The sequence below is a fragment of the Schistocerca nitens genome, chromosome 7 (assembly GCF_023898315.1).
Source record: "Schistocerca nitens isolate TAMUIC-IGC-003100 chromosome 7, iqSchNite1.1, whole genome shotgun sequence".
Lineage (NCBI taxonomy): Eukaryota > Metazoa > Arthropoda > Insecta > Orthoptera > Acrididae > Schistocerca > Schistocerca nitens.
In genome coordinates, this window is record NC_064620.1 from 551,259,427 (window position 1) to 551,547,784 (window position 288,358).

Sequence of the window (288,358 nt, forward strand, 5' to 3'; positions counted from 1 at the left end):
GTCCTTGAAGAATTTAGTCGTAAATTCTGTAGGCTGGGATGAAATTCCTACAAAAATAATAAAGCCAGTCACCCATAGTATTGCACATCCTCTGTCCCTTACAATGAATCAATTTTTCGAGGAAGGATGTTTTTCCGATATTATCCAGAACAATCAGCATGGTTTCCAAAGAGTACACTGCACTGTGTAAGCTGTTAATGAACTTGTTACAAAAATTAGTAGTAGTCTACATAAAAATATGAATGTATTGGGCATCTTTTGTGACCTAAGTAAAGCCTTTGACACAGTAGATCACAAACTACTACTTCACAAGCTACAAGCATATGATTTTAATGATAATTTGCTGAGAAGGATGTCATCTTACATATTAAACTGGAAACAAAGACTAGTAATAGAAGAAACTGCTAAGAGATTCTTCTCAAGTTGGAAAAAGACAGAACAAGGTGTGCCACAAGGATCTATCTTTGGGCAAATATTGTTCTTGTATCATATAAATGAACTGCTGACTAACATAAATTCAGACACTATTCTTTATGCAGATGACTCTACAGCAATAGTCTGTTGCAAGAAAAGTGAAAATTTAATTAGTCATCTTCATCAGTCTCTGGCTGAAATTGAGGCCTGGGTGAGAGATAATGGTCTGAAATTAAATCTAACAAAGATGCAAATCATTCACTTTACCACAAAAGAAGCTGTACAGGATATACTAGAAATATCATATGAGAAATCACCTTGCCACCACAAACTATACCAAATTTCTGGGTATAACGCTGCACAAGAATTTATCATGGACAGACCACGTAAATGCCATGTGTCACCATCTAAATAGTCTAATATTTGCAATGAATGCTATAAGCAGTATAATAGAAACACCAGTCAAAATACTTGTATATCATGCATATTTGGTATCTGTGATTAGATATGGTACAATTTTTTGGGGATCAGAGAAAACAAACTTACGGAGAGTCTTTAGGCTACAGAAAAAAATCATTAGAGCCATGGCAGGTGCAGAAAAAAGATAATCGTGCAGACCTCTGTTCAAGGCCCTTGATCTTATGACTGTTCCTGGACTCTATATCTATGAGACAATTAAGTTTTCTAAACAAAACCCACAACTTTTTGAGGATAAGCTATTTAAGCATGATTATGAAACAAGAAACAAATATCAGTATAAGTTACCAACTCATAGGCTAAAACTGCTGGAGAAGACACCTTACTATATGGGTATGAGGCTGGGAAATAAAGTCTGTGAAAAATTTAAAAATTTTGAACCAGAAGAATTTTCACATATAAAAAATACCTAGCAAGTAAATAATATTACAGTGTAGAAGAACTTATGACTGACTGTCACAAATAACTATGCTTGAGGTTACATTTTATTCTGTCATGCTAAAAAAGTATTTTAAGTAAATACTTATTCTTAATTTTATTTTATTTTCAACATGACTATTTTAAATTATTTTGTTGCACTTAAAATTACAAAATACCTGTAATTATTCTGTATGCTTACAATTAGAAGTAGCTTTAAATTGACAAGTCACCTATGTCCCAATCATCTGATTGTACATGACATGTTATGTGACAATATAGTTTCTGTTCTATTCTATTCTAAACATTTTTATAGGCCCTAATACTGATACACACTTTAACTCACTCCTTTTAAGCATGTTGTTACTCTTTTATGCCACACTCATCGGTTATTGTTTTCATTTGCAAGTGGGGATAGTAAAACATTGCAGGTAACGCATGTTGTGTTTTATCATAGTTGTGTGTAATCAGATTCTTGGTAAACTGATAGTTGCATCTAAGCTCCATGTAGTCAACTGAGGTAAATTGGCACCAGTCGTACAAAGTTCGAAGTGTGTGAATCATTTCACATGTACCTGATAAACTCGTGTTTGATAACTTTGAATTGTTGAATTATATTTTTGTTCCCATCATCAAACAGTTTTGTAAGCTTCATTTCCATAGCTGCAGAGGTACCTGCCCTATATTACATTGTTTAGCTTCCGTAGAACTATTACTAACAAAATCATGGATCATACTTTGCTTGGATTACATAAAATATACCTAGTTGAAGATATTTGGTGCATTTTTTGGACAATCATGCATTCATTAACATTTTGTCATTCAGCCTCATCTTTATAAAGAATTCTCAGTCCCTTTTTTTATTTATTTTTATCATAACTCACTGTCAGATTGAGAAAGTGGTAGTATTTTTCTTTAATCGGGCACTGTTGTACATTTATTGTGTTTGTATGGTGGAACTTGATGTTTTTGGCTACCATTCCAAACAGTAGGAGAAAAAAACAAGTTTCCACTGGAAAGCATTTTGGCAGCATATGATTCCTTATCAATTAGATTGTGCTCTTTAAGTGCATACAAATGCCATAGGTATTTTTCAGCTGAGTTGACTATACCAATGACAAATTGTACAAACTCCATTGTAGGAACACAGAAATGACAACACGGTTCACAAATAATCATGTTTCCCACTCAATACAGCTACACATAGTGTAGAGGTTGGGGAAACAAAGTGATAGATCAGATCTACCAGGAATGCAGTCCAGTTTATTTTGCACTGGAGCTAGCGACCGAGTGAGGTGGTGTGTTTGGGAGGATGGTGGTTCAAACGTGGGTCCGGCCACCCTGATTTAGGTTTTCCATGATTTCTCAAAATCGCTTCAGGCGAACGGTGAGATGGTTCTCGCGAAAGGGCACAGCTGACTTCCTTCCCCATCCTTCCCTAATCCAAGGAGACCTTTGACCTTGCTGTTCGGTCCCCTCCCCCTAATCAGCCAACCAACCTATAGGTCATTAATGAGTGTAAACTGTACCATTGATCAGAAACTAAAAGACTAGCAATTTTGTGTATGTAATTAAATTTAATTCTCTTATTACTATCGTTGATCTGACCCCATTGCATTGATAAGTATTCATTAACAATATTTTATACTTGTGCTTTGTGAATGAAAGATATCATTGCACTTCTGCCTGAAAAACTTTAGGAGTGCTATAGTGCTGCAAAATTCAGGGCAGATGATAAATCCAGAAACACTTATATACAGTGCCATCAGCTTATTTGTTGATTGTAAGAGTAGATGTTACAAGTGAAATGTGAAAACTCTGAGACTGATGTTAATAATCTAACAGACTTGTACCAAAATCGTGACAAGTAACATTTAAAATGAATTTAAGAGTTTCAGTTCTTAGACAGTATTAATACCTTTACAGATAAAATGAACTTCATGGTACCAACCAAACATGAAACAATAATAATTGAGAAATAAAAAACCATTTACAACTTAAGACCTGTATTGTTATATGCACTTACATTGTGGTGACAAGTTGTGGGATATCTCCTGATATTTTTGCCTGGCATAGTGAGGCATCTCAACATGGCATGGACTTAACAGATTGCTGGGAGTTCCCTGTAGAAATCATCAGCTCTTACCAAGTGAAACGGGGACGTAGCTGACCAGGTCACAGTTTTCCAATCATCTAGTGTCCAACTGATACAGTCAAAAGGCCAGGAGAGGTGCTGCAGGTGGTGTTGTCTCTCAGCAAAGGAACTTGTGCCTCTCATCTGCTGGCAGAGCCCATTAATGGCAAATTCCACAGCACTGTGCTAATGGATACATTTGTCGTATGCCTCTCATTGATTTCTTTGGTTATTTGACACAATGTTGCTGTCTATTAGCACAGGCAACTCTACACAAATGCTGCTGCTCGCATTTGTTACGTGAAACTGTCACCCTCTGTGTTGCCTGTGGTGAGAGGTAATGCCTTGAAATTTGGTATTCTCGCCACACTATTGACACTGTGGGTCTCTGAATATTGACTTCCCTAACAATTTCTGAAACAGAATGTCCCGTGCTTCTAGCTCCAACTACCATTCCACATTCAAATTCTGTTAACTCCCATTGTGCAGCCATAACCACTTTGAAAACCTTTTCACAAAAATCACCTGAGTAAAAGTGAAAACTCCGCCAATGCACTGCCCTTTAAACATTGTGTACACAATAATACTAACATCTGTATATAAGCGTATCTCTATCCCATAACTTTTGTCACCTCAGTGTAATACAAATAGCTAAAATGACTGCCACATAACAACCAAAGAACAGTATTTACAAAGAAACAAAATAACATGCCAGTTTTATAAATGCGTGTTATGGTATTATTTTGCACCCGATTAGCCCGTCTAGGGTCAGAATGTGGTAATTTCTACATATGGTATCATGAACTTCAATTTTTTTTATGTATAGGGACAATAATGCGCCCACAAATTATGTCTGATGTCAGTTTGCAACAAGCACTCACAGGTGACAGAAGGCAGCACTAGCAGTGGAGAGTGTATAAGGTGTGTTGGAGGGATGCGAGAATGGAGCGATTTATCTGGTGTCCGAAAGAGCATCACCATTGGCTTTTGGGCCAAGGGAGCAACCATTTCAGAAAAGGCTCAGTTTGTAAACTGACTGTATGTTGCCATGGTCAAAATATACCATGCTATCTAAAACTGGTGCTGAGAAAACTGCGATGCACTACGAGGCACAGATGACAGGGGTGAACACCTGTGGAGATATTGTATTAGTGAATAGATGTGCATCTTTTGAGCAACTGATTGCTCAGATCTATATGTACATCTACATCTATACACTGCAAACCAACGTGAAGTGAATGGCGGTGGGCACATGTTATTGTAACAGTTTTGCAGCTTCTTCCTGTTCCATTCGTGTGTGGACCATGGAAAGAATGATTGTTTGATTGCCTCTGTGTGCTGTAATTATTCTAATTTTATCCTCATGATTCGAATGTGAGGGATATATAGGAAATTGTAGTATATTCCTAGAGTCATCATTTAAAACTGGTTCTTGAAACTTTGTTAGCAACCTTTCTTGGTATAGTTTATGTCTGTCTTCAAGAGTCTGACAATTCAGTTTTTTCAGTATCTCTGTGACACTGTACCATGGTTCAGATAAACCTGTGACTATTCAGGCTGACCTTCTCTGTATGCATTCAATATCTGCTGTTAGTCCTGTTTGGTGCAGGTCACACACACTGGAGCTATATTCTAGAACCAGTTGCACGGATAATTTGTAAGTGATATCCTTTGTAGACTGATATACCTTCCTCAGTGTTCTATCAATAAATTGAAGTCGACAACCTGCTTTACCCATGAATTTGCCTATATGATCATTGAATTTCATATCCCTACAAAGTGTTTGACCCGGGTATTTATGTGAGTAGGCCGATTCCAACAGTGACTCATTGATGTTGTAGCCATAGGATACCACATATTTTTCATTTTTTGAAGGGCACAATTTTAATTTTTGGATATTTAAAGCAAGTTGGCAGTCTTTGCACCACTTTGAAGACTTATCAAGATTGACTGAATTTTTTTGCAGCTTCTTTCAGACCTAGTACTTCATTACAGATAACTGCATCATTGCTAAAAAGCCTGGGGTTACTATTAATATTGTCTGCAAGGTCATTAATATACAACATGAACAGCAAGGGTGCCCACACACTTCACTAGGGGGCACCTGAAGTTACTTTTACATCTGATAATGACTTCCATCCACAGTAACATGCTGTGTCCTCCCTTCCAAAAAGCCCTGAATGAAGTCTCAAGTTTCACTTGATACCCCATGTAATCGTACTTTTGACAATAAGTGTAGGCATGGTACTGAGTCAAATGATTTCCAGAAATCAAGAAATACTACATCTACTTGCGTGCCTTGATCCACATCTTCCAGTATGTCATCTGAGAAAAGTGCAAGTTTGTTTCACATGATTGATGTTTTCAGAAACTTTGCTGGTTGAAATGAAGGAAGTCATTCTGTTTGAGATATCTCATTTATGATTGAGCTCAGTATATGTTCTAAGATTCTACAACAAATCATTGTCAAGGTTATTGGATGGCAGTCTTGGGGATCACTTCTATTACCTTTCTTGTACACTGTTGTAACCTGTGCTTTTTTCCAGGGGGTGGGGGGGGGGGGGGCACAGTTTTTGTTCAAGTGATCTGTGATAGATTATAGTTAGAAGAGGGGCAACCTCTGCCTCAGATTCAGTATAGAATCTCACAGAGAGTCGACCTGTCCCAGGAGCTTTGTTCAGTTTTAACAATTTGAACTGTTTCTGAACACCATTGACACTAATACTTATTTCATTCGTCTTTTCAGTGGTACGAGGATTTAATTGGGGACTGTTCTCCTGGTTTTCCCTTTGTAAGGGAACATTTGAAACTGGAATTAAGCATTTCAGCTTTTGATTTGATGCCCTCAGTTTCAGTTCCTGTTTCATTTGCTAGGGGCTGGACACCAACTTTGGTGCCACTAACAGCCTTTTTATGTGATCAGAATTTTTTGTCTTCCGTGGAAGATCATTTGACAGTATTCTGCTGCGTTAGTCATTGAAGCCATCACGCAACCCGCTCTTGACAGCCAAACACATTTCATTCAACATCTTTTTATCTATAGCGCTACACTTTGTTTTACAGCTATTATGCAGTAATCTCTGTTTCTTCAGAAGTTTCTTTATGGTGACTGTATACCATGGAGGTTCTCTCTCATTATGAACTGTTCTACTGGGTACATATCCATCCATTGTATGGTCAACTATTCTTTTAAACTGGAGCCATAGCTCCTCTACATGCTCCTGCCCTGTGCTGAAAGTTTCAATTTCCTCATTGAGATATGATACTACTGATTTTTTACCTAGTTTACTGATAAAAATCATAGCCATTATTGCCACAACCGCATCATGGTCACTGATACCATTTTCGACTTGGACATCCTCAAAGAGGTCAGGTCTATTTTTTTGCCATTAGATCCATTTCCCCCAAAAATCTCACTGCTGTCAGTTTCAGGTTTCAACCCGCTTTCTGTACCTAGTATAATGCAACCTTCACTGCTTTTCACGAGCCCTTCAAACTCTGGCACTTTGTTGCGAATGCTTTTGGCAGTTACCAATAGGATGTTAATATTCTCACCTGTGGGGGGTACTTCTTCTGACCTTACACTGATACAAGGTCTGTTCAAAAAATTCCAAAACATTCATAATTTCATGCAGTGGCATGTTTGGAATGACATCGGTTGGCACCTCTGCACACATCTGTGTTTAAATATATAGCTGTTGGAAGTTTCATTGTTGTATGTCTGTTAGTTATTGTTCAGTGCTGTACTGAGTAGAACATTGTGTTGCACACTTTGCGAATTTTGAGAGTTAGAGGAGCAACGTGTCTGTATTAAATTTTGCATTAAAGTCAAGAAATCCTTTACAGAGATGTGCAAAATGATGCAGGAAGTTACAGGTGATGAGTGCTTAAGCCATAATTGTTATGAATTGTTCACACATTTTAAAAATGGCTGGACAGAAGTTAAAGATTACTCTTGTTCAAGGATGCCCTTAGTCGTCTACAGATGATGCTCATGTCAGGAATGTCAACGAAACTATGCATACCAATCTAAGACTGACTGACTGAGAGATAGCTAAAGAATGTGACATGCCAGTTGGATCATGTCATGATATCCCGATACAGCGTCTTGGAGTGCATCGTGTTGCCACCAAGTTTGTTCCATGGCTCTTGAGTCAGGACCAGAAAGACCGTCGCCTCGCTGTCTGTGAAGAGGTTTTTATCACGTAAATGAGGATGAGATGTTACTTAAGAGAATGGGTTGGAAAGGTTCTCCAAGACCAAAAAAAGCTTGTCAGGTAAGGTCAAATTTCAAAGCCTTGCTGATAGTTTTCTGTGAAATTGAAGGATTAGTTCATCATGAATTCATGCTTCAGGGACAAACTGTTAATTGAGGATACTATTGAGACACCTGTGAAAGACATGCAGTGAGACAATTCATGGCTCTTGCGTCACGACAACGCACCTGCACATTCATCCATGTTGGTGCGTGACAATTGCACAAAAAACGAAATCACTGTGCTACCTCATCCTACGCACTCTCCAGACCTGGCCCCTGCAGACTTTTCTTTATTTACAAAGTTGAAAACCCTATTTAACGGACAAAGATTCACAATGTAGAGATAAAATAAAATTCTTAGATGGCACTTCGTGCGATCCATCAAGTTCAGTTGCAGAGGTGAGTATTTCGAGGGAGACCTCACACAATAAGTAAAAGGTAAGTGTAGAAAAATTTGTGGGCAAAGTTCCACATTTTTTGAACAGACCTCATACTTCTTGTTTTACTACGGCTATTGTTATCTGGGTTGGATGGAGAGTCACATAATCTAAAAAACCCTTGTGCGCACTCCACACACAGTCACCTACTTGAGTAGCAGCCTCTGATGTGTAGTGTGATCCATTTAGGGGAACCATACAGTTCTCAAACCTATGGTACAGGTACAGGAAGTTGCATCCTAGCTTGTTACAAAACCTTTGAGGTCTCTGGTTCAGTCCATCCATTTGACTCAGAAACATAGGGCCTCGATCAATTCTGGAGACAAGGCTGGAAATTTGAGCTTCATTGAAACTCTACAAACTGTATGTGCAAGGCTGGTCTTCTCAACCTTCTTGGATCATTTATTCCATCATGTGCCTTAATCTGCATTTGGTTGCACCCTGTTTCTTCAATGGCTGCTGGGATGGCCTCTTCAACATATACACACTGAGTGCACCTGTTGTTATTTGCTGTCCCTTGTTGCAATTTCCCTAAGGGGTACATTCATTTGCCGTATGTTTGAACTATTGATGATTAATAGACTCCTACCCTTCTGTGTTTTCCCCCCTCTTAAAACTGGACAAAACAAGATTACCCAAAACAAGTGAAGTGAGTCCCACTGGCTCAGTTTCAGTTCCAGTGAAAGACAGTGCCTCACACTTGTTGGTTAGGGGGATTGATGCAACCTCTGTGTCCTCCCTCGTCCCCGTCCACACTTTACAGGACTCTTAGCTATGCCACTGAAATGTCACTCGCAGTCAAGTGGACGAGTAATGACAGATCACGTACTTTGCACAAATGAGACAAGATCCACAGGAGTGGATAGCACTTGATGTACCCTCGTACTAGTACCACAGGTACATGACTCTCGGGAGCTCTGCCAACCATTTGATAGTGGCCAGGGCGATTTCCAGTTTCTTATGAATGTCACTCCGTGTTTGAGAACAGCATTCACAGTTGGTATGCATTTTAGCTGGTGTGATGTGTTACAAGGCAGTGAACAAATACCTTTAAATTAAAACCACTGATTAAAAGATAATCTCTTGAGCTACAAAGTTGTTAATTCCCTATAAGAACTGACGCAAATACACAAAACAAGATTTCTGTTAAGGCAACAGAAAAAGCCTTTGGTAAACATTTCTAATTTCCTAAAACTTTGTGAGCTTAGTTACAGTTATTAGCAAACTAGAAAGTAGATTTAATTTATGATAAATGTATGTAATATATACTCCTCTTTAAGGGAAATATAGCTGTAACACAATATGTTCATTGGAATATCTGCAACAGTAACTAAATCACAAATGCCAATTTACCAGAAACTGGATTATGCGCAGGATAATGACGGCCTCTGAAAATTCTCAAAACTGTACATTTATTTGATATACAATGAAATTCAGGGGTGTTCTATTCTTTGGCAGTAACTGTGAGCCACAGATGCTGATTTGCTATAAGATAGGTTACAGATCCAAAATACTCGGGCTGCTAACTTACGAAAGTATAGTTTTGTAAGCGTCCGAAAATTCTCAAAAATAATCTATTTCTCATGTAATTATACAATGAAGTTAGAGAATGTTTGTTTTGAATAAGGAGAGGCCCATTGTTCTTAAAAATTTTAAAAGAGCACAAATTTAAACCTACAATTGACACTAACAGTTCTAGTTTATCATGGTACTCACTGATGTTTTAAGTTTCAAAATATATCACAATACAAACAGGTATTGATACAGCGAATGAAAGATTGTGCTGAAGCAACACAAAAAGTTAAATATGCGAATCTAGAATTTCAAATTGATACACTTATTTTGTATATACAGTCTCTCACAGAGGATGAACTAACGTGCTATCAACTTTGTCTTCTCAACAACTGTCCAGTGGAAGTTGCTGCATGTGGGCCTCTACAGCAGGCATCTTGTTCATGTACCCATGCTGACTGCTGTCCATTGGCAATGAAAGCTAGGTTTTCATGCCAACATGGCAATTGGACATCTACCAAATGGTGACAGGTGGCCACTTGTGCTCTGTCGTACAGATGGCCATTGTTATGTATGGTCCTGCATCAATAGTTGTAAGGTTGTAGCTTGGAAGAGGAGGGAGCATTATGGTCTGAGGAATGTTTTTGTGGCATTCCCTGGGTGACCTCGTCATTCTCGAAGGCACAGTGGATCAGCACTTACATGCATGCCTCCTTGCGAGTCACGTCCACCTCTACATGCAGTTTCTTTTTCCTCAGCATGAAGGCACCCACCAGCAGGACAATGCAACTTGTCACACAATTCACAATGTTCATGCATGGTCTGAAGAGCACCAAGATGAGTTTATTGTACTCTCATGGCTACCACACTCCTTAGATTTAAACCCAATTTAGAATCTGTGGGACAACATAGGTTGCCTTGTTTGTGCCATAGACTCTTTAAGTGAGAAACATAGCACAGCTGGCCACAGGACTGGAGTCAGGCTGGTTCCACATCTCTGTTGGTACCTTCCAGAACCTCGCTGACTGTCTTCTTACTTGACCACACTGCAGAAGGTGGTTACTCATGCTTTTGACTGCTGGTCATATTAATCTGGCTGGAGATGGTGTGGTGCAATGGAACACACATTTATATGTTCACAGTAATTACAAAGTCAAAAGAAACACATATTAACAACATACTTACCAGTCAAAAAACATCATACAAAAATGTCTAGTTTCATGAAAAACAAGAAATTAAAATACCATCCAATATACAAACCAAACAACAGAGTAAAATGAACACAACAAAATAAAATACCTACCCCATCTGCTTTACCCCAGCCTCACCTGCTTATTCCTAAAAAGAAACTCCTTTCAAAATAAACCATAATAAACAGAAAACATTTAGTAATATAAAAATTCCCTCTTTCACTTTCCTAACCACTCAATAACGGAATCGTTACTCATTTTCAGGAAGCCATGTGGATGAGTGATACCAAACATAAGAAGTCAAATAAATGATATTGCAGATCATCGACCTAGATTTTTCAAACCCAGTTGCCACACAACAGCATCAGGTACAACCGTAACTTCTGCAGGATGTGACTTAACCATTTTGATAGGCTTTCCACATTTATAGCATTTAACATATACTGGTAATATACCATACTTCCAATTAAAAGCTATAGTGCTAGGCATGTCATGCAGCTCCTCCATCAAAATATGTCTATTAAACTTCACAGTTCAATCCATCACACAACTGACATGTGCAATGATCTCTTTGCAATTAGCAATACTCTCAAAAACATTAACCAAGGAATTGCCACCTCAAGTGGCACACCTGCTTTAAAATACTCTCTTTTCACCCACCAACTTTCAGATACACTATTCCTATATGACATCTTATGCCATATCATCATCTACGTCCGTTCTATGCAAACTGATATTAAGTGCATGGGAGAGGGTATGTCCCATTGTACCAGTTGTCCGGGCTTCTTCCCGTTCCATTCACGTATGGAGTAGGAGGAAAAATGTTTGTTTGAATGCCTCTGTGTGTGCCGCAATTATTCTAATCTTATCCGCATGACCCCTTTGTGAGTGATACCTAGGGAGGTTGTAGTATATTCCTAGAGTCATCACTTATAGCTGGTTCTTCAAACTTTTTGTAGACTTTCTTGGGATAGTTTACGCCTATCTTCAGGATTATACCAGTTAAGTTTCTTCAATATCTCTGTGAAACTCTCCCATGGATCAAACAAACCTTTGACCATTTGTGCTGCTCTTCTCTGTATACGTTCAATACCCGCTGCTGATATTTACCCCATACACTTGAGCAGTATTCTAGAACCGGTCTCCAGTGATTTGTAAGCAATCTCCTTTGTAGACTGGTTGCACTTCCCCAGTATTCTACAAATAAACCAAAGTCTACCACCTACTTTACCCAGGATTGAGCCTATGTGATCATTCCATTTCATGTCCCTACAAAGTCTTGTATTTTGGTATTTGTATGAATTGGTCAATTTCAACAGACTCTTTGATATTATAGTCATAGGATACTAATTTTTTTCATTTTGTGAAGTGCACAATTTTGCATTTGAAGCAAGTAGCTAATTTCTGCACCACTTTTAAATGTGTGTGTGGTTTTTTTTTTCACATCTCCTCCTATACCACTGGATTATTTTCAACCAATCCAGGTACACACATCCCTTACTCTCAGGCAACAATCGCTGTGGGAGTAAGAACCAACTACCTGTCATAGTTTAGGAGATATAACATCATAACAAATGGGATATGTGAAAAACTGCTGCATCATGCATGAAGTTTTAACACATTTATTCTTTATTACTACAGTCAAGTCAACTTAAGGAAATCCCTGAAATCTGGCAGCACTTTTGATAGGTTTCACCTCCAAAGTGCATACAGGTGAAAATGAAAGCTGTCTATAGAGCTATCAAGAAGCATTTCCATGGAAATATTTACAAAATTATGCTGTAGACATGCGAAGCAGCTGCATCCAGCATACAGAAACTGTCTGGTATCATGTTTCTTAATTTTGATATACTTTGTGTTATCCCAGATAGAAATGGTACCACACTGCTGTCTAGTCACATACATACCCTAGACCTCAGGCAACTTTACTACTGTGACGATAAATGATAATTGATTTGATCTGTGCAAGTGCTAGTTGCTGGTAGTATATATTACTAACTTATGAGGGTCATTCAGAAGGTAAAGAGCGTTTTGTTTTAACACGGGATCACGTTGCCCCACTACATCTGCTGACCAACCACAGACATTGGCACCCATCTGCTTCAGTTTGGCGGCAGCTATGATCCAATATTGTTGATTACTGCTTAGCAGAGTATGCAGAATGCATATAAAAGCTGGTAAAATGATATGATGAGTGCTTAAATTTGAATGATGATTACGTAGAAAAGCAACTCTTGGGTATAAAACTGTGTGTAAAATACAGTTTCATGTAATTATATCAAACAGAAATATCTGTGGAAAAAATTCTTTGTTTTCTGAATAACCATTATGTAAGCTTTACATTCATATGGAGGTTCAGAGATGTAAATAGAATAGAGATACATAAATATTATTATTATGCCTTGTCTTGGGAAGACAGTTAAGTTACAATAGCCTCCACCTCCTACCAATTTTAACTTAGTCTTTGGGCAACACTCCTATTGACACTGATATGACTACTATGACTAAATCTCACCTATGTATTTGAGAAATTTCATAAAGCCCAAATGAGTTGGGTTTTTTGTCATAAGAGTGGGAATGTCAACCATGTGATAGAGTATGGTAGAAATTTAGTGACAAATACATATATTTTTGTAAGTTGATGTCAAGCAATGGTACATCGAATGTTTAACATTATGATACATTTCAAGAACCTAAGTATTCTACTTTTATGTGTGCATTTGGTAAGCATGTAGCCACAGAACTAAATACTGTTTTTATTATTTTTTCTTTCATAGTCTCGTTATATTACTTGCATTGTCATATATTTTGTACTTGTAAATTGGATCTATTAAAATGAAAAGGGCAAAATATATGACAATGCAGGTAATATACAGAGAGATTATAAGAGAAAAAAATAATAAAAACAGAAAAATTGAATCTCCTCCTCCCATGAACCATGGACCTTGCCGTTGGTGGGGAGGCTTGCGTGCCTCAGCGATACAAATAGGAGATGCAACCACAATTGAGGGGTATCTGTTGAGAGGCCAGACAAACGTGTGGTTCCTAAAGAGGGGCAGCAGCCTATTCAGTAGTTTCAGGGGCAGCAGTCTGGATGATTGACTGATCTGGTCTTGTAACATTAATGAAAACAGCCTTGCTGTGATGGTACTGCGAATGGCTGAAAGCAAGAGGAAACTACAGCCGTAATTTTTCCCGAGGGCATGCAGCATTACTGTATGGTTAAATGATGGTGGCGTCGTCTTGGGTAAAATATTCTGGAGGAAAAATAGTCCCCCATTTGGATCTCCAGGTGGGGACTACTCAGTAGGATGCTGTTATCAGGAGAAAGAAAACGGGCGTTCCACTGATTGGAGCGTGGAATGTCAGATCCTGTAATTGGGCAGGTAAGATGGAAAATTTAAAAAGGGAAACGGACCGGTTAAAGTTAGATATAGTGAGAATTAGTGAAGTTTGGTGGCAGGAGGAACAAGATTGGTCAGGTGAACACAGTGTTATAAATTCAAAATAAAATTGGGGTAATGCAGCAGTAGTTTTAATAATGAATAAAAAAAAATAGGAGTGCAGGGAAGCTACTATGAACAGCATAGTGAATGCATTATTGTAGCAAAGATAGACACAAAGCCCATGCCTACCACAATAGTCAACTTTATATACCAACTAGCCGTGCAGATGATGAAGAGATTGAAGAAATGTATGATGAGATAAAAGAAATAATTAGGATAGTGAAGGGAGATGAAAATTTAACAGTCATCGGGGACTGGAATTCGATAGTAGGAAAAGGGAGAGAAGGAAATGTAGTAGTTGAATTTGGATTGGAAGGAAGGAATGAAAGAGGAAGCCACCTAGTAGAATTTTGCACAGAGCATAACTTAATCATAGCTAACACTTGGTTTAAGAATCATGAAGTAAGGTTTTATGCATGGAAGAGGCCTGGAGGCACTGGAAGGTTTCAGATAGATTATATAATGGTAAGACAGAGATTCAGGAACCAGGTTTTAAATTGTAAGACATTTCCAGGGGCAGATGTGGACTCTGACCACAATTTACTGGTTATGAAATGCAGATTAAAACTGAAGAAACTGCATAAAGGTTGGAAGTTAAGGAGATAGGACCTAGATAAACTGAAAGAACCATAGGTTGTAGAGAGTTTCAGAGAGAGCATTAGGGAACGATTGACAAGAATGGGGGAAAGAAATACAGTAGAATAAGACTGGGGAGCTTTGAGAGATGAAATAATGAAGGCAGCAGAGGATCAAGTAGGTAAAAAGATGAGGGCTAATAGAAATCCTTGGGTAACAGAAGAGAGATAGAATTTAATTGATGAAAGAAGAAAATATAAAAATGCAGTAAATGAAGCAGGCAGAAAGGAATACAAATGTCTCAAAAATGAGATCGACAGTAAGTGCAAAATGGCTAAGCAGGGATGGCTACAGGACAAAGGAGTACATAAAGGGTCTATACAAGGGCGATGTACAAGGTGCGCTCCATAAGTAATATGACCAAATTCGTAAAAAAATCATTTATTGAATATATTTGTACAAATGATCAAAAATTTTCAACATAGCACCCTCTTACATCAATACACTTCTGGAGGCGGTGTTTCCATGCCTGGAAGGCATCCTGGAATGCCTTTTCCAGAATGTCCTTTAGAGCTGATGTAACATGTGCCTGCGTCCGGCCATCCTGATTTAGGTTTTCCGTGATTTCCCTAAATCACTCCAGGCAAATGCCGGGATGGTTCCCCTGAAAGGGCACGGCCGACTTCCTTCCCCATCCTTCCCTAATCCGATGAGACCGATGACCACGCTGTCTGGTCTCCTTCCCCAAAAACCAACCTAACATGTGCCTGGATGCTTTCAATCGTGTCCCAATGTTTTCCTTTCATGACTCCTTTTAACTGAGGAAACAAAAAAAAGTCAGTGGGAGCCAGGTCAGGACTGTAGAGAGGCTGGGGAACCAATGGGGTCTTGGTCCTGGCCAGGAAGTCATTGACAATGAAGGCGCTGTGACTCGGCGTGTTGCCGTGGTGAACCTCCCACATGTCCTTGATGTCGCTTCGGCAGTGCGAGACCCCCCTTTTCATTCTTTTGAGCACTTCCAAATAGAAAGCTGAGTTCACTGTAGTCCCAGTAGGTACGAATTCATGGTGGACAATGCCTCTGATATCAAAGAAGACAATGAGCATGATTTTGATCCTGGACTTGCTCATGCATGCCTTCTTGGGACAGGGTGATGATGGGGTGTACCACTCTGAATTCTGCCTTTTTGTCTCAGGGTTGTACTCAAAAAGCCATGACTCATCTCTAGTGATAACTGAGTTTAAAAAATGAGGTTAATTTTCACACATTTCCAACATTTCTCGGCACTGAAACACTCGCATGTGCTTGTGTTCATCGGTCAATACTTTTGGGATGAGTCTGGCACACACCTTTCTCATGTTCAAATCTTCGGTCATAATGCAGAAAACGGTTGTTTTTGACATGTTTAGAGTTTGTGCTATCAATTGAAGGCTCAGCCGTCTGTCAGAGTTCAAACAACCGTTCACACGCGTCACATTTTCGTTGACTCATGCGGTTGATGGCCGTCCACTGCGAGGTTCGTCGGTGGTCTCCTCTCGACCCTCCAAGAACAATTTGTGCCATCAGAAAACTTGTGATTTTGACAAGCAATCAGTCCGAAAGGCATGCTGAAGTAATGGAAATGTTTCAGTGGCAGACTTCCCAAGTTTAATGCAGAATCTGATAGCATACCATTGCTCTACAAAATGATCCATTGTGCAGTGTTACATAAACTCAAAATAGGGTTGACGGAAACACACATCCTGACTCTCTGGCAGCTCGCAGCTGAATGAGACAAAGAGCGTTTTGAAGCTGACAGCCCCCTCCACTAAGCCCAGCTGGTTACAACAGGCTGTGGTGTACAATTGCGTCAGAAAAAAATTGGTCAAAATACTTATGGAACGCACTCTGTACTTGAGGGCAATATTATGGAAATGGAAGAGAATGTAGATGAAGATGAAGTGGGAGATATGATACTGACAGAGCACTGAAAGACCTAAGTTGTAACAAGGCCCCGGGAGTGGACAACATTCCCTTAGAACTACTGATAGCCTTGGGAGAGCAAGCCCTGACAAAACTCTACCATCTGGTGAGCAAGATGTATGAGACAGGCGAAATACCCTCAGACTTCAAGAAGAATATAACAATTCCACTCACAAAGAAAGCAGGTGTTGACAGGTGTGAAAATTACCAAACCATTAGTTTAACAAGTCACGGCTGCAAAATACTAACACGAATTCTTCACAGACGAATGGAGAAATTAGTAGAAGCTGACCTCAGGGAAGATCAGTGTGGTTTCTGTAGAAACGCTGGAACACACAAGGCAATACTGACCCTACGACTTATCTTAAAAGATAGATAAAGGAAAGGAAAACCTACATTTCTATCATTTGTAGACTTAAAGAAAAGATTTTGACAATGTTGACTGGATTACTCTCTCTCAAATTCTGAAGGTGGCAGGACTCAAATACAGGGAGCAAAAGGCTATTTACAATTTGTACAGAAAACAGATGACACAAAAGGAAAGCAGTGGTTGAGAAGGGAGTGAGACAGGGTTGTAGTGTATCTCCAATGTTATTCAATCTGCATATTGAGCAAGCAGTAAAGGAAAGAAAAGAAAAATTTGGAGTAGGAATTAAAATCCATGGAGAAGAAATAAAAACTTTGAGGTTTGCCGATGACATTGTAATTCTGTCAGAGTCAGCAAAGGCTGGAAGAGCAGTTGAACGGAATGGTCAGGGTCTCCAAAGGAGGTTATAAGGTGAACATCAACAAAAGCAAAAGGAGGATAGTTGAATGTAGTCGAATTAAATCAGGTGATGCTGAGAGAATTAGACTAGGAAATGAGACACGTAAGGTAGTAGATGAGTCTTCCTATTTGGGGAGCAAAATAACGGATGATGGTCAAAGTAGAGAGGATATAAAATGTAGATTGGCAGTGGCAAGGAAATCGTTTTTGAAGAAGAGAAATTTGTTAACACTGAGTATAGATTTAAGTGTCAGGAAGTCGTTTCTGAAAGTATTTGTATGGAGTGTAGCCATGTATTGAAGTGAAACAAGGATTATAAATGGTTTAGACAATAAGAGAATAGAAGTTTTCAAAATGTGGTGCTACAGAAGAATTGTGAAAATTAGATGGGTAGATCATGTAACTACTGAGGAGGTACTGAATAGAAATAGGGAGAAGAGGAATTTGTGGCACAACTTGACTAGAAGATGGGATCGGTTGGTAGGACATCTTCTGAGGCATCAAGGGATCATCAATTTAGTATTGGAGGGCAGCACGAAGGGTAAAAATTGTAGAGGGAGGCCGCAGCATGAACACACTAAACAGATTCAAAGGGATGTAGGTCGCAGTTGTTACTCGGAGATGAAGAAGCTTGCACATGATAGAGTAGGACGGGGAGCGGCACCAGTCTCTGGACTGAAGACCAGAACGACAACAAACTGAATCTGTTGTTATTACCCAGTACCAATGCTAAGAAATAAAAATTGCCTGACATTCTTTTGACCTCTGTTATGATTCATAATGTTACAGTGGCTTGCCTATCAGTGAAGCTCCTTAAACTATAGTTTGTTATTAAGGTATTTACCATAATATGTTTTATAAAATGCAGTTCTTTTGTCATGTGCATTGTCACTCATTTTACATTCTTTTCAGTTTAATAAATTGTATGAGTTATTGATATTAATATTATTGTCATTATGATGGAAAAAACTGTCATTAGTTCCACCTCAGCTGTGGCTCTTAATGTTGCAAGTTAGTGATGTTCCTTATAATGTCATTCAATTTGTAGACATGTATTAAAAATAAAAATATTTTGAGACAGTCACTATGGTTAGCATTCCATGGTCAAGCATCAATATGATATAAAGTATTACATAAAATTATGTCACTTGGTTTATACAATGGTAGCAGATTTCTATCATGCAAGTTATTATTGTTGAAGTCCTATTGGTTTAACTAAAAGATGAGCTGTACTGATCTCAGCTGTGTAATTTTAATTACATTTACATCTAGTTCCTTAAATTATTATTAGAATATGCAGATTTTATGTAAGTTATATAGCCAGTCATTAATGCACCTTGCAATCTTTGCCTCAAACAACATGTCAAAACCTCCCTAGTGTCCGTCGGTCACCATTTTGCCACAGTACCAGCCACACATGTGTATAATATGTATATGCCAAACTTTGCATTTCTTATACATTTTAATGGGCATCTGCTGTCGTACTATTCACATGTACCACATCATAGCAACATACATATCATGATCTCTGTTATGAAATGTTGTGCCCGGGTTCGATTCCCGGCGGGGTCAGGGATTTTCTCTGCCTCGTGATGACTGGGTGTTGTGTGATGCCCTTAGGTTAGTTAGGTTTAAGTAGCTCTAAGTTCTAGGGGACTGATGACCTCAGATGTTAAGTCCCATAGTGCTCAGAGCCATGAAATGTTGTAATATTGGTTGTGTCAGATATGTGATTGTAACGCGAAACACTTTTGATAAGAAAATGTCATTTTACATTTAGTTTTTACATTTAATTTTTTTGGTGGATAGTTCTATATGCAAATACTGTTTTATTTTCACTGGGTATTGTCTATATTAATGTATATTTTCTGATTTATGACCATCATTCCATTACATGGCCACAAACAATGAAAAGTTTTTTAAATTATGTCATGTATGGATGCTATCATTTTAAGAAAGATTTTAGTGATGTGTAAGCTGTAATGATACCAACATTATTCAGGAAGACTTTATGGTATGTAGTCTGTAATTGAAACTTCCTGGCAGATTAAAACTCGGTGCCAGACTGAGACTCAAACTCGGGACCTTTGTCTTGCATGGGCATGTACTCTGCTGACTGAGCTATCCAAGGACAACCCACGACCCATCCTCACAGCTCTGTAATTAATTCGTGTAAATGTTCTTGAACCCTGCTACAATATAATGTGCACTTGTATAAGTTGTTTTATGTTACTGACATGATAAAAAATTGGTTTTATATCTAAATGTGAAGATGGACATGTTGTTAGCTGGAACTAGTAATAAATCCAAATAAAGATGATTTCATGTGTGATTTTAACTTCATGGATTTTTAATCCCTAATATAAATAAATAAAAGGGTTTTGTGGTGTCGCACTTTTTCTAATCAGATCGTTTTCAAAATTTAGCATGCCTATACTTGGTAAGTTAATGAAAATTTGTCATTCAGTATTTTTTTATTCTTATCTCTTCCACCTAACAAAAGAAAAGGAAAATAATTAATCTTATCATCAAATTTTAATTAGAGAGACAAAAGTGACATTGTCTTACAAGTTTAATTTTCTTCAGTTTAATGGATTTATACATTGTTTAGTTAACTTAATTTTTAACTTTGTCTGTTTACTGCTCAGTGATTACAATATGGAAAAAATTTAAACTTTTTTTCTGCAACTGGTTGGTAAATGGGTGGATTTACACAATTTTGGAGTGCTGAAGTCACTGGTGATTTCAGGTTTTCTCTATCGCGTCACATTTCCTAAATACACAGCAGAATTACAAACAGTACTGGTGACCATTGACAAAACTAAAACAAAGAAGAAATATGTGTCAGAACTTTAGAACTCAACACTACTTAATACTTGTGTATAGACATGATATCAATACAAGGTCCACATTAGTTTTCAACATATTTTCAAGTTTAAGCTTCTACGGTATTCAAAAAATGTGACAGTGATTCTCTTCTTTTGTTTGCCATTCCACCTGGGTTAGCCAGACGGTCTGAGGCGCCTAAACTGTATTTTTTTTTCAGGTAAAATAAAAAGTAATGCTAAATTGGTGATATAATTTCATTCCTTACACGTTTGTCCCTGCAACCGCTACACCAAGTGGAAGGACCCCCTTACACCCGGAATATTGGTCATCGGCAGGAGTTCCCGAAGTCCTCCTCCTAGGCCTTGAACATAATAATTTCGTGTAAGTAATTTTCAGTTATTTTCTATCAGAATAGGATAATTGAAAAATATCACGTTCTAACAAATTGGTGACATGTTGAAGCAAATGTCATTTTTTTCGCCCAACAAAATCGAGATAAAAGTGCGCACCAAAAATCCATCCAGATGCAAAAGGTGGTCCCCCTCCATCTTCTTGGGGTCATAGTTGTCCTGCAGAATTATTGAAGCTTCTGTCATCTGTTGCTCTGCTCACTCATTATTCTTTTCGTCCACTTTGAGCATTAGTTGTACCAGGCTGGTCTGATCTCAAGTTGGAGCACGTTCATAATTTTTCTAATGCCTGTTACATTGGCGCTGAAATTACATGTTGACATTTTTTCCTCGTTGTGAATGGTTTTCGGAGACACTTTTCAGCAAATCGCCTTGTAACTCGACAATAGAGTTTATGGCGAACTTGGGATGAACTCAGCTAAAATGTAGACATTCCAGAGAACATTGTAAGCCAAAAAATAATAAATTGATTTTTGACATTTTTAAAGAGGACCATCCCTTCAGTAGTAATAAGTCGAATCTGTAACCAGACTTATGCCTACTGGCTTCACAAAGACACTAATCATTTTCAACACCACACGGATGAATACATGTTCACTTTCGTAGTTCATAGGAAGTTTGGCAACACAAATTAGTGATAAGGTTATCTGTGGCATGCGAACACCTCAAGAATAATTTAATACAGTAATCTTGCAGATGAAAGATCCCTTCGGGCAATCACACTAAATGAAGGTATCCAACCAAGACTGCAAACTTACAACAGGTGCCTCTAATACCACTATGCGATCAAAAGTATCCAGACACCGCCAAAAACATACATTTTTCATATTAGGTGCATTGTGCTGCCACCTACTGCCAGGTACTCCCTATCAGCGACCAGTAGTCATTAGACATTGTGAGAGAGCAGAATGGGGCACTCAGCAGAACTCACAGACTTTGAACGTGGTCAGGTGATTGGGTGTCACTTGTGTCATATGTCTGTACCAGAGATTTCCACATTCCTAAACATCCCTAGGTCCTCTGTTTCCAATGTGATATTGAAGGGGAAACGTGAAGGGACACGTACAGCACAAAAGCATACAGGCCAACCTCGTCTGTTGACTGACAGAGGCTGCCGACTATTCAAGAGGATCATAATGTGTAATAGAGAGACATCTATGCAGACCATCACACAGGAATTCCAAACTGCACCAGGATCCACTGCAAGTAAGGTGAGAAAACTTAGATTTTGGGGTCAAGCTGCCGCTCATAAGCCGCACATCATGCCAGTAAATGCCAAATGACACCTCGCTTGGTGTAAGGAGCATGAACATTGGATGATTGAATAGTGGAAAAACGTTGTGCGGAGTGACGACTCACGGTACACAATGTGGCGATCCAATGGCAGAGTGCGGGTATGGGTAATTCCTGGTGAACATCATTTGCCAGCGTGTGTAGTGGCAACAGTAAAATTCGGAGGCAGTGGTGTTACGGTGTGGTTGTGTTTTTCATGGAGGGGGCTTGCACCTCTTGTTGTTTTGCATGGCACTATCACAGCACAGGCCTACATTGATGTTTTAAGCACCTTCTTGCATCCCACTGTTGAAGAGCAATTTGCAGATGGCGATTGCATATTTCAACATGATCGAGCACCTGTTCATAATGCACGGCCTGTGGCGCAGTGGTTACATGATAATAACATCCCTGTAATGGACTGGTCTGCAAAGAGTCCTGACCTGAATCCTACAGAACACCTCTCGGATGTTTTGGAGCACAGACTTCGTGCCAGGCCACACTGACCAACATCAATACCTGTCCTCAGTGCAGCACTCCATGAAGAAAGGGCTGCCATTTCCCAAGTAATCTTCCAGCACCTATTGAACGTATGCCTGTGAGAGTGGAATCTGTCATCGAGGCCAAGGGTGGGCCAACACCATATTGAATTCTATCATTACTGATGGAGGGTGCCACGAGCTTATAAATCATTTTCAGCCAGGTGTTCGGATACTTTTGATCACATAGGGTATATACACACTTGAAAGAAGGTTCCCCCGAACATCAAAGGGAGAAACGTCAAAGGTCATGTCGGTACTGGTTACAGAAACAACTTTGCAAAGTATAAGTGAAGGCTAGTTCAAAAGATAAAGAAACTGAAAGTGACTGTTCAACAGACAACTTCCAAGTTATAAAACTTGAAACAACAAAAACAGAGAGGTTTGAAGGAATGTGTGGGATATTTGATTCTGACTGACTGATAACTGGACTAAAAAGAGGATGAGCCAGCCACTTTGCAACCCACTAAAGCCTCCAGCCTGAAAAGTTAAGGTGCAGTCCCGTACACAAAATTTTAAAAGTTTTACTACGTTGTGGCGGTTCCACTTGCTTTTCATTTATTCGTCGATTGATGATTGTCCTCGATGTCGACGTACTGCGTACTGGCTGAAAAATATGGGTTGTGGATTCCAACACAGACTACTGTAAATTATGTAGCTGACACAGTTGTGTGGCACAGTACTTTAATTTCACTATTCACAACCCACCAATAATACACAGTTATATGGCCAGCGCACTATTGTTTAATCTTCGATAAGCCTCATTAATAGTTTGCAGGAGGAACTCCACATAGTCCATACTAGCTTACTGTTTAACAGCTACGAGCAGTAAAACCTAATCACAAAGTTCACAGTTCTTGAAGAATAATCAGGTACGTATGGAGCAGACACTGTCACTGTTTTTGTCTCGTGACCCAAAATCGGGCCCTTATATATCACAATAATAGGTGCTGAAACTACACATTGTTCGAAGTTTAACTCACAGAAATTACAATTAAAACTTAACTAATTCAATTAACTGAATACATCAAAAAATTGCGTCTTTTTAACAGTTCCTGCTACTACGAGGTGTAGGCCGAATTGTGTGTTTCAATCGTGAAATTAACAAATATAGTTAAGCAAACAATAATTTTGACAAAACTGTTAATTACTTTGGAAGGGCTGGTTTTGCTGACATGTTTTTGAATACAGCTAAATAGATATTTTAAGATTACTAGTACTTCGTCTTCCAAATATGTACAATTATTACAGAATTTATACTTATATTAAAAACAGAGATTCCATGACTTACCAAACGGGAAAGCGCTGGTAGATAGGCACAATAAAAAACACACACACAAAATTTCGAGCTTTCGCAACCCCCGGTTACTTCGTCAGGAAAGAGGGAAGGAGAGGGACATATGAAAGGATGTGGGTTTTAAGGGAGAGGGTAAGGAGTCATTCCAATCCCGGGAGCGGAAAGACTTACCTTAGGGGGAAAAAAGGACAGGTATACACTCGCACACACACACCTATCCATCCATAAGGATGCTACAAAACAAAGACTTCAATACAGCACGAATTCCTTCTCAATGTCTGTCTAATCTGAAGTACCCCTAGGCCTCTGCAGCAACTAAGATGGAGATCAGCTCCAGTCCTTCCAAATGTCGCCAACTACACGACGGAGCGCCGTTCGTAGAGCATGCAGCTTAGCGCCACCTGACAACTGGAGCTGAATTCAGAGAGCGACATCGGGCCTCCCTGAGGCCATTTCGTAGAGCACAGTGGCAGTACCTCAGCAGCCGCTCTTGAGGGTCTCGCCTATGGGGCCGAACATCACCTGATCTGATCCCAGTTTTAATAGCAACCTGCCATACTCACTATGCACCATTGCCATTCCTTTAGACCTATTCATTTACACTACTGGCCATTAAAATTGCTACACCATGAAGAAGACGTGAGACAGACGCGAAATTTAACCGACAGGAAGAAGATGCTGTGATACGCAAATGATTAGCTTTTCAGAACATTCACACAAGGTGGGCGCCGGTGGCGACACCCACAACGCATTGACATGAGAAAAGTTTCCAACCGATTTCTCATACACAAACAGCAGTTGACCAGCGTTGCCTGGTGAAACGTTGTTGTGATGCCTCGTGTAAGGAGGGGAAATGCGTACCTTCACGTTTCCGACTTTGATGAAGGTCGGATTGTAGCCTATCGTGATTGCGATTTATTGCGTTGGTCGAGATCCAATCACTGTTAGCAGAATATGGAATCGGTGGGTTCAGGAGGGTAATACGGAACGCCGTGCTGGATCCCAACGGCCTCGTATCACTAGCAGTCTAGATGACAGGCATCTTATCCGCATGGCTGTAACGGATCATGCAGCCACATCCCGGTCGCTGAGTCAACAGATGGGGACGTTTGCAAGACATCAACCATCTGCACGAACAGTTCAACGACGTTTGCAGCAGCATGGACTATCAGTTCGGAGACCATGGCTGCAGTTACCCTTGACTGTGCATCACAGACAGGAGCGTCTGTGATGGTGTACTCAACGACGAACCTGGGTGTACGAATGGCAAAACGTCATATTTCGGGCGAATCCAGGTTCTGTTTACAGCATCATGATGGTCGCATCTGTGTTTGGCAACATTGCGGTGAACGCACATTGGAAGCGTGTATTCGTCATCACCATACTGGCGTATCACCCGGCGTGATGGTATGGGGTGCCATTGGTTACACGTCTCGGTCACCTCTTGTTCGCATGTGAACAGTGGTGTTCAGATGTGTTACGACCTGTGGCTCTACCCTTCATTCGATCCCTGCGAAACCCTACACTCAGCAGGATAATGCACGACCGCATGTTGCAGGTCCTGTATGGGCCTTTGTTGATACAGAAAATGTTCGACTGCTTCCCTGGACAGCACATTCTCCAGATCTCTCACCAATTGAAAACGTCTGGTCAATGGCGGCTGAGCAACTGGCTCGTCACAATACGCCATCACTACTCTTGATGAACTGTGGTATCAGGTTGAAGCTGCATGGGCAGCTGTACCTGTACACGCCATCCAAGCTCTGTTTGACTCGATGTCCAGGCGTATCAAGGCCGTTATTACGGCCAGAGGTAGTTGTTCTGGGTTATTATTTCTCAGGATCTATGCACCCAAATTGCGTGAAAATGTATTCACATGTCAGTTCTAGTATAATATATTTGTCCAATGAATACCCACTTATCACCTGCATTTTTCTTGGTGTAGCAATTTTAATGGCCAGCAGTGTACTTGCTGTATTCTTTCACCTTCTAGTCTTGCAGTTTATAATCCTCCTTTGGTTTTTCTTTGTCTATTTACATGCTTAACTTGCTTTCTAATCTTCAGAGTTGTTCCTCCCCCGGTTTTATTCTCATAGACAAACCTGCTGCTCAAGCAGACTTGGTAAACACGTTTAGCTGTTAAATTAATCATAGCCACAACATCTGTTTATTTATTTCCTTAATGTTCTTAGATGAGGGTCAGTCAGAAAGCAATAACTCATTTATTTTCTCCTTAAATTAAGTTTGTTAAATGAATGCCAGTACTGCAGTTGCTTGCAAAATGGCTGACATCGATGGTTGCATTAGACAGCGTTCTGTGACAGATTTCTTGACCTGAGAAAATAAAACGCCCATTCGCATTCACGAAAAAACTGTGTATGGTGATGGACCAGTGGACATCAGCACTTTTAGACAATGGCTTCGTCGTTGTAACTAAGCTGAAGGCCAAACACCGTTGGCTGAGGAAACACGGCATGGTGGGCCAGTGACTGCAGTGACTCCCAAGGGTTTGATTATGATTGATGTTTTTTTGAGCAGGGATGTACAGTAAATTCTGTACAATACATCAGAACACTCAAACAGCTTGAAGCACGTCTTCAGCGAGCTCGCCCAATAAAAGCTACGTCACATGTTCTTCTTTTGCATGACAATGCAAGACCACACACCAGTCGTCACGCCATTAAGGTGCATTAATGGCTTGGAAAGTAGGACCATGAATTTTACCAAACTGGAATACATTCTCTTGTTAAAATATGGACAATAGCTGTGCAAAAGTACAGAGATTATATTAAAAGGTCATAAATTAATTGTTGGTGTTGTGGTTTTCCAAGGCATTACTTTTTGACTGACCCTTGTAGCTGTAGGAAAATATTCTTTTCCTGATAATATCCGAGGCCCTTCTTGATATTTTTCTTCCTCTTCTACTTTTGCAAGACCTTAGCTTGCACTACAAATATTCAGGCTCCCTTCAAGCTTTCAAAAAAGAAAACCACAATCCTCATGTAATTAAGTTCAGACATTCTCTACTCTCTCACCTCAAAACCCATCAACTAAGGCTCCAAGAGTTCCCTGGGATCTGGCCACGTAAATCATGTATAATCATATATGACGTAGAAACATACAGTTGTACACCCATAACTTCGCCATTTCCTACAAGAAACACACTGTAATATACCTGGATTCTCATTTCACATGGAAAGAGAGGCAAATTTCAGCTATGACCAGTTCGAACAAAATTAGTCAACCTCTGCACTAACTGAGTCATTCCCAAAATCTCACCTTCCCAGGGAAACTCGATCATAAATAATATTTGACCTCTAAAAAGAAAAAGTATTGCAACTTTTGAATATCGGCCGAAGACCACTTTCTCCGACATTCACAAGTTACTCACTCATCTGACAACCTTAGTCCACCTATACCCGCATTAAGTTAATTAACGTCTTCTTGTTTCAAAGGAAACGAGCTTCATATAGCCTGGGTATTAGACAAGATATCATGGTTAAAGGAGAAAACTTGACGTAGAGTCAACAACAATGACATTACAGAAACCTTCAGGGTACACAAGGAAATTACACACTACGCATTACACAGTGAATCACGAGTACACTTAAGAGAAATTTTCTAATCTTAAAGACAAGCTATAATTACCATAGGGGATCCAGGTGCTCAATCTTCAGCAGAAACTTGTTGTACAAATGGCTTAATATTTGAAACATGAAGAATTGCACACGACTTCCTTACCTTCAACATCTCGACGTCCACCGCATTTGTGTGGGAGAATCGTTTTAATCTCAAAGGACACGAGTAGACGAAGATACACTCCTGGCAGACTGCCTTTACTCTACAAGAAGAGATAGGTGGCGCCACAAGGAGAAAAACTATGAAGCTTATCACTAACCTAGGTTGTGGGACGTTTTTCAGTCGGAAAGTTAAAGTAAAAAGCAGCGTGGATATTTGTAACTCTTCATACGCTGCTTAATTTCCACATCCGGTAAAATCTTGAGGTACTGAAACGTTATGGCTCGCTTGCCGTACAGAGACAATAGTTACAATTCGGCCTAAGTTGATCCCTGACAGTTGCAGCCGGCCGTGGTGGCCGAGCGGTTCTAGGCGCTTCAGTCTGGAACCGCGCGACCGCTAAGGTCGCAGGTTCGAATCCTGCCTCGGGCATGGATGTGTGTGATGTCCTTAGGTTAGTTAGGTTTAAGCAGTTCTATGTTCTAGGGGACTGATGACCTCAGCTGTTAAGTCCCATAGTGCTCAGAGCCATTTGAACCATTTGACAGTTGCAGTGGGCTGGGCGCGGCAGCTTCGAGCGCCTACCTCAAGCAAAAAACATAACGTGATTTTGTAACACTCTCTGTGGCAACGCCTCAGTGTTGTCACAGGTCTGTAGGCGGCTTATGTTTTCGCCTGCAGCCTTTAGTGCTTCGCAGTTAAAAAGCTCACAACACTACCGCGAACTATCAGGGATCTTCTTACGTTGCCTCGACTATGGGTTTGGTACATGCTGAAAGCTATAAACCATTCCCGGCAACGACTCACCATCGGCTCCATATCGCCAAATACCGCGGAAAAGACCAAGAGACCGTGAACGCCGCCTATTCAGTCACTCAGGAACGCACAGTACGTTGCTCACGTTCACAGCTGCTTATAAATTTACGTTAAAAGGACATTATTTAAATTAAATAGTTTTTCTTAGTACCCCACATATTGGAATGAGCAGCTCCGACACTAGTCGCTTTCCGACCTTACAAACATTACGATAAATGTTAATAAAAACGTGACATGGGGCTGTCATGCACAGTTGTTGAAAATAGGAAACACAAGTGAAATTTTTATGTACATAAGTTTTGTACATCAAATCAGAGCATACTTCCCTTCTGGTTTACATTCCGATTTTGAAATGTATTACTCAAGGAAAGAAGTTCTTGAAAGGCAGATTTTCAGAAAATTAATGTTAGGAAGTAGACTTACTCATCTCTGAAGCTATTTGATTTTAATGACAATAGTTGTGATGATATTATAATTCTGTCAGAGACAGCAAAGGACTGGAAGAGCAGCTGAACGGAATGGACAGTGTCTTGAAAGGAGGTTATCAGATGAACATCAACAAAAGTAAAACGAGGATGATGGAATGTCGTCGAATTAAATCGGGTGATGCTGCAGGAGTTAGATTAGGAAATGAAACGCTTAAAGTAATAAATGAGTTTTGCTATTTGGGGAGCAAAATAACTGATGATGGTCGAAGTAGAGAGGATATAAAATGTAGCCTGGCAATGGCAAGGAAAGCGTTTCTGAAGAAGAGAAATATGTTAACATCGAGTAAGGATTTAAGTGTCAGGAAGGCGTTTATGAAAGTATTTGTATGGAGTGTAGCCATGTATGGAAGTGATATGTGGACGATAAATATTTGAGACAAGAAGAGAATAGAAGCTTTCGAAATGTGGTGCTACAGAAGAACACTGAAGATTAGATGGGTAGATCACATAACTAATGAGGAGGTATTGAATAGAATTGGAGAGAAGAGAAATTTATGGCACAATTTGACTAGAAGAAGGAATCGGTTGGTAGGGCATATTCTGAGGCATCAAGTGATCGCCAATTTGGTACTGAAGGGCAGTGTGGAGGTAGAAATCATAAAGGGAGACCAAGAGATGAATACACTAAACAGAATCAAGAGGATGTAGGTTGCAGTAGGTACTGGGAGATGAAGAAGCTTGCACAGGATAGAGTAGCATGGAGAGCTGCATCAAACGGGTCTCTGGACTAAAGACCAAAACAACAACAGTTGTATTCGAATGAGCGTGGTATTCCAGCAAACTTATGAAAATACAGAAACCTGAGATTGAGCATCTGCAGAAAATATTTGATGTGGCGTATACTCCTGAACGAGAATTATCTATTGAAAGGGTCCCCATTTAGTGTGGAAAGGGCGGCACTGTAATCAGCATATACCAATGAAACGTGCTCGTTTTGGGGTAGAATCATTCTATTTGTGCAAAACAAACAGTCCCTGCTTATGCTTTATAATATACACAGGAAAAGACACTGCATTAGAGCCATAATATATTGAATATGCTCTTGTAGCTAAATTTGCTTTGTCTTTGCTTGAAGGATATATTGACAAAGGGTATACCATTTTTACCGACAGATTTCATGTAAATCCCAGTTACTTCGCTTCCTTATCTCTGAAAACAGACTGTATTGGCACAGTTATGAGTAACTGGAAGGAGATACCGGCCCCTTTGCGCGCGACCGCTACGGTCGCAGGTTCGAATCCTGCCTTGGGCCTGGATGTGTGTGTTGTCCTTAGGTTAGTTAGGTTTAAGTAGTTCTAAGTTCTAGGGGACTTATGACCTCAGCAGTTGAGTCCCATAGTGCTCAGAGCCATTTGAACCGGCCCCTTTGAGGGAAACAAAACTCTAGAATTTTTACTGAAGGAAGTTGATGGTGATTGCATAGAGGCGATTTCATAAATTTTAGAATATAATGAAATTAGCGGGCAGTTGCATCTTAGTTAAAACAGCGACAAAAAATTCTAGAAAATGAAACTGGCTGAAAATTGTTTTTAAGTGACATAGACTTCAACACTGCCCATAAACTCAAAATGCTTCCGGCTTCTTCAGATGGTTGGCAGCGGCAGCATTGACTCTAGGAGTGTCTTCCTGCTCAGCACTTAGGCGTAGAATTGGAGTTTGTCGTTGGTCGCCCCGTCTTCACCAAAGTGGAACTCCAAAAACATTTTGACGTCTCCGAGTTTGGCTTCTGAAAGTTCTACACCTGCTGTGATTGGTGACGTTTCCTTTGCTGGATTTAACGGCGTGTATTTCGACAACGCATCGGCAGCGAGAGCTTAATTGTTGCGCACGCGTTCGCTACAGCGCTACCATCCTAACTCTGAATAAGAAAAATATCCCTTCGAATCGTAAAAAACTTACAGGTAGCTTTGAATGTCTAGACTGGTAAGTCTGATTCCAGTTGTCATGCTTTGCATCCGGACATGGCACGGCAACTGCCATGACTGTTGAACTTGGCGGGTTTTGCAAACGTTGGATATCTAGCGTGTTTTGCACCCGGAGACAACGTGCAGTTAGCGGCTGTTGCAACCGAACACGATTTTCTACAGCCAATTTCAGCGATTTTGCGCTCTGAAACAGATGTCATCGTGTCGGCACTGAAAAAATCTATACGGTATTGTCCTCAACTAAAAGTCTACAAAAAATATATTTAGCGGCTTTTGCATCTGGGCTATTCAAATATGCAAAGGTACCCTCCTAAACAATGTACAGGGAAACTTATGACTATTAAATGAGATACAAATTACAATTACTTTGATTTATTCCGATAAAATGATCCTTAAACCAGTGGAAACCTGAAACTTCCTGGCAGATTAAATCTGTGTGCCGGACCGAGACTCGAACTCGGGACCTTTGCCTTTCGCGGGCAAGTGCTCTACCGACTGAGCTACCCAAGCACGACTCACGCCCCGTCCTCACAGCTTTAATTCCGCCAGTACCTCGTCTCCTACCTTCCAAACATCACAGAAGCTCTTCTGCGAACCATGCAGAACTAGCACTACGGGAAGAAAGGATATTGCGGAGACATGGCTTAGCCACAGCCTTGGGGTTGTTTCTAGAATGAAATTTTCACGCTACAGCGGAGTGTGCACTGATATGAAACTTCCTGGCAGATTAAAACTGTGTGCCGGACCATGACTCGAACTCGGGACCTTTGCCTTTCGCGGGCAAGTGCTCTACCAAGGCTGTGGCTAAGCCATGACTCCGCAATATCCTTTCTTCCAGGAGTGGTAGTTCTGCACGGTGTTGCAGAAGGGAATATGTCACACATGTGGTTGGAGTTGAAAGCAACTGTTCATGGTGGTAAAACTGCGTGTCTTCCGGTTGAAGCTTGGAACCAACGACCTTCATTGGCGGCTTAAGTCCCAACACATCAGTTCAGGTGGCTAGGCAGCCGGCGATAGCTCTCAACATAGAAGTCGGGTGGCGGAGATTCCTAAACATGCTGTAAGAGGCTGGAGATGAAGTGAAAGTTTGATTTCTGATCGAGTGTTCATTAAAAGGAAACTTCACGTTACTGCGTCTTGCCTCTTTCATTGACTTTTGATTGGCTCGGCTCTGAATCTTCCGAGCACTGACCGATCAAACCGCTTCTTACAAAACACTTCTTTCTCTGGCTGGTTTACCAATAACTTGCGTCCTACCATCCTCTACAGAAAAAAATCGTGTCACTTTCTCTGTCTTTTTCTTTGACCAATGAGGTGCTTGCATAGTCTCCATCCTGCGTCTCTTTCTGACTTACAATTTATTTACGTGAAACAATTCTGACACATGTTACATTGTGTAAATATTTGTTTTTTGCTGAGTCAAAACGTTCGGCGGTGTCTCACATTTTCAAAGGCTGAGGACTGTGGGTCCTCCTTCTGGGGAGACGGCCAGGTTTGTACATTTCGGATACATTCCTTGTGCTAAATAGGACGATCCTTCTCCCACTATTTCCAGGTGGCAAACGTTTTCGACGGCAGTTTCCCCCACGAAGAATGCTATCTGTGGTTTTATACAAAGTCAGACCGCCTGCAGCTGTGGTCCAACGCAGTAACCATTAGCCGGTGGGCCATTGACCCTCGGCCTTCCGAAGAACTGCCGCGGAGGGATAGCTGACTTCCCTGCTTCTGGCGATCTGCATGCCTTTTCACAGTTCACTTGCTTTCATCGTTTTCTCACTTGTACAGGGTAAGAAAAATATTAATTAAGAGTAAAAGAATAGTAAGGCTGCATTAGTTATTTACCAAAAATCATTTACACTGCTGTCTACTATATGCTACGGTGTCAATTATTTACTCCAATCAACACAACACTGTTTCTGGAAATACAGTCACGTAATACTGCAGTTGCTAAGAAATCTGATAACCTTAATAATTTAATAGCTATAAAGCCTATTTCATTCCATGATAGGCTGTTCGGTACAGCAACTGGTTTCCACAATTATATGACAGTCTCAGTTGCATAGTAATTTTTTATCACAAATAACGAATTTCACCTGGTTAAGGCTTCCTGAGATTTCCTAAAAGAAAAGGAAAAGGATGCTACTATACAAAATTACAAGTTAGGGGGCATTGTTCACTACGCTAAACTTATAAAAAATAGTTTAAAAATTTTGAAAAAGTAAATTAACACTTACGAAAGGCTATCAAAGCATTGCATTTCACCAGCTCGTAGGGCAATTAGTCAGAACGATAGTAACAAATCATTTAAAGGAAAAACCATCAAACAAAATACGCTGGAACAAAACGAAGTGTACAAACCTAAAAGGATAAAAACCGGGGACAAATGTGTGTAGGTGGTGGTGGTGGTGGTTAGTGTTTAACGTCCCGTCGACTACGAGGTCATTAGAGACGGAGCGCAAGCTCGGGTTAGGGAAGGATTGAGAAGGAAATCGGCCGTGCCCTTTCAAAGGAACCATCCCGGCATTTGCCTGAAACGATTTAGGGAAATCACGGAAAACCTAAATCAGGATGGCTGGAGACGGGATTGAACCGTCGTCCTCCCGAATGCGAGTCCAGTGTGCTACCACTGCGCCACCTCGCTCGGTGTGTAGGTAAACATAAAGGGGAGGAAGGGGCAGTGGCAAATAAAGTACCGGAAAATGTCTTAAAATAGGCAGAGCCACCAGATCAAACGCAAGTGTATCGAATGACCTGGATATCAGGTGACTAGACGGTCTAATAAGCGAATTGAATCTAAAAAAAAAAAAAAAAAAAAAAAAAAAAAAAAAAAAAAAAAAAAAAAAAAAAAAAAAAAAGGTTGAAGCATTGCATTCAACCAAATTAGATAGAAGACTTACTGCATCCCTTACAGTGGACTTGAAAACAGCCAACGACGCTTGTCCATATACTAGAGATGAGAAGCTAAAAATCACTTGTACTGAGCTCATAGAAAAAGCCTCTCGTAGGAAATCTAAAAATGTTTATCAATTTACATTAAAAACTATTAATGATAAGTTAAAATCGGAGAAGACTGTTATAGCGCGAGCTGTTATAGGAAGTACTGTCGTAGTTTTGTACAAAACCGACTTCTTTGCCAAAACGCTACAGGTCTTCAACGAGAATAACATTCAGGAGACTGGAACTGACGCAACAAAACAATTTTCAAAAGAGCTAAAGTCTTGTTTAGGTAAGTGCACAAACATATTCTGCCATGATGTGATTGCAAAATTGAAAATAATAAACCCTAAAGCGTGCCCAAATAAAGAGTCGTAAGGAGAATCACGTGATCCGCCCCATGTCTAATGTTATCAATAACCCGAGTGAACTAACCTCAAGATACGTCTCGAGACTTTTGCAGGAAAGTTTTCTGTTCAAGGAGAGCTTCCCAATATGTAACCGGAAGGAGTTAGTTGATTCATTCACTAGTTGTGTCTTTCCACCTAATTGTCTTCTACTATTACTGAATATAAAAAGTTTTACACCAGTATTCCAGTCAATGAATCGATCGCTCTTATACGAGAAAACTTTATGCAAAACAGGCGATTTACATCAGATGGAAACAAAGAGATATGTACTATCCCTTCGCTACTGACGGCTTATGATTACTTTTCGTTTGACGACAAATACTATTGGCAAACCGACGGCTTGTGGGTATCTCCTTAGAAGGTTTCATAGCCTACGTTTTTGTTAACAATCTTGAATGTAGCTACTTTAATAATAAAGAAAGAGAATACCGAACAAGTCCTCTTTTGTCGTCGATATGTCGATGACATTTTCATCATCTGTAGTGGACCAAGGGAAGAGGTCAAAGTGCTAGTAGAATGCTTCAAAAAACTGCATCCCAAATCGGGATTCACCCACGACTTGATGGACAAATATAATGTACTTAACTCCTTAGGTCTGCAGCTACAACTCAATGCAGGTAGTATACAGTTTGATATTTACTGGTAACCTGCTACGAGAGACACACATTCCGCTACAAACTTACTTCCTCTAAGGCTATGATTCATCGGATTTGTGGGCAGCCATTATCTCCAGCCTCCACAGAAAAAGAGCTGTCTAATGTTAGGCACATTACCATTCACAACGGCTGTAATCCGATGGTAGTTTGAGACGGATCAAAATAATTTTGATCGGTTTCGCGTCGTCAAGACCTAGTTTCAATGTTTCAGTCTACTGTAATAGCAACCCAGAAGTAAGATAAACCAAGCAAAAAGAATGTGATATTTCTCATATGTTGATGCACATGTTCTAAAAACTCCGTACTGTGTACAGCCATGCAAGTATTCGTACAGAGAAGACAAAGATAATACGTGCGTCGTTGTTCGACAGCAGAGCTTGGGTGCGCCAGAGATCATCCTGGGTGAGCTGGCCAGTAGAGCAACCGGTGGCCACAAGATTCTTTCTTTTTAATTGTTAAGAAATAATGGTAGCGGCCTAGATTCGTTTGAACTAATGTTTCAGCTGTGGTATCGAAGAGGCTTTCAGTTAGTCTCCATAGAGGAGCTGCGAAGAGAGAAAGAACTTGGATCGGTAAGACGACATATTAGTTACTGCACGTGAGTTAAGACAAGTATACATGTGTCGTCGCCGATACATACCTGGTGCAGATTGTATCGATTATTTTGTCAACGTGGGATTTTCTGCGATTTTACTGAAAGAGTACAGGAAGCTGTTTTTTGGATGAGTTGTGTTTAAAATATAAGTTTTGAAGAGTGCAGTAACTGCTCTAGGGCATGATAAGTGTGATTATTTTCTGAACTTTGTGAAAGGGGGTCCCGTATTGCGTAACATTTGATGAAATGTCAAGTGATTTTTAAGTTGTTATGGGCTTAGTCAAGAGTGGCTCGTACACTGTGTCAGTAGTTGACAGCAGAATTCGTGAGCCGTTGAAATACGACGATACTAAAGTTTAGACCTTAATAATTTTGTCTGAAGTGGTCTGTGTTGTGTTGTCTGTGATACTAATTAGTGCACACGCTAGTCGATTTGGGTGTTGCAAATGGTTATGGGACGTTTATGAAGGCACTTTCTAAGATAGCTGAGTGTGAACCACGGGATAATAAAGTTATTGTGTATGTGAATAATTACTGAGCATTATACTTGAAGTTTTTCTGGATCGGCGACTCAGGCACAGGAAAACATGAATTGAAGGTGAGTTATCATAGACAGTATTTTGCCCGTACGCATTGTTAGTGACGTAACCATTGCGACTACAGTGCCGTAGCTGAACCACTTCGAATTGTAAATTCCAACTGCTACCATTATTTCTGTAGTAAAGGTGATGACTGACATTATATTAAGGATTTGCAAATTGGTACACTAGAGTCCAACACTTAAAAAGGCTTATAGTTTGAAGATCTGGAAGTGAAGTTGAGATATAAAGTGGTGGTGGTACCTAGGATTTATTTTGTGTGTGGTTTTTTTTGTATTTTTCATTTGCTAGTGTGGTGCTGTTAGATTTTTTGCAGTCAGTCGTTCACATTTGGTCATTATAATGCACTTACATTTGAAAGGAAAAAAAAATATACTTTCATTAGTAAAAAATAAATTTTAGTCCCAGAATTGTCATTTACCCACAACTAAAATAAAAGATCTTCCAATAATTGATTTTGAAAAAGAAGGAATTTAAATGGAAAGCAAAAGTTACAGATCTGATATTTAACAAGTAGCATAAGCACACTCAAGTCAGTAATTAGATCTGAACAATTGAATCGAGGACAATTAAACTAAAGAGGGAAATTTTTAAAGACTTGCTCCTTCTGGCTTAAGACATTAAAGAAATTCCATAAGAGGTTCGCATTGAAATGCTACAGTTAATTAAATACTGCAATTGGCGAGAATATTTCTAAAAGGTTTACCAATGGAATGAACTAATATAAATTTAAATATTATGCTGAATATTTATTAGTAGCAGAACAAATTACCAGAGATAGTCCCTTGTTGTTGTTGTGGTCTTCAGTCCAGAGACTGGTTTGATGCAGCTCTCCATGCTACTCTATCCTGTGCAAGCTTCTTCATCTCCCAGTACTTACTGCAACCTACATCCTTCTGAATCTGCTTGGTGTATTCATCTCTTGGTCTCCCTCTACGATTTTTACCCTCCACACTGCCCTCCAGTACTAAATTGGTGATCCCTTGATGCCTCAGAACATGTCCTACCAACCGATCCCTTCTTCTAGTCAAGTTGTGCCACAAACTCCTCTTCTCCCCAATTCTATTCAATACCTCCTCATTAGTTATGTGATCTACCCATCTAATCTTCAGCATTCTTCTGTAGCACCACATTTCGAAAGCTTCTATTCTCTTCTTGTCTAAACTATTTATTGTCCACGTTTCACTTCCATACATGGCTACACTCCATACAAATACTTTCAGAAACGACTTCCTGACACTTAAATCAATACTCGATGTTAACAAATTTCTCTTCTTCAGAAACGCTTTCCTTGCCATTGCCAGTCTACATTTTATATCCTCTCTACTTCGACCATCATCAGTTATTTTGCCCCCCAAATAGCAAAACTCCTTTACTACTTTAAGTGTCTCATTTCCTAATCTAATTCCCTCAGCATCACCCGACTTAATTCGACTACATTCCATTATCCTCGTTTTGCTTTTGTTGATGTTCATCTTATACCCTCCTTTCACGACACTGTCCATTCCGTTCAACTGCTCTTCCAAGTCCTTTGCTGTCTCTGACAGAATTACAATGTCATCGGCGAACCTCAAAGTTTTTACTTCTTCTCCATGGATTTTAATACCTACTCCGAACTTTTCCTTTGTTTCCTTTACTGCTTGCTCAATATACAGATTGAATAGCATTGGGGAGAGGCTAGAACCCTGTCTCACTCCCTTCCCAACCACTGCCTCCCTTTCATGTCCCTCGACTCTAATAACTGCCATCTGGTTTCGGTACAAATTGTAAATAGCCTTTCGCTCCCTGTATTTTACCCCTGCCACCTTCAGAATTTGAAAGAGAGTATTCCAGTCAACATTGTCAAAAGCTTTCTCTAAGTCTACAAATGCTAGAAACGTAGGTTTGCCTTTCCTTAATCTTTCTTCTAAGATAAGTCGTAGGGTCAGTATTGCCTCATGTGTTCCTACATTTTTACGGAATCCAAACTGATCTTCCCCGAGGTCGGCTTCTACCAGTTTTTCCATTAGTCTGTAAAGAATTCGCGTTAGTATTTTGCAGCTGTGACTTGTCCCTAAAGAAGTTTATTTACGTTGTCTTAATAATAACTTGTATCTCTGGAATTGGATGTCAGAATATGTTACGAAAATAATTTGATTTTGAAAGTTTGGAACACTTTTGGATTTGTAACTAATTGATGGTATGTAAAGATTAAAGTCTTTTACTTATTTACTTACTGCCTATAGCCACTTTTCTTCTACACACATCAAAAAAAGTTTTGCATCACTTTGGTTCCGAGAGTTCTGGAACCTGTAAGGAAAATTGGGATAGAGATCACATAAACATCATTTCCGCCCTTTTTATTGCTCATGAAAACCACACATTGCATATTGTACCACCATACAGCGAGACCTTCAGAGCTGGTGGTCCAGATTGCTGTTCACACCGGTACCTCTAACACCCAGGAGCACGTCCTCTTGCATTGAAGCATTCCTGTATTCGTCATGGTGTACTGTCCACAAGTTCATCAAGGCACTGTTGGTCCAGATTTTCCCACTCCTCAATGGCGATTTGGCGTAGGTCCCTCAGAGTGGTTCGTGGGTCATGTCGTCCATAAACAGTCCTTTTCAATCCATCCCTGGCATGCTCGATAGGGTTTCATTTCTGGAGGACATGCTGGCCACTCTAGTCGAGCGATGTAGTTATCCTGAAGGAAGTCATTCATAAGATGTGCACGATGAGGACGCGAATTGTCGTCCACGAAGACGAATGCCTCGCCAGTATGCTGCTGATATGGTTGCAGTATTGGTCAGAGGATGGCATTCACGTATCATACAGCCTTACGGTGCCTTCCATGACCACTAGCGGCGTACGTCGTCTGTGCATAATGCCACCTCAAAACAGCAGGGAACCTCCACCTTGCTGCACTCGCTGGACAGTGTGTCTAAGGCGTTCAGCCTGATCAGGTTGCCTCCAAACACGTCTCCGACGATTGTCTGGTTGAAGGCATATGCGACACTCATCAGTGAAGAGAACATGATGCCAATCTTGAGCTGTCCATTTGGTATGTTCCTGGGCCCATCCGTACCGCACTGCATGGCGTCGTGGTTGGAAAGATGGACCACGCCATGAACGTCGGGAGTGAAGTTGCGCATCATGCAGTCTATTGTGCACAGTTTGAGTCATAACGCGACTCCTGTGGCTGCACAAAAAACATTATTCAACATGGTGGCGTTGCTATCAGGGTTCCTCCGAGTCATAATCCATAGGTAGCGGGCATCCACTGCAATAGTAGTCTTGGGCGGCCTGAGCGAGGCATGTCATCGACGGTTCCTGTCTCTCTGTATCTGCTCCATTCCCGAACAACATTGCTTTGGTTCACTCCGAGATGCCTGGAATTTCCCTAGATGAGAGCCTTTCCCGCCACAAATAGCAATGCGGCCGCTATTGAACCGCGATATTGACCATCTAGGCATGGTTGAAATACAGACAAGACGAACCTTGTACCTCCTTCCTGGTGGAATGAGTGGGACTGATCGGCTGTCGGACCCCCTCTGTCTAATAGGCGCTGCTCATGTGTGGTAGTTGACATCTTTGGGTGGGTTTAGTGACATCTCGTGTCCGTGATAAAATATCCACAGTCAACGCTTATCATCAGGAGTTCTGGGAACTAGGGTGATGCAAAACTTTTTTTCATGTGTGTACTTTTACACTTGGATGAGTTTAAGTTTGGCGAACACTAGCGCTTTCTGTTGTACCGCCCTGCTAGTGTGGGCAACATAGTTTTCCTCTGATTCTAGTTTCAATGAGGTCATGTATTAGACCATTTGGTCACTTTATATCCATGTCATTTGATGTGCCTGTGGCTCTATGCTGCACTTCTCCTGGCAGCTCTGACTGTTTTAAGATATTTTATGTTACTTTATTTGTCTGTGCTCTTTCATCTCCTTTGTGTTTGCCTACATAAATTTATCCACGGTTTTTATCTTTTTAAGTTTATACCTTTGGTTTTTTTTCAGTGTACTTTGTTTGATGGTTCTTCTTGTAGATGGTTTGTTACCATCTTTCTTACTAACCTTGCTACCAGTCAGTGATATGTATAGCTTTTTATGAGTGTTAATTTGCGTATTTAAATGTTTAAATAATTTTTAAAAGTTCAGTACAGCTTACAACCATGCTCCTTAGCTTGTAATTTGTATAATTATATCCATGCTTTTCCTTTTCTTTTCGAAAATCTGAGGAAGCTTTAACCAAGTGATATTCATTATTTGTAATAAAAATAACTTCGCAACCAAGATTCTCTCTTTGTACACTGTGCTTTAATAGTTATTACAAATCTTGCTAATAATACTTGTACTACAAGGTGTAAAATTCCACTGAAAAACTTTTAAGGTGTGTGCACTTTGCACCCAATTGACTTTACACAACATTGTTAAGACAACTTTGTAGCTAATATGTTGTTGAAAATTGTAGAAGGTGAAGTATTGCAATAGGTTAACTAAAATTTTTATGTTGTCGTGTCTTATTCAGAATGTGGAAAAGGGATCTTGTATAAGTTCTGGTCAGAAACAGAGCAGACCAGAATAACAAGTAAATTTTTGAATGGGCCAAATTATAGGGAGGGACATGGTAGCATGGAAGAATTTTGTAAAGATCAGATAAAGAAGTTGGCAGAATTAAACAAACCATTTGATGAATTAACGCTGAAACATGCTTTGAAAACAGGTTACCAATTGAAATACAATGGGACTTAGTATATAGGTCAGATGACTATAGATAACTTTGAAAATATGCGGATAAACTACACAGAATTATTGAAAAGATGGGGAGACAACACCATAACAATCACAGTTATAACCAAAGCTCCAAAGCTAGGGAAATACTAATTATCACAGGAAGGAACACAATAATTACAGTAGTGATTGCTTCATTCAAGGAACCATAACAACTATAATAATAATAATGATAATAATTTTCATTCAAGGGGACACTATGGAAATGGTTGGAAGAGAAATAGGAAAAGAGACTTTGACAACAGAAGTAGGAGCTGGCACAATGACACAACAAGACAAGATAATGTTAACTATTCAGGAAATAAATAACTAGCATGTGCTCCACTATCAGTCCATTATCAGGTGGGAGCAAATGAAGTAAATAATAAATGAATCAACTGTAACAGTAAATAACACAAAGATTCATGTGAAGTAATTATTAATTAGTTTAAAGATGTGTACTTCCCATCAATATAATATCTGTTGAAAAAGTAGTGTATTGTCAAGTTAAACTGAAGGATTGAGGTAAGGAAAATGCATATGTTGGTGAAGAACATGAGAAGTAATAAACTAAATAGAAGTTTATAATTGGTTAGAAACTAGACACATGTCAGAAAATGAGCAGGTTACTGATTTGTATGATGATTTAGGAACTGAAAAGCTGATGAAAGAACCAGGTAAGGAAGACTTTAACACTGTTTAATTGAAAATTATTTAGATGTAACTTGGTGTACAAGCGATCTTGAAAAAGTAGGAGAACGAGACTTTGATGATGTTTGTGATAGCAGTAGGGATTAGAAGCATTAGGAATTGATGAGTATATTGGTGCTTGAAAGAATGTTGTTGAGATATCCAAGAATATTTTTGAGATATCCATATACATCATTAAATAACTGTATAATATTAATGACAGTGCAACAGCTAATGAGTTTCTTCATTTGATTTCTTGTGAAAGAGCATGTGTGGATTATGCAAATATTTCAGTTATCAAACAAGGCAGGGAAGGAAGGTTACCTACTGAAATAGGAAAAGGTGAATTATTTCTTTACTGTTTTTGGCTAAATAGTGATGTTATTAGAAAAGATCAGAACTTCAGGAAAATGATTATCAGTGTGTATGTAGCTCTGTATCCAGTACACTATTGCTGATGTACTGAAAGATAACTACTACAGTGAAAAACAAAGGAGTGTAGTTGGATTAATACCATTATTAATGAAAATAGTAATAATGATGTTTGTGTTAGTATAATGAAAGTGTGTCGTACAAAGGGAATAAAATAACAGTAAATCTGGAGGAAATAGTTTTCAATAAATTGAAGATGACTTATTATATGCAGATTGTAGTGTCCTGCGGTCAGAAGGAAAGAACTAACAATGAAGTTTGAACACACTTTATTTAACTAAAACGGCTTCTTGACATGCCCTAATTGCCAGACACAAGAACAACAAAAAACACAATAATTCTTGTGGTGGCCAAAGCCAGATAAAAGTTACAGGACAATGAAAAGAAATAATAACAACCAAAATACTGTTGTTGTTGTTGTTGTGGTCTTCAGTCCTGAGACTGGTTTGATGCAGCTCTCCATGCTACTCTATCCTGTGCAAGCTTCTTCATCTCCCAGTATCTACTGCAACCTACATCCTTCTGAATCTGCTTAATGTATTGATCTCTTGGTCTCCCTCTACGATTTTTACCCTCCACGCTGCCCTCCAATGCTAAATTTGTGATCCCTTGATGCCTCAAAACATGTCCTACCAACCGATCCCTTCTTATAGTCAAGTTGTGCCACAAACTCCTCTTCTCCCCAATCCTATTCAGTACCTCCTCATTAGTTATGTGATCTACCCATCTAATCTTCAGCATTCTTCTGTAGCACCACATTTCGAAAGCTTCTATTCTCTTCTTGTCCAAACTGGTTATCGTCCATTAAATAGAAAACTGAAACATGAAAAGGATTATATTAAGTTGTCTGTAATTAGTGTAAAAATAAAACGTGTAAGATGAAGTCACAGTTAGCAAGTAAAAAAATCAGACTTTATTAGGTTTTACTATTGAAGGTGTAACTTATACACATGTATGTTTAATTATACCTGACCTCAGTTAGGACTTTATTTGGGGAAGACATGGATAGGAAGTGTCATAAAAGTTTTGTAAGAGGGAGGACTTGTAGACAAAGATATACCAGGACTAGACGCAGATGAAATGGAATTTAAAAGAATTAACACAAAGTTATCTGAAGCAGGTGGACTTGTTGACAATCAAAAACATGATTTGGAATCTTTACTGAGCGAATACTTTACAGTTACGACCACATCGACCATTTTTTCATAAAACCGTATGAGGTACTACTAGCCAAGCGAGCAGCGTTTGAAAAGGAGCTAGAGAAAACGGAATTTTTTTTGAGATTATTGAGAGAAGCGTTAGTCCCTATAACAATCTACTTCTCATTATTCCAAAAAGTGATGGTAGAGTGAGGTTAGTTTTGGATTCTAGACATATGAATAAATTTTAGTACAGAGAAAGAGGCCATTCTGAGAACATTGATGAACTTGTACATAAATTTAAAAATCTTCAGATTATGTCAAGCTTAGAGTTAACGTTAGGCTTTAACCTGGTTTCTTTAATACCAGAATTCAGAAAGTAAACTGCTCGTCTTTATAGTGGACGATGTTATAAATATTGTGAGCTGCATATACTTAGCTTTAAAAAAGTACACTTAATTTTAACTTTATTTTACCCATGTTTATTGAACGTTAGAGGGGAATATATCTCAACTGTTTTCTTCCATTCTTTATTTACCAAACTCTTCAACACTTCTCCTGGAAAGTTATCGATGCTAGACACCTTCCAATCCTTCACCTCCATGAGCACCTTTTCTACTTCTGCTTCCAAGATGTTGTGCGTCTTTCCATTTTCTGGCACACTATCCCTTCATCAACCTTGATTTCACATCATATTTGATCCGTCTTGTACAGACATTCTGTATATTCTTACCATCTGCTCGAAACCTCCTGTGGTTCTTCGATTAACGTGCTGTCCAGTATTTCTATTTTAAGTGTTAGTTTTCCATCTTTTACTTTCATAAACCATCCCACTAGCCAATCTGTACAGCGTTTCATACATTCCCTCACTCAATTGTCTCTATTTCCTCGAGCTTCTTCACCTTTTCTTAGTCTATTGTTCAGTTTGCTGTATCTCTTTTTTCCTTCTTCATTTTCCACATTTTTCCACTTTCTCTCCAACCTTCATGTTTTTCAACATGTTTTCCGCTATCCATTCTTTCCTGATACTTATGGACTCTCTAATTTCTAGTACTTCTTTGGCAGAGTCCATGGTTCGATCTCTCATTTTTTCCTATTTGTTATCTATGCATTCTTCAACCCTACCTCTTCCCATTTTTCCACAAACATCTTTTCCAAATCTGAACCCTTATCCACCTCTCTGAGTGTCTCCAAGTTTAACCTTTCTTTTGCTTTCCTCTCCACACTTTCTTCCACTTTACTTTTATTTCTCCCACTAGAAGGTTGTGGTCTGAATTTACTTCTGCTCCTGATTAAACTTTGGCATTATTCAGACAGTTCATAAAGCTGAAATATTTTCAACATTTTGCAGCCCTGTCAGCAACTGTATAAATATTAATTTTAATTTTAACAACCAACAGCCTCAGTTGCACCGTTTACCTAGAATTTTACCTAGGTTTCAGCCAGGATAACCCAACCTTCCTCAGAATCAAAGTCCACTATGGACAGATGGTAGTTACTTTTATTCTGAAGAAGGTTGGGTTATCCCGACCAAAATCTAGGTAAACGGTGCAACTGAGGCTGTTGGTTATTAAAATTAAAATGAAAGTTCCTGAATCTTTTCTCCATCAAGATATAGTCCAATGGATACCTTCCTCCATTCAAATTTGAGATCCAAGTAGTATCTTGCCTAACACTAGCGAGTTTTCTTTGCAAAAGCTAGCCATTCGCTTTTCTGGCTCCTTATACCTAACTAATTTCCCTACTGTATTTTCTTCTCTTCCTTGGCCCACCACTGGATTCCAGTTCCTCATAATGATAATGCAGGCATTTCTATTTTCTTTTTCGATAAGTTATTGAATCTTCTCATAATATTCTTCCGCCTCCTCTTCTCAGTGCTGGATGGTTGTCACTTGTACCTCTAGTAATATCACATCTGTCGAACTACCCTCTGCTCACGTCACATCAATTTTCCGTCAATATATTGCACCTATGTGGTGCCCACTACATATTTCGGCCATCACAATTATCTGAACGTTTCGTGGGCCAGGTACTGACCCTAAAAATGGCTCTGACATCACAAACATCCATGCCCGAGGCAGGATTCGAACCTGCGACCGTAGCGGTCTTGCGGTTCCAGACTGCAGCGCCTTTAACCGCACGGTACTGACCCTATCTCACCTGGGAGGTTGTTTGTAAGTAGAGCCTCCTACAGCCACCACATCGTTCGGAGGCTGCAATCGCGCCTCTAGATGGGTACAGATCGCTGTGTGCAGCAGCACTGCGATCGCAGGACCCTACTTACGTCCTCACAATCACGTGTCCTCTTGACACGCGGATGTATCCCTCCGCCAGCGTTACTTAGATCAGCGATCCACCTCTGAAGCTAACCACTTTCATGGCTGCAGTGGATCAAGAGCTCCAGGTCTCCGCGACAGGACCCCGCTTGCCACGGCCATTGCCGTTGCTCGGTAAGTAGTCGTGGTGCCTACGCCGTGACCCTCATCCACGGCAGCTCCCGAAGGCACCGCTTCCCCGTGGTTACCAGTGGCTGCCTCGATAATATAGTTCTCCCCTCTCCGCTCCTCGAGGCATTGTCCAGCACGGAGAATTTTCTATTACCAATTTTTGAAGTTGTTCACTCTCAGAAGTGTACTCTGTTTAGTGTCTATAATAAACAGTTCGTATTTCGAAGAGTGCATTTCGCTACATCCAACCACACCACTCAGTGAAGGATAGAACACATTCATTACTTAATTTTTCAATTTATGCCCTGCAAATATTCCCACTAAGTTTTCATCGTTTTGATTTTCTTTGGATGGAAGAGTTTATAATCTCTACTTTCTACCTCCCAGTTCCTACCTCGTCTCACTTCACAAACGTCTTCTTTTTTATGTCCTGTTTTGCAAAGGAAGCAAGACAGGAGATATTAGGTCCTGTAGGCAGACAAGGAAATCGCTGGCTGGAGAGGTCAAGAGGGTTTGGTTGTGAATTTCGCATGGAGTTACGTGTTCTGTGGTGATCATTGAGAACTGGCGAGCTGTGGGCGCAGGTGAGAAAGCTGCAGCGGGAAAGAACGGAGACGATCTCTGGTTTTGGGCTGGTCAGGGCAAGACGAACTAGGTAAGTTGTGCTGATGCGCTGCGGTTCATAACAGTTGGGATGGACAAGGTGTATTTGACGGCTTTCTAGTCACTTCAGCATTCATATTGTTTAATTAGTGCTTTAAGTTATTCTTCTGTTATATTTGTTCTTATTCTTTAACTTAATTGATGTATCTTTATAATTACGACCACATGTGGCTATCGGGCCTTTGCGAGGTATTGTGGTCTCGGAAAGACTTTTACAATGGTGTATCAGCTGAAATAATGTTTTTCCATATTCTCTGATAATTCGTGCACTTAATTTTTCGTAATTATGCAAGCTTTCTTTGTGACTGATTCCACGTGGTACCAGGCAGTGCTTCAGGCAGCTAATGATTTCAGTAAACCCCCGCGGTGTCTCTTCTTTTTCATGAATTGTATCAATCATGTTTTCTAACAGTTGCCTTGAGTTGCGTATGTGAGTTTTCGTAATGCAGCAAGCTTTCTCTGTGATTAAATCCACCTGGTGCTTGACAGTGCTTGTTGTAGCTTGTGACGTTCTTCTATTCTTGAATTATACTCTGATATGATTTTACTCCATCATTTTTGCCAGTGTCATTTCTTAAATTTTACCTAGTTTTCTTTGTTAATCAACACACGTGTTGCGAGTTAGACTTGAGAATACCACGTGGCTTGTGGATGGGATTTCAGTGTGCACCTTTTTGTAACCTTTTTCAATAGTTCTAGAAAATCATTTCCGGTCTTCCGAAAGCAGAACTAACGCGATTTGACTATCAAATAGTTCAAATGGCTCTGAGCACTATGCGACTTAACTTCTGAGGTCATCAGTCGCCTAGAACTTAGAACTAATTAAACCTAACTAACCTAAGGACATCACACACATCCATGCCCGAGGCAGGTTTCGAACCTGCGACCGTAGCGGTCGCTCAGCTCCAGACTGTAGCGCCTAGAACCGCACGGCCACTCCGGCCGGCTATTTAACTATCGTTCCTTTATGAAAGCCGCACGGTATGTATGCAAGACGCTGGTGAAACTTGTGGTACACACCTCCTATGCGTTTCCATTATTAGTATAGTATGGGCCATTTCTCCACGAATACCTCAGACGACTATATGTGCAAAGATCATTTTATCATCCGTGTCCTCCAGTCCCAAACAGGGGATATCACCTGTATTATATTTTAATTCATTTCATTAAGTTGCATAACCCATTACGATATTTGTAATGCTACATGTTTGGACACCAAGGCACTTAAAGAAAAAGTTTAATTGTAACGAGTTACAATAGTATGGATGAAAAATATTCACAATGAAAACGTCTGTAAGACTGATATAAGGTTTCAGGTAGAACATGATGAAAGGTACGCTGTTAATTATATTCACAACAGTAAACTTCTGGATGATCGATACAAGGTTTTCAGGTAGATCATTTTTGTAAAACTATTTGTAACGTAATTCGTCATATTCAATTGAAGTATTGTAAATAAAAGTATGTTCCCTTGTGACAGCATGTGTAGGGCATCACTATTTTAATTTTGTGAATGAGATTAATTTGTGCACGAAAAGCTATGTTTAACGTAAAAGAAAATGGTAGCTCTGGGTTGAGCTGAGAGTGATGGTAATTTAAAAATTTTTATTTAAAATAATGGCAGATATTTTACATAACGAGCAATCTTTAAAAAAAAAGCTTATAAGAGCAATACGTTAAAATTCAGCAAGTGGCTGAATAACAACAAATATTCAGTAGTTATATATTCTTAAAAAAAAGCTTATAAGAGCAATATGTTAAAATTCAACAACAAGTGGCTGAACAACTAAAACGGAAGAACCACTACAATTAATTAAAATGTAGTAATAGGTAACAGGCCCCGAAGATAATAACCGTAATAACAAAAACAAATAGCCTAATAAAATTAAACTGGAACAACCCGCAGAACGATAATAATTTAAAAATTCATACCACGTGCCCACTGGTTCCGCCAAATAAGTTAGTGAGAAGAAATCAGAAATATAATGAGGAGAAAGGAATTTCAATACTTAGACGTGCTTACATCACCTGGCAAAAGTCACAATAGCCCGCATCTCGTGGTCGTGCGGTAGCGTTCTCGCTTCCCACGCCCGGGTTCCCGGGTTCGATTCCCGGCGGGGTCAGGGATTTTCTCTGCCTCGTGATGGCTGGGTGTTGTGTGCTGTCCTAAGGTTAGTTAGGTTTAAGTAGTTCTAAGTTCTAGGGGACTGATGACCATAGATGTTAAGTCCCATAGTGCTCAGAGCCATTTGAACCAAAAGTCACAATAACAGAACCCGGTGTTTCACTCAGTACCAGTGCACAATTGACTGAAATGATTATGACACTAGCGCTCAGAATCAGGGATAATCTCTTACAAAAATGCTTAACAGTCACGGTATAATAAACAGTCACTCTTGCACAGACTAAGAACCTGTGTACACACACCAATAACGCTGTCTGCTCTTTCCTAAATGGAGAGAGTTAGCAACTTCTACCGGAAATGGGGATGGTACTGTATGAAAACAGCTCAAAACGCTGCCCCCAATTCGTTGAATGATTGATGTTCACTGTACTTTTCTACAGACGTCTCTAATACTTACCTATTGATGCTTTACTTTCATCTGGAATGCTACAATCCAGTCGAGAACGGTGTTCTACCCATAGGAAGCACTCAATGGTACCTGTGTGTATGTTTACAAACGACGTCAGTGGTGACCTTCCGATAGGTACGGGAACAGACAAAACAGCTACGCACCAGCAGGACACGTAGGGGTGTTGCAATACTTTTGATGATGCGTGCATAACTCCCGGAAGTTGTGCTTTCATAAAGCAGCCTGGTCTTCGATCCAAGAAATTTTACTGGATCATTTGGTGGATTATTCATGAAATATCTTGTTAATAGTGTGTTTCGCTGTAAAATACATGTTAGTTTCGCGAAGATGTTTAATTTTTGCGCCCTTTTTGTGCTAGAAAATCTGCTTTTTCATTATAATCTGTGTCACAGTGGGATGGTCCCACTGAATTGCATTTGTCATATTCTTCTGTTGTAGTAATTTAATTACTTTTCTCTAACTTGGGTGATATTTGGATCTTGTGTGTTGATAACTGCTGACATTCCTGCTGCTCTGGAATCACAAAAAATACTGATTTGTCGAGGATGTGTAAACGTTATTTATCTTATTGCTATTTTGATGCCTTTAGTTTCACCTTCAAAACTCGAGCGATGTGTCCCCAAAGTTTGATAGAAGAAGAGCTGTCTGTGTAGATGTGGAGCAGCTGATCCTCAGGGTATCTCAGCTGTATTACTTCTAGAGCTGTTGTTCTGATGACTAATCGATCTGTTTCCCTTTGTTATATTATCCATTATGTCTAGTATGTTTTGCAAGTAAAGAAGCATAAACTGGAGCGAATGCCAAAGTGAACTCTTCAATATCAACTTTCATTAGCTTCAGTTGTGATCTTACGTCTTCTACTTCTTGCCTAGAGCCAACCTATATTTTCAGGTGTTTACTGTTTCTGTTACAAGAATTTTTACATTTCACTCATTTAATACGGTCGAGTAGACGAATCAGTTTCTCATTCAGAAGCAGTCTGGTCCCTTAGGATTTCACACAATAACGTAACATAAACGTTGAATAATCGAAGGGTATAGCGAAATTTCCGTAATCTGTGATCCTTTGTCTCATATGTGAATGATTAGTAGCTTTATTGTGTTAAGCCTCATGTTACCTTGCTTAGTGAATAGGGAGAATGGAGATTATTATATTAAAAATGAGGTGTAGGGCATGTAACCTGGATAAATGTTGAATTATTTGGATTTACACATTTTCATTAAATTACAGACATATACGCTTGATTTGATGAGTAAATTGAATGTGTATTAAAGCGGAACTAACATTGTACCACACAAGCGGCTCGTAGTGAAATTATGTGCATATGGAATATCGCTTCAATTACGTGACTGAATTCATGATTTCCTGTCAGATAGGTCACAGTTCGTAGTAATTGACGGAAGGTCATCGAGTAAAACAGAGGTGATTTCTGGCGTTCCCCAAGGTAGTGGTGACATACGCCCATGTCCGAGGGAGGACTCGAACGGGGCCGCGCAGTCCGTGACGTTGCGCCTCAAACCACGCTGCCATTCCGTGCGGCATCGCACGAAGTGTTGAGTGCTATTGATAAGGGATTTCAATTCCGTATTTCTGAATTTCCAGAAGGCTTTTGTCATTGTACCACACAAGCGGCTCGTAGTGAAATTGTGTGCATATGGAATATCGCTTCAATTACGTGACTGAATTCATGATTTCCTGTCAGATAGGTCACAGTTCGTAGTAATTGACGGAAGGTCATCGAGTAAAACAGAGGTGATTTCTGGCGTTCCCCAAGGTAGTGTTATAGGCCCTTTACTGTTCCTTATCTATATAAACGATTTGGGAGACAATCTGAGCAGCCGTCTTAGGTTGTTTGGAGATGGTTCAAAAATGGCTCTGAGCACTATGCGACTTAACTTCTGAGGTCAGCAGTCCCCTAGAACTTAGAACTACTTAAACCTAACTAACCTAAGGACATCACACACATCCATGTCTGAGGCAGGATTCGAACCTGCGACCGTAACGGTCGCGCAGTTCCAGATTGGAATCATTCTGGCATAATAGGGTCTATGTGGTTAGAAAGATTGTTAGTAGTTATATAGTTGAGTTGTTGTTTCTGACTTCTTGGACATTTAGGTGGCTAGTAATAATAGAGTTAATTAGAACACTCTCAACAAGTAATACTTTATTAATCACAACAGGCTGGGCTGTAGCTACGAAACTACACACGTAGACTTGCGGCTCACAATAGACTAAATGAGCTACAATTACTGAGTGGCGAACTGGTACAAGTTCAGAATCGCTATACTGTGGCTTCACTACACTCACTAGTAAACGCATGTTCGTGGACACTTGCTGACACAGTTCTGACTGCGTAGGTGTGTACCCACAGTTCACAGGAGACGGAATTTTCTTCACTCCCCGACGGTTGACACAGGCTGTGTCATCGCGAGTAGACAGCACAGCGACGTTGCTCGGACAGGAACTTCCTGGAAATGTGCGGGATCCGATCTCAAACAGTCCTGCACTCCTGACCTCTGGCGGCGCAGAGGCGCGGCGGTGGCGGCACGGAACTACGGGAGGCACGCCTCCTTCCCAGCATCTCATTGGTGCCTCGTGATACCGCTTTCCTGTGCTGTGCTGTATCTCTGCGGTGGTCGATACTTCTCGCGCCGCTCTCGATACTCGACGACACCGCAGTAATAGTGAGGACAATGCTTTTTATTGCTCAATTCAACCAGCATCATGCACGAAATGGCGATACAGCCAAAGCTCAACCAATCTCTTGCATAATCTCTGTCCAACCTTGAGGCAGATGAAACATGCTGCAATGCGCTTTGCTAATTTAGGAACATTAACTGTTGAGTAACGGCAGCCGTCTTTTTTAGCACACCGTTAACTATTGCGATAACGTACACTACTGGCCATTAAAATTGCTACACCAAGAAGAAATGCAGATGATAAACTGGTATTCATTGGACAAATATATTATTCTAGAACTGACATGTGATTACATTTTCACGCAATTTGGGTGCATAGATCCTGAGAAATCAGTACCCAGAACAACCACCTCTGGCCGTAATAACGGCCTTGATACGCCTGGGCATTGAGACAAACAGAGCTTGGATGGCGTGTACAGGTACAGCGGCCCATGCAGCTTCAACACGATACCACAGTTCATCATGAGTAGTGACTGGCGTATTGTGACGAGCCAGTTGCTCGGCCACCATTGACCAGACGTTTTCAGTTGGTGAGAGATCTGGAGAATGTGATGGCCAGGGCAGCAATCGAACATTTTCTGTATCCAGAAAGGCCCGTACAGGACCTGCAAATTGCGGTCGTGCATTATCCTGCTGAAATGTAGGGTTTCGCAGGGATCGAATGAAGGGTAGAGCCACGGGTCGTAACACATCTGAAATGTAACGTCCACTGTTCAAAGTGCCGTCAATGCGAACAAGAGGTGATCGAGACGTGTAACCGATGGGTGATATGCCAGTATGGCGATGACGAATACACGCTTCCAATGTGCGTTCACCGTGATGACGCCAAACACGGATACGACCATCATGATGCTGTAAACAGAACCTGGATTCATCCGAAAATATGACGTTTTGCCATTCGTGCACCCACGTTCGTCGTTGAGTACACCATCGCAGACGCTCCTCTCTGTGATGCAGCGCCAAGGGTAACCGCAGCTATGTTCTCCGAGCTGATAGTCCATGCTGGTGCAAACGTCGTCGAACTGTTCGTGCAGATGGTTATTGTTTTGCAAACGTCCCCATCTGTTGACTCAGGGATCGAGACGTGGCTGCACTATTCGTTACAGCCATGCGGATAAGATGCCCGTCATCTCGATTGCTAGTGATACGAGGCCGTTGGGATCGAGCACGGCATTCCGTATTACCCTCCTGAACCCACCGATTCCATGTTCTGCTAACAGTCGTTGGATCTCGACCAACGCGAGCAGCAATGTCGCGATATTATAAACTGCAATCGCGATAGGCTACAATCCGACCTTTATCGAAGTCGGAAACGTCATGGTACGCATTTCTCCACCTTACACGAGGCATCACAACAACGATTCACCAAGCAACGCCGGTCAACTGCTGTTTGTGTGTGAGAAATCGGTTGGAAACTTTCCTCATGTCAGCACGTTGTAGGTGTCGCCACCGGCGCCAACCTTGTGTGAATGCTCTGAAAAGCTAATCATTTGCCTATCACAGCATCTTCTTCCTGTCGGTTAAATGTCGCGTCTGTAGCACGTCATCTTCGTAGTGTAGCAATTTTAATGGCCAGTAGTGTATATGAAGATGGTATCTGTTCTTTCGGACATCTTCATATAAAGAAGGCTTACCGGCCAACGATCTTCTTCAGTGCAGATGCACTCACATTGCTCAAACTCTTACGGGAATCGTTAGATTAACTGCCGCGAGCCGGCCGCGGTGGCCGTGGGGTTCTGGGCGCTGCAGTCCGGAACCGCAGGACTGCTACGGTCGCAGGTTCGAATCCTGCCTCGGGCATGGGTGTGTGTGATGTCCTTAGGTTAGTTAGGTTTAAGTAGTTCTAAGTTCTAGGGGACTGATGACCTAAGATGTTGAGTCCCATAGTGCTCAGAGCCATTTGAACCATTTGAACTGCCGCGAGTTATAAGTATAGTAGGCAGCGGCATTACAAATGTGGTGCGTGGACAGTAAGTTGTAAGTGTGGGTCTCATGGGGACAGTGCCATAGATAAGTCCCTGCAGTCGCACTACCTTCTGTGTCCTCGATGGCTCAGTCGGATAGAGCGTCTGCCATGTAAGCAGGAGATCCCGGTCGTGGCACACATTTTCAACTGTCCCCGTTGATATTTATAAACGCCTGTAAGCAGCCAAAGGCCTGGATTTCAATGTAATTTCACTTTCCATAACGTTTCTGACTTCAGTCACATCTTCATTGACTATTGTACGCCGGCCGAAGTGGCCGCGCGGTTCTGGCGCTGCAGTCTGGAACCGCGAGGTCGCAGGTTCGAATCCTGCCTCGGGCATGGATGTGTGTGACGTCCTTAGGTTAGTTAGGTTTAACTAGTTCTAAGTTCTAGGGGACTAATGACCTTAGCAGTTGAGTCCCATAGTGCTCAGAGCCATTTGAACCATTTTTTTGACTATTGTACGAGGGTTGACTGAAAAGTAATGCCTCCACCTTTCTATCTCTTCAACAGTTGGCAGCATTGCTATGTGGCAGGTAGTGGCTTGTTCCGTAGCCTCTTCTCTACGGCTCCAGTTGGCGGGAAGCCTTAGCATTGAACGGCTGTGTTGTTACAATGTAAAGTATGGAACCATACACAGACCGTCGGTCAATGCGATTTAAGCAACGTGCAGTCATTGATTTCTTGACAGCAGAAGGTGTCATGTCTAAGGAGATTCGTTAGAGAATGAAAGCAGTTTATGGTGAGTGTGTTGATGTGGGTACTGTGCGTCGTTGGGCGAGTAAGTTTGAAGATGTTGAGGCGGGAACATCTGTCCTGCGTGACAAACAAAGAGTTGGACGTCCTGTGGCAGCAACCACCGAGTTTCACAAGCATAATGTTGACAGATTGATTCAGGACGATCGTCGTATCACTCAGAGAAGAATTGCAAGCACAATCGGCATTTCACAAGCACATGTGGGTCGCGTTATTGCTTTGTTTGGCTATCGGAAGGTCTGTGCACTATGGGTACTCCGGATGCTGACTCCTGTAATGAAAGCGTACAGACCCGAAATTTGCCAGGAACTCCTCTAGAATTACGAGAATGAAGGTGACGCCTTTCTCCATTCAATTGTGACAGGAGACGAAACATAGGTACACCATTACGATCCGGAGACGAAACGTCAGTCTATGGATTATCGACACAAAGAAATTCAAGACGCAGCCCTCAGGTGGAAAAGTCATGACAACAATAAATTCAGAGCGTTACATCAAAACGCTGCGAACTCTGAAACGACGGCTAACAAGGGTCGGAAAGAAAAAGGGGAAATGTTTTGCTGCAGTAAAATGCCAGACCACACCCTTCACGTGCCACCACAGCAGAACTTCAGAGACAATCTCACTACCGTACGGCATCCTCCATGCAGTCCAGATTTAGCACCGTATGACTTCTTTCTGTTCCAGACAATAAAAGACGATCTGTGGGGACATCGTTATGCTTCTGATGAAGACGTTGAGAGAACTGTGAGACTGTGGTTGCGGAAAAAGAGTGTCGACTTCTTCCGTGACGGCTTCAGAAAACTTGTTCATCGTTGGGAGAAATGTATCCAGTTGGTTGGTAATTATGTGGAAAAGTGAATACTGGTAATTAAAGGTCACACTGTAAAGATTATTTCTGCGTTTTATTTATTAAAATATTCCAAGCCAAACCCTATTAACGAAACTGGATGCATTACTTTTATTACTGGTGTCGAGGAGCATGTCTCCACAGTTGTCTCAACAATTGTTACAGTTTAGGGATGTGTGTTAGCATTTAGATCTTGGGATCAAGAAGAAATAGCTTACTTTAAGTTTGGCTGAGCATTTAATTTACGACAGAATTGCGGAGGTGTTGAGAGTAAACAATTAATTGATTAGTGGAATGTGGATGATACAGGTAAGTATTAGCATCCTTTTATTTATGTTGAGATGGTTCACGAACGATACTGTTGTATATGGCAAAGCTGCAATGGCGGAAAACAATACCTAAAAACAAAGACAAAAAAGCTGGAGAGGATCAATGCTTGATACAGGTTTGGCATTTGATCTTCAATGTCAGTAAACATAACTATCTGTGCATAAATAAACCGAGAGAGTACTATTATTCGATAACACAGTTAACTATAAATCACCGGAAATGGTGAAGGGTAAAGTTACAGCCAATCCTAAGGGTGGTTTGATTACAGCAGAGCTTCGCTGGGCATAGTCCTAAATGTCATACCCTAGCGTCGGGAAATCTTTGAGTTGGCTTACCCAGCCAATTATGGGGGAACCTACAGTGTAACATGGATTCAGAACACGTGCGCAACTTGTTTCAGAAAGGTCGCGACTGTCAAGTGCCCTGGTATATGCGTCCTGATTGACCTAAAGCGAAACGGATTCGTAAAAATACATGCATGATAGAAGATACCAGAACGAGATCCATTGAAAGAATCCGAAGGAAGCGTAATTTATCCACGAAAGTGACTAACAAAATAATTGTTCGGCCGATTATTCACCATTAACTTGTTTGCTTGGGCAGCTCTTGGCGTTTCGCCTAGGTGAGGACTGTTTGGCAGCTTCTTAATACATATTGGAGACCCTACGAGCCCCAATAATCCTTGTTTATGTAGAAAGTTGACATTTTTAGAAGCTCCTTTCACTCTCTGAATAACAATAAATACCTTGCCACTGAACTTGGTAAGTTACTTAAGTTATTTACACTTGCTTTCAAAGACTTCTCTGGTAATCAATCCACACTTGGACTTACTGCCCAATGGACCACGGTAGGGTATATGGTTATTTCAGGTTTCAGTGACATCCCATGCGCAGCGTGGAAACTAGAAATCTACCCAATTGCTGCGTAAGCCTTGTACACTGCCCGGTCACATTAATATGACCACCTTTTGCAGCGCGAACCACTCCGGAACGCGCAGTAAGAGTGTCAATGAGGTTCCGGTAGGTTGCCAGCTGCGCTAGATTTTCCATGGTGCGAGAAGTCCGATCGAAGTGGTCCCACAGAGTCTCGATTGACTTTAAATCCCGGGAGTCTGGTGGCCGGTGGAGTACAATAAACTCATGCTGGTGTTCTTCGAATCATGCATTGTCGCTCTGAGCCGTGTGAACTGAAACATGTGTATAGGGAGTTTGTCATTTGCAATTTTGGAATTTGCACATACAATAGATGTCTCAGGCGCTAAGCGACAATTCTGAATCGCTTATTATTCGCGCGCAGTCGTTGGTCAGAGTAGATGTGTCGCTGGAAGATGTGTTTGTTTTGTCATCGCTGCTTGGCAGCGAGGAGCGCGGGAGTTCTATCGTTAGAGGAATAGTGAGAAAGACGCCGAGCAGAAGACGCGTGGCAATGTAGAAGTTAAGTGCGTCTGTGTTTAAATAACATGATGTGTGTTTTACTATTGTGAAACGGAGGAGAAAGATTTGTTTAGTGATTTAGAGTGAAAAGAGTATGAAGAGGCATGAAGGCAATATTTTTTATTTAGTGGCACTGCAGTCGCGCGTGGTTAGGATTCATTGTTGAATGAGACATCCATATCAGGGAACTTTAGATTTTTGATTAAAGATTGTGTAATTTTCATTGTAAGGTATTTTTCATGTTCGTTAATGATTTGTCTAACATTTGAGAGAGTAAGAGTTTGGTATCGGCGTTGCCCTTTGTCAGTATTAATGAGTGTTGTAACATGAATTGCACGCAGGTAATAATGTATCAGATAATTTAAAAACAGTTTGTTATAGAAATAGTTGCCAGCTGCGGTGGCCGAGAGGTTCTAGGCGCTTCAGTCTGGAACCACGTGGCTGCTGCGGTCGCAGGTTCGAATCCTGCCTCGGGCATGGATGTGTGTGATGTCCTTAGGTTAGTTAGGTTTAAGTAGTTCTAAGTCTAGGGGTCTGATGTCTTCAGATGTTAAGTCCCATAGTGCTCAGAGCCATTTGAACCATTTGAACAGCGTCATAACGCAGCAAATACTGCATTTCCGTCAAGTCATGCGGAACCCATCGTGATGCAATTTTTCGCATGCCCAGGCGTTCCTTCAGGATGTGAAGCACAGTCGCATGCGCTAATCCGGTTTCGTGGGTGAGCTCACGAATCGTATGGCGTCGATCACTGTCCACTAACGCAGCAACAGCAAGCACTACTTCTTCAGGGACGTTAGGACGACCTGCCCAATGCATATCTGCCACAGTGTGCCGACCTTCGTTAAAGGCTTTTACCCAACGTGCTTCCGTTCTCTACGGCAATGCCGATTCCCCGCACGCCTCTTGAAGACCTTGATTGCACTGTCGCGCTGTGCGACCTCTGGCACATTCAATCTTGATCCAACTCCTTTGTTCCTGTTTCGGAAACATAGTGACACCGTTACGTTAGACTGCATGCTCACAAGCGACTGTGTTTCCCTCGACTGCGCGCACGCCGGTGACGTGGGAGGGGCGAGTCCATTGGCTCGGAGGTAAGGTAGGTATGTTAACAACGTGTGCGATCAGCGACAATAGTAGATTCCATTGCAGAGTGTCTCCACTCCAGTGTTGCCATTATTTGAGTTCCTACCTACGTACAGGGTGTTTCAAAAATGACCGGTATATTTGAAACGGCAATAAAAACTAAACGAGCAGCGATAGAAATACACCGTTTGTTGCAATATGCTTGGGACAACAGTACATTTTCAGGCAGACAAACTTTCGAAATTACAGTAGTTGCAATTTTCAACAACAGATGGCGCTGCGGTCTGGGAAACTCTATAGTACGATATTTTCCACATATCCACCATGCGTAGCAATAATATGGCGTAGTCTCTGAATGAAATTACCCGAAACCTTTGACAACGTGTCTGGCGGAATGGCTTCACATGCAGATGAGATGTACTGCTTCAGCTGTTCAATTGTTTCTGGATTCTGGCGGTACACCTGGTCTTTCAAGTGTCCCCACAGAAAGAAGTCACAGGGGTTCATGTCTGGCGAATAGGGAGGCCAATCCACGCCGCCTCCTGTATGTTTCGGATAGCCCAAAGCAATCACACGATCATCGAAATATTCATTCAGGAAATTAAAGACGTCGGCCGTGCGATGTGGCCGGGCACCATCTTGCATAAACCACGAGGTGTTCGCAGTGTCGTCTAAGGCAGTTTGTACCGCCACAAATTCACGAAGAATGTCCAGATAGCGTGATGCAGTAATCGTTTCGGATCTGAAAAATGGGCTAATGATTCCTTTGGAAGAAATGGCGGCCCAGACCAGTACTTTTTGAGGATGCAGGGACGATGGGACTGCAACATGGGGCTTTTCGGTTCCCCATATGCGCCAGTTCTGTTTATTGACGAAGCCGTCCAGGTAAAAATAAGCTTCGTCAGTAAACCAAATGCTGCCCACATGCATATCGCCGTCATCAATCCTGTGCACTATATCGTTAGCGAATGTCTCTCTTGCAGCAATGGTAGCGGCGCTGAGGGTTTGCCGCGTTTGAATTTTGTATGGATAGAGGTGTAAACTCTGGCGCATGAGACGATACGTGGACGTTGGCGTCATTTGGACCGCAGCTGCAACACGGCGAACGGAAACCCGAGGCCGCTGTTGGGTCACCTGCTGCACTAGCTGCGCGTTGCCCTCTGTGGTTGCCGTACGCGGTCGCCCTACCTTTCCAGCACGTTCATCCGTCACGTTCCCAGTCCGTTGAAATTTTTCAAACTGATCCTTTATTGTATCGCTTTTCGGTCCTTTGGTTACATTAAACCTCCGTTGAAAACTTCGTCTTGTTGCAACAACACTGTGTTCTAGGCGGTGGAATTCCAACACCAGAAAAATCCTCTGTTCTAAGGAATAAACCATGTTGTCTACAGCACACTTGCACGTTGTGAACAGCACACGCTTACAGCAGAAAGACGACGTACAGAATGGCGCACCCACAGACTGCGTTGTCTTCTATATCTTTCACATCACTTGCAGCGCCATCTGTTGTTGAAAATTGTAACTACTGTAATTTCGAAAGTTTGTCCGCCTGCAAATGTACTGTTGTCCCAAGCATATTGCAACAAACGGTGTATTTCTATCGCTGCTCGTTGAGTTTTTATTGCCGTTTCAAATATACCGGTCATTTTTGAAACACCCTGTATATCTCTTCAGCCGTCGTTTACCCCTGTCATCTATGGCCATTGATGCATCACAGTTGCATTGGCGCCTCTTTTGGACAGCGCTGTTTCGCCATGCTCGGTATACTTTAACTTCGGCGGCAGGCGAACAGTTTAAAGACCTAGCCGTTTCGGGGAAGCTTCCACCATTGGCCCGGAAGCCACTGATTGCGTTTTGGGCGCTCCGTTTCCACACTGCAGCAACGACTGCTCTGTTTCTGTATCCCCGCCCCGGTTTATATATCCTCCACTGCTAGTGCTGCCACCTGACTTCTGTGAGAGTGGTGTTGCTCTTTGACGTCAAACGTAGGTGGCGGTCACATGAATGTGACTGGACCACGTGGAACCGAGGTGAGGCAGGTGCCATAGAGTTTTCACGATAACGACTACGCTGCTGGCCATTAAAATTGCTACACCAAGAAGAAATGGAGATGATAAACGGGTATTCATTGGACTAATACATTATACTAGAATTGACATGTTATTACATTTTCACGCAATTTCGGTGCATAGATCCTGAGAAATCAGTACCCAGAATAGCCACCTCTGGCCGTAATAACGGCCTTGATACGCCTGGACATTGAGTCAAACAGAGCTTGGATGGCGTGTACAGGTACAGCTGCCCATGCAGCTTCAACACGATACCACAGTTCATCAAGAGTAGTGACTGGCGTATTGTGACGAGACAGTTGCTCGGCCACTATTGACCAGGCGTTTTAATTCGTGAGAGATCTGGAGAATGTGCTGGCCAGGGCAGCAGTGGAACATTTTCTGTATCCAGAAAGGCCCGTACAGGAGCTGCAACGTGCGGTCGTACATTATCCTGCTGAAATGTAGGGTTTCGCAGGGATCGAATGAAGGGTAGAGCCACGGGTCGTAACACATCTGAAATGTAACGTCCACTGTTCAAAGTGCCGTCAGTCCGAACAAGAGGTGACCGAGACGTGTATCCAATGGCACCCCATACCATCACGCCGGGTAATACGCCAGTATGGCGATGACGAATACACGCTTCCAATGTGCGTTCACCGCGATGTCGCCAAACAAAGATGCGACCATAACGACGCTGTAAACAGAACCTGGATTCATCCGAAAAAAATGGCGTTTTGCCGTTCGTTCACCCAGGTTTGTCATTGAGTACACCATTGCAGGCGCTCCTGGCTGTGATGCAGCGTCAAGGGTAACCGCAGCCACGGTCTCCGGGCTGATAATCCATGCTGCTCCAAACGTCGTCGAACTGTTCGTGCAGATGGTTATTGTCTTGCAAACGTCCCCATCTGTTGACTCAGGGTTCGAAACGTGGCTGCACGATCCTTTACAGCCACGCGGATAAGATGCCTGTCATCTCGACTGCTAGTGTTACGAGGCCGTTGGGATCCAGCACGGCGTTCCATATTACCCTCCTGAACCCACCGATTCCATATTCTTCTAACAGTCATTGGATCTCGACCAACGCGAGCAGCAATGTCGCGATACGATAAACCGCAATCGCGAGAGGCTACAATCCGACTTTTATCAAAGTCGGAAACGTGACGGTACGCATTTCTCCTCTTTACACGAGGCATCACAACGACGATTCACCAGGCAACGCCGGTCAACTGCTGTTTGTGTGTGAGAAATCGGTTGGAAACTTTCCTCATGTCAGCACGTTGTAGGTGTCGCCATCGGCGCCAACCTTGTGTGAATGTTCTGAAAAGCTAATCATTTGCATATCACAGCATCTTCTTCCTGTCGGTTAAATTTCGCATCTGTAGCACGTCATCTTCGTAGTGTAGCAATTTTAATGGTGGTGGTGGTTAGTGTTTAACGTCCCGTCGACAACGAGGTCATTAGAGACGCAGCGCAAGCTCGGGTTAGGGAAGGATTGGGAAGGAAATCGGCCGTGCCCTTTCAAAGGAACCATCCCGGCATTTGCCTGAAACGATTTAGGGAAATCACGGAAAACCTAAATCAGGATGGCCGGAGACGGGATTGAACCGTCGTCCTCCCGAATGCGAGTCCAGTGTGCTAACCACTGCGCCACCTCGCTCGGTGCAATTTTAATGGCCAGTAGTGTATTTTGCCTCAACAGGCAGCCAAGCAATCGACACACAGCTACCACGGGGCAATCTTTTATAGAGATTTTTACAATTTTCGTCGTTCAGTCCAGATCACCGTTCCGTGTGACGCAATGTTTGTCCCCCGCACTGTGCGGGGGTCACTGAAACATGCGCAGAACTTAGGACTGGCGGCGCTCAAGTGTGTCCAGCTCAAGAAACCTGGGTACGCTGAAGCCGAGCTCAGCCACCGAGGAGTGGACTCGCAGATGTGCTTCCTATTTGGAAATACCCTGGAGGCACGTGTGGCTCTTCGAATGCCACGAACGTTGAGAGCGTTTCTCTTCTTCAGCATTTTCCAGGGCGTGCAGAGCTCCGCTGTTGGTAGGCAGTTAGACGCCAGTGATTTGGTAACTACTTAGCTTTACACGTGTAGTCGTATCTCCTTCCTGTCACTGCATGTTCACCAGTTGCTGCAAGGGAGAAAATCTACGCAGTGCTTTCCCTTGTGACCGATGTAGACAATTTGTTTTGGGTGCTGATATTTTGTTTTGTGTATTAGGCGTAGCTGCGACAGTCATTTCTCCGTTTTCGTTATGACTGTCGCAAATTCCCCAGAAGATAAACTCAGCGTGATAGGTGTACCACACATGAGGTTCAAATGGTTCAAATGGCTCTGAGCACTATGGGACTTAACATCTATGGTCATCAGTCCCCTAGAACTTAGAACTACTTAAACCTAACCAACCTAAGGACATCACACAACACCCAGTCATCACGAGGCAGAGAAAATCCCTGACCCCGCCGGGAATCGAACCCGGGAACCCGGGCGTGGGAAGCGAGAACGCTACCGCACGACTACGAGATTCGGGCCCACACATGAGGTTGTAAATATGGTGCGCAGACTGGAACACTCTTTATACGTTCACTCAGTGCAAGCCTCACATAATAATATGTCGCCTATTGGTATTTTTTATGATCTCTTCAAGGCCTTCGTTTGTGTAGATCATGACACTCTCTTAGAAAAACTCAAGTTTCAAGGAATCGATGTCTTTTCACACAGCTGGTTTGAATCATACCTGACAAACAGAATGCAAAATGTTGCGCTGAATCATTCACACAATGGCGGAGAGGGAGAAAATTTTAGTGACTGGGGTAAAATTACTGAGGGATTCTCTTACTTGAATATTGAGCACAGTAATATGATCAATGTAGTGTTGTAAATTTCTCTCTGTAGCTAAAATAATCTAAGAGTGGTATCGTACTTGAACCTTCAGTACAGTATTGTAGCAAATGTAGTGTTATAAGACTGAATACCCCAATGTCCATGTTCACCAAAAATAAACCCAAAATGCCTCTTTAAAAATGCAGATAAGAATCCGCTCGATGCATTCCTAAGAGAGTGGCCTCCACCCCTTCCACACTAACTATGTAAGAGTAGACAATATGCAAAGTTTTTTTTTAAATTACCACTACCAGTCATAAACTTTGTCAACCACTGTATTACTTATTTATTTAGCGACATGTTTCGAGGGTTATACCATATCTGGCATTACAAAAACAACTTTACAATAATGTCATACTGATGTTACATAGTCTTTTCGTAAATGTTGTGGTCATCCTGTGGAAGAAGAGAAAACTTAGTAAGAGGCGATTCCACATCGTTTCAGTTGTGTGGCTGGATTTGTGATTTACTGTCCGAAAAGTCACAGTTCGTAGCAATTTACGGGAAGAACTTGAGTAAAACAAGAGTAACAAGTCATTTGGTATGAGGGGTAACCACAGCTGTGATAATGCATCTCAATTGATGAAAATCACGACAGTTGCAGCAAAATGATTTATTAATCATGACTAATTTCTTGACATTATAGTCACAACTTCAGGTAACAAACTTGACCTAAAGAAGATACAAGAAGCGTAATTAGAGCTATCGTAATTAATACAATATTGATTAGCAAATGACGTACACGGATCTTTCGCTACATAATGTCCTTAAAATCTTTGTAAGGGTACATAACAGACATCCCCTATCTTTCTGCACAAAATTGGCATCAAAAGTATGCAAATGTCATGAATAAAGTAGCCAGTGGAAATAGAAAAAACCGCAATCCTTGAAACAAAAAAATTTTGAGTGGGAATCAGCACCACAAAGCATGTAAAAAACCCACCAACCAATGTGCGAAAACCATATTGTTAAACATAAAAAATATGCTACTATTAAATTTGTTGAACAACTTAAGAGAGTGCTAAAAGACACTAAGGTTTTTTTAGTAAATTCCTGCCTATGAATCTTAGTGCACCAGTACCAGCAGTCATCTTAAACATTCATAAACCAAAAACACCAGTGAGGTCCATTGTTAATGCACCATCGTGGAGTGGGATAGGATACTGAAAAAATTTTGGGTCAATACAGTAAACTTTCGATTACCCGTGGTAATCTGGGACTTGAAATTTGCGGATAATCGAATTTCGCTGACAATCTGCAATAAAGTACACAGTAATGTATCAGAGTTGTTAAAAAACAAGATCATAGTTAAAATCATTAATGTTTACAATAAATTACACTTTACTCATCATAATACATGTGAAAATTCGGTTCTTCCAACGAATACAGTACAATCGTATTTCAAAGCACCTTACACTACTTTGAAACAAACTGAGCGAAGTGGTGCAGCGATTAGCACCCTGGACTCTTATTCGGGTGGACGGCGTTTCAAACCCGCGTCTGACCATACAGATTTAGGTTTTTCGTGATTTCACCAAGTCGCTCTAGACAGATGCCGGGATGGATCTTTTGGAAGGGCATGGTTGATTTCCTTCCTCGTCCTTGCCACAATCGGAGCTTGTGCTCCGTCTCTAATGACTTCGAAGACGATGGAGCGTTAAACCCAAAGTTCCTTCCTCCTTCCTTTTGAAACAGAATACAGTCCAGCTCTTTTAGTGTTCAAGCAACGCGTTGTTTACTACACTCGTGTTGTAAAATGAGACTACTGCTCACCCGCGACCACTCCGAGGTAAATGGAAAATTTTCAGCAGAAAAAACGGGAGAAATAGGCCGTAGCTAATCGGAAAAGTGGATAATCCGCTCGTGGATAAACGAGAGTTTATTGTATTTGATTCGACGTTACTTATGTCCCATTTATCATAATTTCAAGAAAAGGGACCGTCTTTTCCCATATTGTGTCTCTTGACATTCAGAATGTGTGTACCAGTATCCCCAAAGGTGAGGTGTTTAACATGGTTGCACTGAATCTTCACACGCACAGTAGTAAACCAAGCGATAAAATAAAAGATGATGTACTACAAATACTTGAGGAATTCCTGGATCACCATTATTTTAGATTTGGTGACCTGTATTACTGGCAGTAGGAGGGTGTTTGTAACATCTCCGTTTTATTATCCCGACCTGATCTGATCGAATAGCAGCCCAATATTTATTATTGACACGACCGTGAACCTAATGGGGCTGGTAATCGGAACTGACTGCTACGGAAGTTGTTACTTTCCAGTTCGTCCTGTTCAATACTATAATACTGAATGTCTGGTAATAAGGAACACCAACACAGTTTTACTAATTACGAGCTTATATTCTTTTCTCAAAAAACAAAAAAGGAGACAGCCACTGCCTTCATCATACATATCTAATTACGGCTAATCTCAGCACAGGCTTTCTTCATTTTCCATTATCGTCACACACTAATCCATCACTGCATCCAACACTGCAATCCAAGGTTAGGCCGGCGCGGTAGACGCGAAACCAATATCGGCACTAGAAACGTCACTGATCACTTTCATAATGATACTGCATCACTTTCCCGGTATTAAACTATTACATAGGGGTCTAACCACGGCGATGGCGACACCCTTCTCCGTTAAAGACCCTATTTCAACAATGGCCTTCACACACACATATACCCGTCAACCACACTGGCGCATCTCGACACTCGCTCTCTCAACACGTCACAATCGATTGTTCGCCCTATCGACCTGTGCCAAGTGCAAAGTTATAGTAAGGGCCTATGGACCCCTTACATGTTGCCGTGGGATCACCGCTAGCGTATTCTGCGGCTAATATTTTTATCAGATTAAGACAAGGCTTCCTCAATATTCCAAAAAAATAGTAAGCTGGAACTGCTACATGGTTGACCTATTATTGCTCTACTGGGTTCCCAAGGAAGATTGTATGCGTCTAGTAGATGCTTTAAAAATCCAACGCTCCTGTATTCAGTTCACGGTGCAAAATACTAATCAAGGGAAAATCCCTTATTTAGATTTGCTTGTTAAATTAAACAGGAACCAAATTAGATACTATATCGAAAAGAGACTACTACTGACTATGTCATCCACAATGATTCGAACCATCCCCACACGAGCTAGAGCATACGAGATACCATAGGGCCCCATATACCGCCAAAATATCGGTAAGGAATGGCAAAGTATTAGGTGCTAATAATGTTATATCTGCTTTTTTTCGTACCCAAGTGTTTTGCCCCTCGATTAGACCTGAAGAGATGTCGGGATCAGACCCCTTTAATGATTTGGCTGTTGATAGTATTTGTTGTGATTGTTGTGAAGTAAAATGTGTTGGTCAGACAGGGAAAAGTTCTAATGTTGGGTTTAAAGAACGTACTTACAAGACAAAATCGAAAACGGCACTCAGTGCACACCTACACGCCAAGGGGTTCTCCACTATTAATGTTTTCAAAAATCGAAAAACTGAGTAAACTGCATAAGGGATATTTGCTTAACATTTTAGAAGAGGTAGAAATAATGAGATGTACCCTAAAACTGTTCCTGAGTTTACCCTCAATCGGAAAGTAAGATTAGTCACCATACCTTTTCCGCAAATCGAGTTTGGCAATTCAAATGGTTCAAATGGCTCTGAGCACTATGGGACTTAACTTCTAAGATCATCAGTCCCCTAGAACTTAGAACTACTTAAACCTAACTAATCTAAGGACGTCACACACATCCATGCCCGAGGCAGGATTCGAACCTGCGACCGTAGCGGTCGCGCGGTTCCGGACTGTAGCGCCTTTAACCGCTTGGCCACCACGGCCGGCGTTTGGCAATTCAAAACACGCAAGGGGCCCGTGAGGAGGAAGGCGAGGGGGCGTGGCGCATAATAAATAAGTTACCCCTATTCCTATGCCTTTTGTGACATTATTTCCATCCTCCTTCTCTGGTTAACATTTTCACGTCACTGGAATATCTGAGCCGTGTGCGGCTCGCGTTAGTGCCGTTGGTAGGTTGGCATCGGGTAATAGGGATTGTTGCCTCTCGTTTTCTTCTTGTATTTACTGGCGCCACTACGTTTGCTAGCGTTGTCTCTCCAGCAGCGTTTATCGATATCAGTGCCGAACTTAAACAATGTGAGGCATTGGCCGTCTTGTTCGCGCTGGAGAAGTATCGCTTTTATCTCGAGCAAAAAGTATTTCAGCTAGAAACCGACAATCAAGCAATAAGCTGGGTGCTAGCCAGGCCGCGTAAAACTGGCCGTATCGCCAGGTGGGTAGTACGCACTTCAGCGTTTCAGTTCGAGGGTAAACACGTTAAAGGGTCTGAGAATGTGCTCGTGGACGTCCTCAGCCATATGTTCAGTCAACATCCATCTAGTGAGCGCGTCCAAGAAATGGAAGAAGGCAATGTTAGCTGTGTCGTGTTAGGCGGTAGTCCTCATTTGTTTAGTGACGTTGCTGACCATAAGGATCAGGACCCCACTTGGGGACCGGTTAAGGAACGGCTGTCGGAGGGGGAAGCTTTGGATGGATACGTCATCAGGAAAGGCATTTTGTGTAAAAGGGTGAGATGTGCCAAGGAGTTGAAGATCTGTCTACCAGCCATCCTGGTATGCCCCGTTTTCCATTACTTTCCCAACTCGTTGATTGGCGGGCATTTGGGAAACTACACTCCTGGAAATGGAAAAAAGAACACATTGACACCGGTGTGTCAGACCCACCATACTTGCTCCGGACACTGCGAGAGGGCTGTACAAGCAATGATCACACGCACGGCACAGCGGACACACCAGGAACCGCGGTGTTGGCCGTCGAATGGCGCTAGCTGCGCAGCATTTGTGCACCGCCGCCGTCAGTGTCAGCCAGTTTGCCGTGGCATACGGAGCTCCATCGCAGTCTTTAACACTGGTAGCATGCCGCGACAGCGTGGACGTGAACCGTATGTGCAGTTGACGGACTTTGAGCGAGGGCGTATAGTGGGCATGCGGGAGGCCGGGTGGACGTACCGCCGAATTGCTCAACACGTGGGGCGTGAGGTCTCCACAGTACATCGATGTTGTCGCCAGTGGTCGGCGGAAGGTGCACGTGCCCGTCGACCTGGGACCGGACCGCAGCGACGCACGGATGCACGCCAAGACCGTAGGATCCTAAGCAGTGCCGTAGGGGACCGCACCGCCACTTCCCAGCAAATTAGGGACACTGTTGCTCCTGGGGTATCGGCGAGGACCATTCGCAACCATCTCCATGAAGCTGGGCTACGGTCCCGCACACCGTTAGGCCGTCTTCCGCTCACGCCCCAACATCGTGCAGCCCGCCTCCAGTGGTGTCGCGACAGGCGTGAATGGAGGGACGAATGGAGACGTGTCGTCTTCAGCGATGAGAGTCGCTTCTGCCTTGGTGCCAATGATGGTCGTATGCGTGTTTGGCGCCGTGCAGGTGAGCGCCGCAATCAGGACTGCATACGACCGAGGCACACAGGGCCAACACCCGGCATCATGGTGTGGGGAGCGATCTCCTACACTGGCCGTACACCACTGGTGATCGTCGAGGGGACACTGAATAGTGCACGGTACATCCAAACCGTCATCGAACCCATCGTTCTACAATTCCTAGACCGGCAAGGGAACTTGCTGTTCCAACAGGACAATGCACGTCCGCATGTATCCCGTGCCACCCAACGTGCTCTAGAAGGTGTAAGTCAACTACCCTGGCCAGCAAGATCTCCGGATCTGTCCCCCATTGAGCATGTTTGGGACTGGATGAAGCGTCGTCTCACGCGGTCTGCACGTCCAGCACGAACGCTGGTCCAACTGAGGCGCCAGGTGGAAATGGCATGGCAAGCCGTTCCACAGGACTACATCCAGCATCTCTAAGATCGTCTCCATGGGAGAATAGCAGCCTGCATTGCTGCGAAAGGTGGATATACACTGTACTAGTGCCGACATTGTGCATGCTCTGTTGCCTGTGTCTATGTGCCTGTGGTTCTGTCAGTGTGATCATGTGATGTATCTGACCCCAGGAATGTGTCAATAAAGTTTCCCCTTCCTGGGACAATGAATTCACGGTGTTCGTATTTCAATTTCCAGGAGTGTATAACAACAACAACATAAACAGATATCCGCAATAACAATGACTATGAGGATAAATGTTAAAGGACAGTGTCATTATTACGATTTTCGTGAATTTGTGCATTACAAGCTACCAATAATAATTATTATTGTGTAAGTCATCATTATTACACATTCGGGACGGAATGCCTATATACTGGCATGAATGCGCAGTATCCTGGAGACGGTAGTTGTGTAGTTGAAATCTGCAAAGGCGATCTTCCTGATTTTGCACAAAATGCGAAAAATCAGTAGGACTACCGTGTCGCCATCCCGCTTCAGTGGTACTAGCAGCAGTCTTACGACTGATTCATTCCTGTTTCATCAACATTAACAGCGGTCACATTCGTAATTACTGAAAGGTGCCACAAAGTAACATGAAAGATGTTCTAGGTTACTTAATCCATTGAAATCTTCGCTTAATGGTATGACTTCCGTTTGTGTATCACAAAATAATGTTCGGTATAAAATCAGTGACACTATCATCGTTTCTCTTAAAAGTATTTACAAGCACACGTTGCAAGGTTTATTATATTGAGAGGTTTCTCATGTCAACATGATTAATACTACAGACAGCTGATCTATGTTTGATTCAGCAACTATGTAGCAGTGTGCTAGATGTGGCCACAGCTTGTAACAGGATTAAATTTTAGATCGGAGTGGTGAGGAAATATCTCGAGAAAATCTCCAAAATATGTTATAGTTATTATAAATAGAAATCTGTAACTTAATAAAGGTATCATTAGTATCTGTTAAAATTCTATTAATACGTGGTCATGAACGGCCTATGAAATGTGTATCACAAGGTCAGACTTCAGCAGACAAAATTCGGGCCAGGCGCAAACCTACCGTTACTACTCCAGTACATCCATTACATTATCGTAATTTCCGTGGATGCTGTTGAAAGACATGTGGATACGGTGTGGATACGGATAGCATTTTTCTTCTCTGCAAACCCCTTCCTATAGCAATTGCAGACAGTGTAAATCAAATTCAGGCGAACTCTGAACAGCAACTGGCCTCTGCTGTTTCCCGCAATGCCCAATCTCTGAGCCGCAGTGCAAGTAATTCGGTTTACTACCAGAGAGGGTACTGTTCATTGCTTACGTTGGTGGAACACTTCTGGGAAGCCGGCCAGATTAGAGTTCAAAGCCCTGTATCACTCCGCATTAATCGGGTAGACGGAAGTGCCTTATCAGCTTAAGAGACTTCTGGCCGTACAGGGAATATCTTAGCCCCTTACGAGCCTCGCTGTGTTCATGAAACTTAACTGTGTAAGCCTTCGCTGTTGTGTGTGGAGCCTGATAATGGAAGCTTACTCAGTTATCGCCTGTGAGAAAATCTCTTGCTTTGACTCCGACCTAGCTCTTTCTACCGCGTTTCCCTGCATATAGACTGTTCCGATCTATAAGATTCACCGAATTTCAGGCTAAAAATCTGAGCCTTTGAAATGCCACATTTCTTAAATGATGTAGCAACAATCTCAACCTTGATATTATACAGATACATGCTTCTCCAGTAGCTCGTTTGTTCACTCTACCTATTTGTGTCATATTGTGCTCTCAAGGCACTATCCATTGGTTCCCCTCGTCCCTCATGGCAACTTTGAAGGATCTGTTAATGCCGACATCAAATCATTTGAGCTGAGATATCAAGACTCGAGGTATACTACATTATGCTCCCAACTGATGAATAATGTACGTTTGCGTGAGATTCTACCTGGTCTCCCCTTCAAACTGTCTTAAACCAAGTCTTCATCCGATCTTGCCCAATCAGTCCATGCATGAATGGTAATAAACTTTCCTCGCATTTTCCTTTTTATTTTTTTTTTATTTCTCGCATTGGAAAACTAGCTCAGCAGGAATCTTGATTTCGTCTGAAAATCAAGTTAGTTAATCTGTGAATTAAAATTCAAGACTGCGTGCCTGTACAATTACAATTTTTACTCCCCTTCTTATCAACAGCTCAGTTACTTGGGACATCTGGTTGTGATATATTGTCCATATTTTTAATGTGTCTCACGTCAAACTGACCTGTTTTCTGTCACTGAACAGCAAGACGATGAAATTTAAGGAAATTCTGCCCACAGTTTTTAGGCATCTTTGGACATGTCTTATATTCATTTACAAGTTACATTCCATTTTGTGTACTTGAACGGCCAGTTATATGTTTCTTTGAAATCATTAAGTTCTTTTCTATATCTGTATCATTACTCTGCAATTCACAGTTAAGTGCCTAGCGAAGGGTTCATCGAACCACATTCAAGCTATATCTGTACCGTTTCACTCTCGAAAGGCGCGCGAGAAAAACGAGCACTTAAATGTTTATGTGTGAACTCTAATTTCTCTTATTTTATCGTGATGATAATTTCTCCCTATATGGGTGGGCACCAACAAAATATTTTCGCAATCTCAGGAGAAAGTTGGTGATTGAAATTTCACGAGAAGATACGCCGCAATGAAAAACGCTTATGTTTTAATAATTGTCAGCCCCAGTCACTTACCATGTCCATGGCACTCTCTTCTCTATTTCGCGATAATACGAAATGAGGTACCCTTCTTTGGACTTTTTTGCCGTCAGATGCGGATCCCACACTGCACAGTAGTAATCCAGAGGAGGTCGGACAAGCTCTTTAATGGACCCACTGCATTTTCTAGGCGTTCTGCTAATAAATCGCAGTCTTTGGTTTACTTTCCCCACAACGTAATCTACGTGACTGTTCCAAATTAACGTATTCACAATTGTAATCCCAAAGTACCTAGTTGAATTTACAGCCTTTACATTAGTGTGATTTATCGTGTAACCGAAATTTAGCGAATTCCTTTCGGTGCTCATGTGGATGACTTCACACTTTTCATTATTTAGAGACAATTGTTACTTTTCTCACCATACAGATATCTTGTCTGAATTGTTTTTTCAATTTGTTTCGATTTTCCGATGTCTTTTTTAGACGATAAGTGACAGCGTCATCTGCATACCATCAATGAGGGGTGCTCAAATTGTCTTCTATGTCATTTAGGCCAGGAACAGCAGAGGTCGATAACACTTCCTTGGGGAAAGCCAGATATTACTTCTGTTTTACTCGATGACGCTCCGTCAATTACTACGAACTGTGACAGCAACTCTTATTTTGTCTTTTTGAACCATCAGCTCTTACCAACTGACATCGGAATTCATCTGACCAGGTCACTGTTATCTAGTCGTCTATGATCCAACATTTGTGGTCACGAGCGTAGGAGAGGCGCTGCAGGCGATGTGCTGTTAACAAAGACACTCGCGTCGGTCGTCTGCTGCCATAGCCCATAGATGCCAAATTTCGCAGCACTGTCCTAACGGATACATTCTTCGTACGTCCTACATTGATATCTGTGGTTATTTCAAGCAGCGTTGCATGTCTGTTAGCACTCGCAACTTGTAGCATTACATGGCTAATCGTCCGACTAGCCCACGAAATCTTTAAGGGGCTCCGGAAAGGCTCAAAATCATGAAAAGTTCAATATTTACTTTTTTGCGTTTTCTGAATCTGCAGACTATTACCTTTTAATAGATATATAATTTATTCAATTCCGAAGACTACAACTATTTTTAAATTTTTTTTTGAAATGTGTTCTACATGGGCGTGACCCACTGTGGCGCTGTTAAACTGCTGTCAAATGGTGTTATTATTAACGTCCGTGTTCATCAGGTACATTTTAGTGATGTGAGATAAGGTATGTGTTGTGGCTAACCTGTGATGGTTCAATATACATCGCTGGTGTGATTGTCGATTGTTTCATGTTTATTTACTCTGTCGTTATCTCGAAAATATTCGTAATTAATTCTGTTTCTTGAGTCTTTGTTTTGTTGAAGTATAATAATGAGTAAAAGTACAGTTATTAGAAATCCTCTGAAGGCTTTTAAGAAAAGGAGAAATGTTGGAAAGCCAAAGGTATGTGTTATTACTGTAAACAATAAAGACGATGAAAATCCCCAACATAGCTTGTGTCCCAAAGAAGAAGATAGTTGGTGTAAATATAACAAAGGATTGCTAACTGGTGAAGTGTACACTCATAAGCATAGTCTGCCTCATGCAATAATGGAGGTGATAAAACCTATTTTCAGAGACTTAGCAGCACCTGAACTGTTGAAAAAGTGTATTCACGGAAAAACTCAAAACCCCAATGGAAGTGTAAATAGTGTTATATGGCCGAGAATCCCCAAGACTGTATTTGTTGCAATAGAAACACTACACTTTGGTGTGTATGATGCTGTTGCGACTTTCAATGATGGCAACATTGTAAGGTGCAAGGTATTTAGAAATATGTGAATGAAGATAGGTTCTAACATGGTTCGAGCGATGCTTGCTTTAGACAAGGAACGCCTTCGGGCTGCAGACAGGGCTGTAAAGAGTCTAGAAATACAAGCAAGAGTAAACAGGAGGAGGAACAAGAGGAAGCTGGAGGAGGAGTTTGCAGAGGATGAAGATAATCCATCCTATGGACCTGGAATGCACTAAAAAGTTAATCCAATCTTTGTCGCTCGATTCCCAAAACTTTTATTTTCTCATACTAATTACATGTTTTCTAAGGATCTTCCAAACATATTTATTTCAAACTTTCAGTAAATGTTACACAGTACCTTCTGCATAATTTAACACAGCCTTTTCCCAAAAAACTGTATATTTTTGAATATATAAATAAAAAATTGCAAAAAAATGTTGTGAATTTTCATTACAATTGAAAAAAATCATCTTTAATAACTGAACTAAAATTTTGTAAAATCCCTGTGTTAAGTTGTAGCCCATATTCCAATAAATAATCTGTAAAAAGTTCAACTTCCTACCTCAAATACTTTGTGAGGAAAGATGTAATTTATAAGCGTTATTTTAACATTGCAAGTATAGGGCGTTCCGGAGCCCCTTAAGCAATAATCTTGTCGAGATGTACATTAAAGTGAGATATACGAGGGTAATTCCAAAAGTAAGGTCTCCTATTTTTTTATAGGTACAGAACTCTGTGTCGCAGTTGGTCGCACTGTTATCAAGAGTGCTTCACGCGCTGTGTGTAAACATGCGCACGCCGCGCTGAGGCGCTCGGTCTTGGCTTCGCAGCCGTTGAGAATGGAGCTCTCGTTGGATGTAACCGCCAAGTGCGAATTGCGCGCAGTTATTCGGTTTTTGAATGCAAAGGGCACTGCGCCGATTGAAATCCATCGCCAATTGACGGAAGTGTATGGTGAGTCGTGCATGGATGCCAAAAATGTTCGTCAGTGGTGTAGAGAGTTTGCAGCTGATCGGACCGAAATTCACGACGAACAAAGGAACGGGAGACCGTCAATTTCTGAGGAGACCGTGTTGAAGGTTGAGCAAAACATGCGTGAAGACCGGCGGATCACCCCGAATGATCTCTGCACGTTGCTTCCTGAGGTTTCCCGAAGCAGCGCTCACAGAATTTTAACGGAAACATTGAACTACCGGAAGGTGTGCGCAAGATAGGTGCCACGCATGCTGACCGAGGACCACATGCGGCAACGAGTTGATGCTTCCCACGCATTTCTTCAAGGCCTTTCAGCCGAACAGGACAAATTTCTTGACTCAATTGTCATGGGTGACGAAACCTGGGCATACCACTTTACACCTGAGACCAAGCAACAACCACGCCAGTTCATAACTTTCTGAACAGTATGGCGGCGAGCTGGTATGACTTGGGGCATACAAAAACTGCCACAGCGTCTAAAAAAATGCATCGAAAGAAATGGTGATTATGTCAAAAATAGCTAAATGTTCAAGGTGTAAACTGATGTAAACCATTGTATAAATAAACAGGTCTATGTACTTATAAAAAAATAAGAGACCTTACTTTTGGGATTACACTCGTACTTTGAGTCACGTGAGAGGAGGAGAGTGAAAACAAGTAGTAACGCGTGACGTCATCTCTAGTCGAGATTTTTTTGTAGTGAAATCTTCGCTGGGCGATTGACACCGTATAAGAATCAATAGGTAATTTTTTTTTGAGACCTAGCAGATAACAATGCTGCGTTATGAGTGACTTTTTTTTTCTTTGAAAAAGATAATAACTTCTGAGTTGCTCAAGTGCATGGACAAGTTGTAATCGAGTGCGGGTCCTCTTTAATTTTAAAGAATTGACCTAAAACTGATAATCCATAATCCGGAGTTGGTTTGGAAAACATTCTAGAGAGCTACGGGCAAACTTTGTTATAAACAGATCGCGCGCGGACTTTGAAATAACGGCGCGAAGTTCGAGATACGCGGTAGGCTATCTCGCGTTATAGTCGCGTGAACGGTTAATTGATACTCCCCGTAATTTCTTGACATTAACTTGGTAATAATTGTTAAATAATTATTAGAGGTTATAGTAATTGTTCTTGGTACTTACAGTAAATGGGGTTTGATTTACTGTTTGAACACACATATACTAATGACGGAATAGTCGTCTAGTTGATACTTTGATTAGCAAGCAATAAACAGATTGTAATGGAATTGCCGGAACGATCATTTCAATCATTGGTGACCACTACACACACACCAGAAAACTAACTACTCTCGTTGTGAATGAAATTTGGAACGGATGAGTTTTGCTTCAGCTCCTTGGGATCAATAAACTTTATCTGAAGTTGGAATTTAAAAACTGTGTCGTGTTCCTTCATTTTAGTAGATCGATAAGCATTAGTCTACACTACAATTTTCACCTTTTGGAAAAGAGAGCACTTACCTTTTTAGAGAAATGTTTCAGCTTTAGTGATCAATCTTCCCAAAACGGAGATAATGGTGACACTCACACATAGCACTACGTCATTATGATCAACCACTTATGTGCCCCCTTCTCCCTCCCTTTTGTAGAAAACCCTGAGATATAGCCGCTGTACGACGAAGGAAGATGGAAGAGGATTTGGACAGCTGAGGAGAAAAGAAGAAAACGACGACGACGGAGCAAGAGAGAGAAAGAAGGAGAGGGGAGTTTACGAACTCTACATAAACGCCACTTCTCTCGGTCGTTAAGTGAAGACCGTCGGCCACTGCGTGTTCAGTGGTGAAGGTAATGCCGGAAATATGGTATTTTCAGCACAGTCTTGGCACTGCGGACCTCGGAATATTGAATTCGCTATCGGTTTCAGAAACGGAATGTCCCAAGCGTCTAGCTCCGACTACCATTCCGCGTTCAGAGTCCCGTCGTGCGGCTATAATCACGTTGGAAACCTTTTCACAAATGACAGCTCCACCAATGCACTGCCCTTTCAAAACTTGTGTGCGCGATGCCACTGCTGTGTGCATATGTGCGTATCACTATCCGATGACTTTTGTCAACTCAGTGTAAAGTGGCTGTATCAATACCTTTGGTGACTCATAAGCTAATTTTGTCAACAGTTTTCATCTTTATTTTCTAAGAAAGTAAGTTTCGTTTCTTACATAACTCGCTTTACCACCACGGTACTAAGAATTGTCCTGTATCCCACCCCCCACCCCTTCCCCTTTAGAGCAAAGATATGGTTTTGATTGATGCCCTTCGCCTGAACCGATGGGATAAACTAAGAATGTTGGATGATTACGTATAATTAGCACTGACTTGGTCTCATCTCATTGAGTGACCAAGTGCACAGAAACCACTGAAATCTGGGATGAACGTCAACAGGAGACTTTCGTCGTCTTTAGGACACCAGATAACTGCGCAAAATGCGATAAAAATTTTATACCTGAAGTATGTCACTCCTTGTTGAAACACTCCTTGTTATGTATGTACTAACACACTGTAGAACGAATTGTAGTAAAACGTAAATCTTTGTGTATTCGTTTGCAGCTGTGCACAGCAATATTAATAAGAGATAGGCAAGCAATATAGGTTCTTTCATCTTAAATGAAATCAGGTAGAACTTAGCCCCCGCTTGTACTTGCCTACACACACACTCACACACACACACACACACACACACACACACACACTCACACATTTACACACCCGTTTATCTTTGATAAGCAGAGAAAAGTACAAGATATACAGCTACTGAAGTAGGATGTAGCAAATAATTCCAGACTAAGCGTAACTCATCATTTCTATTTGTAGAGTCCAACTACAAAAGTACATAAAAAGTACATGACATATTTACAATAAAATAATCTAATATTAAGCACAACTATACAAGAAAAAATGAACTCATAATTCGTTAGTTACATATTATGTATGTTCATTAGTGATCGAGCAATGGACGTTGTCAAACAAACATCCATCATGGAATTAGAAGTGTATGATGAGGAAACAAATTTAATATTTTCGCGAGATTACTTTGAATGTAAAAATCTGCATACATTCAGCATACCGAATAGAGATACTTCTTAGTCAGCGATACATTCGCTTTATAGAGATCAGAAGCAGCGAATAATTTACGAGCAGTAGGAGAAGTTTCGACGATAGTGAATAAGGTAACGAAACTAGAGAATTTATAAGAAGAGAGATGCATAAACCCTTTCAGTTGCAAATAAAATCACAAAAGATACTAAAGAGAAACGAAGCACAAAAACCGCGCACTGAATAGGAACCTAGGATCAAACAAAGAATAAAACAGATTGAATCGTGTGGATCTTGGAATGTGGCTACATTTCAAAAAAGGGTAGTTGACGGGGAAAGGAGAACTACAGTGATTTAATCTTTGTTGTGGTATAAAATTGCTGAATTAGGTTAGTTAAGAAGTAGGATTCAAGAGAAGTGAAGGAAGAAATTTAAAAAAAAATTACACGAAAGGTAAAAGTTTTGATATGAACTGGATCATTATAAACAGTAACACAGGAAGCATTATACATCAGTGTTAAAGAAAAAGTGTGAATGCACGCTCACTTTGGGGACATCTAATTTCAGGAATGTGTTATAATATCAAGGATACAACATGACATATAACAATGAGGTTTTGAGGACATGTAATGTCAAGAATGTGTTATTGTGTCATGGATACAATATGAAATTTAAGGATGAGATTCACGTGAAATTAGTCGAAGGATACGGTCAAGAGTTTCTTTAAACAAGTCTCAAAGGCTTGAGCGGTACTTTATCAAGCGAATAAAAAGACAAGGCCTTGTTTTCTTTCAGAAGTATTATGACATTGTAGACCCTGTGTCGACAACTGTCCAAGGAGCATCAGTCGTCGAGTTCGTTGAGAGACTGCTTGGCGAGCGGGTCCGCGCAGGTGGCTGAGTCCGGACTGCACAGCAGCCCCGGCGCGCATGCGCAGACGACGCTGTAGACGTCGACCAGCTGGACGACGCTCCCGTCCAGGTAGCTGACGGACATGTTGCGCGGCTGGCTGATGGGGCTGCACGGGTCGCCGACCTCGCCGCGGGTCTGGCACGAGGGGATGCTGAAGCGCGCAGTGCCTGCAACAGAAAAGCGAGCATTGTGGAGGAACGGCCGGGTAAAATGTCAGTCCGTCAAGGCGGGTGGAGACGACCTCAGCAGCATTTCTACCGAGTTGCATTTATTTTTGAAGGCAGAGTTTGGAGGGGGAGGTGTTTCACGTGGCACGCCACGATTTCTGGTATTGTATTCAGTGCGTGACAAGTGGACTCCCGCTAGCAACTGACGAAAATTACAAGGCTGTTCTACAACTATTGTGTTTATATGTTTCCATTGGAATCTTACTTCACACTACACACCACGTATGAGGAAGTTCATCTGTGATTATATATGTGTACGTAGAGGCGTGTTTAATGTCCACAACTACTTGTGAAAATATCTGACTTGGTTCTTCTGGCCGTGTCTTCTCGGTTCTGAAAAAGCTAATCTAAAATTAAATTGTATTCGACCGTGAATCGGACACAAGCATTTTTAAGTCTGATGTGAGGTAGCAAGGAATACGAGTCACGTTTGAAAAGTCCGTGCAAAAATTAAAACTACTTACGTGTTTGGGGTAAACCTTTTTTATTTTTCGACATAGTCTCCTTTTAAACTTATACACTACGTCCAGCGCTGTTCTAATTTATTGATCCCTTCCGAATAATAGGAACTGTCAAAGTCTGCAAAATAGCTATTAGTTGCTGCAATCACCTCCTCGTTTGAATAAAATCTTTGTCCCACCAGCCATTTCGTCAAATTGGGGAAAAATAGTAGTTCGAGGGAGCTAAGTCTGGAGAATAGGGGGGATGTGAAACGAGTTGGAATCCTATTTCCATTAATTTTGCGACCACTACTGCTGAGGTGTGTGCTGGTGAATTAATGAATTCTCGTGATGGAAAAGGACTTTTTGCGGTCCAATCGCCGGCGTTTTTCTTGCAGCTCGGTTTACAAACGGTCCAATAACGATGAATAATATGCACCTGTAATAGTTTTACCCTTTTCCAGACAGTCTACATCTACATCCATACTCCGCAAGCCACCTGACGGTGTGTGGCGGAGGGTACCCTGAGTACCTCTATCGGTTTTCCCTTCTATTCCAGTCTCGTATTGTTCGTGGAAAGAAGGATTGTCGGTATGCCTCTGTGTGGGCTCTAATCTCTCTGATTTTATCCTCATGGTCTCTTCGCGAGATATACGTAGGAGGGAGCAATATACTGCTTGACTCCTCGGTGAAGGTATGTTCTCGAAACTTTAACAAAAGCCCGTACCGAGCTACTGAGCGTCTCTCCTGCAGAGTCTTCCACTGGAGTTTAGCTATCACCTCCGTAACGCTTTCGCGATTACTAAATGATTCTGTAACGAAGCGCGCTGCTCTCCGTTGGATCTTCTCTATCTCTTCTATCAACCCTATCTGGTACGGATCCCACACTGCTGAGCAGTATTCAAGCAGTGGGTGAACAAGCATACTGTAACCTGCTTCCTTTGTTTTCGGATTGCATTTCCTTAGGATTCTTCCAATGAACCTCAGTCTGGCATCTGCTTTACCGACGATCAACTTTATATGATCATTCCATTTTAAATCACTCCTAATGCGTACTCTCAGATAATTTATGGAATTAACTGCTTCCAGTTGCTGACCTGCTATTTTGTAGCTAAATGATAAGGGATCTATCTTTCTATGTATTCGCAGCACATTACACTTGTCTACATTGAGATTCAATTGCCATTCCCTGCACCAAGCGTCAATTCTCTGCAGATCCTCCTGCATTTCAGTTCAATTTTCCATTGTTACAACCCCTCGATACACCACAGCATCGTCTGCAAAAAGCCTCAGTGAACTTCCGATGTCATCCACCAGGTCATTTATGTATATTGTGAATAGCAACGGTCCTATGACACTCCCTTGCGGCACACCTGAAATCACTCTTATTTCGGAAGACTTCTCTCCATTGAGAATGACATGCTGCGTTCTGTTATCTAGGAACTCTTCAATCCAATCACACAATTGGTCTGATAGTCCATATGCTCTTACTTTGTCCATTAAACGACTGTGGGGAACTGTATCGAACGCCTTGCGGAAGTCAAGAAACACGGCATCTACTTGTGAACCCATGTCTATGGCCTTCTGAGTCTCGTGGACGAATAGCGCGAGCTGGGTTTCACACGACCGTCTTTTTCGAAACCCATGCTGATTCCTACAGAGTAGATTTCTAGTCTCCAGAAAAGTCATTATACTCGAACATAATACGTGTTCCAAAATTCTACAACTGATCGACGTTAGAGATATAGGTCTATAGTTCTGCACATCTGTTCGACGTCCCTTCTTGAAAACGGGGATGACCTGTGCCCTTTTCCAATCCCTTGGAACGCTGCGCTCTTCTAGAGACCTACGGTACACCGCTGCAAGAAGGGGGGCAATTTCCTTCGCGTACTCTGTGTAAAATCGAACTGGTATCCCATTAGGTCCAGCCGCCTTTCCTCTTTTGAGCGATTTTAATTGTTTCTCTTTCCCTCTGTCGTCTATTTCTATATCTACCATTTTGTCATCTGTGCGACAATCTAGAGAAGGGACTACAGTGCAGTCTTCCTCTGTGAAACAGCTTTGGAAAAAGACATTTAGTATTTCGGCCTTTAGTCTGTCATTCTCTGTTTCAGTACCATTTTGGTCACAGAGTGTCTGGACATTTTGTTTTGATCCACCTATCGCTTTGACATAAGACCAAAATTTCTTAGGATTTTCTGCCAAGTCAGTACAGAGAACTTTACTTTCGAATTCATTGAACGCCTCTCGCATAGCCCTCCTCACACTACATTTCGCTTCGCGTAATTTTTGATTGTCTGCAAGGCTTTGGCTATGTTTATGTTTGCTGTGAAGTTCCCTTTGCTTCCGCAGCAGTTTTATAACTCGGTTGTTTTACCACGGTGGCTCTTTTCCATCTCTTACGATCTTGCTTGGCACATACTCATCTAACGCATATTGTACGATGGTTTTGAACTTTGTCCACTGATCCTCAACACTATCTGTACTTGAGACAAAACTTTTGTGTTGAGCCGTCAGGTACAGTGTAATCTGCTTTTTTGTCACTTTTGCTAAACAGAAAAATCTTCCTACCTTTTTTAATATTTCTATTTACGGCTGAAATCATCGATGCAGTAATCGCTTTATGATCGCTGATTCCCTGTTCTGCGTTAACTGTTTCAAATAGTTCGGGTCTGTTTGTCACCAGAAGGTCTAATATGTTATCGCCACGAGTCGGTTCTCTGTTTAACTGCTCAAGGTAGTTTTCAGATAAAGCACTTTAAAAAATTTCACTGGATTCTTTGTCCCTGCCACCCGTTATGAACGTTTGAGTCTCCCAGTCTATATCCGGCAAATTAAAATCTCCACCCAGAACTATAATATGGTGGGGAAATCTACTCGAAATATTTTCCAAATTATCCTTCAGGTACAACAGCTGCTGAGCCAGGGGGCCTATAGAGACATCCAATTACCATGTCTGAGCCTGCTTTAACCGTGACCTTCACCCAAATTATTTCACATTTCGGATCTCTGTCAATTTCCTTCGATACTATTGCACTTCTTATCGCTATAAACACGCCTCCCCCTTCACTGTCCAGCCTGTCTCTGCGATATACATTCCAATCTGAGTTTAGGATTTCATTACTGTTTACGTCTGGTTTCAGCCGACTTTCTGTCCCTAGTACTATATGGGCCTCGATGAGGATTATCCCTTGCGAATCCCAAAAGACAGTCACCATAACCTTTCTGGCCAAAGGAATGGTCTTCGCCGTTTTTGGTGCAGATTCTCCCTTGGTAACCCATTGTTTAGATTGGTGTTTGGTCTCAGGAGCATAGTAACGTATCCATATTTCATCCACAGTGACGAAACGACGCTTATATTCCTGCGCATTTTTCCTGAACAGCTGCAAACCAGCCTTGCAACACTTCACATGATTCCGTTTTTGGTCAAGCGTGAGCAATCACGGAACCCATCTTTCGGATAGCTTTTTCATGTCCAAATGCTTATGCAAAATATTATGTACGCGTTCATTCGAGATGCCCACAGCACTAGCAATCTCACGCACCGTCACTCGTCTGTCATCCATCACCATATCATGGATTTTATCAATGATTTCTGGAGTCGTTACCTCCAAAGGGCGTCCAGGACGTTCAGCATCACTTGTGCCCATATGGCCACGCCGAAAATTTTAAAACCACTGATGAACTGTTGTAATCGAAGGTGCAGAGTCATCGTAATGTTTATCAAGCTTCTATTTAGTCTCCTGAGGCGTTTTGACTTTGATAAAGTAATGTTTAATCACCCCACGAAATTCTTTTTCTTCCATTTTTTGACAATCACTTGACTTCCTTGATTCACACGAATGCCAAACACAAAGAAATAGGCCAATATGGCTGAAACTTGGTGTGCGATCTTTCCAAAGATGCTACTGACTAAACATGACCTCCTTACGCGCCGATGGTGCCATCCCTCGGACTTTACACGGACTTTGCAAACGCCCCTCGTATGTAGGGTGCTTGTACACAGTTCGTAGAGTAGTGGATATGAGCTGTCAAAAACTGTGTTGTAATTAGATGGAAGTTCAAGTCAGATATTATTGTCTTTCACATGAAATGGGTAAGCAGTTATAGGTCCAGCTAATTGTCGATCTTTGCGATTTCACCACAAGCCAATGTATGTAATGCCATAATATTGATTATACAATGAGGACACGAACACACATCTTTTATAAATCATCTATTCTCAAGAAGAGTACCACAGGTTCCTAAAACCTTTAATGTAACTTCGGTGATTATTTTGTCCATATACGGACTCCTTTCTACACTTCCATAAATCAATGTAAGATGGTGCATGTGTAACAACTACCGATAACTGCAGTGCCGAGCATTGCCCGGGGTGTTTAATATCTATGCCTTCTTGATACTAACTAGTGTTGAACATAGAGGAGTTTAAAAAGTTTATTATCTGTAAGCATACAGTATCTATCGTTATCATCAGAGATAGCTACAGACATCTGCTCAAAAATCACCATGCAACCCAGGTAACCGAAGCCAATACACATTACCACAACTGATGGAAAAAATGCGTCACAATTCTAATCACACTTCGAAACTGTCGTGAAAAAACCATCGCTCATTATGAACGAGCCATAATGCAACACACGTACTGGGGAAAATCATCGCCCTGAAAGACTCCAGAGGGGGCTGTAGTCGAACGTGCGTTCTCCTCTATGTTCAACCAGAAACTGCCGAAAATCGAGGCTCTCTCACCTCCCCCATGCCCTCCCCCACTCCGTGCCACCAGCCACCTACATGGAGGACACACGCTTTTTTAAACGGCCAGCTGCTCCGCCAAACGCCTCGCAGCACGTGCTGGCCGCTGTCCGTACTAGGCTTTCCGCGCTATGCCGTTTTCCTGAGCCCCTCCGTCGCACCTCTGCGGCCGCTGGCCTCAACAGGCCCTCCGTCATCCTCCGTGGTATGCGGCATGCCTTCACGTGATGGTCTTAGACAACACAAAAGGGAATTTTAGCATAACCACACTGCCACTCCAGAGAATACTCCAGAAAGCTTTTTCAAAGTCAGCTGCTTTTGAAGCAGGAAGCCTTCCACCTAAAGCAACCGCAGCCACACACTGCAGTGTCTTCAGTACAACGCACTCTAGCAAGTATGCTGCTGCGTGGTCAGTATTACGGAAGCTGACAAAAGACGCACATATAATAGAGCACGACGCCGGCATCACTCAAAACAAAACCGTGATACATGGGGGCTGTATGTCTAAAGGGGCAGCCACGGCCTCTTAAGGAACTCGAGTGGTTCAAATGGCTCTGAGCACTATGAGATTTAACATCTGTGGTCATCAGTCCCCTAGAACTTAGAACTACCTAAACCTAACTAACCTAAAGACATCACACACATCCATGCCCGAGGCAGGATTCGAACCTGCGATCGTAGCGGTCACGTGGTTCCAGACTGAAGCGCCTAGAATCGCACGGCCACACCGGCCGGCTAAGGAACTCGTCCAACACACCGTTCTGAGCACTGGACTGTAACACTTCTATTTACCAGCAATGCGACTCCTATAATAAAGCAACTATCAAAAAAGGAAAACACAATTGCAATGATAATAAATGTCCACTTTCCACAAAAATAGGCAAATTCCTTTTTCTTTTGGGTTTATAAGCAAAATCAGTATAGTTTTTACGTTCGACTGCAGGATACAATTCGCATCTCATTATTTTGTGATCTCCAACGAAATGCGCCACCTCCGATCACAAACGATCAGCAGAGACATGTCTACACTGCCTAAACTCAGGAAAATACTTCAACTATTTTGCTGCGAAAATTACCGATCACCGCAGACTGTCCTTATTATCTCGAAACTGTCATTGGAGCAAAGCAAAAGCAAGAATTTAAACTCTAAAGAAAAAAATCTATATTAAGCAATTTCTTTCAGCTTGATGAACAAATTACATGATCTGAGAGCATCTCTCGTGTCCAGTGTCTGTAAATAAACTGTCATGCACGTGTGTATTACAAACATTTCAGACACATGAAATAACATTTGAGAATATAGTCTTTCATGCCATTGGCTCACATGTTGAAAAAAGAAAGACATTCATTTTATGTTCGACAACCAGAAGCTATAATTCAAGAGGATGTAGCTGTTTTGTACACTATGGCAGGTCCCATTTTACCAGTGTGATGCTATATCATACTAGCATTTACGAAACAAATGCCGGCCGGTGTGGCCAAGCGGTTAAAGGCGCTACAGTCTGGAACCGCGCGACCGCTACGGTCGCAGGTTCGAATCCTGCCTCGGGCATGGATGTGTGTGATGTCCTTAGGTTAGTTAGGTTTAAGTAGTTGTAAGTTCTGGGGGACTGATGACCTTAGAAGTTAAGTCCCATAGTGCTCGGAGCCATTTGAACCATTTTTTGAACGAAACAAATCGTGAGAGCCTTTCTCGACCTGTGTAACAATATTGTGCAACAATATGCAACTGCATTAAGATATGCTGTATCTATTGTATGTCGACCCAATGGCAACTCAGGCTCTTTACTCAGACATCGATATCGACATGTTAAGTGGTACCCTCAACTACGACGCGCAGCCGCTCTATGGAGGCCCGTATCGCTTGTGCTAGAGTATTTCAGATAACCAAACAGCTGATGACGTCGCCTGAACCAAAAGAGAAAACCTGCCATTGCCTGTGCAGTTAGATATGTACTGGATTGCTACACTGAAGGACTTTTCTAATGTGCCCGCATCTCGTGGTCGTGCGGTAGCGTTCTCGCTTCCCACGCCCGGGTTCCCGGGTTCGATTCCCGGCGGGGTCAGGGATTTTCTCTGCCTCGTGATGGCTGGGTGTTGTGTGCTGTCCTTAGGTTAGTTAGGTTTAAGTACTTCTAAGTTCTAGGGGACTTATGACCACAGCAGTTGAGTCCCATAGTGCTCAGAGCCAAACTTTTCTAATGTATACAGCGATTTGGATTTGGATCTCTGGACATTCTAGTTAAACTATCTTGTTCAGTTTTGGGCGGTGCTGTGTGACATTACAGGCCGCAAGTCCGCTACGCAACTGCTTTAAAAAAGAGAGTATTTGGTTGAGCAACGTGACTGGCAAGTTGCCGTGTAGTGAGTCGGTGGGCAAGGTAGATGGGCAGGCGCTGAGCAGCGTTCTGAGACCTGCAACGACCTGAAGGAGATGGGGTGGTTGTTTGGCTGTCTGGTGCCAGTGTGCTCGCTATTTGGAAATCACGTGGCAGCTGGGATAAACTATGCCTCCGCCTGCTAAAGGACGCAAAGCAAAATGGCAAGGTTCTGAGTGTGCTGAAACTGTAGCATCGAATATTCGCTAAAAACACAAAAACCAATTCCAAACGTGCTACGAAAAATCTACGAATAGTATTGAAATCACAGTCATGAGAGGAACTCCCAAAATTTATTCCATGTACGTAAAGCAATTATTAACGAAGTTATTGACATTAATAATGAAAATAGTCAATAAATTAATAAAATCTGGTACACATATGCACGCCAATGGCCTTGCTGCAGTGGTAACGTCGGTTCCCGTCAGATCACCGAAGTTAAGCGCTGTCGGGCGTGGCCGGCATTTGGATGGGTGACTATCCGGGCCGCCATGTGCTGTTGCCATTTTTCGGGGTGCACTCAGCCTCGTGAAGCCAGTTGTGGAGCTACTCGACCGAATAGTAGCGGCTCCGGTCACAGAAAACCACCATAACGACCGGGAGAGCGGTGTGCTGACCACACGCCCCTCCTATCCGCATCCTCAGCTGAGGATGACACGGCAGTCGGATGGTGGCGATGAGAAGTTAAGTCCCATAGTGCTCAGAGCCATTTGAACCACAAAAATTGTAATATTTGTAATCGTAGGAATGGTGGCCCAGTTATAAGTTGCCCCATGACCTCTCGTAGAGGGTCACATGGCCAAATTTTTAAATACGCGGGGAGAGTAGGCTGTGGGGTCTTTTGATGTTCATGGCGTGGGTTATAAGGTTGTTTGGTAAAGTGTGCTCTGCAGATAAGTTGCCTGAGCTTAACTGTTGGATGGGACTTAGAATTATTTCGATGTGTGCGTATTAAGGACTTACGAATATTAGGGACTCAGAAATATTTTGAATCCATTGCGTTAGTACAGCTATCAGTGAACTTTTGGTAAGATGAATTTATTATTATATAAAGTCTGAACTCAATCATTTAGTTCAGTTTAAGGGATTTGGTGCACACCTCAGGGCCTTTGGTTTACATTTCGTTACTGTCTGTGAATGCTCTGCTTGTTCTGCTGAGTCAATAATCTGACTTCTTGTTTCTGTACTGTGTCGAAATAACAGTCTGTGTGAGGCCACCATTCGAAGTAACTTTGTGTCTGGTTTCAGTCAACTGATAGTGAACATTAATTCTGTGGTTCTAGACTTCCTAAGGGATCATACCTTTAAGGTATCCTTTATTTTATTAATCTATTCATTAACTTCTATTGTTAAAAATTTCACTTATTTGTCTTTACTAAATTAATTCACCTCGTGATAGATCGACACTTCAGTAAGGACTTACAAGAGCAATGCGTGACTCATCGTTTATCTAATGTTACGCGATCCCAGTAGCTCTGCAGCCGGCCGTTGTGGCCTAGCGGTTCTAGGCGCTTCAGACTGGAACCGCGCTGCTGCTACGGTCGCAGGTTCGAATCCTGCCTCGGGCATGGACGTGTGTGATGTCCTTAGGTTAGTTAGGTTTAAGTAGTTCTAAGTCTAGGGGACTGATGACCTCAGATGTGAAGTCCCATAGTGCTCAGAGCCATTTTTGAGTAGCGTTGCAACTGGACATCGTCGCGGCATGGACAAGCTACGATCTCATTCACTTGTGCTGCGACTGTTATTTCAGTGCGTGAATAAATCAGAGTTTTCGACAAGGCCCTTGTCGAACACTTGAATACCTGATTATCCCTTTACCTAGCAAGTTGTCCCCTATATTTCTTTTCCCCTATATTTCTTTCCTCCTCATACCTTATCTTATTAGTCAACTTAATTCTTTTGTTGTGCCACAAACGATTTCTCTAGGCAGTGATTCACTTCTGTACAGTTTTGGACACCAAACATACCTCATCAGGTTCAGTGGCCTATCCTCTGTTGGTTCGGACGCTACCAGGTGGCCCTAACATTGTGACTCCAGGGTGTGGACCTTAGGAGAGGGTTGGGAAACACATAATGCTGCGAAACGCTGCGACTATATTTACCAAGGACGCAGCACTCTGTCGTGCCACAGTCGTTGGAACTGACGCAGTCGATGTAGCCTGGGATGACGACCTTCTTCACCAGACCTGCCGACGTCGCCAGGATCAGGGCGGCGCTGGTAGCCAGCAGCAGAGAGAGGGATGTCTGGTGCATCATCCTGGAACACAACGCATCCCACGAGAGCTTATAAACGTGCGGGCAAGCAAACATATCTGGTGTCCGAGGATACTGCTTTCACACAGGGCAGGTGATGGCAGTCAGGATGTAAACAAAGACTGAGGATCTGTTAAATGACGAGTTTGGCTTTACGAAAAGTAGAACACTAGAGAGACTGAGCAGTGCACGGCTCGTGTTCATGCCATTTGTTTGTCATCTCCTATTACTGTACTGTTACCTCGTTTTCTTATTCCATTTACTGGCGTCTCAAACTTCCTGCCTTACTTGTTCGTGAGCGGCAGCAGCAGGGCGTATCGATAAGTGCACTGTCGTACCGTCTCTGGAGCGACCGATAGTACACCCCTGGAAATTGAAATAAGAACACCGTGAATTCATTGTCCCAGGAAGGGGAAACTTTATTGACACATTCCTGGGGTCAGATACATCACATGATCACACTGACAGAACCACAGGCACATAGACACAGGCAACAGAGCATGCACAATGTCGGCACTAGTACAGTGTATATCCACCTTTCGCAGCAATGCAGGCTGCTATTCTCCCATGGAGACGATCGTAGAGATACTGGATGTAGTCCTGTGGAACGGCTTGCCATGCCATTTCCACCTGGCGCCTCAGTTGGACCAGCGTTCGTGCTGGACGTGCAGACCGCGTGAGACGACGCTTCATCCAGTCCCAAACATGCTCAATGGGGGACAGATCCGGAGATCTTGCTGGCCAGGGTAGTTGACTTACACCTTCTAGAGCACGTTGGGTGGCACGGGATACATGCGGACGTGCATTGTCCTGTTGGAACAGCAAGTTCCCTTGCCGGTCTAGGAATGGTAGAACGATGGGTTCGATGACGGTTTGGATGTACCGTGCACTATTCAGTGTCCCCTCGACGATCACCAGTGGTGTACGGCCAGTGCAGGAGATCGCTCCCCACACCATGATGCCGGGTGTTGGCCCTGTGTGCCTCGGTCGTATGCAGTCCTGATTGTGGCGCTCACCTGCACGGCGCCAAACACGCATACGACCATCATTGGCACCAAGGCAGAAGCGACTCTCATCGCTGAAGACGACACGTCTCCATTCGTCCCTCCATTCACGCCTGTCGCGACACCACTGGAGGCGGGCTGCACGATGTTGGGGCGTGAGCGGAAGACGGCCTAACGGTGTGCGGGACCGTAGCCCAGCTTCATGGAGACGGTTGCGAATGGTCCTCGCCGATACCCCAGGAGCAACAGTGTCCCTAATTTGCTGGGAAGTGGCGGTGCGGTCCCCTACGGCACTGCGTAGGATCCTACGGTCTTGGCGTGCATCCGTGCGTCGCTGCGGTCCGGTCCCAGGTCGACGGGCACGTGCACCTTCCGCCGACCACTGGCGACAACATCGATGTACTGTGGAGACCTCACGCCCCACGTGTTGAGCAATTCGGCGGTACGTCCACCCGGCCTCCCGCATGCCCACTATACGCCCTCGCTCAAAGTCCGTCAACTGCACATACGGTTCACGTCCACGCTGTCGCGGCATGCTACCAGTGTTAAAGACTGCGATGGAGCTCCGTACGCCACGGCAAACTGGCTGACACTGACGGCGGCGGTGCACAAATGCTGCGCAGCTAGCGCCATTCGACGGCCAACACCGCGGTTGCTGGTGTGTCCGCTGTGCCGTGCGTGTGATCATTGCTTGTACAGCCCTCTCGCAGTGTCCGGAGCAAGTATGGTGGGTCTGACACACCGGTGTCAATGTGTTCTTTTTTCCATTTCCAGGAGTGTATTTCCGGGTCGTCGTGTGTCTGGCAGTCAGTTGGAGACGGACCAGCAGCGCAGTCGTGACGGAGCAGCAGTGAAGTCGGCGACGGAGCGCCGCTGCGGCGCAGACAGCCAGTGCTCGCCGACCGCTGGCGACACACGTGAACTATCCGACGGAGGGAGGACTGTTTCTGGGCCTGGGCGAGTCAGTTGGTTGGCGTGGAGCAGCGAGGAAATCTCTGTCGCGCGTACTCTGGCTGGGGCCGCTGGTGGTGTGCACACACAGCTGGAGTGTGAGGTGCTGCTTGCAGGTGCTACGAAGTTCGTCGCCCACCGATCTTGGACATGAAACTTAAGTCCTCACTTAACATACTATCGAGCCTCAACTGTTTACATTACTTCGTTTGATCCTGATTGTCACTTTTGGGACATTCCCAGAAGCAACAACGCGTGTGTATTCAAGTCGGCCAAGATTCCAGCCATTTTCCTGTGGAGTTTAACTTAATTTATTACCTGTTATTGAAGTTGACCAGCGGTATCTTCAGCTTACCTGCCCTGGTCGTTGACGTAACTTTCGGCAGTGTATTTTCTTCGTCGTGTTGTTGCTGTCCAGCGTGGAGTGTAGTTCGACAGCTGAGGTGTTGTTGGTCGTAGTGGGCGCCAATATTTTGTGTGTCATTGTATTGAAATCTTGTGGTCGTTTTGCTGGTTGCGTGGAACGGAAATGATCTTGTTGATTGGTCGGTCGGCTGTCTGTCGGTTGGGTTGCCTTCAGATTAAGAAGTCGCTGGACAGGCTGCCTGTCTCACCTAAACGGGGGTTAGTGTTACAATCTCAGGCCGACCCTTGGAAACTTCTGAGCGCCGTTCCTTGTGTGTTACCTAGTAAGTATCCCTGTATGGGTTATAGTTATTTGGTTGATGTGTGGTCTTCAGCCGAGTATCAATATCTCTTAAATTAATGTTCTGGTCTTGCCCTTAAGGCATGAGATTGTTATTCTTTGCAGGAGCCTTCAGCCGAATTTTATATGAAATGTTTTAAGATACGGCCTTCTGCCTTTTAATACTGAAACTCTTCTTTCTAGGGCTTAAGCCGTTAAATTATTTGCTGATGTGTGGCCTTCAGTTGAGTTTTAATATCTCTTAAATTAATGTTCTTGTCTTGCCCTTAAGGCATAAGATTGCTACGCTTTTATATGGGGCCTTCAGCCGAATTTTGCATGAAATGTTTTAAGATAAGGCCCTCTGCCTTTTGATTGAAACGCTTCTTATTTCTTAATATGCGGCCTCCAGTCAAGTTCCATTTAAATTAAATTGCTAAGGCCTTCAGCCAGTTTAGATTCAAAATTTAGAAAATATTTTTAGGAGAAACCTCCATAAGAACCTTGTATTTCAATTTCTTGCTTAGGCCTTGTGTCTTGGATTTTGAGTGTGGCCTTCAGCCGATCTAAAATTAATCAGAGGAGGTCGATTAAAGTTTTCAATGTTTCGCATCCTTGTTGTAAAATTGTGTGTTGATAAATAAAGTTTGTATGTTGAGTGCTACTGACAGCAACTTACTTTGGCCCCTTTCCACAATCCAATCCGCTCTGTCCTGCTAACCCAGGCATTTCAGAGACATTTATGGCTTTACGCTTGGCCGGCTGCGGTGGCCATGCGGTTCTAGGCGCTGTAGTCCGGAACCGCGCGACTGCTACGGTCGCAGGTTCTAATCCTGCCTCGGGCATGGATGTGTGTGATGTCCTTAGGTTAGTTAGGTTTAAGTAGTTCTAAGTTCTAGGGGACTGATGACCTTAGAAGTTAAGTCCCATAGTGCTCAGAGCCATTTGAACCTTTACGCTTGATAGTCGAAATAAGGATTAAGAAAAATCGCGGCATGTACATACGAACTGTTGACGTATAAAATGAGTTCGACAGTGTAGCATGGTTCGAAATTCTCAGGAAAATACGTATAAGCTATAGGACAGACGTGCCATGTACAGTGTGTACATTCACCAGGAGGGAAAAATAAAAATGGCAGACGAAGAGCGAACTGCTCCGATTAGAAACGGTTTATAACAGGGATGTAGTCTGTCGCCCCCCGTGTTCAATCTGTACATCGAAACAGCAGTGACGGAAATAAGAGAAACGTTCAGGAGTGATATTAAAATCCAGGGTGAAAATATATCAACGACAAGATTCGCTGATGACATTGCTATCCTCAATGAAATTCATGGACAACTGCAGGATATGTTGAGTGGCATGAACTGTCTAAGGAGTAAGGAATACGGATTGAGATTAAGTAGAAAAAGACGTAACAATGATGTGCAGCAAAAACTAGTTTAGCTGTAAACTTAACATCAAGCTTGAGGACCACGGAATAGATGAAGTGAGGGATTTCTGATACCTTGGAACCAAAACAGTACACGACGGGTGACGCAAGAGTACATAAAACAGACTAGCCCAGACAAAGGGGGCACTCCTGGACGAACTAAAAGTGTCTGTAAGTACCTAACATCGGTGTTAATTTCAGGAAGAAATTTCTGAGAATTCACCGCTCGAGCTCAGCATTGTATGGTCGTGATACACTGACTGTGGGAAAATAGGAAAATAATGTACGTTTGGAGCACACGATTGTGATACATGGACTGTTAGAAAACCGGACTGTAAGAGAATCGAAGCATTTGAGATATGGTGCTGCAGAAGAATGCTGAAAATTAGCTGGACTGATAAGGTAAGGAATGAGGTTTTCCGAAGAATCGGTAAGAGAGGAAGAAGTTCCTGTAGAATCGATAAGGAGAGAACATGTGGTAAATACTGACAAGAAAAAGGGGCAAGATGATAGGACATGTGTTAAGAAATCAAGAATTTATTTCCGCGGTGCTTGACGGAACACCAGAGGGAGACTGTATGTGCAAGATGGAGAATGAAATGTGGCAAACAAATAAATGAGGATATTGGCTGTAAGTGCTACTCTGAAGTGAAGAGTGTGACACAGTAGAGGGATTCGTAGCGGGCAGCATCGAAACAGATGACTAATGATCCAAAAAAAGACATAAAATTGATGACACAAAAGTAACTTCTACCAAGACATTCCTGGATCGATGTTCGTCACTACGCTTTGCTACAAGTCAAAATAGTTTCTGCTGACTTCGAACAGTAAGTAGAAAGACCAAGATGCAGCAGTTTCTAATTACTCTAATACTGATCTGTTGGAGGCTTTCGAGCTAAAACATCACATACAAACATTAGAATTGCAATAAATGATTTCGATCAGTAGCATTATACGATAGAGTATAGTTTGATAGCCGGCCAGTGTGGCCGAGCGGTTCTAGGCGCTGCAGTTTGCAAGCGCGGGACCACTACGGTCGCAGGTTCGAATCCTGCCTCGGGCATGGATGTGTGTGATGTCCTTAGGTTAGTTAGGTTTAAGTAGTTCTAAGTTCTGGGGGACTGATGACCTCAGATGTTAAGTCCCATAGTGCTCAGAGCCATTTGAACCATAGGTTGATATTTCTTGTCAAACCGCTGTGTAACAACGTTGTTCGTATTCATCGATACAGAAATCACACTACCGATGAAGGACTGCAAGTGGATCAATTGATATATGGAGCATAGAGATGAATAGCAAATTAATCGGTTGTTGAACGTTACATGAAAAGCTGCTGCAATCAACCAGTCAGCTGTCTTTCTTCTATGTAAGTGACTATAATAGGATTTCAAGCGAAATGGAGCTACACTATGTGATCAAAAGTAACCGGACACGACCAAAAACATACGTTTTTCATATTAGTTGCATTGTGCTGCCAACTATTGCCAGGTACTCCATATCAACGACCTCAGTAGTCATGAGACATCTTGAGAGAGCAGAATGGGGCGTTCCGCGGAACTCACAGACTTCGAACGTGGTGAGGTGACTGCGTGTCACTTGTGTCATACGTCTGTACGCGAGAATTCCACAATCCTAAACATCCCTAGGTCCACTGTTTCCGATGTGATAGTGAAGTGGAAACGTGAAGGGACACGTACAGCACAAAAGCGTACAGGCCGACCTCGTCCGCCGACAGTTGAAGAGGGCCGTAATGTGTAATAGGTAGGCATCTGTCCAGACCGTCACACAGGAATTCCAAACTGCATAAGGATCCACTACAGAGTATGACAGTTAGGCGAGAGGTGAGAGAACTTAGATTTTATGGTCGAGCGGCTGCTCATAAGTCACACATCACGCCGGTAAATGCCAAACGACGCCTCGCTTGGTGTAAGGAGCGTAAACATTGTACGATTGAACAGCGGAAAAACGTTGTGCGGAGTGACGAATCACGGTAAACAATGTAGCGATCCGATGGCAGTGTGTGGGTATGGCGAATGCAGGGTGAACGTCATCTGCCAGCGTGTGTAGCGCGAACAGTAAAATAAAGAGGCGACAGTGTTATGGTGTGGTCGTGTTTTTAATGGAGGGGGTTGCACCCCTTGTTGTCTTGCGTGGCAGTATCACAGCACAGGCCTACATTGATGTTTTAAGCACCTTCTTGACTTTCACTGTTGAAGAGCAATTCGAGAATGGTGATGGCATCTTTCAACACGATCGAGCACCTGTTCATAATGCACGGCCTGTGGCGGAGTGGTTACACGACAATAACATCCCTGTAATGGAATGGCCTGCTCAGAGTCCTGACCTGAATCCTATAGAAGACCTTTGGGATGTTTCGGAAGGCCGACTTTGTGCCAGGCCTCACCGACCGACATCGATACCTCTCCTCAGTTCAGCACTCCGTGAAGAATGGGCTGCAATTCCCCAAGAAACCTTCCAGCACCTGATTGAACGTATGCCTGCGAGAGTGGAAACTGTCATCTCGCCTAAGGGTGGGCCAACACCAGATTGAATTCCAGCATTACCGATGGAGGGCGCCACGAAGTGGTAAGTCATTTTCAGACAGGTGTCCGGATACTTTTGATCACATAGTGTAATATGGGCCAGGACGTCAGCAATTACCAGAAGAGTGCATCGGAGAACGACACACAGAAGGAAGAAAGGGAGATTAGATTTAACGTCCAATCGAGAGCGAACGACATCCAGAGCCGACTATAGTCACTGAGGTGTGGTGAACTATAGCTCACAGCATAATGAAACCTATCTGGTGTTTGTCGAGAGGATACTAAACACTGCAGGATACTTCAAGCTCATCAGTCTAGCCCTGCTATTCCGTTCCTATATCAAGAATATGTGATTTTCATTGAAACAGTGTTAGTCCTGCGCAATATGTTCGTCATCTATTGGTCAGTACAGTCGCCATATGTACTGTTCCCACCCCCTCTCGCCATTGAGAACTTGCGGGTTTTAGCGTCGTGTTGGCTGTCACTAGAGACGGCGTTGCCGCTCGGACCGTAGAAGAAAGGAAAAAAGGAAGGAAGATTAGGGTTTAACGTCCCCGTTGACACAGAGGTCGTTAGAGCTGGAGCTCAAGCTCAGATTGTTTCATGGATGGGCAGAGAAATCGGCTGTGCCCTTTCAGAAGAACCATTCCGCCATCTTTCTGGAGCGATTTAGGGAAATCACAGAAAACTTAAAGCAGGATGGTTGGACGTGTATTTGAACCGTAGTCGTCTGGCATTCCGTACCTTACCAATGCGCCGCGTTCCGCGATTCCGTTGCTACAGAAAATGGAAATAGCATGGAAGACTTATTCGCAAGATGACACTCAGTGTCTGTATGCATGTCTGTAAGACACTGAAGTTGTTGCTCTAGAGAATCTATTATCACGCGAATATGATGTTATATACTTTGTGAATAAAACTTCCATATTTTGAGACTCTCTTTCAGGGTGGTTTATTTTCTAGCAGCGTCGTATAGCTAATTAAGGCGAACTAAACTGCTCGAAAAAAGAATTCTGTTGCGCAGTAAGGGCTTGTGTCATAGATTTGTCGTGAAAACGACACGTAACAAGTGTTTCGTATTAATATGTAACAATCTCTTTTATTTTTATACGTAACAATCTCTTTTATGCAATGGATTCAAAGTTTAATGTAATGGTTACAGAACAGATAAATGACAGGCTTGGACAGCCGCTGCTCGCTGTATGCCCACGAGAAATCTAAGTAATCGCTTTGCGCCGTTTTTCCATTCCCTTTTCGACACTGCCATAGCTCTCGCAATCGCTGCTACTGGACCTAAAAGGCTTTTTGTAGTCCTTGCGCTATCCATAATTCCAAGCATATTTACGCCTCGTACGAGAATGTTTCATTATTTTGTATTTTGAAATTTAATATTGTTGTTTACTTATATTGGCAACGGCCTTGCCACAGTGGATACACCGGTTCCCGTGAGATCACCGAAGTTAAGCGCTGTCGGGCGTGGCCGGCGCTTGGATGGGTCACCATCCCGCCGCCACGTGCTGTTGCCATTTTTCGGGGTGCACTCAGCCTCGTGATGCCAATTGAGGAGCTACTCGACCGAATAGTAGCGGCTCCGGTCCAAGAAAACCGTCATAACGACCGGGAGAGCGGTGTGCTGACCCCATGCCCCTCCTATCCGCATCCTCACCTGAGGATGATACGGCGGTCGGATGGTCCCGATGGGTCGCTTGCGGCCTGTAGACGGAGTTAGTTAGTTAGTGTTTACTTATATTCCGGAGAATATTTTTTTCATCTCGTTTTGGATTCCAGTAGTGCTCCGGAACCTGCTCGCTATGACGCCTGAATCTGTATCCCACCTAACACAGAACTAATTCGTAACAATCACGCGCATACGTGTACGCTGATACGATGACGTCACAGGCAAAAGAAATAATTTGTGACGAACACCTACAGACAAGACCCATCATTGTTTACTCATTATTAGTCTCCCAGTTACTAGTGATTCAAATTTGACGGTATTTTGCTATACCAAAAAATTGGAGCAACGAGAGAGTATGTGTTTTCACGTCAAAAAAGTGAAACACCTAAGAGACAAGGTCGGATGTGGGCTCAAATGCCTCTGAGCAGTATGGGACTTAACATCTGAGGTCATCAGTCCCCTAGAACTTAGAATTATTTAAACCATCAGGGTGCATTCGTGTGGTTATCAGGCCTGGTAGGGTACATACGGCTCGTGAACATCGTCAGATGTTGACTTCCGCTGCGGCGGACAGGGAGACGCCGTATACGCGTCTGAGACAGCGTTATCGGCCTTTAGCAGACTTTGATGTCTGATGGCGATCAGTGGTTTAGAGTGGCGAGATCAATGGCAGTAAGAAACTTCCTGTGTGCCGGACTGAGACTCGAACTCGGAACCTTTGCCTTTCGCGGGCAAGTGCTCTACCAGGAGAGCTTCTGCAAAGTTTGGAAGGTAGGAGACGAGGTACTGGCAGAAGTAAAGCTGTGACGACGGGGCGTGAGTCGTGCTTGGGTAGCTCAGATGGTAGAGTACTTGCCTGCGAAAGGCAAATGTCCCGAGTTCGCGTCTCGGTCCTGCACACAGTTTTAATGTGCCAGGAAGTTTCACATCAGCGCACACTCCGCTGCAGAGTGAAAATCTCATTCTGGAATGTCAATAAGAGTTTATAAGGGCCTTATAGTACATCTCCATTTGGCCGGCTGATCGAATCGTGCAATATTCAGATTTGTGGGGCATTCTGATGGACAGTGGCCCGATGTTGGACTGCGTAGGAACTTATAACTGTCATCAAGGTTCCGGTCGAGCATGCCTGACCACCACGAGGGAGGATCACCGCACTGTGCGTCAAGCTCATCGTAACGCCTTCATATAATGCCTGCCGTCCGAGAACACGTAGAGAACTCGCCGCTGCATTCTGTGTTATCTTGCACCATTGATAGGAAACTAGGGAATTACCGCCCCATTTGTAGCATGCCGTGAACATCGCAACACAGACGGCTGTTTTTGAAGGGGTTCCGCGACTGGGAAGCACAGATCGCTCATGAATGATGTCGCACGGTGTTCAGCAATGAATCGAGGATGTGCACTACCCTGGATTGCGGCTGTTGATAAAATATCGATACATAGATACTTTTTCGACAGTATATCAAATAAGTTGGCGATATTTCTTCCGCTGATATATCGATATGAAAATAGCAATATCGAGTGCCGATAATTTTGTTTCATATCATATTTTTTTTACATTTTTCTGTAAATATTTGAAGTTATTCCTCTGAAATTGTAGAAGAACATAGTTTTACTGTCACTGTGTGAAGGAGGCTTACTAATTTTTGAGCTTTCGTCAAATTCAATCTTTCTCCTTGACTGTATGAAGCAAGTATGTGTGACACAAAAGATTTAGTTCGATTATACTGACGGTTGGCGGCGTGAATACAATAACCAGATTTCCGATGTGAAGAAATAGCTCACCAGGTGCGTTAAAACACAATTTTGAATGCAACTAGTTTGCTATTTCTTCACATCATCTTTCTCCAAAAACAGCTGCTCAAAGTGATGAACAAAAATCTAAATGACAAGATTGGCTTCTGCGGTGGGCGGATACCTGTGAGGGGAAATTCTGACGTAATCGGCGCTCGGCGCTACCAACAGAAACTACGACGTTTAACTTCACCACGCGATTTTGACACGACAACTGCTAGGCCGCTGGCGTTTGCAGAAACGAAAAAACAAGGAAGTCAACGTGACGTGTTCCAGACAAATCCACTATGTGACGAAACCGAACGACTCCTCTATCTGCCACCTTTCATTGTGCCACTTACATGCAGTTACCATTATTAGGAAAGCGGTTATCGCAAAGCGTGCACGTACATCGTTTTCCTTTAAATTCTTGCTCTAAGAGGGATAAGCAGGTTGCTAGAATATCTAATAATAAATCAATACTTGAATATACAGCTTTAAAACCGGCACTATATTTGCAATTGCAGCCGATATTTTTATGGGCCAGAGAGTCGATATTTTTTCCGATGGTAGAGCACTTGCCCGCGAAAGGCAATCTCTTCTTTTCGATGTAGCGACGGCTGATTATGAGATTTTTTTTAAAAAAATTCGATGTTTTTAAAAATATCAACTGTCCTACCCTGGATGACCATCGTCCGTGAGAATGGCGGCGATCCGGGAAGACGTCGCATTATTCCAATGTTTCGCAGAGGAAGAACGGTGTTCCATAATTTTTAACAACGATGTTCCTCGTGCCGTCATAGTGTGAGGAGCCATCGAGTATATCTTCAGGTCACGGCTGGTAGTGACTGAGCGAACTCTGACGGCACAACTGTACGACATGGCCAAAAACCGTCCTCGTGAGTAGCCTCTTATGCGATAATATCGTTCTGCCATTTTTCAACAGGACAATGCTCGTCCACCCATAGCACGTGTCTTTTTGAACTTATTTCGTAATATTGGTGGACTCCCGTTGCCACACGTGTGGGAACAGTTCGCACGTCATTTTCGCCCCAATACAGGATGCCTGGACCTGCTTGCCTCACGAGAGGATAAAACGGTTTATCACACCCTACTCAACCGCATTAGTGCCTGCATCTACGTCAGAGGGGGTTCAGCGTCATACTGATAAATGGTCCCATACAGACAAGTTATTTGTGTATTTTCGTCGATATTATTATCACTGAAACCACATCATGTACCAGAATGAGATTTTCACTCTGCAGCGGAGTGTGCGCTGATGTGAAACTTCCTGGCAGATTAAAACTGTGTGCCGGACCGAAACTCGAATTCGGGACCTATTGCCTTTCGCGGGCAAGTGCTCTACCATCTGAGATACCCAAGCACGACTCACGCCCCGTCCTCACAGCTTTACTTCTGCCAGTACCTCGTCTCCTACCTTCCAAGTTCCTGTCCCGGTCCGGCACACAGTTTAATCTGCCAGGAAGTTTTACATCATTTACCCTCTCAGACCGCGAAGTTTCATTTCTTTCTCTTCCCCGTTCCGTGGTGCTTCATATTTTTTGTGAGGCAGTCAATCATGCTAGATTATTCGGAAGGACGGCAGTTCCAAGCTCCGTCCGATCGTCTAATTTTAGGTTTTCCATGTTTTCCCTGAATCGCTCCAGGAAATGCCGGGATGATTCTTTTGAAAGAGACTGCTCAATTTCATTTCCCATACTTCCCGAAACTGTCCATATGCTCAGCCCCTAATGACCTCGATGTCGACGGGGTGATAAAACTTTAATCTTTCTATCTATTCTTCTCCCAATAGTGTTCTCACGAATCTTCTGGTCTGATAATAACTTATGTAGGAGTCAGGTTAGGATTTAACGTCAAGCTAGACATTGATGTCATCACAGAAGACAATGGTGTCATCACTGAAGCACAAACTCGAATTAGAACTTGGGCGGGCTAGGGAACTGGCTACAGCGTTCATCAAGGTACCATAACTGTACGCGTCTGGAGTAGAATAACAGGAAACCTAAAACAAACTGGAATCTGTACCCCACTCTTTTAATGTGTGCTTCAAGTAAAACGTTTCGTTTGGAAACTATTCTGATACTGTGGTCAAGCTGCTTTATCATTTCTCTTTCTTTCTCTCTCTCTCTCTCTGTCGACCATCTCGTCGCGAGGAGATATTTTTTGCCAGACAACGTGTTGTGTACTATGTTTTCAGTTATCGTCTTTGTTGACAGGCGACCACGCATCGCTTACTGCTCACTGTTTCGAACAACTGACGGTGTATCAGATTTTTAACCACTCACGTTTTAAGATGCTCATAGTTTTAGCAGATACAGCACAGGCCTTAGAACGCGTTCTACTCTTTATCCCCCATAGCATTTTTGCGAAGGAGATTCGATGTATGCGAACATGAACGCCTGTCATCTTAAAAAATTTTACCGAGTGGTGTGTTAAAAGGGGGGGGGGGGCGTTCAAATTGTTAGTTTCGTCTCTTCATTAAGGTCTCTTTTTTTTATTTACCTAGCGTTGCTGGCCCACCGTCATTAGTCCTCATAGGTTCATCCACCAACAAATGTCGTTGAGAATGGGGAAACTAATAGAAGCCGACCTCGAGGAAGTTGAGTTTCAGTTACGGAGAAATGTAAGCAATACGACTTATCTTACTAGATAGGTTGAAGATTGGGAAACAAACCTGGGATGTAGCGGATCCCTGACGTTATTAAAACTGTACAATGAGTAAGAAATAAAGAAAATCGAAGAAAAATTTGCAAAATGAATTAAAATCCAAGAAGAAGAAATAAAAACTTTGAGGTTTGCGATGACATAGAAATTCTGCCAGAGACAGCAATGACTTGGAAAAACAGTTGAACAGAATGGACAGTATCTTGAAAGGAAGATATAATATGAACAGCAATAAAAGCAAAACAGGCATAATGAAATGTAGTCGAATTAAATCAGGTGATGCTGAGGGAATCAGATTAGGGAACGAGGTGCTTCAAGTAGTAGATGTGTTTTGTTAGATCCCGCGCCCGGGTGCCCGGGTTCGATTCCCGGCGGGCTCAGGGATTTTCTCTGCCTCGTGATGACTGGGTGTTGTGTGATGTCCTTAGGTTAGTTAGGTTTACGTAGTTCTAAGTTCTAGAGGACTGACGACCATAGATGTTAAGTCCCATAGTGCTCAGAGCCATTTTTTTGTTTTGTTAGAAGGGCAGCAGAACAACTGTTGATGGCCGATGTAGAGGGGATATAAAATGTAGACTGGCAATGACACGGAAAGTTTTGCTGAAGAAGAGAAATTTGTTAATATCGAATATAAATGTGTTAGGGAGTCGTTTCTGAAGGCATTTATCTGGGCTGCAGCCTCAGTAAGGAAGTGAAAGGGAGATGATAATCAGTTCAGACAAGTCATACAATGAAGGCTTTCACGACCGGATGTTTCAGCTGCCGAGAATTCTTCCGGGTTGTATGGCCGTGGTCCGTGGAACTCTTCTATCCCTGACGTTTCGTCCAGAACTATGTTGGACGTCTTCGGAGGTGCTCCTGGTTATGGTGAGTCTTGCCGACGCAGTGTGTACTGAATAGAATAGGAGAGAAAAATTTTTGGCATGGTCACGAACGATGGCGGTCGAGTTTAGGCTTGTTCTGCGCACCTACATCGCGTATGCTCTAACAGCCAATGAGCGTTCATTATGTTCTGAGCGCTCTGCTGTGAATGCCGTAGTTAATGCGAGCATTAAACATGATTGCAGTGAGTTGTTGAGTGAATTTCGATTCCATTTGTTGCGAGTTGTCATCGCTGATAGTGGTGGTAAGTGATAAATTCTGCATAAGCAAGCGAGTGACATAACTTGCAGGGTATATGCTTTCTTCAAGCGGAAAGGACGCGCATGTGCGGACCGCAACAGTCGGCTGGAATCGTCAACAATGCAATCCTTGTCCGTGTCTCGATATGCACGAAGCGCCATCGTTCGTGGATCGGACTATAAAAGAAAGGTACTGACTGGTTGATAGGACACATTCTGAGACATCAAGGAGTCGTCAGTTTAAGACTGGAGAGAAGTATGCGGGTAAAACTTGTAGAGGAAGACCAAGAGACCGAGTACAGTAAGCCGGTTCAAATGGATGTAGGTAGCAATAGTTATTTGAAGACGATTATTTTGTGGCAGTTGACTAATACACAGCGTCACCGGTTCAGATCCGGTCCAACTGTCTCGGTGGACAAGTGAGAGGAGACTCAAAGCAACAGCTGAATAACAGCCGAGCATATCACGTTGAAGGTGTGGCGGTGGAACTTTATAAGTTCCGTGCCACCTTCCGACGGTGGAAGTACAGAGGAGGGGTACAATAATGCGCCAACTCTACTGTCAAAGAAGAAAGTGGCTGGACGAGAACAGGCCACTGCTAGTGACTGCACGAAAACGGACAGAAAAACGTGGTCGTATTGGGCCTATCGTCAGTCATAGTCCGAATCCGAGTCCTCCAGGATGGTGAGAGGAACGGGGTGGCGGTGCCGGCTCCGTGGATGAAGCGGGGCACACAGTATAGAGTATGGCTCTGAGCACTATGGGACTCAACTGCTGAGGTCATTAGTCCCCTAGAACTTAGAACTACTTAAACCTAACTAACCTAAGGACATCACAAACATCCATGCCCGAGGCAGGATTCGAACCTGCGACCGTAGTGGTCTTGCGGTTCCAGGCTGCAGCGCCTTTAACCGCACGGCCACTTCGGCCGGCTGTGTATAGAGTAGCATGAAAAACTGGAGAGAATAGAGAACACCATTTCGCGTCGAGTATCAGCCTGCGAGTTGTTTCAAGTTGTGTGGGGTATGCCCCTCGGCATTCGTAAAGCGCGATTGTGTGCGCCGTCGTCCACTGTGCGTTATTGGTAGATGCCACGTGCCCGTAACTCAGCGGTCCGTGACGCAGGGACGCGCGCTGCTGCAGGCAACGGCCTTTCCCACGCGACCTGCCGTCACCTCTCACCTCTGCCCCGGCAAGTGGCGCCATTATAGCCCAGACGGCGCCACTCTCGCTGGTCAATCTCCGTCTCATTTCAAATTCTGCTTCTACATCTCCGCGCGTGTCCGTCCCCGGTAGCTGAGTGGTCAGAGCCACAGAATATCACTCCTGTGGGCCCAGGTTCGATTCCCGGCTGGGTCGGAGATTTTCTCTGCTCAGGGACTGGGTGTTGTGTTGTCCTAAGGCCTGTATTACACTATCAAATATATTTGTCAAAGATATTTGATGGTGCAATAGGGAACTTTGTCAAATGTCGTCCAATATTTGATCAAATCTAGGGCCTCGTTGTAGATTTGATCAAAGAAGTCGCTTGTCTTCTGTCCACTGCAATGTGACATGTTACCACATGGAGCGCTAGCATCGCTGCAGCGTTCTGTCGTCTGTAATGTTTTTATAAACATTGCCGGTAAATACAATTGGTGTGTGCCGTCAACTACAAAATTAATAGAGATGCATGAAGCTGATGAGGCGCTTTACAACGTGAGGCACCCTGAATACAAAAATAGATTAAGAAGATTGGAGACCTGACCTGACCTAACCTGACCTAACCTAACCTAACCCAACCCTCTCCTGTAGCAAGGAATCGGAGTGTTACAGTGAGCCTGTCTTCTGCAGATGTAGCAGTTCTTAAGTGAACATTGTGCATTCTGATGTGAGGATACACTTCACTGAGCACATACAGAAATGTATGCTCATCCATTCTTTAGTAATTGACGTACGACTTGGCGTCCTCCGCTATAAGCTCACGTAACAAGTTTTGTTGAATGCTTTTATCGTATCGTCGTAAAACCCACGGCTTCACCCAGGTACGTTTCCTTTTTTTCCCCCACTTCTCTTCCGCATGTGCACACAGTGCAATTGTGGTACATGGAACTGCTGCGGTTAATAACAAGTTGTTGTTGTCAGCCATCTTGAACTTCGACGAAAAATATGATGACAGTGTAATACCCCTTCTAGCGCAACATCAAAGAACTTTGTCAAATATATTTGACAGAATATTTGATCACATCTTTGATCAAATCTTTGACAAAGAAATTTGATAGTGTAATACCGGCCTAATCATCATCATTTCATCCTCATCGACGCGCAAATCGCCGAAGTGACATCGAACTGAAAGACCTGCACCTGGATAACGGTCTACCCGACGGGAGGCCCTAGTCAGACGACATTTACATTTTATTTATTTCCACGCGTAAAAGAAGAGAGTGTCCGCAAATCTGGCTTTGTTTCATTCTCGTATAACACCAGTAACCATTAATTCATCTTCCTTGTTCACTACCTCAACCGTCTATTACAGTAACTCTGTGCACACTGACTTGAAGCGAGGTGGTTTCAGCGATGGGCCACTATTTTATATCTCGTAGGATGCCTTACAAATCTCGATGCTGGAAACAACTGGTGTATCACAACTGTCAATAACGAGTTCATTTTTATTGTTGTTATGTTTAAATAATCCGTTCATGTATAGAACACAACCACAGGTCGAGTATTACTTCATTTATTTTGACCGGTTTCACTCGTCAGACGCGAGCATCCCTAGTGGCGTCACGTCACAGGTAAGAAGGAGAGCCTAGCACCATCTTTGGTGGCTTCGTGTTGACGATGGTGCACAGCGGTGCTTTACATTTCCGAAGTGATGCCACCAGCGCAAACAGCATCTGACGATGCTCGCGTCTGACGACCGAAATCGGTCAAAACAAATGATGTAAAACACCACCTGTGGATGTTATTTATTTACACGTCAAGTTCCGTAGGACCAAATTGAGGAGCAAATCTCCAAGCTCATGGAACGTGTCAGTACATGAAATTACAACACAAAAGTAATAACAGATAAAAGTAAAATGTCTGTGAACCCGAAAAAAGTCAAGCCATACGTTTAAGTAAATACAATCAACAATACAACAAGAATCAGCTTAATTTTTCAAGGAACTCATCGACAGAATAGAAGGAGTGACCCACGAGGAAACTCTTGAGTTTCGATTTGAAAGCTCGTGGATTACTGCTAAGATTTTTGGATTCTAATGGTAGCTTATTGAAAATGGATGCAGCAGTATACTGCACACCTTTCTGCACAAGAGTTAAGGAAGTCCGATCCAAATGCGGGTTTGATTTCTGCCGAGTATTAATTGAGTGGAAGCTGCTTATTCTTGGAAATAAGCTAATATCGTTAACCCAAAAATATTCTCTTAGAATGGGAAGATTACCCCAAAATACAGGGTGATTCAAAAAGAATACCACAACTTTAAAAATGTGTATTTAATGAAAGAAACATAATATAACCTTCTGTTATACATCATTACAAAGAGTATTTAAAAAGGTTTTTTTCACTCAAAAACAAGTTCAGAGATGTTCAATATGGCCCCCTCCAGACACTCGAGCAATATCAACCCGATACTCCAACTCGTTCCACACTCTCTGTAGCATATCAGGCGTAACAGTTTGGATAGCTGCTGTTATTTCTCGTTTCAAATCATCAATGGTGGCTGGGAGAGGTGGCCGAAACACCATATCCTTAACATACCCCCATAAGAAAAAATCGCAGGGGGTAAGATCAGGGCTTCTTGGAGGCCAGTGATGAAGTGCTCTGTCATGGGCTGCCTGGTAGCCGATCCATCGCCTCGGGTAGTTGACGTTCAGGTAGTTACGGATAAGGTTTCATAACTAACCTTTTTCGTAGGACTCTCCATACAGTTGATTGTGGAATTTGCAGCTCTCTGCTAGCTCTGCGAGTCGATTTTCCTGGGTTGCGAACAAATGCTTGCTGGATGTGTGCTACATTTTCATCACTCGTTCTCGGCCGTCTAGAACTTTTCCCTTTGCACAAACACCCATTCTCTGTAAACTGTTTATACCAACGTTTAATACACCACCTATCAGGAGGTTTAACACCATACTTCGTTCGAAATGCACGATGAACAACTGTCGTCGATTCACTTCTGCCGTACTCAATAACACAAAAAGCTTTCTGTTGAGCGGTCGCCATCTTAGCATCAACTGACGCTGACGCCTAGTCATCAGCGCCTCAAGCGAACAAATGTACAACTAAATGAAACTTTATAGCTCCCTTAATTCGCCGACAGATAGTGCTTAGCTCTGCCTTTTGTCGTTGCAGAGTTTTAAATTCCTAAAGTTGTGGTATTCTTTTTGAATCACCCTGTCCAATACCATGCGACATAAGCGGATGAAAATAAGCAAAGTAGACTAATTTTCCTGTCGAGCGATCACTCACTTCCAATACCGTTCGAATAGTAAAAATAGCAGCATTATGTCTTTGAACAAGATCCTGAACGTGGGCTTTTCACGACAGTATACTATGTATGTGAAGACCTAGAAATTTGAACTGTTCAGTTTCACTAATCATATGCCCATGTGTGTTAGGAACTGTAAAAAACTGAGTCTTATTGTGATTTAGCGGGTTAGCCGAGCGGTCAGATGCTGCAGTCATGGACTGTACGGCTGATCCCGGCGGAGGTTCGAGTCCTCCCTCGGGCATGGATGTGTGTGTTTGTCCTTAGGATAATTTAGGTTAAGTAGTATGTAAGCTTAGGGACTGATGACCTTAGCAGTTAAGTCCCATAAGATTTCACACACATTTGAACATTTTTTGTGATTTAGCGTTAGTTTATTTTCTACAAGCCATGAACTTATGTCATGTACTGCACTATTTGAAACCGAGCCAATGTTGCACACAACATCCTTTACTACCAAGCTGGTGTCATCAGCAAACATAAATAATTTAGAATTACCCGTAATACTAGAGGGAATATCATTTATATAAATAAGGAACAGGAGTGGCCCCAACACTGATCTCTGGAGCACCACCCACTTGACTGTACCCCACTCAAACCCCACATCACAGCCATTATCAGCACTGTAAATAATGACGTTTTGCTGTCTGTTGCTAATGTAAGAGGTGAACCAATTGTGAGCTACGCCCGGATTCCGTAATGGTCCAACTACTGGAGCAATATTTTGTAATCAACACAATCAAACGCCTTAGTTACATCAAAAAATATTCTTAGCGTTCGAAATCTTTTGTTTGTATTTGCACTAATTACAAAGTGGCTGCGTCCTCTACAGACAGCGGCTACGACTGCTAAACTTTTATTCTGTGTTACAAAATTCAGAATAAGTCTTTTTGTCGATGATGTAAGGCATTTAATTACTCGATGATGTGAAGAGAATGTTCATGAAGACAACTGACTGTTTCTAAACAAAACAAAGATTTTGGAAAAGCACACTGACAGGAATCCAAAATCTAAATTGCAATTTCTGTATTACAGATCTAAGGCGTATAGTTTGTTCAACGTTTGAATTGTGGATAGTTACTCACTTAGAAGGTATATACATAAGAACTACCTTATTTTCTCTCTTCTTTACTAATTGAGGAATTAAACTATATTATTCGCGGAAAATCATCAGTAATGAAAATAGCGTTAGTTGCTCAAAAATGTGTAAAGCGCGTAAATTATACTTCTACACTGTAACCTCTCGTAGACAGTTCATTAGATGGTTCAAATGGCTCTGAGCACTATGGGACTTAACATCTGAGGTCATCAGTCCCCTAGACTTAGAACTACTTAAACCTAACTAACCTAAGGACTTCACACACATCCATGCCCGAGGCAGGGTTCGAACCTGCGACCGTAGCAGCAGCGCGGTTCCGGACTGAAGCGCCTAGAACAGCTCGACCACAGCGGCCGGCAGCTCATTAGAGACCCAAGCGTATCGACAGCAGGTGCAATGTACATTTAGACCACTCCTATTCAGGAGGCTTCTAAGCGAGCACGAACGCACACACTCCCTCGTTGCTTGGGTACTGAGGCCTCGCGATAAAATCGTATCGCGACATCGCTGCTCGCGTTGGTCGAGATCCAATGACTGTTAGCAGAATATGGAATCGGTGGGTTCAGGAGGGTAATACGGAACGCCGTGCTGGATCCCGATAGATCGCGATACGGACATCATTATGTAGCGTGGCAGAAGTGCAAATTGTGCGCTGTCTTCATAGCAATGACAGTCTGTTAAGTTTACCGTAACCTTACGCATAAGCGTATATACACTACTGGCCATTAAAATTGCTACACCAAGAAGAGATGCAGATGATAAACGGGTATTCATTGGACAAACATATTATACTAGAACTGACATGTGATTACATTTCCACGCAGTTTGGGTGCATAAACCCTGAGAAATCAGTACTCAGAACAACCACCTATGGCCGTAATAACGGCCTTGATACGCCTGGGCATTGAGTCAAACAGAGCTTGAATGGCGTGTACAGGTACAGCTGCCCATGCAGCTTCAACAAGATACCACAGTTGCAGTGACTGGCGTATAGTGACGAGCCAGTTCCTCGGCCACCATTGACCAGACGTTTTCAATTGGTGAGAGACTGGAGAATGTGCTGGCCAGGGCAGCAGTCGTACATTTTCTGTATTCAGAAAGGCCCGTACAGGACCTGCAACATACGGTCGTGCATTATCCTCCTGAAATGTATGGTTTCGCAGGGATCGAATGAAGGGTAGAGCCACGGATCGTAACACATCTGAAATGTAACATCCACTGTTCAAAGTGCCGTCATTGCGAACAAGTGGTGACCGAGACGTGTAACCAATGGCACCCCATACCACGACGCCGGGTGATACGCCAGTATCGTGATGACGAATATACGCTTCCAATGTGCGTTCACCGCGATGTCGTCAAACACGGATGCGACCATCATGATGCTGTAAACAGAACCTGGATTCACCCGAAAAAATGACGTTTTGCCACTCGTGCACCCAGGTTCCTCGTTGAGTGCACCATCGCAGGCGCTCCAGTCTGTGATGCAGCGTCAAGGGTAACCGCAGCCATGGTCTCCGAGCTGACAGTTCATGCTGCGGCAAACGTCATCGAACTGTTCGTGCAGATGGTTATTGTCTTGCAAACGTCCCCATCTGTTGACTCAGGGATCGAGACGTGGCTGCACGATCCGTTACAGCCATGCTGATAAGATGCCTGTCATCTCGACTGCTAGTGATACTAGGCCGTTGGGATCCAGCACGGCGTTCCGTATTACCCTCCTGAACCCACCGATTCCATATTCTGCTAACAGTCATTGGATCTCGACCAACGCGAGCAGCAATGTCGCGATACGATAAACCGCAATCGCGATAGGCTACAATCCGACCTTTATCAAAGTCGGAAACGTGATGGCACGCATTTCTCCTCCTTACACGAGGCATCACAACAACGTTTTACCAGGCAACGCCGGTCAACTGCTGTTTGTGTATGAGAAATCGGTTGGAAACTTTGCTCATGTCAACACGTTGTAGGTGTCGCCAGCGGGCAATCTTGTGTGAACGCTCTGAAAAGCTGATCATTTGCATATCACATCTCATCTTCTTCCTGTGGTTAAATTTCGCGTCAGTAGCACATCACCTTCGTGGTGTAGCAATTTTAATGGCCAGTATTGTAGTTACTGGCACATTGACAAGATTGGAGTAGATCTTCATAAATCGATGAAAAGCAGCATTATGGCCGAGTTAGGAAGTAGGGGTGGGAAAAACAAGCCGGTTAAAACCTATACCAGTATTTTAGCTCTGAATAACCGGTGTTTTTCGGTACACCGGGTAGAAAAGCCAAATAGCAGTTCGCCACAAATTTTTGGATTTTAAGTAAAACTTTAAAAAACGAGTAATGTTTATTCACAAAATCTAGGTTATTATAGAAAGTGGGAAATGCGATCAGTGTTATTTTAAGTACAGCGTCGGCAGTTACGAACTACCAACAAATACATCACTTAAGAACCAGTACATTATTTCTGAGACAATAATCCGCCTGTTACTGAGTGACGTGGCCTGTTAGACTGCATGTACGCACGAACATTTAGTGTGTCAGCCTAGCGCACACCTGGTCTACATCGTAGTTTTTCGCTGTCATCCTCGGACATCGGTTGTATTCCAGGATTGCACCTCACTAGTTTGGAAGCATTTTACGAAGTATGGTATCAGTCAGGTACAGTGTTCCATTTGCTTTAAGGATTAAAAACGGGAACAGCCACAACGGATTTGCTAAATAATACAAGGAGAAAACGTCAACAATGTTTCTTGGAAGAGAAGGCAAATTTGATTGATATATCTATAATTTACCTACAATTTTACTGAAATGCTACAACCTTGGGGTAATACGTAACCCTTAATTTTGTTGTTGCTTCAAGCTGAAAAATCCCGAAGTGCTGATGCAGAGGAGTCATCAACTTGTGGTCTTTCCCTCACGCCGATACCGCGCCTATCTGCATTACATTCACCATCTTTGCTGGTAACAATGAGTCCAATTTCTGTCACAGCCTCAACCCTGTAATGATCGAGATGTCGTACTCCTTCTCCTTCATTAGAATTTTTCAATCTTCGTTCGAAATTACTTTTATTATTGGAAATAACATTAAAAAAACATAAAATAAATTCAGAAACCAGTTATTTTGAGCAATTTAAAAAAATGGCTCTGAGCACTATGGGTCTTAACTTCTGAGGTCATCAGTCTCCTACAACTGAGAACTACTTAAACCTAACTAACCAAAGGACATCACACACATTCATGCCCGAGGCAGGATTCGAACCTGCGACCGTAGCGGTCGCGTGGTTCCAGGTTGTAGCGCCTAGAACCGCTCGGCCACTCCGGCCGCCAGCGATTTTAAAAGACAGGTTAAATTGGAGACGACATAAACCGGTATAATCGAAGACCGGCTGTTTCAGCTGGAATTCCTATTATGAACTTCAAACAGAAAATCAAACACACCAGCATCAATGTACGAGTACAAGGTGTCAGTGCGGGATGCGAGTAGATTTCCCCACCATGTTATAGTTCTGGGTGGAGATTTTAATTTGCCGGATATAGACTGGGAGACTCAAACGTTCATAACGGGTGGCAGGGACAAAGAATCCAGTGAGATTTTTTTAAGTGCTTTATCTGAAAACTACCTTGAGCAGTTAAACAGAGAACCGACTCGTGTCGATAACATATCAGACCTTCTGGTGACAAATAGACCCGAACTATTTGAAAACGTTAACGCAGAACAGGGAATCAGCGATCATAAAGCGGTTACTGCATCGATTATTTCAGCCGTAAATAGAAATATTAAAAAATGTAGGAAGATTTTTCTGTTTAGGAAAAGTGACAAAAAGCAGATATGAGAGTATCTGATGGCTCAACACACAAGTTTTGTCTCAAGTACAGATAGTGTTGAAGATCAGTGGACAAAGTTCAAAACCATCGTACAATATGCGTTAGATGAGTATGTGCCAAGCAAGATCGTAAGAGATGGAAAAGAGCCACCGTGGTACAACAACCGAGTTAGAAAACTTCTGCGGAAGCAAAGGGAACTTCACAGCAAACATGAACATAGCCAAAGCCTTGCAGACAAACAAAAATTACTCGAAGCGAAATGTAGTGTGAGGTGGGCTATGCGAGAGGCGTTCAATGAATTCGAAAGTAAAGTTCTATGTACTGACTTGGCAGAAAATCCTAAGAAATTTTGGTCTTATGTCAAAGCGGTAGGTGGATCAAAACAAAATGTCCAGACACTCTGTGACCAAAATGGTACTGAAACAGAGGATGACAGACTAAAGGCCGAAATACTAAATGTCTTTTTCCAAAGCTGTTTCACAGAGGAAGACTGCACTGTAGTTCCTTCTCTAGATTGTCGCACAGATGACAAAATGGTAGATATCGAAATAGACGACAGAGGGATAGAGAAACAATTAAAATCGCTCAAAAGAGGAAAGGCCGCTGGACCTGATGGGATACCAGTTCAATTTTACACAGAGTACGCGAAGGAACTTGCCCTCCTTCTTGCAGCGGTGTACCGTAGGTCTCTAGAAGAGCGTAGCGTTCCAAAGGATTGGAAAAGGGCACAGGTCATCCCCGTCTTCAAGAAGGGATGTCTAACAGATGTGCAGAACTATAGACCTATATCTCTAACGTCGATCAGTTGTAGAATTTTGGAACACGTATTATGTTCGAGTATAATGACCTTTCTTGAGACTAGAGATCTACTCTGTAGGAATCACCATGGGTTTCGAAAAAGACGGTCGTGTGAAACCCAGCTCGCGCTATTCGTCCACGAGACTCAGAGGGCCATAGACACAGGTTCACAGGTAGATGCCGTGTTTCTTGACTTCCGCAAGACGTTCGATACAGTTCCCCACAGTCGTTTAATGAACAAAGTAAGAGCATATGGACTATCAGACCAATTGTGTGATTGGATTGAAGAGTTCCTAGATAACAGAACGCAGCATGTCATTCTCAATGGAGAGAAGTCTTCCGAAGTAAGAGTGATTTCAGGTGAGCCGTAATGCAGTGTCATAGGACCGTTGCTATTCACAATATACATAAATGACCTTGTGGATGACATCGGAAGTTCACTGAGGCTTTTTGCAGATGATGCTGTGGTGTATCGAGAGGTTGTGACAATGGAAAATTGTACTGAAATGCAGGAGGATCTGTAGCGAATTGACGCATGGTGCAGGGAATGGCAATTGAATCTCAATGTAGACAAGTGTAATGTGCTGCGAATACATAGAAAGATAGATCCCTTATCATTTAGCTACAAAATAGCAGGTCAGCAACTGGAAGCAGTTAATTCTATAAATTATCTGGGAGTACGCATTAGGAGTGATTTAAAATTGAATGATCATATAAAGTTGATCGTTGGTAAAGCAGATGCCAGACTGAGATTCATTGGAAGAATCCTAAGGAAATGCAATCCGAAAACAAAGGAAGTAGGTTACAGTACGCTTGTTCGCCCACTGCCTGAATACTGCTCAGCAGTGTGGGATCCGTACCAGATAGGGTTGATAGAAGAGATAGAGAAGATCCAACGGAGAGCAGCGCGCTTCGTTACAGGATCATTTAGTAATCGCGAAAGCGTTACGGGGATGATAGATAAACTCCAGTGGAAGACTGCAGGAGAGACGCTCAGTAGCTCGGTACGGGCTTTTGTTGACGTTTCGAGAACATACCTTCACCGAAGAGTCAAGCAGTATATTGCTCCCTCCTACGTATATCTCGCGAAGAGACCATGAGGATAAAATCAGAGAGATTAGAGCCCACACACAAGCATACTGACAATCCTTCTTTCCACGAACAATACGAGACTGGAATAAAAGGGAGAACCGGTAGAGGTACTCAAGGTATCCACCGCCACACACCGTCGGGTGGCTTGCGGCGTATGGATGTAGATGTAGATGTAGATGTAGATGCCTAGCTAGCTACTGTTAGAACTTACAGCGCCGTCACGGCCAGTTGCCTGATAAGTTTCGAAAGAAAATAAGTGTTTTAGAGATAGCCGGCCGAAGTGGCCGTGTGGTTAAAGGCGCTGCAGTCTGGAACCACAGGACCGCTACGGTCGCAGGTTCGAATCCTGCCTCGGGCATGGATGTTTGTGATGTCCTTAGGTTAGTTAGGTTTAACTAGTTCTAAGTTCTAGGGGACTAATGACCTCAGCAGTTGAGTCCCATAGTGCTCAGAGCCATTTGAACCATTTTTGTTTTAGAGAAGTATAAAAATTTTCCTCAACATGAATTTCGACGACTTACTACGTCTGCAGCTACTATTTTGTCGATGTCTGGGCCTGCATACTTGTGGGAGCCACTACACTGAAGCACAAAAGAAACTGGTATAGGCATGCATATTCAAATACAGTGATACGTAAACAGCCAGAATACGACGCTGCGGTCGGGAACGCCTATAGAAGACAACAGGTGTCTGGCGGGTGTTAGATCGGTTGCTGCTGCTACAATGGTAAGTTATCAAGATTTCAGTGAGTTTGAACTTGGTGTTATGTCGGCGCACGAGCGGTGGGATGCAGCATCTCCGAGGCAGCAATCAAGTGAGGATTTTCCCGTACTACCTTTTCACGAGTGTAGCGTAAATATATGAATCTGGTAAAACATATCTCCGACATCGCTACGGCCGGAAAAAGATTCTGCAAGAACGGGACCAACGACGACCGAAGAGAGTCGTTCAAAGTAACGGAAGTGCAATACTTCCGCAAATTACTGCACATTTCTATGCTGGGCCATCAACATGTGTCAGCGTGTGAACCATTCAACGAAACATCATCTACATGGGCTTTCTAAGCCGAAGGCCTACTAGTGTACCATTGATGACTGCACGACACAAAGCTTTACGCCTCTCGTGGTGCCGTCAACACCGACATTGGACTGTTGATGACTGGAAAGAAGTTGCCTGGTCGGACGAGTCTCGTTTCAAATTGTATCGATCGGATGGAAGTGTGCCGGTATGGTGACAAGCTCATGAATCCATGGACCTTGCATGTCAGCAGAGGTTCGTTCAAGCTGGTGGGGGCTCTGTAATGGTGTGGGGCGTGTGCAGCTGGAGTGATATGGGACCCTGGATATGCGTATATACGATTCTGACAGGTGACTTGTACGTAAGCATCGTGTCTGATCACCTGCATCCTTTCATGTCCATTGTGCATTCCGGCGGACGTTCCAGCGGAACAATGCGACACCCCACGCGTCCAGAATTGTTACAGAGTAGCTGCAGGAAAACTCTTCTGAGTTTAGACACTTCCGCTGGCCACCAAACTCCCCGGAGATGCACATTATTGAGCATATGTGGGATACCTTGCAACGTGCTGTTCAGAAGATATCTCCACCGCCTCGTGGTCTTACCGATTTGTGGACAGCTCTGCAGCATTCATGGTGTCAATTCCCTCCAGCGCTACTTCAGACTTTAGTCGAGTCCATGCCACGTCGTGTTGCGGCACTTCTGCGTGCTCGCGGGGGCCCTACACGATATTTGGCATATGTACCAGTTTCTTTGGATCCATTTTCGGCAATGAAGAGAACAAAGTCTACCCAGAGAAGATCACTCACAGACTGCAACTTTGGAGGTTACCTTCGAATTAGTAGCCTCCAGAAAGTGGTACCAGACATTGATGCTTTAGTGAAAGGGAAAATTAACAGAATTCTTTGAGACCCAGTGTTTTTATGTTTAATGTGTATATAAAATAGTCACGAAGTACAATTCAAACTTCGTTCGAAAACGAACGGCTACTCTCATGTTCCGCCGGCCGATGTGGCCGAAAGGTTCTAGGCGCTTCAGTCTGGAACCGTGCTGCCGCTACGGTCGCAGGTTCGAATCCTGCCTCGGGCATGGATGTGTGTGATGTTCTTAGGTTAGTTAGGTTTAAGTAGTTCTAAGCCTAGGGGACTGATGACCTCAGATGTTAAGTCCCATAGTGCTTAGAGCCATTTGAATCATTTTTTGGACTCTCATATTTCGTACTTAGCTGCCAGCGTTCTTTGGCTCATCAGTTTCAAAATATATAAATTTCATTTCATTGTCATATGTCATCAGTGCGTAAATCTTTGGAAATAAATTTGTCACAAACGTCATTACTTAGTCACCATGAAGCGATATACCTCCATAGAGCTAACATTAGCGACCTAAATAATGTCATGTGCGAGGGCCTCCCGTCGGGTAGACCGTTCGCCTGGTGCAAGTATTTCGATTTGACGCCACTTCGGCGACTTGCGCGTCGATGGGGATGAAATGATGACGATTAGGACAACACAACATGCAGTCCCTGAGCGGAGAAAATCTCCAACCCAGCCGGGAATCGAACCCGAGCCCTTTGGATTGACATTCTGTCGCGCTGACCACTCAGCTACCGGGGGCGGACAGCGACCTAAAGTACGGTCGTTGGCAGTAGTTTATCTGTAACAGCTACCTCGTCCTGATTCGCCCTTCTCCCCCATCCACCATTACACGCCGTGAGCCGTCAAGTTGCCCACTGCACAGGCGTGAACTGGCTTGATTTAGAGCATTTACCAATTTTGTTTTCAGCCCAGTTTTAATTAAAATTAACATTAGCTTACATAAACACTAGAAAGGAAAATGTAGACCCATTAATACTTATTTTACACGGGCATAAATCGACGAAAGATACACAGTAACTACTCATGTTGTTGTGGTCTTCAGTCCAAAGACTGGCTTGATGCAGCTCTCCTTGCTAGCCTATCCTGTGCAAGCCTCCCCATCTCAGAATAACTACTGCAACCTATACCCATTTGAACCTACTTACTGTATTCATCTCTTTCGTCTCCCTCAACGATTTTTACCTTCCACACTTCCGTCCAGTTCTAAACTGACGAATCTTTGATGTCTCAGAATGTGTCAACCGGTCCCTTCTTTTAGTCAATTAGCACTAGAAGTTTCTTTTATTTCGAATTCTGTTCAGTACCTTCCTATTAGTTACGCGATCTACGAGGGTTGGAACTTTAATAGTGGCAAATATTTATTTACAGCTCGTACAAACTAAATAAGTGTTTCAAAGTTTTACTGACTTTCAGTAGTCACCAGCATTGTTTACAACCCGTTGCCAGCGATGTGGAAGTCGTAGGATACTCTTAGCAGTGCCAGTTGTGTTGACAGTTCGAGCGGCGCCGTCTATTGCCCGACGAATTTGTAGCAGTTCTGAAGCGAATGACGTGAAGTGCTTCCTTCAGTTTAGAAACCGAATTGAACTCATGAGGGCTTAAGTCAGGGGAGTGCAGTAGGTGGTATAGCACTTAGCAGCCCCTTCAGTGAAACAAATCAGTAACAGTTTGCACTGTACGTGCTTGAACACTGTCCTGCAAAATGATACTTAGGTTCTGCAGAAAGTGTCATTACTTCTGTCTCTACGCTGTTCATTTTTTGAACACAACCTACGACCAGCTTAGAGACAGAAGTGATGACACTTCCTGCAGAACCTAAGTATCATTTTGCAGGGCAGTGTTCAAGCACGTACAGTGCAAGCTGTTATTGATTTGTTTGACTGATGGGGCTGCTAAGTGCTATAGCACCTACTGCACTCCTCTGACTTAAACCCTCGCAAGTTCAACTCGATTTCTAAGCTGAAGGAAACACTTCGCGGCATTTGCTGAAGAACTGCTACAAAATCGGCGGGCAATAGACCGAGCCGCTCGAACTGTCAACACAACTGGCACTGCTAAGAGTATCCTACGACTTCCACATCGCTGGTAACGGGCTATACACAATGCTGGTGACTACTTTGAAGGTCAGTAAAACTTTGAAACATGTATCTATTTTGTACGAGCTGCGAACAAATAGCTGCCACTATTAAAGTTCCAACCTCGTACGTATCCAGTCTTTTGCATCCTTGTATAGCTTCATATTCAAAAGCTTCTATTCTCTCCTTGTCTGAATTACTTATCGTCCACGTTTTACTTCCACACAAGACTACACTCCAGACAAAAGCTTTCAGAAAGACTTCCTACCACTAAACTGACATAGTTTTTGGAGTCACTATAGCTATTATTTATTGGACTGCAGTAAGAAACATATTGTTTGTTTGAATCGAAGTTGTACATTTCTTCACGTGACGATTATTGACTTCTTGACATGTATTGAGTAGATTATGTATAAAACGCATCACTTTTTGTATCATGTGCATACGAAATGAAATGATCGTATGGCATTAGTGGCCGAGAGACCTGCCGTGTGTGTTTTCCTGTTTAATAATGCTCTTTGGCGACTTGAACGTCAATGTAGGTAAGGTAGAATGATTAGGACAATACGAACACCGAGTTTCGAACCGAAGAAAATCGGCTCATCCCAGAATGGTACCCGGGACCCAGCGATATAGAGGCATCAACGCCTACCACTAGAAACGAGATGCGGACGTAATCTTCGTTCCTCGCTGTAGATAACACGGTAGAACTCCCCCTTGCCTATCCCAAAAATGGTTCAAATGGCTCTGAGCACTATGGGACTTAACATCTGAGGTCATCAGTCCCCTAGCACTTACAACCACTTAAACCTAACTAACCTAAAGACATCACACACATCCATGCCCGAGGCAGGATTTGAACCTGCGACAGTAGCAGTCCCGCAGTTCCAGACTGAGCACCTAGAACCGCACGGCCATCACGGCCGGCTTACCTATCCCCCCTCATAAGTTAATTGTGTACTGCTTAATCGAAGTCACGTTATATTTCTAGTACCGTTCATTATACGTAAGCAGTGACACCGTATGGATGTATTTACATGTGCATTGTTTCTCGGGAATGCTGTCCAGTCTGTCGTGATATTGGTGGTAGACGTTTAGAACAGCTCTTTCAAATTGAAACTGAAAAACAAATTATATTTTCTTACGTTTATTGGTGTACAATATGAGGATTATTTTTTTAGTCTTTATTTAGTAAGTACCAGTTATCTGTTCCTTCTCTCGTGGACGTGTCCTATCGCTGTCAGACTGCAAGCTAATGAGTGGGGCAGGGGGCAGGGGGCAGGGGGGGGGGGAGGCTAGAGGACATTTAACTGTGTTATCAATAGCGAGTGTTACGAGCCAGTGGAAACGTTTTCGTCGCAAATTGGACAGATTCTCTCATGAGTAACTGAATTAGAGATATCGGCCGCGTTACAGAAAAAGAACTTCTGTCTCCTTAGTGTACACGTACGCGAGACGTGTTCAAGCGTTTATTCATTAATAGTAACATTGCTGTTTGCGAAAACAGATTCAAAATTACAGTTACATTAAAACCTAACGAGCTGGCACAGCATTTAACCAAAGGGTTGTTATACGGGAGGATCGAGGTTCAATGCAAGCATAATATTTCAGTGGAGATTACTCCTTCTCTGTAAGTACGAATTATCATCAAGAACACAACTCCGAATTGTCCATCTTGATATGAAAAGCGTTGGATAAAGAACGAAACACCTGAGGACGTAGGTCGTAATCGCTGCAGGAGACATAGAAATCAGTGTTGCCTCTATCTGATAAATCTTTAACGTATGTTAAGCGTATTGATGGTCTTATTACTTCTTGGTGCACACGCGATGTTATTTTCGTTTCCATTGAGCATTTAGGTCCAATATAATGTTCTAGTTTCTTTGAGCCAACCACGTATCATTATGACGGTATCTTATTACCCGACAGATGTAGTACAAAGTCGAAAACCTTTGGGAAGTCTGGGAAGATGAAATCTGTTCATCTGCATCGACTGTTTGTAAGATACTGTATGAAGAAAGTAAACAGTGGTGTTTTTTCATGGACCCTTGCTGATTCTTTGGCAACAGATTCTAATCGTCCAACACATCTTAAACTACACTCCAGAGTCCTGCAGGTTGAACAAAAATAAGGAAAGATCGCGATAAATGCACGCATGAACATAAATGCAGATGACAGCCAAGCCTGATTGTGGCGCTGTTGCACAGGGTGGCTACAATTCAGCTTTCGCTACTTTAGCCAATGTAGACGGAAAACTACGCTGAAGCGCTAGAGAAACTGGTATACGAATGCTTATTCAAATACTGAGATATGTAAACTGGCCGAATATGGCGCTGTGGTCGGCAACGCCTATTCCTTTAATAGTTTCCACAATGAAACATTGTCTCAAAATATGGTAGAAAACCCAAAGAGATTCTGGTCGTATGTAAAGTACACCAGTGGCAAAAAACATTCAATACCCTCACTGCGCAATAGCGATGGAAATGTTACCGATGATGGTGCCACTAAAGCAGGGTTACTAAATACAGCTTTCCCTAATTCCTTCACGAAATAAGACTAAGTAAATATTCCAGAATTCGAAACCAGAACAGCTGTTAGCATGAGTGACATAAAAGTAGATATATTAGGTGTTGCGAAACAACTCAAATCACTTAAGTAAGGCAAGTCTTCCGGTCCAGATGGTATACCAGTCAGGTTCCTTTCAGAGTATGCATACAGAATAGCGCCTTTCTTAGCAATCATATACAACCACTCACTTGACGAAAGGTCTGTTCCTAAAGACTGGAAAGTAGCACAGGTCACACCAATATTCAAGAAAGGGAATAGGAGTAACCCATTGAATTACAGACCCATATCACTGACCTCAATTTGCAGTAGGATTTTGGAGCATATACTGTACTCGAACATTATGAATCACCTTGAAGAAAACGACTTACTGATGCATAACCAACACGGACTGAGAAAATGTCGTTCTTGTGCAACACAGCTAGCTCTTTACTCCCATGAATTAACGAGTGCTGTCGACAAGGGATCTCAGATCCATACCACATTCCTAGATTTCCAGAAGGATTTTGATACCATTCCTCACAAGCGACTATTAATCAAATTGCGTGCATATGGAGTACCGTCTCAGTTGTGTGACTGGATTCGTGATTTCCTCTCAGAGGAGTCACAGTTCGTAGTGATAGACGGTAAATCATCGAGTAAAACAGAAGTGATATCTGGCGTTTCGCAAAGTAGTGTCATAGGCCCTCTGCTGTTTCTGATTTACATGAATGATCTAGGCGATAATCTGAGCAGCCCCCTTAGATTGTTTGCAGATGATGCTGTAATTTACCATCAGATGATCAATTCCAATTAAAAAATGATCTAGAGAGAATTTTTGTATGGTGCGAAAAGTGGCAATTGGCAATAAACAAAGAAAAGTGCGAGGTCATCCACATGGGTACTAAAAGAAATCCGATAAATTTTTGGTATACGATAAATCTCACAAATCTAAAGGCTGTCAATTCGACTAAATACCTAGGAATTACGATTACGAGTAACTTAAATTGGAAAGACCATATATATAATATTGTGGGGAAGGCGAAACAAAGACAGCGATTTGTTGGCAGAACACTTAGAAGATGCGACAAACTCACTAAAGTGACAGCCTACATTACACTTGTCCGTCCTCTGCTGGAATTTTACTGCACTGTGTGGGATCCTTACCAGGTAGGATTGACGGAGGACATCGAAAAAGTGCAAAGGAGGGCAGCCCGGTTTGTGTTATCGCACAATAGGGGTGAGAGTGTCACTGATATGATACGCGAGTAGGGTTGGCAGTCACTGAAACAAAGGCGGTTTTCTTTGCGGCGAGATCTATTTACGAAATTTCAGTCACCAACTTTCTCTTCCGAATGCGAAAATATTTTGTTGACACCCACCTACGTAGGGAGAAATGATAATCATAATAAAATAGAGCTCGAACGGAAATATTTAGGTGTTCCTTTTTCCCATTCGCTATTCGAGAGTGGAATGGTAGAGAAGTAGTATGAAAATGGTTCGATGAACCCTTTGCCAGGCACTTAAGTGTGAATTGCAGAGTAGCCATGTAGATGTAGAGTCTATATCTGCTCCTGTCTACACCTTACAATCAAGTATATATTTTCGGAATCTCTGCTTGACCACGATGTAAAATGGTTCAAATGGCTCTGAGCATTACGGGACTTAACATCTGAGGTCATCAGTCCCCTAGAACTTAGAACTACTTAAACCTAACTAACCTAAGGACATCACACACATCCATGCCCGAGGCAGGATTCGAACCTGCGACCGTAGCGGTCACGCGGTTCCAAACTGAAGCGCTTACAATCGCACGGCCACACCGGCCGGCTACCACGATGTAATCTAACTAGAATATTCCCGGCGTTTTACAAGCATACCTCGTCCTCCTGTGATTACAGAACAGAGTAAGTCCATATTCTCTTGTAACCATTTCTTCTACTCCTTCCTGTATAACTGCATTACAATCTCCCCATAACTATTACATTTTCAGTACTGTTTGGATACTGAATTAACCGTTCATTATTCTCATATACTTTCTATAACTCTTCGTCTTCTGCTTTGGACGTCGGCATGTGTACCTGCATATTGGCATGTTGGTGCTGGTTTGCTGTTGATTCTGATGAGAACAAATATATTAGTGAATTGATCACAGTAATTCACTCTCCGCCCTACCTTCCTGTTCATAACGAACCCTAGTGTCATGTGAAGTAATGTTAATTAATGACTACGCGTACCGCATTTTAACCATTACATTTGCGATACTGGTTAATCAGCTATCCTTGCTATAGTGTACTCTGCTAGCCTCAGTTTCACTGTATAAATACCAGACACATTCAGATCATCACCAGCACTTACTATGTACCTACATGTTTAGTTTGACGTTCATACTACATCAGAATATTTTATGGTATGTGTGGCTGTTATACATGGCTGTTAATCGTGTAAATACTTTTTATCTTGCCTATGTAGCACCAGGCCTTTTATAGAGTTAGCGTCCGAAAACTGAACTTAGTTGGTTACACACTGTTTTGGTTTGTAACAGATGTGAAGATGGCAGTAGCTGAAACCGGTAATAATGAAACGTAAGAGTTTGTGTGATCAAGACGGACTAGTAAAATAAAGTGCCAAAATATGATCACGGACTCAGTTTCAGACTTTATTTCTTCAACTGATATATAGAAATGTCACCTGGTCGGATGAATCGCGTTTCTTTTTACACCAAGTCGACTGTGGTGAACGGATACCCCATTCCAGGCAGACGACTGCTCAACGTAACATTCACCTGGACTGGAACCTGAAGTAATAATCGAAGGCACATTGACTGCTACGGGCTACGTGATCAGTATTTCAGATCACTCGCATTACTTCGTGATTGATGGTGTACCGACGAAGACGACATCTTCCAGCATTATAACTGTCCGTCCCAGAAGGGCTGTAATGTCTTGAGGAGTGTGATAGCGAACTCACATTGATGGCTCGGCTACTAAATCTAGACTAGACAGAACACATATGGGATGCTATCGGTTGCAGTCTTCGTGACCACAAACCACCACCCCCAGTTTAGAAATACTGCGTGATTGTGCATAGACAGCGGGTGCCAATACCTCCGGAAGCCTACCAATGGCCTGTCGAATCAATTCCATCCAGAACCGCTGCTGTTTTGCATTCCAAAGTTGGACCTATGCTGGCCTCAGTTTCTTTGTATAAATACCAGACGAATTCTGATCATCACCACGTAAAGCTGAAATAGTAAACACCTTTTTCCAAAGATGTTTAACAGAGGAAGACCGCACTGCAGCCCGCATCTCGTAGTCGTGCGGTAGCGTTCTCGCTTCCCACGCCCGGGTTCCCGGGTTCGATTCCCTACGGGGTCAGGGATTTTCTCTGCCTCGTGATGGCTGGGTGTTGTGTGCTGTCCTTAGGTTAGTTAGGTTTAAGTAGTTCTAAGTTCTAGGGGACTTATGACCACAGCAGTTGAGTCCCATAGTGCTCAGAGCCATTTGAACCGCACTGCAGTTCCTTCTCTAAATCCTCATACGAACGAAAAAATGGCTGACATCGAAATAAGTGTCCAAGGAATAGAAAAGCAACTGAAATCACTCAACAAAAAATGTGTGTGAAATCTTATGGGACTTAACTTCTAAGGTCATCAGTTCCTAAGCTTACACACTGCTTAACCTAAATTATCCTAAGGACAAACAAACATACCCATGCCCGAGGGAGGACTCGAACCTCCGCCGGGACCAGCCGCCCAGTCCCTGACTGCAAATCACTCAGCAGAGGAAAGTCCACTGGACCTGACGGGATACCAGTTCGATTTTACACAGAGTACGCGAAAGAACTTGCCCCCCTTCTAACAGCCGTGTACCACAAGTCTCTAGAGGAACGGAAGGTTCTAAATGATTGGATAAGAGCACAGGTAGTTCCAGTTTTCAACAAGGGTCGTCGAGCAGATGCGCAAAAGTATAGGCCTATATCTCTGACATCGATCTGTTGTAGAATTTTAGAACATGTTTTTTGCTTGTGTATCATGTCATTTCTGGAAACCCAGAATCTACTCTGTAGGAATCAGCATGGATTCCGGAAACAGCGATCGTGTGAGACCCAACTCGCTTTATTTGTTAATGAGACCCATAAAATATTAGATACAGGCTCCCAGGTACATGCCATTTTCCTTGACTTCCGGAAGGCGTTCGATACAGTTCCGTACTGTCGCCTGATAAACAAAGTAAGAGCCTGCGGAATATCAGACCAGCTGTGTGGCTGGATTGAAGAGTTTTTAGAAAACAGAACACAGCATGTTGTTCTCAACGGAGAGACGTCTACAGACGTTAGAGTAACCTCTGGCGTGCCACAGGAGAGTGTTATGGGACCATTGCTTTTCACAATATATATATATATATATATATATATATATATATATATATATATATATATATATATATATATATATATATATATATATATATATATGACCTAGTAGATAGTGTCGGAAGTTCCATGCGGCTTTTCGTGGATGATGCTGTAGTACAGAGAGAAGTTGCAGCATTAGAAAATTGCAGCGAAAAGCAGGAAGATCTGCAGCGGATAGGCACTTGGTGCAGGGAGTGGCGACTTACCTTTAACATAGACAAATGTAATGTATTGCGAATACATAAGGAGAAGTATCCTTTATTGTATGATTATATGATAGCGGAACAAACACTGGTAGCAGTTACTTCTGTAAAATATCTGGGAGTACGCGTACGGAACGATTTCAAGTGGAATGATCATATAAAATTAATTGTTGGTATGACTGGTGCTATATTGAGATTCGTTGGGAGAGTCCATCAACAAAGGAGGTGGCTTACAAAACACTCGTTCGACCTATACTTGAGTATTGCTCATCAGTGTGGAATCCGTACCAGGTCGGGTTGACAGAGGAGATAGAGAAGATCCAAAGAAGAGCAGCGCGTTTCGTCACAGGGTTATCTGGTAAGCGTGACAGCGTTACGGAGATGTTTAGCAAACTCAAGTGGCAGACTCTGCAAGAGAGGTGCTCTGCGTCGCGGTGTAGCTTGCTGTCCAGGTTTCGAGAGGATGCGTTTCTGGATGAGGTATCGAATATATTGCTTCCCCCTACTTATACCTCCCGAGGAGAACACGAATGTAAAATTAGAGCCGGCCATTGTGACCGAGCGGTTCTAGGCACGTCAGTTTGGAACCGCGAGACCGCTACGGTCGCAGGTTCGAATCCTGCCTTGGGCATGGATGTATGTGATGTCCTTAGGCTAGTTAGGTTTAAGTAGTTCTAAGTTCTAGGGGACTGATGACCTAAGATGTTAAGTCCCATAGTGCTCAGAACCATTTGAACCATTTTTGTAAAATTAGAGAGATTCGAGCGCGCACGGAGGCTTTCCGGCAGTCGTTCTTCCCGCGAACCATACGCGACTGGAACAGGAAAGGGAGCTAATGACAGTGCGCTTGCGGAGTATAAATGTAGATGTAGATGTACTCGGTATGTGATCGTAATGCTGTGGCTCGTCAGTCTAAGTATTATCTGGCGTTTTATTTCTGTTCCACCCATTATTCTATTTGTGTACAGCAAATGTTTACACGTACCAGTGTCCCGATGATTCATATGTTTTCCTTGTGCCTGCGAATGTGTTACGCAACTGCGATATAATTAATCGCCAAATCACGCAGCAAATTTCTAGAGTTTCATCACAGACGCGATTAGCCGTCAGAAAAGAGACAGGAATGTGCTATGCTGGGTGAGTGCGCTCCGCAGTGACCCGCGCGCCAGCCTGTTATCTGCTGAGCGCTCCGGACACGCCCGTAGACCAGCAACCCAGGGCTCCTTGAGAAGAGTTGTGGTTCGCGTAACCGCGAGCAAATGCATGATAGCCTAGGAGGGACTGCGACGCCGGTTGTCGCATATGGTACGAGGTGAATTTTTTTAAAGTAAGTACCGATTTGAAATTTAAAAAAAAGACGTGCTAAGATATCTCAATAAATTTATTTTTACATGAAAGCCTGTACCTTAATCTACTTTTCTACATAATTTCCGTCAATATTGAGGCTCTTGTCATAACGTTGTAACAGTTTTTGAATACCCTCCTCATAGAAGTCTGCCGCCTGACTTGTTAACCACTGCATCACCACTGTTTTGACATCGTCTTGAAGACGCTGACCGCCCAGGTGTTTCTTCAAGTGCAGGAACAGATGGTAGTCACTGGGCGCAAGATCGGGGCTGTACGGAGGATGATCTAGAGTTTCCCATCGAAAAGATGTGATGAGATCTTTGGTCTGATTCGCCGCATGCGGACGGGCATTGTCTTGCAGCAAAACGATGCCCTTGCTCAACTTCCATGGACTGTTGCTTTGATTATGGTGTGACGTAGGCCACCCATGTTTCATCGCCCGTAACAATTTGGCTTAACAAATCATCACCGTCGTTGTGGTACCGCTCAAGGAAAGTCAACACACTGTCTAAACGTTTGGTTTTGTGCACATCCGTCAACATTTTCGGTACCCAACGTGTGCACAATTTTCGGTAATTCAAGTGCTCCGTCACAATGCCATACAAAACACTACGAGAAACATTAGGAAAGTCATCCCGCAAGGAAGGAAATCGTAAAGCGTCTGTTTTCTCTCACCTTATTGTCACTTCCTGCACCAAACTTTCATTAACGACCGAAGGACGCCCACTCCGTTGTTCATCATGCACATTTGTGCGGACACCTTTAAATGCTCTCACCCACTTTCTTACCATTCCATCACTCATAATGTTTTCTCCGTAAACTGCACAGATCTCACGATGAATATCGATCGCTTTTAGGTCTTTAGCACTAAGAAATCTTATAACAGCCCGTACTTCACAGTCGGCGGGACTCACGATTATCGGAGGCATCTTAAGCACTCAGTACACAACGTAAACAAGGAAGAATCAGACTGTAATGGCGTCAGTGCGTAGACTAAGGTACAGGCTTTCATGTAGGAATAAAATTATTGAGATATCTTAGCACGTCTTTTTTTTAATTTCAAAACGGTACTTACTCAAAATACACGCCTGGTATCTTTTTGTAACACCTCTACTGCTATCCTCTTTCCTAACTTCCAATACTTACACTACACTGTTGCAAAGAAACACAGCGCAGCGGTCAGTCTAGATTCTAATTTTCACCATACAGAATGTCCTTCCTCCTTCGCAGCAAACCTATACAACCTACAAACAATCCTGCCAATGGAACATCCGCAACTGATCGTTATAGTAGAGGTTGAAAATACCGCTTCAGTTGTAAGGTTCTTTTTATTTGAAACATGACCGGTTTCGGTCTTTTACATGGTCATCATCAGGTGTTACAACTTGGTGCTGTGATCCCGAGCGCCGATGTGTACGAGTACACCAGCGGTGATACACCTCGTCTTGTTCTTGCCCACCGTGGCGCTCGGGACCACAGCACCAAGTTATAACACCTGATGATGACCATGTAAGAGCGCGAAACCGGTCGGGTTTCAAATAAAAAGAACCTTATAAGTGAAGCGGTATTTTCAACTTCTTTTATACAATCTAAATAACAGCCACATTTACGCCGGTTGTTATCGTGAGCTGTTCTCCCTTTCCTGAAAACTAGCAAAATGTCTGGTGCGACACATTCCTATTGACCTATCAGTATAACTTCAGTCTTCAGACCGAGCGAGGTGGCACTGTGGTTAGTAAAATGGATTCGCTTTAGTGAGGACAACATCCGTCCTCATCCAGATTTAGGTTTTTCCCCCATATTTGACAGTGTAAAATAATATTCATTCAAACATTTAAAACTGAATTAATATGAATTAAAATAAAAAAAAATCACTTCTAGAATGAGTCGCTGCGACTTATATTCGCTATGAAGTCAACTCGAAGAGGTTATTTGCGCACGTTTACTTTCTTCAGCCGCATTTTTCATCGCAGTTGGTACTAAACAGACTTCCAGATTAGCCAAGCTTCAGAGAATGTGTCAAGGGCAAACAGTAAGAAATTTTCAGACATGTTTTCAAATATGAAGCAAGGCACCTACTTTTGTACGTTTATACTCACGTAAACTTTTAATTGGTAACAGTCTCTACGTACACATGGAGCTCCCAAAACCGGATTTCGTAAACGGATTTGCCACTACCGCTTCTAGTTGGTGATGTAAATACTCCTGCATCTGCAGGACGGTTGTAATTAAACTTCCGCTACTTGACAGGGCATCCACGAAAAACGAGTGATAGTGCTACAGTGAAACTTTGTGGAAACACCTGTAAGGAAATGCGGGAGAGAAATAACGAATAAAACATTGAGAGAAATTTCCATATGATGGGGTAACATTTGTTAATTGCGTTGCAGGTTACGAATGTTGCTCCATGTGACGACCACCTGCATCCACGATAGCCTGGAAACGCACTTGAGATACCATTTCACAATTGTTAACAGCAGTTTTCGAATGATGGACCGTGCAATATTCAGCTGTCCTGACACAGCTCGTGCAGTGCTTGAAGATGGCACATTGCGTCTAGCACTCTCAGCCACGGCAACATTCTGCGGTGCAATTGGCCGTCGTCCTCTTTTAGGAGCAATTCCCAAATCGCCAGTTACCTGTATGTCGAACTTCTGAATCATGTTCTTCAACCAAGGTACGGAAAGAGGATCTCTCCGTACCGCGAGTAGCAGCAGCACTATCGCTGTTGCTTTACGAGCGAAACCTTGTCCACCTTGTCCAGATGTTGACTGTCTGCAACTGCAATGCACACTGATGCTTATGCCTCAACCCTACATCGCCGTATCAGTAGGGGCACCTAACGGCAATTCATGATACTAGCACAACTAACACCCCAAAACCCTGCAGTGCACAGTCTGGAAATCATCCCTCTAAAATTTGGTACACATACGGTAAACTGTTTTCCGTCTACACTGGTTCAACAACCGGAAGTTTAATTACAACCACCCCATATCCAGGAATCGTTGTTCTCGTGACCAGATTGCTTCTTCCATAACAAATTTTCGCTCCCATGTAAAAACACAATCACTTATGAAAAGTACCTGGGTCATCAAGTGACGTCTTGTTTTTAAAAATTTTCATCTGATATTGAAGGCAGGGCCCATCATATCTCCTGCCAATGTGGTATGACATACGTAGGTCAGACGGTGAGCACTGTGGAAGATCGTTGCCGTGAATGTAAACGGCACACTAAACTGTTGCAGTGTAACAAGTCGGCAGCCGCGGAACACTGTCTGTAAGGAGTACACGGGGTGGGTAATGATCTTACTATGGTTCTGACTTCCATTCTGAAACACGTAACTGATTATACAGCCGGCCGCGTTGGTCTAGCGGTTCTAGGCGCGCACTCCGGAACCGCGCGACTGCTACGGTCGCAGGTTCGAATCCTGCCTCGGGCATGGATGTGTGTGATGTCCTTAGGTTAGTTAGGTTTAAGTAGTTCTAAGTTCTAGGGGACTGATGACCACAGATGTTAAGTCCCATAGTGCTCAGAGCCATTTTGAACTGATTATACACTACTGGCCATTAAAATTGCTACACCAAGAAGAAATGCAGATGATAAACTGATATTCGCTGGACAAATATATTATACTAGAACTGATATGTGATTAAATTTTCACGCACTGAGAAATCAGTACCCAGAACAACCACCTCTGGCCGTAATAACGACCTTGATACGCCTGTGCATTTACTCAAACAGAGCTTGGATGGCGTGTACAGGTACAGCTGCCCATGCAGATTCAACACGATACCACAGTTCATCAAGAGTAGTGTGTGGCGTATTGTGACGAGCCAGTTCCTCGGCCACCATTGACCAGACGTTTTCAATTTGTGAGAGATCTGGAGAATGTGCTGGCCACGGCAGCAGTCGAACATTTTCTGTATCCAGAAGCGCCCGTACAGGACCTGCAACATGCGGTCGTGCATTATCCTGCTGAAATATATGGTTCCGCAGGGATCGAATGAAGGGTAGAGCAACGGGTCGTAACGCATCTGAAATGTAACGTCCACTGTTCAAAGTGCCGTCAATGCGACCAAGAGGTGACCGAGACGTATAACCAATTGCACCCAATACCATCACGCCGGGTGATACGCCAGTATGGCGATGACGAATACACGCTTCCAATGTGCGTTCACCGCGATGTCACCAAACACGGATTCGACCATCGTGATGCTGTAAACAGAAATTGTATTCATCCGAAAAAATGACGTTTTGCCATTCGTGCACCCAGGTTCGTCGTAGAGTACACCATCGCAGGCGCTCCTGTCTGTGATGCAGCGTCAAGGGTAACCGCAGCCATGGTCTCCGAGCTGATAGTCCATGCTGCTGCAAACGTCATCGAACTGTTCGTGCAAATGGTTGTTGTCTTGCAAACGTCCCCATATGTTGACACAGGGATCGAGACGTGGCTGCACTATCCGTTACAGCCATGCGGATAAGATGACTGACATCTCGTTTGCTAGTGATACGAGGCCGTTGGCATCCAGCACGGCGTTCCGTATTACCCTACTGAACCCACCGATTCCATATTCTGCTAACGGTCATTGGATCTCGACCAACGCGAGCAGCAATGTCGCGATACGATAAACCGCAATCCCGATAGGGTACAATCCGACCTTTATCAAAGTCGGAAACGTGATGGTACGCATTTCTCTTACTTATACGAGGCATCACAACGACGTTTCACCAGGCAACGCCGATCAACTGCTGTTTGTGTATGAGAAATCGGTTGGAAACTTTGCTCATGTCAGCACGTTGTAGGTGTCGCCACCGGCGCCAACCTTGTGTGAATGCTCTGAAAAGCTAATCATTTGCATATCACAGCATCTTCTTCCTGTCGGTTAAATTTCGCGTCTGTAGCACGTCATTTTCGTGGTGTAGCAATTTTAATCGCCAGTAGTGTGTGTGTGTGACGTAACGTACCAAGAAAATATCATATAAAACTCGCCATTAATTTTGCGCGAGTTATCACTGACTAGGGAGTTATTGCATCTCTGGATTGTTGCTACCTTTGATAACAAACACAATATTAATACCAAAGTCTCTGCTTTTTGTAACGTTCGTTCTATAAAATTATTAAGGGAAGATCTAATTACTGTTTCATATTAATATGAGAGTTAGAAACCAATCAGTTGGGCAAGACAAAGTTTCTATTATTTATATAATTAGAAGCAAATGTAATATTATCGCTGATTTTGATGCAAAAATTACATTTTGTGAACTGGCAAAGAAGTTTGATCTACCGCAATCAACAGTCAGAATACTTATAAAAGGGGAAGAAAAAATTGTCGAAGCTTTGAAAAATGCTCAGTCTTTGAATGCAAGTATCATTCGTAAACGGCATAGTATTATCGTTCAGATGGAAGCAACGTTAAAATTGTGGTATGATAATGAAGTAAGAGTGAAAAATTGTCCCGTTGATCAGGGCAAGCTGTGTTCTCAAGCTAAGCTGATTTTTGAGAGAATGAAAGAAGAAACGGCCAAAGAGGAAATTTTTGAAAAAATTATGTGTAGCCGATACAAAAGTCGTTGTAACTGGCATAACATCACAGAAGGTGAAGGGGCGGCAAGCGAGCCGGGTTTTAGAGCCGCCAAAGGTCGATTGACAGTGATGGTTGGCTCGAATGCAGCTAATGATTGCAGCTTAAAATTCTCTCTTAGTTTATCGCTCAGAAATTCCAAGAGCTCTAAAAATACATCTAAAGATGGATTACCCGTACTTTGGAAGTTGAATGGTAAAGCTTGGGTGACTGCTTCCCTTTTCGAGGAATGGTTAGTCACATTAAAACAAATCCCATTTAAGGTGATGATATTAATCGGCGACGCAGCACCAGGTCGTCCTCGTGTTACCCTAATTAACTGCAACACACGCCTGAAAGTTGCATGTTTGTCACCGAATACAACCACCTTGCTTCAACCGATGGACCAGGGACTCATTCTAACATTTAAGCCTTCCTACACGATTGTTTACGCATCTACACGAAGTTATGAGACAATACAAAGACTTATGGAAGCAAGTCAATGTTTTAGATGCTGTGAGAATTATTGGACAGTCTTGGAATGGAACTTCACAAAAAACTTTAAATGACATGTGGGAAAAACTGTGTCCATTTCTTTTTCTCGCCGCTAAAACCCAGGGGGAATCAGCACCAGATCCTGATCAAATTGATGGCGTGACTGAAGAATTGGTCGATCTTGCCGAACAATTAAATTTAGAGGTGTATGGTGATGATTTTTAATAGCTGCTGGATTCATTCTATTAGGAACTGACAGTTGATGAGCTTATAGATATTCGCAAGCAAGAGCAAAACACTGAGAAACTTGATTCTGTAGACCCAGTTCAATCAGAAGAACAAATTACGGTAGCAAACTTCACACAAGGCCTTAGTTCAATTGAAAAGTGGTTATAGATTTTAGGAAACAAGGACTACAATGAAATGCTCATTTCTGTTACAGAAGAGGAATAAAAAATTTGTTAGCTCATTGTAGTAACCCATAATACTGTAATATAATTTGTTGTACTGTTAAACTTCTTATTAAATATTTTTCTTCTACAGTACGTTCTTTTCTTCAGTCTCTGGTCAACTGAACGTGATTAATATGTACTTATATGCAAAACTGAACCCCGACTCACACGAATTCGGCTTACAAGATTATCGCCCGGTCCCATCTATCGCGTAAGCCCGGTGTATTACTGTATTAATACATGTAGAGATAGTAATTTCATGATGTAGAATCAGGTCATTGTACAATAAAAAGTGTAAGCAGTCTTAAGTTACACGGAAAATGGCAAGGACGCATGTTTTATCCTACCACCTACACGAAGTCTGTTCAAAAAAATCCGGAACTTTGTCCACAAAATTTTTCTACTGTTACCTTTTACTTGTTGAGTATTGTATTCTTCGAAGTAATATCCTCCACAATTGATACACCACTTTCAACGCCGTTTCCACTTCCGGAAGCAGTCTTCGAACGCCTCTCGTTGATCGCGCGAAGCGCCATCTGCGAATTTTCTTTTATCTCTTCTATCGTTGCAAATCTTCGTCGTTTAAATGGGGCTTTCGACTTTGGAATTTAAAAAAAAGTCCGCAGGGCGCCAGGTCTGGAGAGTGTTACGATTCTCTTAAGGAAAATATCGTTTTCATTTACTCGATCCAAAAGCTCTTCAACGACTGCGAGGTGATGGTCTTTCTGGTTTTGACTCATGAGCCGAGGGATAAACTTGTTGGCATCGTGATGCATTCCAAGATGCTGTGTCAGAATTTTAGGCATGATCCAACTGAAATGTTGCGTTCTTCTCCAATCTCTCGGACAGTCAGTCTTCGAATGGAAAGCACAATTTCGTTGACGTTGCTAACATGAGCGTCGTCGGTAGACGCCGAAGGGCATCCTGAACGTGAGTCATTTTTAAACCGCGCGAACCATTGGTAACACCGAGTATGGCTTTTAAGCACTCATCACTGTAGGCTTTCTGCATCTCTTGGTGTGTCCCTGTAAAGGTTTTCTTAGTTTCACGAAAATGTAACGTAGACGCGTTGCCCGCCTAACTCTGCCATCTCGAAATTCTCAACCTGTGCGACACAACGTTCTACTCAGTACAGCACTGAACAATAACTAACAGACATACAACGATGAAACTTCCCGCAGTTACACATCAAATACAGGCGTGTGCAGGGATGCCAACCGCACTTCACTTCAGCGCACCATTAGCGCGAAATTACGAATGTCTCGAAATTTTTTGAACAAACCTCGTATTGCTCCAAAAGAGTAGAAACGAAGTAGGGAAGCGCCAGAACAACTTTTTGGATAGTACATAAAGTTGGAGCCTTTTTCTGTCACTATTAATAGAAACATAAAAGTGGCTCCCGCAGCTGCCAGAATTGTACTGGAGTTAATCTCCTGACACATACATAAAATAGTCGATAGGAGGTATTGTTTCCCATAGTGGCTTGAAGATTACATAGTTTGTTTCCCATAGTGGCTTGAAAATTAAATAATTTTGATAAAAGACTGTAATTATTAGTATAAGCGGATTTGTTTCAAGTGGATGTTACGAATGAACATAGGTGATAAGTAACTGTACAGGGACAGGTTATCTGAGTGAATTGGGACGATGGGAGCCAACCAGAGTCGCCAAATACTGCCGCACTAGAGGAAACCAATACGAGCTTTCAAGACTTGGAATTGTCCCAACAGAGAAGCTGCTACGAGACTTCTCTTCGTGGGTGCAGTCATTGCTTTGAGTGGCAGAGACAGGTGACAGCGAAAAACTATTTTCTTTGCCGTAGTTAATTGACAGAAGTTGATTTGCTGAGACCATAGAAGAATTTTCGCTGTTATGCTGTAGACTGGTAACCGATAATAGACAAATTATAATAAAAGCAGATGTCAGTAAGAGAACTATGATGGCAAAACACTGGATGGGTAGTGCTGAACAGAGACTAAAGCTCATCATTGGTTATCAACAATTATTATTGGGCTTGCGTCAATTAACAAAATGGATGTAGGTATAAGACAGAGATTAGGACAGCTTATCTCTGGGCACTAAGATTCAGACTTTAAAAAAGGATCTGGAGGAGGCTACAGATTAAGGCCGAGTTAAGTATAAATTATGAGATGGTTATGATAAGATAGTAACGTTGGAAGACGAAGTACAAGAACTGAGCTCACTTCCTGTGAAAACTGCAGAACTGTGTGTCCATAGGCTTATTATTAAAACATGTTACTGAGCATGTAGATGAAAAATGTAAGATATTAGATAATACTATTAAGACGTATATAAATGACACCAGAGAAAAGGTCTCTTACGTAGATGGAAGTCATAAACAGATGCAAAAGTGATACTAAAACTCTAGGCTGTGTTGTTAATTCGAGAACAGAGAACGCAAGAATGGTGGTCGAGAAGGCAAAGCAAGCAGGCAGTCCTGCAGAGGAAGTTACTTTTTACAGTAAAGATGGAAAGTTTGATTTAGAAACGAACTTGGCTGGGGAAGAACGGGTAGCTTCCACTCCAAGTAGTAAGCAGGAAATCATTAACGGTGACTGTTGTGGTCAGGGGCGCCGATTTATAAAAAATATTGAGGGGGCCATACCGGGGGTCTTGCCCCGGGAAATTTTCTTAATTTTAGATGAAAAATAGTGAGTTTTAAAGTTTTTTAAAAGCATTTTAGTGTCATATGATCAACATTAGAACCCGGAAAACTGGACTCGATAAACCGACACTCCGGGAAACTTGACAAGCCTCACATATTTTTTGGCTTTGAAAAAAGAAACAAAACGTAAACACGCACGGTATTTTCGTAGAAAGCTAGTTTAATTTACAGTAATAATCATGCTTATATGACTACTACAGAGCAATGAAGATATAGCTCTGAAAGGACTGAAATTATATTTCAATAAATCCTAAACTATCATTAAAAGAATAAAACATGAAATATTGTAGTGGCACAGTAATAGCACTTTGATTAATAAGGGAAATAGCTAATTTAAGCTTACTTTGAATAAGGCTCAGGGTTCATTAAATAAAAACAATATCCTGAAGTTAATGCTTCAATACGGTTAATAAAGTTAATACAGTATGCCTAATACTTCCAGTCAAAAAGTATGTAAATATCGGGTTTTAATTGGATCTTACACCCTAAAAATATTTAAGTATTTGAAAATAACTAATACAGTACTATAGATATATAGTAATACAGTACTAAACTAGTATTGAAAATTTGACATTATGTATGTATTTAATTCTCTGTTTTATAAAGATTTTTAATATTGCTCTAAATGCCATTATTAAGGCTAGAGTGTCTTTAGAAAGGTGCAAATGTCTTCCGTCTGAATGGATTACTGAATATGAAGTCGCTGATGACTGGTCAAATATCTAATTCATCCAACACATCTTGGTGGGCATGAAGAACAGCCAAGTTGTTTTATCGCTTCTGTCCCATTGTTGATCGGAGATATGACTTCAGACGTCTAAGAGCGCTAAATGACCATTCTGCTGTTGCTGTCGTGATTGTAACTACTTGGAGAAGCTTAATGCACTTCACTACTTCACATAACATTTCTCCAACTGCAGGCTCTTGTGTAATGTACTTTCTTACATCACGCATGTTTTTTTAAGACCAGTTGTTTTTCATTAGCGATATCGGCTAACATATTCAAGTGTAAGCGCAGTCTCTGAATGTCTAGGTCATTTTTGAAAATCTCAGTTGATTTTTCCAAATTTGTTTCACCTCTGTTTACTAAAAGCATGCACTCTTGTTCAGCTGCAATGACCTGTGTGGGTCCAGTTGAGGCAAACTGCTCAGTAATGCAAGATTGCACCGTTTCGCAAACTTCAGTGTAAATAGCTTTGTAGTATTCCTTTGGGGTTTTGAAATTGTGCGGTGAGCTGGATTTGTAGATTTGATACTTCTTTGGTATACTTTCATTCCGAGGAAGCGAAGGATCATCATCTTGTGAAGGTTTTTCTTTTAAACACAATTCCCAAAAATGTTCAAAACTATCACGCCTTCTATTCAATATACGAATCAAGCCCTCATATATTTTTTCCAGATCAGCAACACTTAGTTGAGGGCATTGAATTTTTTCATTGACATCCTCTACTGGGTTCATTGCGTGCGTCCACGTATATCCTGAACGCCCTAATCAATCTTTGAACTCAGGTATGTCATTATTTCGGAGTTCCAGCAATTGAAAAAAAATTGAGTTTACATCTTTGTGCCCTCTACTTGCTAGTCCTTGTCGGCATAGAAATTGAACGGTAGTAAAAATTGTCTCAAGAGCTAAACGGCCTTTCTTCATAACACTATCTAAGGCCACACTTCGGTTAGTGATAGAATTTAGTTTTTTTTTTTTGATGAAAATTGTAGTAGATTTTTAGCATCTGCCTCTTTGCAGGTTTTGTAAAAAACTTTTTCGGTAGATGCTTCATATTCTACCCATGTATATTTTATCAACCAAGACTTCTGAAATGATCTCTCTTACCTGATTGTCCAGGTTTTGGCTGTGAACACTTCTCGCCTGAAGACGACGAAGCAATTGATGACACAATAATTGTTGGTGGTTGACTTGCAGTATCATCAACTTCCAAGCGCGCCTGCTTGGTAATAAATTTATCCATTGCAAACTTAATTCACAATACACTAAGAGACTAAAGTAAACAAACAAAATGTAGTCATATAAAATAGTTCCTACACACTAAAGTCGGAACAGTAAATGCGTCTGCAGCATGCACTGAGCGAAACTATCCACACTGAATGACTGCGACAGTAGGATGCGCTTTATACAGGGTGTCCCAGCTATCTTGTCCACCCAAAATATCTCTGGAACAATAACAGCTATTGGAAAACGACTTTCACCGGTATCAATGTAGGGCTGGGGCCCATGAATGTACATATTTGGAAACATTCTAAAACGAAAACTTATGTTTTTTTAAATGGACCTCCTATATTTTTTTTCAGCAATCCATAGCATGACAAAGCACATACACAATGGCGTTGATTGCATCGCAATATTCCCATTACATCCCGAGATATTGAGACGCGAAGTTGACGCTTGAAACACCCGACATGAGCTGCTAGCGCACGTCCTGAGGCTCAGGCGTGAACCCCATGCTGCCCGTAATCGCGATGTGATTGACATGCGTAATCACACTTCCACACTTATCAAGAGGTCCGAAACGAATAATACGGTCTGCTGCCATCCTGCATTAACGTCGTACATTCCAACAGGTATTTATCCCATAGGCTAGGGGTGATGCGGTTCTGTAACATATCTGTATTCCGCAACGTTAGTCACAAAGTTAACTTATCGTTAATCCGTTACTGAAAAGGTAATGCCTTTCAACGTTAAAACTTTACTTTACTGTGGATCTAGCGCAAGTGACAGTTAATCATTCTCTCGTAATAGTAAAATTCATGTTGATGGTTTTAGTGAAACGAGCAAGTGGACTAAAAGTTTTACCGTTGTTTAGGTAAAAATGTTTTGATTTGTTATGTTTATCTAATGCGTTAAATGACAAATTGTTGCAAACAAATGTTTCTTAACATCACTGGGTAAAATGGCCCTTTGTAGAAACTTCCACTGTGATACCAGCACTACATACTAAACATAGCGTTCACATCTCATGCTCAAAGTGATGCCCATTGGCTTGCATACATAGGGTCACTCTGCGGATGAAGGATGCCCTACTTCGTGCTACTGTTTCCTCTTTGATGGCTGTACAAGCATCAATAATGCGTTGCTTTATGTCCTCTGGTGTTGTTGGTTCATGTTGGTAAACAGCATCCTTCACTGCTCCCCAAAGAAAATAATCCAGCGGTGTAAGGTCCGGAGATCGGGCAGGCCACCTAACTGGGCCACCTCGTCCAATCCACCTACCAGGGAACTTACGGTTCAGAAGTCGTCGTGCTCGTAAGGCGTTATGTGCAGGGCATCCGTCATGCTGATACCACATGACCATTCTCCGGTTCAGAGGTACGGTGTCCAAGAGAACAGGAAGATTGTGTCGTATAAATCTGGAGTATTGTCTGCCATTTTGGATGCCATTTATAAAGAAAGGTCCGATAATGGTATCTCCAATAATCCCACACCAAACATTAACTTTCCACGGACGTTGATGCTCTACCTGACGGAGCCGTTTTGGATTGTCTGCGGACCAATAATGCATATTCCTCATACTGACAATTCCTTTGTTGGAGAATGATGCCTCGTCGGTAAAGAGAACATCTGCAAAAAATTTGGATTAGTCAGAAGTTTTTGCTGAGCCCACCGACAAAATGTTACCCTATTGCGGAAGTCATTTCCATGAAGATCCTGGTGTAAATGAACATGGTAAGGATGAAATTTATGACGTTTAAGAATACGCTGTGCACTTGATTTCGACACACCAACTTCAAGTTCAATTTGACGTGTGCTGATTTGAGGCTTCGCAGCTATGGTAGCGAGCACAGCAACTTCAGCACGTTCATCTGTGCGTGTTCTAGGACGACGTCGAGGTCTTGGATTTAAGCTTCCCGTTTCACGTAGACGAGATGTGAGACGACCAAACTTCCGGCGCGAAGGCGATGGCTTGTCAGGGAATCGTCTTCTGTACAGTCGTTCTGCCTGAACAGCATTTCATCCACCTACAACAGGGTTCAGTACAGGTATGTAGAAAACAGACATATTAACTTAATAATCATAATGTTCGTTAACAGTACTATCAACAAACAAGCAATCTCATAACGTATTTCCCGTCAACGTACATTCTCCATAGATCAGCAGCATTTCTACCATATCTTCATGTGTGTACATTATACTGTACAGTATAAGTTCCACAACACAACGTTTATTCACCAAGTGTACTACCTCCGTGCCGTCACTAGATTACTCTGATGCACGACTACACTGGCAAGCTGTGTACTGCACGCCAAAGCAACAACAAATGGGATGCTCGGAGGGTGGTGGAGTACAGGAGGTTGCATGGGTCGCAAATCATAAACAAGGCGAAGTGGTAACTGTGGCAGTAGTGGGAACTACGTTGGACACTTGACTAGGTAGAGCCAGGCCCTGCGCGACAGGCACAATGGGTCATATAACGCAATAGATAAACCTTATTTTGGGTGTGCAGGATAAATAAGACAACCTGACGGGTGTACACCGATCGGTACTGGTTCATATTGTGTACGTAGATACGCAAAACGTGCAAGAGGGAAACCATTATGTGCTTATGAGAGTTGATGGCAGCAGACCGTATTATTCGTTTCGGACCTCTTGATAAGTATGGAGGTGTGATTACACATGTCAATCACATCGCGATTACGGGCAGCATGGGGTTCACGCCTGAGCCTCAGGACGTGCGCTAGCAGCTCATGTCGGGTGTTTCAAGCGTCAACTTCGCGTCTCAATATCTCGGGATGTAATAGGAATATTGCGATGCAATCAACGCCACTGTGTATGTGCTTTGTCATGCTATGGATTGCTGAAGAAAAAATATAGGAGGTCCATTTAAAAAAAAACATAATTTTGTGTTAAAAAACACATATGCTTTCGTTTTAGAATGTTTCCAAATATGTACATTCATGGGCCCCAGCCCTACATTGATACCGGTGAAAGTCGTTTTCCAATAGCTGTTATTGTTCCAGAGATATTTTGGGTGGACAAGATAGCTGGGACACCCTGTATAGCCGGGGCATCGTAAAGTGTCAAAGCGTCAAGGCGACGCGAGGCGGAGGGTTCCAGGCGCTTCTGCTCCAGTCCGTTTGATGTCACTGCGGCCGCAGTGCTGGCCCGCCGGCGCCAGACTTTACCCGAAGGTTCGCGCACTGGGACGAATTCTAAGTGTGCCCGCAGCACCGTAACACTATCATGATTCACACCACTCGTTTTAGTTAACCTGCTTACTACTGTAATAATCATTTGTTTTAACTCATTACTGAATGCATTTTAAAAGGTAACTATCGCCAAACAAGGAAAATAAAAAAATCCAACATAATTTTGTGATTTTACAAAGCATAGTGTAACTAAAAATTAAAGTATTGGGAGGATGCCCCCCCCCCTCCCCGCAAACGAATTTTTGAGGGGGCTCGGGCCACCTCAGGCCCAATGGAGTCGGCACCTGTGGTTGTGGTTCTAATTCAGCTGAGGTCCAAAGGCCAGAGAGTTCAGGTAGCAGCAGTGATAGTTAAAATATGTCTGGTGAAAATAAATGGGACTGGATGGAAGAATTAATACCAGGAATAAAGGATGGTGATAATCACTTCCCAAGTTTCAACCCAAACTGTATAATCTAGCTTTACCCAAACCATGAAACAATAATAGTAGTATTAGGTTTACAATTAGTAATCTAGAAGAATATGCTTTTGCCATTGTAGAAGACTTTTACCCCACTCTCCCCACTTTTTAAGGCAAAGTATTGTTTGGAAAACTGAAACGGTACAGTAGTTTCCGCTCCATAAGCAGCAGGTCTCGCTGCTCGCTCGCACCGGGAAATACTAACGGAGGCGGCTCCACCGTCAATTTTATTGCACGACGCGGCCGGCCGCGGGTGCAACAGAACCCATGTGGACGGGTGGAAAGAAATGTGTCAGGCTTCATAATACGTATTTATATGTGTCGTGTATTATGCATTTCTTGTACGTGAGTGTGAATCTGCACATGAATTTTCCCAATCCTCCTCACACCTTTCCATAAAGCGTGGCCAAATCTTAATTGGGAAGTAGTTCTGTAGTATAGTAGTGCCAAACTTACTCCTGTGTGGGGGGTCAGAGAGACAGCACAGGCAGGTAAAAGTCAGAGACGTTCCAGTGTCACAAGATTTGGGGTGGAGAGCTTGGTCACAGCCAAGTGGTTCGACCATCCCCTCCACCGGGGCCCAGGTAGACCTCTGGGTGCCCGCGATGTTCTGGGAGTGTTACAGAAGACGGGTAAGTGAGCAGACATGCCCTCAGTGCGTCTGTCTCGATGTTCACGCGTGGAAGAGAGGTATTTGAATATTTGCACTAATTCTTTTATTTCCACCTTCTGATTGCCCAAATGTTCAAATGTGTGTGAAATCTTATGGGACTTAACTGCTAAGATCATCCGTCCCTAAGCTTACACACTACTTAACCTAAATTACCCTAAGGACAAACACAGACACCCATGCCTGAGGCAGGGCTCGAACTTCCGCTGGGACCAGCCGCACAGTCCATGACTGAAGCGCCTCAGACCGCTCGGCTAATCCCGCGCTGCCTTCGGATTGTGTAAGGAAATGAATGTTCTCGTTTAATTTCGGAAATTTGACCCCTATGTTAATGTATCTGGTCCCCAGTTTGCCCGTTACCCTCCTCACATAGTGGATGTCCCATGTAAAATATTGGGAGGCTTTGGTGGTATACATTTGGCCGACGCAATTCCGCCTTGCCCGTAGAAATGTGCATGCAGATTAGTACCCGAGCTACTAGTTGTAAAATTGTAATATCTGTAAACTGGAACAATTGCTGCAATCGCTGTAAAGTCGAGTGATAATGTTTAAAATAAATAGGTAATCAATTGTCATCAATCTTTAACATACCCCAAAAATCAAATAGGAGTCAAGTTAAAGGAATTCGTTTAAAATAAAAGATATAGAATGCATCAGCGTGTGAGCCATCCAGCCGCTTGTCTAGTATGGTACAGAAAGGGCACGCTCTCTAGGTAGAGCTCTCCAGCTCTCCTCCCAAGTTATCCGTTGCACAATTTTCATTCAGGGCTTGATGACATCAACTTTCATCTGGCGTCCCTAGACAAGGAGGTTTGACGGTAATCTTCCAAAATACTCAGAGAAAACTGAGACTGGCATTGTTTGGTTCTCAGAGTTTTTGTGGAATATCATCTCAAGAGCTACATCTAGATGAACCATTTAGTGAATTATATCTTACTGAGGTTTTAATCGCAAGGTAACCTAAAACTCTACAAGCATGTTTAGTGGGTGAAAGGTGGACCAAGCCCAACCTTAATTAGATTTGTTAGACTGGTTGCACTACATAAAAAACTCAGAGATACAACAGAGACCAACGTAGTAAAATGGGTAGACGTGAATGAAAATGAATGTATGGTAAACAGAGCAAAAAGTAGATTTCGAAAGAAAAGTACGAATAATTACTACAGTTGTTAGACTTGCAGTTACCAGATTCGAGGTAGGAGAAGAGTAGTATATGGGGACATAAAAATATCTAAGAAAATAATATAGCAGTAATCAAAGAAACAGACAAATAATTGTACAAGAACTTTAGGAGAGTAAGATCCCTATCTGCATGTTCAGTACATCTCAGGACCAAAGTAGGTTGGAGAGTGCTTTTTTGAAGTATCAAGGACAGCAGGCCTTAGAGGAAGAATTGCTTACGGTAAGGGAGGTATATGAAAGAGAAGTTTGAACCTTCTAGGTACAAGGCTATAAAGAAAAGGAGTTCACAAAAGTTTTGCTTTTTACACCTTGCTATAATAGAAATTCTTCTAGGAAATAGAAGGAGTTGTCAAGGAGAAAGCTTTTCAGCTTGTTTCCAAATTTTACTTTGCTGTCTGTCGGACATTTTATATCACTATGTAAGTGATCAAAAATTTTTGTTGCAGTATTGTGAACCCTTATCGTGCTAAAGTACACGTTAATGTGTAATAATGAATGCCATTTTTCCTTTTCATATTGTAATTATATACATCATTGTTTCTTTTGAACTGTAGTGGATTGTTTACAACAAACTTCATGAGGGAATAAATATACTGTGAAGCAGTAGTCATAATGCCCAACTCCTTAAAACAGATGTCTGCAAGATGATCGTTGGTTAGCACCAGATATTATTCTTAGGTTTTTGAGCGATGAAGACTCTCTTTCTTAAAGACGAGTTCCCCTGAACATTATTCCATATGACATTATGTATGAAGATAAGCAAAATGTGTCAGATTACTGATTTTTCTCACCCCAAGATTTGCAATGATTCTAAGTATAAATGTGGCTGAACTAAAGTTATTTTAGCAACTCCAAAAAGTCTTACAAAGAAAGTGCATATTTGTGGGACATTCATCCAATAAACCAACTCTTAGTTCTTAGGAATAACTAATGGAACTAATGCCCTTTAAGCGATTCGTAATTCATAGTCTTTTGGGTTACCGAATTTTGAAATTCAGAATCTCCGTGATTCTGTACAGTCGTTGGGTAACGTGTGATATAGTTTATGTTACAGTGAGTGAGGTTAAACAATTATTCAAGTTATGCGTAGTGTAAGAACTATTATACATCTTGTATCGAAATCTTCATTGGTTTCTTTGTGCTAGTGTAGTGATGAACAGGCACGTGTCCCTCAGACAATGCACCGGCATCTACAGTACTTATAATGAAATAGGATCCTCTCTCGTGTTTATCAATCCGTCGTGTGCAATAGTAGGAGATGTTTAAACTCGCAGTTTTGTGACACATAATACCAGAATCGTGCAGTATGACACAACGTCATATGATACTATATATTGTTTACTATAGCTGGTGAATTTTCTGGATTTTGCGTACAGGATCAGAGTGTTTAGCCTATAAATTGCAAAATACAGTTGTGCCAACATTTTGAAGCTAAGAGAGCTTAACTCGTGAAAAGAATTGGCCTAATTGTGTATATGGACAGTTCATACATCCCAGGAATCAGGAATCTCAACAATTTTTACCTATTATCGACATTTATACTGGCAGATATCAGTCCAGGGCATTCCGAAACTTTCGAGAAAATGTTAAGTTTGAAGTCGGATTACAAATGTCAGAAGAAATATTTTTGTGTGCTCTATAGTTAAAAATTAACAAATTCTGATTTTTTCCCCTTTACTTGCATTCTAAAACCCCGCTTCCTGCCAAACTTATGATTCTAGGTCAATAGGAAGTACCCTATAGGTTTCAATAAGCACGATTGCGATTATCAAAATACACTCCTGGAAATGGAAAAAAGAACACATTGACACCGGTGTGTCAGACCCACCATACTTGCTCCGGACACTGCGAGAGGGCTGTACAAGCAATGATCACACGCACGGCACAGCGGACACACCAGGAACCGCGGTGTTGGCCGTCGAATGGCGCTAGCTGCGCAGCATTTGTGCACCGCCGCCGTCAGTGTCAGCCAGTTTGCCGTGGCATACGGAGCTCCATCGCAGTCTTTAACACTGGTAGCATGCCGCGACAGCGTGGACGTGAACCGTATGTGCAGTTGACGGACTTTGAGCGAGGGCGTATAGTGGGCATGCGGGAGGCCGGGTGGGCGTACCGCCGAATTGCTCAACACGCGGGGCGTGAGGTCTCCACAGTACATCGATGTTGTCGCCAGTGGTCGGCGGAAGGTGCACGTGCCCGTCGACCTGGGACCGGACCGCAGCGATGCACGGATGCACGCCACGACCGTAGGATCCTACGCAGTGCCGTAGGGGACCGCACCGCCACTTCCCAGCAAATTAGGGACATTGTTGCTCCTGGGGTATCGGCGAGGACCATTCGCAACCGTCTCCATGAAGCTGGGTACGGTCCCGCACACCGTTAGGCCGTCTTCCGCTCACGCCCCAACATCGTGCAGCCCGCCTCCAGTGGTGTCGCGACAGGCGTGAATGGAGGGACGAATGGAGACGTGTCGTCTTCAGCGATGAGAGTCGCTTCTGCCTTGGTGCCAATGATGGTCGTATGCGTGTTTGGCGCCGTGCAGGTGAGCGCCACAATCAGGACTGCATACGACCGAGGCATACAGGGCCAACACCCGGCATCATGGTGTGGGGAGCGATCTCCTACACTGGCCGTACACCACTGGTGATCGTCGAGGGGACACTGAATAGTGCACGGTACATCCAAACCGTCATCGAACCCATCGTTCTACCATTCCTAGACCGGCAAGGGAACTTGCTGTTCCAACAGGACAATGCACGTCCGCATGTATCCCGTGCCACCCAACGTGCTCTAGAAGGTGTAAGTCAACTACCCTGGCCAGCAAGATCTCCGGATCTGTCCCCCATTGAGCATGTTTGGGACTGGATGAAGCGTCGTCTCACGCGGTCTGCACGTCCAGCACGAACGCTGGTCTAACTGAGTCGCCAGGTGGAAATGGCATGGCAAGCCGTTCCACAGGACTACATCCAGCATCTCTACGATCGTCTCCATGGGAGAATAGCAGCCTGCATTGCTGCGAAAGGTGGATATACACTGTACTAGTGCCGACATTGTGCATGCTCTGTTGCCTGTGTCTATGTGCCTGTGGTTCTGTCAGTGTGATCATGTGATGTATCTGACCCCAGGAATGTGTCAATAAAGTTTCCCCTTCCTGGGACAATGAATTCACGGTGTTCTTATTTCAATCTCCAGGAGTGTATGTTACATAAATGGTCGTATATTTTGACTGCATTGACTTAGAAGCGTAACTTTTTACACTACCAAGAGACCATAGACTTTATTATTTCACACAAATTTTAACTTGATGTATCTATCCGTCTCTGAGAAAAACGGGTCTTAACAGACGGACGGCCAGGCGAACAGTCAAATAACCAATGACAAAAATGACATTTTGGACGGACAGTTCATAAATAGTAAGTTCATAAAGACTGAATATGAATATCATATTGTTGAATATTAAAGGAGTAGAAATATATGTGTATCTTTTCTGTATTAAGGCAGTGGAAGAAGGATTCTGTATGATGGGTCATACGTGAATATGAGACGTCGCGAGAGCAATAGTCCCATCACATTAGACACAGGTAAACTTTAAAAGAAAATATGATGAAATCGATGGTTATCAGTCTGTTGTCATTTTTATGTATGTTGTTATTTAAAACGTATAATTTCTTGCTCATTTTTTGGAGAAAGGCGAGGAAGGGTCAGCTTCGTAAATGCAGACATTGATGAAAGGAGTGCAAGAAGTGCATACTCTCCACGGTGGATATTTGACGCTCTCTTCACGGAAGCTGGTCACTATATGAAGCATCGACAGTCAAGATCTACATTATGATTATTGTTTAAATTGATAATATTGTTATTAATTTGCTCCTTTTACGTTTCTAAAGCTGGTTTAGAGTGGCTTTTAGCATAATTTAAACTTGCATTGAGAATGGACTGGATTTGTGAGTCAGCCACGTAAAATACTGTGAGTTGCCTTGAGGAAGTAAATTGATAAAGAACAACTGAGTACATTCTGCAGCAGCTTTAGCACGGTTCCAACAATATAGGTTTTCCGTTCAGTTCCTAATTTGTCACGAGGCAGGAACTGCCAATTAACATTCAATAAACCGAACTGCTACTTTTTGCGGACGGTAATACTATTTCAATACATCCCATTAGAGACAAAATAACAGAAGAGTTGGTAAATGATATTTTACAAAGCGTTATTAAGTGGTTTCCTGAAAATAAACTATCCCCAGATTTTGAGAAATTGCACTACAGTCAGTTCTGTAGAATGAACAGAGTCATACCAACAGGTTACGTATCACACGAACAAGATTTAGTAAATAGGGTAGAATGCTCCAAATTTTCGGGTATACGTATTGAAGAAAATTTGAAATGAAAGAAGCATATTATTGAGCTTCTCAAACAATTAAGTTCAGCTATTTTCGCTCTTCGTATAATTGCTAGTCGTAGAAACAAACGAATCAGCATATTCCTCTCAGTCATGGAATAATTATCTAGGATAACTTATGTCTTAGAAAGAAAGTACTGATTAGATAAAAGCGAGCAGTAAGAATAATATGTGATGTTCACTCACAGTCATCATGTACGTACCTCTTCAAGGAATTAGGTATTTTAGCTGCACCATTACAATAGGTATATTCGCCAATGAAATTCGCCAATACATAATCCATCACAATTTGAGAAGAATAAACATATCCATACCTACAACACTACTTCTTACCCTTTATTAAAGCTGTCAGTGGCTCAGAAAGGAGTTCAACATGCAACAACGAAAATTTTTGATCATTTACCAAGACCACAAAATGTCTAACAGGTAGCAAAGCATGTTTTAAGTCTAATATAAAATCGTTTCTCCTGGACAACTGATTCTACTCCATGGACGAAATTATGTCCAGTAAACTGACGCTTTCCACATAACTTCGGTTGAAGAATCGTTCAAATGATCTACAGAACACGTAACTAAAAAATTACACAGAAAGAGAGAAACGTAATTACTCATGTTTATGTTGTAGATTATCAAAAAAGCAGCTTCGTAAATTGACCATTAATTTAGGGTGCGTTATTTCTGACTAAGGACTTACTGCACTTTCAGTTATTGCTATTTTTGCTAACAAAGAAAAGATTTATCACGAAAGTTCTGCTTTTAGTAACGTTTGTATTGTAAAATAATAAAGGGAAGAATTAATTACAATTCCTTATTAGTATGGTTGTTAGAAAGCCATCAACTGGGTATGCAAAGGTTGCATTATCTATGTAACTACAGAAGTAGCAAAATAGAGATTACTCTTAAATTGCAGTAAATACGTCCCTATGCATTCTTCAGTAGAGCACACAGAAATATTTGTGGGCGTAATATCATTCTTTTATAAAGAGTTTCTTTATATTAATACGTAAAGGTAGTAATTACATAAGCTAAAATATGGTCACTTTACTTTAAAAAAGTATAAGCAGTGCAAAGTTGAAAATAAAGTTGCATTGTCGTATGCCATCTACCACAGAGAGGCTACTTATAGCGATAAATATTAAATGTATTACTTCCGAAGGACAGAAACTAAATACGGAAACGCCAGGGCATATTTAGGGTTCGGATGAGGAATGTATGTTAATATACGGAAACGCCAGGGCATATTTAGGGTTCGGATAATGAATGTATGTTAATATTCGTCGTCTTCGTTTTTTGGATCAAACTGTACTATGTGCCTAAAAAAAAAAAAAAAAAAAACACTCCGTCTTCAGGCCACGTGTGGCCTACCGGGACCATCCGACCGCCGTGTCATCCTCAGGGGAGGATGCGGATAGGAGGTCACCGCTCTCCCGGTCGTTATGGTGGTATTCTTGACCGAAACCGCTTCTATTCGGTCGTGTAGCTCGTCAATTGGCATCAAGAGGCTGGGCGAGGTTCTTAAATTTCAACAACGGTTGTAAGAACTTGACTAGAACAAGTTTGAAAATTCGCCTGAAAATCAATTGCAATAAGATTAAAACTATAAACAACTAACATAGCAAAAAGAAAATAAAACAACGAAGACAAGAGATGCAGAGCATGATTTTTTCTAAATAGGCCAGTTGAAGACAAGCAATGGATGGACAGAAAAAGAAATAAACGGAAGTTATTTTGGAAGTGAGATAAGGCTTTCAAAACCTTTAATGTGAAAATCATTCAAAAACTCAGACTTGTGCCAGCGGTCAATGGTGTGATGAATGTAAGTAATTATTAGAAACATAAGGGAAAAAAAGAATAAAAGGGCTACGAACGTAACTGGATCGTAGGGCGCAACTGTTAGTACACTATCTTACCAATAATATCGGAGCACCTGTTACTGGATATTAATATGAGGTATGTCACCCTTCGCCTTTATGACGGCTTGAACTCTGTTGAGACGCTTTCAATGAGATGTCTCAATACCTGTGAAGGAATGGCAGCCCAGTCTTCCTCAAGAACCGAGACCAGAGGAGGTAGTGATGGACGCTGGGGTTAGGAGCAAAGCTGATGTTTTAACTCATTCCACAGATGTTCTAATGGATTCAAAAATGGACTTCTGTCAGACCAGTCCATTTCAGGAATATTATTGTCCACAAATCATTGCCCCACAGATGCTGCTTTATGCAAGGGTGCATTGTGACTTGCGTAAAATCATCATCTTCAAACTGTTCCCCTACAGCACACAATACACGACGCTGTAAAGTTTATACACAAATCAAAGAAAGTTTTGCATCGCCTCGGTTCCGAGAGTTCCGGAACCTGTACAGGAAACTGGAATAGAGATCAACATAAACATCATTTCCGCCCTTTTTATTGCACATGAAAATCACACATTGCATGTTGTACCATCACACAGCGAGACCTTCAGAGGTGGTGCTCCAGATTGCTGTACACATCGATACCTCTAATACCCAGTAGCACGTCCTCTTGCATTGATGCACGCCTGTATTCGTCGTGGCATACTATCCACAAGTTCATCAAGGCACTGTTGGTCCACATTGTCTCACTCCTCAGCGGCGATTCGGAGCAGATCCCTCAGAGTGGTTGGTGGGTCACGTCGTCCATAAACAGCCCATTCCAATCTATCCCAGGCATGTTCGATAGGGTTCATGTCTGGAGAACATGCTGACCACTCAAGTCGTGCAACGTCGTTATCCTGAAAGAAATCATTCACAAGATGTGCACGATGAAGGCGTAAATTGTCGTCCATGAAGACGAATGCCTCGCCAATATGCTGCCGGTATAGTTGCACTATCGGTCGGAGGATGGCATTCACGCACGTATCGTACAGCCGTAACGGCGCCTTCCGTGACCACCAGCGGCGTACGTCGGCCCCACATAATGCCACGCCAAAACAGCAGGGAACCCCCACCTTGCTACACTAGCTGGACAGTGTGTCCAAAGCGTTCAGCGTGACCTGGTTGCCTCGAAACACGTCTCCGACGATTGTCTGATTGAAGACATATGTCACCCTCATCGGTGAAGAATGGATGATGCCAAGTGGTCCATTCGACATGTTGTTTGGCCCATCTGTACCGCGCTGCATGGTGTCGTGGTTGCAAAGATGGACCTCGCTATGGACGTCGGGAGTGAAGTTGCGCATCATGCAGTCTATTGATCACAGTTTGAGTCATAACACGACTCCTGTGGCTGTACGGAAAGCATTATTCAACATGGTGGCGTTGTTGTCAAGGTTCCTTCGAGCCATAATCCGTAGATAGCGGTCATCCACTGCAGTAGTAGCCTTGGGCGGCTTGGGCGAGGCATGTCATCGACGGTTTCTGTCTCTCTGTATCTCCACCATTTCCGAACAACATCGCTTTGGTTCACTCCAAGACGCCTGGACATTTCCCTTGTTGAGCGCCCTTCCCGGCACAAAGTAACAATGCGGACGCGATCGAACCGCAGTATTGAGCGTCTAGGCATGTTTGAACTACAGACAAGACGAGCCGTGTACCTCCTTTCTGATGGAATGACTGGGACTGATCGGCTGTCGGACCCCCTCTGTCTGATAGGCTCTGCTCATGCATGGTTGTTTACATCTCTGGGCGGGTTTAGTGACATTTCTGAACAGTCAAAGGGACTGTGTCTGTGATACAATATCCACATTCAATGTCTATCTTCTGGTCTTCTGGGAACCGGGGTGATGCAAAACTTTTTTTATGTGTGTACATATCATTCGTCTATTACCGTTTTCTTAAGCGCAAAAAGGTGTGTACACCCTAAGTAGGCACCTCCTGCATTCTTCACTGTAGGCACTTAACCTGATGGCCGATAACGTTCTCCAGGAATTCACAAAGACTCTGAAATCGAATTACCAAAGGGTACAGCGTGATGCGCCACTCCAAATCATTCGTTTCCCCACAGTCCAGTGGCGTCGCTGTTTACACCGCCCTAGCGCCGCTTAGCATGGACATGTTAAAAAATACACGAGAAGTTCCTCGACCATTGTAACCCGTTCTTCTTAACTCCCTACGCGCAGTCTCTGTACTATCTGGACAACTGGAAACCACAACTGACCCTTCCACTGATTTCGAGGGAGTCTTTACAACCATCCCACACAATGCTCGAGGATCCTCTGTACTAACTGGACTACTGGAAACCACGAATAATCCTTCCACTGATTTCATGCGAGTCTTTACAACCATTCCACGCAATGCTTGAGGATCCCTGCTCATCAGTACATGAGGTCTCCCTGGCCTTGTTTCAGTGATGGTCGTTCTTTCGCTTTTTCACTTCACAATCACATCACAAACACCTTGGTCAGCTTTTGAGAGGTTGAAATGTCTTAGATGGATTAGTAACTCAGGTGGTATCAGATGACTAGTTCACGTTCGAAGTCAGGAAGTTCTCCTAACTGATCCATCCTACTGTTACTGACTCTCTACTGACAACACGACACTCCTCGCCTCCTTTACTACTGGCGGATCCGTTTCTCGTGACATCTAGCGGTGATCTCGATAGGCCAACTGCTTAGTGATGTCCGGACGGTCTTGATCGGATAGTACACAGGTATGCATGGCATGCAGCCACCCGAATGGATGGCAGATGGACCAAGGACACAATAGATATTGTAAGAGATCCACGACTAGGGAATTTATTGCTAGCGCACTCGAGCAGATGTAACTTAGATGGATTGCTCACGCGCTGCCTGCGATATGTATGCTACAATAGAATCGCAGACCAGAGAGCAGTGTCAGCAGCAGCAGCAGTAGTAGCTCGCAGTCGGGCGGTTGGGTCAGGTCGCTTGTAGGGAGCAGTTGTCGAGTTGTATAGCTCACAGAGAGCACTTGTGCCCTGGACAGTGCTGTCCAGTAGTGGTGTTTTGCAGCTCGAGAAGAGCAGTAGAGTTATGGAATTACCAAGGCCGGTCGTGGAGAACGATGGCCGTGCCTGAGCGTTGTAGTATAAGGTAAAAGCAAAATATTATTGTTCTTTATTGCCGCGCGCATATGTTAATTGATACAACTGATTTTTGTACTATAGTTATATAAAAGTCCCATGTAAATGTTTTCAAAAAATCCTTAAATAATAATATTTCTTATAAAGATAACTTTTGACAGTCATTCATCTGAATTTAAAGTTTTTACTAATTTATCCTATCCATAGTCATGCCGATTATCTTAAACAAAATCAGTTAGAAAAATTTCTTATTGGAGCAGATATATATGCGTTATCCGACGACATCATTGAGGTAAGAATTTTCAGTTTATTCAGAATGACTTTTCAGGGCTATGACGCAGCGCTGCTGACGTCCAGATTTACCAGTTTAGATTCACAGTCAGTTAATTATTGAAAGGTTACATTACGAGATTTCTTTTGAAAGCTTATATATGAGTCACATTTTTATTGGGAGGTTAGTCACTTTTTATTGCGAGGTTACGGAATTTATCTGTTTGGAGATTACAACATGTTTAGATGACATCAGAAGCCATGCAGCAGCAATATGAATGCATTTAATGAAGACTATAATGCATGCAGGAGTCTAATGGAGGCCGTTTCCCGACTGTTGTCAAATGGCTGGTGATGACGAAGGTGGTGGTGGTAGTGATAATGATGATGATGAGGATGATGATGATAATAATAATAATACGGTGACTGATATTTACATTTGTCTCTAAATCTGTAAACTAAATTCCAAGAGACTGGTGCCAATGCAAGCATCGACAGATTTCTCAGTGGAAAGCTTAGCTGATCAAATGCAATATCATTGCGCCGAGAACATGCGTGCAACGTTACCAGCGTTCGAAAATAAACATTCTCGAGACTGGGTGAGTGAACTGACAGCTTTCGGTGTGAGCCCGCGTTGCGACGTTCGTGTTGTCAGGGGCGGCGGTCGTCCGTGGGACTGCGCTATCGCAGGACTGGCGTGAACCCTGCAGATACTGGCTGTCCAAGGGCCCCTGACCGCAGGGGAATCTTTCGCCGAGTAGCTGTGTGAAAGTACATTCCGATGAGCTAGCAGCACCGTATCTAAACGACGTCTGAGTCATACGCTGCTCTTGAAGCTTTTTTATGGAATATGAAACATATAACCCAACAGTAACTTTTGTGCTAGGTATATTTCAAATTAAAATATAATTTCCCGTACCTTGCACGTCCTCATTCTCTAATGTTTGTAGCTTCGATTAAAAGAGCAATGAAACATGCTGCGAGAATCCTGAGGTGACTAGTTGATGAAAAACATTTAGTTGTAATTTAATGGTGTATCCGTTGTTATTCGACGGTGAGTGTTTGTTAAAATTAAGTAACAGGTTTTTAGAGACCACTGCCACTCACAAGTTCTTTGTTAATGTATGTGAACTATTTTAATATTCCAACATGTTTCGCGGGGTGATCTCATCCTCAGGGAAAATTGGCAATATTATAACATTCAATATCAATATAATTTGCTACCCACGCCTACGACAGTAGTACAAGTCTATATGCCAACTATCTCTGCAGATGACGAAATAATTGAAGAAATGTATGATGAAACAAAAGAAATTATTCAGATAGTGAAGGGAGACGAAAATTTAATAGTCATGGGTGACTGGAATTCGGTAGTAGGAAAAGGGAGAGACGGAAACGTAGTAGGTGAATATGGATGGGGGGTAAGAAATGAAAGAGGAAGCCGCCTGGTAGAATTTTGCACAGAGCACAACTTAATCATAGCTAACACTTGGTTCAAGAATCATAAAAGAAGGTTGTATACATGGAAGAATCCTGGAGATACTGAAGGTTTCAGATAGATTATATATTGATAAGACAGAGATTTAGGAACCAGGTTTCTAAATTGTAAGATATTTCTGACCACAATCTATTGGTTATGAACTGTAGATTAAAACTGAAGAAACTGCAAAAAGGTGGGAATTTAAGGAGATGGGACCTGGATAAACTGACTAAACCAGAGGTTGTACAGGGTTTCAGGGAGAGCATAAGGGAAAATTGACAAGAATGGGGGAAAGAAATACAGTAAAAGAAGAATGGGTAGCTTTGAGGAATGAAATAGTGAAGGCAGCAGAGGATCAAGTAGGTAAAAAGACGAGGGCTAGTAGAAATCCTTGGGTGACAAAAGAAATATTGAATTTAATTGACGAAAGGAGAAAATACAAAAATGCAGTAAATGAAGCAGGCAAAAAGGAATACAAACATCTCAAAAATGAGATCGACAGGAAGTGCAAAATGCCTAAGCAGGCATCGCTAGAGGACAAATGTAAGGATGTAGTGGCTTATCTCACTAGGGGTAAGATAGATACTGCCTACAGGAAAATTAAAGAGACCTTTGGAGAAAAGAGAACGGCTTGTATGAATATCAAGAGCTCAGATGGGAACCCGGTTCTAAGCAAAGAAGGGAAAGCAGAAAGCCGGAAGGAGTATATAGAGGGTCTATACAAGGGCGATGTACTTGAGGGCAATTTTATAGAAATTGCAGAGGATGTAGATGGAAATGGGAGATATGATACTGCGTGAAGAGTTTGATAAAGCACTGAAAGACCTAAGTCGAAACAAGGCCCCGGGAGTAGACAACATTCCATTAGAACTACTCACAGCCTTGGGAGAGCCAGTCCTGACAAAACTCTACCATCTGGTGAGCAATATGTATGAGAGAGGCGAAATACCCTCAGACTTCAAGAAGAATCCCAAAGAAAGCAGGTGTTGACAGATGTGAAAATTACCGAACTATCGGTTTAATACTAAAGCGAATTCTCTACAGGCGAATGAAAAAACTGGTAGAAGCCGACCTCGGGGAAGATCAGTTTGGATTCCGTAGAAATATGGGATCACGTGAGACAAAACTGACCCTACGACTTATTTTAGAAGCTAGATTAAGAAAAGGCAAACCTACGTTTCTAGCATTTGTAGACTTAGAGAAAGCTTTTGACAATGTTGACTGGAATACTTTCTTTCAAATTCTGAAAGTGGCAGTGGTAAAATACAGGGAGCGAAAGGCTATTTACAATTTGTACAGAAACCAGATGGCAGTTATAAGAGTTGAGGGACATGAAAGGGAAGCAGTGGTTGGGAAGGGAGTGAGAGAGGGTTGTAGCCTCTCCCCGATGTTGTTCAATCTGTATATTGAGCAAGCAGTAAAGGAAACAAAAGAAAAAATTCGGAGTAGGAATTAAAATCCATGGAGAAGAAATAAAAACTTTAAGGTTCGCCGATGACGTAATTTTGTCAGAGACAGCAAAGTACTTGGAAGAGCAGTTGAACGGAATGGGCAGTGTCTTGAAAGGAGGATATAAGATGAACATCAACATAAGCAAAACGAGGATAATGGAATGTAGTCGACTTAAGTCGGGTGATGCTGAGGGAATTAGATTAGGAAATGAGACCCTTAAAGTAGTAAATGAGTTTTGCTATTTGGGGAGAAAAATAACTGATGATGGTCGAAGTAGAGAGGAAATAAAATGTAGACTGGCAATGGCAAGGAAAGTGTTTCTGAGGAAGAGAAATTTGTTAATATCGAGTATAGATTTAAGTGTCAGGAAGTCGTTTCTGAAAGTATATGTATGGAGTGTAGCCATGTATGGAAGTGAAACATGGACGATAACTAGTTTGGACAAGAAGAGAATAGAAGCTTTCGAAATATGGTGCTACAGAAGAATGCTGAAGATGGAACACATAACTAATGAGGAGGTGCTGAATAGGATTGTGGAGAAGAGGAGTTTGTGGCACAACTTGACTAGAAGAAGGGATCGGTTGGTAGAACATGTTCTGAGGCATCAAGGGATCACCAATTTAATATTGGAGGGCAGCGTGGAGGGTAAAAATTGTAGAGGGAGACCAAGAGATGAATACACTAAGCAGATTCAGAGGGATGTAGGCTGCAGTACGTACTGGGAGATGAAGAAGCTTGCACAGGATAGAGTAGCGTGGAGAGCTGCATCAAACCAGTCTCAGGACTGAAGACCACAACAACAACATAATTTGCTAGTTTTCGGTCTCGGGACTGCTGTCGATTTCTTTGAACACAGTAGTTCACAACATACTCCGAGACAGAAACCTACTACATTAAGCTTTAGGTATATTCATATTAAATGTTTTTGCATCGTCATTTTCTCCTGATAATAAGATTATAGCTCGAAACATGCTGAAATATTAAATAAAATGGTTCAAATGGCTCTGAGCACTATGGGACTTAACTTATGAGGTCATTAGTCCCCTAGAACTTAGAACTACTTAAACCTAACTAACCTAACGACATCACACACATCCATGCCCGAGGCAGGATTCGAACCTGCGACCATAGCAGCAACGTGGTTCTGGACTGAAGCGCCTAGAACTGCTCGGTCACAATGGCCGGCTGTAACGGTGGGGAAGACGAGACGTGCCACATGTGCATTGGCCCACTACAGTAAAGGCGACGTACTAGCTGAAGCTGTGATGTTAATGTTAATGGTACAAGGGTTTTTGGGCGCTCTACCTATAGGAGCTACTATAACACTGTCCTGCGTTTGCTTAAAATCCTCTCTCTGCACTGATCACCCAGAGCATAATGACCACCGACCTACGATCGATACAAACATTGTAAGAGGTCCGAGCAGATGTAATTTCGATGTATTGCTCACGCGCTGCCTGCGATATGTAAGGTATAAGAGAATTTCAGACCAGAGAGCAGTGTTGACTGCAGTAGGAACTGTGTAGCTGTAGCAGTAAGTAGTTGCTAGCGAGCAGTCTGGTGTATCGTGTTGGCTGGGCCGGTCGTGGTGCAGCGATGCCCGAGCCTGAGCATTACGGGACTTGGTAGATTAATCTGCCACGAGTAATGAGTATGATGGTCAAACATCTATTAGGCGCACTACGAATGTAGTGTTGTGGACATGTTGGGAATGTGGATCTCACGGGGAGCGTGCAAGGGATAAGTCCCTGCAGACACACTATCCTCTGTGCCCGCGGTGGCTCAGATGGATAGAGCGTCTGCCATGTAAGCAGGAGATCCCGGGTTCGAGTCCCGGTCGGGGCACACATATTCAACATGTCCCCAATGAAATGTATCAACGCCTGCTTGCAGCTAGGGTGTCCATTTAATTATCATTATTGTATAAGGTAAAAAGCAGCCTGGCGCATACGTAGTATTGTTATCTCAAGTCCCATGTAAATGTATTAAAAATGTCCTAATAATAATCTTTCTCATAAAAAATAACTTTTAACAACCATTCATTTCAATTTAAAGAATTTACTAATTTCTCCAATCCATGATCATCGCGATTATTGCAAAAGAAAAATCAGTTGTTTCCTTTCATAAATGACAAATCTATCGGCCAGCATTGCACAGGGCTGTGCCAGAAAAATTTATTGTAAGAGCAGATATATTTGCGTTATCCGGCGACTTCATTGAGGTAAGAATTTTTCTTTTTCTATTCAGAATGATCTTTCAGGGCCATGACGCGGCACTGCTGACGTCCAAAATTTACCAGGTTAAATTCACATCAATTATTGAAAAATTATAAGTGAGCGACAATTTAATTGAGAGGTTAGTTACATTGTATTATTACCAGGTTACTGAATTTATTTTTTTGTTGGGTCGTTACACTGAATGTGAACGACATAATTATATTTTTATTGTTGAGAGGTTTAGCAATTTTTCAGTTTTGTGGTTACACTAAATGTGAATGAAATTTTTGTCGGGAGGTTATACTTGTCGACAACTGGCCAGGATCGTATTTTTGTGAATTTCTGAGAAGTAGTCAGTTATATATCTGCTCTTATTTACTTAAATGTAGTTTGCATCTGGCGCAACGCATTTACTAATTTGTCACTCTTTCTTTCACAGATCATCGGCAATTTATTGCTCTTTATTGTAATTGTGTTTGTTCCATTTTTGCTTCGTCTTTGTTTCATTTTGTGCTTAATTTTGATTTGTGAAAAATGCCGCGAAAAACTGTTAACAGTACATCACGATGTGCAATGAGTGAAATAGCCGACTCGAATAATATGACCGATAATACTTGAAACACTCAGTGTAATAGCGATAATCCTCTAATTACTGATAATCAGTGCGTACCGACCACTAGTATTGAGTTAAATCCTAATGATGAACAAACAAATTCAATTATGTCCACAGTAAATGTAACAACTGATGACGCGGCACGTTCCGATACAATGAACGCTGCCCAGTTTGACACACCCGGTTTGCAAAATTTGAATTGTGAACAGATAAATTTTTCTAACGAAGATGAACAATGTACTCAAAATATGTCAGATTTATTTGGTTCCGGTGCAGTGACCAACAGTACACATCCAGTTGGCTAACTTTTTCAAGAATCAGAGAATGAGCAAATGGTTACACAAAACGTGACAATTGCAGATACGTCATCAAACAGCACAGAGAATAGAGTAAGTAATATTGGCTGGGATCAAGTTATGGCATTATTACTTCAATTCAATGAAAAACTAGACAACCATTTCAAACAACTTAATGAAAAATACGACAACCTTAATGAATCGTGCAAACAGCTTAATGAAAGTTTCAAACAGTCGAATGAAAAACACGACAACCTTAATGAACAGAACAAACAACTTAGTGAACAGATTACAGCCGTTACCGTGCAATGTCATGATACTAAATAACAATTACGTGAGGAAATTGAGGCTTGTGCTAGGAACAGTAGTGAAGAAATTAGATCTGTTGCACAAGAATTAAGTAGTACACGTGTAGCCACAACGAATTTACTTAGAGATGAAAGTAGTGTAGTCACTGAACAATGTTCTGAAAAAGCAACACAGTTACGCCACGAGTTTAAATTATTGTCAGCAGAACTTTCACGCACGCTGGATGCGGAAGTCGATAAAAGATTTGAACAACAGAACAGCCAAATTGACGAACGTTTTAAAGTGACAGAAATGAAAAATGTTTCAGTCACTAACACGTCACAGCATACGCCACAATCCGAACATTTGTCACACTCACACAGCCAGTGTAACTTAGGTAATTTACAGAGACTACGTGAGTTAGATTCCGAACACTCACAAACAAACAGATTATTACACAAACCTGAACCTGCTCAGTCATGTAGAGACGATAATTTTGATTACAAGCACTTTCTATCCATTAGGAAATACAAGGTATTTAAAAATGACAGATCACAGATTCACCCTTTGGATTGGATACAACGATTTGCTTTTGAATTTTCACCGGCATTGCCTGTAACGCAGAAACTAAAATTTATTTGCAGCGCGTAATTGACCTCAGGGGATTCATTGCACTTCGATGAATATGTGCCGTAGCGTGCACAGGGCCCTGAGCCGTAGTAGTGCTATTTCATCTTTAGTTTTCTGCACTGCTGCCTACTCTTTTACTGTCCTTTATATCTATCAAAACAACTCTTCAACTATCGATCTATCTAATGTTATGAATGAGTAAAGAAAACCTGATACGACAAGTTTTACCTAAAAGTGACAGTTTTCATTAGACGCTTCAGAAATGACAGTTAGCATAATTTTAATAACAGACAAAATTTTAATCAGCAGTATCGTCAAAATTTTCAGCAATCGCAGACACAGTTTGGCAACAATAGAGGCTTTTCCCCACAACATCAACAAAACCAGTCGGTTAGCATACCTAACCAACAATGTAGTCTGCAAGGTCAACCAAGCTTTAATGTTTCGCTGCCTACACGTATAGCACCGGCTCCGCCAAATAGTAACGCACATCAACAAGGAAACCAGTATGTACACAAGACACATCATTTCAACTCGTATCGCAACGCGCCGCATAGCAATGATTACTATGACAGACGTAAATGTAATGAGCATAGTTTTCAGCGTAACAGTCGGTCTTACCAGCAGCAGCATCAACCACAACAGATTATCATGAATGAACCAGACAGTAGATATCATCCCGAACGTAATACGCCAGGACGAAATAAAAGAACAGTACAAATAGTCGAGATGCCACAGCATCCTCCCGCAAATAACAGCACGTCAGATAGAATTTGACTAAATACAGTACAGGTTGCATCTTCCAGCAACGTAAGCCATACTTTTGACACACAGAATCATGTTCACGAATATGTTATTAGTTTTGACGACATCCGATACACATTTTTGCATGAAACACAGAATCACAACGTATGTAGACAACATCGTTATCGCATAAGCTAACTGGTCTGAACACAATCTGATTCTTGAACAACTGTTACAAACGTTTCGTGCACAAGGACTCACAGTTAATCTTAGCAAATCGCACTTTGGTAAAACTTCTTGGACATGTAATTTCAGCAGAAGGCATTGCGCCTGACCCAGAAAAACTTCAAGCTTTACGTGACATTACTGTTCCAACGACGAAGAAACAACTACGCAGCTTTTTGGGTTTAATTAACTTTTTTCCGTAAATTTATTCATTACTCTGCTTTAGATACACCTAGATTATGCCAATTGACGGGTAAAAACGCTATTTGGTCCTGGGATAGCCAAGGACATTCTGAATTTGTTAATTTGAAACATGCCTTGTTAAATGCACCACTTTTATCACACCCAGACCCTACCAGAAATTTTTCCATTGCCACTGACAGTTCTAACACCGCTTTAGGCGTACACATTTTTCAGGAAATTGAAGAAGACGGTACTACAGTAATTAAAAACATCGCCTTTGCAAGTCGCATTCTGTCACCTGCTGAACGCAATTATTCTGCCACAGAACTTGAAACATTGTGTGTTGTATGGGCATTTACGAGATTTAGGCATTTTCGTTATGGAAGACATACGACCGTTTACACAGATCATAGAGCTATCCAGTTTTTACTTTCAGCAAAATTTACACATGACAGATTAAGCAGATGGAAACTTTATTTACAGGAATTTAATTTTACAATTGTTCACGTTCCTGGTACACAAAATGTTGTAGCAGACGCACTATCCCGTTCTCTCAGCAACAATCAGCAAGACATCGCAACCAACTTCTGCCAAGCAAATTCTAGCGTCATGTATATTCAACAAGTTGCATTCGAAAATTTTATTTCGGCATCATTACGAGACATAGCACAGGAGCAGAGCAAAGACAACGTATGGAAAGAAATTAAACGCCTTTGGCAAGATAAAAATAACGTTACCATTAGAAACCATTACACTGTACGCAATAATATTCTGTTTCGCCGCTCTCACCCTGACAGCAACAACTGGTTACTATGCATTCCTGACGAGCTTGTTAACAAATTAATTTGGTATACTCATTTAAGTTACGCACATTACGGAGCCAGAAAATGTTTTCTTATACTGAGACAAACTGTTATTTTGCCAACATGGAGAAACGTTTTCGACGAGTTTTAGCGTCATCTAAAATCTGCCAGAAGGCTAAATCAGACACGACTTCACATATTCCTCCGTTACAGCCCATTGTACCGGTTAAATTAAGACACATGGCCGCTGTAGACATTTTTGGTCCGATTTCCAGATCTAATAGAGGTTTTTGCTACATCCTTGTCGCTGTTGAACTCACTTCGAAATTTGTTACCTTCACTCCGTTACGCAAAGCTACTGCTAAATCTATTTCGAATGCATTTGTAAAACATTTTTTATTCCATGTAGGGCATGTATTGAAAGTAATTTCCGACAATGGACCACAATTTCGATCTGCGGTATGGACACGTATGTTACGAGCTAGAAACATTTCTCCGATCTATATATCCAAGTATCACGCTTCTTCGAACCTTTGTGAACGACTAATTAAAGAAATTGGTAAACTATGTAGAATATACTGCCATAAAAAACATATTGATTGGGATACACACATACTCTCATTCCAGGATGTAATTAACTCCATACCAAATGAATCTACTATGCTATCTCCGACTGTTATATTGAAAAATGTTGAACCACCCAACAAAATTAAAGAACTAGTATCTTTTCCTACATCTCGTCGATTAAGCCACCATGAAATAATTGACATTGCGCTCAACAACATCAAACGTGCCGCAGAGCGCCGGAGAAGACAGCAAAAACAGGTTTGTACACGCCGTGACTTTCACGTTGGACAGAAGATATTAGTACGTACACACTATTTATCCAACAGAGGAAAGAGTAGATGCAGTAAATTTGAGCTTCTATACGCAGGTCCATATCGAATTCGCAGCATTCCTCACCCCAATGTAGTACACGTCGAAACTTTGAGAACCAGAAAAAGCAAGGACAATCACCATGTCTCCAGTATTAAACCCTTTATGAATGAACATACTTTATGATTTATCACACTGTAACGCCATTTCCTGAATTTTATATGACCACTTATGCAATTATATTTATGTGACTACTTACTGATGATTATCATATCTTTTCTTGGCAAGTGCCCGGCAAGGTAAGGTTAGCAGGTCGCTTTTCTTGTCGTTACACATCAGACCGTGCACATTTTTCCAGATAAACTTACATATTTTATGACCACTTACGCAATTCTATCTATGTGATTACTTACTGATGATTATCATATTTTTTTTTGGCAAGTGCCCGGCAAGGTAGGGTTAGTAGGTCGCTTTTCTTGTGGTTACACATCAGACCGTGCACATTTTCAATTTTTTGTGTATATATGATTGTTTTCCTATCGAAAGTAGAATTTTTCTCTGTATGTACTATGAAATCTTTAAGATGTAACAAACACCAGTTGACTTTGACATTTTGTCTTATGATATCTCACATCTTGACCATTCTACATTTTTTTGCTACTACATTATGATACTGTGTGTACATTTATCACTTGAAAGCTGTCTATGTTTTTGACCTAATACGTTTTCTGTCATGCTATGCTGTATGCTTAGTTGTACCACTAGAAACAAGTTTTTATCTAATGGGTATATGATTTAAATGCAAGATATTAATCCTTATTTATCATTTTCAGAAAGCAATAACGTGTACAAGAAATAAATTAAACAAACCACAGTGGTTTACTCTGAAATGAAAATTTTACCATCGGAATGAACGAAAGAAAATGCAATATCTTGTCATGAAGAGTAAATGGATCAGAATTAACAAGCATTAACCAGAATATACTATACACAGCGTATGATAGCAATCTTGACTAATTATTTTTCTTTCAGAATACAAGGTGATTGATGCAGCCTGTCAGACAGAACAACAAATCTTAGTTTTAGTGATGAAATATGCTAGAAATAAGAAACTCTATAGTATGAATAGTTGTATGAAGTAAATGGTAATATGAATAATGAATAATGAAGTGTCCTTTTTTGCAGATGATAATAAATGATGATGAATAATTATATGAAGAATATGCTAATATGAATAATGAAGTTTTTCTTTACAGATGATGATAATGATGACATTTATATATTTACTATTAGTTAAGAAATGCCATGTAGTTATTTAAGTATTTGTTGCAGTTCCTTTTGACAGAATGTCTTATGTCGCATAGTATAATGACTGAATGTTTTGGAAAGGACAGCTAGAGCACATACATATTAAGTACACTTTTCAATACCTGTTAATTCGAAGTTCACTACTTTTCAGCATAATATACGTTTCTTCTTTCAGCTCAATAATCCATTTTGTATTTTTTCCAGGAGAAGCTATTCATGAAATTAATGTGCTATAAGCAGTTAGTCATTAAACCTGTTCTAGTACTTGCATTTTTTTACCCATTTGTGTGTATCATTCATGAATGTGATCACATATACTCTACTTGTTTCATAACCTTGCTACAGCTGACTCATGACGAATGACATTATTAATCCTTATTTCCAGCAATAAGTCAAAAGCAAATATTTTGATGCCCCAGCAATTATCGATACCAACGCAATTCATTGCTAGCACAAAAAAAATATTACCTGTCCCAGCTATTACCAGTATATAACCAAATAATGCTATCAGTTTAAGATATATTTCTAGTCCTAAACGTAACGCAAATTTTTCTGATGTATTGATTCCATTATGTCTATGTATTAGTGGACTACAGACCTTGACTAATAGTTCCAATGTCTTATATTTTAAATATGTCTTATGTCACTTACATGATATCATATATAAACACCAGTAGCTTGGTGCTACACTCAATAACTCCTGTTTTGAATGATGACTTGTGAATAATACTGAATAATGTTTTGTAAAACTATATGAATATTTTGTAACTGGCCAATGAGTGCCAATAATTACCGCAATCAGATGAGTTATGAATAGTGTTTTGTAATACTCAATACTTGCTACATGTTTAGTAACTGGCCAATGAATGCCAATGATTACTATAATTAGATGAATTATGTATAAATGGTATGCCAATAATTAACTCTTGTTTTGAATGATGACTTCTGAATTATGGATAAAACAATGCTTTGTAACTGGCCAATGAGTGCCAATATTTACTGTAATCAGATGACATGAATAATGTTCTGTAATACTCCATATGTAGTACAGAAATGTTTAGTAACTGGCCAATGAATGCCAATAATTACTCAAATCGGTTGATAGACTAGTGTAATTCTCAATGATGACTAGCATAAGACTTACTGTCCTTCAGCTTCTGACCTAATTACCAGAAATTACTGCAATATCCGTTTGTCCTGTCCATTCTCATGATCATGGAGCACTATATTTGGTTTTTGCACGAATTCTACGTTGGTGAAAGAGTATGGATTCTGCAAGAATGTGGTGTTGACATATCAAGCTGTCCACCACCTTGAACGATGGAGATGTTATTATGGTCCTACTGTTTGGTGTACCTAATGTACTACCAAAATGATAACATTGAATATTAATACAACATTTCAGTGTCTTGGCTACACTGATAAATACCTCAAGGAACCATCCATTTCAATTTAAAGAATTTACTAATTTCTCCAACCCATGATCATCCCAATTATTGCAAAAGAAAAATCAGTTGTTTCCTTTCATAAATGACCAATCTATCGGCCAGCATTGCACAGGGCTGTGCCAGAAAAATTTATTGTAAGAGCAGATATATTTGCGTTATCCGGCGACTTCATTGAGGTAAGAATTTTTCTTTTTTTATTCAGAATGATCTTTCAGGGCCATGACGCAGCACTGCTGACGTCCAAAATTTACCAGGTTAAATTCACAGTCAATTATTGAAAAATTATAAGTGAGCGACAATTTAATTGAGAGGTTAGTTACATTGTATTATTACCAGGTTACTGAATTTATTTTTTTGTTGGGTCGTTACACTGAATGTGAACGACATAATTATATTTTTATTGTTGAGAGGTTTAGCAATTTTTCTGTTTTGAGGTTAAACTAAATGTGAATGAAATTTTTGTGGGGAGCTTACAACCTGGCGTGGAATGACTGCTAGTCAGACACACGCACGGTGCATGTAGTATCAGTGAGCGTGCTGTCTATATGTAGAACGATGAAGGTGAGCGATCTGCCTGAGTTTGACAGAGGGCAGATTGTGATGGCTCGGAGACTCGGCGCGAACATTTCGGAAACTGCACGGCTTATCGGGCGTGCTATGGTGAGTGTCTTCAACACGTGGTCAAACCACGTACAGACGTCGAAGGGGTTGGGCGGCTACCTCTCATTACGGATGTCGGATGTCGTAGGCTGGGCGGTCTGATAAAACAGAGCAGGAGGCGAACTGTGGCGGAACAAACATCAGACTGTAGTACTGGTCAGAGTATTCGCAGCCGACGACCGATGTCACCATGACATGGGTAACTACTACTGAAATGAGCACTTGATCATCGGCACTGGACGTTGGTGCAGTGGCAGAGCGTTGCAGTGTCTGATGAGTTCCAAAAGAAATCCGTTGGAATTCGATTACTCGATAAATAGTACAGTTCTCAAGGCTGTCAATTCAACTAAGTACCTGGGTGTTAAAATTACGAACAACTTCAGTTGGAAAGACCACATAGATAACATTGTGGGGAAGGGGAGCCAAAGGTTGCGTTTCATTGGCAGGACACTTAGAAGATGCCACAAGTCCACTAAAGAGACAGCTTACACTACACTCGTTCGTCCTCTGTTAGAATATTGCTGCGTGGTGGGGGATCCTTACCAGGTGGGATTGACGGAGGACATCGAAAGGGTGCAAAAAAGGGCAGCTCGTTTTGTATTATCACGTAATAGGGGAGAGAGTGTGGCAGATATGATACGCGAGTTGGGATGGAAGTCATTAAAGCAAAGATGTTTTTCGTCGCGGCGAAATCTATTTACGAAATTTCAGTCACCAACTTTCTCTTCCGAATGCGAAAATATTTTGTTGAGCCTAACCTACATAGGTAGGAATGATCATCAAAATAAAATAAGAGAAATCAGAGCTCGAACAGAAAGGTTTAGGTGTTCGTTCTTCCCGCGCGCTGTTCGGGAGTGGAATGGTAGAGAGATAGTATGATTGTGGTTCGATGAACCCTCTGCCAAACACTTAAATGTGAATTGCAGGGTAATCATGCAGATGTAGATGTAGATGCATCCCGAAACGTTTATCATGCCAATGGGATGGCGCGAATCCGTCGTCTTCCAGGGGAACAGCTCCTTGACACCTGTACTGCGGGATAGAGACAAACTGGCGGCTCCTCCATTATCCTCTGGGGAACCTTCGCGTGGGCTTCCGTGGGTCCAGTGGAGCTCGTACAAGGCACCACGACGGCAAAGGAGTATCGTACACTGGTTGCAGACCACGTACACTCCTTCCTGACGATCATGTTCCCCACGGCAGTGACATTTGTCTACAAGCTGCCACAAGGCCAGGAGTGTAATGGAGTGGTTCGAGGAACACGGTGGCGAGTTCGAAGTGATGTGCTGGCCCCCGAACTCGCCATATCTGAATCAGATCGAACACATCTGAGATGTGATTGAACTTGGCGTGAGAGCTCATAGCCCCACTCCCCGGATTTATGGAATTAGGTGACTTATGTGTGCGGATGTGGTGCCAACTCCCTCCAGTTACCTACCAAGGCCACACTGGTTCCATGCCACGACGCGTCACCACATCCGTGCCAAATGTGGACGTAACGACTATTAGGTGGTGGTCGTCATGTTCTGCCTGATCATAATACATCTACATCTACGTAGTTTCTCTGCAATTCACACGTAAGTGCCTGGCAGAGGGCTCATCGAACCATTTTCATTCTACTTCTCTGCCATTCCACTCTCGAATGGCGCGTGGGAAAAAGGAACACCTAAATCTTTCCGTTCGAGCTCTGATTTCTCTTATTTTATTATGATGATCATTTCTCCCTACGTAGGTGGGTGTCAACAAAATATTTTCGCATTCGGAAGAGAAAGTTGGTGATTGAAATTTCTTAAATAGATCTCGCCGCAAAGAAAACCGCCTTTGTTTCAGTGACTGCCATCCCAACTCGCGTATCATACCAGTGACACTCTCACCCCTATTGCGCGATAACACGAAACGAGCTGTCCTTCTTTGCACTTTCTCGATGTCCTCCGTCAATCCCACCTGGTAAGGATCCCATACCGAACAGCAGTATTCCAGCAGAGGACTGACAAGTGTAATGTAGGCTGTCTCTTTAGTGAGTTTGTCGCGTCTTCTAATTTTTCTGCCAACAAAGCGCAATCTTTGTTTCGTCTTCCCCACAATAATAGTGGCTCCTCCTTCACGCACATTTACGTGGACACAGACGTCCATAAACGAACACAAACAAAAACGAAATACTAGTGCGTAAACACATTACAAATTTCCATTATGTCAGTTCATAAAACATTAGCGCAGTCCAGGTGGTCAAAAAGTTTTCTTCAGGTGGCCAACGCTACCCATTGAAGACGACTATCAAACGCTATTCTTTCAGTAAGCATCCGCTTCTAAGGGGGGAGACCTACTCGAACGGAAAACTGTTTAATATGTTAGTGTAATTGTTTACAAACAGAGTGTACAGAAGATTCTTTATCAAGTGCAGCAACCCATGGAAAATAAAATACTATATCAGAATTCGCATTGCAACTGAATCTCTGAGAGGATACTAATAATTCCAACCCAAGAGTGACTAATTAAAACATGCTCATATAATACGATTTAAAATTATCGAAGAAAATAATACTACATAAAAATCAAATCTAAAACTAAAAATCACTGACGATATATTTGTCAGAAAGTAAAGGAAAATGTAAAATCATGATGAGATAGAATCCTACCGCTGAAGCTGATGAAAAACTGGGAATTCTGTTGAACAAGTTTCTTGAAAGAAGTGAAACCTTCTCAAATGGTTCAAATGACTCTAAGCGCTATGGGACTGAAGATCTGAGGTCATCAGGCCTCTAGACTTAGAACTAATTAAAACTAACTAACCTAAGGACATCACACACAACCATGCCCGATGCAGGATTCGAACCTGCGACCTAGCAGCAGCGCGGTTCCCGACTGAAGCTCCTTGAACCACTTGGCTACAGCGGTCAGTGAAACCTTCCCACAAGAATGAATACACCAATTACGAAAACGGATTTTGATGTTACTAGGACTTTCCTTACAACTTAAGGTTATTTCTATGCAAGAGAACAGCAAAATAACAAATGATTTCCATGTATCGTCGTACACTGCTTGCCATTAAAAATGCAACATGATTTGTCGAACTGAAAACCCTTATTTCATGTCTGCGCACTCAAATAAAATATTGTTCTAAGTCTTCACCGCCTGGCATTACAACATATGCCATCTATAATAACCACAGAGTAGAAATATCTCCGGACTGAGCATTGTGTTCTGCGGATGTTGTTAGCGTAAAACTGGAACTCTGACGTGATGGCGGGACGACGTTGCTTGTTTCAGGCCAATTTATGTTGCCCGTCACGTTACGTTACGTCACATCACATCAATTCACGTCACAACAAAATACTTTACAATGCATTTCAAATGGTGGCATTCACACAGACCGTCAACGGAACGTCACCTCACATCACGGTACGTCGAGCTTTCTCGGGAAGAAAGTTTTGACGGTATAGTCGTCTGCTAACAACGTAAGTTAACCTATTTCCGACTCATTCATTTATGTTATAGAAGTGGACTTCATGTTTTTATGTCTTCATAATCTTCATTTTGTTATTACGCATTGTTTCTGTGGCAAAGTGCAAATGTTGCTAGACGACTTGGTAATTTTTTCCGTGCACTGTTCTTACTCAAGCGAGGCTAGATAATCTGAAAGCGAAAAATTGTTTAGGTTTTACAATAACAGAACGGAGTTTAGGCCCACAATGTGTATAAATAAGAAGATAAGTTAACAGATCAGTTTTGATAAAATAACGTTTTAAGTGGAAAGGTCAGCTTTAATGAAGGAGGGAGAATACAGTTGTTTACGGCGTTATTAGTTACGTAATTATAAAACATAGTGGTTAAGATAAACAGTCTGCTAATATTTTGGGATACTTAAGATGGCGCTGGCCCCGCACACTCTGGTTCCAAAACAACGCACAGCTTTAAGTCTACACTGCCATCTCCCTTCTTTTTTCACCTTCATGCTTGTTACCAACAGTACTGCCTTTGACGCACGAGTGTTCACTGCACAGTGTAAGGTGCGTTAAAAATTTTGCAAGCAACTCACCTTGAAAATTGCTGAACGGTTGTCAGCCGAAGTATCGGCGCACGTGTTAATAATATCCCGAATGCACTACCGAAAAATGGTGGAATATTCGATCAGCAGGGGAAACTTCAAGAAACAAATCTATAAATGTAATCACGTATTCTTCCTGCTATACTGTAGACGCACAATAAGTAATTTTTTTAAAAAAATTTCCTGGTGTTCTAATTTTCATGACCAAAAGTGTACTTTTTGAGTATCTAATACACAACAAACAATTTTAATCTTAGATATGCGCTTCGAGAGTAAAGTCGTCATCTGGCTGTGTGTGTTTAAACCATTAAACATACGCACCTGAACATACGAACCAATATTCAATCGGACGAAATGCCTTAGTCTTCGTTTAAAATCGCTACCTCGTATCCTTCTGTTCTGTCACATTACAATCACCAGAATGTCTTCACTTCATCAGTGTCTTCCATCGTGCACTCCCATTGTCAGACCCTTGATTTCTAGTTCGATTGGTCAACTGTTATTCCCCACGCCAAAGACAATAAGCTACGCTTATACTGAAGCATATACTGATATTAGCTATCAGGCGTGTTTATGTTAATGTCATGAAGACACAAGTAGCCGTTGTGGAATCCATTCTATCCCCTTTTCGTCTATGAAGCTCGTTATCAAATCTACGGTGGTGAATTGTTTTTCGAGTCAAACGTTTTTCTATCTTCTTCTCTGTGCGCAGTACCTCTAAATGCCCTTCAATTCCTTCTAGTGGATGGCTTTCTCATACACGTTCTTTAGGCGTAATGATATATTCCGTAAGTGCATAGCCTACAAGGGTCTCTGTATTCTTCATATCTCGTCGAGAACGTTTTTCCCATCTGTCTGTTACATCTCGCGTCACATTTAATTTCTGTGTAAGACTCTGTAAGTTTATTACGTTGCTTGTTGCTATGTCTTTCCTAGCGTCAGACATTCAACTGAACAAAAGCGTACGTGTACATCTACAAAAATTTAAAAATACCATACTTGATTGCACATTTAGTTAAACTAAAAATATTGCTTTAATTTTTTTGAACTTTCATCGTACTGTGTGATGAAATATCACTCAGAATCTGTCGAAGGTGGGTCAAAAGCCAATACAGGAACTTAACAGTATTTGGACTGAATCTTTACCTTTTGCGGGCGACACACTACCAACAGATCAACTCCTCATTCAGTCATTCCCCCTACCAGTACATGTCTCCTCTTTCTCCAAACTCTACATATCTCCTGCGTACCTTGGTGAAGTAGGATTCATGGAAGTAAATAAATGTCGTAGAAACGGCTTATCACAGCAGAGAATTTCGTCGCCATACATTTCGCCGTGCTTTCGATACGAGAAATACCCTTCTGGACGATTACGCTGATTCCTGTCGCTGTTAGCAGCTCGCTCTCAAAAAAAAAAAAAAAAAAAAAAAAAAAAAAAAAAAAAAAAAAAAAAAAAAAAGGGGGGGGGGCGAATATGTTGGCAGCGAAAGTACAGGGTGATTCAAAAAGAATACCACAACTTTAGGAATTTAAAACTCTGCAACGACAAAAGGCAGAGCTAAGCACTATCTGTCGGCGAATTAAGGGAGCTATAAAGTTTCATTTAGTTGTACATTTGTTCGCTTGAGGCGCTGTTGACTAGGCGTCAGCGTCAGTTGATGCTAAGATGGCGACGGCTCAACAGAAAGCTTTTTGTGTTATTGAGTACGGCAGAAGTGAATCGACGACAGTTGTTCAGCGTGCATTTCGAACGAAGTATGGTGTTAAACCTCCTGATAGGTGGTGTATTAAACGTTGGTATAAACAGTTTACAGAGGATGGGTGTTTGTGCAAAGGGAAAATTTCTCGACGGCCGAGAACGAGTGATGAAAATGTAGCACGCATCCAGCAAGCATTTGTTCGCAGCCCAGGAAAATCGACTCGCGGAGAGCTGAAAATTCCACAATCAACTGTATGGAGAGTCCTACGAAAAAGGTTAGTTATGAAACCTTATCGTCTGAAATTGGTTCAAGCACTGTCTGCAGCTGATAAGATTAAAAGAATCGATTTCTGTGATTTAATCCTTGCTCAAATGGAAACAGATGAATCTTTCGTTTCAAAGATTGTGTTTAGTGATGAAACAACTTTCCACACTAACGGGAAAGTCAACCGTCACAATGTCTGTATATGGGGCACTGAGAATCCGCGGGAAACAACTCAGTATGAACGTGACTCGCCTAAGGTGAACGTTTTCTGTGCCATTTCAGCCAATAAAGTTTTTGGTCCCTTTTTCTTCGAAGGTGCTGCTGTAACTGGACTACAGTATCTGGAGATGTTAGAGAATTGGCTGTTCCCTCAGCTCGAACAAGAAGCACAACAATTCATATTTCAGCAGGATGGAGCGCCACCACATTGGCAATCTGTCCGTAACTACCTGAACGTCAGCTACCCGAGGCGGTGGATCGGCCGCCAGGCAGCCCGTGACAGAGCACTTCATCACTGGCCTCCAAGAAGCCCTGATCTTACCCCCTGCGATTTTTTCTTATGGGGGTATGTTAAGGATATGGTGTTTCGGCCACCTCTCCCAGCCACCATTGATGATTTGAAACGAGAAATAACAGCAGCTATCCAAACTGTTACGCCTGATATGCTACAGAGAGTGTGGAACGAGTTGGAGTATCGGGTTGATATTGCTCGAGTGTCTGGAGGGGGCCATATTGAACATCTCTGAACTTGTTTTTGAGTGAAAAAAAACCTTTTTAAATACTCTTTGTAATGATGTATAACAGAAGGTTATATTATGTTTCTTTCATTAAATACGCATTTTTAAAGTTGTGGTATTCTTTTTGAATCACCCTGTATGTAAGGAGTGTGTCAGAATTCTCCATTACATTGAAAAAAATATACCCAACTTAAAGCTATTATTTGCATTGTGTAAGCACTCTGATATCGATGGTAACAATGTGAGGGCGAAACATGGGAGCGCGATTCTATGCATTGTTGTGAGACGAGGTCTGTCTGCGAGAGTGGAAGTAGTACAGTGTCAGTCGAAGCTCGGGGACAGAAGACGTGTCACGCTGCCCTCATGTCGGTGATGGTATAACTTAACCGCACTCAAGGCGTGATTTCTTTTATATTGCCAGGAGAGATTTAGATGGCTTAACTACGCTTGAAGATGAATTCAAGGTAAATTTCGCAACCTTAGCGCAAAAGCAATTGGAGGGTTAGGCTCGTGATTGTTAGTCCGAGTTTGCAATAATCCGATGTTTTGCTTGTCACTTAAAGAAGCCTCCTTATCCTCCAAATAATAATAATTATTCTCCACATCTAATTAATAAATAATATTATTATTAAATGTTAATGTGCCGGCCGGTTTGGCCGAGCGGTTCTGGGCGCTTCAGTCTGAACCGCGCGACCGCTACGGTCGCAGGTTCGAATCCTGCCTCGGGCATGGATGTGTGTGATGTCGTTAGGTTAGTTAGGTCTAAGTAGTTCTAAGTTCTAGGGGACTGATGACCTCAGATGTTAAGTCCCATAGTGCTCAGAACCAACCAAATGTTAATGTAACTTTGAAATTGAAATAATTTGTCAATCTAGCACTCAGTCATTATTGATATTTACCTTATTGTTACTGTCATTGTCTGTTATTGCTTTCTGAAGTTTTAAATAGACTTAATTTATGAAATCCCTTCTCACAAGTTATTTAGTAGCTAACAGGACCCAAAAAACTCCTTTTTATTAAATTCATTCTTAGTAACAATATGCTTTAGCCCCTGCTGCTGCATGCTGCTGCGAATTGCTGTAAACCACATGGAAAAAGGCGGTCATCTATAGAGGCGAGTGCAAAACAGAGACACTGACACACCAGAACATGTCATGTACTCTGATCCAGTAAATTCCGTTGCGCAAGCCGGGATTCTGTATCACTCGTAAATTCTTATTCAAAAACGCAGTCAGATAGCTTATCCAAATGTTAGTTTTAAGTTTTTCATGCAGCGATCTGTTGAGGGCTTAAAGGACAGGGAAACTGACACTCATACAACACGCACAGTGTTACGCAGGTTATATTCCGTTTACTGATAACTCAGGTTGCTTATCGAGTCCATTTTCACTGACGAACAATGGCACATTTGTTGTGTATACGTTACAACTATCCTCCACCACACATGACTTGCGGAACATAGATGTACCCTAGTCAGATGATATTCTGTTCCTTGTTCTCCTACGGGTTTTTCATACACTTGTTCCATTTTTTTTGGTACTCGCTTTCGTTCTCTATGTGTCCATTTAATTTTAAACTATTTCCGACAGCTCTACACTTTCAGTGCTTCAAGCTTCGTCTCACCGTTTCCGATGGTTGACGCTGAGTGCGAATCTGTAAGTCCGGCGACAAGAAATTACGACTGTGTCGATAAGGGACAATGCATGGTTAGGTAAATCCGTAAAAGATATTATAGCAAAAGATAGCCAAGAACACTACAGGAACCCCTACACGAACCTAAGCAATATACTCAGAAGGAAACAAAGGACGAGACTGAGTGACGATGGCAAAATACTGTTGCTGATAGAGCCATTACAAGAAAATACCAATGTAAGTACCTCAAGAAGTGGAATACTGAAACAAGACTGTGTAGAACAACTAGCTGGCTGAAGTTTAACCACGGCCGTTTTGGGAAAAAACCTATGCAAAACTGGCGGAACAGACACTCCCAGTTCTGACCACATGAACATGGAGGGCATTACTCATTTCATTTCTGGGTGCCCACTGAAGAAAACGGGTTCTCCTTGAAGCAGCCATACTGTTTGGATGCCAAGAGCCACTTAAAGATCGCCACTCTTTTAGTAAGCAAAATTTCAGAATATTCAAAGTAAGTGAACAGTTTCTCAGCGATGTTGCTGCATAACACCAGACAGATTATATTCATGAGACCATCTGTGGAGTACTGTTTTACAGAAGAACCCAGCAGCGAAAAACACGCCTATGACAAAACATTCAATGGATGCAATAGGGAATAGTTATTTCCTGCAGGTGACTTAAGACTCTTTAGTATGGAACGGGCAGAACGAGCTACTTGTCATACTGAAACGTTTCTGTCGATCGCCCTCCAAGATGAAGTCTCACGCACTTCTGTGACAGGAGTTATGCTCACTGCATTGTGCCGCGGGCGAGAAAAATTATGCGACGTATTTCACCACTGGTTATCACGGAAACTTATCAGCTGAACCCAAATATATTCTTGGCACCGCTACGCTTCTAAAACTGTCTTAATAATGGTCACTGGCCTCGTTTTGAGACGAACTCGTGAATGATGCCGACAGTGGATTTGAAGTTGATTCCATATTTGTAGATTTTCAGAACGCTTTTGATGCTCGCAACTTTCAATCAAATTGCGCACCAATAGAGTATCGTCTAAGTTGTGCGACTGGATTCATGATTTCCTATAAGAAAGGTAGCACTTCGTAGTAACTGACGGGAAGTCATCGAGTGAAATAGAAATGATATCTGGCGTTACCCAGGGAAGAAACTCTGCTGTTCCTGATCTGTATAAACGATTTAGGAAACACTCTAAGAGCCCCTCTTACATTCTCTGTTGATGATGCGGTCGTTTACCGTCTAGTAAAGTCATCAGAAGACCAAAACGAAATACTAAATGGTTTACACAGGGCATGGGTATGGTGCGAAAAGTGGAAACTGGCCCTGGACAATGAAAGTGTGAGGTCCTCCACACGAGTGGTAAAAATATTCCAGTAAATTTCGATTACGCGATAAATAACATGAATTTAAAGGAGTAACATAAATTTAAAGGGTTAACATAAATTTAAAGGTTGTTGATTAAACTAAATACATAGGCAGTGTAATTACGAACAACTTAAACTGGAATGTTCACATACAAAGTGTTATCGGGAAGATGAATCAAAGACTACGTTTTATTGGAAGAAACCTTAGCAGATGTAAAAATTCTGTTACACAAACAGCGCTTGGCCGTACTCTTCAGGTGTATTGCTGCGCCACGTGGGATCCTTATAAGATAGTGTTGATGGAGAACATCCACACTGTTCAGACAAGGGCAGCTCGTTTTCTATTATCACAAAATAGGGGAGAGAGTGTTCCAGAAACGCTGAGAGAGTTGTGGGCGACAATAATTAAAACAAGGCGTTTCTCCTTGTGACGAAATCTTATCACGAAATTTCAACCACCAGCTTTTTCTTTCGGATACCACAATATTTTGTTGATCCGACCTGCACAGGGAAGAATGAGCATTGTAATAAAATGAGAGAAATCAGAAATTGCTCGGAAAAATATAAATATCCATTTTTGCCCATTGCTATTCGAGAGGCGAACGGTGGAGCAATAATCTGAAAGTGGTTTCATCAGCCCTCTCCCAAACACGTAAATGTGAACTGCAGTGGGGTCATCAGTCTTCTGATGGGGCCCCCACAAATTTCTTGTGCCAACCTCTTCATCTCGGAGTAGCACTCGCATCAGCGTCCTCAATTACTCGTTGGATGTATTCCAATCTCTGTCTTCCCTACAGTTTGTACTATATACAGCTCCCTAAGTACCATGAACTTTATGCCCCCTGTGTGTTGACACATATTGTATCCTTTCCCTCTTCTTGTCAATGATTTTCACATGTTACTGTCCTTCCACATGTTCCTCTACTTTTGCAGAGAACATCCACATTTCGTGTGTTATCAGTCCATATAATTTTAACATGCTTGTATTGCAACACATCTCAAATATTTTGATTAATTTCTTTCAGATTTTCACGTAATACGTTAGCGAAATGATACGTGATTCACATCATAGAATGCTGTGAACTAAACGCACATTCTCAGAATTTTTTCCATAACTTAAGGACGATATTTCATACAAATAGACTTCTTTGCCCCGAAATTTCTTCGTTACTGTGGTAGTCTGCTTTTTCTGCCCTTCTTGCTACGTCCGTCGTGTTTATTTCGCTTCCAAGATAACAGAATTCCTTTACTTCGTCTACTTCGTAGCTCCCAATTTTGATGTTGAGTTTGTCACTAATCTCATCTCTCCTGTTCCTCGATACATATGTCTTCCTTCGGTTTACTCTCAATCCTTAGCTTATGCTTATTCGACTGCTCACTCCATTCAACAGGTCGTGCTTTTCTTCCTCAAATTCATTGAGCATAGCGATGTCATTAGTGAATCTTATCACTGATATCCTTTTCCACTATCCCTGTTTTAAATCTTTTACTTCAGGCATTATATCTTCGATGTACGGATTTCACCGTAGGCACGAAAGACTACACACCTGTCTTATACCTTTTCTAACCCGAGCTTTTTGTTCTTGGTCTTGCAGTCTTATCTTTTCTCTGTTCTTTTACATGTTGTATATTAGCCATTTTTTCCGAAACTTACATCTACACTCCTGGAAATGGAAAAAAGAACACATTGACACCGGTGTGTCAGACCCACCATACTTGCTCCGGACACTGCGAGAGGGCTGTACAAGCAATGATCACACGCACGGCACAGCGGACACAGCAGGAACCGCGGTGTTGGCCGTCGAATGGCGCTAGCTGCGCAGCATTTGTGCACCGCCGCCGTCAGTGTCAGCCAGTTTGCCGTGGCATACGGAGCTCCATCGCAGTCTTTAACACTGGTAGCATGCCGCGACAGCGTGGACGTGAACCGTATGTGCAGTTGACGGACTTTGAGCGAGGGCGTATAGTGGGCATGCGGGAGGCCGGGTGGACGTACCGCCGAATTGCTCAACACGTGGGGCGTGAGGTCTCCACAGTACATCGATGTTGTCGCCAGTGGTCGGCGGAAGGTGCACGTGCCCGTCGACCTGGGACCGGACCGCAGCGACGCACAGATGCACGCCAAGACCGTAGGATCCTACGCAGTGCCGTAGGGGACCGCACCGCCACTTCCCAGCAAATTAGGGACACTGTTGCTCCTGGGGTATCGGCGAGGACCATTCGCAACCGTCTCCATGAAGCTGGGCTACGGTCCCGCACACCGTTAGGCCGTCTTCCGCTCACGCCCCAACATCGTGCAGCCCGCCTCCAGTGGTGTCGCGACAGGCGTGAATGGAGGGACGAATGGAGACGTGTCGTCTTCAGCGATGAGAGTCGCTTCTGCCTTGGTGCCAATGATGGTCGTATGCGTGTTTGGCGCCGTGCAGGTGAGCGCCACAATCAGGACTGCATACGACCGAGGCACACAGGGCCAACACCCGGCATCGTGGTGTGGGGAGCGATCTCCTACACTGGCCGTACGCCACTGGTGATCGTCGAGGGGACACTGAATAGTGCACGGTACATCCAAACCGTCATCGAACCCATCGTTCTACCATTCCTAGACCGGTAAGGGAACTTGCTGTTCCAACAGGACAATGCACGTCCGCATGTATCCCGTGCCACCCAACGTGCTCTAGAAGGTGTAAGTCAACTACCCTGGCCAGCAAGATCTCCGGATCTGTCCCCCATTGAGCATGTTTGGGACTGGATGAAGCGTCGTCTCACGCGGTCTGCACGTCCAGCACGAACGCTGGTCCAACTGAGGCGCCAGGTGGAAATGGCATGGCAAGCCGTTCCACAGGACTACATCCAGCATCTCTACGATCGTCTCCATGGGAGAATAGCAGCCCGCATTGCTGCGAAAGGTGGATATACACTGTACTAGTGCCGACATTGTGCATGCTCTGTTGCCTGTGTCTATGTGCCTGTGGTTCTGTCAGTGTGATCATGTGATGTATCTGACCCCAGGAATGTGTCAATAAAGTTTCCCCTTCCTGGGACAATGAATTCACGGTGTTCTTATTTCAATTTCCAAGAGTGTATTTTCATTAGAATTTCGAACATCATAGACTAGTTTGTTCATTCCAGGTTGACAAATCCTATGAACGCTCACTTGATTTTTCTTAACTCTTGCTTCCTGTGTGAATCGCAACATCAGAACAGCCTCTCTGGTTCCTTTACCATTCCTAAAGCAAACTAATCGTCATTTAACGGATCATCAATTTTCTTTTCCATTCTTCTGTGTATTATTCTTGTGTGTAATTTGAGTGCATGAGATGTTAAGCTGATTGTACAATAGTTCTTGCAATTACTTGGTCTTGGTATCTTCGGGTGGCGTTGGTGATATTCATCGGAAAATCTGATGGTAAGTATCATAAATTCTACAAATGTCTTTGGACTGCCACGTCGTTCAACAATTTTTGAAATTACGAAGGAATGTTAGCTATCCCTTCTGCTTTATCTGATAACCTTTCTTCCAAAACTCTGTTAAACTCTGACTCCAATATTGGATCCCCTTTATCTTCTATATCGACTCCTATTTCTTCTTCTATCGCGTCATCAAACAGTTAATTCTGCACGTAGAGGATTCCAATATACTCTTTCCATCCACCAACTCTCTCCTCTGCATGTAACAGTGGAGTTGCGTTTGCATTCTTAACGTTGACGCTTTTTCTTTTAATTTCATTAAAGTTTGTGTTGACTTTTCTACATATGAATCATTCCTTCCGACGACCATTTCTTTTTCGATGTCTTCGCCTTTTTCCTGCAGCCGTTCCGCCTCGGTTTTCCTTCACTTCTTATTTATTTACGATGTTGCAGCACCTGAATTATTAAGATGTATATAAAACACATATTTACGCCAGTGACTGTAACATTTTCTTTATTTCACGATTGCAATTTCGGCCTTAGGCGATTAACTACATCTACATCTACATCTACATACATACTCCGCAATCCACCATACGGTGCGTGGCGGAGTGTACCTCGTACCACAACTAGCATCTTCTCTCCCTGTTCCACTCCCCAACAGAACGAGGGAAAAATGACTGCCTATATGCCTCTGTACGAGCCCTAATCTCTCTTATCTTATCTTTGTGGTCTTTCCGCGAAGTGTAAGTTGGCGGCAGTAAAATTGTTCTGCAGTCAGCCTCAAATGCTGGTTCTCTAAATTTCCTCAGTAGCGATTCACGAATAGAACGCCTCCTTTCCTCCACAGACTCCCACCCGAGTTCCTGAAGCATTTCCGTAACACTCGCGTGATGATCAAACCTACCAGTAACAAATCTAGCAGCCCGCCTGTGAATTGCTTCTATGTCCTCCCTCAATCCGACCTGATAGGGATCCCAAACGCTCGAGTGGTACTCAAGAATAGGTCGTATTAGTGTTTTATTAGCGGTCTACTTTACAGATGAACCACATCTTCCCAAAATTCTACCAATGAACCGAAGACGTTTATTCGCCTTCCCCACAACTGCCATTACATGCTTGTCCCACTTCATATCGCTCTGCAATGTTACGCCCAAATATTGAATCGACGTGACTGTGTCAAGCGCTACACTACTACTGGAGTATTCAAACATTACGGGATTCTCTTTCCTATTCATCTGCATTAATTTACATTTATCTATATTTAGAGTTAGCTGCCATTCTTTACACCAATCACAAATCCTGTCCAAGTCATCGGTTCTTGGCGCTTCAGTCCGGAACCGCGCGACTGCTACGGTCGCAGGTTCGAATCCTCCCTCGGGCATGTATGTGTGTGATGTCCTTAGGTTAGTTAGGTTTAATTAGTTCTAAGTTCTAGGGGACTAATGACCTCAGATGTTAAGTCCCATAGTGCTCAGAGCCATTTGAATCCAAGTCATCTTGTATCCTCCTACAGTCTCTCAAGTGAAGGTGTTTGGCTATTAGGCCATGTCAACCTACAATGAGCTGACACATTTATATTTCGTTGTCATTACTAGTAACAGTCATTACTATTGGTAGTAGTGACGACGAGATATAAATGTGACAGCTCATTGTAGGTTGACATGGCCTAATAGCCAGAACATCTTCATTAATAATGGACTAAGGTCGAAATTGCAATCGTGAAATAAAGAAAATGTTACAGTCACTGGCGTAAATATGATGTCTTTTATAAAGTTCTACATGACTGTGGATCCCAGGTGTAAAAAGTTAGGTAAGAAGTATGATGTAAAGTTCCTTCGGACGTGTATGCGAGTATTGCGGCGACTACAGCCGTCATGAAATACGTGAAATGTATTCGAAGTTGCAAACACGGACAATCAGCAGCTCTGTAATGGAATGAAACCAAGGAAAATTTGTGCCCGACCGGAACTCGAATCTGGATTTCCCGATTTACGCGGGCGGTCGAATTACTCGCTTTGGCTATCCGTGCACGAGACCGATGGCCAAAACCAAACTTTCACATGTAGTCGTTCATGCGTCACAACCTGCACTCGTACACTAACTTTAATCCCCGTACAAGGGCGGCGGGGGTGGGGGTAGAGGGTGGGGAGGTGGGGGGATTCGAAGGAAAAATACTATATTGCAGCGCCTGCGCCATTAAGAAGTACCATACAATGTTCCTTCGGGCATATCAGACAGCGACTTTCAATTAAAATGACACGTCCTGTACGGTAAGTGTACGACTGCAGGTTGTCACGCAGGAAAGGCGAGATATGGAAGTTTTGTGTCCAGCCGTGGGTCGGGCACTGATAGCCAAAGCAATTAAGGCGAATAATTTTCACGTATCTTATTTATTGAATTCCTAAGTAACGTACAGTGGTCCATTCCTGTCTTTTCATCAACATTTCAACATTTTTGTACTTCCTTCTTCCTCGATAAACTGAAGTATTTCTTCTATTGCCTAAAATTCTTTCGTAGTTACTTTCCTTGTACCTGCATTTGTCCACCCCTGTGACTCCCATTTCTTTACATAAATCCGTTCCTCCTCAATTTAATTGCCTATTGCATTCATCATCGCAGTTTCCACAACTTAATAAAACTTGAAACTCATTCCAATCACTTCTCAGTACTTTAGTATCCTACTTCTTTCCAGTGTGATTCTTCCGAAAGATTCTCTTAATCTTCAGTTTACTCTCCTACATTACTATAATTGTCATGTATGTGTTGCTGGACACACCTCACAACCCAGACAACCCAGTATCTGATTTCGGTGTCTGTGACGCACCACGACATAATCCATTTGGAATTTTCCCATACTCCAGGGCTTTACCAAGAATACCTCCTCCTCTTGTGATTTTGGAGAAGTATAATCGTTATTACTACCTGAAATTTATTGCAGAACTCAGTCTTTCTCTTCTCTCAAGTTCAGTGCTATACCGATATCTCGGACTCAGTTCCGGTTTGCATATCAAACGTCTTACGGGAACAACGAAAATTTGATTTCCTGTATTTCACGTAATTACTGACCGCATTTAAAAATTTAAAATTAAGAGGTATAATATTATGTCAAAAATTTAACACAATAAGAGAAATATTACAGTCAGTAACTGTGTGTTTGTCTTTAATAATCTTAACTGAAGAAGCGTAACTTGGGGTGATTTTATTCATCCGCTATTTGAGAGTGATAGCACTTAGCACTTTCCAACAAATTATACACATAATCTGAATCCTATATTACACTTTTTCTCGCTGGCACCTGCACAAAATAGTGAAAGGGAAGAGGTTTATCGCCTACTACATGCTCGATCGATGTTCATGCATTCAGACTTCAGCATCAAGCAAGACGTTTTAATTTATTACTTCTTTACTACTGGCCCTATTGGCAACACAGTTTGCAGGCAGTATCCACGTACCGCAGAAGTTACCTGCAAAATTATGCCATTGTACGCCACATAGTTGAGGAAATATCATGTCATAAACGTTTAGATGCGTGAAAAGCTAACTATCGCTAAAAATCGAGCGCAAATTACCCAGACCATATTCATCCGGTGTTTCATAATGAGAGCACTTGGCGACTTCCAACAAACTTTAAATACAATTTCAAACTTTTCCTAAACTTTTTATTGCTTCCACGCTTGTAGTTAAATATTTAACATATTAACTCATTTGTAAAGTAATCAGATGTTTGAAGCTCTTTTGCAGACGTGAATTCGATGGTTTAAAGAATCGTGGGTTTACTGGTTCCCACTACCAAGCCCATATTGTCCCGTGAGTCCTCTATTCCTTCACCTACTACAGCTTTGCAATAATCCATGATTATTAGATTTTCAACTCCAGTAACATACTGAATTTCACGCTCAGTATCGTCACACACATTTCTGTCTCTACAACTTCTGCTTGTGACAATGGCAGGTATAAATGAAATGTTGTTTGCTGTCGGTTCCGTTGAGAATTATCCTGTCACTGAACTGCTCAAAGCAACTGCCCTATCTTCCTACTCGTGACGAATCCTGCTCCCGTTACATCGTTTTCTTGTGCTGTTTACAAAAAAATGGTTCAAGTGGCTCTGAGCACTATGGGACTTAACATCTGAGGTCATCAGTCCCCTAGAACTTAGAACTACTTAAACCTAACTAACCTAAGGACATCACACACATCCATGTCCGAGGCAGGATTCGAACCTGCGACCGTAGCGGTCGCGCGGTTCCAGACTGCAGCGCCTAGAACCGCTCGGCCACCCCCGGCCGGCTGCTGTTTAGAAGCCTATATTCACATCGTTTTTCAGTTTCATTTCACTGACCTCCCCCCCTCCTCCCCCCCCCCCGCCCCTCCCAACTTCAGACCGAGCCTCTGCAGTTTCCTTTTCAGATTTTCTAGCTACCCTACGGCATTCAGACTTCTGATGTTCCACAGTCCGACTAGTAGATTCTTACCCTTACGTTGGTTATTCGATATTATGCTAATGGTCACCTCCCCCTTCATTGTCTTCTCCAGGAGATCTGAAAAAGTGTGCCAGCAAACCAAACCCTTTTCAGCTCATATGGCTAGAAACCCTCTTTGAGAAGGCCGTTGGAAGAACAAGGGTGACTCCTATTGACGGAAGTCTTCGACGGCCATTGCTGATGATTTTTATTCTCTATTACTCGCATGTACCACATTATTTTTGCCTAAGTACTCCAGTAAGATGTCAGAAGGTAAAAAGCTATGAGTGAACATCAGAGCAAAAAGATGATTACAAATTTATCCAAAACAAAGAACAGCAGGAAGGCAAATAAATCACCGTATACTTCATGAAAGCTGGTATTCCCTTCGTACGTGCCTTTGTGTCATATATCAAAAAGAAAGTAGCTACAAAATATGCTTGACGTGAAAATATATTTACATTTTGAAACACAGAAGTCTCTCACTTTCATAGAACCTTGTGGTTTCTCATTTTTTTAACTATCCCTCTTTTATGTTGAACCCAGCAATGAAATAGGCTTATGACAGCACACTTTAGCGTGTGTTGAATACGAAATTATCACCGTTCTGATTGTATGGTATTTGTTCACTATAAGAATCACGATTGCAGTGCAGTAGGGTGGAAACGGGTACAATCTGTAATTCTCTGTATTACACTTCTACTTTCTGGTTGCGACATCACGCATAAGGAAAAGGCAATAAAAAAAATTTTACTGCGACAGTGGTTTAAAGCTGGTACGGCTTCAACGGTAAGTAATTTTTGTGTTTGCTAGTCAAATACACACAATTTTGAAATTACATTAATAAACTTTCCGGTGTAAACTGCAGAAAGCTTGTAAATATTGTTTCGAGATTACGCATCACAATCAGATTTCGTTCCATGCTAAAAAAAAAAAAAGAAGTGAAATAATATTCGTGTGATCATGCAAACGTTATGAAACTGGCTGGAATTGAATGTACTGCAAACAACAATGTATCTTGTAAGAGTGTGCAGAGCTCTTGTGTCGGCAAACGTAGTGTGGAATGACCTGAACGATTCTGTGCTTACATTTATTGAAGAATATGCTGGAATGAAAATTCCTATCGACTCGATTTGAAGAAAGAACTGCTTTGGTTCACTTTATTCAGAGCTGAGTGCACGAATGAAATGTATAGACTACCCGGTATACGTCCGTTAGCAATAAATAAATAAATAAATAAAATATAATAAAATAAAAAATAAAAATAAAAAACTGAATTATACGTTGAGCTGTGCTAAAATAACTATGCAGCCTACCAACCATAATCACATGAAGTACAAACAACCTTTTCGCACTTGAAATTTATTTATTTCCTCAATAAGCAATGAATTTATTACAAAAAATTAGAAAATTTTTTTTCGTAATACACAGAATCGCAAGAGAAAAGATCAGTATTCAGGGATATGGTAGGAATGAGCATTCGATGCAAAAACTCGGGGTAAACATGGTCTCTAAAAGGCACATCTTAAGTGCTATGAGCACTTGTTTATCTTCGCTACTGTGAAATACATCTGTCCTACTTAACAAGTGATCACAGCTGTTAAGGCATGCATTTTAGAGCCAGGGTTTACTCGATACAGTTTTCTTGTTTTGGTCCATACTACTATCTCCCAAATTGGGGAACGTAAAGAGCATGGGATGGAAGAGCTTTACTTCACAGTATCGAAGATGATAAAGTGCTCATGTCTCTTGAAGTATTCATTTTAGCACTCATGTTCACTATCACTTTTGCTACGAATTATCGTTCCTGTCATAGCCCTGAATATTCACCATGCTTCATGAGACACCCCGTACGTGATAACAGATACGCTAGTAGTAAGATGAAATGTGATTGTGAGTCAGTAAGTAAGGCATTCCCATTTTATACTTGTTCGTTACTTTCAGTTGTGTAACTGTTAAATTTTTTGTACTTATATTTTCCAAATCTATACATATTATAAATTAAACCTCCCTCCCCCCCTCCCTCCCCCCTCCCTCCCCCCTCCCTCCCCCCCCTCCATCCGCGTTTTTCTCTCTGTATGTGAAGGCTAATCTCAGTAAGTCTGTAGAGATTTCGATAGTGGTTCCAGTAATTGATAGACTGATTCAAATGGAAGATTTGCGTATGTATAATTTGTATCGTAACCGCTACGGCAGACAAGTTGTCCGGCTGATAGTAATTTAATGGTACCCTGCGAAGCTGGGGCGGGCCTCCAATTGTATTATTCTATATTAACGGAATTTTAGTGTTTATTTTTGTGCATAAATGCAAGCGTATTTCACTGGTGTGTAAAACATAAGGAAAAAAGTAACCTTCGCATGATGTGGCACTGAAAAGTAACGTAACTCGATGAAACTGGTACCATACATGGAAATGACTGCTATAGTACAGTGCACTACAGTACAGTACAGTACAGAAGGTAACTGAAAGAAATAGGCAATGAGAAGAACAGAAACGACATTTTTGTTCAGATAAAATAATTGCGCTGGAGTCGTCGCGTTTCGATATGGTCTCCGGGGCATTACAAAACAATTTTCAGGTCACACGAATATATTATCTGTTAAACACGCCATACTGTATGTTAATGGTTTCTCATTGTGCACAATGTCAGCCATATCATGTATATTCGATATGTACTCGTATCCTTTCATACGACAAGTGGTCCATAAGACCAGAAATATGTTTTTTCGACGATGACATGTCACAGACAGGTCAGGCATATTTTAACATTTCAACATGCACTTGACAATGACCACAAAGCCGAAATCATGATTGTGCAAAATAAGTGAACAATTAACAGTCAAATGGAGGAAATTTCTTTCAATCAATTCCATATGACTGAGGTCCCCCTTGAAGGAAAGATTATTATGCGAAAGTTGCTTTCGTCCTTAAGTTTTGCACGCCATCATATATCTTTTTCTTCCTGTAAATGTCAATCCGCCATCTAGTCATAACGAAGTTGGGTCCTGAATCAGAGCACTTGTAGCATTTCCTATAGCTCTTACATATTCAAACAAAGCGATGACTGTTTTGTAGAGTTAGTTGACATTGTCAGTTAGCATCCCAGGATATTAATTCGACGTTACCGAATGCAAAAGATGAAAAAAAATGCAATTATACTTTTTCGAAGAGCTACAGCGAATAGTTCGTGAAGGAAGGATGGAAGGAAGCAAAATTAGTTTAATAACATCAATTATTTCCAAGCTGTTAATCAAATTAAATATGTTTATGGGCGGTGTGCCACTTTACCGACCAAAGTATTATTAAATTATGGTAGCAGCCTTATGCGCTCCGTGCACCGTTTATGCTTTGCTACATCCTACTGTTATAATCTGGATGAAGGAGCACTATGTATTATCTCCGCTTTTTATTAATGTGAAGCCATCGGGAACGGGTGTATAGTTGAGCATATGGAGCTATTTTAGTTTCACGTACTGTCGATGATGAGTCATTGGAGATGAAGGGCAAGCTCTGATTGTGAAAGGAAATCGTCCTCGTTGTTTGTCAAATGGACTATCGCGGCAAACGCCTTAAGTCATTTAGGGAAAGCAAGAGAAGATTGAATCTGGATGGTGCGACGGGGACTTGAAGCGCTATCCTCCTGAAGGCGAGAGCAGTGTCTCACCAATGTGCCGCCTCGCTCAGTTGAACAGATCGCGACAGCATTTACGGAGATTTTGCAACCTTAATCTTTGAGGCGAGTTTTTAGACGAAACAAGAAAATTCCATAGTAGATTCAGTATTCTAACTACAGTTGTGTAAAGTGCTCTAAGACGAGACAAGTCGAATGTTTCGGTTTGCGATCTTCTAGTTCTTTGTACATCACTGTACAATATCACAAACACAAAAATAAGGAGTCAGTAACTATTTACATCATTTCAGTGGCGAAGATCGATTTGAAAATGGTTCAAATGGCTCTAAGCACTATGGGACTTAACATCTGAGGTCATCAGTCCGCTAGACTCAGAACTACTTAAACCTAACTAAACCTAAGGACATCACACACATCCATGCTCGAGGCAGGATTCGAACCTGCGACCGTAGCAGCCGCGTGGTTCCGGACAAGCGCCTAGAACCGCTCGGTCATAGCGGGCGGCGATCAATTTGAAACTCCCCGAAGTCAGTCTCGCATTGTCGATGGGTACTGTGCCTTTGGTCCAAGTGTAGTGTGTCTCCAGTAGTGTACAATGTTTTTAGAGACTTCGGAAGCGCAGCATTCAAACATTGAGCATTCTTCATTGACATAACTTTCATACGTATTCACGTGATTCCTGGTTTGTCCGTGGTTCTATGTAATGAAAGATAAGCAGTATCGTAATGACGGAAAATAAATATGCGACAGAACGCGACATGTGTATTTATTACACGGAGAAGTGATGCGGATATGTCACAAGATGTCCACTTCTCATCTATTTGGAGGAAGCAGTCAAAGAGGAAAACTGGAATGTCTGTTAAAGAGTGCTAAGGTCGTCGATTGCAGCATGCATGAGAACATGAAAAGATTGGCTTAGGGTAGATTATGTGGGACAAAAGCTTCAGAAGGGTCGGAAGTTTTACGGTACGAGGAGAAGGTATGTATATATGTATATATTATGTATATTATGTATATATTATGTATATATTATGTATATATTATGTATACGAGGTGCGGCTAAAAAAAACCGGACTGATGCTGGAAAAAACATTTATTTACAATTATTTACAATTTCATGTTATCTCCTTCAATGTACCCTCCTCCTCGGTCTCTACACCGCTCCATACGAATTTTCCACTGTTCATAGCAATGCTGCAGATCATTTTCGGTAAGTCCATACATTACTTCCGTCGCTTTTTCTTTTACTGCTTCAACAGTCTCAAATCTAGTTCCTTTCAAAGCTGACTTGACTTTAGGGAAAAGAAAAAAGTCACAGGGGGCCAAATCAGGTGAGTAGGGTGGATGATCTAAGATGGGAATGTTGTGTTTTGCCAAAAACGTCTTCACTGACAACGCACTGTGAGCTGGGGCATTGTCTTGGTGAAGGATCCATGACTTTTTTCTCCACAAATCGTTTCGTTTTCTCCGTACTCGCTCACGTAGGGTAGCCAGGACGCTAATGTAGTAATGCTGATTCACTGTTTGTCCCTCTGGTACCCAATCAATGTGCACAATCCCTTTGATGTCAAAAAAAAACAATCATCATTGCCTTGAATTTCGATTTTGACATTCGTGCTTTTTTTTGTCGTGGAGAACCAGGAGTTTTCCAATGCATCGATTGGCGTTTAGTTTCGGGATCGTAAGTAAAAAACCACGATTCATCGCAAGTAATAACATTTTGTAAGAATGTGGGATCACTTTCAATGTTTTCCAGGATGTCAGAACAAATCATTCTTCGGCGTTCCTTCTGTTCAATTGTGAGACACTTTGGAACTATTTTTGAACACACTTTGTTCATGTTGAAACTTTCATGAAGAATCTGCCTAACACTTTCCTTGTCAACTCCTGTTAACTCAGACACTGCTCTGATTGTTAAACGGCGATCTTGTGGAACAAGTTTACCGATTTTTTCAATGTTTGCATCAGTTTTTGCTGACAATGGTCTGCCAGTGCGAGTGTCATCACTGGTGTCTTCGCGGCCATCTTTAAATCGTTTAAACCACTCAAACACTTGTGTTCGCGATAAACAATCATCGCCGTACACTTGTTGTAACATTACAAACGTTTCACTTGCAGATTTTCCTAGTTTGAAACAAAATTTGATGTTAACACGCTGTTCTTTCTGTACACTCAACATTTTCCGACGCACAGACAAAACGTCAACTACTTAAAACAGACGCCACGGGCAGACTGAGTGCAGGAGGCAGATGAAACTCGAGCAGTAGGCGGAGCGAGAGTCCCGTGACAGGCCACGCGACTTTCAGCCTTATTGCATTCGTTTTATTGTTTCACCAGTACTAGTCCGGTTTTTTTCTAGCCACACCTCGTATATGTATATATTAATTTTATCTTTCCATAAAATGCTTCTTACCTTGCCGTGTCTCTCGACGTTCTTCAGTCATGATAAGGTGCCTTCCGTATGAGACATTTTGATACCGGTATTGTTTCTCATTACGTTTTTCTCACACGGATTTTTTTTTTGTACAGGCCATCTTCAAAAGACAGATATTGAAATAAACCACCGACAAATGTTGTTGTTGTAAACAGAGATTATGGAAAACAAGGTTCTACGTAGGAGAAGAGATAGCCGTTGCTTAGCACGTAACCATTTTTATTGCCAAAGATTGCCTGAATAGAATTTCCCACTTGTTGAAGACATTTTTGTTGTGTGTCCTTATGTCGAAATATTCCACCTGTCAAATCTGACTTCTTTTCGTCAGTTATTCGACTGGTAGGATGCTGCCCTCCATTTCTTCTATTGTTGTGCTAACCTTTTGCTTTTTATTTCTACTTCACTCAAAATTCTCCGTATTCTCAAATAGATATTCTAATCTTTGTATGCCTCAACATTTTACGTCTACTATTAGTGCCGGTAGCTAGTTAAATATTCCTAGATACCAGCGGCCTACTAATTGACCCACTTTTGTTAATGCTTTTCCACAGAATTTCTGTGCCACAATTTTACTGTTAGGTCATATACATCACAAACACAGACCTAGATCATTTACATTCTCACATATACAAAAGACTGCACTTCTCGTTTAAGAGCTTTATTGGTCAACATTCACCCTTGGCTTTTTTTTATGTATCCTTCTACAGTTTCCCTAATGTAATCTCACCGAGCGAGGTGGCGCTGTATTTAGCACACTGGACTCGTATTCGGGGGCACGGAGATTCAAATCCCTGTCTAGCAATACAGATTTAGGTTACCGGTGATTTTCTAAAAATCGGTTATGTCGATAACCGGGATGGTTCCATGGAAGAACAAGGCCGACGTCCTTTCCCACGTTTGTGCTCCGTCTCAGTTTGCCTCGTCTTCGATGGGACTTTAGATCCTAACCTCCCTTTCTTTTGGCAAAATGATGACATGATTGTTAATTTTTGTTTATTGTTCAAGGAATATCTCCATTTCGAAGAAATGCTGAATGCAAGAGGATGAATTTCGTTATATAATAAGGGACTAAAAAATCGATTTATCAATTACACGTGTTATGAAGTACGTATATTGCACATATACAATAAGTATAATATTAATTGACCTAAAATGGACTTACGTATGGTATATACAACATTTGTAAGTTAACATATGAGGATTCGTATCTAATCTCAACCTGCAGCTATAATAAGGTGTTTTGTTTGCCAAGAGAGGTGCTAAGTGAATACATAGAACTGAAGTCATAACAGTCTGCAGTTCCAATTTGACGTTCTCTTCCATTACTACCAACGTTCGTCAATTGCATGTCACAAATACACATGTTCAAAAATTGTTCAACTGGCTCTGAGCACTATTAGACTTAACATCTGAGGTCATCAGTCCCCTAGACTTAGAACTACTTAAACCTAACTAACCTAAGGACAGCACACACACATCCATGCCCGAGGCAGGATTCGAACCTGCGACTGTAGCGGTAACGCGGTTCGAGACTGTAGCGCCTAGAACCGCTCGGCCATAAAATACACCTGTCCATGACGATTTGTTCTGTGTAGCATGAAATTGGATTCACTGCTATACCTTACACCACAGTACTGAAGACACTGCCTCTATACATATATTTTTTTATTTTTCCAATTTATTTGCTAATACAAATTTGTGTATGTTATCCTCACATCATTTCGTAGCATCACTACTATTTATATATTATGAATTGTCATGTGTTCGTGTTCCTTCACTCAGGTACTATTTGAAATGCAGAAATTTAAATATACCTTTTTTCCTGTTTTTTTTTTTCTCTCAGTGATATGAAATACCTGTATGTAGCAAATATCGCGGGAAGCTGTAACCCACAGTATATAAACTAGAGAGCATTCTCATCATGTGACGAAAGGATAACTAACTGAAAGACCAATTACGTTCGCTCATCGGAGAGATTGACATATCGTGTTATTTTATTCTGTCATTGACAAAAACACAAGAACATTTCATCCATACAGTGATCATCTATAGCCAATAATTATTGCACATGCTGCACAGTGACACCAGTACACAGTAACAGTACAACAACGTATTGTGTTCGCCTGATGTCACTGAACGCTGGGTGTGCATTTTATGTGTTTGAAACGCATTAGTGGATAACTGAATGTTATAGTATCGGACTAAGATTACAACCTTTCTAGGCGTGACTTCCAAGAGATGAGTAGCGAGGTGAAATTATTGATACCTTAATAGGTGGATGAACGGTGAGAAGTACCTAGCTTTGCGCCCATTATACACAGAAGCGAGCAGGCAGCAGTCTGCGGGCTGTTTACCTGGTTCGGTGCAGAGAGAGAGATTCGCCCTCAGAACCCCGCCTGCGCCTGCCCAAGACACGCCTGCCGGACTGTGGCCGCTCTTAAGCCTCGCCATGTGACACGCTCTAGTTCCAGACCCAGTCCCAGATGGCTCTGAGGTCACCGGCCATTCGTCACCAGTGACCCGTGACCTGCCCATTTCTGAACGTCGCTCCCGTTGCCCCTCGGCGCTCGGTGACAAATGGATAATGTTTAGCCATCCTCCTCTATCGATTCCTCAGCGTCATGCTCCTAAAAATCAGACTGTTTTTCACGAAAATACTAAGTACAGCCATAATTTGAGCAAAATGTGTGTATTCTACTGAAAGTCACTTAAATTTGGCCCAGCTACAGAGTTCCTAAATTGTACATCTACATCTACATGATTACTCTGCAATTCACATTCAAGTGCTTGGCAGAGGGTTCATCGAACCACAATCATACTATCTCTCTACCATTCCACTCCCGAACAGCGCGCGGGAAAAACGAACACCTAAACCTTTCTGTTCGAGCTCTGATTTCTCTTATTTTATTTTGATGATCATTCCTACCTATGTAGGTTGGGCTCAACAAAATATTTTCGCATTCGGAAGAGAAAGTTGGTGACTGAAATTTCGTAAATAGATCTCGCCGCGACGAAAAACGTCTTTGCTTTAATAACTTCCATCCCAACTCGCGTATCATATCTGCCACACTCTCTCCCCTATTACAAGATAATACAAAACGAGCTGCCCTTTTTTGCACCCTTTCGATGTCCTCCGTCAATCCCACCTGGTAAGGACCCCACAACGCGCAGCAATATTCTAACAGAGGACGAACGAGTGTAGTGTAAGCTGTCTCTTTAGTAGACTTGTTGCATCTTGTAAGTGTCCTGCCAATGAAACGCAACCTTTGGCTCGCCTTCCCCACAATATTATTTATGTGGTCTTTCCAACTGAATTTGTTCGTAATTTTAACACGCAGGTACTTAGTTGAATTGACAGCGTTGAGAATTGTACTATTTATCGAGTAAACTTTTCGTTATTTAGCGTCAACTGCCACCTGCCACACCGTACAGCAATCTTTTCTAAATCGCTTTGCAACTGATACTGGTCTTCGGATGACCTTACTAGACGGTAAATTACAGCATCATCTGCGAACAACCTAAGAGAACTGCTCAGATTGTCACCCAGGTCATTTATATAGACCAGGAACAGCAGAGGTCCCAGGACGCTTCCCTGGGGAACACCTGATATCACTTCAGTTTTACTCGATGATTTGCCGTCTATTACTACGAACTGCGACCTTCCTGACAGGAAATCACGAATCCAGTCGCACAACTGAGACGATACCCCATAGGCCCGCAGCTTGATTAGAAGTCGCTTGTGAGGAACGGTGTCAAAAGCTTTCCGGAAATCTAGAAATACAGAATCAACTAGAGATCCCCTGTCGATAGCGGCCATTACTTCGTGCGAATAAAGAGCTAGCTGCGTTGCACAAGAACGATGTTTTCTGAAAACATGCTGATTACTTATCAATAGATTGTTCCCTTCGAGGTTATTCATAATGTTTGAATACAGTATATGCTCCAAAACCCTACTGCAAACCGACGTCAATGATATAGGTCTGTAGTTCGATGGATTACTCCTACTACCCTTCTTAAACACTGGTGCGAGCTGCGCAATTTTCCAGTCTGTAGGTACTGATCTATCGGTTGTATATGATTGCTAAGTAGGGCGCTATTGTATCAACGTAATCTGAAAGGAACCTAATCGGTGTACAATCTGGACCTGAAGACTTGCCCGTATCAAGCGATTTGAGTTGCTTCGCAACCCCTAAGGTATCTACTTCTAAGAAACTCATGCCAGCAGCTGTTCGTATTTCAAATTCTGGAATATTCTATTCGTCTTACCTGGTGAAGGAATGATGCTCGTCACTTCAGAAGAGGCGTGGAGTATTTTCGGGTGGATATTCATTCGAATATTGTTCCCCTCGTTAGAAGGCATCGTCTTAGATGTATTGGTATCTAATACACCTGGACTTTTCGATTCAATTTTCGTAGAACTGGGAATCGGGTATCACAAACGTGTTGTAGCACCAATGACTACCGGTGTCAGCAGGAATGTCAACAAAGTTAAGAAACTTTTCTTTCACACCAAGTGCCCCACGAAGCAAACTGTTAAATGCTGCCTAGTCGTCAAAGATGGTCTAGGAAACCCGCTTTCTAGGATCGCTAGACAACAATTCAGGTCAATCGTTTTAATGAGTTTTATTATAAAATTGGCACAAACACTACTGGCCATTAAAATTGCTACACCACGAAGATGACGTGCTACACACGCGAAATTTAACCGACAGGAAGAAGATGCTGCGATATGCAAATGATTAGCTTTTCAGAGCATTCACACAAGGTTGGCGCCGGTGGCGACACCTACAACGTGCTGACATGAGGAAAGTTCCCAACCGATTTCTCATACTCTAGCAGCAGTTGACCGGCGTTGCCTGGTGAAACGTTGTTGTGATGTCTCGTGTAAGGAGGAGAAACGCGTACCATCACGTTTCCGACTTTGATAAAGGTCGGATTGTAGCCTATCGCGATTGCGGTTTATCGTATCGGGACATTGCTGCTCGCGTTAGCAGAATATGGAATCGGTGGGTTCAGGAGGGTAATACGGAACGCCGTGCTAGATCCCAACGGCTTCGTATCACTAGTAGTCCAGATGACAGGCATCTTACCCGCATGGCTGTAACAGATCGTGCAGGTGCGTCTCGATCCCCGAGTCAACGGATGGGGACGTTTGCAGGACAACAACCATCTGCACGAACAGTTCGACGACGTTTGCAGCAGCATGGACTATCAGCTTGGAGACCATGGCTGCCGTTACCGTTGACGCTGCATCACAGACAGGAGCGCCTGCGATGGTGTACTCAACGACGAACCTGGGTGCACGAATGGCAAAACGTCATTTTTTCGGGTGAATCCAGGTTCTGTTAACAGCATCATGATGGTCGCATCCGTGTTTGGCGACATCGCGGTGAACGCGCATTGGAAGCGTGTATTCGTCTTCGCCATACTGGCGCATCACCCGTCGTGATGGTATGGGATGCCATTGGTTACACGTGTCGGTCACCTCTTGTTCGCGTTGACGGCACTTTGAACAGTGGACGTTACATTTAAGATGTGTTACGACCCATGGCTCTACCCTAATTCGATCCGTGCGAAATCCTACAGTTCAGCAGGATAATGCAAAGCAGCTCCTGTACGGGCCTTTCTGGATACAGAAAATGTTCGACTGCTGCCCTGGCCAGCACAATCTCCAGATCTCTCACCAACTGAAAACGTCTGGTCAATGGTGGCCGAGCAACTGGCTTGTCAGAATACGCCAGTCACTACTCTTGATGAACTGTGGTATTGTGTTGAAGCTAGTTGGCCAGCTGTACCTGTACACGCCATCCAACCTCTGTTTGACTGAATGCCCAGGCGTATCAAGGCCGTTTTTACGGCCTGAGGTGATTGTTCTGGATACTGATTTCTCAGGATCTATGCACCTAAATTGAGTGAAAATGTAATCACATGTCAGTTCTAGTATAATATATTTGTGCAATGAATACCCGTTTATCATCTGCATTTCTTCTTGGTGTAGCAATTTCAATGGCCAGTAGTGTACAATACTTAACTTTGTGTTATATAGATGTATCGCAAGCAAAGGGCGACATGCAAAATAAGCAAGGTTGTTCAATATTAAGCAATCCTAATACAAACGAAGTAATAGAGATGATGCTTCTATCCAGGTCGCTAGTCTTGAAGCTTCTCTTCAACTGGGCTGCGACCAGTCGGGCGTAACGCTTATGTCCTCTTCGCACAGTGACGGCTGCTGTCGCGTTGTCGTCCTGGAGATGGGCCGGTCAGCGTGCAATTGGCTGACGTCACAGCTCTCTCCGCTCTATCGATCCCGACTGGCGTGCTTTATGCTTGGCTTTACGCCGTAACACTAACTGCGCGTAGTACGAGCAGTCGACATACAACAGTTCTTCTCTGGGGGGCGAAAATGTGGAGCACAAATGGATAAATCTAAAAATTATTGTACGATTTCTTTCGCCCCTGCTCAGCTTTGAAGTATGTGGAAGGGAAAAGAGGAAGGGGGGGGGGGGCAGGTATGGTTTGTACTCCTACCCGTCGTCCGCCGCTCTCATACAGAGCCAGCGATAAAAGTTGTGCTGCACGGCAGGAAATATGCGATTAGTACTTTCCTTATGACGGAAACATACTGTCTCATCCTTGGAGCTACTATGTCTGGTAGACACAGCTGCGGTCTTACAACTCCAATTAGACTGCGCAACACGAAGGATCACTTATCGAAGCCCTGTGAAACATCCCCTTAGAAAAAGTAATGAATTACTGTGCTGATAAACCTCTTACGTTATTTGATTTTCAAAAAACTGAGCAAAACTGAACGTACTCAGCCGGCCGGGCTGGCCGAGCGGTTCTAGGCGCTACAGTCTGGAACAGCGCGACCGCTACGGTCGCAGGTTCGAAGCCTGCCTCGGGCATGGATGTGTGTGATGTCCTTAGGTTAGTTAGGTTTAAATAGTTCTAAGTTCTAGGGGACTGATGACCAAAGTAGTTAAGTACCATAGTGCTCAGAGCTATTAGAACCATTTTTGAACGTACTCAGACATTTCTCTCTTTACTTATTTTGATCATCACTAAACTGACACCCAATAATTTTTTAGCGTAACGCAATCTGACTTTCAAACGTCCCTACAAAAGAATGTCTCTGACTAGCAATAACCTATACCTTTCGCGAATCACTTACCTCACAAAGATCTTCGTTACTCAAACTACTGCAATACAGCCTGCGCCTATACTGTCTGCTGAATAAAAGATTCTAACTACTGAAGGCACTAACTACTGATACGCATAGTTAGCAAATGAAAGATTTTGATAAAGAACAAACAATGTATTTACCTTAATAATGTTCAAAAGTCATCATATATATATATATATATATATATATATATATATATATATATATATATATATATATAGGGTGATGCACCTAACAATACTGCTGGATATATTTCGTAAACCACATCAAATACTGACGAATCGATTCCACAGACCGAACGTGAGGAGAGGGGCTAGTGTAATTGGTTAATAAAAACCATAAAAAAAAGCATGGAAGTATGTTTTTTAACACAAACTTACGTTTTTTTTAAATGGAACCCCGTTAGTGTTGTTAGCACATCTGAACATATAAACAAATACGTAATCAGTGCCGTTTGTTGTATTGTAAAATGTTAGTTACATCCGGAGATATTGTAACCTACAGTTGACGCTTGAGTACCACTCCTCCGCTGTTCGATCGTGTGTATCGGAGAGCACCGAATTACGTAGGGATCCAAAGGGAACGGTGATGGACCTTAGGTACAGAAGAGACTGGAACAGCACATTACGTCCACCTGTTAACACCTTTTTATTGGTCTTTTTCACTGACGCACATGTACATTACCATGAGGGGTGAGGTACACGTACACACGTGGTTTCCGTTTTCAATTACGGAGTGGAATAGAGTGTGTCCCGGCATATCAGGCCAATACATGTTCAATGTGGTGGCCATCATTTGCTGCACACAATTGCAATCTCTGGCGTAATGAATGTCGTACACGCCACAGTACATCTGGTGTAGTGTCGTCGCAGGCTGCCACAATACGTTGTTTCATATCCTCTGGGGTTGTAGGCACATCACGGTACACATTTTCCCTTAACGTACCCCACAGAAAGAAGTCCAGAGGTGTAAACAGGATAACGGGCTGGCCAATTTATGCGTCCTCCACGTCCTATGAAACGCCCGTCGAACATCCTGTGACGGGTCAGCCTAGTGTTAATTGCGGAATGTGCAGGTGCACCATCATGCTGATACCACATACGTCGACGCGTTTCCAGTGGGACATTTTCGAGCAACGTTGGCAGATCATTCTGTAGAAACGCGATGTATGTTGCAGCTGTTTGGGCCCCTGCAATGAAGTGAGGACCAATGAGGTGGTCGCCAATGATTCCGCACCATACATTTACAGTCCACGGTCGCTGTCGCTCTACCTGTCTGAGCCAGCGAGGATTGTCCACGGACCAGTAATGCATGTTCCGTAGATTCACTGCCCCGTGGTTTGTGAAACCCGCTTCATCGGTTAACAGGTAGAACTGCAACGCATTCTCTGTTAATGCCCATTGACAGAATTGCACTCGATTATTAAAGTCATCACCTTGTAATTGCTGATGTAGCGACACGTGAAACGGGTGAAAGCGGTGACGATACAGATTGCGCATGACACTACTCTGACTCAGTCCACCGGCTCTCTCAATGTCCCGTGTACTCATGTGTGGGTTCATGGCAAACAGCAGCTAACACACCAGCTGCACCCGCTTCTCCTATGACGGGCCTGTTACGGACCCGTTTGCGTGCTACCACCATACCTGTTGCACACGGTTGGCGGTAGATGTTTTGCAATGTGCGGCACGTTGGATGCTCTCTGTCCGGGTACCGTTCTGCATACACCCTGCAGGCTTCAGCTGCATTTCGTCGACACTCGCCATAGATGAGTATCATCTCCGCCTTTTCAGAGTTCCTACAACACTAAACTATCACAGACGTCTGGTAACACGGTGTACTACAGTTGGTCTGCGTGCGGAGACGAATGCAGAATAACAATAGCAGCAAGCGCTACATACGGACACTGCGACAGCTAGACCAAACCACAACAGTGCACTGCAGCCACACTCGTAAACACAGTCGTCATTGTAAACATGTCGCTGCAGATGCTGCCCGCCGACCGTTGCCCGTGTTTGTTACAACACGCAACTGAACGTCGGAGGTTTCAAACGTCAACTTTAGGTTACAATATCTCCGGATGTAATTAACATTTTACAATGCAACAAACGGCACTGATTACGTATTTGTTTATATGTTCAGATGTGCTAACAAAACTAACGTGGTTCCATTTTAAAAAACGTAGGTTTGTGTTAAAAAACATACTTCCGTGCATTTTTGTATGGTTTGTATTAAACAATTACACTAGCCCCTCTCCTCACGTTCGGTCTGTGGAATCGGTTCGTCAGTATTTGATGTGGTTTACGAAATATATCCAGCGGTAACGTTAGGTGCATCACCCTGTATACAGGGTGTCCCAGCTATCTTGTCCACCCAAAATATCTCTGGAACAATAACAGCTATTGGAAAACGACTTTCGCCGGTATCAATGTAGGGCTGGGGCCCATGAATGTACATATTTGGAAACAATCTAAAACAAAAGCATATGTGTTTTTTAACACAAACTTATGTTTTTTTAAATGGACCTCCTATATTTTTTCTTCAGCAATCCATAGCATGACAAAGCACATACACAATGGCGTGATTGCATCGAAATATTCCCATTACATCGCGAGATATTGAGACGCGAAGTTGACGCTTGAAACACCCGACATGCGCTGCTAGCGCACGTCCTGAGGCTCAGGCGTGAACCCCATGCTGCCCGTAATCGCAGCAGGATGGCAGCAGACCGTATTATTCGTTTCGGACCTCTTGATAAGTATGGAAGTGTGATTACGCATGTAAATCTCATCGCGATTACGGCAGCATGTGGTTATATATATATATATATATATATATATATATGATATCCAACATTACAAATTTACTCTTTCTGATGGACACACGTCCAGATCGTCCGCTCTCAAAACTCCGCCATCTCTCTCCCCACATCCACCATTGCTGGCGGCTCACCTCCAACTGCGGAACGCTACGCGCTGTTCACATCCAGCTGCCGCTGCCCAACACTACAATAGCGAATATTCCAACAATGCCAACCAGCCACAGACTGCACACAGCACAGCCAGTGATTTTCATACAGAGCGCTACGTGGCGTTACCAACATAAAAAACTGAACAGCCTACTTTCACCTGTAATTGTTTCCCACTGGGATGTTTAATTTTGAAATTTGGCTCAACCTTCTTGCGTAATGGTACACAAGCGCAGCGTCCTGTGGCGGGGGCGACGCTTCGAAAAGCAAGGTGTCGACACATGAGAAAAATAGGTCTCAGCTCAAAAGTTCGTGAGAGGCATAAGATGGGTGAATTAATGTCACACAGGCACCAAACTTCACCAAAATTCTGCCCATGGCGCCACCGCGGAAGTGTCACACCCTCTCTTACTAACGTTTCACCCCTTCTTTTGATGCCTATGCAGTGGAGGTCTGAACCAGCATTGAAATCATGCGATTTTCTTATTGATGGTCGAGGAAATGGTTCATACACACCGCCGCTCACAATTGACACGAAAAGGGCTTAGGGAGTGGCACAGAGGGCGTCGATGAAACCACGCTTTTTATTGCAGCGTCGATTCCCATAAATTTGGCAGTCGGAAACGATATTTCGCAATGTCTACATCTACATCCACATTTATACTCCGCAAGGCACGCAACGGTGTGTGGCGGAGGGCACTTTACGTGCCACTGTCATCACCTCCCTTTCCTGTTCCAGTCGCGTATGGTTCGCGGGAAGAACGACTGCCGGCCGAAGTGGCCGTGCGGTTAAAGGCGCTGCAGTCTGGAACCGCAAGACCGCTACGGTCGCAGGTTCGAATCCTGCCTCGGGCATGGATGTTTGTGGTGTCCTTAGGTTAGTTAGGTTTAACTAGTTCTGAGTTCTAAGGGACTAATGACCTCAGCAGTTGAGTCCCATAGTGCTCAGATCCATTTGAACCATTTTTTGAAGAACGACTGCCGGAAAGCCTCCGGGCGCGCTCGAATCTCTCCAATTTTACATTCGTGATCTCCTCGGGTGGTATAAGTAGGGGGAAGCAATATATTCGATACCTCATCCAGAAACGCACCCTCTCGAAACCTGGAAAGCAAGCTACACCGCGATGCAGAGCGCCTCTCTTACACAGTCTTCTCACTTGAGTTTGCTAAACATCTCCGTAACGCTATCACGCTTACCAAATAACTCTGTGACGAAACGCGCCGCTCTTCTTTGAATCTTCTCCATCTCCTCTGTCAACCCGACCTGGTACGGATCCCACACTGATGAGCAATACTCAAGTATAGGTCGAACGAGTGTTTTGTAAGCCAACTTATTTGTTGATGGACTACATTTTCTAAGGACTCTCCCAATGAATCCCAACCTGGCACCCGCTTTATCAACAATTAATTTCATATGACCATTCGACGTCAAATCGTTCCGTACGCATACTGCCAGATATTTTACAGAAGTAACTGCTACCAGTGTTTGTTCCACTATCATATAATCATACAATAAAGGATCCTTCTTTCTATGTATTCGCAATACATTACATTTGTCTATGTTAAGGGTCAGTTGCCACTCCCTGCACCAAGTGCCTATCCGCTGCAGCTCTTCCTGCATTTCGTTGCAATTTTCTAATGCTGCAACTTCTCTGTGTACTACAGCATCATCTGCGAAAAGCCGCATGCAACTTCCGATACTGTCTACTAGGATATTTATATGTATTGTGAAAAGCAATGGTCCCATAACACTTCCCTGTGGCACGCCAGAGGTTACTTTAACGTCTGTAGACGTCTCTCCATTGCGAACAACATGCTGTGTTCTGTTTGCTAAAAACTCTTCAATCCAACCACACAGCTGGTCTGAGATTCCGTAGCCTCTTACTTTGTTTATCAAGCGACGGTGCGGAATTGTATCGAACGCCTTCCGGAAGTCAAGGAAAATGGAATCTACTTGGGATCCTGTATCTGATATTTTCTGGGTCTCATGAACAAATAAAGCGAGTTGGGTCTCACACGATCGCTGTTTCCGGAATCGATGCTGATTCCTACAGAGTAGATTCTGGGTTTCCAGAAATGACATGGTACTCTGTTGATTGATTTCAGTTGCTTTTCTACTCCTTGGACACTTATTTGGATGTCAGCTATTTTTTCGTTTGTGCGAGGATTTAGAGAAGGAAATGCAGTGCGGTTTTCCGCAGTGGCGACCAACAGGGTGACGTTCTTGACACCTTTGACACTGCTAACACCCCAGCTGCGATTCAAGTCTACTGTAAGGACATCGTTGGCCAGCAACTCCACTGAACGTTATTACACCCCTTTGGAATACAGCAAGACTGCAATTTTTGCTGTGGCGTGTAGGGTGGAACCACTAGGGACTGTTCAAAACCATTTGGCGAAATTAAACGAGGTCTGAAGAAGCAAAGGGTGTTTCTGGTTTTTCAGTCTACCCGTTTCGTGCGCTGCTGTGGCATGTTCACAGTCAGGTGGACATTGAGACATGCGTGAATATTAATGCAAAGTGCCCGTCTATCACCCCCAGTTCGCCAACACACTCGGTGCCACCCGGCCACCATTGTTGAGCATGTTAAGAATGTACCTGTACAAGGACAACCTTTGACGAAGTCCTAGGCGCCTGCAAACAGGCAACCCCTCCTCTCTCCCCCCCCCCTCCCCCACGCCAACCGATTCTGCATGCCTACTAACAGGTACAAGAGAAGCAGTGTAGCCTAGCTGCAGGCGCCTGGAATTGTCGTCACGGGTTTTCCCTGTGGAGGTACATTTTTTAGGTGCTCAACAAAGATGCACAGGTGGCATCATGGGTGGTGTCCTACTGGTTGGTTGGAGAGAGACCCTATGGCTCTTTTTTCAAGCCATGTGTCAATGCCGCACCTCTCCCCCCCCCCCTCCCCCCCTGCAAACACATCATAGGAGGACGCAAAGCAGGAATGCTGCTACGGATCATGTGCAGATTTCGTGGGATGGTTTTGAATGGTCCCTAACGTAACCATCTCGTAGAGCAGAGCAAAAATTGCCGTCGCTCTGCATTCCAAAAGGGTTTCGTAGCGTTCAGTGGCGTTGCTGGCCCAAGATGTTCTTAGTGTACGGCTGAAGCAACCTAGGGGTATCGGCAGTGTCATAGGGTGTTAAGAACATAGTCCTCTTGCTCATCACATTGCGAACTAACTGTCGTTTTCGATCGCGAAACGTGTGGGAATCAATGGCAAAGGAAAGTGGTGGTTTCATTGACTCCCTATATGCCACTCTCTAAGACCGTTTAGTGTCGATTCTTAGTGTTGGGGCGTCTGAATACATTTTCGTCGCCATCCATCAGAAAACCGCGATTCCAAAGTGGGCTTCACGGTTGTGACCTCCATCGCAGCGGCCTCAAAAGGAAGTGTGAAATGCTGGTAAGAAGGGATGTGACATGACCCACGGTGGCGTTGGGCTCAACGGTGCTGAAGTTTGGTGCCAATCATCAACCCAACTCACATGAACCGCTGAACTCTGCCCTTTTTCCGTATGTGTGGGCACCTTACTGTTTGGGGCCTCAACGAGCCTCAGGGTTACATCGCAGGGCGCTAGGCATTTGCACTATTACAGAGAAAGGTCGCAGGTAACTTTGACCCAGATTTCAAACCCATGCGCCGCAATGGGTTTCACAAAGTAATCCTCTAATTGTGCTGCGCAGTGTACGTGTTGTCCTGTTCTGCTCCATCTCTCTTCCTTCGTCCAATTTTCTATCTATACCTCTGAACACCCAACAAAGAAACCTGCTAATAGTCGATAAGGCCTGTCAGTATACACAATTAATTCCAGACACCACCTTCATGTAAACATCCGAAAAATGGTTGAGGGCTACTGAGCCGGTCGTACAGGCCGAGATGCCCTGCTATACCCACAGGAGAGGACAGGTAGCTTAGTTCGTGGAAAGGGGCCAAAATGAATGGCTGTCAGTTGCAGTCGAAGGTATTACTTTATTCATTTGGCAAACATTACAAGAGTAAAGAAAACATTAAAAACAGGGCAAGCCAAACATTAATTTTAGAACTTATTTCTCAGCTAAATGCGCCATACAGTCTCACGCTTCAAGGGCAAAAGAACTTAAATATAAAACTAGCTGAAGGCCAGCCACTTAAGACTCAAAAACAAGAATTTGAATTTTAAGAGGCAGAAGGCCTCATCTCAAAACATTTCTCTAAATTAGGCCGAAGGCTCAAACAATCTCACGCCTTAAGGGCAAAACAACTTTTAATTTAAAATCGGCTAGAAGCCATACGTAAACAAACAACAAAGGCAAATAAGAAAAGGCAGAACATCAAATGGCGCTCAAAAGTTTCCGTGTGTCGGCCTGGAATTCAAACACTAACGCCCGCTTAGGTGAGACAGGCAGTCGGCCCAACAATTCTGAATCCGACGGCAACCCAACCGACAGACAGTCAACGGACGAAGCGATAGGATAATTTCCGCTCCACCCGACCAGCACACAACAGGGAGTTCAATGGAACAACGCAGAAGGTATCGGCGCCCTCAACGAATTACACATTCAGCTGTCAAACTGCAAGCCGTGCTGGACAGCCACAACATGACGAGGAAAATACATTGCGTGAATTTACGTCAACGACCAGGGCAGGTAACAGGAGAGTTAACGGCCACAAGGCAGAAGATTCCGCTGGCGCACTTCAATTCAAAAATAATCAAGTTAACTCCACAGGAGAGCGGATAGAATTTTGCCAACTTGTAAACACATGTTGTTGCTCGAGGGAATGTCCCAACAGCCCACAACGAAATTCAAACAACACAGTGTGAACAGTTGGGGCTGACTGGTAGATTAAGTAAAGACTCAACTTTCGTGCCCGGGATCGGTGAGCCACAGACCTCGCAGCAATGGGAACAGCCCCTCACTCTCCGACTGCGCGTGGACGCCGCTAGCGGGCCCGGCCAGACATGCGCCTCTAAACATTCTGCGTGGTGTCTGTTTGTTCTATATCGTGTCTCCCTACCACTTTCGCGCAACGACGCTCTGAGCGTGTTTTTTAGGGAATTGACTAGTTTGAACCTGGGACCTGTTGCTGTTACGGAGACGCCAGACCACACATGACATATAGAATTCAGAAGAGTTGAGTGAGACTAGCGATGATATAACCAAATACTTAATGATTTCAGCGTCAGCTCCACTGCACTCCCTGCAAAAGAATCTTAATACTAACTAAATTTAGTGGAAGGGGTTCAAGGCTTTCCTATTTTTAGTTAGCTGGTAAAATAACGTCGAAAAAGCAGTTAAGTTTACCATTGGAAATTTTATTCTACTCACAAAACATTGTTTATAAATTGCACTATTGACAAAAGGAAATGTTTTAATACAGGATGGTAAAAACCGACTGCGTTCTACAAAAACGTGAACGAATATTCCCTGAATGGGTTTCCAAGTTCTACAATGGATCGAAGGATGACCTATGCCATATCACATCTATAATCTAGGTTTAAATTAAGTTTCACAAAAGAGAAAACTATCAAAATGGTCTACAGTGACCCTCAATTATCTTTAATTACTTATCTAACTTGTCGTAAATTACAGTGGCTGATGTGGCTTCTCAGTAACTAACTATATAACAGAAAAATCCTCGCGTTTCAGATTTTCACTTCAAGTGGCAAATGTGAACACCATGAGCTTTAATTGACGATCTACACTAGTATTACGCAAAAAGGGGATGTAACAGATGAGACTTCTGCAGTTCTGAGTGAAGCTTTATGCGCTGTTGTGCGGCATCGCGTGCGTTCATTACCTTGTCGGTGTTCGTCAGGGGGCGGCGGGCAGCACAGCTCCGCTCACCTCGCCGTCTCCAAAGCAACTCTTCCTCCAACTTCTCCTTACTACAATTTACCGAAGTTGGTTTAAAAAAAAACTATCTGGCCGTGTTTTCATCTGACCAATCAGGGTCTCAATGTTAACCTTAAGCTCCGCCTACAAAAATTCTGTCTATCCAATGAGAAGCATTACACTTTTCGTGGTGGGGCAATGTTTTTAAAGTTTGCAAAAAGTCTCACGCTAAAACTTGCAGCTGGTGTGGTCCTTTAGTGTTATCGTAACATCTATACTGTTCTTTTGGAGGGTTCTATCTTTTAACATGGGCTGGGGGGTGGTCCTAACGTAACAGAGACGCGAAAAAGTCTCACGCTAAAACTTGCGGGTGGTGTAGCCCTTTTTGTGTTATCGTAAGATCTATACTGTTCTTCTGGAGGGCTCTAGCTTTTAACATTGGCTGGCGGGGTGGTCTTGACGTAACAGAAACGCGAAAAAGTCTCACGCTAAAACTTGCGGGTGGTGTGGTCCTAGCGGTTAGCTGGCGACGTGGGTGTCCGTCCGTCCCTTATCGTAGGGCCTTCCGGCTAAACACGGTTCTGCTCTCGGCTTCTGTTCTCGTTTCTCCCCTCGGAACTGCGTCTGTTCAAATGGTTCAAATGGCTCTGAGCACTATGGGACTCAACTGCTGAGGTCATTAGTCCCCTAGAACTTAGAACTAGTTAAACCTAACTAACCTAAGGACATCACAAACATCCATGCCCGAGGCAGGATTCGAACCTGCGACCGTAGCGGTCCTGCGGTTACAGACTGCAGCGCCTTTAACCGCACGGCCACTTCGGCCGGCTACTGCGTCTGTCCCACGGTGGTAAGGTATGACATGCATTTAGGCATTCTTGTGTTGGTCTGTGGTATTCTATTTGCTCACTCGTTACTCGTATTACTTTGGTTAATTTAATGTCACGATTTATTCGGAGCTATGTGACATACTACTGGATTTGCTTATCATGTCAGGGTTTTCATGAAAGGTGTTGGGGGTTTGCCTGACACCTTACACGCCAATGAGACTTCCTCGCCGCTCCACGCCAACCAACCAGCTCCAAGGCCCGGAAACGGTGAAACGACCAAATATATGTCGGCTGATGAGACGACCAACCGAACGACGAACCAACAGTCGTCCCGCTCCAATCTTCCTCCATCGGACAGTTCATGTGTGTCGCCAGCGGTCGGCGAGCACTGGCTGTCCGCGCCTCACCGGCTCTCTGTCCCGACTACACTGCAGGTACGTCCCGTACTGCCTGCCAGACACACAACGAACCGGAAATACTATCGGTAGGTCCAGAGACGGTGCGACAGTGTACTTATTGATACGCGCTGCTGCTGCGGGTCACGGACAAGTAAGGCAGGAAGTTAGTGACGCCAGTAAATGGAATAAGAAAACGAGGCAGCAGTACCGTAATAGAAGATGATAAACAATAAATGGCATGAACATGAGCCGTGCACGGCTCATAGGTGAACTATGTAATGGTCGCCTAGCACGTCCAATTATGGGGAACGAGGCTAAAACGTAAAGCGAAAATCCTGGAACATGCACCAAGTTGACTCTTCTGTCCCTTTAGGCCACTGCCTAACACATCTCCCCACACTATCCATGTACATGTATGTTTAACTGTTCTGCTCAAATTTGAATGTCTAGTTCTCGCTCACGTGTAGATGACTACATCGCAAGCGGAAGATGAAGAGACAGAGAAAATTTATGAGGATATTAAACGGGTAATTCAGTATGTGAAGGGAGATGATAATCTAATGATCATGAGAGAATGAGGGATTGCAAGCCCGCTGAAGGGGAAGGAATGGAATAAAATGTTTTGGCCGAGCGGTTCTAGGCACTTCAGTTTCGAACCGCGCTGCTGCTACTGTCGCAGTTTCGAATCCTGCCTCGGGCATGGATGTGTGTGATGTCCTTAGGTTAGTTAGGTTTAAGTAGTTCTAAGTTCTAGGGGACTAATGACCTCCGTAGTTAAGTCCCATAGTGCTCAGAGCCATTTGAACCATTTTTGAATGAGGAATTGCAAGCCGGCTGAAAAGGAAGGAATGGAATAAAATGTTTTGGCCGAGCGGTTCTAGGCACTTCAGTTTCGAACCGCGCTGCTGCTACTGTCGCAGGTTCGAATCCTGCCTCCGGCATGGTGTGTGTGATGTTCAAATGGCTCTGAGCACTATGGGACTTAACATCTGAGGTCATCAGTCCCCGAGAACTTAGAACTACTTAAACCTAACTAACCTAAGAACATCACACACATCCATGCCCGAGGCAGGATTCGAACCTGCGACCGTAGCGGTCGCGCGGTTCCAGACTAAAGCGCCTAGAACCGGTCGGCCACCTCGGCCTGCTGTGTGTGATGTCCTTAGGTTAGTTGGGTTTAAGTAGTTCTAAGTCTAGTGGACTGATGACTTCAGATGTTAAGTCCCATAGTGCTTAGAGCCAATAAAAGGTCTACCCGAGAATACGAGCTAGACGGTACGAATCAGAGAGATGGGAGACTAATTGAGTTCTGCAATAAATTTCAGATGGTAATAATGAATACTCTGTTCAAAAATCACAAGAGGAGGAGGTATACTTGGAAACGACGCAGAAGCACGGGAAGATTCCAGCTAGATTGCATCACTGTCAGACAGAGATTACGAAACTAGATAGTGGATTGCAAAGCGTGCCCAAGTGCAGATACAGAATCCGATCATAATTGAATAATGATGAAGAGTAAACTGAAGTTTAAGAGAATCGTCCAGAAGGATCAGTGTGGAAGGAGGTGGGATACCGAAGTAGTGAGAAATGGTGAGACTGCAATAAGGAACATCACAGTAGGCAGTTCATTTGACGAGTGGTGGACATCTCTAAAAAGAAAGATATCCTTTTTCTTCAAGCCACATTTTACTTCCTTATTTTCTAGTTTTACAGTTTTGTATCGCATCTGGAGATATGATGTACCATTCAGTGACTATAGCGGTACTTCAGAACGCACACAGAGGGGAATAAGATTTCAGTTCCCACGCTGCCTGAAGGAGCCGGCGGACCGTATAGCGTGTCAGTGGACGTCGGTGTGAGGTGCTGTGGCTAGACATGGGAACGCCCGTTACGTCAGCAGCGAGGTATGAAGGGAAAACACAGTTATTCTGGCGTGAAGCAAGTAATCTTGGTTAATAAATATTCGCTAGTAAAAGTCGCTTTTTCTAAAGCAGATATTAGGGGAAGCCTACAGGTCACAAGTAAATTTTTACAACAGTATTACATAGCCAGAAATCGATCACCTACATAAATAAATGAATAATTTTAAGCCAGCGAAAATGTACGAACGGCAATGAAACATCACGAATTAACTACGAGGTATGGGCTGTGCAGCATAGTCGCCATGCCGATAGGTGCCTTCCAATCTAGTTCTGTCGTAGACCATGATCTCAGGCAATTGTTAGTTTTCAGTTAATCATCATTAACTGAGACAATATTATCAGTTTAAGATGTTTAGTAAATAAATATATCATAATGGCATCTCTTTCGAACGTTATTCCGAATAATATACCTTCCCGTTTCATCATTTAGAATGACAGGAAGTAGAACTGCACTTCACGCAATGGGCATAAAATTTGAGAGCTTCTCGGCAAAAAAAGGTAGAAAGAATCCTACGCGACGATTCAGTGAGGTAGTCCAAGAACAGTTTGTCTTAATCTCCTCAAAACTCGGATGGAAAAGCATGACCAATCATACTGTATGCCTCTCATACCATCCTTTACGGACTCACTAACTAAACCGAGACATTTGTGGAGGATTAGTACAAGTTGGGAGTTATTGCAATTGGCACACCTTGCGTGGGATGAACTGGTCGCATTTGGGTAAATTGCAGTGGATGTAACAGGCATCTTTTGAGTGTGAAATACGATCGCAGTTGGATAATTTTCGACGTAATAATCTGTTCATCACTCATTTGTGTGAAGAACAGGAAGTGCAGTTCGACAGCAAACGGGTAGTGAACAATAACTGTAAAAAGTGACGGAGATTTGTGATTTGCGGGCAGCAACATTAAAACTGTGCGAGTTGCGTGATGCGTTTAGTGTGTCGCCTATCGTAATAAGTATGAATAAGTATGCGTAGCGCAAAATACTAATAGAATCCAAAGATTACGAACCATTCGCGAGTGAAACTTAACGAACGATAGTCGAGAAGATGTCGTGGCAGAGAAAAGAGAAGATAGCAGAGAAAAGAGAAGGTAGCTAGCATTGCACGCCGCATAACCAGAGGAAATAATGCGACGCGACGGCATCGCGCGGGAAGCAGTTGAACATGGTTAAGTCAAACACTCAGGATGTTGTGAGTGCACGACTATAGGAAGTAAAGCTAACAAAAATGAAGTCACAGAATTTAGTATGCAAGAAATGTTTGCAGCTGATGAGTGAACTAGAAGCAATTAACAACAAAATAGAAGAAACTGCTACGAATACTAAACAACAGCTAGCTGAGAGTAAGCAACAACCAGAACCGACTAACAAAAAAAAAGAAGAGCTTGCTACGGATACAAAACAACCGCTAGTTGAGACTAATCAACATCTAGAAGCGAATAACAATAAAATAGAAGAAGCTGCTAGGGACACTAAACGGCAGCTAATGAGTCATTCAGGAGACTAACAAAATAACCACTGATACATCAGAGAAATACATTAGGGAGGCTGAAAAAAATTAAGCTGTAGACGAGAAAATAAAGATTTATAGAAATGAGCTGTGACTGAGGAAGCACCAACAATAAATCATAGCAGGCGTATAAACGAGATATAATGGAATATTAAAACTTTAAATTAAAATTTCAGTAAGGTGACTGAAAAATCTGATGTGTCAATCTTCAATGTAAACAAAAAAGTCGATGGAACTGGGTCAGCTATGTCTAACACAATAGATAGATTAGAAACTACTACAAAGAGATATTTGACAATGTAGCTGGCATTCAGCAGGAGTCAGCAATTTTATTGCCAGAGGCACTGATATCTTTGCTGAAAGAATAGAACAAAATTCAGAATTAAGAAATTGTATTGCAGTAAATAACAATCGTGGAAATGATGACAAAGAAGACCACTCTGTGAAAACAGTTCCTTCCCTCAAATTTGCTACTACGAGAAATGTACACAGTACAAGTAATCATAAGAAGATGTAAGTAGGCTGTTTAGATTTTTTTATTGGTAACGCCACCTCTGTATGAAAATCACTGGCTGTGCTGTGTGCAGTCTGTGGCTGCTTTGAATTGTTGTAATACTCGCCATTGTAGTGTTAGGCAGCTGGCTGTGAACAGCGCGTAGCGTTGCGCAGTTGGAGGTGAGCCGCCAGCAGTGGTGGATGTGGGGAGAGAGATGGCGGAGTTTTGTAATTTGTCATGAACTGCTATATATATTATGACTATTAAGGTAAATACAGTGTTTGTTCTCTATTAATATCTTTCATTTGCTAACTATCCCTATCAGTAGTTAGTGCCTTCCATAGTTTGAATCTTTTATTTAGCTGGCAGTAGTGGCGCCCGCTGTATTGCAGTAGTTCGAGTAACCAAGATTTTTGTGAGGTAAGCGATTTGTGAAATGCATAGGTTAATGTTAGTCAGGGCCATTATTTTGTAGGGATTTCTGAAAGTCAGATTGCGTTGCGTTAAAAATACTGTGTGTCAGTTTAAGGACAGTCGTGTATAATTGTTCAAAGGGGACGTTTCATATGTCGACCCTTAGCCGAGGATACCTCACTGGAATCTTCTGATTTTTTTTTTTGTAGTTTGTGCAATTAGTGTAGCTATTGTTTATTGCTAGCGCGTAATTGTAGAGAGAATTTCCATTGTAGTTGTAGTTTTTCATTGTTGTACAGTAAAACAGTTGTGGCATGCATGTAGATTTGCACCAAGTATTTCGCAGCTGCAATTAACTAGATATTATTTTCAGTGCTATGTTAATGTGTTCTCTTATTTTTGCTCTTCAAATTGTGCTTTTCTGTGTTATCGTGTGAAATATTGTGTCAATAATGGCGTGTGAAAAACGTAACACTAGGCTCCAAAGTAAACTGAGAAATGACAGTGAAGACGAAAGCAGTGTGTTAGCGCCGCAGAGTAATGAATTAACTAATGTCCAAAGTAGTAATTTGGTAATTGCGCGTAGGGAAATGGAGCGGGTTGCAAATAATGGCGTAGACAGTGAAACAATTAGTGAACAGGCAAGCATTATCGATCGATCGGTCGGCAACAGCTCGCCTCAGGAATCCGAAATGACAGGACACAATCTCGCAAATACTGTAGATTCAGGTCTTGGGTCCTCACTGTTTTCTCAAATGAGTCAAGACACATTTTCTGCTTGTCAAAATGTGAATGTTGCCGGTGAAAATGCACTACCAAAAAGCATAGAGAAACAGATTCCGGACACTAATACATTATTATTGCAATTAATGCAACAAATGGAACAAAATCAGAGACAAACACAGCAACAGTTAGACACAGTGGAACAAAATCTTCAAAAGTTAGACACAATGGAACAACACCAGAGACAAACACAGCAACAGTTAGACGCAATGGAACAAAAGCTTCAAAAGTTAGACTCAGTGGAAAATAAGCTTGAACAAACACGTGAAGATTTAACTACCGAGTTAGACTCAGTGGAAAATAAGCTTGAACAAACACGTGGTTCAAATGGCTCTGAGCACTATGGGACTCAACTGCTGAGGTCATTAGTCCCCTAGAACTTAGAACTAGTTAAACCTAACTAACCTAAGCACATCACAAACATCCATGCCCGAGGCAGGATTCGAACCTGCGACCGTAGCGGTCTTGCGGTTCCAGACTGCAGCGCCTTTAACCGCACGGCCACTTCGGCGGGCAAACAAACACGTGAAGATTTAACTACCGAGTTACATAACATTGAATCGAAATGTCAAAAAGTCTGTAATGACGTAAAAACACAAATTTGTGAGCATTTTCAACCTATTTTTTCGCGGCATGAAAATGCATTACAGAATCACGAAGCAGCCACAAAAGAACTGCAAACTATTGTTCATGAAAATCATGAGACCTTGCAAGCTAAAATGGACTCAGTTGCATCTACCGATTCGGTTACGCAACTTGCAAAAACTCAGGAAAACTTAAAGGACACAGTAGATGCTCTGAAAATTGGTTCAGAAAGACACATGGAGGAAATTAGTTCATTATCAGAGAAAGTAGTTGAACTTTCGGATCAGCTAAATAATTTATCTACGAAGGTAGATGATAATCTGAATGACACAAAACCGGTAGTCTTTAATGACACAGAAGAGTGCGAACAAATTAGGAAATTCAAACAAAATCAGAATCAAATAAATACGCAACACCAAAGAGAAATTCGGGAAGTACAAGATCAGCTGACACAGGTAATACAAGAATTACGTATTTCAGAGGACACTCGCGCCCCAATACGGGATGAGGGACATAGAAATACGGAAAAGCCACAAAATAATAACACAGGGCATTTCGGAAATTATGAAAGAAATTGGCAAGGTGCACCGAATTTTGAAATGGAACCGCCGAAACGAAGTAACAATGACCGATATGCGACTCGCCGACATGATGATTTTGACTATAAGCTGTTCATTACTACAAGTAAATTTAAAACATTTAAGAATTCTGGCAACGACATTCATCCACAAGTGTGGCTCCATCAATTCTCTCATTGTTTTCCTCCCAACTGGTCATTAGAACACAGATTAGAATTTATGTGTGGCTATTTAGAGAATGAACCAGCTGTAAGAATGCGATCGGTCATTCACGATTGTCACAGTGAAGGAGAATTTTATCATGCCTTCCTCTCAGCTTATTGGTCTCAAGCTACACAAGACCGAGTAAAACATAGCATCATAATGATGAAACATTTCGAACAATCTGAATTTTCCAGTCTTGTGAAATATTTTGAAGACATGTTGCACAAGAATCAGTACCTGACAAACCCATACAGCCCCTCAGAACTCATCCGCATTTGCTTAATCAAACTACCTGAACATTTACGACATATTATTTTGGCAGGACGTTGCAAAGACGACATTGAAGCTTCTCAGGGACTCTTACAAGAATTAGAAATTGACACTGACAATCGCGGCAAGCGGAAACAGGAACACAACAATTACAGGTCATATCCGTCACAATTCCGTGATGACAGAAACAATAACTGGACACGACAAGTCTATTCTTACAACGGAAATCGTGACCAAAACAGACACCACCCATATGACAACCACTGGCAGAGTAATAATAGTTACAGAGAAAGATCGCATTTCCGTAGTAATGACTATCACAGAGACAATCAGAGAAACAGACAAAATGGGAACCAAAACAATTATTATCAAGGGAGGCAGAATAACTTAAGACGCAACAGTTCGGCGCACAGTTACGATTCAGGGAGAAATTCTCCACCAAGTGACGGACAAGGAAGAAACTACGGAATCTACCGACATGACGACAGACGATATATTCGTAACGACAGACCTGAATTGCATCAGGACTGGCGGGATTCAAACAGAGCTGGGCCTTCTCGTCAAAGTGAATTTGTAGAAGTTAGGTCTCCTAATCCCAATAACGGCGCGCGCCAACAAAGAGACAGACAATGACTCGCACAAGCAGGCAGCCGCGTGCGCCCGCTGGCTCCGAGAAAAATAACATAAGACTCTAGCCTTGAGAAAAATTTTAGCATTCTTTACCGATGTATACAACATGATAATTGCTTTGAAGTTGAAACTCTGCGTACTATGAAGAGTAAAGGATTGCACCACACTTCACATGTAAAACCGTTCATTGAGAGATAATCTGCTTTTTAACTTAGTCTTTGCTATAAAATTTTTCACTTCACGTTAGTAGTACTCTTTTTCAATCTTAGAAACTGTTAACATGCAACGATGTTTTAAAGTTAACTATCCAGTCAAGAACCAAGAGAACTTATTTAAACAGAAATTACGACTGCATTGTTGTTGTGAACAGACGACACAGTGTTATTGTGTGTGTACATTCTTGCTTGTTAGTTGCACGATTACGTAACGACTATAAGGCTCACATACTTAGAACATGTACCGGTACTGCTGTTGAGATTTTAATGCAACATTTTGGTTTACTTGAAAATACATTCTGGATTTAAAGTACTTTCAGTGAGATACCAGATGACACAGTGGTTAGTTTATGTGACAGCTACACGATTTTATCACGACGCTACTAATGAGTGACAATTTACAATGTTGCTTTTGCAGTGTTTCTGTTTTATATCTGCACAGTTTTTCTGCATTATTCTGGAAAGTAAAACATGTTTTAGTAGCAACTTTTGTGGTATAGCTACAATGAGACAGCCTTTTCCGTAGCACAACAATACGTTACAGTACAGTACTTTCTTCATCACAACAATAAGCGTAATAATTAAGATATCTATACGCAAAGCATTTCACTTTCGTTTATGATGAGGTAAGTACATTGACTTCAGCAGAACTTTGCTTACAGAGGACGATAACTACGACACTTCCATAGAATTATCTTACAGCAAGACGCACATTTAGCGCTACATGACACGCATTTGAGAGATTAATTTTGTACTTAAGCCATTTATTTTTCAAGATTTTTGAATTGCAAAGAAGGTTTTCCGTGATACATTTCATTCCATTGCTGTAATCTGTAACACCTGAGGGTATAATTACATTAATCCTCAGGGGGGTACAAGCTTACTTTGTGTACCATGTGTTTGGCAAGCACAAGGAGCCCTAGCTAATATGGTATCTGCTTATACAACTTTACACATCGGTACCATATTTCTCTAACACATAAATTACACAGCTACCTGATCATTTAACAGAGAAAGAAACATTTTTTTACTACGTCAGTGACAGATGTTTACGTAATTACACAGTTGGATAACTTCACACTTACGAAATTGTATGTTGTTTGTACTTTGTGAACTGTTCATATTTTTTTGAAACCATTGTGATACTATGAGAGCTTTGAATGATATATTTGGTATGGGATCACGATTTTTAAAGTACGTTTGAGGCAGATGACACTTTTGACATGAGCAGAGAATTTTTTTTTAGGTTTTGAAATTATTGGAGGAAGCTACGATGATTTTGAGAGTTGACTGAGGTGTTATGATATTATTACGATGACTATGTGTATTATGCTGTTGCGGTATGTTTATGATCAATAAGCTGATGCTATATGAGTTATTTGAGTATGCTACGTATCTGTTATCATAAAATATTGAAGAAGTGTCGACGAATAAGGTAAGGAATAATGAGTAGTGGTTAGGGACTCACTCTGGTTTGTGAAACAGGTTGTTGGAAACCAAGAATCGTACTTTAAGAGTTATGAAATGTATGTAAATGCGTGAATGTATTACAATGCCGACGAAAACTTTTTGGACACTGTTATATCAATAGGATTTTGTTTCTACAGATTTGTAACGCAAATTCTTGACCTGTGAAATATTTTTATACGAGACTGCCACTGTAGCGGAAACTGTTGTTATAATATTTCGGTAAGAAAGGTAAGTGACCTTGACGTAATGCGTCTTGAGCGGCCACCATTAGGTGAAAAAAAAAAGAGGCCATTAACCTCACTATTGACATTCCTTTGTAGAAAGCATCGCAAAAACAACACGGTCGAACTTGAAAACATATGATTATACTGTGGAGCTCTTAATTTATGATATTTACTAAAATGCCTAATGAAACGATGAGAAACATTTCACGGCTATTGTCGTGCTAGTTGAGAGAAATGCCATATGGCTTGCTTTATGTATTTATTAACTCATTTTGTTTAATATCTAGTTTCTAGCTGCACCTCAGCGTTGGTTAAAATAAAATTTTATAGATGTACTAATACAAATATTTTCTGTCCACAGATCGAGTAAATAATAATTTTTTTCAAAAAATGAGGGAGCACAAAAAGACATTTACCTTCACAGGAACTGCATACATAATTTTCTTTTCAACTACTTGGTAATTTTTTGGTAGAGTAAGTTATCGTGATGCATCACTCTAGTGTTAAGATGTGACATAGGTATTAGACATGGCCATTTTTAGTGTAATATTTTTTCTGCTTGAGCTTTGTCATGTTTAGATACAAGCTGCTGTTTGCCAGGCATAGTGTTACTGAATTTAACTTTGTGTTACTCTGCTAAGCCAGTTTACTACTGATTTATTTTTCTTGTTTGCTGCTCATTGCCTTACATTAGTCGTAATATTGCAATTGATTTGCCAATGTCCATTTTTTTGTCATTGCTGTTTATGTTAATTGTTTTGTGCTGCTGCATTGCCTCGTCCCTTCGTTTAGCATCTGAGCTCAGTAGATTTAAGTTAGCTTAAGAGGGGGTAGACTATATAAGAAAATAAATATGATGAATTGGAAGAAATGCTTTGAGAAGATATAAGAAAATGGTTTGGCCAAAAAAAAAGGTAGTGTACAGTGGAGAAAAACTATTTTGAATGAGGATGTGAACAGAATACAGAAAGCCGGCTTAGATAGTACTTTTGGGAATAATGATGAACAAAGGGAGATCTCCATGCAAAATACTGCAGTAAAACAAACCCTGTCCTTTCCTTTTGTGTCATCCCTCTATGTGTTTGTGTACCCTTGAGTATTTGTGTTTTTCCTGTCTTTATGTGTTTAGGTGATGAGAGATTTGTTGTAGAATTTTTCTAATACTATGTTATTTACCTTGTAAAGATGTTTAGACATTATTTATTCTGTTTTGTTGCTCATATGTGGAGGTGATGTTTCAAAAGTTATTCTGATCTTTATGTATGTAATGTCATTATTTTTGTAACACTGATGTATACGTCTATTTCTATTCTTTTGTAAAGACTGTTTTACTACAATTGTTATCTGTATTGTTATGTTCTTTAATGATGTATTTTGTACCTTTGTAATTGTATTCACATGTTATAAAATTGTAATTGACACCAGTTCATCAAATTAAGTAACTTGTAAGTTCCATTTCACTGCACAAGTTTCTGTTGGTCATAGTATATGGACAATATGTGAGAAGTAGGGACTGTTAGTGTTTGCACATGTGTTAATAATTCAGCAAGGGACTGGATAACAGCATTGTTGGTTCTAAGGACAATTCCAAAAACTTTGTGAGTGGACAAGTGGTGGTTTATGGACTTGCTATATTAGCCGCAAGACTCTTCAATGGTGATTGTGCACCTGCACATTTGCAACAGATGGCTGCTGCCCATTTCTACAAGGACTACAGCGGGTCTACACCTTTGCTGACTCACCAGTACCATTATTTCTACAAGGACTGCAGTGGGTCTGCACCTCTGGTGGCCCACCAATACCGTAATCTCTACCAGGACTACAGTGGGTCTGCTCTGTGATGACCTACCTACCAATAGTCTTCAACACTTCGAATGACTCTGTTGTGGGTTTGCTCTGTTGTGGCCCATTACCTGTCAGCATGTCAAGAGTCAGCACTGTCTTTCCGTTGGAAGGACAACACTACTTCTTCAAGACTGCATGGAAATCCACTACTTCTGTGTGCAATTTCTTTTACTAATGAGACTTTGTAAAAAAAAAAAAAAAAGAAACTGTAATTACTATTATGATGAATGATCAGAACTATCTTTATGGACTGTGAGAAAATTTTAGCTTTTGACCAACATTGTATCAATAAGTGTGTGCATTTGATTTCTTTGTTATTGTAATTACGATTATGAAAAATTTTAACAAATCTGTATTGCCCAGTGCCCAAAACAATTCGTAAAATTTTTTGTGGGGAGCATGGGGGCTATGTAAGTAGGCTGTTTAGGTTTTTTTTATTGATAACGCCACCTCTGTATGAAAATCACTGGCTGTGCTGTGTGCAGTCTGTGGCTGCTTTGCATTGTTGTAATACTCGCCATTGTAGTGTTAGGCAGCTGGCTGTGAACAGCGCGTAGCGTTGCGCAGTTGGAGGTGAGCCGCCAGCAGTGGTGGATGTGGGGAGAGAGATGGCGGAGTTTTGTAATTTGTCATGAACTGCTATATATATTATGACTATTAAGGTAAATACAGTGTTTGTTCTCTATTAATATCTTACATTTGCTAACTATCCCTATCAGTAGTTAGTGCCTTCCATAGTTTGAATCTTTTATTTAGCTGGCGGTAGTGGCGCCCGCTGTATTGCAGTAGTTCGAGTAACCAAGATTTTTGTGAGGTAAGCGATTTGTGAAATGCATAGGTTAATGTTAGTCAGGGCCATTCTTTTCTAGGGATTTCTGAAAGTCAGATTGCGTTGCGCTAAAAATACTGTGTGTCAGTTTAAGGACAGTTGTGTATAATTGTCAAAAGGGGACGTTTCAAAGAAAAATGGAAAAGTTGTTAATGAAGGTCAATATACAGGGTTAAAAGTATTTAAACCGACAAACTCTGGGAGGTTGTGGGGTACATCAAAACAAATATTTTTCCCTAATGTCATTTCTTCCTATGAGGAGTATTTAAACCGGTAGAGGAAGATTTCTCTGGCGGCAAATTAATTAAACCAACAAACGCTTTTCCATTTTTTATGACCAAGGGACAACACATTAACACAACCCAATTTCAATTACAGTAGATTTTCAAAAATGCCTCCATTGACACGTCAACAAAGGTTACACCGTCGGATCATGTTCTGTCTGACACCGGCAAAACCCACAGGAGTATCCTGAATTGTTCCTGCTGCTGCTACTATCTAGGCAACCAGATCCTCTTCTGATGCAACAGGAGTTGCGTAAACAAGGTTGCGCATCTATCCCCCACACAAAAAACTCCAGAGGGGACATATTTGGGGATCGAGCAGGCCATGGTACAGGACCACCTCTGCCAATCCGCGTTTCTGGGAACCGTCGGTCCGGGAATCGACGCACACGACGACTGAAATGTGCCGGCGCCCCGTCATGTTGGAACCACATGCGTTGTCTTGTAGGAAGCGGGATATCTTCCAGAAATTCTGGCAATGCTCTGCCGAGAAAATTGTAATAGTGCCTGCCATTTAATGGCCTAGGTAGCAGATACGGCCCAATTAAACAGTCCCCAACAACACCGACCCACACGTTAACGAAGAACCGCACTTGAAGACAGCTAGTAACGGTGGCATGTGGGTTATTCTCCACTCCAAACATGCGAATTGTGAATGTTGAATACTCCATCACGCCCGAACTGTAGCGCCTAGAACCGCTCGGCCACAACGGCCGGCACTACGCAGTACGCACCAACCATATCAGTGTTCTCACTCCTGGTGTGTCGCTCCATTAGTAAACAGAGACAATGCACTGCTACACTGGTGGACAGCAGTTGCCTACAATTGAAGAGCGTAATACGCCCTCTAACAACTGAAGATCGTAGTACGGCCTTCACCGGTTTAAGTAATCCTCATAGGAAAAAATGACATTTAGGAATAATATTTGTTTTGATGTCCCCTACAACCTCCCAGAGTTTGTCGGTTTAAATACTTTTCACCTGTATAAATATAGGGAGGTTACACAAGGGTCTCACTAAAAGAAAAGTGCGCCAAATAGGGAATCATATAAATAAACATGGAAATGCTTTGAAGGCATTACGTCAGGTGGTTACTTTGCTAAAGAAAGCAACGAAAGGCAGTGGTTAGACGGTAATAAGGTGGAAATCAAAAAATAATGGGAACGAAAATAATAATAAAGTAAGCAATGTTCCCACAAATGATAATGAAAGATACGTTAAAGGTCCCCCCCCCCCAAAAAAAGGGGGAGGGGGGGCAGGTGGGAAACGAATGAGCTCGCGTATCCGTAGCGGAAAAGAAAATAATGATTGTGACAGAGGAAACACTGACGAGAATTTACACTGTCGTAATTGTAGACAAAATGACGGGTGCCATAGTAAAAGAAGGATCGTATGAGCAAATGACAGGTAAAGAGAACGCACCAGGATTACCAGCGTAGCGATTTGAGGTCGTGGACGCCGGTGGAATACAGAAACAAATATTGATGAAAATGAGATACAGAGAAAAAATAGTGAGAATCATTGACATAGTGGTAAATAGAAAGTATTTTTGAAATGTACAAGATTAATGAAACGAAAAATCATTGGAGAAGATGAAGAAAGGTCAACGGTCTTGCCACAGTGGTAACACCGGCTCCCGTCAGATCAACGAAGTTAAGCGCTGTCGGGCTCGGCTAGCACATGGATGGGTGAGCATCCTGTCTGCCGAGCGCTGTCGGCAAGCGGCATGCACTCAGCCCTTCAGCCCTTGTGAGTCAAACTGAGGAGCTACTTGACTGAGAAATAGCGGCTCCGGTCTCGTAAACTGACATACGGCCGGGAGAGCGATGTGCTGACCACACGCCCCTCCATATCCGCTTCCAGTGACGCCTAAGGGCTGAGGATGACACGACGGCAGGGCGGTACCGTTGGGCCATCATGGCCTGTTCGGGCGAAGTTTAGTTTTAAGTTGAAGAAAGAAAAGAATGTTTGAAAGCCTATATGTGGTAAGCAGAGTACCAAATCCAAACGCAGTAAAAGTGACGCATCCTGAGTCCAAAGTAATAAGAGGTATACACAATGCAGTTGAGGTTGAGACGCCCTGCTAAACCTGCAGGACAGGACAGGTAGTTTAAGTTATGGAAATGAGTCAAAATAAGCGGCTGTCAGTTATACTCGAACATACAACCTTTTATTTGATCAAACATTACAAGAGCCAAGAAAATTAAAAAGAAACCACAGCTTTAGTTTTGGAACTTAACTAGCGGCTGAATGCGTCATACAATCTCATACCCTAAGGGCAAGACCACATTAATTTAAAAACGGCTGAAAGCCAATAACCTACAGCTCAACCAAAATCAGAAATTTAAAAGGCAAGGCTTTATCTTCAAATAGTTCCTTAATTAGGCTCAAGGCCCAAAGAATCTGACACTTTAAGAGCAAAACAACTTAAATTCATAAACGGCTGAAGGCCCAAACCATCTGTCGCTTTAAGGGAAAAACAACCTTAATCTAAAAATCGGCTAGAAGCCTTACAAGTACAAACAACGAGAACAAATAAGACAAGGCAGTTCATCCAAGGGCGCTCAGAAGTTCCGGGGGTCGGCCTGGAATTCAAACACTAACGCTCGCTTAGGTGAGACAGGCAATCGGCCCAACCACTGTCGGTCCGACGACAACCCAACCGAGAGACAGCCAACGGACCCACCGACAAGATAACCTCCGCTTCACCCTACCAGCACACAACAGGGAGTTGAATGAAACAACGTAGAAGGTATTGGCGCCCACAACCAGTTATACATTGAGCTGTCAAACTACACACTGTGCTGGACAGCAACAACACGATGAGGAAAATACACTGCCTGAATTTACGTCAATGGACAGGGCAGGTAACCAGAACGTCAACGGCCGCAAGGCAGAAGATTCTGCTGGAGCACTTTTTTTTTCAAATAACCAAGTACAGTTAAACTCCACTGGAGGGTGGCTAAATTTTGCCAACTTGAAAACACACGTCGTTGCTCGCGGGAATATCCCAACAGCCGACAACGAACTCCAAACGACACAATGTGAACAGTCGTGACTTTCTGGTAGATTAAGTCAAAAGTCAACTTTGATGTCCAGGATCGGTGAACTACGAAACTCGTAACAATGGGAACAGCACCACACACTCCGACACCGCATAGAGGCCTCCAGCAGGCCCGGCCAAACCAGGCGCTGCAGAGATTTCCTCGCTGCTCCACGCCAACCGACCAACTGCCCGCACACCACCCAGCCAGAAACTATAAGCGCCAGGCCAAAGATAGTCCAAGGCACGAATATCGGTACACACCGCTGCTGCCACCCGCGGAAAGAGAGGATAACAGCATAATCGTGATAACCATGGGAGACTAAACATAGAATAGCAATGCGTAGCATGAACCAGCCATGGCTCATTCGTTAAGAGATAGCTTGATAGTTAAGGGGAAACCTGGAGGCTCTGACAAGTTTGAATACGAGCTACGGAGAGAACATACAGGGTGTTTCAAAAATGACCGGTATATTTGAAACGGCAATAAAAACTAAACGAGCAGCGATAGAAATACACCGTTTGTTGCAATATGCTTGGGACAACAGTACATTTTCAGGCGGACAAACTTTCGAAATTACAGTTGTTACAATTTTCAACAACAGATGGCGCTGCAAATGATGTGAAAGATATAGAAGACAACGCAGTCTGTGGGTGCGCCATTCTGTACGTCGTCTTTCTGCTGTAAGCGTGTGCTGTTCACAACGTGCAAGTGTGCTGTAGACAACATGGTTTATTCCTTAGAACAGAGGATTTTTCTGGTGTTGGAATTCCACCGCCTAGAACACAGTGTTGTTGGAACAAGACGAAGTTTTCAACGGAGGTTTAATGTAACCAAAGGACCGAAAAGCGATACAATAAAGGATCTGTTTGAAAAATTTCAACGGACTGAGAACGTGACGGATGAACGTGCTGGAAAGGTAGGGCGACCGCGTACGGCAACCACAGAGGGCAATGCGCAGCTAGTGCAGCAGGTGATCCAACAGCGGCCTCGGGTTTCCGTTCGCCGTGTTGCAGCTGCGGTCCAAATGACGCCAACGTCCACGTATCGTCTCATGCGCCAGAGTTTACACCTCTATCCATACAAAATTCAAACGCGGTAACCCCTCAGCGCCCGCTAACGATATAGTGCACAGGATTGATGACGGCGATATGCATGTGGGCAGCATTTGGTTTACTGACGAAGCTTATTTTTACCTGGACGGCTTCGTCAATAAACAGAACTGGCGCATATGGGGAACCGAAAAGCCCCATGTTGCAGTCCCATCGTCCCTGCATCCTCAAAAAGTACTGGTCTGGGCCGCCATTTCTTCCAAAGGAATCATTGGCCCATTTTTCAGATCCGAAACGATTACTGCATCACGCTATCTGGACATTCTTCGTGAATTTGTGGCGGTACAAACTGCCTTAGACGACACTGCGAACACCTCGTGGTTTATGCAAGATGGTGCCCGGCCACATCGCACGGCCGACGTCTTTAATTTCCTGAATGAATATTTCGATGATCGTATGATTGCTTTGGGCTATCCGAAACATACAGGAGGCGGCGTGGATTGGCCTCCCTATTCGCCAGACATGAACCCCTGTGACTTCTTTCTGTGGGGACACTTGAAAGACCAGGTGTACCGCCAGAATCCAGAAACAATTGAACAGCTGAAGCAGTACATCTCATCTGCATGTGAAGCCATTCCACCAGACACGTTGTCAAAGGTTTCGGGTAATTTCATTCAGAGACTACGCCATATTATTGCTACGCATGGTGGATATGTGGAAAATATCGTACTATAGAGTTTCCCAGACCGCAGCGCCATCTGTTGTTGAAAATTGTAACTACTGTAATTTCGAAAGTTTCAAAATGGCTCTGAGCACTATGGGACTCAACTGCTGAGGTCATTAGTCCCCTAGAACTTAGAACTAGTTAATCCTAACTAACCTAAGGACATCACAAACATCCATGCCCGAGGCAGGATTCGAACCTGCGGTCTTGCGGTTCCAGACTGCAGCGCCTTTAACCGCACGGCCACTTCGGCCGGCTCGAAAGTTTGCCTGCCTGAAAATGTACTGTTGTCCCAAGCATATTGCAACAAACGGTGTATTTCTATCGCTGCTCGTTTAGTTTTTATTGCCGTTTCAAATATACCGGTCATTTTTGAAACACCCTGTATCCTTACTAAACGAACGCATGAAGTGTACTTAAAAGACCCAGATACGACACATCTTTTACTGTATATAGATGCACAGTAAGAATGTAAGAGAATTAAGAGATACAATAGTTTTACGAATTTTGAGATAACGAGTCTCCCGCCGGAGGGTTGAGTCCTCCCTCGCGCGTGGGTGTGTGTTGTTCTTAGCATGAGTTAGTTTAAGTAGTGTGTAAGACTAGGGACCAATGACCTCAGCAGTTTGATCCCTTAGGAGTTCACACAACACACAACACACACACACACACACACACACACAGATATAACGGGTGCTCAGTTATGTTTGTACATAGTACACAGCAGGAGGTGAATGAGCTCCACGGGAGCACGTGAGGCACGTTATGGCGCTGGCAAGGCATCTAAAGGGCCGGAAAGGTCTGGAGAGGTGCTAAGAGCATCTGGGTGGCGTGGCCGGCAGCTGACGCGGCCGGAATACAAGAATTCATGAACGTAGGTGTGACGTAATCAAGGACACATCTCAGTATGTTAGTAAACAGACCAGGTGAAAGGTATTGACCTCAAGGTATACGAGTCAATGAACTTCGTACATATAATTGTTTCCGTTTATGGGATTATATTTATGGTTAAGTGTTCAATTAAAGAATAATGTAATAAAATCATTAGTTAATGAACTTATACTTTGAAAAAATATTTGAACGAGACAGTGAAAATATTAGTTTCTCATACAATGAGCTAGTTGTTAATTATAGGATAATTAATTAAAGAAATGTATTGAAAAACAAATATTCATAAGTCAATAAAATTGTCACTTGACGGGTGTTTTGAGTTGCCAATTGGACAGAATAAGAAAATAATTAACAAAATATTCAGCATGGCAAATATAAGCCGTTGTTACTATCTTGTTTCTAAAATATGTTTTTTTGTTTCATGTACTCATACTAAACTTAATGTTAGGTGGAATCATGGGAAATTTCAGAGCGCATATAATCAAATGATGTGCAGTCGGAACCAAATCAGGCGAGCAGTCAGTAACAAGAGACGGAGTTGGCCTACACACACACAAGAAGGCTGTCGTCAGGGAAACACGGAGGAAACACATCCCCTAGGACCAGCAATTTCGCTTGTCGCGTAACAGTGTTTAAAACCAGAATTAATGTGTCTGTATCACGAGTTCTCAAAGAACGACCTTGAGTCGCAAGTGCAAGTAAAAAAAAAAAATTGTGGTGAAAGATAGTGCACCACAGTAAAGAAAAATGAAGTTACCGTAAGTATAATGCATAATGTGTTAGTGTATTCCATGTACACTGTGTCTGCATAGCGTAAATTGTGAAGAAAATGCCCGATGGATTTCTTTGGGACGGCCCATTACCCGTTGGCAAATGTGAGCGAGATGTTTTTTTTTTATTATTTTTCGGAAAGTATGTAAAATCAGACAATACTTTGTTGATTTTCTGAGAAAATTTTGTATGGATAATCAGTATTCTGCTTTTTACGTTTACTGTCTTTGTTGTTGTATTTGAAGTATTACGTTTGGTATGTTATTGGTGTTCAGTGATTTTCTGTGTGGAAGAGTGACGACATTTTATTTTACGAGAGCATGGATGGTAAAATTCAAAGGTTCTGTTAATAAAATTAGTCGGAAAGCTAAGAAAAGCTGTTTATTGCATGCAACTGTAAAGCATCTTACGAACAATTACATTTTGTCTTAGAACATCTCATAATGAAATTCTAACTAGGAGACCTTCCGGTCTCGCAAATTTAGTTCGGGATGAGACTTCGCAGGTTGGCAGTCAGAGGTGTCCACTCGCAGAAGGCTTAAAGCGCACTATCGAAAAAATTCCGAGAAAAAGGCTTCTAAAGTTTTAAGCGTAGCTCATACGCATATCATATACGGTCAGAAGTAGTATTCGAAGACAGAGATGAAGTAGCTCAGTAGTTTCTCTGCTTAGCAGAGATCGTAGCATGGTTCAAATGGCTCTGTTCACTATGGGACTTAACACCTGAGGTCATCATTCCCCTAGAACTTAGAACGACTTAACCCTAACTAACCTAAGGACATCACACACATCCATGCCCGAGGCAGGAATCGAACCTGCTACCGTAGAGGTCGCGCGGTTCCAGACTGAAGCGCCTAGAATCGCTCGACCGCAGCGGCCGGCGATCGTAGTTTGGTGCGTTCTCAGAAATAATTTAAAAATATGGTTATATTCTGGACAGTTCTACTTCAAATGGTGTCCATTGTCGTTTCTAGCCTTTCGGCAAGCAATTGACAGAAAAGTTTCGTTTGTCTGGGACCAGAATAGAGGCTTTTGCGGCCGTCCTGAGCGAATGCGTTGTGGCGCTTCCGACACGGCGCTGTCCTGTTTGGATGTCGCGAATTTGTATTGGTTCTGTGCGTTACAGTGTTGCGTGAAATTGTGATTGTGGTGATAAAGTCTTTTAGTTGCCTTGTTTTCGCCAGCTGTTAACCCCTGACAGGCTATCATATTTCCCAGGAAGCTTACTCTAAGATTTGGACATGACAAAGCAACCCGTAATTTTCAGCCAGTTCACTGGAAATTCATGACTGGATTGTTGATGCTATTGGCATTACTTCGGATCAGAAGCACACTGCCTGTTACGACTTAGGGCAATAGTGCTTCTTTGTGAAGCTGCTATCCCCATTGGCGCTGGAGCGGAGTTTATACAAATTCCAAGGGAAAGCTGAATTTCGCCATCGCGACGTTTCGGTGGGTACAGTTGCCATTTCAAATGCTGATGTTGATTATAGATAAGTCAGAGTATTTAATGCCTCCTGAAATAGAAAACTGTTACTTAAAAGACGTGTTATCTAAGTATGGAGACATCCGACAAATTCGTAATGAACGATCAAGCCAACCTAGATTGCAATACTTTAATGGTGTTCGCTTTGAGGATATGCATGTCAAACGAAATACCTCATCCCACGTTTTGGTTTGCGGTTAAAAGGCCCACGTTACTTACTTCGACTTCCCACATGTGTAATGAAGGTGTGCATCTCCGGCAAAACTGTCCAGAAAAGGTGTTTGCTTTGCAGAACGATTTACAACAGCCTAAAAGCTTAACATTGGCTGATCTTGTGACCGAAAAACGGGTGACGGGTGGAGAAAATTCGAGCATTACGGGAAATGTGCAGGACAGGCCACAAAATACCTTTCTCCCTTTACTTAGGAAAAGTCGCGCGGATTGGCCGCTCCGTTTGAAGCTCCATGTCACGGACTGCGCGGCCGCTGCCGCCGGAGGTTCGAGTCCTCCCTCGGGAATGGGTGAGTGTGTTGTTCTTAGAATAAATTAGGCGAAGTTAGTTTCAGTAGTGTGTACGCCTAGGGACCGATGACCTCAGCAGTTTGGTCCCTTAAGAATTCATACACATTTGAACATTTGAACCTAGGAAAGACACTGTAGACAATCCTGTTGCGAAGGGGGGAGGGGGGGGGGGGGAGAACCGGGGTATCTGCCCCGGGCGGCAATTTCAGGGGGCGGCAATTTCATATTCTTGAAGAAAAATACCTTGTTTCACAACGCACCTTGCATCCAGCGCACGTTGGTCTGTCGATTATTCAAATGATTTTGAAACGCATCCCTGTTGGTTTTTGTTCATTTTTGAACACATTCTAAGTTGATTTCTGAACGAATCATAAGTTGATTTTTGAATGCGTGCATAGTGCACATGATATCCCGGCCAGGAAAATCTCCGCCGGATCTAGAAATAAAAATCTCCCGCAGACAAAATGGGACGGGGCAAACGAGCTGAGCCGAATAAACTCAAACGGGTGGGTGACAATCGCTGTTTGTTCGTGTGGTTGACTGGGTGTGCGAATGGTCAGGGCCGATACAATTACTAACGAAATCCATTGATTTAGACGACCACAGTGGAAATCAATGGCTAACAGGAATACGAAGTAAGAAAGACTACATATCATCATCCCGGTGTCTCCAAGAAAATAAAATTTTGACAGAAAATTTTTGTCAGATCGCTACACTATTGAGAGCCAGTTGTACAGTTCCCAGTTAGCAGCCACTTAAGTTCTATTCTCGGAATAGTGCGGAAAACGCGTTGTAGAACACGTAATAACGCCTAACCGGAGAATAAACGCGAGATAACTTAACTGGTGATTCAGGCAGGATTAGTCAAGTTAACCGGAGTATAAGTCTTGATAATGGCAGGAATAGCTACAGAATTAGTGATGACAAGATTGTTTGTTAGAATGAGGAAGGAGAAGAACTGGGGACATCACGCAAACTACGTGAAAGAAAATGACGATTCCAAATTTATATAAAAATTTCGTGCTACTACAATTCGATCACATGCGAGAGAAATTGAATGAAATGTGAAACTATTTCTTAACAGAAAACTTTTTGCTTGTATTAGGACTAATAGGCATTTGATATTGGTACTTTGTGAATTATACTCTGTCGTTTATTTGTGTAAATTAGCTAGACAAAAATGACCATTTGTGCCAAAACAGCCACTCTTATTTGGCGTGTGTTACAATTGCTGCAATTTTAAAAAGGTATATTTCGTTTTATTTAGTAGACAGTGACAGAATAGAGGTAATCAAATTGAGAAATCACGCCACTCTTGGGTACTATTCGTGTTAACAGCTTTTTCAGTATTAGGCAACTACATTTTTATTTTTCATGTAGCAAAACGTTTAACGAACTTTGATGAGGTAATAGATTCTTTCGCAGAAAGAAAGGCACACCGTGTAAAGCTGTAGCAAGATTAGAGGGAAAAGAATGTTGGGACCTAAGGATTGAAGAAATGTGTACTGTCTTGCTTGTCTCTTGTCTTTACTGGTTTTATGTTTTCTACATTTGATTTTATGTCACACAAAAGAGAAAGTTATCAGTTAATAGGCAATAAAGAGTGCAAATTTTCTGAAGAGTTGAGCAGTTAAACAGAGAACCGACTCGTGGCGATAACATATTAGACCTTCTGGTGACAAACAGACCCGAACTATTTGAAACAGTTAACGCAGAACAGGGAATCAGCGATCATAAAGCGGTTACTGCATCGATGATTTCAGCCGTAAATAGAAATATTAAGAAAGGTAGGAAGATTTTTCTGTTTAGCAAAAGTGACAAAAAGCAGATTTCAGAGTACTTGACGGCTCAAGACAAAAGTTTTGTCTCAAATACAGATAGTGTTGAGGATCAGTGGACAAAGTTCAAAACCATCATACGATATGCATTAGATGAGTATGTGCCAAGCAAGATTGTAAGAAATGGAAAAGAGCCACCGTGGTACAACAACCGAGTTAGAAAACTTCTGCGGAAGCAAAGGGAACTTCACAGCAAACATAAACATAGCCAAAGCCTTGCAGACAAACAAAAATTACGCGAAGCGAAATGTAGTGTGAGGAGGGCTATGCCAGAGGCGTTCAATGAATTCGAAAGTAAAGTTCTGTGTACTGACTTGGCAGAAAATCCTAAGAAATTTTGGTCTTATGTCAAAGCGGTAGGTGGATCAAAACAAAATGTCCAGACACTCTGTGACCAAAATGGTACTGAAACAGAGGATGACAGACTAAAGGCCGAAATACTAAATGTTTTTTTTTCCAGAGCTGTTTCACAGAGGAAGACTGCACTGTAGTTCCTTCTCTAGAATGTCGCACATATGACAAAATGGTAGATATCGAAATAGACGACAGAGGGATAGAGAAACAATGAAAATCGCTCAAAAGAGGAAAGGCCGCTGGGCCTGATGGGATACCAGGTCCATTTTAGACAGAGTACTCGAAGATAAGATATGCCGATGATATAGCTGTCCTAGCTGAAAGTGAAGAAGATCTTGTAGTCCTACTGAATAAAATGGATAAAGTTATGGGGAAGAACATAATATGAGAATTAATAAAGCAAAAACAAAAGCAGATGGATAGAGCGTCTGCCATGTAAGCAGGAGATCCCGGGTTCGAGTCCCGGTCGGGGCACACATTTTCAGCTGTCCACATCGAGGTATATCAACAACACCAGTCAGCAGCTGAGGGTTTCAGTTAGTCATCACTTAAAAACAAAAGTAATGGCATGCGACAAAAAAGATCAAGTGAAAGTCCAAGTTCATGTCGGCAATGAAATGATTGAACTAGTTGATAAATTTACTTATCTGGGCAGTAATATTACCAGGGATGGAAGGAGCAAGGCAGAAGTGAGAAGTAGAATTGCTCAAGCAAAGGCTGCTTTTAACAAGAAGAAAAACATCTTAACATCTAAGAGCATCAGCCTTGAAATCAGGAAAAGATTTTTGAAATCATATGTGTGGTGTGTGGCATGCTATGGGTGTGAAACATGGACTCTCGGGACAGAGGAAGACCAAAAGCTAAATTCTTTTGAAATGTGGTGCTATAGACGCATGCTCAAAATAAAATGTATCGACAAGGTTACAAACGAAGTGGTTCTGGAAAGAGCAGGTGAGAAGAGAACCTTCTGGAGTTTCATTGTCAAAAGAAAAGTGCAATTTACAGGCCATCTATTAAGACATAAAGGACTCCTGAACACAATCATAGAGGGATTTGTCGATGGAAAAAGACCAAGAGGAAGACCACGGCTGAAGTACATTGATCAAATCGTGAAAGATGTGGGATGTAACACCAATAAAGAAATGAAGAGAAAAGCTAAAAGACGCACAAATGGAGACAAACTGCCATTGTAGCTGTTGCAAACCAATCCTTGGATTGACCACTACAGAAGAAGAAGAAGACGCGAAGGAACTTGCCCCCCTTCTTGTAGCGGTGTACCGTAGATCTCTTGCAGAGCGTAGCGTTCCAAAGGATTGGACAAGGGCACAGGTCATCTCCGACCTGTGGACAGATGTGCAGAACTATAGACCTATATCTCTAACGCCGATCAGTTGTAGAAATTTGGAACACGTATTATGTTCGAGTATAATGACTTTTCTGGAGACTAGAAATCTACTCTGTAGGAATAAGCATGGGTGTCGAAAAAGACGATCGTGTGAAACGCAGCTCGCGCTATTCGTCCATGAGTCTCAGAGGGCCATAGACACGGGTTCCCAGGTAGATGTCGTGTTTCTTGACTTCCGCAAGGCGTTCGATACAGTTCCCCACAGTCGTTTAATGAACAAAGTAAGAGCATATGGACTATCAGACCAATTGTGTGATTGGATTGAAGAGTTCCTAGATAACAGAACGCAGCATGCCATTCTCAATGGAGAGAAGTCTTCCGAGGTAAGAGTGATTTCAGGTGTGCCGCAGGGGAGTGTCATAGGACGGTTGCTATTCACAGTATACATAAATGACCTTGTGGATAACATCGGAAGTTCACTGAAGCTTTTTGCGGATGATGCTGTAGTATATCGAGAGGTTGTAACAATTGAAAATTATGCTGAAATGGAGGAGGATCTGCAACGAATTGACGCATGACGCAGGAAATAGCAATCGAATCTCAATGTAGACAAGTGTAATGTGCTGCGAATACACAGAAAGAAAGATTCTTTATCATTTAGCTACAATGTAGCAGGTCAGCAACTGGAAGCAGTTAATTCCATAAATTATCTGGGATTAGGCATTAGGAGTGATTTAAAATGGAGTGATCATATAAAGTTGATCGTCGTTAAAGCAGATGCCAGACTGAGATTCATTGGAAGAATCCTAAGGAAATGCAGTCCGAAAACAAAGGAAGTAGGTTAGAGTACACTTGTTCGCCCACTGCTTGAATATTGCTCACCAGTGTGAGATGCGTGCCAGATAGGGTTGATAGAAGAGATACAGGGTGTTACAAAAAGGTACGGCCAAACTTTCAGGAAACATTCCTCACACACAAATAAAGAAAAGATGTTATGTGGACATGTGTCCAGAAACGCTTAATTTCCATGTTAGAGCTTATTTTAGTTTCGTCAGTATGTACTGTACTTCCTCGATTCACCGCCAGTTGGCCCAATTGAAGGAAGGTAATGTTGACTTCGGTGCTTGTGTTGACATGCGACTCATTGCTCTACAGTACTAGCATCAAGCACATCAGTACGTAGCATCAACAGGTTAGTGTTCATCACGAACGTGGTTTTACAGTCAGTGCAACGTTTACAAATGCGGAGTTGGCAGATGCCCATTTGATGTATGGATTAGCACGGGGCAATAGCCGTGGCGCGGTATGTTTGTATCGAGACAGATTTCCAGAACGAAGGTGTCCCGACAGGAAGACGTTCGAAGCAATTGATCGGCGTCTTAGGGAGCACGGAACATTCCAGCCTATGACTCGCGACCGGGGGAGACCTAGAACGACGAGGACACCTGCAATGGACAAGGCAATTCTTCGTGCAGTTGACGATAACCCTAATATCAGCGTCAGAGAAGTTGCTCCTGTACAAGGTAACGTTGACCACGTCACTGTATGGAGAGTGCTACGGGAGAACCAGTTGTTTCCGTACCATGTACAGCGAGTGCAGGCACTATCAGCAGCTGATTGGCCTCCACGGGTACACTTCTGCAGATGGTTCATGCAACAATGTGTCAATCCTCATTTCAGTGCAAATGTTCTCTTTACGGATGAGGCTTCATTCCAACGTGATCAGATAGTAAATTTTCACAATCAACATGTGTGGACTGACGAGAATCCGCACGCAATTGTGCTATCACGTCATCAACACAGATTTTCTGTGAACGTTGCTGATGTCTTGATTGGGCCCCATGTTCTTCCCGATACGCTCAATGGAGCACGTTATCATGATTTCATACGGGATACTCTAGCTGTGCTGCTAGAACATGTGCCTTTACAAGTACGACACAACATGTGGTTCATGCACGATGGAGCTCCTGCACATTTCAGTCGAAGTGTTCGTACGCTTCTCAATAACAGATTCGGTGACCGATGGGTTGGTAGAGGCGGACCAATTCCATGGCCTCCACGCTCTCCTGACATCACCCCTCTTGACTTTTTAAGGGGGCATTTGAAAGCTCTTGTCTACGCAACCCCGGTACCAAATGTAGAGTCTCTTCGTGCTCGTATTGTGGACTGCTGTGATACAATACGCCATTCTCCAGGGCTGTATCAGCGCATCAGGGATTCCATGCGACGGAGGGTGGATGCATGTATCCTCGCTAACGGAGGACATTTTGAACATTTCCTGTAACAAAGTGTTTGAAGTCACGCTGGTACGTTCTGTTGCTGTGTGTTTCCATTCCATGATTAATGTGATTTGAAGAGAAGTAATAAAATGAGCTCTAACATGGAAAGTAGGCGTTTCCGGACACATGTCCACATAACATATTTTCTTTCTTTGTGTGTGAGGAATGTTTCCTGAAAGTTTGACCGTACCTTTTTGTAACACCCTGTAGAGAAGATCCAACGGAGAGCAGCGCGCGTTACAGGATCATTTAGTAATCGCGAAAGCGTTACGGAGATGATAGATAAGCCGGCCGAAGTGGCCGTGCGATTGAAGGCGCTGCAGTCTGGAACCGCAAGACGGCTACGGTCGCATGTTCGAATCCTGCCTCGGGCATGGATGTTTGTGACGTCCTTAGGTTAGTTACGTTTAACTAGTTCTAAGTTCTAGGGGACTAATGACCTCAGCAGTTGAGTCCCATAGCGCTCAGAGCCATTAGATGGTAGATAAACTCCAGTGGAATACTCTGCAGGAAACGCTCAGTAGCTCGGTACGAGCTCTTGTTGAAGTTTCGAGAACATACCTTCACCGAGGAGTCAAGCAGTTGCATGGAGGCTTAATTAAAATGAAATGAAAATAATTTTAATTTCTTGCTTTAGTAGCTGTCTGTTCGATTACGAAGTCTCGTAAACGGTTGGCCCTGACTAGTATTATTACGCAATCTGACTGCTTAGAACAATAACAAAGAATGAAATGGAAATTTTCATTAACACAATTAATTAATTAAGTCCCCAGCAACTATAAAACCTACGAAACCAAAGCACAAGTGTAACTGTTCTGTGTGTGGGAGTATGACTCAACGTACGCATCTGGCACGGTTCTTCTTCAACAACACAAGAAATTTTAAATATCATTTATACTGAATTAATTAAAGGAAATAGAAATACCATAATTACTCAAGAAAACCAGAATTACACTCTAATCCCAGAACACAAGCCAGATGCTTTGTTGACTGAACCTGTAATGAAGCATTATTTAAAACATGGAAATAATGAAAAATAAATCAAGTTTCGTTACCTTCATATATTGACCAAAATCACTCTAATCATTACAATATATCTCCACATCGACTCGCTATTACCACATCTCAACAAGAACTTTTCAGTATCACATCTCAGCAAGCACTCCCTACTAGCACATCTGAACACGAACTGACTACTACGAGTCCTCGACAAGCACTGCCCACTACGACATCTCAATAATCACTGCCAGTGGAGGCGGCGGAACAATGCTCTCTAGCGATCTCTGGCGCTGTGGCTCAGTGTAGCCACCTTTCATATGCCCTTCCTCCACGGCTAGAATTTGATGGTATTTTTGCCAGCATTGGTGGTGAAAATACCACCAAATTCGTCAAAAAAATACAGACAAAAATAAAAGATAATATTAATACATAAATATCATATAACTAGATAAAATTTTGGCTTTGCACTGACCTTTCAATAACCTATTATATAGAATACAGTAAGCAATACAAATTCTTTCATACATGTGACTTTACATAATAGTTTACACAAGTATTATGTGGTTAAACAATTCAATCAATAGCGTCAGCAATGACGAATATGTGCAGGTAAGAGTCTCATAACTTTTCACAAACAGTAATACACAAAAAATCAGTTTATACAAATATTCACATAAACGCTTTCCATAGCTCAAGAATAAGCAGTTGACAGTTCCAGCAGTAGCACCCAGCAATGGTCAACAGGTGCAAAACCAATAAGTGACATTTTTTTAGTAGAAACAGTCCATCAGTGGCACCCAGTAATGTTGAATAGGTGCAGACACCAACAAGTAACACCATTTCAGTATAAGCAGTCCCATTAGTGGCACCAGCAATGTTGAGTAGGTGCACACAGCAACAGGTGACATCTTTTCAGTAGAAGCAGTCCATCAGTGGCACCCAGCAATGTTGAGCAGGTGCAGACATCAACAGGTGACATCTTTTCAGTAGAAGCAGTCCATCAGTGGCACCCAGCAATGTTGAGCAGGTGCAGACATCAACAAGTAACACCATTTCAGTAGAAGCAGTTCCATTAGTGACACCCAGCAATGTTGAGCAGGTGCAGACATCAACAGGTGACATCTTTTCAGTAGAAGCAGTCCATCAGTGGCACCAGCAATGTTGAGCAGGTGCAGACATCAACAGGTGACATCTTTTCAGTAGAAGCAGTCCATCAGTGGCACCCAGCGATGTTGAGCAGGTGCAGACACCAACAAGTGACATCATTTCAGTAGAAGCAGTCCATCAGTGGTACCCAGCAATGTTGAGCAGGTACACACAGCAACAAGTCACATTTCTCAGCAGAAGCAGTTCCATAAAATTCACAATCACTGATCACACTGTTCATCAGAGTTTATAAGCAGAAATTAAACATGTCCTAGTGGCACCAATCATGTAGAAAAGGTACAAGTAACAGTCCATAATTTTTACAATCACTGATCACACAGTTCATCAGCAGAAATTAAACATGACTAAATGTCACACATCATGTTGAAAAGTGCAGCACCATCACTAATCAGACAGTTCAGGCATGAACAATAGTTTGAATACACATACAATGCTTTTACACTAAACATACAAATCATAACAAACACACAAATGATCTCAGATAATTGTCCTATTAACTATTACAATACACAAATACCAGTAAACCTATAACATTTATGGGTGTCAGTGCAAGCCACTACCAACAATTAAAATAATATTTAGGAGATAGGTGGGTAGGATTAGGAAAGGAAAACACACAAAACACATCCACTCATCTTTCATCCACATTAAGTACTACTGTGTAATTGAATAGTGTTAACTGTGTACATGCAATTCTGTCAAAATTTTATGTTCATCATGTGTATCAAGTAGTAGTGGCAGCAATGTATAACAGTCAATAATAGTTAAGTCAACGTCATAGTCATCATGTCAAGACTAATGTTTGCCAAGCCAGATCAAAATATACGGTTGCTGAACAACTGTCAGTGTACCAAGATATGCAAATGCTTCCTCTCTCAAAAAAAAGTATATACTGCTTAGCGATTTGACAAAGTGTGTGTGTAGACAATCTTCCTTCTACTTGAGTGTTCTAGTCTGCCATCTTCATCCTCCTTGTTCCATATGGACCAACAAAAAAAATATGCTCCTCACTTACTTTACCTCTTATCCACCAAAACTCCAATAATCATCAGCATAATCTCAATACTTCACTAATACCTCTTCAATACGTCCATACATATAAACCTTATCATCAATATCATTTACCTTACCTCTTGTCCACGAAAACTCCAATAATCATCACTTAATCTTAATACTTCAATAATACCTCTTCACTACGTCGATATATATAAACCTCAGCACCAATATCATTTCACTTCCATAACAACTCTTTCCTCTAGTCAGTCTCCTCGAACAAGTACAGACAAAATCCTAGTGCAACTTCAATTCAGCATCCCATACAATCCGAAGACACAGTGTCCACACACAACCTCTGTATAATCCATCTGACCCAAATTTTCTACTCATTATAAATTATAAGATACATTTTGGTTCCTTGTCCATCATTAAATAAAAGAAATGCATACATGACCTCTAACAGCCTTTAGTTTGAATAACTTTCAGTAAGTAAGTACGATTACGAAGTGTTAATGATCATAATATTTCACAGTGTGTACACCACTTCAAGAATTATGGCAAACAGAAGCAAACATGTGGCGTATTTCTTGTGTCAAGTGTCACTTCCTATTTCAATTGCTCACGAAAAATGCAGTGTAATACTGTCAATGGTCTAAACCTAGTTTTGTTATGTTATGTCGTTAGCTTCCTTCCTAGTAGCATAAATTTATACAGCTTCCCTAAAACCTCCAGCTCATGTGACTTCTATGAAGTTTCTTGTACTAATGTCGTTTGTCAAATTACTGCAGTTCATTTTCTTATCTTAAAAATATAAGGCACTGAGCATAAGCAAAACATGCAATAGCGAGTAAATATACCAGTAGAGAACTGAATGTCAACAAGTGGATGCAGCACAATTCCTACAACGAGGCTCTGCCAAGCGAACAATCTATAATTAATACCACAGTGTAACCTAAACTCTATATTTGTACACAGTATATCAGCATTTCTATATACTAAATTGAAGAGTAGTTATGACAACAAAACAGAAATGTGTAAATATGCAATCCACACAAAAAGCAGCAAACATATATCTTACGTGATAAACAAGTCATTAGCATCATATCAGCATAAGCAAATAAATGTTTATATGTAATCTTAATAAGTAAACATGAAGGCGCAAGCAGATAAATCACAAAGTGTAACTTACATACATAATCACAGTCAGCACAATTAATCAGTTGGCAATTATAATTTAAATAAATAAGCACAGCAGGCACATAATTAAAAAATATGACATCAGTGAAAAAGCATAGCAGCCAAGCGATGCATAATATACACAAGTAATAACACTGTTCATTAATCAATTGTCATAATCAGTAAATGTACACAAGCACGTCGCTTCACAAGTAAATTCACAGAACATGAAATTTAGCACAAAGTATGAGTCACGTAATCGCGAGCAGCAAAAAAATGGTTCTGAGCACTATGGGACCCAACTGCTGAGGTCATTAGTCCCCTAGAACTTAGAACTAGTTAAACCTAACTAACCTAATGACATCACAAACATCCATGCCCGAGGCAGGATTCGAACCTGCGACCGTAGCGGTCTCGCGGTTCCAGGCTGCAGCGCCTTTAACCGCACGGCCACTTCGGCCGGCGCGAGCAGCAAATTACGTCTAAAGTACGTACCTAAGTGGAAATATGTTACCTGAAAAATAAACTTAATTAATCGTTACCTTTTTGGTTTTTTACTTTTTTTTTTTTTTTTTTTTTTTTTTTTTTGAAATTACATTCTTCCTGAAAATTTCTCGATAGCAAGTCCTCTTAACGTCGGACACACACAGAATTTACCTGAAGTTCTTAAATATTTTATACAACCGTATCCTGAAAAATACTGAACGTTAATAACATAATTTATAAAGTCACCATAGCTTTATACTGAATTTAATCCGAGAAATTAGACTGTGTATTTGTTTACGGCTGTCAGTGCATTCGCACTGAGCGCTCGATCAGCTGTAGGCGCGTGACGTAGGAAGTAATTGTTTGCGGTCAACGACTGCCTTCTGCGGCGCGCAGACTGACTGTTGCTTTGAGTATGTGGCGCCGCCAAAACACAGCGCGGTATCCTTGTACTCTCTCCATGTTTACGTAAACTGTTGGTTTCTCAAAAGTATGTCATTCCACAAAAATTTTAACGTTAGATATATGATGTATTCCCTTAGAGCGCCGAGATTTAAGAGTTTCTACTTCAACAGTGTTATCATGAATGATTTTGCGAACTCTATATGGACCGTTATAAAGCAGAAAAAATTTGCGACATAAGCCTTTTCCTTTATGAGACAAACGATGAGACTTAATTAACACCTTTTGACCAACTGACAAAATTTTTAAACGACCAGGACGTTTAGCTGATTTCTCTCTTCTTGCAGCCGCAGACGCAATATTTCGTAGAGCCAGGTTGACAACTTCAGAATGCCGCAGTTTCCGTGAAGGCGGAAAAGGGACGATTTCAGAAATGCGATTTGTTGGTACTTTATTTTTTAATATCAGTATAGGCGGTAATGAAGTTGAGTCATTAGGAAGTTCATTCAGAATGTTTTGAAAAATATGAAGATACTGATCCCACGTTCTGTGATTCTGATGACAATAAAGACGACACAATTTATTAATTTCTTTCATCCATCTTTCTGAAGCGTTAGACTGGGGGTGAAAAAGTGAAATGAAAATTGGTTTAATTTTACGACGCCGTAGAGTACGAAGCCAAATTTTAGAGCGAAACTGTGATCCGTTATCTGATATAACCTTATCAACATGACCAACTTCTTTAAGAAAATGTTTGATGAAAGCGTTAGATACTGAACGAGCTGTTGCTTTGCGTAACGGTGTAAAACACACATATTTTGATGTCAATTCCACTGCTACGAAAATGTACGCAAAACCATTAGTAGAACGAACCACTGGACCGAACAAATCGACTGCAGCCATGTCCTTTAATTTCGCTGGAATGATAGGAAACAACGGTGCTCTGTGAGAAATAGTTGGCGGCTTAGCCTCTTGACATAATTTGCATTTGGCAAGAACAGAACGAATACGTTTTTCCATATTATTGAAGTAGCAATTTTCTCGCAATTTATGAAAGCATTTTCTGGGACCAAAGTGCGCATAACTGAAATGTGTGTACCAAATCAGTTTATTGACCCACTCATCAGGAATACAAACTAACCAAATAGAGTTGTCGACCGATTTTCGTTTGAAAAGAATGTCATTGCGAACTAAATAATACTGTCTGATCGCTACGCTTTCCTTTCTCCTCCACTTCTCCTTAATGTCCTTCCAGATTGGATCCTTATTTTGCTCCTTAGCGATGTCCTGGAGCGAAGACGAAATAAAATTCTCAAACGCAACACCTTGAATGTACATCAAACAATAATGGTTTTCTTTGCAGTCCTCTTCAGCACTTTGTTTCAAACCCATAGGTGCACGTGATAAAGCATCAGCAACAATATTTGAAGATCCCTGTATGTAAACAATACTAAAATCAAATTCCTGTAGGTACAACGCCCATCGTGACAATCTGCCATGAGTTAATTTTGTCGACATAAGAAATTCCAAAGCTCGATGATCAGTGTAAACCTTAGTATGTCTACCGAACAAAAATGTGCGAAATTTTGTGAAAGCCCATACAACAGCCAAAGCTTCAAGTTCCGTAATCGAATAATTCTTCTCTGATTTAGAGAGAACACGACTTCCAAAGGCAATAGTCTTCTGTACTACAACGCCGTTTTCTTCTATCTCTTGAAATAAATGTGCACCTAGGCCTTTGTATGATGAGTCCGTCGCCAAACAAAAATCTTTAGATAAATCCGGATGTGAAAGAAGTGGAGCAGCAACTAAAGCGTCACGAAGTTGTTCAAATTCTGATTGAGCCTCCTCATCCCAACACCAATTAGAATTCTTTCCAGATAGTTCACATAAACGAGGTGTGGCCAAATTGTCCAATCTAACAAAGCGTCTAAGAAAATTACAGACACCAAGGAAACTACGAACATCACGTTTTGTGGTAGGAACAGCATAATTACGAATAGCGTCTAGTTTTTCTGGATCAGGAAGAATACCTTCTGTAGAAATAATGTGACCGAGAAATTTCACCTGAGAACGACCAAATTCAGATTTTTCCAAGTTCACTGTCATGCCAACTCGTGCAAAAATACGTAATAATGAATCCAAAATTTTGTTATGCTCACTCCAAGAACGTTTAGCAATAAGAATATCGTCAACATATGAAGTAATATTGTCACGAAGATAAACGGGTAAAATTTCATTTAAGCTACGAATGAATGCTGCTGAAGATACAGTAAGTCCAAACGGTAATTTCCGAAACTGGTAACAGTTACCAAAGGCTAAAAAGGCAGTATATTTTCTACAATCAGGGTGGAGTTCTATTTGCCAAAAACTTGCGCGCATATCAATCGTGGATAAAACTTTAATTCCATGGAAATGTTGAAGAAGTTCATCTAAATTCTGTGGACGGTCAGTTTCAGGAATAATAATATTATTTATCTGTCTGGAATCCAGAACCAAACGAATTGACCCATCCTTTTTAAGAACAACGTGTAATGGGCTGGTATAAGGGCTGACTGCTGGCTCAATAATGCCCTGATCTAACATGTATTGAAGTTCATTCTTAACCTTGTCTCTGTAAGCCAAAGGAATAGCGTACGTTTTCCCGCGAAATGGTGTGTGTTCTTTTACTTTAAATAAATATCGTAAGCCTTGTATAGTCCCTGTGTGATGACTAAACACTGTAGCATGTGAAGTCAAAATATGGTGCAGCTCTTCTCTTGCAACGTCATCTGGCACTTCAGCTTTTTTAACCTTTTCATTAATTAATTCTTCGCTACTAATTATATCCTCCATCGCGTCTCTGTATCTATTGTCATTGTCATGAATAAACACACTGTCGTCATAATGCTCAACGAAAACATCAGAAGTAAGAAACCTTAAACATTTTGTATCTGATTCAGATCTTGCTAAACACTCGAAAAATTTCAAACATTTCGGCATTCCGACAACAGTCAAATTCACACTTCCTTCTTTAAAGTTCAAAATTGCCTTATGTGTGTTAAGAAACTCCATACCTAATATAATCTGTGTACTGAGTAATGGAACAATAATAAAATTAGCAGACAATTCGTATCCTTGACAAATGAAATTTAGGTTGGTCTGTTGTTTAACTTCCACACTTTTTCCAGAAATCGCTCCTCGAATTGTAGTTTTAGAAATGGGTAACACAGGACAGGCAATAGTTCTTTCACATACACGAAAAACTGATTCACTAATGACGTTCAATGGGCTCCCAGAATCTAAAACTGCAGTGAACTTATTCTTACCCACACATACTTCAATAACAGGATGTAAAAATGCGTCTACATTATTCTCCTTTTCGCCTAGCAAAATGTCTCTCATATCTTCCAGGCGTACGTAGTGTAAAGTTGTAGTGTCATTACTTTCTGACCCGTCTATATTGCTGCCAGAAGCCGAAGCTGCTAGTCATTGTCGATTGTTTGCGTCACGTCTTTGATTATTCCCGACATTTCGCGGATCAATTTCTACTATTTCCACTTGTCTCTCTGAATTTCTGTCACGCGGAGGATGCCAATTAGGTCCTTCCTGTCTGTTAGATGCAAATTCTTGGTTGTGTCTGTTATTAAAATTTCTGTTTTCCTGTCTGTTTGCATAACTACTTCTTGTATAATTTCGACTGTCACTTCTGTAATTATTGTTGTATCTACTACCCTGGTCATTTCTGTAGTAAGAATTTCTATTATTGTATGGATAATTTCTGTCTTGATGATACCGATTACTGTTTCCGTATGATTGATCATTCCGGTAAGAATTACCGTTATTATAATTGTCTGTGTAATTTCTGTTAGAACGTCTGTTATTGTCATAAGGCTGGTATCTATTGTCCTGTCTGTTACGTCTGTCATTCTCAAAATTACCCATATAACGCCCGTTCCGATCACTATCCCTTTTCTCTGAAAATCTATCGTAATTACTGTTACTGAAAAAGTTAGAAGAAGTCCCGTCGTCGTTGTCATACTCAAGTTCTTGCAATAAAGTCTTAAAAGTCTCGATGTCGTCTTTACATCTTCCAGCTAAATCAATTTGTCTTATGGATTGTGGCAGCTTAGTTAAACAAATGCGAATTAATTCAGTCGGGCTATAAGGGTTGGAAAGGAACTGATTCTTTCGAATCATGTCTTCAAAATATTCCGCTGGCGTGCGGAACTCAGACTGTTTGAAATTACGCTGCATAATAAGACTGTGTTTGACTCTGTCTTGCGTGTTTTCGGACCAATATGCCGATAGAAATGCATGATAAAAATCATTTAGGTTATTACAATCCCTAATGAGTGCGCGCATCCGCGTCGCCGGTTCGTTTTCTAAATATCCACACATAAATTCCAGTTTGTGACTTAGTGGCCAATTTGGTGGGAGTGCGTACATAAATTGATCTAACCATGCACATGGATGTATGTCATTCTTAGAATTACGGAAGATCTTAAATTTCCGAACAGTCAAAAAGTGTTTATAGTCAAAGTTTTCGCCTCGTGGCGACAAAGACCTACCGCGTCTGTCCCAGTTTGAATGTCGATTATTGTCAAGTTCGCGCGCCTGGCGCTCTCTTGTTGCGTCCCGTAAATGAAACAAATTATTTTCTTCAAACCCCTCTGGTATCTGCGATACTAAATTTCCTTTGCCGTCTTTTCCTACGATTTCGCTTTCAATTTGTTTGACTTGCTTTTTTAATGCCTCAAATTCCCTTTTCACGCGTTCATTAAATTTTCCCTGATTTTCAACATGCTTATTTATGTTCTGATACTCTTCGGTTTCTGCAAATGGCAATGGTGCTGTATCATCTGAATCTCTGTCCCCATGTAAACTAAGATTTGTCAATTTATCTGAAATCTCCTCAACTCTTTCCGATAAGTCACCTATTTTTTCTTTCTGTTTATTTACGTCTTCCGTAAGTGTCGCGACTCGGGTTTCAGTGTTGACACATTTGGTAGTTAACTGTTCATATTGTTGTGTTAGATTATTTATTCTGTCATTTGGTACGGATTCCTCGATTCTCTCAAATATTTCTTTCTTATCGTGTGCACGTTGTAAATTTAACTCTGAAAATTTTTGTACTATCACGCGATCTCTTTCTTCCTGTTCTCTATCCTGTTCCCTTTGTCTAATCTCTACTGCAATTAATCTATTATTGTGAGAATTCAAAATCGGTTGTACTTCTTCTCTGATTTCTTTCTTTAACTCATCTTTCATATTTTTGAAACATGTCCCTATTCGTGAGTCTAACCGTGTTTACAATGTTTCCAACTCTGTTTCTAAACGTGTTGCCACTGTTTTTAATTCAGATCCTAACCGAGTTTCCATTGTTCCCATCCCTGTTTCCATTTGTGAGTCTAACCGTGTTGCCAAAGTTCCCATCTCTGTTTTTAATTCAGATCGTAACTGTGATCCCAAATTTAATATTGCACTCATCAACTGCTCCGTATCATCTGGTTCGAAATTCTTTTCGCCCCTAACATTTCTCGCAAAACCAGTTTCCTTCGTCATAGCTGTAAAGCTATCTGTGTTCGATACTATTACAGAATCTTCTGCCGTTAATCTCTTATTCTGTGAATTTTCTGATTGAGAAAAATTTTGAAATGGTTCCGGACTATTTTCCCGACTTATTACATTGTTTTCCACTTCATTATCCATCATACTGTTTTCCTCTGTTGGCGAGTTCGCCATGTTAACAATTTCGTCATTCTCACTATCCATCATTTTTGCCTTTTTCATTGATCGCGTGATCATTTACAAAATATACAAAACTCGTCACTATAAAAAAAATTACACACAATGACACTTTATCATCAACAATATCATTCACACGAGATGTTTCCCTCAAGCACGATCATCGAACAATTGAAATAATTGCACTAATTGTCAAACCCGTAGACAAGACAACAGAAATGAAATTTTGCAAAAAAAAAAAAAAATACCATTAGAAGAATGACAATCACCAAATCTACACATGCAATATAGACTACAATTACTAAACTACAAATTACTACAACAATCCTACTGTCTACTATTTCTACAATCAGAAGAATTCCAAGGGACGATCCGAAGCAGCGGTCGCCACGTGCATGGGGGCTTAATTAAAATGAAATGAAAATAATTTTAATTTCTTGCTTTAGTAGCTGTCTGTTCGATTACGAAGTCTCGTAAACGGTTGGCCCTGACTAGTATTATTACGCAATCTGACTGCTTAGGACAATAACAAAGAATGAAATGGAAATTTTCATTAACACAATTAATTAATTAAGTCCCCAGCAACTATAAAACCTACGAAACCAAAGCACAAGTGTAACTGTTCTGTGTGTGGGAGTATGACTCAACGTACGCATCTGGCACGGTTCTTCTTCAACAACACAAGAAATTTTAAATATCATTTATACTGAATTAATTAAAGGAAATAGAAATACCATAATTACTCAAGAAAACCAGAATTACACTCTAATCCCAGAACACAAGCCAGATGCTTTGTTGACTGAACCTGTAATGAAGCATTATTTAAAACATGGAAATAATGAAAAATAAATCAAGTTTCGTTACCTTCATATATTGACCAAAATCACTCTAATCATTACAATATATCTCCACACCGACTCGCTATTACCACATCTCAACAAGAACTTTTCAGTATCACATCTCAGCAAGCACTCCCTACTAGCACATCTGAACACGAACTGACTACTACGAGTCCTCGACAAGCACTGCCCACTACGACATCTCAATAATCACTGCCAGTGGAGGCGGCGGAACAATGCTCTCTAGCGATCTCTGGCGCTGTGGCTCAGTGTAGCCACCTTTCACAGTATATTGCTCCCTCCTACGAATATCTCGCGAAGAGACCATGAGGATAAAATCAGAGAGATTAGAGCCCACACAGAGGGATGCCGACAATCTTTCTTTCCACGAACAATACGAGACTGAAATAGAAGGGAGAACCTGTAGATGTACTCAAAGTGCCCTCCGCCACACACCCTCTGGTGGCTTGCCGAGTATGGATGTAGATGTAGATGTATTCTTCCGCCGGCCTCAGTGGCAGAGCGGTTCTAGGCGCTTCAGTCTGGAAACGCGCGACCGCTACGGTCGCAGGTTCGAATCTTGCCTCGGTCAAGGATTTGTGTGCTGTCCTTAGGTTAGTTAGGTATAAATAGTTCTAAGTTATAAGGGACTGATGACCTCAGATGTTAAGTCCCATAGTGCTCAGAGCCATTTGAACCATTTTTTATTCTTCCAGTTACAAATAATCCCACCCAGATTTAATTGTAAGTTCTTTTCAAAGGGGGTAGGTTGTCAAACCGGCTGATTTGGAGCGGGAGGGACACCACAGGACACTTCCACTGTCCTGAATATAGGCTTGAAGTCATCCATTACAAAGTATAGGCGTTTGAATTCCAGAGATCGAAATGCAGTTACATGTGGCAGAAGAATAGTATGTGGAGAGGCGTGGCACTGCACTTTGGCACGCTTAAGCCGAAATAACATGCCTTATATTTCCTCAACATATATGTTGTATGTATCAAACTCTTCAGAATGATGTGCACTAGAAAATGAACATATTTTTGAAAAAAACGATGTTTTAAAAATATTTGATGTCCTACCTCAAAAACTCGAGACAGGGGTATTGGGGGGGGGGGGGGCATTGCCCTGGTTCGGAAATATTGTAGATCCGGGGCTGACAGGAAAACCTGTGACGCCAGTAGCACAGATGGAGAGGAAATCAACCTGACACTGAATGTTGTATGTAGGTGACATTCAGAAAACAATATTGGAAACTACACTCCTGGAAATGGAAAAAAGAACACATTGACACCGGTGTGTCAGACCCACCATACTTGCTCCGGACACTGCGAGAGGGCTGTACAAGCAATGATCACACGTACGGCACAGCGGACACACCAGGAACCGCGGTGTTGGCCGTCGAATGGCGCTAGCTGCGCAGCATTTGTGCACCGCCGCCGTCAGTGTCAGCCAGTTTGCCGTGGCATACGGAGCTCCATCGCAGTCTTTAACACTGGTAGCATGCCGCGACAGCGTGGACGTGAACCGTATGTGCAGTTGACGGACTTTGAGCGAGGGCGTATAGTGGGCATGCGGGATGCCGGGTGGACGTACCGCCGAATTGCTCAACACGTGGGGCGTGAGGTCTCCACAGTACATCGATGTTGTCGCCAGTGGTCGGCGGAAGGTGCACGTGCCCGTCGACCTGGGACCGGACCGCAGCGACGCACGGATGCACGCCAAGACCGTAGGATCCTACGCAGTGCCGTAGGGGACCGCACCGCCACTTCCCAGCAAATTAGGGACACTGTTGCTCCTGGGGTATCGGCGAGGACCATTCGCAACCGTCTCCATGAAGCTGGGCTACGGTCCCGCACACCGTTAGGCCGTCTTCCGCTCACGCCCCAACATCGTGCAGCCCGCCTCCAGTGGTGTCGCGACAGGCGTGAATGGAGGGACGAATGGAGACGTGTCGTCTTCAGCGATGAGAGTCGCTTCTGCCTTGGTGCCAATGATGGTCGTATGCGTGTTTGGCGCCGTGCAGGTGAGCGCCACAATCAGGACTGCATACGACCGAGGCACACAGGGCCAACACCCGGCATCATGGTGTGGGGAGCGATCTCCTACACTGGCCGTACACCACTGGTGATCGTCGAGGGGACACTGAATAGTGCACGGTACATCCAAACCGTCATCGAACCCATCGTTCTACCATTCCTAGACCGGCAAGGGAACTTGCTGTTCCAACAGGACAATGCACGTCCGCATGTATCCCGTGCCACCCAACGTGCTGTAGAAGGTGTAAGTCAACTACCCTGGCCAGCAAGATCTCCGGATCTGTCCCCCATTGAGCATGTTTGGGACTGGATGAAGCGTCGTCTCACGCGGTCTGCACGTCCAGCACGAACGCTGGTCCAACTGAGGCGCCAGGTGGAAATGGCATGGCAAGCCGTTCCACAGGACTACATCCAGCATCTCTACGATCGTCTCCATGGGAGAATAGCAGCCTGCATTGCTGCGAAAGGTGGCTATACACTGTACTAGTGCCGACATTGTGCATTCTCTGTTGCCTGTGTCTATGTGCCTGTGGTTCTGTCAGTGTGATCATGTGATGTATCTGACCCCAGGAATGTGTCAATAAAGTTTCCCCTTCCTGGGACAATGAATTCACGGTGTTCTTATTTCAATTTCCAGGAGTGTATAATTTCTGACAATATTGTTAACATAGATTCATCCTCTGAGTCAAATATATCAGTAGATAAATGGAGTACGCCACCGTCAATCGAACAGGGCGAGAACACGCCACAGCACCATTCTGTAGTCCAGGACCCGCCAGTAGGTGGCAATGCGCCGGCCCACGTCACGACCCTTCGCTGCAGTACCTGCATGTCAGTCAATGCGAAGACTCACCCGCGGATGCAACTGAGAGCAAACATGACGAGGTAGAGAGTGATTGTCAACAACAGGTGAAGTCACCGCCCACACCCCACAACGGACAAGCGGAATTATACAGCAGTAACAAACAAACAGAAAATCCAAATGATCGCAGAAGTGACCGGACGCTGGAAGAATGTTTGCAAACTGCGTTGCGCCTCGCTCGGCAGACGAGATGCTGGCACACTCAGGTTCACCTACGCCGCTCTGGATGGAAAACTACTCAGGGATTTGGCGAAGCAGACATTCGGTGAAGGTCAGTGTCAAGGCAAACCTTAAAAAAAGTAAAAAAGAATGATTCGAATGCAAACCGGGATGATAGTCTCCCGTCAGATTCTCAGGAAGGATCCAGCAAGGAATGGCATGAAATTGTAGACAATAAAAAAAGTACAATGCTACACTCATATACCATTACCACCTTAAACATTAACATGATACAGCTGGATGTAAAAATAGCTGCTCTGAAACAGTTTCTATATGAGTCAGGGACGGAAACAGTTTATGTATGAGTGAGGGACGGACATTGCTCTCCTACAGGAAGTAGCGTCCCCACAACTAAATTTTCCAGTTATGTTGGTTTTTACAAACTGTCCACTGAAACATGTGTCGACACCGCCATTTTAGTTAGAGTAGTTGTTCCCGTACTTAACGTTGATAAATTAAAATCGGGGCGAGGCATTGGAATAAATATAGCAGGAGTTACTATTGTCAATTTATATACGCCTTCAAGCAACATTAAGAGAGCTTCAAAAATGGCTCTTATCACTATGGGACTTTACATCTGAGGTCATCAGTTCCCTAGACTTAGAACTACTTAAACCTAACTAACCTAAGGACATCACACACATCCAAGCCCCAGGCAGGATTCGAACCTGCGACCGTAGCAGCAGCGCGGTTCCGGACTGACGCGCCTAGAACCGCTCGGCCACGAAGGCCGGCTAAGAGAGCTTCAAAGCCACATTCTTTACAGAAAGCATAATCTATTTACTGAGGAAAAATCCATTCCCAACTTCAATTATCACTGTTCTACAAAAAAAAAAAACCTTTTTTTTCTATTTCTGATAAAAAGTATTGTGATCCTAGTTGTAATTTGAGTGCTGAATTGAAAACTGTTTTTGGTTTTTTCTGTCAGGGATAGTTTATGAGTAATCGCAATTTTATTTCTCTTTTCAGTTTCTGATATAGTGCAGCAAACGTGAGGTGAAATTCGACAAACAAATGCACATCTTTATGATGTTATAAGTTCATCACATTAATGGAGGGTGGGATCTAACATATAACACAGTAACCTTTGTGTATACACTTTGAAGCATTTATTTGACATGAGGAATTACAGAAAATTGACAAACAATGAGTCACTGCCTTGTAATGCACATCAGTTTTTTCTCTTGTATTGTGCATCTTTCTTCTCTCGAATGATATTCCAGCAATAATCTGCTAACATAGAAGGTACCCACTTCCCTTCATAGTGCCTTTCTATGGTAGAAATGTCTTTATGGAATCTTTCCGCATGTTCATCCGATACGTCACTACAACTCTCTGTGAAGTAGTCCAGATGAGAGTCCATCATATGTACCTTTCAAAGACATATTGCACCCCAAATCCTGATATGCTTTGATCATATCCTTCACCATTGCTTTGTAGTTAGTAGCTCTTCTTCTTCCGATGAAGTTTTCCGACATCATCTTGAAACAGTCCCATGGTGTTTTTTCTTTATCAGTTAAACATGCTTCAAAATTTGCATCTTTCTGCAGCTCTCTGATTTGTGGGTCCACAAATACACCTTCCTTTATTTTTGCAGCTGAAATACGGGGTAATTTGGTAGCTAGATATGCAAACCCACAGCCTGTTGGATCCATGGCCTTCACGAATTGTTTCATCAGGCCAAGTTCGATGTGAAGCGGTGGAAGTAGTATATATTCAGGAGCTACCAGACTTTCACGTTGTACATTCTTTTCGCCAACTTTCCCTCTTCGCCTAGGCCATTTCTTTTTCATGTAGTGAGAATTTTGGTCTCGACTATCCCACTCGCAAAGAAAACAGGCATACTTTGTGTAGCCTTGTTGCATTCCCAGTTCCATAGCAATTACCTTGAAATCTGCACATATTTTCCATTTGTGTTCATTGTATTTTAATGAATTTAGCATCCTTTGTACGAATTCGTAATTCTCTTTTGTCAAACTAGCGTAAGATACTGGAACAGAGGGTATTTTATTTCCGTTATGGAGCAAAACACCCTTCAGACTTGTTTTCGATGCATCTATGAAAAGTCTCCACTCCAGTAAAATATAAGTGAAGTTCAGCACTTTCATCAGGCCAGCAACGTCATTGCAAAATGTCAGTGCTTCGTCACTTGAAAAATAAGAAATAAAGGCATGTTCTCTGTGCCTGAACACACTGATTTTAGTACTTTGGTGCAGTAGATTATACTCTTGTAATCTTGAACCAAGCAGCTGCGCCTTTTGTTTACTTAGTCCTAGATTACGTACTAAATCATTTAAATCTGCCTGTGTTAACAAATGTGGCGATGACTCACTTGTGCAGTGATATAAAGAATCATCATCTGTGATTTCTTCAGTACTACTTATTTCACTGTCACTCAGAATTTGACCTCGAGCTCTTGAAGGTACTGGAAGGTTGTCGGAATGCTGAACTGGCATTCTCGCTGAAGGCAGATCTGGGTAAACAATGTGCCTCTTCGACTTTTTGCTTGTAAAACCCTGAATTTTTGTTAGACAGAAATAACAATCAGTAACATGGTCCTTAGGCTCCCTCCACACCATGGGAACAGCAAACAACGCCACATTCTCTTTACCTTTCCACCACTGAATTAGTTTGCAGTAACATGTAGCACAACAGAATTGTGGTGCCCATTCTTTATCTTGGTCTCCTACCTCTACTCCAAAGTAATGTTTGTATGCTTTCTTTATGACTGAAGAAATTTTCTTCCTATTTCTGGCAAAAGTGAACTTCCCACAGATGTAGCAGAAGTTTTCCGGCTTATATCGACATCCACGATGACGTGGCATTTCTGCAAATTTAAAAATACCACTTTGGTAATACACCTGTATTAAATTAATAGTAGGGAACTAGAGGAACGCTGCTGTGTAAAAACAAGCAGTCGTTTTACCTTCAGCACCAGGCTCAATCAGTTTACACACAGGAACTAAGAAATTCAACCGTGCTCGGAAATATGACAGACAGTTACTTGTCAGCCAAAACACCCACTCGTTAAGAGTGACACAAATTGCGGCTAACACCACTGTTGTAAACTCGATGCAACTGCCCCTAGGAGGCGTGAAGCTTTACTGCCGAGGCAGCGACCGGCTGTCGCCGTTCGAGTTAATGAGATGTTTCAGGTGGTCTTAATGACATAGGTGTGGCAGCGGTAACCTAATGATGTCTGATTCTTCCCACCTGCTGTTGCACAAGAAATTATCACGTTCTATCACTACTGGATGCGGCAACATAACCGTATTTCTCTATAACGTCTCTGTGTTTGCCATGAATTGTGAATATACATATATATATATATACGTATTACATAAAAAGTATTCCTGACAACGATATTTTGTTTACATATTTGAATTTCCCACGGTAAAATGGTCTAGAAGCACATACTTTAATATCAGAAATAGAACCCATGTCGGACAGTGAATAATTATTCAAATGACTTGAGAGGTCTTTTTGTGTATTGTGCGTGGGAAATAAAATATTCGACAATGGTGAACTTCGCTCATACTGTTGAGAATTCCTGTAGTAGGACTGACAGAATTTACGTATTGGAAAAACTATCTGAAAGTGTTGAAAACAGAATCAGTTCCCGTTAGTTTTTCCGACCATAGTGCGTTGTTAACCTGCGTAAAATAACACCACAACCCACCCGAAGAGCAAGAAACCAGTGGAATCTAAATGTATCGTTATTATCAGAAGAAGACTTAGAAAATGACCTAATCAGAGTTTGGGAAATGTGTCTACGTTCACTGAACAACCTTCGAAGTGTGCTAGAATGGTGGACCCGACGGGCGAACGCGGAGGTAAGGAAAGTTTTAATATCTTTCTCTATAGATAAAGCCGGAGAAAGTAAACAGACTGTAGAATTCCACTTTAGTGAGTTAAGGGACCTCTACGATCAAACAGACGCAGTTCCTACAAGATTAAAAGACATCAAGCGATGAAAAACAAAGTTAACAATTTTGAAACGTAGGAGGCACTTAAGATAAAATCCAAATCAAACTATATAATCGAAGATGAGACTGCTGCATTGTACCATCTTGTCAGACACGCCAAGAATAGAAGAAGAATTTTCATGGATGAACTTCAAATCAATCATGGTACCATAATCATCACCAAGAGGGGAATGACTAAAGAAATCTCCACGTACTACGATCACATGTATGCATTGGGGGAAGCAACGAATAAGAATATATTGAGCTCTTTGGTACGTATCTTCCACGAATGTTGCGAGATGACGATGAGCAAATTTCTTCGGACATCACCAAGGAAGACGTATTGGAAATCATGTGCAGCTCTCCCGCTAGGAAATCTCCAAGACCTGACGGACTGCCCATTGAATTCAACAAACAGTTTTTTTCGCCGAAATTGTCATCCCGAAGAACAGATGAAAAAAAAAAAAAAGACCTACTGCCGATCTCGCTTTTAAATTCGAATTACAAATTACAGCTCGAGTAATTAATAAGCGCTTTATACCGTGCTCCGCTGACATCATAAGCCAAAAGCACATCTTTTCCTTTAGAAGAAGCGTCTTTGCGATTTTAAAAACTGTGACTGTGTACCGCAATGTCACTGCACTGACACAGACACGTAACATAAAATGTGGACTTCTTTTCATAGGCTTCCATGAGGCATTTGATGAAATTAATCACAAATACCTGACAGGGACAACGCACCGCATGGCCTTGTTGCCAAAAACCATCGACATCATAAAGAACGTGGCAGTAGGTGTTACGGCACAAATCTCCGTTAGGTGTCAACTGCCAAAAAACAATTGAAAAAAATGGGGCCTTACTCGAGGAAGCCCCTCATCAATGCTTCTCTTCGTTGTATCGCTGGAACCCCTCCGAGACAGCTACAGGATAGACGGACAGCCATTACCGTTCAAGGAACAAAGACCGTGGTAGATGAAAACAAAAGTAAATTTCTGAATACAAAGGGGCTTGCTAACTTGCACAGTGAGTGGGTGAACCATGTTAGTGAACGCAAGGCTCTTGGAAGGTACTGGCAACTTCCCTTTTAAAATTGATAGTAACAAATTGGTGGGAAGTGGCAAGGAAACTCAAGGGAACTTTGATAGGAAATTGTCAACGTAGCATAGATCAGTTCCAGAGCATACAGTTCATCAGCACGCATATTTTATCCAAGGGCTACTACACTACTGGCCATTAAAATTGCTAAACCACGAATATGCTACAGGAGCGAAATTCAACCGGCAGGAAGAAGATGCTGTGATATGCAAATGATTATCTTTTCAGAGCATTCACACAAGGTTGGCGCCGGTCGTGACACCTACAACGTGCTGACATGAGGAAAATTTCCAACCGATTTCTCATACACAAACAGCAGTTGACCGGCGTTGCCTGGTGAAACGTCGTTGTGAAGGAGGAGAAATGCGTACCATCACGTTTCCGACTTTGATAAAGGTCGGATTGTAGCCTATCGCGATTGCGGTTTATCGTATCGCGACATTGCAGCTCGCGTTGGTCGAGATCCAATGACTGTTAGCAGAATATGGAATCGGTGGGTTCAGGAGGGTAATACGGAACGATGTGCTGGATCCCAATGCCCTCGTATCTCTAGCAGTCGAGATGACAGGCATCTTATCCGCATGGCTGTAACGGATCGTGCAGCCACGTCTCGGTCCCCGAGTCAACAGATGGGGACGTTTGCAAGGCAACAACCATCTGCACGAACAGTTCGACGACGTTTGCAGCAGCATGGACTATCAGCTCGGAGACCATGGCTGCGGTTACCCATGACGCTGCATCACAGACAAGAGCGTCTGCGATGGTGTACTCAACGACGAACCTGGGTGCACGAATGGCAAAACGTCATTTTTTCGGATGAATCCAAGTTCTGTTTGCAGCATCATGATGGTCGCATCCGTGTTTGGCGACATCGTGGTGAAAGCACATTGGAAGCGCGTATTCGTCATCGCCATACTGGTGTACCACGCGGCGTGATGGCATGGGGTGCCATTGGTTACACGTCTCGGTCACCTCTTGTTCGCACTGACGGCACTCTGAACAGTGGACGTTACATTACGAATGTGTTACGATCAGTGGCTCTACCCTTCAATCGATCCCTGTGAAACCCTACATTTCAGCAGGATAATGCACGACCGCATGTTGCAGGTCCTGTACGGGCCTTTCTGGATACAGAATATGTTCGACTGCTGCCCTGGCCAGCACATTCTCCAGATCTCTCACCACTTAAAAACGTCTGGTCAATGGTGGCCGAGCAACTGGCTCGTCACAATACGCCAGTCACTACTCTTGATGAACTGTGGTATCGTGATGAAGCTGCATGGGCAGTTCTAACTGTACACGCCATCCAAGCTCTGTTTGACTCAATGCCCAGGCGTATCAAGGCCGTTATTACGGCCAGAGGTGGTTGTTCTGGGAACTGATTTTTCAGGATCTATGCACCCAAATTGCGTGAAAATGTAATCACATGTCAGTTCTAGTATAATACACTCCTGGAAATTGAAATAAGAACACCGTGAATTCATTGTCCCAGGAAGGGGAAAATTTATTGACACATTCCTGGGGTCAGATACATCACATGATCAAACTGACAGAACCACAGGCACATAGACACAGGCAACAGAGCATGCACAATGTCGGCACTAGTACAGTGTATATCCACCTTTCGCAGCAATGCAGGCTGCTATTCTCCCATGGAGACGATCGTAGAGATGCTGGATGTAGTCCTGTGGAATGGCTTGCCATGCCATTTCCACCTGGCCCCTCAGTTGGACCAGCGTTCGTGCTGGACGTGCAGACCGCGTGAGACGACGCTTCATCCAGTCCCAAACATGCTCAATGGGGGACAGATCCGGAGATCTTGCTGGCCAGGGTAGTTGACTTACACCTTCTAGAGCACGTTGGGTGGCACGGGATACATGCGGACGTGCATTGTCCTGTTGGAACAGCAAGTTCCCTTGCCGGTCTAGGAATGGTAGAACGATGGGTTCGATGACGGTTTGGATGTACCGTGCACTATTCAGTGTCCCCTCGACGATCACCAGTGGTGTACGGCCAGTGTAGGAGATCGCTCCCCACACCATGATGCCGGGTGTTGGCCCTGTGTGCCTCGGTCGTATGCAGTCCTGATTGTGGCGCTCACCTGCACGGCGCCAAACACGCATACGACCATCATTGGCACCAAGGCAGAAGCGACTCTCATCGCTGAAGACGACACGTCTCCATTCGTCCCTCCATTCACGCCTGTCGCGACACCACTGGAGGCGGGCTGCACGATGTTGGGGCGTGAGCGGAAGACGGCCTAACGGTGTGCGGGACCGTAGCCCAGCTTCATGGAGACGGTTGCGAATGGTCCTCGCCGATACCCCAGGAGCAACAGTGTCCCTAATTTGCTGGGAAGTGGCGGTGCGGTCCCCTACGGCACTGCGTAGGATCCTACGGTCTTGGCGTGCATCCGTGCGACGCTGTGGTCCGGTCCCAGGTCGACGGGCACGTGCACCTTCCGCCGACCACTGGCGACAACATCGATGTACTGTGGAGACCTCACGCCCCACGTATTGAGCAATTCGGCGGTACGTCCACCCGGCCTCCCGCATGCCCACTATACGCCCTCGCTCAAAGTCCGTCAACTGCACATACGGTTCACGTCGACGCTGTCGCGGCATGCTACCAGTGTTAAAGACTGCGATGGAGCTCCGTATGCCACGGCAAACTGGCTGACACTGACGGCGGCGGTGCACAAATGCTGCGCAGCTAGCGCCATTCGACGGCCAACACCGCGGTTCCTGGTGTGTCCGCTGTGCCGTGCGTGTGATCATTGCTTGTACAGCCCTCTAGCAGTGTCCGGAGCAAGTATGGTGGGTCTGACACACCGGTGTCAATGTGTTCTTTTTTCCATTTCCAGGAGTGTATATTTGTCCAATGAATACCCGTTTATCATCTGCATTTCTTCTTGGTGTAGCAATTTTAATGGCCAGTAGTGTATATAGCACAGGTTCTCCCCATCCCATCATTAGCAAAGTTCTTATGGAAAGGGGAGTTGTTCCGAGTGTCTGTGAAGACAGCAGTGTTGAATCCAAGCAGTGGAGGAGTGGCTGTAACCGATATCAAGTCTAAAGCGTGTAAGAGGTATGCGCTATATGCGCTGCCTGCAACAGGCAAGACATATGAGAGTCTCTGACCAGAGAGCAGTATGTAGTTAGTTGTTGCTTGTCGCTAGTCGGCATCAGTCTGCATTAGTCTTCAGTAGTGTGCGTGAGTCGGCGGTAGTGTGCGGTAGTCTGCGTGTGTCTGCGCTTGTGTGCAGTCTGCTCTGGTCGGGACTTTGGAGGATGAGTATTATTGTAGAAGGTAAAGAAGTAGCCTTGCGCATATCTATTAATGTATGTTAACTGTCATCAATTTCTTTTAAAAAATGCCTCAATAATAATTTTTATAATATAAAGTAATTAAAAAAATAAGAGCATTCATTTCAATTTAAAGATTTTATCCAATGAATAATTAATTCCTTTCACGAGTCACAAAGCATAGGCCAGCATTGCACGGAGCTGTGCCGAAATTTTTTTATGTAAGAGCAGATATATTCTCAGTGTTTACTGAGGTAAGAATTTTTGCTTTGTATTCAGAATACAGGCCAGCGGCGCAGCGCTGCTGTCGTCATAAAATTTACCAGGTTACTGAATTTTTTTTATTATTTTGGTGTTTAGGAAATTTTCTGTTTCGAACTTATCATTAAATGAGAAAAGAATTTTGTGGGTACATCAAATGTGAATGCATTTCTGCACAGAGATTATGAATGGGAACCAAGTTTGTTCAGAGGTTACAAAATTTAAAATTCATTTAATTATTATTTCCGTGGGAGGTTACATTTGGCTCATTTTTTTTTTCTTTTAAAAAAATTACTTTATATTATAAAAATTATTTTTGGGGCATTTTTTAAACAGAAATTGAATGACAGTTAAAATACATTATTAGATATGCGCAAGGCTGCTTCTTTACCTTCTACAATAATATTCATCTTCCAGAGTCCCGACCAGAGCAGACTGCCGACACGCGCAGACACGCGCAGACTCCTGCCGACTACTGCCGACTCACGCAGACTACTGAAGACTAATGCAGACTGATGCCGACTAGCGACAAGCAACAACTAACTACATACTGCTCTCTGGTCAGAGACTCTCCTATGTCTTGCCTGTTGCAGGCAGCGCATATAGCGCATACCTCTTACAAGCGATGGAGTTATATGTCAAACGAACATTGAGCATAGTGTGTAACAATCCAGAATGCATTACAGCAAAACCCCTGTCTGGCCGGAAAGTGTATAACTGCCGATCAATATACCAAAAATGAGGTTTAAACTAAGATATATTTGGGAGTTTTTATCTTGAACGAAGCTACCTCAGCAAAAAGCTTTTAAAATCCAAAAACATTACAGCAAAGACGATTTTAGCAGAATGAAAACACGAAAGGACAAGTAAAATAGAAACTAGATATGTTGGAATAGCATGGAATGTAGTCTGAAAAAACATCAGCAGTAATGTTCTTTCGTCTGGCGTGAGGACAGCGTGGTACAAGGCAATCAATAAAATCATCAGTACTAATATGCGTCTCTGTGCCGTGGGTTTAAGTGACACTAACCTCTGCAGTAAATGCAACCTTGTTGATACTGTGCCTCATCAACAGAAGTGTGGAGATCGGATTATCAGCTGGAGGTCGACCAGGGAGAAAACTGAACAAATAACAAGAACTTCCGCAAACAATGTATCGACTAACATTTTCTTCAGACCAGAAGAAAGTTACTACCCTCAGGCGAAAAATAACGCAGTGATTTGGTTAATGGGCAAATATACAAGTTACACTATTAACAATATTGGCAGTGTTGAACATATTGAATACAAAATGTATATGGAAACTGAATTCGAAGAAACAGTTAAGTATCAGAACCACAATGAGAAATATGGTAACATACTCCAAATTGCCTTTAACAGAAAGGGTATAGGTTGGGGACACGTGGATTCCTCGTGGAGAGGGTGTGGGTTGGGCCACGAAGAATTATCAGTGCCGGAGAGAGGCCCCACTTCTTCCGCAGTGCGTACCCACCCTAACCTCCCCTACAAGTCACACATGAAAAGTAAGTAGCATAGCAGACAGAAGACTATGACGGCAAACATCTGGTGTCCGTTACAAATACAGATCTTGAACTCCCTAAGCATGCTGTTAGAAGGCTGAAACTGACAAAAATGAAAAGGCAGTTAATTTACCCTGGAGGAGACTTAGGACCACGCATCAAGGATTTATTGAATGATTAATTTGGGTCTGGGAATTGGTGAAGAGGAACCTCAGGCTGCAGAAGAAGAAAATGTGGATGCCGAACTGCAACCAGTTGAAGGTGACAGTGAAGATGCTCTCGAATGGAGGACGTTGCTAAATTAGTACTAATGCTAAAGACTGAATACCATTCCTCATTCTATGAATGCCGTAACTGATGACTGCAATTAGCTGTCATTTTATTTATGTCATTTCATTGTAAGCTAGTGATTTTTGTTACTGTTTTTTGGAATCCGGGTTCGATCCTACCGGCAGGCTTGATTTTATTTTGCTTTCTTAAATTTTTAAAAATTTTAACATTTGAGTAATGTTAATAACTCAAAGTATTACAAATTAAATTATAAATAATTTTATTTTGTTTATGAAATGGTCGTCACAGGCTACTTAAAATGTGAATTACACTCGTCAATACTTTATTTTTAAAAAGGTGAATAATTTCAAATACATTCTAGTGGAGGTAAATTAAAGCGTTAATTACTGTCATTACAATGTTATTACAAAACTGGGCGATATTGTAAGCTGTGGAAACGTTATAAATATTCGTTGTTAATTCGAACCGATGTCTTCGTAGAAAAGTAGAGTATAGCTGTTGCATTATTGTACACTCCTGGAAATTGAAATAAGAACACCGTGAATTCATTGTCCCAGGAAGGGGAAACTTTATTGACACATTCCTGGGGTCAGATACATCACACGATCACACTGACAGAACCACAGGCACATACACACAGGCAACAGAGCATGCACAATGTCGGCACTAGTACAGTGTATATCCACCTTTCGCAGCAATGCAGGCTGTTATTCTCCCATGGAGACGATCGTAGAGATGCTGCATGTAGTCCTGTGGAACGGCTTGCCATGCCATTTCCACCTGGCGCCTCAGTTGGACCAGCGTTCGTGCTGGACGTGCAGACCGCGTGAGACGACGCTTCATCCAGTCCCAAACATGCTCAATGGGGGACAGATCCGGAGATCTTGCTGGCCAGGGTAGTTGACTTACACCTTCTAGAGCACGTTGGGTGGCACGGGATACATGCGGACGTGCATTGTCCTGTTGGAACAGCACGTTCCCTTGCCGGTCTAGGAATGGTAGAACGATGGGTTCGATGACGGTTTGGATGTACCGTGCACTATTCAGTGTCCCCTCGACGATCACCAGTGGTGTACGGCCAGTGTAGGAGATCGCTCCCCACACCATGATGCCGGGTGTTGGCCCTGTGTGCCTCGGTCGTATGCAGTCCTGATTGTGGCGCTCACCTGCACGGCGCCAAACACGCATACGACCATCATTGGCACCAAGGCAGAAGCGACTCTCATCGCTGAAGACGACACGTCTCCATTCGTCCCTCCATTCATTCCTGTCGCGACGCCACTGGAGGCGGGCTGCACGATGTTGGGGCGTGAGCGGAAGACGGCCTAACAGTGTGCGGGACCGTAGCCCAGCTTCATGGAGACGGTTGCGAATGGTCCTCGCCGATACCCCAGGAGCAACAGTGTCCCTAATTTGCTGGGAAGTGGCGGTGCGGTCCCCTACGGCACTGCGTAGGATCCTACGGTCTTGGCGTGAATCCGTGCGTCGCTGCGGTCCGGTCCTAGGTCGACGGGCACGTGCACCTTCCGCCGACCACTGGCGACAACATCGATGTACTGTGGAGACCTCACGCCCCACGTGTTGAGCAATTCGGCGGTACGTCCACCCGGCCTCCCGCAAGCCCACTATACGCCCTCGCTCAAAGTCCGTCAACTGCACATACGGTTCACGTCCACGCTGTCGCGGCATGCTACCGGTGTTAAAGACTGCGATGGAGCTCCGTATGCCACGGCAAACTGGCTGACACTGACGGCGGCGGTGCACAAATGCTGCGCAGCTAGCGCCATTCGACGGCCAACACCGCGGTTCCTGGTGTGTCCGCTGTGCCGTGCGTGTGATCATTGCTTGTACAGCCCTCTCGCAGTGTCCGGAGCAAGTATGGTGGGTCTGACACACCGGTGTCAATGTGTTCTTTTTTCCATTTCGAGGAGTGTATATACAAATAGGCTGTCAGTCAGGGAGTGTCAAGGGCCCACTCGGAAGTAATCGAGCAGTGGACATTTCCCGCTACAGTGCAAGTTCATTCCTGACTTCTGCAGAGATTGGAGAGCTCTGTACTGTGCAATATTATCGGAAATTTTACAATATTGTCAATTAAAAATGTCTGGCAATGAAAACATCACAAAAGTATGAGAAGGTGTAGATTCATTGTACAGTGAGGTATCGAAGCTGATATTAAAAGATGCGTTTATTTATTACGAAAGCTTGCTCACGGCAAACAATTTGATTCCTTCGGAATCTTCAATGACAATTTCTCGTGAAGCAATGTTGGTGGGTGAATAAATTTACATACCTACTATGGACATGTTGGCTGAAAAAATACTTGCGACTGATGATGAACTTGCTCACGAAAATGAAAACTGTGAAGGTGAACCTTTAGAAAAGTTCAAAGACCATAGCTCATCTGTTGAATATGAAACAGAAGAAAAGAAGGCAAGAGAAGTAGATCATCTTTCTTTGGATTACAAAATTAAAGTTGTTAATATCGCAACGGCTCACCCCACGTGGAAACTACAAACATTACAAAAGAAGGATGCAGCCTGTTAAGAAAGAAGGAATATTTAGCTCAAGGGGAAGAAGAAATTTTAAAAAAAGGAGGCAGTCAGTTTTGTAAGTACGCAGCAATCACTCCCTCGACGTATGATCGTTTTGTTGAATCACGAGTGAATTATCGCGGAATTCATAACAGTGGGCTTTAGCAGCAGCGCAACGGTTTACAGATTTTGAATTTAAAGCGTCTGACAGCTGGGTCCACAAATTCTAAAATTCATGTGTTTACCTAGATCAAGGTATCCGTACACATAGAAACTGCAGCGATCTCACGTTGTGCTACCACTCTGATGGTTTTCAAATTATCACGAACGGCATAATTTGTAAATCATTGTGTATAGAAGCACAACGTGAATTCGCTCCCATCTGCATGTGCGCGACATCTTGATCTAGGTAAACTCCAGAAAATCGCTCGGCGCGTTAAAGAAGAATTAGGGAATATATCTAAGTAGCAACATCGTAACCGCCTATAGGAGCTGAATAATGCGTTAATATTTGCGGTTTCATCGAATTGTGTAGAAGAATCGAAAACAAAACGCAAGTAATGATCTTACGTTGTTAACACCTACGTGGTTCTCAGGCCTCACAGTCTAATATAACTGCTATTGGGAATGGCTGGATGGATTTGTATTTAGTGTGCATGACATGTGTCGTTATCGCCCACTGAAACTGTGAAGTACAGATTACATGATGTTTTCACTCCAGAACGCTCACCTCCAACTTCTGCTGCAAGCTCTTTGCTTTCCATATTTTGGAGAGGGAGGTAGGGACGAAAACAAGAAAAAAATGGTATACTAAGCATGGACTCTAAAATGCATTCCATAAGAGCTATGAACACTTGTTCAGTGGCAGAGATGTGTTTCACAGTAGCGAAGATAAACAAGCGATCATAGCTGTAACGGTAAGCACTTCAGAGGCCATGTTTACTGGACATTTTTTTCTTGTTTTGGTCCATACTACCATCTCTCAAAATTTGGAGAGCAAAGAGCTTGCAACAGAAGAGATTTGTTTCTTAGTGTCGAAGACGAAGAAGTGCTCATAGTTCTTAAGGTATGCATTTTAGAGCTCATGTTTATTAGACTTTTTGCTTGGAATGATCGTTCCTGTCATATCCCTGAACACTGACCATACCTCCCGTGGCACCATGTATTTCAGAATCAGCAGAAGAAAAACCCCACTGAGGCTACCAGAACTGTGGCGAAACATGTTTTGGTATTACACAGATAAAAGACTGTTTCTTGCAAAACGGCGGACTGTCTTTAATTCATTATCCTTTTCTAGGTAGCTTAATGCTGTTGCAGATCGCTGAGATATTGACCAAAGCAACTTAAATTTACTCATTCATAACAGTGACGCTAACATGGTGAAAGATGTTCGAGAAGCAGAATATGATTCTGCTAGACGTTTCATCTATTCGCTTCAGCGGATTGTAACGAAGTCGTTGAAGGACCAGCCCGAAGTAGCAATAATGGTAGCTACTGCTAGATGTCTCGTAACGCACTTCAGTCATTCGAGCCTAGCTTAATATTTCTTGCCGATTCAAAAGGGCTAAATTTACCACAGCATCATGGGTTCAAGATATGAAGACGAGCTGGAAGTCCACCTGTTATGTGCTAGAGCGCTTGCTGGAATAGAAAGTGGGTGTGTTGCTGCATGTGGCTGATCACGATACGCTTACGAATTTGACATCTTCAGCAGTGGTGTTTTCGAACCAGTGAGTTAAGTGTTTGAAACTCTTCGAAGAAATAACGAACAAAAGTTCTGATCTTTCCTGTATATCCGAAATAATGCCGCATGCTGCTTTATTAAGTAAGTATTAGATAAGGATGAGACATCACAAAGAACCCTTGCTTACCACACATGAGAGTCTCTTTGACTCATGAACTAGAGAGTGGTTTCAGCTACTTCGGTGAAGATCCAAACTATTCCTAATTCCTCCCGTAAATTCTCATTTATTATAAGAGCCCACCTTGAGCAACCTTTGAAATATACACTCCTGGAAATTGAAATAAGAACACCGTGAATTCATTGTCCCAGGAAGGGGAAACTTTATTGACACATTCCTGGGGTCAGATACATCACATGATCACACTGACAGAACCACAGGCACATAGACACAGGCAACAGAGCATGCACAATGTCGGCACTAGTACAGTGTATATCCACCTTTCGCAGCAATGCAGGCTGCTATTCTCCCATGGAGACGATCGTAGAGATGCTGGATGTAGTCCTGTGGAACGGCTTGCCATACCATTTCCACCTGGCGCCTCAGTTGGACCAGCGTTCGTGCTGGACGTGCAGACCGCGTGAGACGACGCTTCATCCAGTCCCAAACATGCTCAATGGGGGACAGATCCGGAGATCTTGCTGGCCAGGGTAGTAGCGCACGTTGGGTGGCACGGGATACATGCGGACGTGCATTGTCCTGTTGGAACAGCAAGTTCCCTTGCCGGTCTAGGAATGGTAGAACGATGGGTTCGATGACGGTTTGGATGTACCGTGCACTATTCAGTGTCCCCTCGACGATCACCAGTGGTGTACGGCCAGTGTAGGAGATCGCTCCCCACACCATGATGCCGCGTGTTGGCCCTGTATGCCTCGGTCGTATGCAGTCCTGATTGTGGCGCTCACCTGCACGGCGCCAAACACGCATACGACCATCATTGGCACCAAGGCAGAAGCGACTCTCATCGCTGAAGACGACACGTCTCCATTCGTCCCTCCATTCACGCCTGTCGCGACACCACTGGAGGCGGGCTGCACGATGTTGGGGCGTGAGCGGAAGACGGCCTAACGGTGTGCGGGACCGTAGCCCAGCTTCATGGAGACGGTTGCGAATGGTCCTCGCCGATACCCCAGGAGCAACAGTGTCCCTAATTTGCTGGGAAGTGGCGGTGCGGTCCCCTACGGCACTGCGTAGGATCCTACGGTCTTGGCGTGCATCCGTGCGTCGCTGTGGTGCGGTCCCAGGTTGACGGGCACGTGCACCTTCCGCCGACCACTGGCGACAACATCGATGTACTGTGGAGACCTCACGCCCCACGTGTTGAGCAATTCGGCGGTACGTCCACCCGGCCTCCCGCATGCCCACTATACGCCCTCGCTCAAAGTCCGTCAACTGCACATACGGTTCACGTCCACGCTGTCGCGCCATGCTACCAGTGTTAAAGACTGCGATGGAGCTCCGTATGCCACGGCAAACTGGCTGACACTGACGGCGGCGGTGCACAAAAGCTGCGCAGCTAGCGCCATTCGACGGCCAACACCGCGGTTCCTGGTGTGTCCGCTGTGCCGTGCGTGTGATCATTGCTTGTACAGCCCTCTCGCAGTGTCCGGGGCAAGTATGGTGGGTCTGACACACCGGTGTCAATGTGTTCTTTTTTCCATTTCCAGGAGTGTATTAAAAATCTCATTCCAGCCGAGTGTACGCTGGTTTTGTCTTCGTTTTCATCAATACAAGCCTCACTGTCCTGGAGCAATATAGGCACTGCTATTTTTTGCAGATCTTTAATTTTGCGACTTTCCTCTTCTTGTTCTTTAAGGTTTTAATTATGTTTCCTTATACACATATTCTGAAATTTATTGATTTTATTCTGTAAATTATTACCGTTATTTAAGTTGATATCGCACCCTAAATGTCTAAAACTGTAGATTTGTTCCAGTGCTTTGTCTTGACTAACAATTTTTGATCGTCCTTGGGTTTTTCCATAGTGAGACGTAACTTCAGTCTGAGCGGTGTATATTTTCAGGCTGTAGCATTGTCTTCCTAGTTCATATTATCTGTTCACCTAATGTTGCAAGTTTGTTTTCTTATTCTGTATTAAGATTTCATCATCTGCATATGGCACATATTTCAGATGATAGCTTATTTGCAGCTGTATGCCTTCATGTACTTCATTAAAAATGGTTAAAATGGCTCTAAGCACTATGGGACGTAACATCTGAGGTCATCATTCCCGTAGACTTAAAACTAGATAAACCTAACTAACCTAAAGACTTCACACACATCCATGCCCGAGGCAGGATTCGAACCTGCGACCGTAGCAGACGCGTGGTTCCGGACTGAAGCGCCTAGAGCCGCTCGGTCACAGCGGCCGGCTACTTCATTCACTTCATTCTTATATTCTCTTATGCGATCGTCCACAGACATGTTAAAGAGCATCTATGACAGGCTACATCCTTGCCTGACGCCTTGACTTATTATCTCTTTTATTCTTGGGCTGTGTGTGTGTGTGTGTGTGTGTGTGTGTGTGTGTGTAAACTGGATTGAAACGATAGGGGCAGCCTCATTGTCGGCCACTGTGGGGCAGATATGTAAGACAAGAGTGCTTTGATATTTGATTATATTGACATTAATGTGCAACAGAGGCAGCAATAAATTTGCAGAAGAAGGTCATTGTTATTGTAAATTAGTAGAGACTGAATACAGCCAGCTCGGCGTACTTTTTTGGAAGTAAACAACACAAGGTGACTCCAGTATATAAGAAGAGTAAAACAACGGACCCGCACACTTACAGACCAATATCACTAACTTCTGTTTGCTGCAGAATCCTTGAACGTAGTCTCAGTTCGAGTATAACAAATTTTCTGGAGGCTGAGATGCTTATGTCCAAGAATCAGCACAGTTTTAGAAAGCATCACTAGTGCGAAACTCAGCTTGCCCTCTTCTCACATGATGTACTATGAACTGTGGATGAAGAGCAACAGGCAATTTCTAAACTTCCGGAAAGCATTCGAGACGGTGCCTCGCTGCAGGCTGTTAACGAAGGTACGAGGATATGGAAAAAGTTCACAAATATGAGAGTGACTCGAAGACTTCTTAAACAATAGAAACCAGTATGTCGTCCTCGACCACGAGTGTTCATCAGAGACTAGGGTATAGTCAGGAGAGCCCCAGGGAAGAGTGTCAGGACCGCTGTTGTTCTATATATACATGAATGATTTGGATGACAGGGTGGGCAGCAATCTGCGGTTGTTTGCTGATGATGCCGTGGTGTATGGTTAGGTGTCGAAGTTGAGTGACTGTAGAAAGATACAAGACCACATAGGCAAAATTTCCAGTCGGTGAGATGAATGGTAGCTAGCCATAAAGTGGAAAAATGTTAATGCGAATGAGCAGAAAGATCAAACTTGTAATGTTCGAATACAGTATTACTAATTTCCTGCTGGACGCAGTCAAATCGTTCAAATACCTCGGCGTAACACTGCAAAGCGATACGAGATGGAACGTACATGTGAGAACTGTGGCAGGAAAGACAAATGGTGGAATTCGGTTTATTGGGAGTATTTTAGGAAAGAGTGGTTCACCTGTAAAGGTGACCGCATACAGGACGCTCGTACGACCTACTCTTGAGTACTGCTCGAGTGTTTGGCATCCGTACCAGGTCGGACTGAAGAAAGACATCGAAGCAATTCACAGGCGGGCTGCTAGATTTGTTACCGGTATAGTCACCCTCATTCTGCCAAAGGCCTTGTCAAAGAGGGCGGAGGAGCAGACAGAGGTTCAGGGCACTCTCTTGTCCTAGAAACTGCCCCTAAAAGCGGAAGAATCAGCAATGATCAACGGCATGAGGATGCAGAAGGCAATGGAAACCACTGCATTAAATGTATCCACAGGACATGTGGCCTGTAATTGAAGTAGTATCTCGATGACCTCTCCATTGACAAAAGATTCCGGAATAGAGTTCGGATCTCTGGGAGGGGCCTGTCAAGGCAAAGCAACACCGACAACGATAGTTCAGGTATACATGCCGACGTCGCAAGCTGAAGATGAAGACATAGAGAAAGTGTATGAGGCTATTGAAAGGGTAATAAAGTATGTAAAGGGGGATGATAATCTAATAGTCATGGGCGACTCGAATGCAGTTGTAGGGAAGGAGTAGAAGAAAAGGTTACAGGAGATTATGGGCTTGGGACAAGGAATGGGAGAGGAGAAAGACTAATTGAGTTCTGTAACAAGTTTCAGCTAGTAATAGGGAATAGCCTGTTGAAGAATCACAAGAGGAGGATGTATGCTTGGAAAAGGCCAGGTGATACGGGAAGATTTCTGTTAGATTACATCATGGTCAAACAGAGATTCCGAAATCAGATACTGGATTGTAAGGTGTACCTTGGAGCAGATATAGACTCAGATCACAATATAGTAGTGATGAAGAGTAGGCTGAAGTTTAAGACATTAGTCAGGAAGAATCAATACGCAAAGAATGGGATACGTAAGTACTAAAGAATGACCAGATACGCTTGAAGTTCTCTAAGGCTATAGATACAGCAATAAGGAAATAAGGAATAGCTCAGTAGGCACTACAGCTGAAGAGGAATGGACATCTCTAGAAAGGGCCATCACAGAAGTTGGCAAGGAAAATATAGGTACACAGAAGGTAACTGCGAAGAAACCATGGGTAACAGAATAAATACTTCAGTTGATTGATGAAAGGAGGAAGCACAAAAATGATACGGGAAACTCAGGAATACAGAAATACAAGTCGCTGATGAATGAAATAGATAGGAAATGCAGGAAGCTAAGACGAAATGGCTGCAGGAAAAATGTGAAGACATCGAAAAAGAAATGATTGTCGGAAGGACAGACTCAGCATACAAGGAAGTCAAAACTAACTTCGGTGACAAAAAAAATGGTTCAAATGGCTCTGAGCACTATGGGACTTAACTACTGAGGTCATCAGTCCCCTAGAACTTAGAACTACTTAAACCTAACTAACCTAAGGACATCACACACATCCATGCCCGAGGCAGGATTCGAACCTGCGACCGTAGCGGTCACGCAGTTCCAAACTGACGCGCTTAGAACCGCACGGCCACACTGGCCGGCACTTCGGTGACATTAAAAGCAAGCATGGTAACATTATGAATGCAACGGGACTTCCACTGTTAAATGCATGCGAGAGAGCAGATAGGTGGAACGAATACTTTAAAAGCCTCTATGAGGGGAAAGATTTGTCTGATGTGATAGAAGAAGAAACAGGATTTAGGAGAGATAGGGGAACCAATATTGGAATCAGAATTTAAAAGAGCTTTGGAGGACTTAAAGATCAAATAAGGCAGAAGGGATAGATAACATTCCATCAGAATTTCTAAAATAATCGGGGGAAGTGCCAACAAAACGACTATTCACGTTGCTGTGTAGAATGTATGAGTCTGGCGACGTACTATCTGACTTTCGGAAAAGCATCATCCACACAATTTCGAAGACTGCAAGAGCTGACAAGTGCGAGAATTATCGTACAATCAGCTTAACAGCTCATGCATCCAACTTGATTACGAGAATAATATAAAGGATAATGGAAAAGAAAATTGAGGATGCGCTAGATGACGATCAGTTTGGCTTTAGGAAACGTGAAGGCACGAGAGAGGCAATTCTGACGTTGCGGTTAATAATGTAAGCAAGACTAAAGAAAAATCAAGACACGTTCATAGGATTTGTAGACCTGGAAAAAGTGTTCGACAATGTAAAATGGTGCAAGATGTTCGAAATTCTGAAAAAAGTCGGGCTAACCTATAGGGAGAGACGGGTCATATACAATATGTAGAACAGCAAAGAGGGAATAAGAAGAGCGACCGACCAAGAACGAAGTGGTCGTATTAAAAAGAGTGTAAGACAAGGATGTAGTCTTTCGCCCCTACTGTTTAATCCGTACATCGAGGAAACAATGATGGAAATAAAAGAAAGGTTCAGGAGTGGAATTAAAATTCAAGGTGAAAGGATATCAGTGACACGATTCCCTGATGACGTTGGTATCCTGAGTGAAAGTGAAGAAGAATTACATGAATGAACAGTCTAATGAGTACACGGTATGGAGTGAGAGTAAATCGAAGAAAGGCGAAAGTAATGAGAAGTAGTAGAATGAGAACAACGAGAAACTTAATATCAGGATTGATGGTCACGAAGTAGATGAAGTTAAGGAACTCAGCTACCTAGGCACTAATGACTGACGGAGCAAGGACGACATCAAAAGCAGACTAGTTATGGCATAAAAGGTATTCCTGGCCAAGAGAAGTCTACTAATACCAAGTATCGGCCTTAGTTTGAGGAAGAAATTTCTAAAAATTAACGTTTGGAGTATAGCATTGTATGGTAGTGAAACATGGACTGTGGGGAAGCCGGAACAGAAGAGAATCTATGCAAGCATTTGAGATGTGGTGCTACAGACGAATGTTGAAAATTAGGTGGACTTGTAAGGTAAGGAATGAGGAGGTTCTACGCAGAATGGGAGAGGAAAGGAAAATGTGGAAAACACTGATAAGGAGAAGGGACAGAATGATAGGACATCTGGTAAGACATGAGGGAATGGCTTCCATGCTACTAGAGGGAGCTGTAGAGGACACAAACTGTACAGGAAGACAGAGATCGGAATACATACAGCTTATTATTGAGGACGTAAACTGTAAGTGCTACTCTGAGATGAAGAGGTTAGCACAGGAGGGGAATTCGTGGCGGGCCGCATCAAACCAGTCAGAAGAATGACGACAAAAAAAAAAAAAAAGTTCGAATAACACGTAGGTGTTACGGAGATGCTTCAGGAATTCAAATGAGAATTCCTGGAGGGAAGGCGACGTTCTTTTCGAGAAACTCTGTTGGGAAAATTTAGAGAACCGGCATCTGAAGCTGACTGTTAACGATTCTACTGACGCCAACGTACATTACGCGTAACGACCACGAAGATAAGATACGAGAAATTAAGGCTCATACGGAGGCATATAGATAGTTGTTTTCCCGTAGCTCTATTTGGGCGTGGAACAGGAAAGGAAATGACTAGTGTAGTAGAGGGTATCCCCCGCCACGCACCGTACGATGCCTTGCGGAGCATCTATCTAGATGTAGAGGTCCACCCGTCCCAAAAAATAGCTATATATCTCTAGTAACCATGCTGACGCTGATCTCTTTATGTCTACTACTTGATGGGATTTCTGTTAAGGAGGATCCCACCTATTCGTACACGGGACTGTAGCACAGGTGCCATTGTGTGGTAGTTACAAAGAGAGTAACGACCTGATATCGTTAAACAATCTATTTCGGTGCACCTAAGTACGAGTAGATAGGCTTCACGCGTGCGCTTCGGGGATCTCTCCGTTGATGAGCAGATTGTACTGAAACAGCCACACGACGTGTCATATTTACAATCTCATTATCGCACGACAAGGTCGTCTCCCAAATCTAGACCGTAAATTGCACTTACCGTTCTGTTTGTTAAAGGATAATCTTGCCTGTCAGAATGAAGTTATCACTTAGAAGTCTTAGGAGGAGAACGACGCAAGTGAGTTAGGAATGCCCTGGGCCGCCTGCGGGCATCGGGGATAAGCTGGCTGTACCATACTATAGCTGGACTCACAAGTGGTGGCGGTCGAGTTTACGGTCGTTCTGCGCACCTACGTCACGCATTCTCCGACAGCCAGTGAGCGTTGAGTAGTATTCTTAGTGCTCTGCAGTAAAGGTCGTACCCAATACGAGCATTAAACGTGATCGTAGCGAGTTACTTAGAGCATTTGTATTCCCTTCGTTGCGAGTTGTTATGACTGATGGTTGTTGCAAGCTACAAATTCTACAGAAGCAAAGGAGGCACATAATTGCTAGGATATATGCTTATATCAAGCGCAAAGCATGTGTAAGCGCATACTGCAAATGTCGCTTGGTACCGGCGACCCACGTGCATATCTCGACCTGCGCGAACTGCCATCGTTTGTGCATCAGACACGTTCACTGAGACGTGGATATTTGCAGTATTTCATACAAATGCGATTCACGACATTAGAACCACATAATTGAAGAGCGGCAGTTCGGTCTCAGGTTTTTCGTATGTTTACGAATTGTGTTGCCTTTATGTTTAGAAATGATGAAATAGTTCGCATTTGCTGAAGCTAAACGAAGCCAACTTTACTGCAACTGCAAGTTGTTAAAAATGATGCCGAGTGGTGCAGTGTTCGTCAATATCTCTCATAAAGCTTTTCAGAAGAAAACCAGAGACGTGAGTAAAAGAGAGAAAGTATAAACAATGGATAACGCTGATCAACTGGAACACATTACTTTCGGCAGCTATATAAACACTATTTGTACACTGTAGCACCCTGGTCTAGGGTAGCATCTTTGGCTACTTATCAGACAGTCCTGGCACCAGAGTTCGGTGCCATCCGCTGGTAGGATTTTGAATAAAATCCCAGCCGGCGCACCAAAGTACGCGTGCTGCTAGTAAGACTACAGCACGCGTACGGGATAACCGCTTCATGTCTGCGCGTGCCACGTTTTGTAGGCGATGACATCTCGATCGGCGAAAGATTCCAGCCCAGGAAGGGATGCGTTTTCACAACGAACAATAGCCAGTGTGAACCAACCACTACCAGAATTTCCCATGGCTGCATCAAGGGTGAAATTGACCCTACAGCCACGGAAGAGAATAGGTCCATTCAATATGATACTCTGAGCTGTGCCATTTCCTCCAAGTCTACTTTTGAGGCTGGTGATATGCTTGTAGACAGGCACGCGGTGGCGGCGTTGACGAAACTCACGTCGATGAGGCATAGTGCTTCAATGCTGTTGCAGATAGAGCTCACAGCGGAATGGATCAGCTGGTATGCACTGCCCCCTTATATAGAGAGCCGGCGCATCAAAGTACGCGTGCTGCTAATAAGACTACGTTTTCACCCTAGATGCAGCCATGGGAAATTCTGGTAGTGGTTGGTTTACATTGACTATTGTTCGTTGTGAAAACGCATCCCTTCCTGGGCTGGAATCTTTCGCCCATCGAGGTGTCATCGCCTACAAAACGTGGCATTGTGGTACTTTCTGTAGGAGGATTCCCCTTCACTGTGCCTACGGCCTTGTCAAAGAGGGCGGAGGTTCGGATGGCGGTCGACGATACACATTTGCCCTTGAGGAGAAAAAGTACCTACAAATGCGGAAGGATCAGCAATGGTCAATGGCGTGAAGATGTGGAAGGCAACGGAAGTAAACAGAAAAACGTGTTTAGCATATACCGACCCACAAAAAGCATTTCATATGGTTGATTGGAAGTTATTATTTGATGAATATCTGCATCATACTCTGCGAGCCACCTAATGGGTTGTGACGGAGGGACGTCTGGTACCACTAACTGATCCCCCTACCCAGTTCCACTGGCGAATGGTGTGTGGGAAGAATGATTGTCGGTGAGCCTCTGTACTGGCTCTAGTTTCCAGAATTTTCTCGTCGTGGTCATTACACGAGATGTATATAGGAGGGTGTAAGTACTGTACGACTCTTCTCGGAAAGCGCTCTCTCGAAATTTCAACAGTAACCATCTCCGTGATGCACGACGCTTCTCTTGTAAAGTCTGCTAATGGACTTCGTTTAGCATCTCTGTAACGCTATCGCAAGCTGTGGTCAGCAGCGAAAGACTTTCCGAGGGTCCGTTCGAAGGGCCTTCCCTGTTCGTATGACGGTTTCAGGCGCTGTCTGTGGCTGACGAAATCCTTGAACCGGATGCAGTCGCTCGCCTTGCTCCAGAGGAAGCCTATCGGCCCGCAGGGTCTGGGCTTTCACAGAGGATGGGATTGCTGGTGGTTGGGAACTCTTGTGTTAGGCGCGTAGTGGGTCCTCTTAGGGATATGGCTGCGAAGGAGGGGAAGGAATCCAATGCGCACACGGTGTGCCCACCAGGAGCAGTCATCCCAGATGTGGAACGGGTGCTTCTGGATGCCATGAAGGCAACAGGGTGCAGCCAACTGCAGATGCTGGCTCATATTGGTACTGACGATCTTAATCGCTTTGGTTCGGAAGAAATCCTCTCTGATTTCGAGCGATTAGCTGAAGTAGTAAAGACCGCCAATCTTGCTTGGGAGGTGAAGGCAGTGCTCACCATCTGTAACATCGTCGATAGATCCGCCTGCGATCCTTTGGTACAGAACCGAGTGGGGAGTCTGAATCAGGGGCTCAGACATTTTCTGTGCCCGTATACGTTGCAGATTCCTCAACTTGCGCTACAAGGTTACAAAGTGGTGGGTTTCCGAGTCTCATGTAAGCAGGAGATCCCGGGTTCGAGTCCCGGTCAGGGCACACATCTTCAGCTGCACCCATTGATGTATATCAACAACACCCGTCGGCATCTAAGGGTTTTGATTTAATTATCATTTCATTCTAGGGAAGCTGCACGGTCATCAATGGTATCTGTTCTTTCAGGAACAGATACCATCTTCATGTCGTAGTTGTGTTGGAGAAAAACCAGAGCTCCAAGCACTAACAGAAAGCACTGAATCTCAAATCGTTAGAGGTACGGAAAGCTGGCTAAAGCCAGAAATAATTTCAGCCGAAATTTTTACAGAGGATCCAGCAATGTTCAGAAAGGATAGAATAAATACAATTGGTGGTGGCGTGTTTATTGCTGTCAGAAGTAGTTTGGCGTGTAGTGAAATTCAAGTAGATTGCACCTGTGAGTTAGTGTGGGGGGACATTATTCTTGACAACCGGAGTAAATTAATAACTGGTTCCTTTTACAGACCCCTGCGGCTCAGATGATACAGCTGCTGAACAGTTCAAAGAAAACCTGAGGCGACTTCGATCTATCCTCCTAACGTAGGCGAAAATACATGTTTAAAACTGTGAAAACATTCTCTTTATTCTCACGAAGTAATGAGTGCTATCGACAGGGGATGTCAAATTTATTCCATATTTTTAGATTTACAGAAGGTTTTTGGGAGTGTTCCTCACAGAAGACCTCTAATCAAACTGCGAGCCTATTGAGTACCGCCTCAGTTGTGTGACTGGATCCGTGAGTTCCCGTCAGAAAGATCACGGTTCGTAATAACTGGCGGAAAGTCATGGAATTAAACAGAAGTAATATCTGACATTCCCAAAGAAAGTGTTACAGCCCTCTGCTGTTCCAGATCTACATAAACGATTTAGGAGACAATCTGAGCAGCCTTGGTAGCTTGTTTGCAGATGATGCTGTCATTTACCGTCTTGTAAAATCATCAGATGATCAAAATGAATTTCAAAATGATTTACATGGGACATATGTATTGCGCAAAAAGTGACAATTGACTCTAAATAGCGAAAAGTGTGAAGTCATCCACATAAGTACTAAAAGGAATCCGTTAAATTTCAGTTACAAGATAAAGCACACAAATCTAAAGGCTCTAAATTCAACGAAATGCTGAGGTATTACAGTTACGAATAACTTAAATTGGAACGATCACATGGATAATATTGTGGGGAAAGCAAATCAAAGACTGCGATTTATTGGCAGAAAATGCAACAGGTCTACTAAGGAGACTGCTTACATTAGGCTTGTCCGTCCTCTTTCGGTGTATTGCTGTGCGTGGGTAATCTGCATTACATTGGATTGATGGAGGGTATCGAAAAAGTTCAATGGAGGGCATCTCGTTTTGTATGATAGCGAAATAAGGGAGATAGTGCTACTGATATGATACACGAATTGGAGTGGCAGTCATTAAAACAAAGGCCTTTTTCACTGCGGCAGGACCGTCTCATGAAATTTAAGCCACCAATTTTCTTCTCAGAGTGAGAAAATATTTTGTTGGCGCCCACATACATAGGGAGAAATGATCATCATAAAAAAATAAGAGGAATCAGAGCTCGCACAGAAAGATTTCAGTGTTCGTTTATCCCGCGTACTGTTCGAGGGTGGAACAGTAGAGAAGTAGCTTCAAGGTGGTTCGATTAACCCTCTGCCAGGCTCTTAGTTGCGAAGAAGTAGCTTCAAGGTGGTTCGATTAACCCTCTGCCAGGCTCTTAGTTGCGAATACACTTAATCATATAGATGTTGCTGTACATAAAGCAGAACTTGACGGGAAGGACTGACTACTAATTTCGAACATACACAAAAGTCAAATTCCTGAACTTGATATTAATGGTACAAAGAAAGAAGCAAAAATCAGAAGGAGAGTAAGATAGCACAGAGTGCTCTCTGTCACGCTACCAACTTAATATGTTTGTCGAGGAGGTACAACAACAATAAAGAAAATACGAATGGAATCAAAATTACTGATATTCATATCCACCGCATTAGATTTGCCGACGACATTGCGATGTTGGCAAGCTCAGAGAAAGAAATAAGTACAACGCTCAATACCTTAAATCAAGAGATAACAAAACTAAAACTAAAAATAAATACCAAGGAGACAAAAGTCATGGTTTCAGATAAGAAAGGAGGCGGAGGTAAGACCAACATCAAGAGCAACTGGAGGAAATAACCTAATTTTGCTGTCTCTGTAGCAACTTGGAGGAAAACAGTAAATGTCTCAAGAATATCAGTGGCCAAAACTGCCTTGCAAAATAAGAACCTTTTATGGAACAAGCACATCAGCTTCCACACTAAGAAAAGATTAGTAAAGACATTTGTTTGGAGTGTCCTGGCATACAGATGTGAAACCTGGAAGTCGGAAAAACAGGAGCTATCTCGCTTCGAAGCTGCAAAGGTGTGGTTCTGGAAGCTAATTACAAGAACTGTATTGAAAGAACAAAGAGACTGGTCACCTGCCTAATATCGTGTAGGGCCCCCGCGAGTACACAGAAGTGCCGCATTATGACGTGACATGGCCTCGACTGAAGTCTAAAGTAGTGCTGGAGGGAACTGACACCATGAATCCTGCAGGACTCTCCATAAATCCTAAAGAGTACGAGGAGGTGTAGATCGCTTCTCAACAGCACTTCCCAAGGGCTCTCAGATATGCCCAATAATGATCATGTCTGGGGAGTTTGATGGCCAGCGGAAGTGTTTACACTCAGACGAGTGTTCCTGGAGCCACTCTGTAGCAATTTTGGACGTGTCGAGTGTCGCATTGTCGTGCTGGAATTTCCCAAGTCCTTCTGAATGCACAATGGACATGAATGGATGCAGGCGATCAGACAGGATGCTTACGTACGTGTCAGCTTTCAGAGTCGTATCTGGACGTGTCAAGGGTCCCATATCACTCCAACTGCACACGCCCCACACCATTACAGATCCTCCACCAGCTTGAACAGTCACCTGCTGTAATGCGGGGTCCATGGATTCCTGAGGTTGTCTCCATGCCCATACACGTCCTTCCGCTCGATATAACTAGACTCATCCGACCATGCAACATGTTTTCAGTCGTCAACAGTCCAATGTCTGTGTTGTCGGGCCCAGGTAGGAGTAAAGCCTTCGGCTCCGAAAGCCCAAATCGATGATTTTTCGTTGGATGGTTCTGATGAACCAGCATTGAAATCTGCAGCAATTTGCGGAAGGATCGCACTTCTGTCAGGTTGAACGATTATCTACAGTCGTCGTTGGTCCCGTTCTTGCAGGATCTTTTTCCGGCCGCAGCGATGGCGGAGATTTGATGTTTTGCCGGATTCCTGATATTCACGATACACTCTTGAAATGATCGTACGGGAGAATCGCCACTTCATCGGTACCCCGGTGCTTCTCTCTCCCATCGCCTGTGTGCCGACTATAACACCACGTTCAAACTCACTTAAATCTTGACAACCAGCCATTGTAGCAGCAACAACCGATCTAACGAGTGCGCCAGACACTTGTTGTCTTACATAGGCGTTGCCGACTGCAGCGCCGTATTCAACCTGTTTATATATCTCTTTAGTTGAACACGCATGCTTATAACAGTTTCTTTGGCTCAAAATGGGTCATATGGCTCTGAGCACTATGGGACTGAACTACTGAGGTCATCAGTCCCCTAGAACTACTTAAACCTAACTAACCTAAAGACATCACACACATCCATGCCCGAGGCAGGATTCGAACCTGCGACCGTAGCAGCAGCGCGGTTTCAGACTGAAGCACTTAGAACCGAAGAAAACGAGGGGACGACCAGGAACATGCTGTTAAAAAAAAAATGATCAGTGAGGTGTGTTCCTTATACATGGAGGTGAAAAGGACTGCTGGAGGGAGGAAGCTGTGGCTGCAGAGACAAGGCTTAGCGTTATGAAAGAAGACAGATATTGTCCCCCATACGCAAAATATCTGTATCTCCGGGAGCGGATTTCCAAGGGAACTTCATTGAGAGAAAACAGTTGAAAACCCAAACGAAGGGTACTAATCTGAGCATTGGATGTCAGAAGTCTGAATTTCGTACACCAACTAGAAAACCTGATAAAAGAAATCGAAATAAAGACGGAAGGAAGATTAAAGTTCCGTGTTCCGTGGACAACGCTGTCATTAGAGACGAAGCACAAGCTTGGATTAGGAAAGGATGGGGGGAGGGGGAAGGAAATCAGCCGTGCCGGGAGCTGCACTATGTGATCAAAAGTATCCGGACACCTGGCTGAAAATGACTTACAAGTTCGTGGCACCCTCCATCGGTAATGCTGGAATTCAATATGGTGTTGGCCCACCATTAGCCCTGATGCTAGCTTCCACTCTCGCAAGTATACGTTCAGTTAGGTTGTGGAAGGTTCCTTGGGGAATGGCAGCCCATTATTGACGGAGTGCTGCACTGAGGACAGGTATCGATGTCGGTCGATGAGGTCTGGCGGGAAGTCGGCTTTCCAATACATCCCAAAGGTGGTGTATTGGATTCAGGTCGGGACGCTGTGCAGGCCAGTCCATTACAGGGATGTTAATGTCATGTAACCTCTCCGCCACAGGCCTTGTGTTGAACAGGTGCTCGATCGTGTTGAAAGATGCAATCGCCATCCCCGAATTGCTTTTCAGCAGTGGGAAGCAAGAAGATGCTTAAAACATCAATGTAGGCCTGTGCTGTGATAGTGACAAGGAAAAAAAAATGGTTCAAATGACTCTGAGCACTATGGGACTTAACATCGGAGGTCATCAGTCCCCTAGAACTACTTAAACCTAACTAACCTAAAGACATCACACACATCCATGCCCGAGGCAGGATTCGATGCGACCGTAGCAGCAGCGCGGTTTCAGACTGAAGCGCCTAGAACCGCTCGGCCACAGCGGCCGGCGTGGGGGGAGGGATGGGGGGACATGCATGCATGCACTGCATCAAACTTCTGTATCGTAGTTACCTACGAGTTCAATGAGCAACCAAGCCGTGGTTATCAGGAAGCTATTGATTGAGCATCCAACTTACATGTTATCAAATATTTGTCTTGGACTTTAGACTTAAGAGATCATTTACCTCTCTTAGTTTGGGCTTTGTGTTTACATGATCCTGTAGCTCATTTAGCTCGGAGTTTGCGTCAAAAGTGGTCATTTGATTCTGTAGTGTGTAACCTGGAGGTAGTTATCTGCTGAGGGGTAAAATGAAATTTTCTAAAAACGAAATGATAAGTCGCGAAATTAAATTATTTTCAAAATATCGTTAGTATTATCACAATTTTCAAGACTCAAATACTGAATGGATAAGTTATGAACAGTTACTTTTTCTCGATTAGTAGCATTAATGCGGTGGAGTTTACAGGTTGCTGACATAGTCCATCAACTACACACATATACCGTGATTCGATCCGTACATTGTTGATGATAAAAGTGAGACACGTGCGTAATAAATGCTACATATTTCAAGAAAATGTTTTCTCCAATTTGTAGATAGTACCTGCAGTAGTGTAGAAGTTGCTTCATTACTCGCTTCGAAACAGATAAATGAATCAATTGACAGCACGACACAGCAATAACTACGTAAGGGCTACTATACGGCTGTGCATACTGTTATTATTATTAATAGTAACATTGTTACCGTTAGTGGCTGTGGTCAGACGCAAAGCATTAACAGCCTGAAGTCTTCCAATTTCTGCCAGTCCAGAAGTAAGAAGTGCAGCAATCCACCCTATTTACGAACAGTACGTGTCGTGCACACATTTTAACTTGGTTGATTTTAAAATGGGGTTGCAGTGTGCAGGTCAAGCAAGTGCCACAATGGAGAGGAGTAATGCAGCTTAAGTATGTTTTGCAACAAGTGAGCGTGGATAGTTAGCTATCTTATCTGAGGAGGAGTTGTGGGAAATGTCAATTTTCAGCGTCCAGTACAGCAGTCGACGACTGCTGTCACACCACCTTCTGAACTCATATACACCACAGTGACGTGATTCGAACATTCAGTTACTGCCCTAGGCACAAAACAGTGAAGACCTGCCTCATAGTGGTCGCCAGTGGACAACAATATGAGCTGATGACCGCTACCTGTAATCTGTGGTTGGAGGGCTCCCCCATAATAATGCAACAGGACTTAACGCTTCACGCTAACCTTTTGGAAGCGGCCAGGACGGCTCTGTCGAACTAGACGGTATGGTATGCGAGCGTCGCAACCAGATCAGTCCGGCATGTACCCGTTTGTTATGAAAAATAGTACAAAGCCCCGGAGCATCGTGGTGCGCGATGAAGGTGAGCGAGGGAACACATGAAAAGCAACCTGGACCAGTGGCGTCGGATTCTCCTTTCACGTGCAAGGTTTATTTGATGCCTAATGTTGCTAGTAAAAGAGTGTATAGATGGCCACATGGCAAACACCGAGCGAGGTGACGCAGTGGTTAGACACTGGCCTCGCATTCGGGAGGACGACGGTTCAATCCCGCGTCCGGCCATCCTGATTTAGGTTTTCCGTGATTTCCCTAAAGCACACCAGGCAAATGCCGGGATGGTTCCTTTGACAGGGCACGGCCGACTTCCTTCCCCGTCCTTCCCTAATCCGATGAGACCGATGACCTCGCTGTCTGGTCTCCTTCCCCAAAGAACCCAACCCCACATGGCAAACGTGCTGTCCCGCGAGTTCAACAGGGAACTGAGTCAGTCTTATTTGGGCCGGTGTCATGTGCCAATACGGGGGGTGTCTCATCGCTCACCAGAGTAACTTGAGAGCTGTGCAGTAGCAAAGCAGGATCTTACAACCTATCGTGCGGCCCTACATCCAATACTTCGTCCATGGGTTCGCATTTCAAGTCGATGAAGAACGAGCACTCGTGAAGACCTTCCACCAGGTGGAGTTCTGCGTTATCTGCGGGAGTGAACTCGACTCGGATTGCTTGGGGCCAATTTAAACTTTTTCTCAAACACAAATTTCTGTCAAACACTGGCTGACCTCAGGAGGGCTGGGGTCGAAAAGGAGATCGATTTGAGCAGCACCGTCTAGAAAACCTTCTGGACAGTATGCCCAATAGGATTCAGGCATACTGGGACGTAACGATAAGGGAATGCTGAATGGTATCCAGCAGCAGCTTCTTATTTCACAAACGTGTTCTTTCGAGTAGACTTCTTGTGGCTCTTATTATTTCACAATAATTTTTTTAAATTTCGTTCAGATGGCTCTGAGCACTATGGGACTTAACAACTTCTGAGGCCATCAGTCCCCTAGAACTTAGAACTACTTAAACCTAACTAACCTAAGGACATCACACCCATCCATGCCCGACGCAGGATTCGAACCTGCGACCGTAGCGGTCGCCCGGTTCCAGTCTGTAGCGGCTAGAACCGCTCGGCCACTCCGGTCGTCTTTTAGTTTCGTAATGCTTCTTTTTTCATTCTCTGCTCGCCTTCAGTTGCAGCCCCTACACGTCCATACGATGAAAACCACTTTTACTTGAGTGCTCAGTTGAGGAGTTACGTAATAGTAATATTGCTTTACTTGTAACCACAGTGTCATCGCGGAATGTTATCCACATTAATGTGAATGTCGGCATTGAACCTAAGTGTGAAAATCCGATCTATTGTAGAACGCAGCATATGATTCATTACGTTGCCTAGTTCTTAAGGCTAAATGAAGTCATTGGTACAGTGAATTGGGTCTGTTGCCTCAGAAAATTACTTCATTTGACAATACTGGCCAATTTAGAACCGACATTTTTCTTAAGATTCATACCTAAGAGACCACAAAATAAACGCAGAAACCAATCACTTTCTATGATACAAGGAAAGCGCAGGGTCTCGAATTCTTATTTAATTCTTCTGCTGCTGACACAGTGATTGCTGTTGATTCAACAATCTCTGGTTTTTTTTAAAATACCGGGTGATCAAAAGGTCAGTATAAATTTGAAAACTGAATAAATCACGGAATAATGTAGATAGAGAGGTACAAATTGACACACGTACTTAGAATGACATGGGGTTTTATTAGAACCAAGAAAATACAAACGTTCAAAAAATGTCCGACGGATGGCGCTTCATCTGATCAGAATAGCAATAATTAGCATAACAAAGTAAGACAAAGCAAAGATGATGTTCTTAACAGGAAATGCTCAATACGTCCACCATCATTCCTCAACAATAGCTGTAGTCGAGGAATAATGTTGTGAACAGCACTGTAAACCACGTCTGGAGTTATGGTGAGGCATTGGCGTCGGATGTGGTCTTTCAGCACCCCTAGAGATGTCGGTCGATCACGATACACTTGCGACTTCAGGTAACCCCAAAACCAATAATCGCACGGGCTGAGGTCTGGGGACCTGCGAGGCCAAGCATGAAGAAAGTGGCGGCTGAGCACACGCTCATCACCAAACGACGCGCGCAAGAGATCTTTCACGCATCTAGCAATATAGGATGGAACGCCATCGTGCATTTTGGTTTTAATAAAACCCCATGTCATTCCAAGCGTGTGTGTCAATTTTTACCTCTCTATCTACATTATTCCGTGGTTTATTAAGTTTTCAAATTTATACTGACTTTTTGATCACCCATTATGTATTGCTTATTTTTCTGTCACACTTGCAATTTTTTTACAACAGTGTGAGTAATTCGATCTCTCTCAGATATTTGTAGCTGCATAAGAAACCCGTCGTGTTTGTGTCGAAACTATACAACGTACTGATGTATAGTCCAGGCCCATAATACTGAAGTGTGTAGTTCCGACACAGACACGACGGGTCGCTTAACACAACTATACATACTGACGGGAAAAAAATGCAACACTAAGAAGGAGTTGTGTGAGGTAAGCGAAAGGTGGTAGGTGTTTCTATGGTTCAAATGGCTCTCAGCACTATGGGACTTAACTTCTGAGGTCATCAGTCCCCTAGGACTTAGAACTACTTAAACCTAACTAACCTAGGGACATCACACACATCCATGCCCGAGGCAGGATTCGAACCAGCGACCGCAGCGGTCGCGCGGCTCCAGACTGTAGCGCCTAGAACCGCTCGGCCACTCCGGCCGGCAGGTGTTTCTACATTCAAAGGATGACGTGTATTGAAATTTGGCGTCAGTCGGATAAGAGAGGCACCAGTGGCCCTACTATGAGGACAGAAATCGGGTTGGCTTTAAACAGTCGCTGTAACGGTCATGAGCGTTTGTTTGCTTTGAAGACGGACGTAGTGAGTTGATGTTTTGAAGCATCCTCTTAGAAAAATTAATGAATCACTGCGCTGACAAACCTCTTACGCTATTTGACCTTCAAACAGCTGAGCAGAACTGAACGTACTCAGACATTTCTCTCTTTACTTAGTCTGATCAACACTAAAATGACACACATTTTTTAATTTTTTTTTTTTTTAGCGCAACGCAATCTGACTTTCAATAATCCTTACAAAAGAATGGCCCTGACTAATAATAACCTATACCTTTCATGAATCACTTACCTCACAAAAATCTTCGTTACTCGATCTGCTGCAATACAGCGAGCGCCAATACTGCCAGCTAAATAAAAGATTCTTACTACTCAAGGCACTAACTACTGATATGCATAGTTAGCAAATGAAAGATTTTGATAGAGAACAAACAATGTATTTACCTTAATAATATTCAAAAGTGTATGTTCATGATATACAGTATTACAAATTTACTCTTTCTGATGGACACACGTCCAGATCGTCCGCTCTCAAAATACCGCCATCTCTCTCCCCACATCCACCACTGCTGGCGGCTCACCTCCAACTGCGCAACGCTACGCGCTGTTCACATCCAACTGCCCAACACTACAATAGCGAATATTCCAACAACGCCAACCAACTACAGACTGCACACAGCACAGTCAGTGATTTTCATACAGAGCGCTACGTGACGATACCAACATAAAAACCTAAACAGCCTACTTACAGTTTGTAAAGAATATCTTAAGACAACGACGACGTCATGATCAACAGCTCACTGATTTTGAAGCTGGATTTCCTTCTGGATGTTGCAGAAAGACTTGGCAGGAATGTAACACTGTGCATGATTGCTGGCACCGGGGATCACGAGAAAGTACCGTCACGAGAAGACCGAGCTCTGGACGGCCACGTGGAACTACCGAGAGGGGAGACTATCGCGTTCGGTTTATAGCTCTGGCGCATCGTACTGCATCTGCAGCAGCAATTTGAGCATCAGTTGGCACCATAGTGACACAACGAACTGTTACAAATCGGTTACTTCAACGACAGCTCCGAAACACACCACCTGTAGCGTGCATTCCATTGACCCCAAACCATTCCCATTTGTGACGACAGTACTGTCAAGTGAGCGCCCATTAGAGGGCAGGATGGAGGACTGTTGTGTTTCCCGATGAAATCCGGTGCTGTTTCGTTGCCACTGATGGTCATGTGTTTTTAGGAGGGTACCTGGTGAGCATCTAAACCAGCTTGCCTGTGTCCTAAAGGGAATTCGTTAAACTTCGGTTACACGATGAATCAGTCTAATCTAAAAGTCGTAAATTCAACTAAATACCTAAGCATTACAATTACGAACAACTTAATTTGTAAGGAACACATAGCAAATGTTGTGGGGAAGGCTAACCAAAGACTGCGTTTTATTGGCAGCACACTTAGAAAATGTAAAAGATCTACTAAGGAGACCGGCTGTTCTCTTTTAGGATATTGCTGCGCGGTGTAGCATCCTTACCAGATAGGACTGACGGATTACATCGAAAAAGTTCAAAGAAGGGCAGCACGTTTTGTATTATCGCGAAATATGGGAGAGAGTGTCACAGAAATGATACAGGATTTGGGCTGGACATCATTGGTCTCAGATGCGAATTCGTATTACAGCGGAAACACTCTCGTGGTTATTCCACGCACTCTGATTGCAAATTTGTTCGCCAGTGTGGTATATCGATCTGCTGTGCCGCCATTCATGAACAGCATTCGAGGGGATGTTTTCCAACAGGACAACGCTTGCCCACATAACAGCTGTTGTAACCCAACATGTGTCGACAAGTTGCCCTGGCCTGCTCAATCACCAAATCTGTTCAAATGTGTGTGAAATCTTATGGGACGTAACTGCTAAGGTAATCAGTCCCTAAGCTTACACACTACTTAACCTAAATTATCCTAAGGACAAACACACATACCCATGCCCGAGGGAGAACTCGAACCTCCGCTGGGACCAGCCGCACAGTCCATGACAGCAGCTCCTAAGACCGCTCGGCTAAACCCGTGCGGCAATCACCAGATCTATCTTCAATCGAACATATATACGATACCATCGGATGACAATGCCAGTGTCATCCATAACCAGCATTAACCGTCCCTGTATTGGCCGACCAAGTGGAACAGGCTTGGAGCTCCATCCCACAAACTGACATGCGGCACATGTACGACGTAATGCATGCACGTTTGCATTCTTGCATTCTTCATTTAGGTAGATACACCGGTTGTTAATGTACCAGCGTTTTACATTTGCAGTGGCTTATGTCGCTCTTACATTAGCCTGCGATTTTGCAACGTTAATCACTTAAATACATTACCCAAACAAATGTATTCCCGAAATGTCATTACTCTGCATGATTTGTTTCTTGGCATTGCGATTTTTTTTCCGACAGTGAAGATCTGAAGATACCCGCCAGGTTAGCCGCGAGCGCTAATGCGCTGCTTCCTGGATTAGGGTAGGCGCGCCGGCCCTGGACCGAATCCGCCCGGCGGATTAACGACGGAGGCTGGAGTGCCGGCCAGCCTGGATGTGGCTTTTAGGCGGTTTTTCACATCCCACTAGGTTAATACCGGGCTGGTCCCCACGTCCTGCCTCAGTTACACTGCTCGCAGACATCTGAACACATTCACACTATTCCATGGGTTACACTAGACGCAGACAGTTGGGATACACTAATTCCCTCCCGGGGGGTACGGGGTGGCGGCAGGAAGGGCATCCGGCCACCCCTTAAATTAACCTTGCCAAATCCGATTAACCATGCCGACCCTGCGTCACTACGGGAAAAGGCCCGCGCAAAAGAAAAGTGAAGATCTGAAGATGAACAGGAAATCAGAACCATATTGTAAAATAATTTGCAACTGAGACTGAAAAAATAGCGATGTACAATTCTTTTTAATACCAACACAATTGCTGAATTCTTTCGCCAAGAATATGTCTATGTAAAGAATTCATTAGTGTTCCTCAAAAACAACGTTAAGTATATTTTTGTTGTAGTTGTGCAGAGGTAGGCCGAGGAGTTGAGGTTGACGTCTTGTAGAGAAACCTCACTGGCGCTAGGATGTCGGTTATCTTCATCCATTAATGACGAAAGGCGAAAGCAATTCTGTGCTACACATTCTCTTAACGTCGTGAGAATTGCGACATCTGTAAGGCGGAAAGCCACGAAACTAAAAGCTGCGATTTTGTAACCCAACACTAACGATTCAGTTACAGAAATGGCATATGAACAAGAGGGTTTTGTAGAAACAAAGAATGAGTTTAACATCCTCCCACAACGAAGTCATTAGAGACGGAGGACAAGATCGGGTTGTTTTAAGGATGGGGAAGGAATTCGGCTGTGCCCTTTTGAAGAAACCATCCCGGCATTTACCCGGAGCACTTTACATAAAGCACGGAGAGCCTAAATCAGGATGGTTGGATGCAGACTTGAACTGTCGTCCTATCGAATGCGAGTCCAGTCTGCCAACCACTGCGCCATCTCGGCTCGGGGTTTTGCAGAAACGATGTTCCTTCTTTTACGTCATATTCCTTGGGCAAGATACGATGAATTGTTGAAGATACTGAACATCCATATCCATGGGACAAAAAGACGCATTCGCTGATATCTGATAGTACACTAAACAGCGTGTGGTGAGCTTGCATACGTGGAAAACTCTTGTTGTTACACTTTTAATAGATTGCAGTGTGACGTTTCATCGTGAACAGTTGCTCCCGGGTCATCTTGATATCGAAAACTTTCCGGGAGTAAAGACCGACAATCTTTCCGTAGTGGCTTAGCTTCCATGCCAACAAGTCGTACATATGGGTCAAGTCGCTATTTTCAGCACTGTGTCTTTTATTAGCTTGTTAAAATTCCAATTGTCTCTTTACATTCTGTTCGATGTGCTTGAAATCAGTACTGTTTCTCTTCCTCTTCTGCAAGTTCCTAGATTAATCACTGTTTAGGATGCTTTTACACGAGACAGGATAACCAGTTATCAATAATTGTTCCCGAACAGTTTTCCAGTGTTACGTGAGATAAGTTCTCACTGTTTCTTGTCGAAAAGACGATTATACTCCGCAGTTTTTAAAATACCCTTACTGTATTTATATTCACTGGTCTAGCGAAACAGTGGCTCTGTGGGTGGAATAATTGAGCGAGATGATAAGACCAGCTGCTTTTATTCCCTACAAAAACGGTTTCAACATCTGAGGCGTGTTGGAACAGTGAGTATGACCATGAATCAGATACCTACCTATCGCAAGTGTCGGTCGTTTCGTTGAGCTGTCCTTGTGCATCTCATGGTCAAACTGACGGTATCAAGTTGGTATTGGTTCCTCCAGTTCATTACTTCATAAGTCTCACGGTGCTCTCAGCAAAAAGCATCCACAGGTACAGTTTCGTCAAAGAGTTTCAGATTTCAGTACGTGTCCTGGATATGCTTCCTCATGAATGTTTTGGAACGCAACCTACATCCTGTTTCCTACAGCTATTCTGCGTAATCTTCAGAGAGAATTGTGCCATTTTTCTTAACAGTACTTTAAAATCTGACAGTTATTACTACAACCAATTCGCCTGCATACGTTTGGCAAAAGTAACCTCTAGCATTTAATTCATTAATGAGTTCGTTCACCACTAGGATCCACAATAGTGGGGACAAAATCCCATCTTGTGGGCGTCCACTTCTGGTGTTGATTACCATTTTCCTATTTGTTACGGTGGGTGCTACCTTTCGTTTACTCAGCAAGATCTAAATTCACACGCATATAGTGGTCTTAATGCTATGAGCTTCTGCACCCCTGTCCATGGATTCGAAGGTCGTATTGCTAAAAGTCCCTGCAATACCCAGAGAGATGCAGAGAACAATTTCCTCCACCTTTCCAACAAGTTAGTAAAGTGCTGTTTCGCATGATTTGTCTGGATTAAATGCCTGTTAATTTTCGTGTAGAGGGTCCTAAGTTAACCTCCTTTCCTAGCCTGCACATTAACTAGTTTCTCTAAACTCTTTAAAAGAAAGGAGGACGGCTTGATTGGTCTCATATCCGTAGCTTAGGTATGATCACTTCTCCCTGGCATCGGAATGAAAACAACGTTCACTGTCCTCCAAGCATTACGAATATGTCCCTAACTCCCGCTCCTAGAATGACTCTAGAACAGTCTGCATGCAAAGCAGTCTGCTTAATCCCTCTGGTGCTTTTGTTGCAGAGCTGGAAAAATTCTATCTGCCCTAGTGAACTCAACGGTCGAAACGTTCCCGCCGCTTACGCGCTGGATTTTCTTGAAGTCAACGCATTCTCTGGCACATTCTCACTTCTCCCGATGCCTTACTGTAAAACAGTATCTCACAGGCATTGAATTTTGAGCTGTGTCATATGCCAGAATGCATTGAGGGATGTGAGGAGTACACACCCATTGTTTCATGTACTCTTCTTGTACACCCACGATCCTCCTTCATTGCAGTCTTAATACCTCCTGATATTTTGCCCATTGTCTTTTCCTTCTTGCAAAATTCAACAGTCTTCTTACCTTCTATCTTTACAATTCCAGATTAAAGTTACACCATTGTACATTTCTGCTTGTGCGCTTCTTGGCGATTGAACAATTTTCTGAGTACGAGAACATGATGACAGACACCAGTTCATCTGTCATATCCTCCAAATGTAGTCGATTTCTTATCGACGATTTAACTGCAGACAAGCGTGAGTTTAAATGTTTCTTGTATTAGTCCCGATCTGTTTTCCTTAAATTTCTGTAGGCCATGGGCTGCATGACAACCGTTTCAACCCCAAACTTAATGTACCTATGGTCAGATGAGGACAGCTCTATCGCCACATGCCATTGTTTGATGTAGCTATCCCTTATGATGATCCTAAAAGTTATGTACATTACTTCTTCCTTTCTTCTATTCCTGCAATTAGGTTTCCTACCCTTATTCAAGGTCTCTAAATTGCTCTTCAATAGCTATTCCAGTAGATACTCACCTCTGCTGTTGGTGTCACTGCGTCCCCAACCAGTAAGTGGTCATTGGCATCACAACCAACCGTTGTTCATTCAGCAGGAAGCAGTCGTCTGGCAGTCTTCTCTCTTCGCCTCCCCTCACACCTCCCCCATCTCCGCAAAGGAGGAGCACTGTCCTTGTGAAGAAGGCAAGCTGGCTGAGGCCAGTGCCAATACATATTCCCTCATGCTTCTTCCCTCTCGCTATTGGGTTCTCATAATCACTAAGTCAGTGGACAGAAGTTAGGTATCGGGATGAATAAAATTCCATTCTTAACGCAAATGCATGTTCTGGGGTCTTTTAGAGTTGTAGCGTGAACCAGCTTACTG

At 42.6% G+C, this 288,358-nt stretch overlaps 1 protein-coding gene and 1 non-coding gene across 2 annotated transcripts; one reads left to right on the top strand and one right to left on the bottom strand.

Moving 5' to 3' along the window:
- Positions 1-77,081: 77,081 nt before the first annotated feature.
- LOC126194897 (astakine-like) lies at positions 77,082-191,650 on the bottom strand. The gene is made up of 3 exons (XM_049933251.1): positions 191,526-191,650; positions 88,144-88,298; positions 77,082-78,411 (listed from the first exon to the last, which is right to left on the bottom strand). Exons 2-3 carry the CDS (start codon positions 88,295-88,297, stop codon positions 78,176-78,178), a joined length of 390 nt encoding a protein of 129 aa, XP_049789208.1. The 5' UTR covers position 88,298; positions 191,526-191,650; the 3' UTR covers positions 77,082-78,175.
- Trnat-ugu (transfer RNA threonine (anticodon UGU)) lies at positions 156,952-157,026 on the top strand. Its single transcript has one exon. It is a non-coding gene; the product is annotated as a tRNA-Thr (tRNA).
- Positions 191,651-288,358: the final 96,708 nt, after the last annotated feature.

Bases quoted from the DNA above. Each gene is read 5' to 3' on its own strand.
- LOC126194897 (XM_049933251.1), bottom strand. From the start codon at position 88,297: ATGATGCACCAGACATCCCTCTCTCTGCTGCTGGCTACCAGCGCCGCC. The intron at 78,412-88,143 runs GTAAATATAGTC...TTTCTGTTGCAG, and splicing joins GACAGAGTGCTGCGTCCTTG to GCACTGCGCGCTTCAGCATC.